Source organism: Gobio gobio (assembly GCF_949357685.1).
Source record: "Gobio gobio genome assembly, chromosome: 23".
NCBI classification, from domain to species: domain Eukaryota; kingdom Metazoa; phylum Chordata; class Actinopteri; order Cypriniformes; family Gobionidae; genus Gobio; species Gobio gobio.
The window spans coordinates 11,543,700-11,788,872 of record NC_137119.1 but is presented as its reverse complement, the minus strand read 5'-3'; the positions used below and the strand labels follow the sequence as shown (position 1 = coordinate 11,788,872).

The 245,173-nt window shown below is 40.0% G+C and overlaps 3 protein-coding genes across 4 annotated transcripts; all 3 read left to right on the top strand.

Annotated features, from left to right (window-relative positions):
• Positions 1-27,732: 27,732 nt before the first annotated feature.
• LOC307119576 (zona pellucida sperm-binding protein 4-like) lies at positions 27,733-37,764 on the top strand (the record flags this gene model as incomplete). The annotated part of the gene is made up of 8 exons (XM_079805919.1): positions 27,733-27,753; positions 36,317-36,461; positions 36,534-36,721; positions 36,788-36,885; positions 36,958-37,121; positions 37,189-37,381; positions 37,451-37,592; positions 37,675-37,764. The coding sequence occupies 8 exons, from the start codon at positions 27,733-27,735 to the stop codon at positions 37,762-37,764; spliced, it is 1,041 nt and encodes a 346-aa protein (XP_079662045.1).
• A 1,616-nt stretch (positions 37,765-39,380) lies between these two features.
• LOC307119575 (zona pellucida sperm-binding protein 4-like) lies at positions 39,381-46,704 on the top strand (the record flags this gene model as incomplete). Its single annotated transcript, XM_079805918.1, has 10 exons — positions 39,381-39,391; positions 39,489-39,681; positions 44,118-44,262; positions 44,335-44,522; positions 44,589-44,686; positions 44,759-44,922; positions 44,990-45,182; positions 45,252-45,393; positions 45,476-45,548; positions 46,625-46,704. The coding sequence occupies 10 exons, from the start codon at positions 39,381-39,383 to the stop codon at positions 46,702-46,704; spliced, it is 1,287 nt and encodes a 428-aa protein (XP_079662044.1).
• A 23,095-nt stretch (positions 46,705-69,799) lies between these two features.
• gpr158a (G protein-coupled receptor 158a) lies at positions 69,800-211,922 on the top strand. 2 transcript variants are annotated; one of them, XM_079806055.1, is made up of 12 exons: positions 69,827-71,055; positions 89,404-89,509; positions 134,860-134,962; positions 141,884-142,113; positions 155,104-155,172; positions 190,761-190,870; positions 195,391-195,629; positions 197,825-197,963; positions 205,722-205,827; positions 205,914-206,060; positions 206,208-206,291; positions 206,712-211,922. In XM_079806055.1, the coding sequence occupies exons 1-12, from the start codon at positions 70,211-70,213 to the stop codon at positions 208,650-208,652; spliced, it is 4,119 nt and encodes a 1,372-aa protein (XP_079662181.1). In that variant the 5' UTR covers positions 69,827-70,210; the 3' UTR covers positions 208,653-211,922. The 2 variants fall into 2 exon arrangements, with proteins under 2 accessions (XP_079662182.1, XP_079662181.1); XM_079806056.1 differs by lacking the exon at positions 206,208-206,291 and having other exon boundaries at positions 69,800-71,055.
• Positions 211,923-245,173: the final 33,251 nt, after the last annotated feature.

Genomic DNA, 245,173 nt, shown 5'->3' with positions numbered 1-245,173 from the left:
CTAAATTCAAGCATAAGCCTTTAGATCAAAAGATTGATGCGATCCATTAAGGTCATAAGAAACATAAATTCAGACAAGCGTGTCCAAACTCTTGACTGGTAGAGTAAATGCTTGCTTAATTTTTAATTAAACATTTTAACAAAGTGCTAAATGTTGGGTAACACTTCATTCTGATGGTCCCCTTTAGACATTCTGTTGACTATATGCAACTACATGTCCATTAACTCTCATTACATTAGAGTATTGACTGTCTGCTTAAAACCAGCTAACACTTTGTGATAGTCCCCCAACAGACATTCTACTGACTAGAAGTAACTTTGCAACTACATGTTAAGTTATTGTACTAGCCCGAACCCTAACAGTCTACTACTCAACTAATACTCTGTGAGTTCGTTGACATATAGGTGCAGCGTAATATAGTCAACAGAATGTCTAGAGAGCACCATGTGGTTCTCCTTCTGAACAGAAGAGGGCATTGTGCAATCATAACTGCTTCAAAACAATTCATTAGTTTCTGTTTCGGAGCAGAATGGCCTACAGGAAGGGCAGTGAAAAAATATATTTTATTAGAAAAATCATAGTAGCTACTAGGGTGTGCGATATTGACAAAAAAGAATAGCCTATCTCGATATTTTCTGAGTGTGTTATTGTGCTGGTATCTTGGCAGGTTTAGGACTGGCGCCGTGGTCAGCTGACTCCTAAAGTTTATGATATTCCTCATATTCTGTGACAGAAATGATCTTTTTTACCTCTATAAATATATTTTAAAACCTAATTATATGCATGTGTCCTCTTTTGTGTCAATTTCATAAATTTAATAAAAAAGGTATTCTAATAATAATACACAATAGGGCTGTTACGGTAACAGTGTTACCAGTCAAATTAAATAAATATCAAATTCATCTTTGCAATAGAGAGGAAACACAGAAGCTCAAAAGTGACAAATGAATAACCTGCAGTTATGCATAAATTATGTTTTGAAGTTTAAAACATAAAACGTTGAGTAGCCTATTGATATTGGGAATGATATAAAACATGAAATAATTAAAACCGCCAGTAGGTGTCAGCAAGTCACTTTTAATGAATGAGTCGAGATTCAACCGATTCATTCAAACGGCTGATTCGTTCAGTAAGAAAACACCGCTGTGTGTTGCTCAGAGACGCAAAAACAGTGCTGTCTTTGTTTTGAACTGTTTTCGGTGGCGAAACAGAGCAAAAACAGATCATATGGAGTCTAAAATGTAAGTCACGTAATATTAACTTCTTGTTTAGTAAACTTGCATAAAATCAACACCAGAAACACTTGCTTCTGCACTCTGCAGACTTCTTGCTACGGCCTCGCAGGGCTCAAAGACTGCCTCACAACAGAGAAGACCAAAAACAGTTCTCCCCTTCATAGCTTGCTTGAGAAGCCCAGCTACTTTTGCCCGTATCTCACCACGAACACCTGGAGTGTGCGTAGTGTTTCCAAAAGTGGGCCATAGGCATGGCATATCCTTGATATTGCTTTTGCCCTCACACACCACCGTGTTGGACACAGCCCAAGAATGTTGCACACAATATCTTCATCACCAAAAAAAGACTGGTACACATTTTGACTCTGATGAGTGTGGCGACGCTCTGCACAAAGTTAAGTACATCTGCTACAAGACGCACATCCCATGCTACCTCTTGCAGCGGCAGGTCAAGAGCATGGTTGCAGCAGTGTACAAATAGCGAACCAGGGCAAACCTCCTTAAGACGTGTTTGTACTCCAGAGAATCGACCAGAAATGTTACTGGCACCATCAAAACAGTAGCCTTGGAGTTTTTCCAAAGGAAGGTTCAGTCGACAGAAGATGTCCTTGATGCAGAGAAAGAGGGTTTCAGATGTTGTGTCAGGTGCATTATAAAATCCCCAAAATACACTCTGCTGGGAAAGGGTTTGGATCCACATAGTACAAATGACAAGAGAACTGCTCAGATGACCCAATGTCCGTTGTTCCGACAGCAGTCAGCCCATAGTAATGAGAGTCAGATGCCCCAGGTACTATCTTGCGCTGAACAGCATGTGCAAATTGTTCCAGTATTTCGTTTTGCACTGTATCTGACATCCAATTCCCCTTTCTGAGCAGCCATTCATGGGCTGCAGGTAGTGAATATGTGCGTTCCATCATAAGTTGCCATAACACTCCGTCACGATGAGAGTGGCCTCTCGGAGGAAGCCCTTTGCGGGCAAAACATTTGATTGACCTGAAAGCCAGCTCCAGAACCATCCGAGCAGTTTTTTGTTCCTTTGCCACAATATCATCAGAGCATTAATTGGTGTGCTGCTTAAAGCTACACTATGTAACTTTTCCGTCCACCAGAGGTCGCCTGTTCAAAACAAAGGGCGTAGTTTGATGACGCAACGTTTGAGCACAGAATCTTGGGATGTGTGGTATTCACCTCACAGCCGGTGGGAAAGAGTCAGGATAGGACTCGGGCAGAAATCATGTTCATGGATGCGATTATTAACATTACTGTAGTATGAAGCAGAGCAGGACCGAGTGTTGTGGAGCTGAGCAAGGCAGCAGGAGTGATTGAAGAGCGGGACTGTTATTATGGCATAGTCGTCTGCGGAACTTTTATTATGACACGGTCGCCGGCGCCACTTCCTCTTTTCCAGTCATGAGTATGAAGTAACGCAACTCTGTTTATCGTATTAGATATATCTGAGTGTGTTGAAAAGGAAGTTATGACGTTCTCTCTGCGGCTGCTATGACACTTGTTCACACTGCAGTGAGAGTAAAGCGTTTCTGCTAAATAAAACCGGAAACTGAGGGTAACGCAGATATGACGCAATCAACAGGCGACTCCCTCAAACGCATAGCTCACACTTCCCGGTTCCTTGGTTAAAAAAGCAATTTCTCACGATTTACAAATAGTTGGAAACATTTGGGATATTCTAAGTACTCAACTGAACAAAATATATAACACTGGCCTAGTGGTTTTTGGATATTTTACTGCAAAAATCTTACATAGTTCACCTTTAATGCCGCGATTTTGTTCAGAGATTTAAGATGAAAACAAAGATTTTTCATGCTCTCAAAATTTTTCCACAGCCTTTCGCCAATTTGTTAAACCTCCTTTCACAAATCTGGCGTCAGATCTTGTCCGGTCCTCAATAATTAGCTTCTTTGCAACCGCAGAGCAACATGTGAAGCACAATGCTTTATCCGTCTCTTTCACATAATGAAGCCATTTCCACCGCTGAAACCAACCTGAGTTGAATGATCTTGCAAAGTTTTCAGTCCCAAAACGTCTGGATGGAAAGTTAAAATCCTTTGGCTGAAAAGGCTCCACAAGTAGGCATATGCTGACAGCGGTGTTAGCAGCTGCGTCTTCTTTTGGCGCTGTGACAGCGCGGGCGGGTTCAGCCGAAGAAGGGCTAACGTTGACAGAGTCACCAGTGGTGGAGTTGGACATGGAGTTGTTGGCAGTTGAATCATCCATGCTCGACCTTGAAACGTATTTTGCAACATGCTTAAATTCACACAGCGCTCAGTGTGTCTAACTGAAATTACGTCCCTCATTCACGTTACACGGCAACGATAGTCTACATTTGATTGGTTAATACACATCTTGATTTTATTTGAATAAACTCAACTCAAACATATATCTCTTTTCAAAGACAAATCCCATATACTCCAGTATAAATATAAATATACAGTATATAATAGTAATATATATTTTTTTCTTCCCAGCAGTTAAACAGTAGCCCACAGACAGGGGGTGCTGCAGCATCCTCAGCACCCCCACTTCCCGCGCCACTGCATGCTGATACCTGATATGTTGATATGTGATATTAACTATATTAAATAATAGTAATAGACTAAATCACGCAGTGAAAGTGTGCACTGAAAATGTGGCGACAGCGAATAACTTTGCATCTGAGGCATTTAAAGACTCCATTTGTCCATTGTTTAATTCTAAAGAAACACAACAATGTATAAAAGGCTCCATTACCTTGTAGCTTACACTATCGACCCGTAGAAGCCGTTTTTGTAAAAAAAATAGGCTAACGATTGCGTCATAATCACGCGACTCTCAGCGCGCAGTAGAGAAATTACTGTATAGACCCAAGGAGAAGCTCGCAGGCAATCTTTTACTGTCTATGAGGCAATCGGGGGGACGTGGAGGCATAAAGTCTGATAAAGTCTGGGAAGAAGCCCATAGAGAGCCAAAAGCAATGGGACAAAATATTTCAACAACGTAATTCAGATTTCACTTTGCGCAACTACTAGAAGACTTGCCACTGTCAGACTGGTTGCTCACGTCACATCTACGTCGTCAAGCTCAATCTGACGCTGCGCAGTATGCTCAGCCATCAGGAAGGGAGCGCTTCTACTTGACTTCACTTTTTCTCCGTGAAGTCTATGGGGTCGCTGTGTCCATTTCTTTTACTGTCTATGCATGCAAGGGGTTCCGTACCCTCACTTTACCCTCAGCTCAAGTACCCTCACTTTATGGCTTCGCATCAGTGTACTTTTTCATTTTGTGTTGTTGTAGCCATGTAACCCTTCAGCGAACAGTCATGTCAGTGTGTGAGTGCACAGGAGCAGAAGGCAAAATAGACAGCTTTTTGAAAGGGTGAAGTACCAGTTGGAGCATGTGGAGTGGCACGGTACACCTGCAAGTTACCATAGGTTTCCATGTTGCTGGAAGGCCATTTGGACAGTGTGTTGTCCAACAGTTGGACCTCTCGACTGCACCATTAGCTGCTGGGGAGTAGAGAGAGGAATGATGGTGGCAAATATTCCTTCCAGAAAAGCAGCAGATGTAAACTGAACACCGTTATTAGTAGCTATACTAAATGGATTTCCATGGCGACTCAAGACTCATGACAGAAACAAAACCACACAGTCCGTAGTGACAGTGTGAGTAAAAGAGACATCGGACCATTTGCTGTAATAGTTAGTTAATGTTATAGCAAACCTGCAGTCGGATGCAGCAGTGTCAAATGGTCCGACAATATCCACAGCCACTTTCTGCCATGGTCCATCTGGCAGTGGCACCGGCTGGATAAGAGCAGGGAGTGACTAAACGACTTTAGCCTGAATGGTCGCAGATTCAATCTGGCTTGCTATCGTAACAGCTATGTCCAGTGTGAGATCAGTTTCTAATAAAAGTCTCACTTATTTGTGGGCTAAGCACGTTCTCTACTAACTGATCGCGAATCATTTTGTCAGTACTGGCAAAAACAACAAGCTCTTGCAAAGCAGCAACGTACTGTATAGCTGTCTCGTAAGGTGCCTGACAATGTTTACGGAAGCCATGTTCAGCTAGTATGTTAGCTTTTGGCACAAAGTAGGCTTTCAATGCATCCTCTGCATCCTTTCATAGACTAGAGTTGGTGTACTTTCAATACAATGTACATTTTACCCCAGTGCACTTTTTCTATTGGAAAACATCAATAGAAAATACATCAAGCATTTCAATCACAACCTTCAGCTGGCCAAGGAGCATAAGCCTCCATTCATTCTTCAAGACCATAGGATTTATTATTATTATTTTACTGCATTACCATGTAAACCTTCTCCAAAAGCAGTCAATAGGGGCTTTCACACCGGAGGAACCTTTTCGTAGTTCCTAGAACTAATGGCAGAAGTATCCGCTTTTTGTCGTGTTTGCACCTCAGGAACTGGGAACAATTTCAGTTCTAGGAACGTCGTTTGGGGGAACTAAATTAGCTCCTACTTCAAAGTAGGGTCTAACCAAGCACAATAGGAACAACCAGTGATGTAAGTGATTGGTTGAATGCTCACTAAACACCAGCACCCAATATTTAAAAAAAGGCATGTACACACACAGATTAAAGCCTATATATTTACTCCATAAACTAACTCTATGAACATGGAAAACAGTGATAGGTGGACCTCTAAATCTTTACGCTTAGGAGAAAATCCAGTGTGACTTTGAGGGGACCAAGCGAAACATGATTATGTATTTCTGCTCAGCGAAATATATTAGGCATCAACCACACAGCAAACGCTAATACTTTTTCATATACAGTTTAATTTATTTTCTTTGTATTCAATCTAATAATGTATTAGACAGGACTGGTAAACAGATCATAAACTAGTGAGGACGGAGAATGGGAGCGCTGTGTGCTCAGGCTCTGGCACTCTCAGCGGCATCAAAATAAATGTCACAACAACAAGCACAGCTTCCGTCACTTCAGGGTTCCTACTAGCCGAGCGAATGCAACCAGGAAAATGGCCCTAGGGAAACATGTACTTCTTGGGGAACCAAGGTGGCTAGTACCTATAACTAAGTTCCTATAACTAAAGCCCTATTCGCACAAGATATGTATTATCTGGGGACGTCGATTGATTTAGAAATGAAATGAAATGCTATAAATCTAATCATTCTTTTTGTTTTCGCTCTTCTGATGGTTTTCAGCTTTCTCTTTCTGCAATTGTATAGTTGTATGGTATATAGCGATATGACCCAGCACCCAAAATACTATCAAAACACTCTCACACAGTCTCTGTTCTTCATGAAAGATGGATAAAAAGGTGGACAGGACGCAAAAACCTTGAAAAAAATTATATTTGACCCCGCCAAATCCTGGCCAAAAGACAAAGATGCCAATTCGCACGGGACTAATATTATCACAGGACCTCTGTGTTCTGCGAAATATGGTAGGTAATTTGCGGGGAAATTTTTACTTTACAAATTACAGACATGGCCGATTCGCACGGGATTAAGATCAAAGACAACCTCCACAATTATTACAAATGACTAGAGGTCACCAGGTAATACTAATCCCATGAATAGGGATTGAGCCCGTAATGTAACTGACAGGTGAGTCATAGTCGAATCAGTTGGCAAGGATTTCTAAAATGAGGAATGACCACAAATCAGTCAGTATAGTTTGCAAAACTGGAAGCGGATTGTGAAAGCAAGGGCACGATTTATGAATTTGTGGGAACAGTTTGAAAAACCGAAGGTATGGTTTACAAATCTGATACTGGCACGGATTGGAAATTCGTTGGTATGGTTTGTTAAAAGGGTGATGAATTGAGAAATCAACTTTCCCTTGAGCCTTTGATATATAAAAGTTCATCATGATATAAGAATATCCTGTAAGTTTTGGAGCCCGAAAACTTCCTTGTTAGTCAAAGCAAAGCTTTTATTGACACCAGGCCCAGAAAATGCTCGATCTGAGAATATGTCGACCCTTGACGTCATCGTATGCTGAAACGCCGCCTCCCGCCCACCGACTCGTGGAGCTAAACGGAACGCTCTAATGAGCAATAAACATGCCGAAGAGAGTAGGGTATTGCGCTGTGCCTGGTTGTGGAAGAACACAGTCCCTGCATAAACTTCCTTCGGATTCTAATATTAGGAATTTGTGGTTGAACTTTATTTTTAATTAAGTTCCAGCTCACGTGCGTAAGACATTGCACGTTTGTCCGCTTTCCTTTCACCACGGAATCGCGGAGATGTTTGTAAACAAGACACAGGTAGAGACTGGATTTGTAGACATATTGATATACACAATGAACACAATGCTGTGCATTCTATTTTGGATCCGACAGGAATGGTGCAACACACTTATGTGAGTAAAACATGTTTTTTTATATGTGTTAGTATTGCATTGTTAAAGATCGTATTGATTATGTGTACATATCTAACTGAACGTACTGTACCTTAGCACGCTGTCAAAGGCTGAAGAATCCTTTATTTGTGGTGTTGTTGGTTCATTGCGATTCGGGATCAGACTCTGACATGTTGCCTATGGGCCAGTGCTTGCAAAGCCCAACGGCCCGGGGTTATGTGTTTTCACTCACTTGACTTGACTTGAAGGGCGCACGCGTGTGTGTGTGTGTGCGTGTGTGTGCGTGCGGTTCATGCTTATATCCACCGATCGGGCGGGCCAAGAAATAAAAAAATAACATTCCAATCAATCGCGGGTGGATGAGAGATAAATCATTGTGTTTGTTTGATAAAGACATTTTGCGAGCCCTGTGGGCAATTCATTCCAGTTGCCGTTTCTCCACAGGCTTTCAAAACAATTCCCACATGTACTGACCCTATGGTACTGACAGGGGAGCAGAAGCTCATTAAATATGCAAATCTTATCCAATCCTAGCCGTGGGTGTTTACTTCCAAGTCTTCAGTGCGGCAAAAATGTAAAAACCACACAAACGTCATAAGTTGACCTCAGACAACAGTATAATTTAAAAAAAAAAAGCCAGTTCTTGACCCCTTTAAACTAATGGAACAATTTAAGAATCTGTGAATAGGCTACAGTTTACATACTGAGGCGACAAATTGCAAAACTGTGGCAATGGATTAGCGGGTCTTGATTTTTTCTCCTACAGGTGACTTCCCGGGCTACGTACTGCACTGCATATAGTACTACAATTCTGACATCCTTAAACTTAGCTAAAGATTTGATTAGGATGTTATTGTGCTCTCAGCAGAAATGGACATAGGCGAAAGAGGGGTAAGCTATTCCATTGTAAGTTGGCCTGTAATTCAATTCGAAACAGGAGTAAAATTATTTCTTTAATATTTTAGTTTCAGGATTCTGGGTAGTAGGCCTATAGTATTTATCAAAACTTGACTTTTGAAGTTGACAGCACACTGATCATAATGTCATATCCCATAGACACTGTCATCATTTACCAACCTTAAAGCTCATGGTACAGTAGGTTGATCTGTCAAAATACTTAATGTTTCAGTAAAATATAAATTTTTTAATGAATAGCAGATAGCATTCCGATTATACTATGCGCGCAGAAAGCAGTATGCTAATTTAAGTCTGCTCTGTAGGGATTTTGAATGCAATTTCTACTTGAACTGTGCTGTTGACCCTCTACTTTTAATAGGAAATAATAAAAGCAAAGCATAGAGGGCATCCCCAAATCTTATGATTTGCTATCTCCAGTAAATGTTTATACATTTTTACAAGTTCTGTTCCAGCATTTAAAGCGTGAAGGGAATACAGTTGCTTGAATCTAATGGGACTCCTGGAGCTGCTTGTGCCAGTAAAAGGAAGTAAAAACTATCAATTACGTGAAACACAAATCTTTAGGGTATAACTATGCAAAAATGTGAATATTGGCATAATTTACTCAGTCTTGCGTTATTCCAAATCCAAACCTGTAATTTTCTTTATTTCATGGAACACAAAAAGTATATATACTCACCTAAAGGATTATTAGGAACACCATACTAATACTGTGTTTGACCCCCTTTCGCCTTCAGAACTGCCTTAATTCTACGTGGCATTGATTCAACAAGGTGCTGAAAGCATTCTTTAGAAATGTTGGCCCATATTGATAGGATAGCATCTTGCTGTTGATGGAGATTTGTGGGATGCACATCCAGGGCACGAAGCTCCCATTCCACCAAATCCCAAAGATGCTCTATTGGGTTGAGATCTGGTGACTGTGGGGGCCATTTTAGTACATTGAACTCATTGTCATGTTCAAGAAACCAATTTGAAATGATTCGAGCTTTGTGACAAGGTGCATTATCCTGCTGGAAGTAGCCATCAGAGGATGGGTACATGGTGGTCATAAAGGGATGGACATGGTCAGAAACAATGCTCAGGTAGGCCGTGGCATTTAAACGATGTCCAATTGGCATTAAGGGGCCTAAAGTGTGCCAAGAAAACATCCCCCACACCATTACACCACCACCAGCCTGCACAGTGGTAACAAGGCATGATGGATCCATGTTCTCATTCTGTTTACGCCAAATTCTGACTCTACCATCTGAATGTCTCAACAGAAATCGAGACTCATCAGACCAGGCAACATTTTTCCAGTCTTCAACTGTCCAAATTTGGTGGGCTCGTGCAAATTGTAGCCTCTTTTTCCTATTTGTAGTGGAGATGAGTGGTACCCGGTGGGGTCTTCTGCTGTTGTAGCCCCTCCGCCTCAAGGTTGTGCGTGTTGTGGCTTCACAAATGCTTTGCTGCATACCTCGGTTGTAACAAGTGGTTATTTCAGTCAAAGTTGCTCTTCTATCAGCTTGAATCAGTCGGCCCATTCTCCTCTGACCTCTAGCATCAACAAGGCATTTTCGTCAACAGGACTGCCGCATACTGGATGTTTTTCCCTTTTCACACCATTCTTTGTAAACCCTAGAAATGGTTGTGCGTGAAAATCCCAGTAACTGAGCAGATTGTGAAATACTCAGACTGGCCTGTCTGGCACCAACAACCATGCCACGCTCAAAATTGCTTAAATCACCTTTCTTGCCCATTCTGACATTCAGTTTGGAGTTCAGGAGATTGTCTTGACCAGGACCACACCCCTATATGCATTGAAGAAACTGCCATGTGATTGGTTGATTAGATAATTGCATTAATGAGAAATTGAACAGGTGTTCCTAATAATCCTTTAGGTGAGTGTAAATTGGACGCTTTTTAGCTGGTCTGGTCAAGTGCTTCGGCAGGAATAGATACTGTTTTACTATTTTGTTAGTGTGGGGTGGGTAATGCTATTTAGACAAGATTTTTCTTTGAAGTGTTTTTTATTTCCCACCACAAGTTTATGCTGCCTTCAGATGCTATCGGAATTATCGTAAATACAAATTTTCTAATTGGAAATTGGACATGGACACCCTCTCAAGTCATATTTACTACTATGGAAACTCAGAGATAATTTTGATATCCGAGTTAGGCAGGCCATAAACATTAAACATGGCAGATGGTAGAACGATTGCTGCTGTGACTGGTATTCTTTATTAAAAAAAAATTACACAGCAGCTACATTGCCGTATCTTGTCGTTAACTTAATGCATATTTACATACACTGATGAGCCAAAACATCATGACCAGCCACAGGTGACCATGACTTTGACAAGGGCCCAATTGTTATGGCAAAGCGACTAGTCAGAGTATTTTTCAAACGGCAAGACTTGTGGATTGCTTCCGGTCAGCAGTGGTGAGAATTAACCAACAGTGGTCCGAGGAGGGACAAACCACAAACTGGCGACTGGGTGTCGGGCGGTCAAGGCTCATCGAATCGCAAGGGCAATGAAGTCAAGTCAAGTCAACTTTATTTATATAGTCCTTTTAACAATGCAGATTGTTTCAAAGCAGATTTACAGTGTTAAACAGCAAAATAATGCAACAGAATTTTATTCAACTGTATAGCCATTCCGGAGAAAACGGTGATGTCATCAGTTAATTTCAATTATCATACAGTGACAGTGTGGGCTTTAGATCAGTTATTAGATCAGTAATTTAGTTTATATAATTAATTTAGTTTAATAATTAGATTTATTTGGATATTTAGTTGAAAAAATTAAGAAATATGTTGTGAAATTTAGTCCCCAACTGAGCACGCCAAGCCAGAGGCAACAGTGGCAAGGAGACCAAAACCCCATCAGGTGACCTAATGGAGAAAAATAAACCTTGGGAGAAACCAGGCTCAGTCGGGGTGCCAGTTCTCCTCTGGCCAATTAACAAACAGCGTATGATTATTATTCTGGCAACTTTACAGGTCAGAGGTCATAACAGATCGGAATATTCGAAAGATCATTTATAGCCGGAGACGGGTTTATTGAGGATGATGTGTTGATTAAATAATTATTAAAGTGCAATATTCGAAGGATCGGAGGCAGCACGCCGGAAATGGGTTAATTGAGGATGACATATCGATTTAACAATTATTAAATTGTAATATTCGAACAATCGGAGTCATCACGCCGGAGACGGGTTTATTGAGGATGCCGTGTCGACGAGGCAATTTCAGGGGGAGTCTAATTGACACGAGGCGTTTTTCAATGTCAAGGAAGGATCCTCGGAAGCCAGAATTCCGAGGATGCTATGTCATCGACGTCCGTCGAAGGACTGTTCCAATGTCGAGGAGTCCTTCGTTCGAAAAATATGCCCTATACAGGAAAGGATTCAAATGAGTAGCCTTCGCGCTCTTAGCGTTCTCAAATCACCCACAATCCTATGCACGCAGCTTTGCTATCTTGTTCAAAAAATACAAAATATCGGACGTTGGCGGAGTCGGAGCGTTAACGGGGCAATATGCTTTCAAGTGTAAGTATTTACGTTACCAAACATTTGTTATAACCGTAGTAAATATAAGTAAAGTTTAACTTTTAAATGCCAGTACAAATTACAACCGTATTGATATTATACAAATTACGTTATTGATGGCTAACGGACCTTTTCACTGACGTAATGAGGCTGACGTGCACTTGCTAGCCTGTTCCATTTACATGTTCTCCGAAAGCTAAAGAGGAGCCTCGCCTAGCCTCTGAAGGAAGTGACTTGGAAGGACCATTCCTGCAGAGGAAGGATCCTTGACATTGAGAAACACCTACGGTCTCTGCAGACACTTCAGGGTCATGCGTTGGTCATGTCTGGGCGCAGGTCCACCATCTGATCTGGATACGGCCCGGATCCGGCTGACTGCAGTAAACCTCGGGATAAAACAGAGAGACTATCATTAGCGTAGATGACATTCTTCTGATGATGTCACGAGTACATCAGGTGTTATGGGAAGTGTTCCCAGTTCCGGCTGACCTAGTTAATGCAGCCTAACAATAATTTAATTGAAAAAAAAATGTATGTGTATGCCATAGTAAAGAGATGTGTTTTTAGTCTAGATTTAAACTGACAGAGTGTGTCTGCTTCCCGAACAATGCTAGGAAGACTGTTCCAGAGTTTAGGTGCTAAATAGGAAAAGGTTTTCGATATTCTCGGTATTATCAACTGGCCAGAGTTTAGAGAGTAGACGTGATGGAGTATAATGTGTTAAGAGCTCGCTCAAGTACTGGGGAGCTAAACCATTTAGTGCTTTGTAAGTAATAAGCAAGATTTTAAAATGTATGTTAAAATGTTATAATCTAGCCTTGAGGTCATGAATGCATGAACTAACTGTTCAGCATTTTGCATTGAGAGCATGTGCCATAATTTAGATATATTTTTAAGTTGGTAGAATGCAATTTTACAGATGCTAGAAACTTTCAAACAAAAGATTGGTATCAAAGAGCACACCCAGGTTCCTCACTGATGACTTGACAGAGCAGCCATCAAGTGTTAGACAGTATTCTAGGTTACTACTTGTGGAGCTTTTTTGTCCAATAATTAAAAATTCAGTTTTTTCTGAATTGAGTTGCAGGAAATTACTGGTCATCCAATGTTTTATATTAGCTATGCATTCCGTTAATCTTGTGAATTGGTAAGTTTTGTCAGGGCGTGAAGAAATATAGAGCTGAGTATCGTCAGCATAACAATGAAAACAATGAAAAGGCCATGCTTCCTAATGATATCTTCAATGAAGGTTATCCCATCTGGTCCGAGCCAACAGAAGGTCTACTATGGCAATTAATGATGGTTATGGGAGGAATGTGACAACACACAGAGCATTGCATAGGGCTGGGCGATATGGCTGAAAACTGTATCGTGATATCAAGTGTTTCATATCGGTCGATATCGATAATTATTGATATTTTGTATGACCTATTTAAAATAAGGACCAGGAGACAAATTTATTACATTTAAAAAAAATATTTTAAACGTACCCTTCCTCTGATTATAACACTTAACAATTATCTCTTAACATTAATGTGCAAAATTAAAGAATACTTAAGAATTGCCACATCAAGATGTTGGGTCTGGGAACACACCATTGGCAGGGCTCAATCCGAGGGGCGGGATGAACGGTTGTCTTTCAAATTCCCTCTGCACGCAACAGGATAGCGCTACAACCAACCAGAGCGACGAAGAAGGTGAAGCGGAGCTAGTTGATAGAATAAACTTTTGCTGTATCTGGTCGGCAAAACTCTGAACATATCTTCCTTTCTTACGAATGACTACTGTGCCATTCTTTGTTCTTTTCTCAAAGAAAAGCATAACTCCAAGTCTTCCAGAGTCACGACCAAAGCCGATTCGAAAGACCGCTGTTCGGCAGCTTCTTTGTTTACAAGTAGCACGCGGAACCGCCGCAACTCTGCCGTCATTATGTTAAGTCCGCCCACCGACTCTATACACGATGTGATTGGCCTGACCAGAGTTTGGTTTTTCCAGCTCGCACGCAGAGGTGGGTAGTAACGAATTACATTTACTTCGTTACATTTACTTGAGTACATTTTTTGGGTAACTTGTACTTTTAGAGTAGATTTAAAGATGGGTATTTTTACTCTTACTCAAGTAAATTTCTTGTGAAAAAACTGTACTTTTACTTAGTTACATTCGGTGGCGTTCCTCCGTTACTGTCAAATAGTAATAATTATATTATATATATTAAAATAAGTGAATAACTTTCGCAAGTCTCGCGAAACGTTGGAGAGGCTGCTTCGCGAGAGGTTGCTACGCATCACCCGCTTATAATTAGCGCGCGTTTAGTCGGAAGATGTGTGTGAGCTACGGGAGGCAGATTGCCCGTGGCCTCAAGTTCAGTCTATGTTTTCACTCCAAGATGTCAAAAAGAATAGTTTCATAATGCGATGCATGTTGTGTGCACCAAAACGAACTGACATCTCTCAGCATACAAGAATTCCACCCTGAAAAGAACATGTAGCGGTAAGTGTCACAATGATGCCTATATTTGAACACTATTAACGGTCATTTGGTAACTATGGGAAATTTTCCCTTATTATAATACTATTTCACACACTGTCCGAGTGTTTTCCTCATATGCGCTCTTGTGCAAGCAATGAATCGTTTGAATCCTCCAAACTACACGTCCACGAACAAACGTTCTCATCTTCACATTTACATATATATATATATATATATATATATATATATATATATATATATATATATATATATATATATATATATATATATATATATATATATATATACATATATATATATATATATACATATATATATATATATATATACATATATATATATATATATACATATATATACATATATATACATATATATATAAGGTTCATTAGCTTACATTAGTTAACATGAACTAATAATGAACTGCACTTATAAAGCACTTATTTATCTTTATGTTAATTTAAACATTTACTAATGCATTATTAAAATATTGTTAACATTAGTCAATGCACTGTGAACTAACATGAATAAACCATGAACTGCTGGATTTTTATGAACTAACGTTGACAAAGATTAACTAATGCTGAACAGAGGTGTTGTTCATGGTTAGTTCATGTTAACTAATACATTAACTAATGTTAACTAATACAACCTTATTGTAAAGTGTTACAGAGAGGTGTGTGAAAGCTCTCCAAGTAGCCTGAAATTCAGGGTTTTCGCTTATCAATCAGATCGAAAGTAACTAGTAACTAACTACTTGAGTAGTTTTCTCATCGAATACTTTTTTACTCTTACTCAAGTAAATATTACGATTGTTACTTTTACTTTTACTTGAGTAAATATTTCAGTAAGTACTTGTACTTTTACTTGAGTACAGATTTTGGCTACTCTACCCACCTCTGCTCGCACGCCAACGGAGAGTTGCTAGACTACCCTGGCTGCAAATTATATTTTCTGCCGCTAGGGTGCACCTAGATTTCTGGGCTAGGTGAGCGCGGCTAAGGTGGTAAAATAAGTTTGAGGTATTACCAGTCTTGGTGGGGACGATGGTCTTGCATAATTTGCAGATAACATTGGTCTGACTACGAAAAAAAAATATATATTGAATGTTCATTTTTTTAACATCCAGACAGAAAAAAAAATTTATTGAACGCATTTTTTATTGATATCTATTACATGTCTATCTCGATACATATCATTATCGTTTTATCGCTCAGCCCTAGCATTGCACTCTGCTGTGTATGGGGATGGGTAGCCGCAGGCCAATCAGATGCCTATGATGACCCCCGTCCACAGTCGAAAGCACCTACATGTGAGCATCAGACCTGGACCTAGTATGGCGGTGCAATGTGAGATTGAATGAGTGCACTCAATAACGTCCACTATGGTTTCAGACACCGCTACAAAGGGCTGTCCCCTCAAATAATGCCCTATTTAAGGTTATAGGGACGATTTCGGATCCAGCCCTAGATTACCGCAGAGAATTTAAACTACACGCGGCGCGTGAGAGAGAGCGGTTTCTGCGCAGAGCTAAGATTAACGTTCTCCACATGGATCATATTATAACACATATAGACTGGAGCGAGCACGTTTAAGTTTTTTATGGACATATTTTATATACTCTAGTGCTCTAAACATAAACCGGCAGCGTGTATGCGCATCACGTCTTCTTCAAATGAAATGTAACGTTATGCAAAGGACACTGAACAGTAGGCCTACGTCTGATCACGACCGCGATGACATGATGGGTTATTCTGCTACACAGAAGACGATGTAAGTTAATAAATAGACTGACAACTCAAACAAGAATGGGCAAAAATGTAACTGCTTTATACTTTCTGTGTTAAACTGACGTGTGTCATTTGTTCAGAGACTGTAGTGTAATATTCTTCGACCTTTTAAATGTTCTTCCGTGTTTCTCCCTCGTTTTGTCAGTTTGTTGTTATATGGGGTTAGATTTTTTAAATGCTTACGGTGGCCTCAACTCTTTTTTTTTCTATCTCCATGGTCATATTTTAATATGCAGCATGTGTCTGTAATGAGTGTGTTGCATGTGTTTTATTGGTTGTTGTCTCCCCACAGCATCATTTTGTGGGGCTTTGTAAACCTGTAGGCCTATTAATTCTAGTGTGGAATTTTTCAATAATATTCACTCATCATGACAGTTAAATAGGGAATTCTAGTCAATCTACTGCAGCATCCTCTCTCAATTAGTAGAAAATGTGGTTAAAGGCCTGTACACACCGGGACGAATATCGCGCGCGCTTATCGGCAGCGTTTTTCGTGACGTTTTTCGGCGCGTCTTGAGTGTTCACACCCAAGCGATTTCCACTGGCGATGCGCCGAGTGAACGTGCACATTCAGTAGATAGCGCTCCCGGTACACAAGGTGGTGCTGCGGCACTTTACGCTTCTGACACTCGCCTGTCACACAGAAGAAGAAGAGAGACCGTATTTACGTGCTTGCCAAAACCATAGACATATTATATCTATGGCCAAAACCATTCACACACACTTTTTACTAACTGGCAAGCAGCATTTGCTGTTCATCTTCTTCTTTGTCTCCTTACTACTTCTTCGGCGTATCAATGTGTGCTCGGCAAGACCGTTTTGTGCTTGAGTGCCACCAAGTCGTGTTTTACTGTCACTTTAGCAGCTCCAGGCACGTGAACAAAAGCGCGATCTCATTGGTCGGCCAGTTTTTAACGCGCGCGTCAAAATAAAAAAACGAAACCAAGGCGTTTTTTTTTTAAATGACGCCCTTACGTCTGGCGTTTTGCGCGTCGGTGTGTACACTCACATTGGCGCCCTTTGTTTAGTCACGAGGCGTTAAACGTCTGCGATAAACGTGCACGAAAATCGTCCCGGTGTGAACAGTTCTTAACACCCAGTCATGCATTGGGTAAAAAAATACCGTCATATACCGCGAAACCGATAGTTTTGAAAAATACCGTCATATAAATTTTTGGTCATACCGCCCAGCACTCATGATGTTTTAGTCATGTGTATATGAATAACCATTTGAAGCATGTGGTATGTTTTATACACAGCGAAAATAGCTTGTATTTGACAGAAATTCCAGCATTGTCAGCAAGCTATCTAGATAGCGTAGTGAATGAGATAGTCAAAGAATTGGATGCTACATTTTATTCAAAATTAAATACAAATCTTCAGTATGTTTTGGCTCTAATGATATTTCCCCAAGAAATAGATAAGAATAAACTTTGTGTCCTCCATGATTCCTATTCTTTCTGACGACAAAGTACTTGAATGCGTGAAGCTCGTAGTCATAACTTTTGAAGAAGGAAGTAGGACATTTCCGATAGCATGTCCTCTGGGCCTCTTCGGTCAAAAATGAAATATTTTACATTTTGAAAAAATTTTTTTTTTTTGCTTCATCGCAATGATGCAGGAAAAAAGTGCACAGCAATGAAAGGATGACACTCTAATATCAAGAGTGGAAAATAAACACAACCACTATATATATATGTGTGTGTGTGTGTGTGTGTGTGTGTGTGTGTGTGTGTGTATATATATATATATATATATATATATTTATATATATATATATATACTGTATATATATGTGTGCAATAAAATCAACAATTCAGCCACAATGTAGTAAAAAACAAACAGCAAGGAAGAGGTTACACTCTAAAACATAAAAAGTGCAAAACAGACACACACACTCAAACAAACACTTGCGTAAACACACTCACAGACACATGCACAAACCGCAATATTATACGCACACAAATTAACTGGTGTGGCTATGACAATATGGTAAAATTAAACCAAAAGAGTCAAATAAGAGATTGAAATCAGATCAGACCCAGATTTATTATGTTGTGATAAAACATACCTGTTCATTTTTGTTACATTTTTATCGAATTTTGATGTTATATGTCCAAAATGTTCTCCTCTACTCAGGTTTGAATGTAGTAAAGTTAATGCAAACACTGACACTTCAAATCAACATTCAACAAAAAATCTAAACCTTGACAAGTAGTCTTTTAGAATGTCTAAATATAAATCCAAATCCACAACTTAATAAAAATAAGTATGTATGTCTAAAAACACTAGATATAAGCCACTTTATATAGTTATATAGGAATCTAGTGGTCACAACATGGCATTGCATAAGATTTTCTTATTTACTTCCACCAGATGGCACTAATCTACCTTAAAAAAATTGGATTTTGAATGCCTTGTCTCTATTTTAACATGGAATACTGCTTTAATTGAAAATTAATTTTAAAATAAATTAGAATTTTTTGTATTATTATTTTCAATGGGGAAAATAGCTAATACAAATTTTATAAATATTGCATAGTATCATAAAATACTCTCGAAATTCTAAAGAAGCCAAGTGTGACCCCTAAACGAAGAGGCCCAGAGGGTTAATAAATGTAACACATTTATTAATGTAATATAAGATACAAACATCTACTACTGAATGAACAAGCTATAATGAATGAACCAGCTCCTTCGGCCCCAAGGGACAGGAAACCGTGCATCGAGATATGAGCCCGGTTGCTAACTCAGCAGTTGTATGCCTAGAAGAAAAGAGCTTTCATATATCTTCAGGACTGCTTATGACAGCAATAATAGCTTTTAAAATAACTCCACATTAATATTTTTAAAACAAGAGGGAGTCTGGGTGCCCTCTTGTTAGTCTTAGACAAATATAGCAGAATAGATATTCAGCAATTCTTTAACTGGTTATTTTCTGACAATGTGTCCAGACAGGATTTTTAAGGGCACTGCAGTTTTAGCATTGTAAGTAAAATGTAGCTATGCAGAGAACTTTTGCGTTATTCGCAAGGTGCTGGCATGAATAATTAACTGATGCATGACATTGTTTAAGAGGCTGTTCTTGTTTATGAGGCTTGCATGGGAATGAAAATAGGTTTGTGTATTTGTTTGTAAAGGTCTGCTAGTCATAATAATCAGCCTTTACTGGCAGGTGTGTGTGTGTGACAGGGAAATAGGTCCATGGCTGGATGAACAGGGATAATTGCAGGTGCCAGTCTGTCTCCAGCTCTTTAATGTGGACCTGTGGGATTAAAGTACTAACTGCAGAGCCTGGACTGGACGTGACTGCCAATATTTTTTTATTGTTATTAGCCTATAAATCAGCGCCAAATAATTCCATAAAAGTTTTTCAAAACTATAACACACTAAAAGGATAGTTCACACAAAAATGTAAATTGTTAGAACACGTGTGTGACCATGTAAACAAAACAACCAGCCTATAATGGTAAAAATCCACCCAATACTTTTTTTATAATCCCCATTAATCATTAACAATCTCTCATAACAAGCTGTTCCAGATTCCCCCCTACTCCTATGTAAGAGTAGAGAAGCCCTGTCCATGACTGTTGATGATCTGGCCTTTTAGCATAGACTGACCCCCTGAGTGAGAAGCACAGAGACCGCCATTTCTGTTTACTCGCTGTATAGCTAGCTAGAGCAGGGGCGCAACTACCCAGTACCAGAGGGGTATGCAGCAACAATTTTGGCGCCCCCCATTTATAAAGAAACGAAAAGAAAGAAAAGAATCTGAATTTTTATAACGATTCCAAGTATAATGACCGGTTCTCGATGCCCAATACTAACAATGTTGCTACCAAACATTCTAGAGCGCTCTTTAGTTCCTACTAAATTGCAACATGGCGTGCCTTTCACTTGCCCATTTATATTGATGGTCATTGCAAAAACTGTCATGCAGATCGGCTGAGGATGGGAACCAATGATGGTGAATTAAAATTTTACTGTAACTGTAATCATAGCCGCAAGCGAGATGATTGACAGGACGATAGCGGAGGCACAAGCGCAAGATCACTTTTGTTAATAACAAAAAACACAAACCACAAACTGAGGGTTCCCCGTTTTAAACGGGAATTTCCAAATATCTTTTATTTATTTTTTATAATTCGGGTATAGCTATTTTATGTCATCCGTCTTATTAATTTTTTAACAAAAGTTTAATATACGCAAGTTTTTTTTACTGTACTATTTTATTGTTGTTGTATTTTCATAAAAAATAGGCTAATAACAAACATACAAATTTGTTTGAAAGTAATTAAAGAGGAAATTATGAGTTGAGCAAGAGTGCTATTTTCCAGAGTAGCCTATATCAGCACGATTGCAAAATGCAATATTAATTTTATACAACAGTTCAATAAACAAAAAGTTGTCATTTTTTTACAGTTTTGCTCTATTTTTCCAACAAAAATAGATTAAAACAAAGTATAGGTTTCGTTCTCGAATAATTCGCCGTTTTGGAACAGGTTAGAACGAATTAGTTGAATGATTTTAGAATCCACTCACGCCGCCAACTATTGTAACACAGACTCAGGTTGAGTAAGATCCATTCGCAGTTTATTAAAGTTAGACAAACTCACAGTGCAAACAGGCTTGGGTCGATTATCCAGGAATAACAGCAGTATCAGAGACAAGACGTGAATCGTGGTCATAACAGGCAGAGATCAGGGCAGGCAGCAAACAGTCGAGAAAACAAGGTCCAGGCAAACAATAATCAAACGGGCAGGCAGAGAACAATCAGAGTCGATGAACAGGCAGGGTTGTACACAAGGCAGAATCAGATACAAGGACAAACGCTCAGAAATGTCGCCGGGGCAAAACAAGACTTCGCAATGTGTGTGTGTGCGTGTGTGGCTTAAATAGTCTGTAATAAGAGTCAGGTGCAAGGTGATCAGGCCAGGTATGTGGGATTGTGGGAAATGAAGTCCGGGAACGAGAGTCAGTATTCAGGTGAAAGCGACCTCTGATGGCCGACGGTGGGTTCTTCACCAGCGGTTGTGACAGAGCCCCCCCCCTGCGAGCGGCTCCTGACGCGGGCGCACCTCCGACGCCGGGGTCTTCCTCTGGGTCGTGGGGCCGGTTTCTCCGGGTGAGTCCTATGAAAGTCATTGATTAAGTTGGGGTCCAGAACGTCTTCTGAGTTGACCCAGGACCGTTCCTCCGGACCGTACCCCTCCCAATCGACCAGATATTGTATGTGGCGTCCCCGGCGTTTGGAATCTAGCAACTCCCGCACAGAGAACGCCTCCTCGCCTTCCACTATCATCGGTGGGGGGCCTGCTTCGCTGGACTCCTGTTCCACCCTCGGACCATCAGCCGGTTTAAGCAGAGATACATGGAAAGTAGGAGAGATGCGGTAAGTGGCTGGTAATTCAAGACGATATGAAACTGGATTAATCTGCCTAATGACCTTGAATGGACCCACATACCTGGGGCTGAGTTTCTTGCAGGGTAGTCGAAGGCGCAGATCGCGTGTGGATAACCAAACCCACTGGCCCGGAACGTAATTGGGGTGTGGACGTCGATGACGATCTGCTTGTACTTTGGCCCGGTTGATGGCTCGCTGGAGGTGTACGTGAGCTTGGTTCCAGATGTCTTCACTGCGTTGCATCCAGTCGTTGACCGCAGGGACTTCAGATGGTTCCCCGGACCAAGGAAACAGCGGCGGTTGATATCCTAAGGTGCACTGAAAAGGTGTGAGTTTGGTGGCTGGTTTAAGGATGGAGTTCTGTGCATATTCCGCCCAGGGAAGGAAGCGACTCCAGTCTGTCTGGTTCTGGTGACAGTACATCCTGAGAAACTTGGATATTTCTTGATTAAGTCTTTCTGTCTGTCCGTTAGACTGCGGATGATAACCAGAAGTGAGACTTATGTTTATGTTGAGCAATTTAAAGAAGGCTGACCATACCCTTGAGGTGAATTGTGGTCCCCGATCTGAGACGATGTCCTCCGGGAGTCCATAGTATCGGAATACGTAATGGAAGAGGTGTTCGGCAGTTTCGAAGGCTGTGGGAAGCTTGGGCAGAGGGATGAGACGACATCCTTTAGAAAAACGATCAATGACCGTCAGAATAGTAGTGTTACCTTGAGAGGCTGGGAGGTCTGTGACGAAATCAATGGCGATGTGTGACCATGGGCGATGTGGAATGGGTAACGGTTGCAGTAGACCAGCGGGAAGTTGCTTGGGTGTCTTGGCCATGGCGCAGACCTGACAGGCGTTCACAAAGGTGGTGACATCGGCTAGCAATGTATCCCACCAGAATCGGTTCCTCAGTAGTCTGACTGTGGTAGTGATTCCTGGATGGCCGGAGTTCGTGGTGGCGTGCACCCACTGAATTACTCTCTCTCTGAATTCCGGTGGAACAAATGTCCGATCCCTTGGGCATGCTAGGGGAGGTGGATTCTGTTGGTGGGTCTGGGCGATCTCTGCCATGATGTCCCACTGAACTGGAGCCACGATAAGAGTGGTAGAAATAATGGGGTCTTGCTGATTGTTTGTGGGCGTGTTGTCATATTGACGTGACAGAGCATCTGCCTTGGTATTCTTTGAGCCTGGAATATAAGTGATGGAAAAGTCAAATCGGGTGAAGAACAAAGCCCACCTGGCTTGCCTGGGGTTGAGGCGTTTAGCTGATCGAAGATACTCAAGGTTGCGATGATCGGTTAGAACTAGAAATGGATGTCTTGCTCCCTCGAGCCAATGCCTCCACTCCTCAAATGCTGCCTTCATCGCCAGCAGTTCCCGGTTGCCTACATCATAGTTGCGTTCTGTGGGAGACAGTTTTCTTGAGAAGTAAGCACACGGGAATAATTTAGGTGGGTTACCTTGTCTTTGCGAGAGGATGGCCCCGATGCCCGTATTGGATGCATCCACCTCCACCACGAACGGTAGTTGTGGGTCAGGATGGTGCAAGATGGGTGCTGACGTGAATCTCTCCTTTAAATCTTGGAACGCTTGCAGGGCTTCGGCGGACCACTTGAGTTTGCTACTCCCCCCTTTTGTCATGGATGTAAGTGGTGCTGCAACCAGACTAAAGTTCCTTATGAACCGCCGGTAGAAGTTGGAAAACCCCAGGAATCTCTGTAATTCTTTTAAGGTTGTTGGCTGTGGCCACTCAACGACTGCCCTCACCTTCTTCTCATCCATGGCCACGCCCTCAGCGCTAATGACATACCCAAGGAATGCAACGGTGGATTGATGGAATTCGCACTTCTCTGCCTTGGCGTATAACTGGTGGTCGATGAGGCGTTGCAGGACTAGGCGTATGTGTTGAACGTGTTCTTCCATGGAATTTGAATAGATGAGTATATCGTCAATGTATACTATCAGGCATTGGTTGAGCAGGTCACGGAAGATGTCATTAACAAATGATTGGAACACTGAAGGACTGTTGGACAGCCCGAAGGGCATGACGAGGTATTCGTAGTGCCCGTTGTTGGTGGAGAAAGCCGTCTTCCATTCGTCACCCTCCCTGATGCGGATGAGGTTGTAGGCTGAGCGAAGATCGAGCTTAGTGAAGATGCGGGCCGTTCGAAGTTGTTCTAGGGCTGCTGGTACAAGGGGAAGAGGATACCTGAATTTGACAGTGATATCGTTGAGACCTCGGTAATCAATGCAGGGACGAAGACCTCCATCTTTCTTCCCCACGAAGAAGAAACCAGCAGCGGCGGGTGATGTGGATGATCGGATGAACCCTTTGGCCAGTTCTTCGCGGATGTAGGTTTTCATGGCTAAGTCCTCGGGCTCAGAGAGAGGGAAGATGCTCCCCCTAGGGGGCACTGTGCCTGGCATCAGGTCAATGGCGCAGTCGCTGCTGCGATGAGGAGGTAGCTGGGATGCCTTATCTTTGCTGAATGCCTCCATGAGGTCTGAACACTCTGAGGGAATACCGGGTGACTGATCCAGGGTGTGGTGCATGATGGTGGATCGGACAGGAAGCGGCTTGACGGGTCGGATGCAGTGGCAGAGACATGAGGGACTCCACTGCATAATCTGTTTGTCCTGCCAGGAGATCTGTGGATTATGGTCTTGTAGCCACGGAAAGCCCAGGATGATCGGATTATGTGGTGAGTGAATGACAAAGAAACGGATGATTTCAGTGTGTAGGATGCCAACTTGGAGACGTAGGTCGGTGGTGGTGTGTCGTACATGACCGGTCCCCAGAGGGCGCCCGTCTAGTGCTGCCACTGCCAAAGGAGAGTTACATTGGATTAGTGGGATGCTGTGTTGTCGTACCAACTCCTCATCAATAAAATTGCCTGCCGCCCCGGAGTCTATTAATGCCTTGGATGTAATCATTTGTGCTTGAAACGTTAACGTAACTGGTAAGTCAAAGCAGTTGTTGTGGGAAGTGGCTGAAATCAATAAACTCACCCTGCGAGATGGAGGTGATGGACGGGTAGGACATTCACCTCTCAGATGACCAGACAGACCACAGTAGAGGCAGAGGTGATTCCTAAACCGGCGTTCTCGTTCCTCCGGAGACAGACGAGCTTGGCCAACTTGCATGGGTTCCTCGTGGTCGTTGATTGGTGCAAACTGAGCGCTGTGTGTGACTCGGGGGGGTCTCCGTGAGCGAATCAGATTATCAATGCGGATAGTCAGGTCAATGAATTGGTCCAAAGTTTTATCCTCATCCCGGCAGGCTAGTTCCGACTGTAAATCGACGCTCAGACCTTGGCGAAACAGCACCTTCAAAGTATCCTCTACCCATACAGTCTGTGCAGCCAGCGTGCGGAACGTCAGGGCGAATTCAGCGGCTGTGTTCCTTCCTTGTCGCAACGCTAGCAGCTGTTCCCCAGCGCTCTTTCCTCCTTCAGAGTGTTCAAAAACAGTGCGTAGTTGTTGAATGAAGCTGGTGTAAGTGATTTGCTCTAACCTTTGACTGTCCCAGACCGCCGTAGCCCATTCCAGAGCCTTCCCAGTGAGCAGTGAGCAGATTAATGAAACCTTGCTTGGATCCAACGTGTAGAGAGCAGGTTGTTGAGCCAGGAAGAGAGAGCATTGCATGAGGAAGCCCTTACATTTGTGCGGAGTGCCATCAAACTTTTCTGGAAACACCAGTCGGGGATTGCTAATCGTGGGTTGAATGTTGACGGGCATAGCAACCTGACTCGCAGGAATCTCTGGCATGTTAGATGCTGCTGTGGGCTGCTGGAGACTGTGAACCGCCTTTACCAGTTCCTCCGTCATGGAGGTTAATCGACTGAGCTGGTGCTGGTGGACCCCCAGTTGATTGGCCTGAGCTGACAGTTCATGGGAGATCTGTAGAAAAACCGCTGGATCTGTAGGTGGCGAAGTCTTCTGTAACACAGACTCAGGTTGAGTAAGATCCATTCGCAGTTTATTAAAGTTAGACAAACTCACAGTGCAAACAGGCTTGGGTCGATTATCCAGGAATAACAGCAGTATCAGAGACAAGACGTGAATCGTGGTCATAACAGGCAGAGATCAGGGCAGGCAGCAAACAGTCGAGAAAACAAGGTCCAGGCAAACAATAATCAAACGGGCAGGCAGAGAACAATCAGAGTCGATGAACAGGCAGGGTTGTACACAAGGCAGAATCAGATACAAGGACAAACGCTCAGAAATGTCGCCGGGGCAAAACAAGACTTTGCAATGTGTGTGTGTGCGTGTGTGGCTTAAATAGTCTGTAATAAGAGTCAGGTGCAAGGTGATCAGGCCAGGTATGTGGGATTGTGGGAAATGAAGTCCGGGAACGAGAGTCAGTATTCAGGTGAAAGCGACCTCTGATGGCCGACGGTGGGTTCTTCACCAGCGGTTGTGACAACTATACTGGCAGTTTATGGTTTCATAGGCCTTGAATTTTATGGAATCAGGCCTATTTCATATTTCTATAATTTAAATATTATATTTAGAACATAAATCTAAAAGTCGCATAACATTATTTAGGCAATTGTAATTACTGTGTAAGTGGATTTTGATAAATGGTAAGATGGATTTTGTTGATACTGATTTAATTTAATTCTTATAACAGCCATAGTGTATCGTGGTAAATAGTGTAATGACTTAAAAAGATGGTCAACAATATGTACCTTTACTTTATAAGAGGTGTGCCCTAAAAATTAAGCATGCAATTTTGAGAACACCAAGGAAAGAGCACGTTCTTTAGTCGGTTTGGATACTTCAAACACAAGTTTGCACAGTCTGTTTGGTTTACCTGTTTAGCCTGTTAATAACGTGCGTTTTGTCCGACTCATAGCGCGCGTCCCCGACGCGTGATTCACCATTTAAGCGCGCGTTCTTAACGTCTAAGCGCTCTGGGGTCACGCAAAAATAGCAAATCACGCGTCATGCTTTTTAATATAAAAACCCTTCGGCGTTTTCCTTGACCCCAAAGCGCACGTTAAGAACGCACATTTTTGTGGTAAATCACGCATCAAGGACGCGCGTTTTGCTGTCAAATTGCACGCTTTTGACTTGTCAATGAGCAATCAGACGCCCGCCCAAGCGTATATGAACGCTTTGGCTTGCCACCGGCGCCAGGCGCGCCCACTCGCGATATTCCATATCCAAAATTCTATTATGGAATCTTATGAGGGCGCCTACTCTAGCCTGTTAGTCCTCTAAAATGTTATATAATATTGAGGAAATACAGAAACTATTTAGAAACGCACAACAGCAGCTTCATATAGAAAATACAAACAAACAAACAAACAAAAAAAAATCATACCATCGCTTGGGCGCCCCCAGGTGCTGCGCCCCTATGCGCCGCATATAGCGCATACCCACTTTTTGCGCCACTGAGCTAGAGTATTACAATGTCTGCACCAAAAAACATTACTAATGTTCTGTTGCTGGATGTACCAGGGTCATTCCACGAAATCGGTGCCCTTTCAACTTAGAAAAATTAAAATATAAAATAAGTTTAATCTATGTTTTAAAAATATCCATGAAATGAAGACAGCTTAAAATGACAATAAATTCTATTGTGCCATCTCAGGCTACAATTTTTTTTATTTTATGACTATTTATCTACCTCATGTTTTGATATTTTTGTCATCCCTGTTACAGACACAAGCGTTACTATATACAATAGTTTTAATGAGAAATATGTTATAGTTTTAACGTATTTGAGCAGTATTTTAGTCCCTCTTTTCAGTTGGATTGTTTAAAATTTTGGATAATTTTTTTCAATCTTATATTTGTCATTCAGATGACCAAGAATTTACTAATTTTAGAGGATGATCACATGCCAATTAAGAAAAAATATATATATTTTTACAAGAGAGATATTAAAAGAAGGGCTTTGTTCAAAATACAATGTTGATAGGTTTACAATGGAAAAACTGGGAAGGCCATTTCAAATATAATTTTAATATTTTTTATGAAATTTATGACGGTAACAGGATTGACATCATGGTAACAGGACTGACCAGAGTAACAGGGATGACAGGACACACATTCTTCAGCATACACTGCACAAATTTGTTTACATAATATTGTAAACTTTTTAAATTGCATTATATTTTTTGCACTTACTTGGCATAGTTGTATTAGTGAAGCACGTTACATTTCCAAGATATCTAAAATGTTGACTACCATAGTAGGAAAAAAATACTATGGTAGTCAATGGAGGGCGAGATCTGCTTGGTTACAAACATTCTTCCAATATCATTTGTTTTGCTGCACTTAATGGCATACTACTATTATCTGAAAAAGTGCATTAAAGTGCAAATATAAAATAAAATTTAAATCATCACACAAATGTTAAAACTATTTAAACAGTTAATACTTTAATTACCAATAATACTAATACCAACAATTCTAAATAAAAATGTAACTGATCCTCATATACCACCCACTCTGAATAAAATAGGCATTAGCTCAATGATACACGCAGGATGACATTTAAAAATGTTTGCATTTTACACAGATAAACTTTAAAAACAGTGTGGCTTAGGTGACACGTCATGTCATCCCTGTTACCCATATGTCACAACCTGTTACTAGAAAAGTAACAGGGCTGACGGTAACAGGTTTGACAAATTCAAGCTAATTTGCTAACTGCTAGCTAACAGTCAATACCACAAAAGCACATGGTGTAAACTTTGAAGCGATATTACTTGTAGATATTGTAGTGATGTTACGTATGACACTGAAGCGTCGATGCGCGTATCGCGCATGCGACACATTTTATTAGGTGTGTTCGACATCGGCTGCGGCTGGATGAAACTGATCGGCGAGAGTAGCCGCGTGCAGGCGGGGAGGAGCTGCAAACACAGACGTGAAGTCGGACACTTTCTGCTTCCCGCGGTGACGCTCGCACTGTGTTTGCACACTTTATCAGCTGAAGTGAAATAAATGCAATATTTGGCAATACACAGATGTTTCAGAGACATTATTGTCATGTTATACTTTATGCACTGCTTAATACAGCGTGTGTTTTTACAAGAATAAAGTTCAACATATAAGCCTACACTATCAATGAAGTGGGGTCTATGTTTTTAATCAGTTATATTTTGATAAACATGACAATATAATATCGCGACTACATGAAAGGAGGTTTTACTGTTATAAAAAACAGATTTGTGCGCATTAGTGGAGCTGAAGGTTTTAGAATAAACACGAAACACACGTGATCGCTGTCATGCGGTGAATCTGGCCAATCGTGGAACGGCTGTGTCGTCATCAGAGCCCCTGCAGCCTCATGCAGTCGCTCTGGAGAAACTGCACCGGCTGTAATCGCCGGCTGCTCTCGAATCGCTCTCGCGGCACTTTGTTGACATACGTCACTGTCACGTGGCGTCGGCGCTGCCTCAAGTCGGACAAAATTTCTAACCGGCATGCACTGCTTCAAGTCAGCCGCCGATCGGTCTGCTCATCGCTGGGTGAAGTCGAACAAGCCTGTAGTGAAGCTCCGTATCGGGGTGTGTATTGGTTTCCTAGAGTCACGTGATCGATGACAAATGAAGCCTCACTTTCTGTCCAATCACGTGCGCGTTTCGCTTTGCGTGTCAGAAGCTTCGAACCCCCAGATCTTACTTAACAAGTCCTTGTTGCCTCAGTCTGGTTGATGGTTTTGTGAGGAGAGTGCTGTACTTTGAAAGTTAAACAATATATTACATTTGGATAAACATTTATTTGTCACTATTTATTATTTTTTGTTTGTTGGAGTTGTGTCTTTGTATTTTGGTAAAATATTTGCCTTACTGTCATTCCTACTGTTACACAAGCACTATCACTGCCAAGTGTCATAAGCACATTTAATTACAGATGATCCTATCACACAATGTCCTTATTTTGTGTGTGTTTGTGTGTGGAGAGAGTAGGCCTACGTTACATCTTATTGAATCATATAAACTCATATTATATTTTATTGACACACTTTAATGGGTAAATTAATTTATTTACTGGACACATTAAACACAAACATACAAAGCTTTTATTTGTACACAGCATTGAAACGATTTCGTGTGTTGTGGTTGCTTCATCTGACAGAGCTTCTTCCACAGACTTCTGCCTGCTTTATTTTAAATAAGCACCAGATGGTGCTGTTCTTGACACTCTCGAAGCTTTGAATCTTTTCCCGAAACAGTCAGGGTAAAGCCTCACTGCTTCGTGAGGCTTCATTTCCACATCCCTAAGATATTAGGCTTGTTCGACTTCACCCAGCGATGCGCAGACCGATCGGCGGCTGACTTGAAGCAGTGCATGCCGGTTAGAAATTTTGTCCGACTTGAGGCAGCGCCGACGCCACGTGACAGTGACGTATGTCAACAAAGTGCCGCGAGAGCGATTCGAGAGCAGCCGGCGATTACAGCCGGTGCAGTTTCTCGAGAGCGACTGCATGAGGCTGCACGGGCTCTGATGACGACACAGCCGTTCCACTGGCCAGATTCACCGCATGACAGCGATCACGTGTGTTTCGTGTTTATTCTAAAACCTTCAGCTCCACTAATGCGCACAAATCTGTTTTTATAACAGTAAAACCTCCTTTCATGTAGTCGCGATGTTATATTGTCATGTTTATCAAAATATAACTGATTAAAAACATAGACCCCACTTCATTGATAGTGTAGGCTTATATGTTGAACTTTGTAAAAACACACGCTGTATTAAGCAGTGCATAAAGTATTACATGACAATAATGTCTCTGAAACATCTGTGTATTGCCAAATGTTGCATTTGTTTCACTTCAGCTGATAAAGTGTGCAAACACAGCGCGAGCGTCACCGCGGGAAGCAGAAAGTGTCCGACTTCACGTCTGTGTTTGCAGCTCCTCCCCGCCTGCACGCGGCTACTCTCGCCGATCAGGTGCATCCAGCCGCAGCCGATGTCGAACACACCTATAGATTTCATTATGTTAAATAAATAATAATTTTAATTTATTCTTTAAAAATGGTAACAGTTTTGACATTGCATGATGTCCCCACCTCAGTCAACCCTCATAAATCATCAAAAATAGAACATTATAAAAGAGAGAGAGAAAATTACTTGATGAGAGATGATGTAATTTCCTGGAAGTGATGTCACTGGAATGTACAATTATTTTAAAGGGGTTTTTGGTGAGGGTAACAGGAATGACATGGAATCAAGGGACAACGATAAAATGATTTATATGTTTAAAAAAAAAAGTATACTTATGCCCAAACACTGCTTAACAATGAGAATATACTTATAGCTATATGCAAATGTGATTTTAGAATAATTTTGCCTTCAGTTTGCAAATTAAAAGTCCTGCTGAAAAAGAACAATCATATCGAGGGACATGGCAAAAACCTTACCCTTATCATCTTAGAAGCAATTTTAATTACTTAAAATAATATTTAATTGACTTTAATTTAATGTAATATTGAGGAAACAATACATAGCATTATTATGTTTTTAAATCACAAATTTATGTGTTGTTATAATAATTCTATGTCTGATTATTTCTTAGGGACACAAAAGGCACAGATTTCGTGGAATGACCCACCAACGAACATACGAGTCTCCATAGACTCCCGCCATTCAAGGCACTGAGGACAACGTGGTTGAATTTCACTTTTGCAGGAAATGTGCCAAAGAATGTTTATATATATATTAGTGCTGGGCAATCGATTCATCGTGATTAATTGCATCCAAAACAAAAGTTTGTGTTTACATAATATATCTGTGTGTGTGCTGTGTATAATTATTATGTATGTATGTATGTATGTATGTATGTATGTATGTATGTATATATATATATATATATATATATATATATATATATATATATATATAAATACACACTCCTTCATATATGTATTTAAGAAATATTTGCATGTATATACTGTATATACTACTAACCTAAAGGATTATTAGGAACACCATACTAATACTGTGTTTGACCCCCTTTCGCCTTCAGAACTGCCTTAATTCTATGTGGCATTGATTCAACAAGGTGCTGAAATTCATTAGAAATTCATGCATTCATTAGAAATGTTGATAGGATAGCATCTTGCAGTTGATGGAGATTTGTGGGATGCACATCCAGGGCACGAAGCTCCCGTTCCACCACATCCCAAAGATGCTCTATTGGGTTGAGATCTGGTGACTGTGGGGGCCATTTTAGTACAGTGAACTCATTGTCATGTTCAAGAAGCCAATTTGAAATGATTCAAGCTTTTTGACATGGTGCATTATCCTGCTGGAAGTAGCTGGAAGTATCAGAGGATGGGTACATGGTGGTCATAAAGGGATGGACATGGTCAGAAACAATGCTCAGGTTAGCCGTTGCATTTAAACGATGCCCAATTGGCACTAAGGGGCCAAGAAAACATTCCCCACACCATTACACCACGACCACCAGCCTGCACAGTGGTAACAAGGCATGATGGATCCATGTTCTCATTCTGTTTACGCCAAATTCTGACTCTACCATCTGAATATCTCAACAGAAATCGAGACTCATCAGACCAGGCAATATTTTTCCAGTCTTCAACTGTCCAATTTTGGTGAGCTCGTGCAAATTGTAGCCTCTTTTTCCTATTTGTAGTGGAGATGAGTGGTACCCGGTGGGGTCTTCTGCTGTTGTAGCCCATTCGCCTCAAGGTTGTGCGTGTTGTGGCTTCACAAATGCTTTGCTGCATACCTTGGTTGTAACAAGTGGTTATTTCAGTCAAAGTTGCTCTATATCAGCTTGAATCAGTCAGCCCATTCTCCTCTGACCTCTAGAATCAACAAGGCATTTTCGCCCACAGGACTGCCGCATACTGGATGTTTTTCCCTTTTCACACCATTCTTTGTAAACCCTAGAAATGGTTGTGCGTGAAAATCCCAACAACTGAGCAGATTGTGAAGTACTCAGACCGGCCCATCTGGCACTCAAAATTGCATAAGTTAGATTAATCTAAATTTTATTGGTTAAATCTTAACTGCTAGTAGGTTAAACTAGTTAAGACCGAGTCTTAACATAGAGGCTAGGATTATGCAATTGACCCCTGATATTAAAATAAGAAACTGAGGGCAAGTGGACAGGCTGATTCAATTCACTTTTTCATGCCCTTTTCCCACTACTGTCTGTGGTGATTCAGATGTACATCATTGCTTGCATTGTATGATTGCCCACTACTGGTTGAATTGGAAAGTCCTAAGTACATATGAGTAGACTCGTCCCTTCTGTCATAATCAAGGAGTCGAGGGTCTGTCCATATAAACCTCCCTTGTCCACTTGTGGAACACTTCAAACTGGTGACAGGGATTACCCCGAGGGGAAGTGCTTGGGGAGGTTTGTGAGTGTGTTGCCAAATGTGGAACTACTACTCTATTTCTGTAGTAATGTGCAACCTCAGTGCTGCATTTGACACTGTCGATCACAACATACTTCTTGACAGGCTGGAAAACTGGGTTGGGCTTTCTGGGATGGTCCTTAAATGGTCCAGGACATACTTAGAAGGGAGAGGTTATTATGTGACTATAGGTGACCATAAGTCTGAGTGGACATCCATGACATGCGGAGTCCCACAAGGGTCAATTCTTGTTCCACTCCTATTCCACCTGTACATGCTCCCACTGAGCCAAATAATGAGAGAGAACCAAATGGCTGACGACACCCAGATCTACTTAGGCCTGTCACCTAATGACTACAGCCCCATTGGCTCCCTGTGCAAATGCATTGATGAAGTTAACAACTGGATGTACCAAAACTTTCTTCAGTTAAACAAAGACAAAACTCAACTCATTGCATTTGGAAACAAAGATGAAGTTCTCAAGGTGAACGCATACCTTGAAGCTAGGGGTCAGACAACTAAAGATCAAGTCAGGAATCTGGGTGTGATTCTGGAGTCAGACCTGAGTTTCAGTAGTCATGTCAAAGCAATAACTAAATCAGCTTACTATCATATCAAGAATTAGATGCTTTGTTTCCAGGAGAAACTTGTTCATGCTTTCATCTCCAGTAGGGTGGACTATTGTAATGGTCTTCTCACCGGCCTTCCCAAAAAGACCATTAGACAGCTGCAGCTCATACAGAACGCTGAGCAGAACCAGAACATATGACCATATCACACCAGTCCTCAGGTCTTTACACTGGCTTCCAGTTACATTTAGAATAGATTATAAAGTATTATTACTTGTATATAAATCACTCAATGACCTAGGACCTCAATACATTGCAGATATGCTGATTAAATACAAACCCAACAGATCACTCAGATCATCAGGATCAAGTCAGTTAGAAATACCAAGGGTTCACTCAAAGCAAGGAGATTCTGCTTTTAGCTCTTATGCCAGCCGCAGCTGAACCAGCTTCCTGAACAGATCTGATGTGCTCCAACAGCAGCCACTTTCAAATCCAGACTCAAAAGATGAGTACTCCCTCTGGTGCGAGGAAGACCCGTTTAGATCTGGTCTGACGGGTAAAACATCTTGAGAACGCCCTCAAGTTAGGCCAAGAAGATTTGTCTGTAAGTGTACGGTCTAAACGCATAGTTACCTGACAAATATTTTTAAAGTAAACCTGACTCTCCATTTTCTTCCACCCCAGATAGGGGTTTTCATCTTTATTTTTTATTTCTTTCCATTCCTATTATAACTGTTTTAATTCACTTTCGAATATTTTCATTTCATTTCTGTGTAAAGCACTTTGAATTGCCACTGTGTATGAAATGTGCTATACAAAAAAACTTGCCTTGCCTTGCCTTGACGGATAGATCTGTAGAGATAGCCCTGGGGGTTCAGTCCATGAAGATTTTTCTGTAAGGGTAATGTTTAAATGCACAGTTACCTGACAAATATTTTTTACGTAAACCTGACTCTCCATTTTCATCCACTTCAGATAGGGGTTATACTATATATAAATATTTTATTTTATTCACTACGAATATTTGAATTCTATTTCTGTGTAAAGCACTTAGAATTGCCACTGTGTTTGAAATGTGCTATACAAATAAACTTATAATAATAAACTAGTTACCATTTCAGCACGTCTACAAGCAAAGCTTAATGCACCAAACATCTACCCAAGGTACTTTGGGCAAGCTCCAGTAGCAAAACTGAGAATTAATCTTTTTATTTGTCTTCAACATGACAAATCTGACCAATTGGAATCAAGAAACATCACATGCATATAGTCTTGAGAACCAATGGAATCTGCCAGTTGCATAAACTCTCACTCGTGCAAGTCTGGAGAATCATGACTGCTAATGAAGAGGGAGGGATTATCGTTAATTAGCCAAAATCTGTAGAGTACAAAAAGACCAAAGAGCAGCATCTCAACAGTGTGTCTAGCTGTTGAACAATGGCAGGAAGTTGGTGTGCTGGTCAGTGGCTGGCACTTTGTGTGTGGTTTTGTGCTTTCTGTCATGCTGTTCCACAGTGGAATTATCCGGCCAAGAAGTCTCAAACTCTGATATTACAGCAAACTGACCAGCGGCTTCAACAACAAGCTAGTCAACAGTTTTCTCCGCAGGTTCAACAAGCTAGTCAGCAGTCTCTTCCGTGGGGTCAACAGCAAGCTAGTCAGCAGTCTCCTCCGTGGGGTCAACAGCAAGCTAGTCAGCAGGTTCAAGCTAGTCAGCAGTCTCCTCCATGGGGTCAACAGCAAGCTAGTCAGCAGTCTCCTCCGTGGGGTCAACAGCAAGCTAGTCAGCAGTCTCCTCCGTGGGGTCAACAGCAAGCTAGTCAGCAGTCTCCTCTGTGGGGTCAACAGCAAGCTAGTCAGCAGTCTCCTCTGTGGGGTCAACAGCAAGCTAGTCAGCAGGTTCAAGCTAGTCAGCAGTCTCCTCCGTGGGGTCAACAGCAAGCTAGTCAGCAGTCTCCTCCGTGGGGTCAACAGCAAGCTAGTCAGCAGTCTCCTCCGTGGGGTCAACAGCAAGCTAGTCAGCAGTCTCCTCCGTGGGGTCAACAGCAAGCTAGTCAGCAGTCTCCTCCGTGGGGTCAACAGCAAGCTAGTCAGCAGTCTCTTCCGTGGGTTCAACAGCAAGCTAGTCAGCAGTCTCCTCCGTGGGGTCAACAGCAAGCTAGTCAGCAGGTTCAAGCTAGTCAGCAGTCTCTTCCGTGGGTTAAACCGCGAGCTAGTCAGCAGTTTCCTCAGAAGGTTCAACAAGCTAGTAAGCAGTTTCCTCAGAAGGTTCAACAAGCTAGTCAGCAGTTTCCTCAGAAGGTTCAACAAGCTAGTCAGCAGTTTCCTCAGAAGGTTCAACAAGCTAGTCAGCAGTTTCCTCAGAAGGTTCAACAAGCTAGTCAGCAGTTTCCTCAGAAGGTTCAACAAGCTAGTCAGCCGTTTCCTCAGAAGGTTCAACAAGCTAGCAAGCCGTTTCCTCAGAAGGTTCAACAAGCTAGTAAGCAGTTTCCTCAGAAGGTTCAACAAGCTAGTCAGCAGTTTCCTCAGAAGGTACAACAAGCTAGTCAGCAGTTTCAACAAGCTAGTCAACAGTTTCCTCAGAAGGTTCAACAAGCTAGTCAACAGGTTCAACAAGCTAGTCAACAGTTTCATCAAGCTAGTCAACAGTTTCCTCAGCTGGTTCACACTAAGCAGCCAGTGGCACAGGCAGAGCCTCTTGACAAATGTGCTGTAGCGGATTATGAGCAGATCCAATGTGGTCCACCTGGAATCAGTGGTGCTGAGTGTGAAGCTATCAACTGCTGCTTTAACGGACAGCAGTGTTACTATGGGAAGGCAGGTAAGAGTGTCGAGTCAATGTAACGGTGTTCATGTTCAACTGATCCTCAGCAATAACCTGCTCTCGTTCCAGTGACTGTCCAGTGTATAAGAGATGGTCAGTTTGTGGTAGTGGTGGCTAGAGATGTTACTCTGCCTCGCTTGAGCCTGGATTCAGTCCGTCTCCTGGGTGGAAGCGACCCACCTTGCAGTCCTGTGGGATCCACACCTTCCTTTGCTATATACCAGTTCCCTGTCACTGCCTGTGGCACGAGCATGATGGTGAGTAGCTGCTTGTGGTTCTGCATGGCTTAAAATGGACTGGATGCCAACAGTTTCTATTTGCAGGAGGACAGTGGATATGTGGTGTATGAAAACAGAATGACCTCCTCGTATGAAGTGGGTGTTGGACCACTTGGTTCCATCACAAGGGACAGCCATTTTGAGTAGGTGCTCTTACGCTTTAGCATGAATGTTAATCCTTGGCAAATGCTAAAAGCTCTCTGTTTGTTGTCCAGGCTTCTCTTCCAGTGTAGGTACTCTGCTACTGCTGTGGAGGCTCTGGTTGTGGAGGTCAACACTGTTCCTGCACCTCCACCAGTAGCTGCTCCTGGACCCCTCAGGGTGGAGCTTAGACTGGCGAATGGTCAATGTGTCACCAAAGGCTGTGCAGAAGGCAAGTGTGCATAAGTATATTCTAAACTCCAGGTTACAGCAGTTTCTGGTTGAACGCCGGTGTTCTTCCTCAGGGGACGAGGCGTACACGTCCTACTACAGTGGTGCTGATTATCCGGTCACAAAAGTCCTGCGGGAGCCTGTGTATGTTGAGGTGCGCATTTTGGAGAGGACCGACCCCAACATTGTCCTAATGCTGGGACGTTGCTGGGCGACATCAACCCCCAGTCCACTCAGTCTACCCCAATGGGACCTTCTGGTCGACGGGTGAGTAAGGCCAGTCTTTATTCATCTAGTGTGCTGTAAGGCATCTCTGACTGCCTCTTTGTCTTTCAGATGCCCTTACCAGGATGACCGTTACCTGACCACATTGGTGGCTGGATCTTCTGGTCTTCAGTTCCCAACCCACTACAAGCGCTTTGTTGTGAAGATGTTCACATTTGTGGATCCAGCATCACTGGCTCCTCTGCAGGAAACCGTATGCTCCGCAGCCTTACCTGAACCCTTAATATTAGTCTTATAGTGATTTCTGTGGCTTAACCCTTTTCCCTCTCTGTTAGATCTTCATCCACTGTAGTACAGCGGTGTGCCATCCCTCTTCTGGCTCCTGTGAGCAAAGCTGCGCTAGGAAAAGTGAGTGCTTGCTGTAAACTGACTTCAGGAACCATGAGAGTGGTATTTAAATGCCTAATGTTTCTACCCCTTCTCTTACAGGAAGAGACACGCATGTCAAGACCGTCTCTAGTGGACAAACTGTGGTGTCTAGTGGAGAAGTTACCCTGGTCATGTGAATTTGGTTGTTTTAATAAACTTCTTGAATCCACATTAGTCTTTGGCATTGATTTCTGACTGGAGTCAGCTCTTTCATGACTTCTGTTTGATTTATTGGGATTCACTACTAAACCAGTTCCATTAGCAAGGTTGTGCAGTCTAACTGAGGTGCTTAACTTGAACTAAACAAACCAAACCTTTGAACTGAACTATTTGCAAAGCTCCAGTTACTAACCTGGGCCCCTGTTCTTCATGGTGACTAATTAGGGGTTTAACTTGTCTGTTTGGGTCTTTAGGTATGACTGGACCTATAATTTAGTCCCTTAACTAATGTATCCCACCTGGGTTGTCTGAGGACCTATTTACACCTGGTACTAAAGCATTTAATCTGATCACACGTGGACCATGCTAAATACAAGTATAAACTGGGTCTAAATTGTTTTGAGCTGGGGGGGTGGGGTTATTTTTATAGACTTTAGGTCTGTGGCCAGTTGCATAAACCGCTTGAACTAGTACTAAAAGTTAGTCATCTAATTTCTTCACTTTACCTAACTGTTTAACACGAAGTCCCAGGGAGCAGCCATTTGGCTTTTCTACCTATAAAACCCGCAGGACAGCCGATGGGCTGGAAGGCTAATATCCTTAATCAGCTGTGAACAGTTGCTTTTGTTATGTAAACAAGGTGGGGCCATGCTGAGCCACTTCAAGGAAACTTGTGTTTCACTTTGCCATCTTAGGGAGAAATCAACACGTTTTTTTTTTTTTCCTTTGTTGCTGAGATTTATTGATAAAAACAGTACAAAATAAAATAGAAACCAACCATTTGTACACATATTTACAAATAATATTAAAAAGTGAGTACATTCCAGCAATCACTCACAATCCTGGCACTGCCATGGTATCTCCCGTCTGCATTTACCACATGTGTATCTGTAGCAGTGAACACATCGCACAGTGGCATGATTGTTCTTGCATTGGTGTTTGGTGTTCCGGCTAAGAAGTTTATGCGCAAGTGACAGCGATGTGAAGAAATTGTCCGTGGTAACATTTCTGCCCTTGTCTAGGAATGGTTCCATCAGCCTCATCACTACATTTTCAGACAGTCTCTCTCCACTGGGACGACCAGGGTCCTTTCCAAGATATGGGAGGACATTACAAATGTACTTGGATTTTAGGTCGCAAGCCACCCAAAACTTGATCCCGAACTTGTCAGGTTTAGTTGCAATATACTGCAGGAAACGGCAGCGAGTCTTTGACGGGAAAAGCTGTTCATCAACGGTGAAATGTAGACCAGGGTTGTAGGACGTGATGCAATTGGTGACAAATGATCCCCACACACTGGAAATTGCAGCAAACTTATCAGTCTTTGCTCGATCACTCCGGGTGGACCTGTCATCAAAGCGTAGGTGTCGCATGATGTCTTGGAAGCGGTTTCGCGCCATTGTTCCAATGATATGTGGGTTTCCCAGGTTTGCTGACCAGCAGTCACGTAGTGATGGAACCTTGGTAAGCCCCCGGAAGATGACAATTGCAATAAATGCCATTAGTTCAGGGAGGGCCATGAACCAATGAACATGCTCCGTTTCCTGTGCATGTTGAATAGTCCATTCTTGAATGCTATGAAGCATGTCAAGAGTGATGAAACACAGGAAGCTCTGAAGGCGACTCGAGATACTTTTCCTGGCCTTAGCCGTTGGCTCTCCATCTGCAGCGTACGCTTTGATTGGGGTGAAAGGGAGACGTGTCCCCACCTGTTCTTCACGCCACACTGTGCCATCTTTCGCTGTCTCTGTCAGGTCAGTCCCCAAACGGGCTCTCTTTTTTTGGTTGAGGAGCAGTCTCCTCATCTGCAGTGTGAACAAATTCAAATTGTGAGCAATGGAAAAGTCAAATGATATCACAAATGCATGCATAGATACTAATAATAATTCCAGTATCTCCTTCTCTGTATCGGAATAATGTCTGAAATATCTTCCTAAATAAAAAGATACAACTAAAGCAAATAAACAACTAATAATGTTTTGCACTTCAGATGGCAGTGAATGTCTGCTAAGTAGTACAAACAAAAAAGTGGACAATACAAAAAAGGAAGAGTAAGTATTTATGTCACTCCACTCTGCTTTTTTTGTGTTTTTCTCGTACTGGTTTGAAATGAAATGGGAAATAATATGAAATGAAACTTAACCTGAAGACAGATCAGACAGCTCTGAGTCCGAATCCGGCTGAAGTTCTATGTCTTCTCCATCTGAGTCACAAGGGTTTCCTTCACTCAGGATATTTTCCAAGGCCTGCCGAGTGGTGAGTCTTGTTAGCAGCCCTCCCTCCCCCCCCCCACACATACAAACAAGCCACCTGCAACCATTCACACACACACACACCCAACCCCCCTGCAGATTGCTCAGGTAATGACCACATTTACACATGAATTGATGCTAATGATAGCCAAAAGACTAGCCAGTTAGCTTCCACTTGGCTAAAGGAGGGGTAAAAATCTCTGGGACTTCTAGTGTTAAATCACCTTTCTTTCCCATTCTGACATTCAGTTTGGAGTTCAGGAGATTGTCTTGACCAGGACCACACCCCTAAATGCATTGAAGCAACTGCCATGTGATTGGTTGATTAGATAATTGCATTAATGAGAAATTGAACAGGTGTTCCTAATAATCCTTTAGGTGAGTGTATATATATTTATATAATTTATCTTATATATAAATGTTTTATGTATAAACATAACATATTTTTCTTAAATACATGCATGTGTGTGTATTTATATATGCATAATAATTATACACAGTACACACACATATATTATGTAAACACAAACTTTTATTTTGGATGTGATTAATCGCTATCGTGAGTTTTTCCCTCCATTAAAAAAAAAAGGCATCCACATGAAAACGCAAAACACGCTATGAAGCGCTGTCAAAAGCATGCCAAACCAATAGGTGGCAATATAACCCTAACCGTAAAGCCATGTTGGCCAATCAGAAGCCTGGAAAAAAGGTTATTGCCGGTTCCGGTTCTGATGCAACACACCAAAATCTTTTCTAAAAAGTTCACCCTGGCAGGAGTTTTCAAGAAAGTTCAGTTTCAGTGTCTCTGAAACGCGAATACTGCATTGGCGTGTGGATGAACAGCCAAACTGCATAGAAAAAGATGCGGTTTTGATAATACCTGTGTCAAGGGTCAATTCTTGTTCCACTCCTATCCCACCTGTACATGCTCCCACTGAGCCAAATAATGAGAGAGAACCAAATGGCTGACGACACCCAGATCTACTTAGGCCTATCACCTAATGACTACAGCCCCATTGGCTCCCTGTGCAAATGCATTGATGAAGTTAACAACTGGATGTACCAAAACTTTCTTCAGTTAAACAAAGACAAAACTCAACTCATTGCATTTGGAAACAAAGATGAAGTTCTCAAGGTGAACGCATACCTTGAAGCTAGGGGTCAGACAACTAAAGATCAAGTCAGGAATCTGGGTGTGATTCTGGAGTCAGACCTGAGTTTCAGTAGTCATGTCAAAGCAATAACTAAATCAGCTTACTATCATATCAAGAATTAGATGCTTTGTTTCCAGGAGAAACTTGTTCATGCTTTCATCTCCAGTAGGGTGGACTATTGTAATGGTCTTCTCACCGGCCTTCCCAAAAAGACCATTAGACAGCTGCAGCTCATACAGAACGCTGAGCAGAACCAGAACATATGACCATATCACACCAGTCCTCAGGTCTTTACACTGGCTTCCAGTTACATTTAGAATAGATTATAAAGTATTATTACTTGTATATAAATCACTCAATGACCTAGGACCTCAATACATTGCAGATATGCTGATTAAATACAAACCCAACAGATCACTCAGATCATCAGGATCAAGTCAGTTAGAAATACCAAGGGTTCACTCAAAGCAAGGAGATTCTGCTTTTAGCTCTTATGCCAGCCGCAGCTGAACCAGCTTCCTGAACAGATCTGATGTGCTCCAACAGCAGCCACTTTCAAATCCAGACTCAAAAGATGAGTACTCCCTCTGGTGCGAGGAAGACCCGTTTAGATCTGGTCTGACGGGTAAAACATCTAGAGAACGCCCTCAAGTTAGGCCAAGAAGATTTGTCTGTAAGTGTACGGTCTAAACGCATAGTTACCTGACAAATATTTTTAAAGTAAACCTGACTCTCCATTTTCTTCCACCCCAGATAGGGGTTTTCATCTTTATTTTTTATTTCTTTCCATTCCTATTATAACTGTTTTAATTCACTTACGAATATTTTCATTTCATTTCTGTGTAAAGCACTTTGAATTGCCACTGTGTATGAAATGTGCTATACAAAAAAACTTGCCTTGCCTTGCCTTGACGGATAGATCTGTAGAGATAGCCCTGGGGGTTCAGTCCATGAAGATTTTTCTGTAAGGGTAATGTTTAAATGCACAGTTACCTGACAAATATTTTTTACGTAAACCTGACTCTCCATTTTCATCCACTTCAGATAGGGGTTATACTATATATAAATATTTTATTTTATTCACTACGAATATTTGAATTCTATTTCTGTGTAAAGCACTTAGAATTGCAACTGTGTTTGAAATGTGCTATACAAATAAACTTATAATAATAAACTAGTTACCATTTCAGCACGTCTACAAGCAAAGCTTAATGCACCAAACATCTACCCAAGGTACTTTGGGCAAGCTCCAGTAGCAAAACTGAGAATTAATCTTTTTATTTGTCTTCAACATGACAAATCTGACCAATTGGAATCAAGAAACATCACATGCATATAATCTTGAGAACCAATGGAATCTGCCAGTTGCATAAACTCTCACTCGTGCAAGTCTGGAGAATCATGACTGCTAATGAAGAGGGAGGGATTATCGTTAATTAGCCAAAATCTGTAGAGTACAAAAAGACCAAAGAGCAGCATCTCAACAGTGTGTCTAGCTGTTGAACAATGGCAGGAAGTTGGTGTGCTGGTCAGTGGCTGGCACTTTGTGTGTGGTTTTGTGCTTTCTGTCATGCTGTTCCACAGTGGAATTATCCGGCCAAGAAGTCTCAAACTCTGATATTACAGCAAACTGACCAGCGGCTTCAACAACAAGCTAGTCAACAGTTTTCTCCGCAGGTTCAACAAGCTAGTCAGCAGTCTCTTCCGTGGGGTCAACAGCAAGCTAGTCAGCAGTCTCCTCCGTGGGGTCAACAGCAAGCTAGTCAGCAGTCTCCTCCGTGGGGTCAACAGCAAGCTAGTCAGCAGTCTCCTCTGTGGGGTCAACAGCAAGCTAGTCAGCAGGTTCAAGCTAGTCAGCAGTCTCCTCCATGGGGTCAACAGCAAGCTAGTCAGCAGTCTCCTCCGTGGGGTCAACAGCAAGCTAGTCAGCAGTCTCCTCCGTGGGGTCAACAGCAAGCTAGTCAGCAGTCTCCTCTGTGGGGTCAACAGCAAGCTAGTCAGCAGTCTCCTCTGTGGGGTCAACAGCAAGCTAGTCAGCAGGTTCAAGCTAGTCAGCAGTCTCCTCCGTGGGGTCAACAGCAAGCTAGTCAGCAGTCTCCTCTGTGGGGTCAACAGCAAGCTAGTCAGCAGTCTCCTCCGTGGGGTCAACAGCAAGCTAGTCAGCAGTCTCCTCCGTGGGGTCAACAGCAAGCTAGTCAGCAGTCTCCTCCGTGGGGTCAACAGCAAGCTAGTCAGCAGTCTCTTCCGTGGGTTCAACAGCAAGCTAGTCAGCAGTCTCCTCCGTGGGGTCAACAGCAAGCTAGTCAGCAGGTTCAAGCTAGTCAGCAGTCTCTTCCGTGGGTTAAACCGCGAGCTAGTAAGCAGTTTCCTCAGAAGGTTCAACAAGCTAGTAAGCAGTTTCCTCAGAAGGTTCAACAAGCTAGTCAGCAGTTTCCTCAGAAGGTTCAACAAGCTAGTCAGCAGTTTCCTCAGAAGGTTCAACAAGCTAGTCAGCAGTTTCCTCAGAAGGTTCAACAAGCTAGTCAGCCGTTTCCTCAGAAGGTTCAACAAGCTAGCAAGCCGTTTCCTCAGAAGGTTCAACAAGCTAGTAAGCAGTTTCCTCAGAAGGTTCAACAAGCTAGTCAGCAGTTTCCTCAGAAGGTACAACAAGCTAGTCAGCAGTTTCAACAAGCTAGTCAACAGTTTCCTCAGAAGGTTCAACAAGCTAGTCAACAGGTTCAACAAGCTAGTCAACAGTTTCATCAAGCTAGTCAACAGTTTCCTCAGCTGGTTCACACTAAGCAGCCAGTGGCACAGGCAGAGCCTCTTGACAAATGTGCTGTAGCGGATTATGAGCAGATCCAATGTGGTCCACCTGGAATCAGTGGTGCTGAGTGTGAAGCTATCAACTGCTGCTTTAACGGACAGCAGTGTTACTATGGGAAGGCAGGTAAGAGTGTCGAGTCAATGTAACGGTGTTCATGTTCAACTGATCCTCAGCAATAACCTGCTCTCGTTCCAGTGACTGTCCAGTGTATAAGAGATGGTCAGTTTGTGGTAGTGGTGGCTAGAGATGTTACTCTGCCTCGCTTGAGCCTGGATTCAGTCCGTCTCCTGGGTGGAAGCGACCCACCTTGCAGTCCTGTGGGATCCACACCTTCCTTTGCTATATACCAGTTCCCTGTCACTGCCTGTGGCACGAGCATGATGGTGAGTAGCTGCTTGTGGTTCTGCATGGCTTAAAATGGACTGGATGCCAACAGTTTCTATTTGCAGGAGGACAGTGGATATGTGGTGTATGAAAACAGAATGACCTCCTCGTATGAAGTGGGTGTTGGACCACTTGGTTCCATCACAAGGGACAGCCATTTTGAGTAGGTGCTCTTACGCTTTAGCATGAATGTTAATCCTTGGCAAATGCTAAAAGCTCACTGTTTGTTGTCCAGGCTTCTCTTCCAGTGTAGGTACTCTGCTACTGCTGTGGAGGCTCTGGTTGTGGAGGTCAACACTGTTCCTGCACCTCCACCAGTAGCTGCTCCTGGACCCCTCAGGGTGGAGCTTAGACTGGCGAATGGTCAATGTGTCACCAAAGGCTGTGCAGAAGGCAAGTGTGCATAAGTATATTCTAAACTCCAGGTTACAGCAGTTTCTGGTTGAACGCCGGTGTTCTTCCTCAGGGGACGAGGCGTACACGTCCTACTACAGTGGTGCTGATTATCCGGTCACAAAAGTCCTGCGGGAGCCTGTGTATGTTGAGGTGCGCATTTTGGAGAGGACCGACCCCAACATTGTCCTAATGCTGGGACGTTGCTGGGCGACATCAACCCCCAGTCCACTCAGTCTACCCCAATGGGACCTTCTGGTCGACGGGTGAGTAAGGCCAGTCTTTATTCATCTAGTGTGCTGTAAGGCATCTCTGACTGCCTCTTTGTCTTTCAGATGCCCTTACCAGGATGACCGTTACCTGACCACATTGGTGGCTGGATCTTCTGGTCTTCAGTTCCCAACCCACTACAAGCGCTTTGTTGTGAAGATGTTCACATTTGTGGATCCAGCATCACTGGCTCCTCTGCAGGAAACCGTATGCTCCGCAGCCTTACCTGAACCCTTAATATTAGTCTTATAGTGATTTCTGTGGCTTAACCCTTTTCCCTCTCTGTTAGATCTTCATCCACTGTAGTACAGCGGTGTGCCATCCCTCTTCTGGCTCCTGTGAGCAAAGCTGCGCTAGGAAAAGTGAGTGCTTGCTGTAAACTGACTTCAGGAACCATGAGAGTGGTATTTAAATGCCTAATGTTTCTACCCCTTCTCTTACAGGAAGAGACACGCATGTCAAGACCGTCTCTAGTGGACAAACTGTGGTGTCTAGTGGAGAAGTTACCCTGGTCATGTGAATTTGGTTGTTTTAATAAACTTCTTGAATCCACATTAGTCTTTGGCATTGATTTCTGACTGGAGTCAGCTCTTTCATGACTTCTGTTTGATTTATTGGGATTCACTACTAAACCAGTTCCATTAGCAAGGTTGTGCAGTCTAACTGAGGTGCTTAACTTGAACTAAACAAACCAAACCTTTGAACTGAACTATTTGCAAAGCTCCAGTTACTAACCTGGGCCCCTGTTCTTCATGGTGACTAATTAGGGGTTTAACTTGTCTGTTTGGGTCTTTAGGTATGACTGGACCTATAATTTAGTCCCTTAACTAATGTATCCCACCTGGGTTGTCTGAGGACCTATTTACACCTGGTACTAAAGCATTTAATCTGATCACACGTGGACCATGCTAAATACAAGTATAAACTGGGTCTAAATTGTTTTGAGCTGGGGGGGTGGGGTTATTTTTATAGACTTTAGGTCTGTGGCCAGTTGCATAAACCGCTTGAACTAGTACTAAAAGTTAGTCATCTAATTTCTTCACTTTACCTAACTGTTTAACACGAAGTCCCAGGGAGCAGCCATTTGGCTTTTCTACCTATAAAACCCGCAGGACAGCCGATGGGCTGGAAGGCTAATATCCTTAATCAGCTGTGAACAGTTGCTTTTGTTATGTAAACAAGGTGGGGCCATGCTGAGCCACTTCAAGGAAACTTGTGTTTCACTTTGCCATCTTAGGGAGAAATCAACACATGTTTTTTTTTTTTTCCTTTGTTGCTGAGATTTATTGATAAAAACAGTACAAAATAAAATAGAAACCAACCATTTGTACACATATTTACAAATAATATTAAAAAGTGAGTACATTCCAGCAATCACTCACAATCCTGGCACTGCCATGGTATCTCCCGTCTGCATTTACCACATGTGTATCTGTAGCAGTGAACACATCGCACAGTGGCATGATTGTTCTTGCATTGGTGTTTGGTGTTCCGGCTAAGAAGTTTATGTGCAAGTGACAGCGATGTGAAGAAATTGTCCGTGGTAACATTTCTGCCCTTGTCTAGGAATGGTTCCATCAGCCTCATCACTACATTTTCAGACAGTCTCTCTCCACTGGGACGACTAGGGTCCTTTCCAAGATATGGGAGGACATTACAAATGTACTTGGATTTTAGGTCGCAAGCCACCCAAAACTTGATCCCAAACTTGTCAGGTTTAGTTGCAATATACTGCAGGAAACAGCAGCGAGTCTTTGACGGGAAAAGCTGTTCATCAACGGTGAAATGTAGACCAGGGTTGTAGGACGTGATGCAATTGGTGACAAATGATCCCCACACACTGGAAATTGCAGCAAACTTATCAGTCTTTGCTCGATCACTCCGGGTGGACCTGTCATCAAAGCGTAGGTGTCACATGATGTCTTGGAAGCGGTTTCGCGGCATTGTTCCAATGATATGTGGGTTTCCCAGGTTTGCTGACCAGCAGTCACGTAGTGATGGAACCTTGGTAAGCCCCCGGAAGATGACAATTGCAATAAATGCCATTAGTTCAGGGAGGGCCATGAACCAATGAACATGCTCCGTTTCCTGTGCATGTTGAATAGTCCATTCTTGAATGCTATGAAGTATGTCAAGAGTGATGAAACACAGGAAGCTCTGAAGGCAACTCGAGATACTTTTCCTGGCCTTAGCCGTTGGCTCTCCATCTGCAGCGTACGCTTTGATTGGGGTGAAAGGGAGACGCGTCCCCACCTGTTCTTCACGCCACACTGTGCCATCTTTCGCTGTCTCTGTCAGGTCAGTCCCCAAACGGGCTCTCTTTTTTTGGTTGAGGAGCAGTCTCCTCATCTGCAGTGTGAACAAATTCAAATTGTGAGCAATGGAAAAGTCAAATGATATCACAAATGCATGCATAGATACTAATAATAATTCCAGTATCTCCTTCTCTGTATCGGAATAATGTCTGAAATATCTTCCTAAATAAAAAGATACAACTAAAGCAAATAAACAACTAATAATGTTTTGCACTTCAGATGGCAGTGAATGTCTGCTAAGTAGTACAAACAAAAAAGTGGACAATACAAAAAAGGAAGAGTAAGTATTTATGTCACTCCACTCTGCTTTTTTTGTGTTTTTCTCGTACTGGTTTGAAATGAAATAGGAAATAATATGAAATGAAACTTAACCTGAAGACAGATCAGACAGCTCTGAGTCCGAATCCGGCTGAAGTTCTATGTCTTCTCCATCTGAGTCACAAGGGTTTCCTTCACTCAGGATATTTTCCAAGGCCTGCCGAGTGGTGAGTCTTGTTAGCAGCCCTCCCTCCCCCACACATACAAACAAGCCACCTGCAACCATTCACACACACACACCCAACCCCCCTGCAGATTGCTCAGGTAATGACCACATTTACACATGAATTGATGCTAATGATAGCCAAAAGACTAGCCAGTTAGCTTCCACTTGGCTAAAGGAGGGGTAAAAATCTCTGGGACTTCTAGTGTTAAATCACCTTTCTTTCCCATTCTGACATTCAGTTTGGAGTTCAGGAGATTGTCTTGACCAGGACCACACCCCTAAATGCATTGAAGCAACTGCCATGTGATTGGTTGATTAGATAATTGCATTAATGAGAAATTGAACAGGTGTTCCTAATAATCCTTTAGGTGAGTGTATATATATTTATATAATTTATCTTATATATAAATGTTTTATGTATAAACATAACATATTTTTCTTAAATACATGCATGTGTGTGTATTTATATATGCATAATAATTATACACAGTACACACACATATATTATGTAAACACAAACTTTTATTTTGGATGTGATTAATCGCTATCGTGAGTTTTTCCCTCCATTAAAAAAAAAAGGCATCCACATGAAAACGCAAAACACGCTATGAAGCGCTGTCAAAAGCATGCCAAACCAATAGGTGGCAATATAACCCTAACCGTAAAGCCATGTTGGCCAATCAGAAGCCTGGAAAAAAGGTTATTGCCGGTTCCGGTTCTGATGCAACACACCAAAATCTTTTCTAAAAAGTTCACCCTGGCAGGAGTTTTCAAGAAAGTTCAGTTTCAGTGTCTCTGAAACGCGAATACTGCATTGGCGTGTGGATGAACAGCCAAACTGCATAGAAAAAGATGCGGTTTTGATAATACCTGTGTTCGTGTGGACAGGGCCTAATATATATATCATTTTTGCATGACTGCTTTACCAATGAGAGTCAATACCAACACTTCCTGCTGACTTCATATCCGGAACAAGTAACCAAATGGCAAATTTCCTTTCTGAATGAGCTTTCTAGAATGTTGTACAGCTAATATGGCTAAAGTTACCATTGTCTCTGAATATAGCTTCACAGAGACTAGAGCTATACTGTTCGTTTTATCCTGAAAACACTCACCGTCTGCATAATTCATAAACACGCAATCATTATGCATTGTATAGTCGGATGAAGGACGTGTTACGTTCCCACACGAGCACCCATTCAACAATTTATGATTAACACGGCATGCTAGTCAATGAGTTGAATCAACATAACTCCACACAATAATTGATGTATCATCTCTCCATCATGTCTTTTACTAAACCATTGCACTGATATATACTCCTCAAAATAGCATCAAAGATTAATTGTCTGGAATGGTTTTAAGGCTGTATTGAGTGCTGCGTTTTACCTTCCTTTCTCTTTCTCCTTGATAAAGTGTCAATTTCTCACATTACATCTGGGAAATCACTGACCCTGAGCGGGTTGTGTGTGAAATATAATATGAGACTATTCTCTGAGGGCCTATATGGGCCTGGACTGACAGCTGAGTGACAGGGGCCTGGAAGGCTCAAAACTACGGCCCGGTTAAAGGCTGGAACAGAACCCTTCACTAGCCGTCACAGCAGCACTCAACCATGCAGGGATAAAAATTCTTGGAATGGGTTAGAAGAAGTGAGTAGGCCTTGTTCTATGAAAGAGTAACAGAGGCATACATTCTTAAGTCTTCAAATTGCTAAATTTCCTAAATTGTAGTTAGGGTAGTGATGTAATTGTTATATAACCAAGTGATATAATAATGTAGCATTACTGCTTAGCTAAAACGTGGAAAATTCAAAAGCATTCAAAGCATTTTCTCTTTTTTTCTATTTGAATAAAAATGTATTAATGTTAAAATCTATTTAATTAAAAAAAAACATTATTTCACATCCTGCCCAATAATGTTCTACAATGTTCATACTGAAGGCTATTAAAACAGTAACGTGTATGCTATAATTGGCCTATGTGTAAAAAAGGGGGTTAAATCACATTACATTCTAATATTGTAATATTACAATCTAAAAACAAAATTATGCTTTTTAAAGTAGAAGTTAGATAAATAATAATTAAAAAAACAATAGAATAGAAAATACTACCCTACAATACTTAACAGTTACTGCTATCACAAACACTTACTTGTAGGTTTGAAATTCTACATATGGCACATTTATGTTCACCAACAACAACAAATATTTAGCAAAATATTTGATAAAAAATATTTAGCAAAATATTAAAAAAAAAAAGTCAGAATTATTGCGCTCCGTCTGTTTGGTGAGCATACAGAAGGCTCGTCCACTCCTGTTAGCAAAATGCAAATATTTGCTAGACTTTATGAGATTTACAGATGGAGAATATGTCTGTGAAATGTAAGTTATGCACTGAGGAAATATTGGATATCACTTCAGCTTAAAGATTATTGATAAAGGTATGCCTCTTCCCACCAATCGCTGCACAAGGGTTACATATGATGACGAAAACACGTTAGTGCTAGCCCTCCCGGAACCCACAGAGATTGCATTGCAGTGCCTGTAGTTTGAAGAAGAAAAAAAATTGTATGGAAGTCTATGGGTACGTCTCAATCAGCTCCCTGGTTCAATAGTCAGGCCACTGATCAGGGAGTCGGCCATTTTAAGGGCTATCTCAATTGCAGAATCTTTCCAGTGCACTGAAAATTTCCCTTATTAAAAAGTCCCACAATGCACCACAAAACCCAGAGAGCATCGCTCACTATGTTCCCTTAACGGAAGTCCTGAAGAAACGTAATCATTTGAGTCAGCTCACTACACATAACGACATGCCATGACACGTAACATACATCGATAGACAGGTGACGAACACAATCTAGCAAACATTTATAATTAATTTACTTCTAAAATGTTGCACGTATACAGTGGGTAGAACAAGTAGGCTATTTGATACACATCCGATTTTGCAGGTTTGCCCACTTACAAAGCATGTAGAAGTTTGTCATTTTTATTATAGGTACTCTTCAAATGTGAGTGACGGAATATAAAACAAAAATCCAGAGAATCACATTGTGTGATTTTTAAGTAATTGATTTGCATTTTATTGCATGACATAAGTATTTGATACATCAGAAAAGCAGAACTTTAAATTTGTACAGAAACCTTTGTTTGCAATTACAGAGATCAAACGTTTCCTGTAGTTCTTGACCAGGTTTGCACACACCTGTGAGTCCTGCACGGGTGCGGGTACCCGACGGGTGACCCGCGAATATTGCTGAAACGGGTGAAAAACATCCTACTGTGTCAGATACGGGTGCGGGTCGGTCGGACAAGGGAGAAACACAGGTCTAAACACGGTTTTTAAACAGTCACGTGCAAATGAATATAGGCCTATATATAAACAATATATGCATGTATATTGTAGATGTGTTCCTAAAAATAAAAAAATATGCCTTGCCTGTAAAGTTGATAAAATAATTTCAAATCCATATCAGTTTATCTGTGGCCGCGCGGCGCGCACATGCCCTCACAGAAGAATCACAACCGCGCGCGCGCTCTGCCTGCACTGCAGCTGTCAAGATGGATTATAAGGAGTTGAAGAAAAGATAGCCGCAAATGTGGAACTTCATCGCTGAGGAAGCACGCAGATAACTTTGGTAACAAACCAAGCACAAGCAGTTCTATCGAACAGTATTTGTGTTATATTTCCTGAGTTTGGTCTCTTAATAACACTGTCTTAGTAGGCCTACATTAAGCCACGTTAAGTGTTTTTTTATAATGGTTTTCTATGGTAGGAAAACGTTTAACGTGTAATTATACGCGTTGCGTTCATATTCTGGGCTCATCTGATTTTTTGTACATAGTATACGTTATTAGTATTATGTTTACTGAGTTTGGTCTCTTAATAACAGTACATTAAGCCACGTTAAGCTCCCTGCAGAAGTTGTACTTGTGTTAATGGTCGTGTAATAACTTCTGTATGCTGGCAATAAACATTTTTGTAAGTGTGTCAATAATGTGATATGCTAAACTGATTTTATTGCGGGTGCGGGTCGGGTCGGGTGTCGGTTCTATTTTAAGCGGGTCGGGTCGGGTGCGGATTTTAATTAGTGCTGTTGTCGGAAAACGGGTCGGATGCGGGTTTAAGCACTGCGGGTACGGGCGGGTGCGGGTTTTCAAAATCGGACCCGTGCAGGACTCTGGCACACACTGCAGCAGGGATTTTGGCCCACTCCTCCATACAGACCTTCTCCAGATCCTTCAGGTTTTGGAGCTGTCACTGGGCAATACGGACTTTCAGCTCCCTTCAAAGATTTTCTATTGGGTTCAGGCCTGGAGACTGGCTAGGCCACTCCAGGACCTTGAGATGCTTCTTACGGAGCCACTCCTTAGTTGCCCTGGCTGTGTGTTAGGGTTGTTGTCATGCTAGAAGACACAGCCACGACCCATCTTCAATGCTCTTACTGAGGGAAGGAGGTTGTTGGCCAAGATCTCGTGATACATGGCCCCATCCATCCTCCCCTCAATACGGTGCAGTCGTCCAGTCCCCTTTGCAGAAAAGCATCCCCAAAGAAGGATGTTTCCACCTCCATGCTTCACGGTTGGGATGGTGTTCTTGGGGTTGTACTCATCCTTCTTCTTCCTCCAAACACAGCGAGTGGAGTTTAGACCAAAAAGCTCTATTTTTGTCTCATCAGACCACATGACCTTCTACCTTTCCTCCTCTGGATCATCAAGATGGTCATTGGCAAACTTCAGATGGGCCTGGACATGCGCTGGGACCTTGCGTGTGCTGCAGGATTTTAATCCATGACGGCGTAGTGTGTTGCTAATGGTTTTCTTTGAGACTGTGGTAACGAGTAAAAAAATTGTGGTTTTGGTCTATACAGCAAATTTTTCCCTTCATGACAACTGTGAGGGGGGTGCATTTTTTATAACTCATTCGTTTTCATTATATAAAGCATAATTAAGGGTGTGGCCACTTTGAGTGGCTGGTGGATAGCCATTTATCTGCTGTCTGTTAGTCACCTCTCGCCTTTTTGGCCATTTTCTGTTATCCGGGAGTGACGCGCAGCTAAGGTGGCAATGGCCGGCTCATCCCTACTTTACACTTCAAAACTGCTCTTCAGAATCCTATGGGTGACGTCATGGACACTACGTCCATATTTGTTTACAGTCTATGGCTTAAACAAATAAGTGGGCTAATAAAAAACGATGAGAACAGATGAGAACATCCTTCAGAACTTTTCTAATCTAAGACTGCTATCGTACAGACTGCATTGAGAAGCCTCTTTCTAAGGTTTTTGAGAAACTCGGCCATCTGGTTGGTTCTCATCCGGTCTGGTTCTTGTCATTCCTCTGATATTGTCCGCTGCTCTGGGAGGAGGACTATACCTTCTCAAAGACCACGAGGACAATGACGTCAAGAATCAGTTCACACCTATCAATGGACCTTCCAAGAATACCAGACAATTTGTTAAAGAAACGTTTCCAAATAATGATTAATTGTTTTCAAGTCAAAGACTCTATACTGAGGGGAACTGCACAGTGATAATATATTCCATTGTGGAAGGAAACATTTTTACAAAAGCTCTGTTTTAGGAAATCAGTGATCTTGACAAAGTAATACATAAAGTCTCTGTAGAAAGTCAATCAAACTCAGATAAGCTTCAAACATATATGCGCCGAAGTAAATGGGAACTCAAATCTCATACTGGACATTATCGAATATACATGCATCAATTTATCATTTCCAATACGTAGGTGGAAAGGGAAAGATGTTTTTCTTGGGTCCACAGTGGGAGGTGTTGAAGAGAGGGGAGGTGTGATCCAGCAGGCATGTGCCATCAGACTTTTCTACTTCTTGCTGGATAAGCCTGGAGCCTCTCTATGGCTTCAACAGTTCCAAAAATGTTCTGTCCAAAGAAAAGCTCAGCAGAGGACCCAAGATAAGTAGCCATGTAAAGGTGTTGATTTATGAATAAACCTACAGTAAAACATATTTTAGACCAAATGATCTGTAAATTCAGTGCTTTATGCACATGTACAAGTATATCTAGATAACTTTCTCAATCTGCAGCAGGTGTATCATTTTACCTCGCTGTCCAGACAAGAGGATATATAGAAACACACAACAGATGGCATTTCTCTGTTTTCAATAACACACTCACTTGCGATCTCCTTCTCAGTGTTATCTTACATACGGTAAGCAACAGATATCTCACACACACACACACACACACACACACACACACACACACACACACACACACACACACACACACACACACACACACACACACACACACACACACACACACACACACACACACACACACACACACACACACACACACACACACACACACACACACACACACACACACACACACACACACACACACACACACACACACACACACACACACACACACACTAGGGAATAATCTTATAGTACATATGGGCCTGTTGGATATTTGGAAAATCCCTTTCTATCCATCAATATATCTGATCATAAACTTTTTCTTTGTATGTCACAGAAATTCTTGTAAATTCTTAATAAAAATTCAAAATTGCTTTTAAAGAATTAATACTTTTATTCAGCAAGGTTGCATTCAATTGATCAAAGTGTGAGTAAAGACTTTTACATTGTTACAGAAAATGCATAATCTAAAACATTTTTTTTGAATTTTTATTACATTTAAAATATAATAGTTCACAATATTATGACTTTTGAATGATGGTGTATATATTTATATTGCATATACTGAGACATTCTGAACGAATGGTCATCAATAGAAGAAGTAGAAAAAAAAGAAACATTTTAGTCTCATGCCTTGGACCTTCATTGTATATAATTGAGAGCTGAAATAGATATCTGACTAGTCAACTTATTCTTAACTCATTGTAACTTGACTGTCAAGGCTTCCGGTCTCATTCGCTTCCAGTTATTTTAGCTTTACAAAATCGGTTAATTATGCTGATTGGTATCACAAACTGTTATTTGTCATATTATTTTCAATTTATTATCATAATCATAAACACAATGGTTTGTAGTTTGATATTCTTCCAGTTATTTACCTATAGCGACTAATATATCAGAAGTACCCACACAATCACAGAAAATACTTCTACTTACTTCTGAGTTGCCATTAATTAATATCTTTGTCTTGTGTTTGATTAACTCAAAATGAAATATTTAGAAGAATGTTCATGCTGCTCTTTTCCAATATAAATGTAGTCCATCCTCTGTGCTATAATTTTAAAGGGATAGGTCAACCAAAAATAAAAAGATTTGCCATCATGTACTCACCCTCAAGTTGTTCCAAACCTGTATGAATTTCTTTCTTCTGCTGAACATAAAAGAAGATATTTTGAAGAATGTCAGTAACCAAACAGTTGATGGACCTCATTGACATCCATTATATTTTTTTTACACCTTAACCCATCCTTAAACCTACCCATACCATCAAACCTTTCGCTAACCTTACCTGTATCCCACTTCAATTGCAGCAAAAGTGTTTTGCAATACAATATGAACACAATATGTACATTGTACTTATTTTTTTATGCAAAAATGTCTCGGTTCTGTTTGTAACCCTTGTTCCCTGAAGGAGGAAATTCGCCTGAAAGCCCAATCACCTTTGAGTATAAACGAAATGAGCCAATGCACATTGGCATATAAGATTTGCATCTCACGCTCCGCCCCGCAGCGCGGGTATTATTACGGAAGCAGATGCAACGCACATTCATGTTTTTGCTGAGGAGCCAAGCAGGTGACCCGGTCATTCAGCAATCGTGGTGATGGCACGTAACCACTCCGTTCCCTCCTTCAGGGAACGAGGGTTACATACGCTCCCTTTCAGTCAGTCACTGACGTAATGGGCCTACTAAAGCGCCACTATTGCTGCCCATTCCAGCGCTCTTTGTAAGCTGTCTAAAGAAGGACAGGGCTTACGCAGAGAAGGTCAATTACTGCTGTTCTGCTTGACCCATACAGTAAGACTACTGGATAACACAGGGAAAGCGTGCCCTTTCCAGTCGGAAATGGACGCTACGGTGGCCACATCCTAGCCATAGGAGGGTATCATGTGGAAGTTACACATATGGACTGGCCATTAGGGCAGTGTTACATATGGAAGATTTCTGAGGTGACTTCGACCTATTTAGGGGGAAGTCAACACTAGCAGGGACAGCAGAGCGCACTCTGCCAATGGAAAGAAACGGGCTCACCATCAGGGGAACCGTACCGTGGAAGAATACACATATGGTATCTCCGTAGTAGGGATCACAACATATGGACACCTAGCCTAGCACAGGGGAACCACGCCACGTTTGACTGCCGAAGGTGGTGGTGGACGTTTCGCCAACTGGGAAAGTCTACTGGAGCAACGTATCCAGTCCTTTGGAGGGAAATGGCGCAGCAAGCCGACACTAAGCGGGGTCTCCTGTGTTACTGGCTGGGTGAAGCAAGCACACGGAAGGATACCGGATCTACACACAGGCTATAAAATCTAGTAAACATGTTTAGTGTTGCCCAGCCTGCAGCTCTACATATGTCTGTCAGTAAGGCGCCGTGTGCCAACACCCAGGAGGAAGCAACACTTCTGGTAGAATGACCAATCAACACTTATATAGAAGGCATGTACAAAACACAATATAAATTTTAAAGATTTGAAATGACACAAAATTTGGTGAATATGCTACATAAATAGTCAATTTGCTCTATGCTGTCTGCATCCGACTGCTGGTCCTGGACTTTGATCACCATTCGCTGCTTTTTTTTGTGGGGGCGCTGATCCACACCTGCACTGTCCTGTTGAAGGAACACACATAATCATGTAATGCTGTGACCAGATTTAATGAGTGATTCCTAAAGAAAATCTAAAGACAAATTGCTTCCACCATTTCAATATGAGGGGTCTGTTTTAAAAAAGGATATGATTATTGTCCCAGATTAAATTATTTAAATGTTTCATTTCTAAATCTATGTAAAACTAAGAGATATTAGCGTCTCACCAATGCTCTTTTCTGACTCAGCTGGGTCCTGGGCTGAAGGCTGCTCTCTGCTTCAGTTGTGAAGTGGTTTACTGAGGAGCTGGATGGTTGTAGCTCCTCAGTTTGAGATGGTTGTCAATTTCCACACACAGTTTTAGTGGCGGTGCCTCACACAGTCCTACATTTTCCTGTTGAGGGAACAATGCTCCCACTTCTCCCTCTACTGCCTAGGGATCCTGAGGGTTGCGGCAGGCACAAGCACTGGTGCATTTTGCAAACGCTGCCTCAGCTGCTCAGGGTTTTTAATATATTTCCAATAACTGTCAATAACTGGTGCACAGCAGACAGACTCTATCATGGGTGCTTCATGTGGGGAGCATGCGAATAGTCACAGGTGCCCTCATAGGCTTGTTGGGCATGGGTGTTTCAAAAGAGGCCTCATGCTTTGAGATCCTGAGTTTTGGGGGGGGCCAGCAGCATAGGTGCTCTCTCTGGCTTTTTCTGTCTCCGCTGCGCCGTGGTCTTCAGTGTTGCATCTGAGAAACCTAAGTCATCACTGAATGACGCATCACTGAAGACCAGGGATGAGGTGAGGCCTCCCTTCTCAGATCTGGTGGGAACAGGTGCTCCCTGCTGCAGCAGCTCAGACCTTAGTGGTTCAGGGATCTTTAGTTTTGGCCTATCTGCGATCTTGTCTGGCATAGGTGCTCCATGTGGGGAGCATGCAATCACCTTTGGGGCAGCCACAGGTGCCCTCTGTAAAGACTTGGCGAGCATGGGTGTTTCAAAAGAGGCCTCTTGCAGATGCTTGGTCAGATGCTCAGGGATCCTGAGTTTTCCTCTTTGTTTTGACCCGACGGGCACAGGTGGTTCCTGGGGTGACCCAGCAGGCACAGGTGCTCCCTGTGGCTTTTTCTGCCTCCACTTTTTATTCTGGTCCGTGGTCTTCAGTGTTGCATCTGAGAAACCTGAGTGCTGGGCTTTCTCAGATGCATCACTGAAGACCAGTGATGAGGTGACGTCCCCCTTCTCAGAACTGGCAGGCACAGGTGCTCCCTGTGTGGATCTGGCAGAAAAGGGTGCTCCCTGCGTCGTCGTCTGCCTCCACTGCTTTGTGGTTTTCAGTGTTGGATCTAAGAAGCCTGAGTGCTGGGACTGAGCCTTCTCAGATGTGCATCACTGAAGACCAGGGACGTGGGGGATGAAATTCTTCCAGCCTCCACTGTTTCCAAACACTGGCCTGAGACGAGGTCCCCATACTCATGCTCAGATATGGGGTCTGTAACTTCCATGATTCCACACCACCGTCCCGCAGCAAGGGCTGTCATGAGCTCATCTGAGTATTCAATAGATGATTGCTCTGGAATCTCAAAAATGGTGGACATGGTTGACATACTCATACTGATGTTGGATTTGATGGTGAAAGATGATTTAGAAGTGAACAATACTTTTTGCAATCTATAACTGTAAAACACTATGAAAGAAAGAGAAAGGAAACAGATGAGCTTAACTTAGATGAGAGTAAACATACAGTATATATATATAGTAGGGGAGAGCGGGGCACAAACTAATGCAGGGTTAGTTGTAACACACATGGTTTAACACATGCCAGTATGACGTAAGTTTGTGTATTTTACTTTTAATGTGCCATATCAACATTATTTAGAGAAAAAATCTTTGGAAGATATGATTGAACATTTATTTAACCATAGCAAAAGTACATTTCTTATTTAAATTATTTTTTAATCTCTTTTTTTGTGTTTATTTAAAATAAGACAAATCTGATATTATTTGAATCTTATATCTGTTGAGATAATTCGTTAATGCTAATCTAACCAACAGAAGACACTAGCCGGGCTTAAATCCCAGTTGCGCAGGTGGTGTGCGTTATAACACTGAGTTACAATGTCATTAGAACCACACTATTATATTCTATACTTTTATGAATTCTATTGAGGAACCATAAGAAAAAGGTGAATAAAGACTGAGAGTCAATGTTATTTTAAAAACTATTATTTCATCAGAATATTAAACATCAGAACATCAGTAATAAATAAATTATATTATACATTACTCGCATCCTTTTCAGATAATACTAGGATTACCTATGTGTCTTAACAAGGATAAGGTAAGTTTACAGCATATCATTTAACTCCTAATACTTAAATCTTATATGGTAAGTATACTATCTACACAAACTTCTGGTCATAGTGGCAGTTCCTATATCTATTATTTTATAGATTTATACGGCTCACTTTTCCATTTGGTCCATCGAGCCTAACTCTACTCACTATGGGCTATCGTGGCCTTTACTCAATGTATGTGGCCTTCCCCGCACAGATACTTTATGCAGTAGCCTAACAATTCCTTCTGTTTATTGATTTAACATCAATGTCAATATCCATATCTATTGCATGTTCAATGGCCATATTCTAATAATATAATCTGTTTTCAAATATAGATAGGTACTTCATCCAAAGAATCTTCCAACGGGTGGGTATTTTTTGATTTATCTGTTATTTTGGGGGTAGGCTCCACTCCTACATTCATCTTCAGGCACGAACTGCAAGCATCCACTACCCTCCGTATTCGGACTATGGACTGGGCCTTCGCCAAAGAACTTTATCTTTTTATCCATTCGATACTCATTGTATACGAACTGTAAATAAATCTTATTCAAATGTTTTTCTCACCTCCTGAGTCTTTCGGGTAGAAATGGGAGCTCTAGCGTAGTTCTATCTGGAAGACTCCAATGTCACGTCATTCACTAATTATCTATCTAGCCAATCATTATTCGTCTTCTGTAGTATATAAGTTCTGTTCCCACCCATTACTACGTTCGCAGATACTGATGCTGGTGTTCACCCTCATCCTCCCCACCACCACCAGGTTGGTCCCTGTCCATACATCAGGGGGTAGGCTCCGCTCCTGTCTTCATCTTCAGGCAAGAAATGCAAGCATCCGCTACCCTCTGGATTCGGACTATGGACAGGGCCTATGCCAAAGAACTTTATCATTTCATCTATTCGATACTCATTGTATACAAACTGTAAATAAATCTTATTCAAATGTTTTTCTCGCCTCCTGAGTCTTTCGGGTAGAACTATGCTTTTACTAAAGACAATTTCCATGTGTGTAGACAAACTGTGAAAACACAAAGTCCTCAAATATATTTTATTCCAAATAATAAGATGCTTTCAGCTTGGTGCCATGACCCAGACTGTCCATAGCAATTGAGTACAATTTTATTAATTTTAAATATACAGTATACACGGATCAGGCATAACATTATGACCACTGCACTGACAGGTGAAGTGAATAACACTGATTATCTCTGCACCTGTTAGTGGGTGGGATATATTAGGCAGTAAGTGAACATTTTATCCTCAAAGTTGATGTGTTAGAAGCAGGAAAAATGGGCAAGTGTAAGGATTTGAGCGAGTTTGACAAGGGCCAAATTGTTCTAGTTTGTGTTTCCCTGTTGCTCTTACCACTGTCCACTTGCTTTGTAAGTAATTAACAAGCTTTTTAAAATGTATAGATGTTTAATAGGGAGACAATGCTAATATGGCAACCCAGGTTCTAGTATGAACTCTAGCTGCTGTGTTTTGGATCAGCTGGAGTTTGTTTATTAAGGGTGCAGGGCAACCACCCAGTAGAGCATTTCAATAATCTAGCCTTGAGTCCATGAACACATAAACTAAGTGAGAGCATATGTAATTTAGATACATTTTTAGATGGAAGAATGTGGTTTTACAAACGCTAGAAACGTGGATTTTAAATAGATTGGTAGGAAAGAGCACACCCAGGTTCATAACTGACGACGAAGACACAGCCATCAAGTGTTAGACAGTATTCTAGGTTAATACGTGCAGAGGTTTTTTGTCCAACTATTAGAAACTCTTTTCAGAATTAAGTAGTAGGAAATTACTAGTCATCCAATATTTTATATCAGCTATGCATTCTGTTCATTTTGTGAATTAGTAAGTTTCATTGGGGCGTGAATATGTGACCCTGGACCACAAAACCAGTCATAAGTCGCATGGGTATTTGTGGCAATAGCCAACAATACATTGTATAGGTCAAAATTATAGATTTTTCTTTTAAGCCAAAAATCTTTAGGAAATTAAGTAAAGATCATGTTCCATGAAGATATGTAGTACATATATCAAAAAATGTATTATTAGTAGTAATATGCATTGCTAAGGATTTTAAACTTTAAAGGCGATTTTCTCAATATTTAGATTTTTGTTGCACCCTCGGATTCCAGATTTTCAAATCTCTGCCAAATATTGTCCTATCCTAACAAACCATCAATGGAAAGCTTATTTATTCAGCTTTCAGATTATGTTCTATCGAGGCAAAGGCCAAAAAATGACCCTTGTGACTGGTTTTGTGGTCCAAGGTCACATATAGAGCTGAGTATCATCAGCGTAACAGTTACAGCTAATGCCATGCTTCCTTATATCTCCTTGATATCAATCTCCCAAGGACAACAGTCCTAGTACTGAGCCTTGAGGTACACCATACTGAACTTGTGATCGATATGACACCTCTATGTTTATTGTTACAAACTGATAATGGTCAGATAAGTATGATTTACACCATGCTAATGCAATTCCACTAATGTCAACACAATTTTCGAGTTTAAAAGAATGCTGTGGTCGATAGTATCAAATGCAGCACTAAGATCGAGTAACACTAATAGAGAGATACAACCACGATTGGATGATAAGAGCAAATCATTTGTAACTCTAATGAGAGCAGTCTCAGTACTATGATACCATCTAAATTCTGACTGGAAATCCTTGCAGATACAATTTCTTTCTAAAAAGGAACATAGTTGGCAGGATACTAGTATTTTTGACAGAAAAGGTAGATTTAAGATCGGCCTGTAATTGACTAATTCTCTAGGATCAAGGATTTAGTACATATCCTAATGACAAAGATGAATTAATGATATTAAGAAGAGGATATATGACCTCTGGAAGCATCTCTTTTATAGCTTAGTCTGTATAGGGTCTAGCATACAGGTTGTTGATTTAGATGATTTAACGAGTTTAGCCAATTCTTCCTTTCCTATAACAATGAATAAATTGAATTTTTCCTTAGGGACACTACAATGCACTACTTTAGTAGACGGTTGCATAGTTTTAATTTTCTCCATAATATTATCAATCTTACAAGTAAAGAAGTTCATAAAGTCAATACTGCTGTGCTGTTTGGAAACGTTAGTTTGAAAGTTGAAGCTTTATTTCTTGTTATTTAGCCATTGTATCAAATAAATACTTTAATCAATTCATTCCTTAATCACCCTTTTCCTTGTTCTAGACCATTTATTTTGTGGGGTCATTTGTAGGGAGGTGGATGCCTTTTTGTTTTTGAACCCCTGTTTTCTCCAGTGTTTTTATTAGATAGGTAATGGATGATGTCTTTTATTTTATTTTGTTTTCTTGTTAGGTAAGCTGTTTCTAAAATCCATCTGGATTGCTCTTTTGTTTATTGTTTTGGCCTTTTCCCCTCATGAGAAGCCTCTGTGTATTTATATCCCACAGTTTATTTAACAACTTTGGATGGAAACATAATTATTGAGCTTTTGTGTCTGCCCTGGGACCTGGAGACGGCAGTTCTTCAAGCCTCTCTCTGTTTTTTCACCCTTCCTGACCCCTAGACTTGAAAGGGGGCACATAACAATATCTTCATCCATTATTGACACATTTAGCAGAGCTGGTTGATAATAAAGTTTATGTTTTGCGATGATGTAAGCAATTAATCAGCTGAGATTAAGGCATGATCGCTTGACGTGCAAGAACCAATGAGGTTCATTCTCGTGTGTTACGCAGCACATTTGAGCTTCAAGAAGAACCAATGTGAGTTCATTCTCGTGTTGTGCAGCACATTTGAGCTTCCAAAAGAACCAATGAGGTTCATTATTGTGTTACGCATCACATTTGAGCTTCTGCAAGAAACAATGAGGTTCATTCTCATGTAACGCACATTGACTGTAAAAAAATATGGACGTAGTGTCCGTGATGTCACCCATAGGATTCTGATGAGCAGTTTTGAAGCGTAAAGTATGGACGAGCTGGCCGTTGCCATCTTGGAAGCGCGTCATCGCGTGTCACTCCCGGATAACAGAAAATAGTCAAAAAGGCAGGACGTGGGCGGAGCTGAGGTGACGCGATGACTAACAGACAGCAGATAAATGGCTATCCACCTGTCACTCGAAGTGGCCACGCCCTTAATTATGCAGAACTTTAATGATTTATATCATGTAAACGAATGAGTTATAAAAAAATTCACCCCCCTCACAGTTGTCATGAAGGGCAAAATTAGCCGTACAGACAAAACCACAATTTGTACCAGGCTGTAAACATGTTTTATTCTGTTGTAAAGTTGGGCATTTTAACATGGGGCTCAATGAGATGCTGGAGCCTGTCCCTAGTGGCCAGTCGATGAATTGCAGTATATGTCACTTCCATATTGGCTTCAAGAGAAACTGCGGGAGGTTGCCGCTTGGTTACGCAGCACATTTGAGCTTCAAAAAGAACCAATGAGGTTTATTATTGTGTTATGCATCACGTTTGAGCTTCTGCAAGAATCAATGAGGTTCTTTCTCGTGTTACGCAGCACGTTTGAGCTTCCAAAAGAACCAATGAGGTTTATTATTGTGTTACGTATCACGTGGTTTGAGCTTCTGCAAGAACCAATGAGGTTCATTATCGTGTTACGCAGCACATTTGAGCTTCCTCAAGAACCAATGAGGTTCATTCTCGTAAGATATGCAGCACGTTTAAGCTTCGGCTATTACCAATGAGGTTCATTCTCGGGTTATATAGCACATTTGAGCTTCCAAAAGAACCAATGAGGTTCATTATTGTATTATGCATCACGTTTGAGCTTGCGCAAGAACCAATGAGGTTTGTTCTTGTGCGTCACGCATGTTTGGTTGAGCTTCTGTTTATGTTCGCTGATCATTGTTTATATGTGAATAGAAGCCTAAATTAAATCTGTTCATCATATAAAGCAATCGAGTCTCTTCAGATAATTTAGATTAAACCGCTCAATTCATATGGATTTGTTTTACAATCACTTTATGAACTCTTTGAAGCGTAAAAGTGGTAGTTGCGTAGCTGTCAATAGAGGGACAGAAAGGTCTCAGATTTCATCAAAAAGATCTTCATTTGTGTTCCGAAGAAGAATGAAAGTCTTACGGGTTTGTAATGAAATGAGGGTGAGGAATTAAAGGGGTCATAGAATGGTACATGCACTTTTACAAGTTGATTATACGGAAATGTGTGTTGGCAGTGCCTGTACACAACCATCCTATATTGATAAAAATACATCCAGTGTTTTTTTTTAATCTCCTTATATATTTTCCCCTGTCTCAAATCGAGCCGTCCGACCGTGTGACGTTACACGGTGTACGCCCCTCCTAAGATTGTTGATTGACAGCAGCGTTTCAACACAGACCCGCCCTGAGCGAGCTGTCATCAGTCCGCCATTGTTGATACTCTGGAGCAGAATGGCGTCTAAGCGATTTTGGTGTTGTGTTGTTGGGTGTAATAACGAACACAGCAGTCGTTTTGATGTTCCTAAATCCGAATTGCTGAAGACCCAGTGGCTGCAGTGCTGAGTTTTGTTTTAGAAGGGAATATTCCCCCCGATCAACGTCAATGTTTGCGCAATCATTTCTCAGCAGACTGCTTTATACACGAGCGTCAGTATAAAGCAGGTTTTGCTAATAAGCTGCTCTTGAAAAAAGGATCGTGTTCCTGCTGCACCTCAGGAAGATCGAAGATGTGAGTGTAACGTTTTATTAACCTTTATATTAATCTTTGTAAATCGCTTGCACGCTTCACAATGAATGAGGCTAATGTTTACAGGGTAAGTTACATTACGGCATGCTTTCTGTGTATGGCGTTCTCAATATAATTCATAATCCCACGTTTATAATGAACAACGCGTTATGTTTGTTATTACAAACTGTGTACTCGGGTGATAAAGTTAACGTGGTAACACTACACTAAGCTTACTTTTGTACATGGTTTATAACGGTGTCTGTTACTGATTAAGAAGTAATGTAAAAAAAAAAAATCTTATAACATAACATCAATCTGTCAATGAACTAACACATCAGTAAACACATAGCAACTACACTACTCTGCCAGTACAGAGATAGATCAAAATGACATGACGTTAACCAACCATTCAGAAACGTCCTGTTCGAACTTCGATGGGTTCGTCATCTGTTCCTGGTCCGACTCCGGTTCAAAATGATAAGGTTGCTTAGATGTGTCTTCAGAGACTCCCGTTGCCATTATTTCTCGAAAATATACCCTCAAATGTTGTCAAGGCAACCCTCCACATGTGTTGTGGTGTTGTGTCGGGTCGAACCGAACGCCCCACAGAGCAGAGGGGGCGGGGTGAGCCAAGCTCATTATCATTTAAAGTCACATACACTGAAATGACTTGCTAAAAACTGAGCTGGTTTTGACCAGGTAAATTGAGTGTTTTCTTACAATACTAATGAGAATTTTTAATTAAAGTATATTACAAACTTTTCATTTAGACACTAAAGAATCATATTAACTTGCACAAAAATGTCATTCTATGACCCCTTTAATGAAAGAATTTTCATTTTTGGCTGAACTAACCATTTAACTTTCTGTTTTAGTATTGCAGAGATGCTTGATCCTTTCTGATGGGGCTGTGAGGGTAACATAATTGGGATATTTAGCTTAAAAACACTGGTTCTGGCTTGCTAATGTGTACATCATTCAGTTAATAAATTATTCTATGATTTTTAATATAAAAATTTACACATTTGATCAATAGACCTTATTCACAGCAGTGCCATCTCTAATTTTTAAAGGGATTGAAAGCCATAGACATACACTATATTGCCAAAAGTATTGGGACACCCCTACAAATAATTGAATTCAGGTGTTCCAATCACTTCCATGGCATGTAGACTGCTTCTACAAACATTTGTGAAAGAATAGGTCACTCTCAGGAGCTCAGTGAATTCAAGAGTGGTACCGTGATACGTTGCAATACCTGTTACCTGTGCAATAAGTCCATTCGTGAAATTACCTCACTACTAAATATTCCACAGTCAACTGTTAGCGGTATTATAACAAAATGGAAGCAATTGGGAACAACAGCAACTCAGCCACGAAGTGGTAGGCCACAGAGCAGGGTCAGCGCATGCTGAGGAGCACAGTGCACAGAAGTCGCCAACTTTCTGCAGAGTCAATAGCTACAGACCTCCAAACTTCAGGTGGCCTTCAGATTAGCTCAAGAACAGTGCGTAGAGAGCTTCATGGAATGGGTTTCCATGACCGAGCAGCTGCATCCAAGCCTTAAATCAAAAGTGCCATACAAAGCGTGTTCTCTGGAGTGACGAATCACGCTTCTCTGTCTGGATTTGGCGGTTGCCAGGAGAACGGTACTTGCCTGACTGAATTGTGCCGAGTGTAAAGTTTTGTGGAGGGGGGTTTATAGTCTGGGGGTTGTTTTTCAAGGGTTGGGGTTGGCCCCTTAGTTCCAGTGAAAGGAACTCTTAATGTTTCTGCATACCAAGACATTTTGGACAATTTCATACTCCCAACTTTGTGGGAACAGTTTGGAGATGGCCCCTTCACATGATTGCGCACCAGTGCACATAGCAAGGTCCCTAAAGACATGGATGAGCAAGTTTGGTGTGGAGGAGCTTTTAGAAGAATGGTCAAAAATTCCCATAAACACTCTCCAAAACCTTGTGGAAAGCCTTCCCAGAAGAGTTGAAGCTGTTAAAGGCCAACTCCATATTAACTTACGGATTAAGAATGGGATGTCATTAAAGTTCATGTGCGTGTAAAGGCAGGTGTCCCAAAACTTTTGGCAATATAGTGTACATCTCTTCAGTGGGCTGTACTGTTATTTAATGTGTTTTTGAATTGTTCCAATAAAAAAAGACATTTCAGTAGACAAAAAAAAATCTTCTGAAAATGAGCTGTGGAAAATGATGTGATCTAGGAGCTTCATACAGCTTTTTACAGCGGATGCCATTGAAAACGGTAAGTCTATCCCTCACAGCCTCGCTTTCATACCTGTCATGGCGCTGCTCTGAGGTCGATTATTACATAAACTGTTTCTGATTAAAAAGTGTGAGGTGCAGCAGATGTTACACAAATGGACATATTCTACCTCCATGGCTGCCAAATGCACCTGATCGGGTTATGGGTCTGACACAACCCTCCCGTGGCCACACACTCCAGTCACCCCTGGTCTCGCCTGTCTTCTCCCTGCCTCCTGCCTGCATATGATATAAATGACACTCCATGAACTGCTAAAAAAACCCCCAAAGAAACAGAGGAAAAGAGAGACTCAGACACTTGAACACAGAACCTCTATAAAGCAGGTCACACAACAGTCCCAGATCATTTGTCATAAAAGTACATCTGTAACAATACAAGAAAAGGGAAATGTACCTAATGCATTTGCAAATAAACTGCATTTTGCAAAAAGATTAGAAGCCAGAGCATATCAAACAAAAGCTTGCTTAATGGCACATTTTTTTGCATTGGACTTTTCGGATGTTGTGTCCAGCTAAAGTACTGGAAAAGTGTGATTTAAATAGGCTAGCTAACACAATTTTTTACTATAATGAATATTTAAAAAAGTTTGTTTACTTTGGCTAAATAGAAAATCCCCCCATTATTGCCCAGATAAAAGTTAATTTACACACAAATGCTTCTTATGGAAGTTGTCATATGAAATGTTATCTAAAAATAATACTTTTTTTCGGTTATTATGAGCTATTTGGCTTTTGGTCTGAATTTTAATTTATGATACAAAACATTTGATTAACAGAGAGCTACTACAAAAATATACACACAAAACAAAGAGTTGCATATATTAAATTAAAGTAAGGAGAACATTTCCACAATTCATTTATGTTCAAACAACTAGTGTACAGAATGTTTATTTAAACAGCAGTTATTTTATTGAAGTGATATTGCACATTTAATAATGTCATAATTTTAGGTGTTCAAAACCAAAATACAATGACACTGTATTTTTAGAGCTTGGGTGAGACTTTTGACCCCAAAACGTATAATTACTGATATATATCCCTTGTGGCAAGTTCTCCATGCATATGAGCACAAGCCCATGTCTCCCTTATAAATAATTCCTAACAGAAGCTGAGTTTACATAGGTGTAGCTACTATGCTTGGATATATGATCAGTAGGCTATATTATAACATCACCAAATTGTCATATTGAGATTTATTGATAATGTAGCCTATTGATAATGCAAAAATGCATGCATGCTCATATAAATCAGAGACATGAATTTCTGTGAGGAGCTAATCTCGACCCATGCACATCTGCAGACAGTGATGGCATCACCGATTGTTTGTTCATGTGCCATTCCAGTTCATTTAGACGCTTGAGTCATTTGCGCCCCTGACGCACGCGTTTAGATTCCGCTCTGAACATCTCATTGTTTACAGATCTGGATTAAGCGCTCGCGCGGCGATGATGACTCATATTGCACCATGATTCACATCCGCACGCAGTCGCATGCATTCATCCTGTGCTGTTCGCTTCACTGCAGTATTTCCCTCAGTGAGCGACAAGCGGTGCTGCGCACTGGATGTCTCTTCGGAGCAAACAGCTCAGCTTGTAGTATATGTTTAATTCAAGAATCAAATTTTGATGGTCATTACAACATTGGCTTGTATTTAAGTGGCCGTTCGCACACGACGCATTCTTGCGTTTAAACAGCTTAGCGGAAAAGCGTTTTGAAACGGTTTAAAACTTGACACTGCGTCTTAAAACGCAGCGCTGTAAGAGCAGGACACGACGCAAAGGTCCATAACGTCCAGCTTGACGCATGTCTACAAAGACGAAATAATAGCGCAGACGAAACGCGTTCTGTGTAACTGTTTCTGGTGTGTCAGTAGCCTACGCGTTTTGCTAGACGGAACGCAACGGGATGTGAAATTGCGCAAGGATCAGTCGAGACGCGGGTTTAAATGTGCACTATTTTAACTTGAGGAAAAAAAGCAACTCTCTTCGCGCGAAAGACGTCCATCTGACGCATGTCAGGGCAATTAAAAACAATTAAAACAGCGCGAAGAAGCGCAAGGTTTAAGGCACGTTTTGAACAGTTGAGGGCGAGACAAGCATAACAGACGCATGTCATAGACTAACAATTAAAAACAGCGCAGACGGGAAACAAGAACGCGTTCTTTTTATTATGATGAACAACCAAGATGAACATTTCGTTTTTATTGTTTCCTAGCTCATAATTAAATAGGCTAACAGCAACGCCGTTTGTCTCAGCGCAATGTGTCTTTTAAACAGGTTTCCCCCTATGACATTTATGCAGTACGTTTATAGCAGAGCCTTTATAAATGTAGCCTACTCCTGCGCATCGAGCGTCTATTTCTGCCGAAACCCGAAACCTTAATGTGATTTATTGTCGTTTTTACGATGTATGTGTTTTCCTTTCAGCACTGGATAGCTCCTTCAGATTTACAAACACGCCCTCCGTCAAATGACTGACAGCAGAAATGACCATACACCAATCAAGGGCACTTTCCCAAACCCTATAAGGTGATGAAGAAGACGGGATGTTAGTAGTGTTGGGAAGTCCGACTCATTTCCCCGAATCGGTTCTTTCGAACAGTTCAATTCAATCTAGCCGATGTGTAACCCGAGAACTGGATAAGTGCTCTGAACGAACGAACCCGACTTGCGAACCGGTTCAATAAGCGATACATTCGCGAATCGGACATCACTAGATGTTGTAGCAAATGGTTTCTGCCGCTCTCATGCTTTAAGACTGGAGTGGACGAAAGAGGGCGGAGTGTGTTTGTCATCCAAGTGTGAAGCACTGACTCCCTGCCTCCGAAAAATAGGATTTTTTCCCCCCTCTCTCATTCGATCACGTCTGTTGTGGTCCAGCATCATATTGGAAGGAGAGCGTCGGGGATCCTACACATCTGCTGCGCTCATGCAAGGAGATACAACACCAAAACGAGCATCACTTACACAAACAACACCAGTGCACCTGAGGGGAAAGGGATTACCGATACAATAAAAGTCTTCTGGCCGGTAATCAAGTGGCAGGAATGCGTGGAAATCCACAGGTGAAAATGCTGTGCTGATTTGGTTCATTCCAGCTGTGATTTCTCGCATCAGATTTGGTGAAGCTGAAGCTGGTGAGGTAAAAGAGCGGGATTGAAGGATATGGCCATAATCCGGATATCGTTACTCTTGCAAGTCGGATTTGTTATAGGATCAAATTATAGATATGCGGAACAGGATCGGGACCTAAAAGCAAAGCTGCCCATTTTTAAAACGCACAGCAATCAGCAAGCGCACCTCCGGAAGCCCCATTCGGGTTTAGCGCAGAAGATTGAGGAGCAGGTACCTAAAGTGGTGACTGCGTTTCTGCACACGGGGGATTCCTCCACCTTAAAACACGCCAACTGCTCCAGGAGATATGAGCTGGCGGTGCTGCGGGGAAGGACGCGCGGAGACGCGCATCACTCCATGCGCAGCGTCCTGGACACGGTCCTTCACGCCACAAACTTCCTCAACATGATCCTACAAACGAACAGGTCCAGAGATCAGAGCCCCCGGCGCGACATGGAGTGGTACCACGCTCTGGTCAGGAGTATCCTGGAGGGAGACCTCAAGATCCATCGAGCGGTGGTCACCTTGAGCGCCGAGTCCCCACCTGAAGGGCCACCTGTTTACCTTCAGGCCACACGGGCAGGTGGAGAGATCATTCTCCAGGATTTATCCAGCACTGCCCACCATATGTTGAAAAACAAAACGGCATATACCGAGTGGTACCATGAGCATAAAAATAAAAAGAAGACCCATCTCCAAAAACGAGTGCTGAGTCAAGATTTTGCCTCTTTTGACGCGTCTGTGCGCAATGGAGAAAGTTATATTACCGACAAAACTCAGATTCACTGGTCAGCTCCGTATTTGGAGTGTGAAAAGGGGAATTTCATTCCCAGATGGCTCTTGACACTGTCTGCTGGCTTCTATGGCCTTAAACCCAACAGGAATCCAGACTTCAGGTAACTTTGCAAACATTTCACAATGGATGTACATGTGCTTATTAGTACATGTTATCACGAGGATTAATATGGCATTAGTCCTTTTTTTTAAAGTTAAAGTAATATTTTAAAGTTTATTTGTAGCTGTAGCGTGGTTCACATTGCATATCACATTTCAATCAGGAAGTATTCTGTTATCTGTCAGAGATGAGTGTGTCAAAGTATGTCCATTATTACAACATTGCAGTAACATAATAATTGTTTTGCATAGTCTTATTGTTCACATTGGAGCATTTTATGTCACGGATGCTGTTGGTTAGAATGGCAAACTACCACTGAAGGTGTAGAGAGTGCTTCTAAAAATAACCCTGGTTGCATAGCAAGAAACCCCTTGGCCCCTGAACAATCAGCTCGCTTCTCAATATACAACCACAGTCATTGGAGGTGTTTGGATTGATCAGGCTAACATGGTGATGTTGTGTACAAGGATCCTTGACTCTGTTCAAAGATGTGTTAAGGGGCGCCAGTAACGCCGGAGTTCAGAGCACAGGAATAGGGCTGTTTCCTGTTTACTAATTAATCCCACAGGCACCAGCACCATGGACTCAGGTTTTACAGACGGAATTGTTCTTTGCAAGCTGCAACTGGTCCTTTACTATGAACTCTAGCGAATAATTTTCAGTGCATCTTATTGCATAGCTGGACTGCACTATGTATCAGTTCAGGAACCAAGCTCAATTTGTAGCAAAATGGTGTTAGCAGTTACTATCTTCAAATTCTCCAGTCTATCGTCTAAATGAGGAACGCCAGCGGAAGCCAGTGTCTCTCTGGGTTTGTTCAGTAGTTATGCTGTAATTTGTAACCTCTCTGCGCAGGTCGATATTTGGCCAGGGCTTCGTCTTATGATGGCTCGTATCCCCAGGGTAATGAATTCCGAAACACTTGCTGGCCATGACATTAAGGTAGATCCATCCTGTTGTCTTTAGGCCCACTCTTTGCCACCTACACATATTTTTAAAGGGGCAATTGAGAGGGGAAGGGGTGTTCTCTAATGCAGCATCTGCAGCCTTCACTCCCAGGATACCTTTCAGTCAATGCGATAATGAATAAATAATGAAAGATGTACTACAGCAACTAGAGGCACCTCTCATGCATCTGGGACATTTTTAGATTAATGTCGCGTGTCGGAATTTTAGACTTCCTGATATTTATGAAGTGAGGCATGCAGGCCATCTAGTTGAGTCTTTCTTCACTTTGACAAGTTCCATTATCTGTTGTAGCTTGAGCTAATGGACATGTAGATCACACATATGTTGAATGATAAATAGATTTGTACTTTTTGGGAGAAAATATGAAGGTTGTGCTCACTGCCACAATGCCAAGGGTGTTGCTATGTGGTTGCTAAAGAGTGTTTTCTTAACATGGGTGGTTGCTTTTTGCATGAATCAGTGATGCACGGATATTAATATCCTTTTTTTTTTTTTTGTCCCAATCTGTCAGTGTATTAAAAAATACATAAAAAAATTCTTACACACAGTAACTTGAATACACAACGTCCCAGCAACATGAACATGTCTTTAATTTATGAAATACATTTTATTGTGATATATTTTGGGTGTATAAATTAAGCAAACAAAAAAAGTTAGTGTATTACAAGTGTCCTGATATTATGAAGAAAAAAAGCCTCATTAAACAAATGAAATAAAAATAAATTAGTTTTGCATAGTTTATTATAATTATTAATTACCAATTATTATTTATTGTTTTTTAATTATTATTATTATTATTATTATTATTATTATACTCTATTATATTTATTATTAATACTAATAATATATTATTAATATATTATGTTCTTAGGGGGGAAATTAAAATGTAACTTTTTGTCAATATTTGGAAAACCTTCAAATCATATTGTGCAACCATATAAAAAAATCACATAAAAATATAAAAATTAACATCTTTATATTTATAACATTTCATGACAAAGCAAGGTTGTCAAAGCTAGTTAAAGTTATAAAAAAGTAATATTATTGATTATATTGATGAATTAATAATTCAAGTTATTTGTTAAAAATATGTTTTAACTATTAATATATTATTATAATATATCTATACATTATTCTTAATAATATATTATTATTAAATTATTTTTCCTGGGGAAAAAATTTAAATGCAACTTTTTGTCAATAAAGTCAAAAATTGTGCAACCATATAAAAAAAACACAGAAATATAAATATCTTTATAACAAGCAAGGCTAGTTAAAGTTACAAAAAAGTTATAATATTGGTTATTTGTTAAAAACATGTTTTAACTTGATAAATATTTTTTAAAAGGCTCAGGTCACTTCTTTAATATAAGTATATGGATGTATTCGCCTGTATTCAATGAGTTTCAAAAAATGAATACAACATGTGGCCGCTGTTTATGGAAAAGAGTTTGTTGATTAGAGTTGAAGCATTTGTATGGGTCTGGTTATCAAATGTGAAGTGAGACGATGTAAAGCAGTGGCAGATCATTCTAGATGAAAATGCATTTTTCCTCTTAGCTCATGATGAGCAACAATGATTGTCTGTATAGCGAAGTCTATGCTCTCCTCTCACAGATGTGATTTCCTCCAAAGTGTAATGGGAGATTTACTTTTGAATCCCATTTTATTTTGATTTGAGTGCTGTCCCCAAACTGTTACAACAAAGCCAGAACCTCACAAGTCTCCAGAATCTCAGTGTGTGGCGTAACATAAAGAGTTGTCCCCACAGAATTATTGGAAAAGTCAAACCTGTTCATTAGAACAAAGCGTTCATATACATTTGGCTATTTAGTGTACTTTCTTTGTATTTAAGTAAACATTCTTTCTCCTTTGTCAGGTGTGAGTATGGGTTGGCTGGAGAGAAAAGTGAACTCTATTAAGGCCGTCCGGTCTGCCAGGGGCCTCTGGGGATACACAGATCCACAATGTCCTATTATAAACCACATGGGCTGTAGGTCCTCTGCCCTACAAGCCCCTGCCAAGAGCCCAAGGGAGGCTGACGTGAGAATAGACCAATTACTACTGACATGGTAGCCTTAAAGAGCCAGTGCCTATTCTGTAACATCCCGTTCATACTTGTCAGGGAGGGCTCAAAAACACTTGGTTAGATAGCAGGCATTTGTGAAGCACATTCTCTAATATAATGACATTTTGCAGTTGTTGTGTTGTTGTGTGTGTGTGTGTGTGTGTGTGTGTGTGTGTGATTCAGGTATTCCCCACGTTCCCGACATTACTCACAGAGAGGGCAATATCCGAAATCCTTGTCCTTGGAAGGACATTTTTTTGTCACCATGAGGAAAACGGCTTATAAATCATACTAAGTAATGTTTTATAGAACATAGGGGATAAAATATACAGTTTGTAAAGAATAAAAATCATTATGTCTATGAAATGTCCCTGTAAAACATGTAAACCCAACGTGTGCGTGTGCTCGAATGAACCATAAGTACTTATTATTACCAGAAGTAACATCTATTTTTTACTCATTATTTGATCAAAATGTAAAAGGGGTCATGAATTGAGAAATCAACTTTCCCTTGAGCTTTTGATATATAAAAGTTCATCGTGATATAAGAATATCCTGTAAGTTTCAGAGCTGAAAACTTCCTTGTTAGTCAAAGAAAAGCTTTTATAGACACCAGGCCCAACAAACGATCGATCTCAGAATATGCCACACCTTGACGTCATCGTGTGGTGAAGCACTGCCTCAACAGAAGAAGAACAACGCCTGATTCTGTAGCCCTGCCCACTGACCCGTGCCTGAGATGATAAAGGCCTACATAGAGCTAAACCGCATCGAACTTCAAAGCAATAAACATCCCACATAAGCTTAATTCGGATTCCAATATTATGAATGCATGGATGAACTTTATTTTTAATGAATATCCAGCTCACGTGGGGAAGACATTGCACGTCTGTTCCTTCATTTCACCGCGGATTCGTTTGTAAACAAGAGACTGGATTTGCAGACAGGATTTAAAAAAAAATATATGTGTTAGTATTGCATTGTTACAGATCGTATTGATTATGTGTACATGTCTAACTGAACATACTTTAGCACGCTGTCAAAGGCTGAGGAATCCTTTATTTGTTGTGTTGTTGGTTCATTGCGATTCGGGATCAGACTCGGACATTAATGGGCCAGTGCTCGCAAAGCCCAATGTCCCGGGGCGATGTGTTTTCCAGACGGGCTACCAAAACGTAAGCCCGGCCTGCCGACAGGCTATCTTAAATAGTGAAATGACATTCCTTTCTTGATGTGCGTGGTTCACTCTCTTGACTTGATATTTGAAGGGATATCACTTCGCAAGAGTGTGTACGGTTCACGGATATATTCACCGATCGGGCGGGCCAAGTAATAAAAAAAATTACATTCCAATCAATCGCGGGTGGATGAGAGATAAATCATTGTGTTTTTTTGATAAAGACATTTTGCGAGCCCTGAGGGCAATTCATTCCGGTTGCCGTTTCCCCTCACGGTTTCAAAACAATTCCCACATGTACTGACAGGGGAGCTGAAGCTCATTAAATATGCAAATCTTATCCAATCCTAGCTGTGGGAGTTTGCTTCCAAGTCTTCAGTGCGGCACACCCATAAAAACCGAGCGTTTCTTGAGAGAGCCTCAAAACCAGGGTAGAAAATAGCCTATTACTTATTCATTATGATGTTTTTTAATGTAAAAACCACACAAACGTCATAAGTTGACCTCAGACAACAGTATACATTTTTTTTAAAAGCCAGTTCATGACCCCTTTATTATATACTATATAATATTAACATTTTGTTTAATTTTATATTATATTTCTATAATATTAAACATGTAATATTATCATATTAAATATAATATTTACACCACAGGTCAAACGTTTGGAATAATTCAGATTTTTAATATTTTTGAAAGAAGTCTCTTCTGCTCACCAAGGCTGCATTTGTTTTAATACAGTAAAAACTAGTAATATTGTGAAATGTATCACATTTTAAAATAACTGTTTTCTAGTTACATTTATTTTTCTTATTGTTATCAATGCTGAAAGCATTTCTTTTTCATAAACATTTCAAAAGAAATAAAAAATGTTCAGGATTCTTTGATGAATAGAAAGTTCAAAAGGACAGCATTTATTTGAAACAGAAATCTTTTGTAATGTTATAAATGTCTTCAATGTCACTTGAATCAATTGAATGTGTCCTTGTTGAATAAAAATATTACTTTATATTTAAATAAAGAGAGATGGTGTGCATCACTGTTTACTCATAAATATTGAGCACAACTGTTTTCAACATTTATAATAATACACAATGTCTCTTGAGCAGCAAATCAGAATATTAGAATGATTTCTGAAGGATTGTGTGACACTGAAGACACTGGAGTGATGATCACATGCATCACAGGAATAAATTACATTTTAAAATATATTAAAATAGAAAAAACTGTTTTAAATTGTAATAATATTTCCCAATATAATATATTTTTTTCACTGAATTTTTCATCAAATAACTGCAAGTCAAAAACTTATTTTAAAAATCTTAATTACTTCAAACTTTCGACCTGTTTTATATATTAAATATTGTAAAACTACATTAAAAAGTAAAGTCACATTCTGAGATATGCAGTATACGGTGTAGCCTATAATGTGCAGTGTAAAGAACATGGCGAACATGAATGCATTGGAAATGGCTACTATCAATAGTGATGTCCTTTCTGACCTCGTCAGCCCTTTGGGAGAAATCCATCCCATTCCTGTGTTAGCTGAAATTAGCGTGAACATGGTTTCTTGCTGTTCTGCACTATTTGAATTGAATTTCAGTTTGGTATTTAAAAAAAGGGGGGAGCTCATTAAAAAGAATACGCATGGAGACGGATGTCACCTCTTTTCATCCAGTATGAAGCTAGATCTCGCCACGAGCGCTGTTATGCTAATGTAGTCCAAAAAGAAAGGAAGACAGTTAGATAAAATTCAATTAGCCAACAAAACCTGCACAATGAAACGGGAGACTGCTATACATCCTCTCTAAATAGCAAACTGTCATACTGTCTTGGACTTCATGAAATATGGATGGATGAAGCGTAGAGTAATTTTTTGTATTTGTTCAGGCAGCGACAGAACCTCAGCTAGCTTCAAGGCACATGTCTATTGAATGGCAGACAGCCTTAAAAGCATCCTCTTAATAAATCAAGTGCACTGAAGCATTATGTTTTAGTATGATCTCAATGTCATGTTGTGCTTCTATTTTAAGGAAACAAAATGAGGGAAATGTGGGGGAAATGCATTAGGTTGACAGGACGAGTTTTTGCTAATGTGACTCAAGGCCCCGGTTGGACGATGTGGTCGCTGTGACACTGGGGTCATTCCATCGAGTACTGTCGGCAGTTATCAAAGCAGACAACCCAGCGATCTTTAATGTCAGCGAGCGCAGTGACGGCATCTCTTTGTGCCCTCACATTTCAGTCTGTACCACCCCTTACCCCATCGCCATTACCTAACCCAGTCTCTTCAGCCTTTGTTCCTTTACAAGCTAAATGTAACAATAATTTATGTGATTTGCTTCTGTTTTGCATCTGCTGTACTCAATGATATATAAGGCTGACAAATTCAGCAGAGGAACATAACACAGTTTCTAATTAGGAAAATATAGTAAATTTGTTATATCACATACCTTTGTGAAAAATAAGCGTGCCTTATTGTACTTAATGTGCGCATTTAGTGTACTATAAATTTATTTTGTTGAATATTGCGCTTCAATGGTTTAAAATAATTTGTTTTTAAACCACATTGCTTAAAAACACATGCAAATGATAAGCTTTTGTGACCGTGTCACGTGAGCATAACCGTGATAGAGACGATTGTCCAGAATATCTACCGTTTGACCGTTAGTGGCGTCTACCGGCATATCGCTCAACAAATATAATGATGCTGATAAAAATTAAATTCTACTGTGACTGTAATGAGAGTTGCCTGAGTACACTGAAAAAAACAACAAAAAAAAACTATTTGGTGTATAAACAATTTTCACTCATAAATTGCAAGTAAATTTCACAAACAGAAAGAATTTGAATGAACTCTTTGAATTAAATATGAAATTTTGAAGTCGGAAAACTGAAATAGTATTTTGTTTTATATAACATATTCTAACAACAATCTTTGTTTTATTTACAACTTTGACATTTGTTTTCATTATTATATTATTGTGAAAAGGCACTTATAGGTAATAATATAGGTAAAATACAGGCAAATATAGGTAAAATATAGGCCCATTTAACTCTTTCCCCAATCTAGGCTGATTTAACTCTTTCCCTGCCATTGACGGAAATTTCCACGATTTGTGAGACAATGTTTACCCAACATTGATGGAATTTTCCGGCTTTACATGTTTTCACTGTTATACAGTAGGGTGTGCTATGACACCTCTTCTGAAGAGTACTGAATCTCCTGATCAAAACACAGGAAAATAAAAAAAAGAAACAAGTGATATCATATTGTAACACAGTTAGTTGTTATGGGAAGAAGGAGGCGGGAGCCCCTCACGGATGACTGCCGCGCATATAAAAACAGAACAAAACGTAAGTCCAGGCCTGGTCCTCTCTCGTCTTTCACTGGTGTCGCTTGTCCTTATATGCCTCCAGGCTCCCTCATGAGAGTACTCGAGACTCGCTCGCTCCTCCCACTTCTCTCGCTCGCCAACCTCACCACATACTAGGGATGAAACGGTATGGAAATTTAACATCACGATTATAGTGACCCAAATTATCACGGTTATCAATATTATCACGGTTTTGTTCAAACAAGATGAAAGTGTTCAAAAAGAACAGATGCACACACTTAAAACATTTCAACAAGTTTTATATTTGAAATTCAACAAACAACAAATAACTAAAGCAGCTCTAAGCACTTTTTAAAGCTAGATTCTGTGGGATTTCTTTACTTAATGGCCGTCGTCAATAGCAACGCATTACGCATAAATAATAATAATTTGTCGTAAATATAATCTCTAATATTATCTCTGTAAATATATTCTCAAGAAATATTCTCATCAGTGTTCAGCTATGATGCATTTAAATCTAGCATATTTTGTGTAAGAGCCCAAACAGTATCCAAGTGAAATAATGCATATCCATATTTCCATATGATTTGACAGTTTATTTTATTAAATATCAAAATGTGTGCATCATACCTGACACCTAGATGAACACTTTACAGTCAGTTTTATGTCTGTCATTCTCTTTAAATGCTAGTGAAGTTTGGTAACGTTATACACGTTTCAATGTTGTATGTAACTTTAGAGACGGTCCCTAAATTCGCCAGCGTTATGCCAGTCATATCAGATGCGTTGTGGTTCTGCTGAGTTTTTTAAAACCATTTTCGCTGCTGAAATAGAACAAAAACAGTCAACCTATGTATGCTGAGTGAATCTCTTGCGTCCATCGCATGTTTTTCTCTGCTTTGAGTGCAGATTTCAGTGATTGAGCGCGGCGCGCGCTCTGAACGCCTCTTGATTATGAGACATTGCATTCATAAACTCAATAGAAACACGTGTGAGTGGTTATAATGCGCAACGCGATTATAACAGATGGCTTTTGAGAAGACTATAATAAGTTCAACAGCCAGAGTGGCTAGTGTGCAGCCGAAATAACGTTATACCCGCAAATGGCGGTTGTTGTTAATGTCAAGCCCTGATTATTATCCCTTAAATGTCACCTTAGTCTTGACTGAATTTGTTCGTTCGCTTCACATTATAATTTGCCAGACGTAGTTTTGGTATGAGGTCAAAGTCCACGTGCCTTGCGTTCGTAGTTTTGAAGTGTTTTCCCCATTACAGTGAATTTCTTCTGGCATGTTCTGCAGAAGGTGACCATCTTAGATTAAGTTTCCCTCAGGACTTTTGTAAAAGCCAAAATATGACCACGCCTCAGATTTGGTCCTTTTAGAAGGCAGAACAATCCCCCAGCGCTGTCACTGCCTTCTGCCATTTCTTCTCATTCAAAAACAGCGGTGCTGCGTCAGACTGACGCTGACTGGACAAGATTTACCGCGAGTTTTCACAACCGTGATAATCACACGCGGTTTTAATGATTATACAATTTTATACGATATTACTAACCGTCACTAAATTTTATCGTGTTTTATCGTGAAACCGGTAATCGTTTCATCCCTACCACATACCCCTATCGCCCCTCGCAGGCCTGGGGGTACACTTGAGATGGCGCCTACTCCCCCCCGGGGGCCAATCTTTGCGTCTCCCGTGTCTGGGGGTATGAACAGACGAGATGAGAGAAACGCGGAGACACCGACAGCGACAGGGCGAGAGTGAAAAAAAAAAAAAAAACTTGTTCCGGTTCCCTGACACACTGCCGCTCGGTCCTTAGCCCGCCGAGAGGCTCTTCCTCGTGGTGCCATGCGATGGTACTGGACGCTTGGTGGACGACTCGATCCTCCTCCATCCCCAGGCGGCCGGCGGAGGCTCCTCCTCCAGCCAGCAGCAAGTCCCGGGCTCCCTGCTCCTCCCCAACAGGGCGGACAGCAGCAGGCTCTGGCCCACTGTGAGACTTCTCCGCTCCCTCTAGGACGGCAGCCACCCCACCTCGACCCAGGGGCACGGCAGCGAGCTCTCTGTCCCACCGGTCTGCACTCGCTCCAGCACCACCACCGCCACTCGCGGTCTTCTCTCTTCCACGCTGCCCGAACTCCTCAGCACCGCAATCCCCCTCAGCAGCGAGGGCTCTCCGACAGCATGTCTCTCCTTCTTCCCGTGTTTCGGCATCAATGTAACAGTTCATTGTTATGGGAAGAAGGAGGCAGGAGGTGGCGACCATTTAAAGACTTTAATAAATAAATGAATAAAATGAAAGTAAAAGCGGCAGGACGGACGACTGCCGCGCACACACACACACATAACAAAACGTAAACAAAACACAACGCAAAGTCCAGTCCTGGTCCTCTCTCGTCCTTCACTGGTGTCACTCGTCCTTATATGCCTCCGGGCTCCCTCTTGAGAGGACTCGAGACCGGAGTGCCTTGTAGAATTGCAAACATATATATAAAATATAATAAATATAATATATTATAATATAGTATATTAAATTTAAACAAATTCATGTTTTTTTAAGACTCCTATTTTGTACTTATTTCACAGAAAGTAAAACAAAAAATCAATCACAACATTCTCCTATGTATTACTTCTTACTCTATAATGTATTAGTCCAGCAAGCTAATGTACTCTGGGAAGTCAGATTGTGACAATCATTTTAAATAATGCATAGTACAACAATACAACAGAGACAAAATATAGATGTCTTGGTTAAACATCGTTGATTGAGATGCAAGAAATTTTCAACAGCTCTTGTCAGCTTCTCCAGATCTCATTTCAATCTCAGGGAAGACTAAAATACAAGCCAGTGTCACATAGTCTGCCACAGTAATTACAGTCAATTTATACTAATCACAATTATCATCAGGCTTTTCATCATCAAGACAAAATGATGGCACTGTTGCCAATCCACTGTTACCAATCCACTTTCTGTCTTATGAGTTAATAATGGCAATACGAAGCCATAGATTCTATTTGACCTTGGATGAAGGATGTGGCGTTTCGACGCTTAAAGGTCCTGTTCTTCGTGATCGCATTTTTCAAACTTTAGTTAGCGTGTAATGTTGCTGTTAGAGCATAAATAATACCTGTAAAATTATAAGGCTCAAAGTTCAATGCCAAGCGAGATATTTTATTTAACAGAAGTTCCCTTTCAAAGCCTACAGCGAACGGCCGGTCTGGACTACATCCTGGTACTTCCTGCTTTAATTACGTCAGTAGAACAGTTTGTTGACTAACCTCCGCCCACAAGAATACGCGAAAAAGGGGGCGTGGTCTTGTTGCTCCCTCGTGGAGAAGAGGAAGTGTTGCGTTCGGTTCCGTTCGGTTGCGTTTGTCGCCATGTCGTCCAGACGCTGTTATTTTCATCCCGGAGTCAAATCACCTTTGTTTGGCCTTCAGGGGCTGTAGTTTGAGCGCGTTCATCTCCCCGTTATGGTAAGAGGCGTGACCTTCCCGGGCAACTTGCCCTAAGCTGCTGTCGAATCATAACACGGGAACCGCTGGCACAATCAGAACTTGTTACGTATTTCTGAAGGAGGGACTTCATAGAACGAGGAAATTCTCAGGCCGTTTTGAGGACAGTGAAAACAGCGGTATACAGATAAGTAAATTGTGTGAAAAATACAGTTTTTTTACACATGAAACATGAACACATGTTATATTGCACACTGTAAACACAATCAAAGCTTCAAAAAACCACGAAAAACGGGACCTTTAATGAACACGGCCGCTAAAATTGGCACACTTGCTTGGCCAAGGCTTCAATTAAGTCGAGCAGAGACTGTTCAATGACTGCACCTTCTGTGTCTGTCTGAGAGGAAGAAAGAGAAAAATACAGGAAACGGATACACTTGCAAAGAGAAACAGACAGATCTCTTTTACCTCGGGCAGTCCATCTCCTCAGTGTTTTCTGATAAATATTTGCATGCCTCCAGAACCAGCGTTCACGACTGTATATCTTATAATGATTTTTTACCTGCAGTCGATTAAAAAAACAAAGCCTCATATGAATCTGATACTATACTTCCTTAAGCCTCACAGACCCAAGCATTGATATTAATGATATATTTTCATTAATATCTAGTTCAGTCATGAAACTCTAAAGGGCGCAAGCAGTCTGCTAGCAATCACATAATTTACCACATGGCTCAAGCTGATTGGCCTCTGCTGATCCTGCAGCCAATGAGATTGCTTGTTCAACATTTAAATAGTCTGGTTCATTGTTTGCTTTAAGCTAGTCCAGTGAACGAATTTCAACCGCTTAAGATAAGTGAAAAGTGTTTCTAAACACGTTATATTTATCAGTGAAACCACTAGGGGTTGTTGTGGGACTTATGTATCCATTTATGCAGAGGCAGCATATCTTATATGCTCACAGCAGCATGTCTGTGTGTGTATCTATTAGCAGTAGCAAATCTATACTTGTTATAGTATTAACATATTAACATGCTTTTAAAAAGAGTACTTGCTCTGGAAATTATATACTTTAAAAAGAATATACTTAAATGCAAACTGAATGTAATGTTTTTGGATATGTTATTTGCATTTAGTTGAACTTGAGTCCCCTTTTTGCTGCCAAAACAGCCCTGACCCGTCAAGGCATGGACTCCACTAGACCTCTGAAGGTGTGCTGTGGTATCTGGCACCAAGATGTTAGCAGCAGATCCTTTAAGTCCTGTAAGTTGTGAGGTGGGGCCTCCATGGATCGGACTTGTTTGTTCAGCACATCCCACAGATCCTCGATTGGATTGAGATCTGGGGAATTTGGAGGCAATTTGGATGTCCTCAAACTCATTGTTGTGCTCCTCTAATCATTGCTGAACCATTTTTCTTTGTGGCAGAGCGCATTATCTGCTGAAAGAGGCCACAGCCACCAGGGAATACCATTTACATGAAAGGGTGTACATGGTCTGCAACAATGCTTAGGTAGGTGTTACGTGTCAAAGTAACATTCACATGGATGCTGCCCAAGGTTTCCCGGAAGAAAATTGCCCAAAGCATCACATTGCCTCCGCCGACTTGCCTTCTTCCCATAGTGCATCCTGGTGCCATGTGTTTTCCAGGAAAGCGACGCACATGTCCACGTGATTGATCAGACCAGGCCACCTTCTTTCTTTGCCTCGTGGTCAAGTTCTGAGCATCACAATTTGGCCCTTGTCAAACTCGCTCAAATCCTTACCGTTGCCCATTTTTCCTACTTTTAATACATCAACTTTGAGGACAAAAAGTTTACTTGCTGCCTAATATATCCCACCCATTAACAGATGCCGTGATGAAGAGATCATTAGTGTTATTCCCTTCACCTATCATTGGTCATAATGTTATGCCTGAGCGGTGTAAGTACATCTTTATTCTTTATAATTTCACAATTATATTGTCTTTGAATATGTTTAAGTGTACTGCTGAAGGTACTGGCAAGGATTTATTGCATTTATAACTAAAATACTTTAATATAATTTATTTTCTGTCATTTCTAACTTGTATGTCATGTATTTAAATGTATTTGTAATTACACATTTCTTTATTGCATTGCAAGATTATTCAATTATTCTTTTCATTTGACATTATTAGAAAGTGCACTTTTTAAAAGTGTACTTAAGAAACATAGTCATGGGAGTGTATTCTTTTTAAAATATACTTCAAATACTGTTGCTATGATACATTTACATTCCAAGTATTTTTGAGTTCAACCTAAAACATGGACAAATAGCTATTATTTAATTGCTTTAATGTGGCACAGGCATGCGATTAGGCGGGGTTCCAGCAGATGCATGGCATGCTGAGCTTCACGGTCATTTTCCTGCTGGCTTTCTGTGTAATGAAGCTCTACAGCCACTTCAGCCATCAGAACCAAAACACAAGCATGTGTGATGATTGGCTTTACTGTAGCATCAGTACTGCTGTTACTCTCTTCTTGCTGAAACACACTGTTTGTTAAAAGTAACGACCCATGACTTATCATCTTTTCCTGATTAACAAACATGTTACCTTTCCCTTGGCTCAGTTCCAAATACTGACAGCCTTGTCTAGAGGTCATCAATTAATGGTGTGTGAACCAAGATTGGTTCTGTCCATAGTACTGCAATTTGTTTATCTTAAATTAATATAATTTTAAGCAGCATTTTTTTTTCAAGCAATAACATTTCTTTTTTAACCGGAATGTACGCCATGAAAAGATGATACTTCTAATTTTGCTGTCTCATTGGTTTGCAAGGCAGCATTCTTTAAAAGTAATTTGTAAAGCTGCTTAGGAATGAATTGTATGTGAACATGACGGGAAGCTTCTTTTGTCCATATCGCTGCTACTTGAATTAAGTGTGTGTTCCAAAATGTTTAACTATTTGAATTGTTTGATTTTTTATCATTTAACAGTTTTTTTTTTTAAATTATGGAATGAGCCAGTCAGTTTGTCTTTCTCATGTCGATTTTTACTTCCCACTGTAAATAGGCTACTGTAGTTTTGTCTTCTTTAACGTAGCTAAGTATTAAACTGCTAGAAAATGTCAGCAGTAGCACCCCAGTACTAGCGTCATTCAAAAAATGTCTCGTTACTTATGTAACCCTCGTTCCCTGAAGGAGGGAATGGAGACGTACGCCAGACGTTTCCGACAAAATGGGATCACTTCTGGGAGCCCTATCAGCTTTGAGTGTACTTACAGAATGAGCCAATGCACATTGACGTGCAAGATTTGAATAAGGAAGCAGATGCAGTGCACATTGTTCTACACTGAGGATCCAAGCTAGTGACTCAGCAGTACAGTGATGGCACAGCAACTGTGGCGACGGGACGTACTGCTCCGTTCCCTCCTTCAGGGAACGAGGGTTAAATTCGTAACCGAGACATTCCCTGAAGGAGGGAATGGAGACGTACAACGGACGTCACCGAGGAATTGGGATCCCTATGGAAAAAGCCACAGTTACTGCCCCTTCCAGTGCCCTGTGCAAGCCTCTCAGGCCCCCATACTAGGGTGGAAGACTTATGCAGAGAGCAATCACTGCATTCCGCATGACCCATTCAGTGACTATTGGATAACACTGGGAAAGTGTGCACCTTCCAGGGGAAGGGAAAGCTGTGGAGCCCACATCCTGCCCAAATGGAGGTAACATGTGGGAGTTACACATATGGACTGGTTAGGGCAGTGCAACATGCGGAATGTCCCTGGGGTGGCTCCGGCCAATCCAGGGTGGAGACAACACTTGGCAGGGACGGCAGAGCAGACTCTGCCAAGGGAAAGAGATCGCCGTAAGAAGCTGTATCATGGAAGAATACACATTTGGGACCGCCGTATGAGACCCCAATATATGGATACCCAGCCTAACACAGGTTCCACCAATGCATAAGAGTGTTAGGCACGTCTGATTGCCGTGGGTTGCGAAGGAGCTCGACAGGGTTCGCCAATCTGTGGAACTCTACTGGAGAATAGAAGCGTACTTATCCGGTCCATGAGGAGGGGAATAGCGCAGCAAGCTGACACAAGAATGGGTACTTTGGTGTTACTGGCTGGTTGAAATGAGCACACGGGAATAAACTGGCTCTACACGGAGGCTATAGAATCTAGCGAACGTGTTAGGTGTTGCCCTGCCCGCAGCTCTACATACAGTATATCTGCCAGCGAGGCGCCATGTGTCAGTGCCCAGGAAGAGGCAACACTCCTAATGTCCTCTGCTTGGAGACAGCCTTTCCCTTCTGCTGGCCTCCATAACAGATGAAATGCAGCAGTCCTGCATTTGAACGAATTCAAGCAGTTCAAAACCGACTGAACATGCTCCTCTGTGAGACGCACTGTTAGTTTGACCGAATCCACCTCCATACCGAGAAAAGAGATCCTCTGCACGGGGAGAGTTTGCTCTTTTCCCAATTGACACGAAGACCCAACTGGCTGAGGTACCCGAAGGGTAGGACTTTGTACTGATAGATCCCCGACCCTTGAACGCACAGCATAGGAACAGTCTGAACAGTCAAGGGAAAATCAAGACATGAAAGCACGCGTCCTTCAGGTCGATCGGTGCAAACCAATCTTGGGGACGGATGTATCCGAAGATGCGTTCTGCATCAACATTCTGAATGGCAGCCTGAGCAGGGACCGATTCAAAACTTGCAGCTCCAAGATTGTTCCCGGCGAACTGAATCGCATAACGGAATCTGATGGTGCGAATGAGCCAGTGGGACTGGCTGGGAAGTAGCCCTTTTCTGGTGCACCAGAAAAGAAACTAGATCTGAGAATAGGCAAAGGGACTCCATCCCGTTTGAGGTTTCAAAGTCTCGACCGCGCATCTAGAGCGCAGAGTGACGCGTTGGGTTGAAACGCAGTTTCAGCGTGCTTAAGCCCAGACATGTGAGACAGTGCTCGTGGCCGTCATAATGAGGATAGGGAACAATTGCATCCAGAAACACATGAGTTTAATGATGTCTTTAAAAAGGCAATTTAGAATTTTTTTTTAATATATTTGCATGAAATAGTTGTTAAATATTGGATATTTAAGACATTTTAAGATAAAACAACAACACATTGTCCTAATGTGATACTTTGAATTTACCTAAAATAAATTTAGATGCTGTGCAAAGAAATTGTGTTTTTTTTTTCTTTGCAACAACGTTGAGACAGTTCTGTTCCTAACGGTAGACCTGCTGAAGAAGAAGTGACAGGTACAAGAAAAGTAGCAAAGAGAGTCAAGTCAGAGAGATATCAGGGAAAATTAAGATAATGAAAAGGAAAAGGGAAGTGAAGTGAAGGTGCAGTTCAAAAGAGAACCTTAAATTATTTTGCACGGCCTCATCCTAAGGATTTAAACCTTTTTTTATGTGATGACCATACAAAAAATATGGTTCTCCATGGTTCCAAAATTTGTTGTGGGTGTATGGGTTGGCCTGGATGGGTGTGACATTTCCCGGCTTGAAATGTTGTCTCATTCCTGCCCAGCTATCCACCATGTATAAAGATTGTGGCCCGCCCATCGTGGGAGCTTGGCTATCAAAATTATCTCAGAGCTTCCCAGTGTTAAATACGACTTGAGAGGACATTCACGTCCAATTTTTAACTAGGTAGCATGTGAGGGCAGCATAACACCAAGTGTAAATAGACTGCCTTGTTGGCAGAGGCTATTTACACTAACTCTCCCCATCATAGTCTGATTGAGTCAGACAACATTACAAAAGAAATCCCAGTGTTAACAGTAGCAGTGGCTTGGAGAGTAAGGCAGGTGGCATTACATTTTGACATGACCAACCAGAGTTCAAATCTGCCTTTTCCCATAGCATATCAGCTCCAATAAGCATTTATTTATTAATAAAAATTAAGAAAATATGACGAAATAAAGTGCCTAGTGAGTATTTAATAATGGGAATAACCTGCTTGTCGGGTAGAGACATGGAGCGGTCACACTGTACGTTTCGTTCCATTGATTTCCATTCAAATGCATGTGAATGCATCAGACCTGACACGCAAGCTCATGCTCAAGGAATCGCATTTCGCTGAGTTCCAAAGTTCAATCTTGGAGAACTCTGAGCTGTGAATTGAATTAAAAGAACGATATGTTTTTGCAGCAAAGTCGAGTAGATCATATATTTTTTACATTTTGAGTGTATTACTATTTGTTATATGTGGAATTCATGTTTATAAAAAAGACACTTCAGAGAGTGACGTCATATCAAAACCATTGCAATGTTTGAATACATTTTGCATTCTTAATGTCTAGTGTGACTGCGGCTTTAGGCTGTTTGACGTTTTTTTTTTTTCAAAAGGTTGCACACTGCTGCCCTTGCATTACCCCGTATTTAATTGGCACCTACTGTCGCAGAGTGAGACAAATTTTTATTCAGCCCATCTGCAGACAAATCGCATGTGAAGATCGAACCAAATTTGTGTTGGTGTGAGCAGGCCTTTAGATTGCATGGGCATCTGTGCTTTGTAATGAGGTTTCTCTCGACTGAGACTGGGATGTTGCACAATCCTGTTCTAAATGTTCCAGCACGTTGACAGCAGATGTGAGAATGCTGGTGCAGACAGCTGTGATGAGAAATAAAAATAAACATGCTGAACAGAGATGCCATCAAAGATCATTCAACGCCAGTCAACTTCATTCTTTGAGTTCTTAACTCAAAGCTCCATTCAGCCAAACGATGGAACCATAAACATTAAAGCTTCTTTTATCAGGCTGTACTGAATAAGTCCATTGCTAGAGATATATATGCCAATGGGCCCTAAAAAGCCTTCTACATCAGCCCCAAGGAATCATTCTTTTAATTGTATTGTACTTTAGTGGTTGTTTGTTCAGGTTTAGAATACCAAGATCTTTCAACTCTAATGGTTCTCTATGGAGAGAGCCTGTTATTCATTGTATGTGGCTCTACTTTATGAGAGCTGATGAGAGTACAAAAGCTGATTGAAGAGGAAGACTACAGTGATAAAGAGTGTATTGATGAGCTTATTGACGATTTGTCAATTACTAGGTAAAATGTCAATACAGAAGCAGCAAAGTCTTATTTGGCCCATGTAGACACAATGTTACATTGCTGTTAAGTCATTTAAAACAAAGACATGAAAGTACAGTTCAGGATTTGAATATTGTTGTCAATCAATGACTTTTGAGATTAGTAGTCTATGCTCAAAGCTGAAGATTTCTTTTACCATTAAATGTACATGTGTGAAGGTCTATAATTAAAGCGCCAATTAGCATTGAAACTCTCAGCTTCTTTACAGCTAACAATAGATTAATTTGTCTTTCTCTTTTGTGCTCTGTAATATCATATAGGGGTGTTGTACGAGTGGACGTCAGCCTGCAGGATGTGGATATTGATCAATGCTCTGCAGATGGATGGTTTGCAGGAACGCACAGGTGCAACCTCACCACAATGGAGGTGAGTCCATGTTCAAGCTCTTGCTTCAGTTACACAATTCCAAACACCAGTCCACACTTTTAGTGGCCTGAAAATGTGAGTATATATAATTAAAGGAATAGTTCATGTCACAGCCCTTGTAAAAAAAAAAGAAAGTGCACTTGATTGTATTAAATGTGCGCTTGCAGTGTGCTTCAAATCTTAAAAGTATAATATAGACAATAAAATATTAATGAAATAAAAGGCCACTCAAGTTTAAAGAGAGTACACTTAACACAAATTGCACTTTGTAAAATGGTTTTACTTTAAAGAGTTAGTTCACCCAAAAATTACTCGCCCTCATGTCGCTCCAAACCTATAAGGTTCATCTTCGGAACACAAATTAAGATATTTTGTTGATAAAATCGGAGAGCTCTCATTCCCCTCCATAGACAGCAATTTAATTACCACTTTCAAGGTCCAGAAATGTAGTAAAACATTGTTAAAATATTCTATGTGACTACATGAATTCAACCTTCATTTTATGATGCGTGAGATATTGCTTGTACTGTAGACCTATATCATGATGTAGCCTAAATGTGAGGGCGTTTGCACACTGGCAGTTTAGTTCAAAACGAGGCACGGTTCACATGAAACATTGGTAATATGAAAGCTGTCATGCGGACCGGGGTGAGCTGAGATCAGGGGAACTGAATTCGAGACTGCCTGAAGGAGATGGTCTGTCGGTTGCGCAACCTGCTCTCTAACTGTGCCGCGATTCGCATGAAAGTGAAAGCAACACTGACTCGGGTGTGCAGAAAAGTAACCTGCGCATACGTTTTATCAGATGACAATGTATTTAGTTCAATAAAACACATGTAAGAGATGATAGTGTTGATGATTTACCTTGGATACGAGCGTGAGTGAGCCTGCAAGTGTTTTCGCGCATAGCACCGGCGAGAACAATCGCGCTCTGATGCGGACCACAACAGGCATACTAGAAACTTCCAGGCAGGTGTGCTGAGGTAATTTGCAGGTAAACTGTGCCGGACAGTGGCCCTCCAGGACTGAGTTTGGACATCCTTCTCCTAAACTATTCAGGGGTGCGTTTCCCAAAAGCATCGTTAGCCAACTATGGTCGCAAGTTCCGTCGTTATCAACATAGTTCAACCAGTCAGTGTTTCCCGAAACCGTCGTTCTAATGAACGTTCGCAAACTTGTGTGGTTGCAACGACATCTCTCGACCTGTGGTTAGAAGCGTAGTTTCTTGTTTGCATGACATGTGGACTTAATAAATCCTTATCTTGAGCAAAATAAGCAAGCTGACATTCAGTACAACCTATATCTTTTATTTAGAATACATACAAATGTCATTAATGTCTTTTAGTTTGTCAAGAGATTTAAAGCACCGTTTTTGAAGAGTGTGCATGTGCGGATGTGCTCTAGTACATAAAAAAGAGCCTATTTGAATCTGGAAATAAAGCAAAATAACTGAGAAAAATTAGAATTATTCCTCAGGTGCCATGTCCATAATGTAGCTATAGCAAAAAATCTAGCATGAATTCGATCTCAAAACAATTAATTAAAAGCATTTATTACTCCACCACCTGCGTGACCTCATTAACCAACGTGGTTGAACGACAGATTTGCGACAATACGGTTTCGGGAAACAGTCGTGACTAGCTAGTTGATTTCTTCAATGATGCATCGTACTATGGTAGTTAAGCAGTAAGTTACGTCGTTGTACGGGAAACACACCCCAGACTTTTAGGAGATGTTACTTTTAGGCATTATTTGCAGACCATGTTTGTTGCGTCATGTATGGTGTCAGTTGCATCATAAGATACACAGGAAACAAAGTTGCTTGACATAATTGACATCCAAACTTTGAGTACCGGTAAATAATGTTAGACTATTCATTTTTGGACGTACTATTCCTTTAATATCTCTGGTTTGCTGCAGAACATCCTTTGAACTCTTCAGGACCTCTCACAGCAGTCAAAAAATCACATCACCGCACAGCAGCATGCCAGCTCAAATTCTGGTGTCCGCTCTTGATTCATGGCGTTCATCCTGCTGTTATTTTGAATAACAAAACAAATATATATACCTTTGACCTTCTTGCTCAACAGTGAATGATTTTGCTGTGTCTTAATCCTGTTAACCTGATGCTTGGAGGACTGCAGTTATAAAGAGAATAGATTTTTAAGGTCTGGCTCCTTCATAATGGATGTGATGTAATAGATTGCACAGGGTGCACTGAATAATTGAGAAAGCTCTTTGTGTGCTCGGCCTCCTGATGGACACTGCACAGTTTGCGTGTGCGAGACACAGTCGAGAGTAGCGCACATAGCGACACAGCATCTTCACTTTATGCAATTGAATTGTGACCTCTGTCATAATAGCTTCCATCTACCCCTCGTTGCACAGGTCTGGTGACGGTGATGCTGACTATAAATAGAGCTCAACTGCATTGCAATCAGGAGTTTTGTTGTAATGTGATATAGCTGCTTTGTTCCAGAGGGCCCCACGTATGCAAAAAAGATGTAATATGCTCTCATTATCTCGGATGTCTGATGCTGAAACTAGAGCCCACATGTCACTGATCATGTTTACGCCAAACCAGAGATTTCCTACTTCTTCTGACCAAGAATATCATTAATAAAGACTTCCGGAATGTGTAATCCGGTACTGCATATGCAAGCCATTGTGGTTAAAGGTCTGGTTTTGGATGCTAAAACTATATAAGACAAGCATCACTATTTTTATTGCCTTAGTGATTTGAACAAACTTTAACCCTCAGTATTAAGCTTTTTTTTTTGTGTAGGGCTTTTGCTACTCACATAATGATACCATGAATTAAATCATGCATATAATTAAGGATATCTAGACTATTACTGGTAGAAATCAGATGTAATTTGTCTGTTGATGATACAATGGGTGGAAACATCCCATAAACTTATTTGAAAGGTCAAATGTACATTATAGAGACTTGATGGTTGCCTCTTTTGACTTGAGCTAGTAAGAAACTACACAGAGACCTCCTAGCAAATACTCAGAACATCTTAGCATCCACCTTAGCAACCATACAGAACACCCTAACAATCACTTACCATTGCTAAAAATAAATCAGAACACCTAGCCAAAGTACCTATCACAGTGGGATCCGAACTCAGAACAACAGCAATGCACTGACAACCACTTAGAACATGCTAGCAACCACACAACAAAACCCTCCTAGAACAACCTGGCAACCATCTAATATGGCCCCCCAAAAAAAACAACACTCTGAACTCCCAAGCAAATTTATCTAAAGCATATTACATTGCATTAGAGGTATTCATATATATATATATATATATATATATATATATATACAGGGGTGTAGCACAAAATCCTGGGCCCTATGCATAGGCAGTCCTGATGGGCCCCCATGTTCCATGTTAAAATATATTCCAGACTTTTCAAAGGGCCCTCTCCCTAGACGGGGCCCTGGGTAGTCAGGTCCACTTTTCCCCCCACTACCACGCCCATATACAATATTTTTTTACAGTGTAGTTGTTTTTTTATCGATTCCCAGCATTAATATATATATATATATATATATATATTAATGCTGGGAATCGATAAAAAAACAACTACACTGTAAAAAAATATTGTTGGTTTAACTTAAAAAAGTAAGTAACTGTCAGGGTTCTCACTTCAGTCTAGTTTACTCTTGGTTTGTGACAAAGCCCTGACACTCCTGTATTGTTTGTCTTGTGTGAGCGTGCAGCTTTGAGCATGGTTTTCGGATTCCAGCACTTTGGTCTAGTTTGGGTTTCAGTTTTGTGTTGGGATTTGGACATTCATGCTCTGTGAGTTTGTTTTTTGTTACGAGTGCACGGAATGAGCATTCGCTCGTTCTCGTGCGCTCTGTCTTGTCATGTGAGCGTGTGCTCTTCTGTCTGTGTGTTGTGATCTGTGTAGCACACGGTTCATATTTACATCGGCCGTGTGCTTTCATGTTATGTTTTGTCTGATGTTGTGTAGCACGTGGTTGGTGTTTTTCACTGGCTGCGTGCTTTCATGTTGTTTTGTGTGAACATGCAGCTAATGAGTTTTCATTAGCTGCATGTTCATATCACGTTTGGTGTGAGCACATGTCTTGTCAAGTGTTTCTTTGTGCCATGTGCTCATGTCTATTGTCTAACCCTGCCCATCTTGTTTCCTGATTATTGGTTCATTTGCCCCACCTGTCTTCCCTCGTTACCCTCTTTTGTTTGTTCCCTATTTAATCTCCTTGTGTTTGTAGTCCAGTGCTGAATCGACATCGTATTAACCTCATGTTTCCCTGCTCCCGTCAAGTCGTGCCTAGCCAAGTCTGTGTTTCCCCCTCGGGCTAGTTTTGTTTTGTCTTGTTTTATTTTGTTATTATCATTAAAAAAAAGCCCATTCCTCTGCATCTCTGAGTCCTCGCTCCTTTCACTTCAACATACCCTGACAGTAACCTGGTTGCCTTGAAATTTTGAGTTCATTGAAATTAAATATCGGAGTTAATACAATGAAGGAAATTGGTTAAATAAATAGAAACTCAAAATATTTTTGTATCTGAACCACATAAATAAAAAATGTTTGTGATAAATCATGAAAATAGCACAATTTGGCATGTTTCACTGCTTTATTACAAATAGAACACACAATTACACAATATGCTTACAAAATCTTTTAATAATATTTGAATAAAGGGTGATGTTGATTCTCAAATGTTCATTGTATTAACTCAAATTTTTTATTTCAATGAACTCAAAATTTTAAGGCAACCAAGTAACTTACTTTAAAAAAAAAAATGTTTTACAGTGTAATTAATCACATTGTTTTCTGTAATAAATCGCGATTAATCGCAAGTATATTTAATATTTTTGGAGTTTTTAATATTTTGATATTGTAATAATTTCAGTTACTCTCCAAATTAAAGTAGAAACTATTTAAGGACAGCATATTTTAATGTGTTGTAATGGCATCTTTTTTTGAATGAAGGCCTGTATCAGTGATACTGTCTCTATGAAACATTAATGACATTACATTACAGTATAACTGAAAGCTACCAATTTCAACATTTATTATGCTTTTAAAAAACTACTTTTAATTGAAGTGAACTTAAAACAATCTTTAAATAAACCCATTATAATAAATGTTATATTTACCTGTGGCCTTCCCTGTTAGACATATACAGAAATGTATATAGTTGTCAAACACCTTTCTTAACTGCTTAAATAATAAATTATATAAATCATCTTTTCTCTGTTACCTTTCATTCATTTAAGACGTTATTTAACTCATTTAAGACTCCTATTGTGTTGTTGTTATTGTTTGTTCAAGAGCGAAAGAGAACTCGATGTGTGCACAAGACTGGCGCAACTAGGGATCTGATTGAGACGCAGCCACACAGACAGGACACTGACATACAGCGTGTTCTCTTCTGTCTTGTCGTGCTTAGATGGTTTAAAAGCATTTACAATTATATAAAAATGAACGCTGCGTTAATTGCGTTAAATATTTTGAATGCGTTAAAATGAAAAAATTAATCGCCCGTGTTAACGCGTTAATTTGCTCAGCACAAATATATATTTATAACACCAAGGTCATGGTTTGAATCCCAGAAAATGGATATATACTGTATCTGTAATTTCTTCCATTTTCTGGGAATCAAACCCATGACCTTGGTGTTGCTAACATCATACTTTGATGTAAGCTACAGGAACGTAATGATTTCTGAATACCCTTGCAACCACATAACAATGCCTAGAAACTACCAAGAACACCAATGTCATATCAATGCGAAACAATGTCTTAGGAATGCAAAATTATGGTTGCATTATAAAAAAAACACAGGATGAACCAATATAGAGAACAGTGTAGACAATGATGACAAGGAGTTGAGTTTCAATCAATTGAGAGAGAGAGAGAGAGAGAGAGAGAGAGAGAGAGAGAGAGAGAGAGAGAGAGAGAGATTTACAGAAGATAGTGTTCTCAGCACTTCAAATGGAAGAAGCAATACAGCAATGGGTTAAAAAATCAAACGTAAAACTTAAAATACACTAAACACTATATTTTGAACTCATAATAATTCTAGAAATCTTTTAAAGATTTATTTTCTGCCGTGTTTGCCCTTTATTATGATAGGACAGTATGGTCAGGAAGCAAAGTGGGAGAGAGAGAAGGGGGATGGGATCAGTAAAAGTCCACGAGCCAGGATTTGAACTCGGGTCACCAGAAACACAACAGTGCTATATGTCAGTGTGCTGCCCACAAGGGTATCAGTGCCAACAAATTACTGATCATCTTTGACACTATGCACATACATGTATCTTAAATTGGTTGCCAGTTTGTCTTTAATCCATGAGTTTATTTTCTTTCTTCTTGACATCTCTAAAGTCCTCTGGTGTCTCATAATTCCAAACATACTCTGCAATTTTTCCACTTCAAGGATCTCACTAAAACACAGGCCTAAGCTTTCTGAAATAAAACATGAAGATAAAACAACAGGTTCACCCAGTTTTAAAAATAAAGTATTTTTAAAAATAAAGTATTTATTGGATTGGGTTAGGGGTAGGGGTAGGCAGGGCATATTGTCCCAATAAGGCGTCATCCCTTTAATATAATTTACACTGTTAATGTACAACAATACTGAGGTACAAGTAGTATCTGCCACTTTTTATAAATAGCATCTAACTACTTGCACTTATTGCAAAGAATTATATAGTGTAAATAGAATGTATCACTATTTTCACTGTAAATAGTGTAAATAGCATCTATTGCTAAGAAAATAAACTATATTCACTGTAAACTTTCAGTGTGAACTCCAATATCCAAACAAGCTGTTTTTAAAGCTTGATTAAATACATTTGTTTATAATGAGGAGGATGTTCTAAGTTAAGCTCTGAAACTTGCAGGCTAAGGTTAATGGTACAAAGACCTCTTATAGTATGTCAAAAGACCAAGGCAAATTTGTTTTCTCCTGGCATGACCCCTTTAACAGTTAAAAAAGAAAAAGGAAAAACAGTCAAATGTAAAAATGTTGTGGGATTTTAGTTTTTCTCTGCTGTACACCCAACCAGACAAGAGTAAACAGCATATCCTCCAGTGTTTGTAGAGTTAGTCATACAATAAGGCCAAAATTAGACAAGACAGACAAATATCCACCAGGGTATAAATAGTCTGTAGAAAAGCAGAAAGTGTGTAACACACACACTAACATGCATAATTGAAAGACACACATTTTCTATTTGGACTTTCCATTTGTGTGTTTTGGTGAAATAGCCGTGCTATTTTCAGCGGCACTTTGAATTGATCTTTTCCTGGTGAGTCACACACATGCTGGTTCTGCATTGATCATACGCTGCTGTTATTGCTACTTTAAGCCACTGAACTTAACAGATGAGACTGCGTGTTTGAACCCCCTCTGAAGTTTGATATTTAGAAATACATCCACCGGTGGAGTAATTACTTTTCCTTCCATTTATGTGTCTTTGTAGGTTGTGTTAAAGAAAAAAAAAGATTTGGTGTGAGATTAAATATCCGTTGAGCTCTTTTTTTGTGCTCGCTGTATGACAGGGATGTATGGTTTCGATAGGCTGCGGTACTAATGAGGAAACGAGGCAGAGAAGAGCTAAGAGGAAGTGCCATTAAAGAGAGCCATCGTTTATAACCTTGTGTCTCTGCAGATCTAATATTCTTTACTAACCTCACGCTATGGACGTTTATGAGGAAACTACGCTCCCTTATACAATTCTGCTCTAAAAGTAGAAGCACATATTAAGTTTGTTCATTTATAAAGGACACGTGGGAAGGAAATCTCAGGTTTCAAAGAGGCAGGAAGATGGGTGGTTTATATCAAACTGAATGAAAAATGTGATTGGTGCTTGTCTGTGCAATACTTTCCTCCACAACAGCATGACAGGGTGTTTGTGGTGGATACCGTGGGCTTTATTATGTGTTCTTACTGGTTGTTAGCCATTGCTATGAGGTTGCTCAGGTGTTCTGGACAGTGGTTGCTAGTATATTGCTATACAAAAAAATCCAATGCATAACGTCAAAATTGTAACGATGTATGAAGCACAGCTCACACAGAAGTCACTTTCCAACCAAGTAGTTTTATGCTTTGCAAAATCAGCATGGAGAAGTCTTTAGAAGTTGTGATCACATAGGTTCTTATTGAAATTATTGTGAATTTTACCCAAAAATTCACGTACGGGAAATGTGATCTCACCTTTTGTCAAGAGAGCTCAACCTTAAGTTTCTGTCGTATTTTGGGGACAGTTGCAGTACGTGGTAGTGGCAACTTTTCTTAGCTGCGGTATAACCATGTTTCATTTTACATGCAACACACAATTAAATATGATGGGTTTTACTTTTTAGTGTTGTATTTTTAATTTATATAGACAAAAAAGTGTAGAATTTTAAAGAGGACATATTATGCTTTTTTTTTATTACATTTTCAACTTTATTTAGTGTGTAATGTTACTGTTTGTGCTTGAAAAAGGTCTGCAAAGTGACAAATCACAAAGTCTCCAAAGGGATTTATTCTTTATATAAGCACTGTGTAGCGAGGTTAGTTTGTGTGGGAAGAAGGAGGCGGGAACCGGCGAACAATAAACAACAAACTTTAATCAAATGAACAAACAAAGTGAAAGTAAAAGCGGCAGCCCCTCACGGACGACTGCCGCACACATACATAAACAAAACGTAAATAAAATACAAATTAAAGTCCAGGCCTGGTCCTCTCTCGTCCTTCACTGTCGTCGCTCCTCCTTTATACTCCCGTCACTCCTCCGCGAGAGATGAGGCCAATGCGGCACGCAGCTGGCGCTCATCATCATAATAATGACCGCGGCCTCGTCCCGCTCTCACGGTCCCTCAGCCTCGCTGCTCGCCACACACTGTTTCTGCTTCGATGGACTCTTTTCACAGAATGTGTTGACACATTTCCAGTTATCAACATCGCAAATCTAGTAAACTGTTTCTTTTTTTTTTCTTTTTAACCGAATACACATTTATACCAGTATACTTTGCACTGTAAACCCGAATAAGTTGGCCAAACTAAAAAAATAAATAAATGAGGCAAACAGTTACATACATTTTTTATTAAATAAAGTTAAGAAATTTAAAATTTAAGCAGAACTTGCTGATTTTTATTTTGTAAATTTGAATCGCTCTTAACTTCAAATATTTAAGCTAATTCATACATTTCAATTAAAATGGTCAACTTAAATATTTTTAGTAGTGGGAACTTGGCTAGCTTTAACTAGTTAATAATAAATGCTGGTGTGTATAATAATAAATAATAATAATAATTGCAATAAATACTACCTTGCTAATTGCAAACACAATGCTTTGACAGCATTAGCATAGCACTTGCTGAATGAGAACAGCAATATAGAACATTTAACACTGTATATCTGTTCTCAAACTAAATCTGTTCCCCCAAAAAAACCAACATAACAAAAACTCTTCTAAACTAACATAGCAAAACATTAAACACTACTAAAGCTGAAAGTATACTTCGTTTTTTTATGCATTCGCTAGTGTATGCGCACAGTCAAAGGCACAGCCTTGCAAAGTATACTTATTTTGACTCGTATGCGACCACAGATGTTCGACACATGAACAGTTTTAAGTAATCTCTCGCCACAAGTTAGAACTCATGTAAATACCAAAATATATAAATTCGCATGTGCAACCTGCGTGTACAAAAATCTGGCGGTGTGCGTTCAGTATGAGCATACTCTTCTGATGACGAAATTCACATCACGCGCACTGTACGCTGACCCTAGCGTACGCGTAAAAAGTGAAGTATACTTTGGCCCCTTAAATCCACTTAACATTAATCTTGCACAAAAAAACATTATATAACACATAATTCTAGCATTTACTCTCCCTTTTGAGTGTCAGAGCAAAGCATGCTCGGAAATAGAAATCCGTTTCAGTTAAATTTAAATTAATCCAAATTAAAAGAAGCAAGTTAATAATATTCAAAACAATGAAACAATTCGGAAAAAAAACTAATTAACACTGCTTCAAAGCTGTTTGTGATGGCAAATTTTACATCTTTCTCTCTTCTGACTGCTGTAATCAATCTCTCTATATTTTGCCCTCTTTTGGAAAGTCATTGAAACTTTATCGCAGATTTTTCTTTTGCTATTATAGAAAATGCAAATGCTTACGCAAAAAAATATATATTTGCTGTCATCTTCCATTCACTACTAAAGAAGTTTACTCAACTATGATGACTTCTGCTTCCGAGAACCCAAGAAATGTGAAAAGGGTCCATTGAGTTCTTGAGTTTTCTTCTGGGAATGCACACGTCACAACATTCCTCATTTAAATAATTCCCGCCCAAGGCATATGCTATAATGGGGCGAGGCATGGTTGAGTTTCTGTTTGTTGTGTGTTGAAACTTATGGTAAGGGGTATGACATTTCGGAAACACACTTGAAGCAATCACAATACACTGGTCCAGCTGACCAATCAGAGCACATTGCACTTTTCGGAAGGAGAGGCTTCATAGAGAACGGAACTAAAAAGGGTGTTACTGACAGACTGGGAAGAGAGATTCTGCAAAAATGTGAAATATGTGAAAATAAGGTATTTTTTGAACATTCACGCATGAAAACCTATTCTACTAGACCAAATAAAAACAAAATCAAGACTATGAAAAAGGGCATAATAAAACTCTTTCTCCGCCATTGACAGAAATTTCCGACTTTCCATGTTTTCACTATTACACGGTAGGGGGCTCTATTACTCATTTTCTGAAAGAGTATTGAATCTCCTGATCAAAACACAGTTCAAGAAGAAGCAGAAACAAGCGATATCACATGGAAGCAGATGCATATGTAAAATAACGCTATCATCAACATTAAACAGCATATGAATCAAAACTGACTACTGTTACTGAATTAAATGTCGACCTAGGACGAGCTATAGGACTATGTAACCTTAGTGGGTGTCGATGGACTCTATCTACTTTTGATCGTTCTGAATCCGATCTGGATGTAGTTTTTGACAAAAAGTTGTTTTCTCAGCTTTTTGCTTGAAAGTTTTTTTTTTTATGAAACTGGAAACCCATTATTCAAGTGTTGATAAAAAAGAATGCATGAAGTTAGAATAAAATGCTTTTTTGTTTGTTTGCTTAAAAGCAGATGCTTTGTTTTTTTGTGAAAATTTTGTGAAAATGATCAAAAATGCTGGTGGTGGCTGGAAACTTTTTTTTTTTAAACGCTGGCGGGGAAAGAGTTAATATCTCTACATCCCTGCCATTTTATTGTATTCTAGTGAAAACTGAAATCCATGTCTGTAGCACAAATGGAGTAAATCAGTAACACACCAAAGATTAATACTTTGTTTTAGGTCATTGTTCAAATATTAAGAGTGATGGTGATTACCAAGCAAACACTGTTGATAGATTTCCCTTCTGATTGCGCTTTGTTGTCTCTTTTCTGCTTGTGTCCATAGATAGGGTCATAATTTCACAAGTTGCCTTTGCGTGTTCCGACTGTCACAGTGTTCATAAAGTATCATGTCAGCTTCTGGTTCATTCATGATAAACTGATCTCCTCTTTCAATCTGCTGTCATAATATCTCTATTTATAGACTGTGTAAATGAATAGGATGCTGATATGAAAGAATTACATACAGTGGCATAGAGTGTACAGCTCCATTTATAAAGCACACACAAGGGAATGTTTGCAATAGACACAGAGGCATAACCGGAAATACTCATTAATCACATTGATTTGGTCATGGCAAAACTGCCGCAACACTCAATACATGACAATCAATTCTATCATGATGTGTGGCACCAGGCCAGCAATACCATTCAATACCCGAGCACATTTTTTTTGGTGACGGCTTGGAGCAGTTTCCTCTTGTGTAAATTAATTAGTCTGATCGTGAGCTGCAAGTAGATTTGTTTTGATTAGATTTGATGTTGTCACAGTCTAAAAATGAATAGTAAAAAAAAAAATTTGTCAGTTACAAATTGAATATGCGAATAGTTACCAAAAAGCCTCAGATAAGTGATGTATTACAGTAAATTATAAATTAAAGTCACCATGAAATCAAAATGGACAATTCTCAATTTAATGGAAGATTGCAGAATTTATTATAAATGATTTATCTCTGCACATCTTTATTTATTGTTTTATCCATGTGACCTCGTAATCTTTCAAAATATATGATCAAATCAAAATAACTTTCCCTCCCTTTTGCACGAGGGCAGGACAACTTGTCACTTACATGAGACCACAGTAATAGCAAACACAACCATCCAATGGTCCAATTAATTCCCGATGGAGAAATCAAGCCAGCAGACATATCACTCTGTAGCCCAAGACTGGTTTCCCACTGAAGCTAAGCGGGTTGAGCCTGGTCAGTACCTGGATGGGAGACCTCCTGGGAAAATCAGGTTGCTGCTGGAAGAGGTGTTAGTGAGGCCAGCAGGGGGTGCTCACCCTGTGGTCTGTGTGGGTCCTAACACCCCAGTTTAGTGATGGCGACACTATACTTTAACAAGCACAGTCCTTCGGATGAGATGTTAAACCGAGGTCCTGACTCTCTGTGGTCATTAAAAATCCCAAGATGTCCTTTGAATAAAGAGTAGGGGTGTAACCCCGGCATCCTGGCCGAATTTGCCCATTGGCCTCTGTCCATCATGGCCTCCAATAAGCTGGTGTGTGGTGGGTGTTCTGCCGCAATATGGCATGCCGTCATACCATCCAGGTGGATTATGCACATTGGTGGTGTTTGAGTAGATTCCCCCCTTCTATATGTAAAGCGATTTGAGTACCCAGAAAAGCACTATAAAAATGAAACTAATTATAAATCTCGCCCTAAAAAAAAATCTAGTTTGAGAAGCCATTTTACTCTTAACTATTGCAACTTCTGTTTTAATGCCGACTTCAACAAAGTATATGTTGTGGATAGTTTTGACACCTTTAATGCGATGTTGAATCTAAAACATAATTCACATAATAAACAATAACTTTTAAGAAGATAAATAAATAATAATAAAAGACTAAAGCAACTACTGTGGTCTTTAGCATCCTTGTTAGCGCCCGCCTCCCATGCCAGATACCAGTTATACTTGTTGCTGTGGCCTGGATGGGAGTGAGATTTAGGGGGGTCAGTGTAACAGACGTAGACCAGTAAGAGCTGTGTGTGTAAACCTCACTCCCCTGGCCTCAAGAGGCGCTAACGGCTGCCGTCTTTAGAGTCCTTGTTAGCCAGCCCGCCTCCCACGTTGGAGACCCCGGGTCATGTTCTGCTCGGAGCAGGTTGAGTAGGACCAGTTCAAGTCCTGTTCGGAGCCAGTTGAGTAGGACCAGTTACATTTGGTGCCGAGACCCGGATGGTAGTGAGGTTGAGGGGGTGCGTGTGTAAACCTCACTCCCCTGATCTCAAAAGGGGCTCTAGCGACTGACGCTAGAGGCTGTGGTCTTTAGTGTCCTTGTCTGCCTACCACGCTGGAGCAGGTTGAGTATCCGTTACAGAAGCACCAGCTTCTACAGCTGCCAGTCTTTTTTAATAGGAATCTATCAACTAAGCACATCTTGATTAGTCATTTTTCCCACTCTTCCTTGTAAAACTTTTTTCTTTATTTATTTAACTTTTTAAACTTTATTCTAGTCATTCCATACGTTTTTTTTTTCTTTCATTTTTTATTCAGGTCTGGACTCAGACTAAATGTTCTTCTTCTTTTAAAGCAGTTCCTTTGTTTACTTGAATTTCTTGAAAGGGAAAAAAATAGTAGTCATACAGGTACAAGTGAGAATGTAATGTCAATTAAACAGATAAAAAGCAATAGAAATCAGACATAATGTATTTCAGTTTATTTGTAAGAGCATGTGTTAAAGCTTATGGTGAGGATCAGTGAAAACATGAGCGAGCGCCAGTCTCTGTGCAGCCCAACACAGGCACACACGAGAGCATGAGTTTTGAGCGTGACTGATCACTCGGCTGGTACACATTCCACTTTTACCCATCCGTGGGACGCACTCCCACACTGCTGGCTGCATGTGCTGCCAAATAACTTCCACATGGCAAATCCGGACTTCCTTCAGCTTATCTGAAGCACCTCTTACATTGTATATGCTGTCATTATACTCACAGCCAAAATATATATACTGCATCTCTTATGCTCATTAAAGTTATTTATTTAGAATATATTTTAAAATGTAATTTATTCCTTTGATTGAAAAGCTGAATTTTCAGCATCATTACTCCAGTCTTTAGTGTCTCATGATCCTTCCGAAATTATTCTATGTTGATTTGGTGCTCAAGAAACATTTCTTATTGTTATCAGTGTTGAAAATAGTATAGCTGCTTAATATTTTGTGGTGGAAACTGTGATGCATTTGTGATACGCTGTGATACGCTGAGCTTTAGAAAGCCTCCTGACAGAGCTGGAGTTCAGTTAATGAGCGTTTGTTTCCGAAATACACGCTGTTATCGTGACTGGGCCATTTGACCAATCAGAGCAGAGTAGGCTCGCAGAAAGGAGGGATTTAGAGACTGATTCATCCATCGAGTCATTTGAGAATCATTGAACATTTTTGGTGATGTGCATTGTATATTGTGAGAAAATTCAACCTTTTTGACCTTTGATGCATGTAAACCTGTTGTTGGAGACCTCTAAAACTAAATTAGGAAACTTTAAAATAGCATAATAGGGGCACTTTAATACAATGTCAACTTTTTATTACACATCTTCCATGGGTCTTAGAGTCCCTTCCAAGGATATTGGAGGGGAAAATGCAATACATTTTCACAAATTTTGCCATTGGGATTTGATAATGCCCAGTGATATACACTCACCTAAAGGATTATTAGGAACACCATACTAATACTGTGTTTGACCCCCTTTCACCTTCAGAACTGCCTTAATTCTACATGGCATTGATTCAACAAGGTGCTGAAAGCATTCTTTAAAAATAGCCCATATTGATAGAATAGCATCTTGCAGTTGATGGACATTTGTGGGATGCACATCCAGGGCACGAAGCTCCCGTTCCACCACATCCCAAAGATGCTCTATTGGGTTGAGATCTGGTGACTGTGGGGGCCATTTTAGTACAGTGAACTCATTGTCATGTTCAAGAAACCATTTTGAAATGATTCGAGCTTTGTGACATGATGCATAATCCTGCTGGAAGTAGCCATCAGAGGATGGGTACATGGTGGTCATAAAGGAATGGACATGATCAGAAACAATGCTCAGGTAGGCCATGGCATTTAAACGATGCCCAATTGGCACTAAGGGGCCTAAAGTGTGCCAAGAAAACATCCCCCACACCATTACACCACCACCACCACCAGCCTGCACAGTGGTAACAAGCCAAGATGGATCCATGTTCTCATTCTGTTTACGCCAAATTCTGACTCTACCATCTGAATGTCTCAACCGAAATCGAGACTCATCAGACCAGGCAACATTTTTCCAGTCTTCAACTGTCCAATTTTGGTGAGCTTGTGCAAATTGTAGCCTCTTTTTCCTATTTGTAGTGGAGATGAGTGGTACCCGGTGGGGTCTTCTGCTGTTGTAGCCCATCCGCCTCAAGGTTGTGCGTGTTGTGGCTTCACAAATGCTTTGCTGCATACCTTGGTTGTAGCGAGTGGTTATTTCAGTCAAAGTTGCTCTTCTATCAGCTTGAATCAGTCGGCCCATTCTCCTCTGACCTCTAGCATCAACAAGGCATTTTCGCCCACAGGACTGCCGCATACTGGATGTTTTTCCCTTTTCACACCATTATTTGTAAACCCTAGAAATGGTTGTGCGTGAAAATCCCAGTAACTGAGCAGATTGTGAAATACTCAGACTGGCCCGTCTGGCACCAACAACCATGCCACGCTCAAAATTGCTTCAATCACCTTTCTTTCCCATTCTGACATTCAGTTTGGAGTTCAGGAGATTGTCTTGACCAGAACCACATCCCTAAATGCATTGAAGCAACTGCCATGTGATTGGTTGATTAGATAATTGCATTAATGAGAAATTGAACAGGTGTTCCTAATAATCCTTTAGGTGAGTGTATATATAAATATATATATACATATTTTTAAATATAAAATATCAAGTTAACTATTATTTTTACATGTCCAGCATCCTATAGATTCAAAGCAAAAGAAATCTACAGAATATAAATTGTGTAAATTGTGTATTAATATTGGTAAAACAAATACAAATAATTGAACATATTAAAGTTGAATATATTTAAAATATTAAATATAAAATTTCTCACGCACTATTTATTGATCATAGGAATAATATGTATCCAACTTCCCACCGTTTGAGGGCAGGAAAACAGTGCTTTCTCTCGGGTGGTCAGGCAGATAGCAGGGATCAGATTGAAACAGCATTAGTCAATTACACGCTGTTCTGTTGACACCTATTTTAATACGGCTGGGGCAGCTGCTGCCGGTGCTGTCGAGCAGATGAAGTCTCTCTCTCCTCTATGAAGATGAATGGCCTGAGCACTAGCCGAGGACACTGTCGTTCACCATTACAGCCAGTCAGCCACGCAGCCAGTGAAATGAGGAAGAGAGGGGGAAATGAAGCTGGCTAAGTGGGGCTCAGCCAAACAGACTGAAGCCCAGAGCAAACAAACATGTTCATCCTCAGATATTTTCTAGCGGCTCATTACATCAGTGTCACTAGCAGATGTGAGGATGGGACGAGAACATCACAGCATGCTGGCGAGGCGTGAGGTCACGGTAATCGTACACAACAGACGATAGAACTGCTTAAAGGTGAAGTGTGTAATTTTGTGCACCACTAGGGGCAAAAACCACGTGTTGGTGGTTGACAGGCCATCGTCGCGCATTTGCAAAAGGTTTTTAGCACATTGCTATGCAGTTGCTAGAGCACTGCTTGGTGGTTTTGTTTAAATCCCTTTCTAAGTATGAGCCAGATATGACTCATCGGACGTTCATTCAATCTCTGCAGCTGTCAATCATCTTACGTGAGTCAACGTGAATATGATTTGCATTGTCAACTAGAATTAGTGGTGTGGGTTATGCGCCAGCATCATGAGCACAGACAGCGTGCCAGAATCGAGTTTTCTTTCGCTCCTGAACAAACTATAACACACATAATTATGTCTAAATGTGCGTTTTGTCGAGTATCTTCATAAGAACAGTTATACAATAATAATAGTAAATAACATCTAATGAACTTAAAGTGTTGTGAGGAAATGGGACGCGTGTGACAATGCGTCAGATCCGTGTTCTTAAAGCGACAGCAGCCACTAATGATGTCTGTTATTAATGTTAATCACTGCTCTTGACTAAAAAACTTTTGTAGCTTCAATACGGATTGATTAATCTATATTTAATTCATAATAAGTTTGAAGCCTATAAATGTTAAAAAGCTTTCAATCACACTGCAATGTTGAATGCTATATTTAAAATCTATCGTAGAGACATCAGTATCAGTATTAGTGTCAGTGAAACTGGCCTTTATTCATAAAAAGTATTTAAAATATACTGTCTTTATTTTTTCTACATTAATCTGGTGATTTACTGTGAAATTATTACATTATAAAATATTTTAAACAGAAAAGTATTTTAAACAGAAAAATGTGTGAATAATCGATTTCATTTTTCTTTTAATCAATTGGCCGCACTAAAAGAACGTTTACATTTAAAAATATATTATGCATGCCCAGCATCCCTTTTGTATTTATTGCATTGCATATTGTATGTTCAGGGATGACAGACTGATAAGCAGACATGCTATGTATGACTGGATGTAACTTTTGATACATTGCGATATAAGTGGCTCTCCTAATGATTTTGTCCTATCAGTGTGGCTCTCTTGAAAAAAATAAATAAATAGCGAAGACCACTGCATTAGACAATAGACTGACTGCTAATGGGTGTTTACAGGGCAATAACATAATTGATTAGCAATTTATCAGCCTTCTCTAAAAACTCCCCTGACATGGTCTTACAAAATTCAATTCAATTCAATTCAAATTTATTTGTATAGCGCTTTTCACAATACACATTGTTTCAAAGCAGCTTCACAGAAAGTGCATTTCATGAATGTACATTGAAAAATGTTAGAAAGAGAATGTTAAAGAAAAATGTTAGGATAAGTTAATCAATCATGTATTATTTTAGGCCATAACAACGCTGGCGTTGAGTCGTCTCTTCACAGGCGTCGAGTCGTCTCATCACAGGGGCATCTGAAGTCTCCATGAGAGGCTGGATACAAACTGGAGCTGATGAACTAGTTACCTCGGGACTAGTGTCCCGAGATAACAACAGAAAAGCAGATGGGAAATAATTAGCATAGCTGCTGTTCAGAATATGAATGCTGTTGGTGCGATTTAACTGTAGTATAAAACGTATTTATAATGTGAATGCTTGGCTAAAGAGATGCGTCTTTAATCTAGTTTTAAACTGGGACAGCGAGTCTGAACCTCGAACAATATCAGGAAGACTATTCCAGAGTTTAGGAGCTAAATGTGAAAATGCCCTCCCTCCTTTAGTGGACTTAGATATCCTAGGAATGACCAGAAGCCTCGAGTTTAGTGATCTTAAAGAGCGCGATGGATTGTAGGGCGATAAAAGATAAAAAATGTTTTGTAGAATGCTTAATTTTAGAGATATAATCCTCAGATATTAATTGAATCATGTTCATTAAATGAATAGCTGTGGTTATAAGTTATTATACTACATTCACAAAAATATTTTTATACATTTAGAAATATATTTTTGTTTTTATGTTTGAGCCTATAACAGTCTGTGTAATTCTGAGTCTTGAGCTGTAAACTCTCAAGTGTTCTTTCTAAATATATGTTCGTTATGTGTCTATTCAGAATGACTTATGAGCAGCAGCCTTTTTATTTTGGGTATGTCATTTATGCCCCACTTGCCAGGTGTCTGGAAAGGGGTTAAATCTAATTTTCTTGATTTCGCGAGTACCATGTTTTACCATGCCTAATATCGATCTAGCTTACTGTAGTGTGTAACAAGTGTCTCATATTAGCCGCTGAGCAAACTCAGAGAGTAGCGTTATAACATAATTTTCAACACACTCAAATGTATCTAATATGATAAAACAACGATGCGTTACCCCACATACGCATGACCGCAAAAAGTGGAAGCGCTCATCTGCGGCATAATAAAAGCTCTGTGAAATCAAGACATCATCAAGCTATTGTTTTGAATACGCGACCTCTAGCGGTGAAATTTTACATACTGTGGCTTTAATTATTAATAACATTGATTTTTGTGACCTTTAGACCATATATTGGCATGTATTAGATGCAATATTCATTGAAACTAGCATGTAGTATAGCCTCAATTATAATAAACAGGCAAATAATGCAAAACTATTGTCGTTTCATATTGATTCTTAATATTGATTCTTGTATTGTGAATTTGGTCCAAGGCTGTCAAGGTAAACTGGGGTTTTATTGCACAACCAGCTCAGTGAGTTAACATAGGATCAAGGGAGAGAGGTCAGGAGAGGAGAGATGTAGGAAGAATCCTCTAGAGACATCCTCTAGGATGGAAAATGATGTCACCACCCAGCATGAGGTCCCATCACGTGCAAGAGGAGAGCTCTGCTTTAGCAGTGTTAGCAAGCTAAATAAATAAATGCATGAGCTTATATCAGAGAAACAAGACGGAGGAGGAATGCACTTATTTATTTAGGTTTAATTAGATTTTCTATGTTTGATCTACCTATTATTCCCCCTTATCTGAGTTCATGACACAGTGTGCCAGATGGACAATATTTCCACTAATCGCAATATATGTCACCTTTATTGTCATGCCATTTTGGAATTGATTGGACCTTCATTGTCATGCCATTTCTTTTTCAGTAGCAACGATTTATTTGCTGTATTTTGCACCTTCAAGGGTGTAAAAATACAGTAAAAATAGTAATATTTTGAAATACAATTGAAAATGACTCTTTTCGTTTTTAATATATTTTAAAATGCTATTTATTTCTATGCAATTTATCCTACAGCCGTAGTAACAAGTGTGTAGTGAAGAATCAGGTATTCTTATATTGGCTTTCATGTGAAATGAGTACTGTATATGTGATGTGAGATCTGTGTGAGTGTCAGCTGCAGGTCTGGTTGTAAAAATAGCCTGATCTCCCCCATCCCCACAGGAGGCTTCCAACACAGCAAACATCACGCCATACGCCATCCGGGGGTTCCCATATGGCCCAGTGTAATCATGACACATTTCGAGTGAACCCTAGACTAGGTCCTTGGACATTTTGAACACACTCAAGACCATGACATGATGGGGTTTTGTTATATTTCTGATATGTTCAATCCTGATAAATTATGCTTAAGTATGGGAACAAGTATCAAAACCATTAAGGTATTACAAGGGTCCATTTGTTAACATTAGTTAACATGAACTATCAATGAAAAATACTTCTAAAGCATTATCTTAGTTAATGTTTATTTAATATTCATTTAATAATGTATCCCCATTTGGGTAACACTTTATTTTAAGGGTCCATAATTATTCTGTACTTAAGTATTAACACACTGGTAGTTTATGATTAACTGAAAACATAGTAAAGTCACTTTAGCCATTATTTATGCAGTAGTTAAACTTTAACAAACCAGTGATTAATGGGATAGTTCACACTAAAATGAAAATGTATTAATCATTTACTCACCCTGGTGTTGTTCTAATGCCGGATACCCTCAATAATATTACTTTTATGGTGAACTATCCCTTACACTGATCATATATTATGGGCATATTATTATTTATAACTTTATTAAAACATTTTGAATGATTAATAAGCAGAAATAAGGCAAAATGTATGGTTAACTGAAGGTACAGTAAATGCCTTTGCGGATTACACTTTATTTATGGTCCACTTTAGACATTCTACTAACTATAAGTAACTTTGCCACTAAATGTCAACTAACTCTCATTAGAGTATTAGTAGACCGTTAGGTTATGGTTAGGTTTCGTCACAAGGCTCTGCCTTGGCTCCTCCCACATTCGGCTCCACTGGAGACTCTCAGCCTTCCGGCTTCACCAGGTTCACTCATCCCATCGGCTCCCCCTTGGTCAGTTGTCACTCTGCTTCTACCATGGTCTTTCGGGTCATCCGCTGCGCTCCATCCCTCCACCCCTGTGGCTGCAGCGGGGGTTCTCCTTCCCTTTGGTGTCACCTCAGTCACACCAGCTCCGCATCAGCCCTCTGGCTTCGCCTTTAATGCTCGTCGCCGCGGCATCACCAAGGTCTCCAGTGCCAGGGATGTCGCTTGTTTCCATTAGCTCTCCGTCTGCATCCATGGATCCATTGGCCTTGTCTCCTACGGTCGTCCCCCAACTGACGTCAGCCACAACACCATCTGGACTCCTCCTTCTCTCGACTCCGTTGTGGGCTGTTGGAACTGGCAAGCTCTGGGTCTGTGCCAACGGACTATCTCTACCATTACTGCCAGGGTATCGTCGTCATCCATCTACCACCATCCTTCCGTCGTCACCACATTCCATCACTATCCCTTCATCACATCCTCGTCACCATCCCTTCACCACATCCTCGTCCACCTCCAACACTCCCTCCATCCCTCCCTCGACTACCTCGAAGTTGTGCCTTGCTGGAGGGGGTAGTTATGTTACAGTTTGTCTTAGTTATCATGGACTTTTAGTTTGTTTTCATTCATTCTCATGTGTTCCTTTGTTTGACTTTCTCGCCACTCCTTTGTTACCATGGTCACCGTCATTATGAGTTTGTTTGGTTCATCTGTGTTCTATGAATCATCTTGTTTAAGTTCCTATTTAAGTTGTACCCTCACATTCATTCTCTGTCCAGTCATGTTCACATTATTTTATTGTGTGTTGCTACCTTCTGTTAACCTTGTGGATAAGTATTTGATATTAAACTCGTGTTGGAACTTCTTTCTTCATCTTCGTCTGTTTACCTGCAACCACCCGTGACAGGTTTAGGGTTAGTAGAATCATTTGACATGTAGTTGCAAAGTTACTTATAGTCAGCATTATGTTTAAAGTGGACTATCGAAAAAAATGCTGCGTTCCAGGCAGGTTTTTGAGAACGTAAGTTACAACTTCAAATCACGACTCACAACTTTGTAGCGTTCCAGGCAAAGTTACGCCAAATTGCCTGAGCACAAGGAATTGTGTTAGATAGATGTAAACAAACAAGGCAGACCATACGGGGCTTATGCTCATTTACAATAATTTCTATCGCCAAAAGGTGCTTACTCCTTACTTATTTGAGGGAAACGGAACATAAGGCAAGAGAAGCTGTTACATCTTTTATTTTACGTTATTCGTGTACGACTTTCATAAACACTGCATCTGTAGGGGCCGCCATTGTCCATTCATCCATCCATCATCTTCCGCTTATCCGGGGCCGGGTTGCGGGGGCAACAGTCTAAGCAGAGACACCCAGACTTCCCTCTCCCTAGCCACTTCCTCCAGCTCTTCCGGGGGAACCCCGAGGTGTTCCCAGGCCAGCCGGGAGACATAATCCCTCCAGTGTGTCCTAGGTCTTCCCCGGGGCCTCCTCCCGGTGGGACGTGCCTGGAACACCTCCCTGGGAAGGCGTCCAGGAGGCATCTGAAATAGATGCCCGAGCCACCTCAGCTGGCTCCTCTAGATGTGGAGGAACAACGGCTCTACTCAGAGCTCCTCCTGAGTGACTGAGCTTCTCACCCTATCTCTAAGGAAGCACCCAGCAACTCTACGGAGAAAGCTCATTTCGGACGCCTGTATCCGGGATCTTGTCCTTTCGGTCATGACCCACAGCTCATGACCATAGGTGAGAGTAGGAACGAAGATCGACCGGTAAATCGAGAGCTTTGCCTTACAGCTCAGCTCCTTCTTTACCACGACAGACCGGTACATCGACTGCATTACTGCAGAAGCTGCACCGATCCGTCTGTCAATCTCCCGTTCCATCCTTCCCTCACTCGTGAACAAGACCCCAAGATACCTGAACTCCTCCACTTGAGGCAGGAACTCTCCACCAAACTGAAGTGGGCAATTCACCCTTTTCCGACTGAGAACCATGGCCTTGGACTTGGAGGTGCTGATTCTCATCCCAGCCGCTTCACACTCGGCTGCAAACCGCCCCAGTGCATGCTGAAGGTCCTGGTCTGAGGAGGCCAACACGACAACATCATCCGCAAAAAGCAGCGACGAAATCGTATGGTCCCCAAACCGGACACTCTCCGGCCCTTGGCTGCGCCTATAAATTCTGTCCATAAAAATTATGAACAGAACCGGTGACAAAGGGCAGCCCTGGCCGCCATTGTTTCGCGGGCTATGTTACGTCAGAGTGCGTAACTGGGAGTACATCGATCTAGTACGAGTTCACGGGTGGGAAGTCACAGGTTTCGTGACTGCTGTTCCAGTGCACTTTCACGGGTAGAAGGTTGGAAAAACACGAGTTACGGGTTGCCTGGAGCGCGGCAAAAGTGTCACCCCTTTTAGCCAGTTTACAACTTAAACATTGTCTATGTAGTAAGTTATTTATATAATGTTATATTTTGTGATTTACCAACAATTAAGTAAATTCAACAATATGAATAGTTTAATTAGTGTTGGTTTTGAGTAATAAATTGTTAAAATTGGAAAATTTGACCCCCCTGTTCTAAAGTGAAAAGTATATCACATTAATTATTGATTTGAATGGCAATCATTGAGTGATGTTAAAGTTTATTCACCATTATAAGATAAACAGATAAGCCAGTAATTTGGCTAAGTTACCAGTAATACAGTACTGCTAAAGACCATTACTGGTTTGTTAAAGCGTAACCACTGTAAAATAATGGCTAATATTCGTTAATCATTAACTACTGGTATGTTAATGCTTAACTACCGCAAGATTATGGACCCATAGGCTAATGCATTAATGCCTGGCTTAAACCTAGTCTAGTTTAACAGCAGCTGTCTTAACTGAAAACTTGCACTGACATATCTTAAAATATTTCCATTGTTTTGTCTCAAAATGCACACCAGTAATGTTTTTTTTCTTTTTTTTTTTTTTCCTAAGGCATGTTTATATAAGATACTTAAATGTCCCAGTTTAATCTAAGCCCTGTCTGTGAAACCAGGCCTATTAAAATCAAAAGTTTTATCTTTAATTTTATATTATTTATACATTTAATAATTTATTATTATTAAATATGTACTTGATTGGTTGTTAGTCTATATTCTGGACAATTTCTGTGGTACACACTCAGTATATTATACCTCATTTCAGTATTGATGAAATCTCTGTGACATTTATGCTCTGATCTGATAATAATCCCAAACAATTAATAGCGTTTGTCAGTGACATACTCACCCCCCTCACAACCCAAATACAGGGTCATCAGCTGCGGCCTGATGCTGCAATTAAAGAAGACGAGCTATTTCTGCCTAATGATGTTTGTCACATGGGCAGAGGATGTGTCTTTGTTAAAGTGTAGCCTCCAGTCTTTTCTGTACAGCCCTCGGTGTAGCAGTGCTTGCTTTAATTGGGTGTATAGAGAATGAATCTGACTATGATTTAACCAGGATTTGACTTGAAGACTTAAATACATGTGGCTGGAAATACACTTTCTTTTTTAAGCACGTCATCAGGTGACATTGAGGCAGAATTTTAATTAAGCCAAAACACAAGAGTTGGTCTTTAAGGAATATTCTTGGTTCTCTTTAACTTAACGTCTACGAGCAGCATGGCATGTAGTCAATTATCATAGACAATTATTTTGACTCCTAATTTTTTCTTAAAGAGGTCTTGACATTAATCACATTTTCTTAGCTCTTTTTACATATAAGAGGTTATTGTACTACAGATATAAAAAGAGCATTTGTTGAAACCAAGCTGCTGAAACGACTAATTTTCTACTTCCTCCACATTGTGATTTCACAGAATTTGACCGTCTTTGCAACAACACATCAATCTCTACTAGGGTTGGGAACCGAGAACCGGTTCTTATGCAGAACCGAAACTGATTTTTGAAAAATACCAGAACCGCACGAAATTCCTAAGTTTCGGTTCCGAAAACGGTTCTGGTGCAATGTGTGTGCGAAACGCTGGTAGCGTATCCTTTAATAGCGAGCGACAGCTCACCTCATCATGAATATTAATTACGTTGCCTGCCGCTTTCAGGAGTTCAACCAATTAACGCAGTTCAGCACTGAAAGCCCTCGCACTACACATTCACGGTTTTGCGTCAGATATTTTCGCATGGTGAAGAGAAACTCACAAGTATGTAGACACATAGATATGGATATCTACGTGTAGACATCCCAAGTCTCCCGGAAGTTCCGGGAGTCTCCCGCATATTGATAGCGGCTCCCTGATTCCCGCAAATTAGTTAAATTCTCCCGCAATCTAGAGCGAGCGAGCAAGAGCGCGCATGCGAGACACAAACTGTGTACACGCGCACGGCAGAGAGGGAGAGAGAGCGAGAGACCTTGCGTGTGTGTGCTAGTGTGCACCTAATGAAGCGCATGTAAGACAGAGAGCATCCTGATTGGCCTGTCTCGGTAAGTCAACCAATCAATTGTCAGTGCGGGCGAGCTACAACTAATTAATAAATATAACTAATAAATATAATTTATAACTTGGTTTTATTCAGAGACAGAGAGAGAAAATGTAATAAGACAATTTCAGAGGTGTTCATTTGAACATTTAATTTTAATGTCCATAAATTCCTTTTTTTTTTTTGTTGCAAGAATGGCTTACTGTAATACTGTAATATGTTCAAAACAGGACTTTTTTGATATTGCCAAACTGTAAATTAATTTGAGAGCAAGTAATAAACACAAAAAGGATTGTTTGAGTTGCATATTGTGCCTTTTCCTTTACCACCATTTGTTTAATAATTTTAATGGAACCGGAATCGGAACCGGAATCGTTAGGCGGAACCGGAACCAGAACCGGAACCGGAAAATTTCTCACGATTCCCAACCCTAATCTCTACTTTACATTTTTTTTAGATGCAATGATGTTAGACATTCATGACACAGGGCATTTACTGACAAGTCTTAAAGGAGACAGAGCACCAAAACTGAGCATACAACAACAACTACAACAATAACAACAACCTTTAAAACAAATACTAAGAGGGAACACTTGTGAAAAAGAAGTGCACGTAATTGCATTAAATGTGTACTTGTAGAGTGTCACGTAGATTGTGGTAGCAAGGAGATGTACACTATATTGCCAAACGTTTTGGGACGCCTGCCTTTACATGCACATGAACTTTAATGACATCCCATTCTTAATCAGTAAGGTTTAATATGGAGTTGGCCCACCCTTTGCAGGTAACAGCTTTAACTCATCTGGGAAGGCTTTCCACAAGGTTTAGGAGTGTGTTTATGGGAATTTTTGAGTATTCTTCTAGAAGGGCATTTGTGAGGTCAGGCACTGATGTTGGACAAGAAGGCCTGGCTTGCAGTCTCCACTCTATTGCATCCCAAAGGTCTTCTACCGGGTTGAGGTCAGGACTCTGTGCAGGCCAGTCAAGTTCCTCCACACCAAACTCGCTCAGCCATGTCTTTATGGACCTTGATTTGTGCACTGGTGTGCAGTCATGTTGGAACTATTCCAACAAAGTCACACACACGATGTCTGCAACCGCCAAACCCAGACTCATCCATGGGATAGCCAGACAGAGAAGCGCGATTCGTCGCTCCAGAGAACACGTCTTCACTGCTCTAGAGTCCAGTGGCGGTGTGCTTTAAACCACTGCATTCAACGCTTTACATTGCACTTGGTGATGTAATGCAGCTGCTCGGTCATGGAAACCCCTTCCATGAAGCTCTCTACGCACTGTTCTTGAGCTAATCTTAAGGCCACACGAAGTTTGGAGGTCTGTAGCTATTGACTCTGCAGGAAGATGGCGACTTCTGTGCACTGTGCGCCTCAGCATGTGCTGACCTCGCTCTCTGACATGGCCTACCACTTCATGGCTGAGTTGCTGTTGTTCCCAATTGCTTGTTATAGACCGTGGAATATTTAGTAGTGAGGAAATTTCACGAATGGGCTTATTAAACAGGTGGCAACCTATCACAGTACCACACTTGAATTTACTGACCTCCTGAGAGCGAAACAATTTGCATGCCCAGGTGCTTGATTTTATACACCTTTGGCCATGGAAGTGATTGGAACACCTGAATTCAATGATTTGGTGGTGTGTCCAAATATGTTTCAACAGAAATTACATTAAAGTGTATTTAGTTTTCCATAAATTCTGCAGTCAAATACATTCTGCAGTACACTTTAACCATATTTCAAAGACAATAGAAGTATGAAATTACATATAAAGATGTACTTCAGCGTTAATCTGGCCCAGTCGGTATGGATATGCTTTCATTCTCCACTGTGGGGCTGGTAACGGAGCTCTTTGGAATGCTCAAGAGTTTACAGAGACGATATTCCAACTGTGCTGAGAATTCTGGGCCGAGGATGGTTTGTAATTGTGCTGTGTCAAACCAAGCTCAAGTGGAAATATAACTAGGACCATTCGACCAGACCCAAACTCATGCTATTGGTTGTTTTTAGTTTGCCGGGATGGGCTGATCGAGATATTTTGAAAGCACCACATGGTCAAATTGTTTAACCTTTTAATGGGAATCAACAGACAAATAGCTTACTTATAGCTGTCTCTGCATATTAAGCTATATTCAAAAGTACTGAAAATATTCCACAGACTCCACAGAGACTTGATGAGCATACAGAAGCATACTGCGCAGACTGGGGAAGCTGTAGAAAGACACCTGGAGGTCTATTTCCTGTTGCGATTAATCTTTTGTTTATAATAGCAACCTGGAAACTGCTAGACATCAGCATATGGAGCAGATGGATTTGGTTGTTTTTATTCTCACCCTCAGCTGGTGTAGAACCCACCCGAGGACTCGCATTAGCTCCAGCACAGCTTAATAGCTGGTCTGAGGCCAGATCTCAGGGCACATTGTCTCTCAGTGAGGCCAGCGTTTGACCCCACAGCCTCGCCAACCGCTCCGTCCCAGTGCACGTGTCTGCTTTACTCTGTTCCTGGATCTGTCGGCCCGCAGACACAGGAGTAATGGGCTGCGTGCTGTGTGCTGCTGTTCTATGTTTAGCAGCACTTTCAAAGGCCCTCCTGCTGGTTTAGACCGTCACAAAAATAGATCTACACCACGTCGTTATTGTTTCTCTACTCCCAGGCCAATTTGAGGTAGAGCTGTTTGCTTATGCTGGCATGTTCTCCAAATTCTGCCTGTTAGAGAACATAAAAATTGTCAAACAAACAATGCAAAGCTAATTAAAGCAATCTTCTATGGGGATAATAAATGGAGGCATAGTTAATGAAACTTAGTTTTCACACTAGACTCTGTTTGACGTCAGGAACAATATTCTTTTCAGTTCCTTTCAGAACATAGGACACAAATACAGTTTCGGTTTCACTTTATTTTGATGGTCCCTTCAACACATTCTGTTGACTATAAGTAACGCTGCACCTACTAGTAGACCTAGAGTCTACTAACTCTCAGTAGGGTGTGAGTAGTGTATAGACTCGTAGGGTTATGGTCAGAATAAGTTGACATACTTGCAAAGTTACTTATAGTCAGTAGAATGTCTGTAGGAGGACCATCACAATAAAGAGATATTAAGATATTAAGCAGACAGTCTACTAATAATGAGAGTTAGTTGACATGTAGTAGCAAAGTTACTTATAGTCAACAGAATGTTCAAAAGGGACCATTAAAGTATAGTGTTACCACACAAACCAAAAATTAATATTAACTTGTTTAATTTCAAATGGCAACTGATGTATTAATATAGACTATAGATGTGCAGTCAAACTATGGCCCTGTCCCAAATGGCACAATTCATAAGCACTTACGGTCTTGTGGACTTACAGGCTGCTGCGTGTGTGTGTCTGTTAAGTCCACGAGACCGTAGGGTGTCCCATTTGTCATTTTAGGTGTCAGATGGGTGCTTGCAAGTGCCCCCTTTGCGGTCGATATGTGCCCTCAATGTGTGCTTTTGCAGAGCCCGTACCAAAGCGAGCTCCACAGCAGACAGTCAAAGCGGGGTTATGGCACGAAGGTGCAGACTCGTAGGAAGACCACAAGTCAGAATTAAGAGCATCTAAATATCTACTATTTTTATAATATTAGTTTTACTGTTATTAGTCTTTTGACTATATAAATGTCAGATTTATTCATTTATTTGGATTAATCTAAACGTTTCACTTTCATTCATGAAATACAAAATAAAAGGAAAAAAAGAATCAAATAAATTCAAATATCTTATATTTGTTAAACACTGGAAATTCAGCTTTTTTACGGGAGTGACAACCGCATTCAGTAAGTAGTTCACTATTAGCTAATAAGTAACTAAAAAATGTTCATACCTCTTGGAGGAATAATAAGAACTACTAAATACAGGTTCATGGTGACCCACTAGTAATAACTGAAGTTTGGTACACATGCCGTGTCCCAGCAAACATCTCGACCAAGACGCTACCTCCACGGATGTATCACCCTCTTCTATCTGTCCTATGATTCCACATCATTATAAACTAGTCCAGTTGCATATTGAAATGTCTATTTACAATGGCTGGGTAAAAAATATTGATTTATCAATTTTAATTGATTCTCATTTTTATGAAACAATATAGATTCTTAAATTTATGAAACAATATAGATTCTTAAATCCCAAGAATCGATTAGTCATCTTGTTTTCAGTTTATGAATGAATCGAGCGTTGTAGCGCGCCTCACATCCAATACTCTTTGTTCCTTTTGATATGAAACAAAGTCTCAGATTTCAAATTATGTCCATTTTAAAACATAAATACCGTTTTGGTGCTGTGGCATGAGATCGCTCTGGCGCAGCTCAGCTCAAGGGACGTGGCAGCACGGAGCGCACATGAACTGATCTTCTCTTCTGCCTTAATACCAGTTACAGCGCAAAATAAACATGAATGAGCATCTGAAAGTGTGTTTAAAGATATAGGACAACTTACAGAAATCCATATCATGTCACATGGAATCGCTCAATCAGTGTTTCAACTGCAGAAAGACGTCAGTAAAACGGCTTGTGAACAATGTCATGAAATGTCACATTTACCTTAGAAAAACCATGTGTCCATAAACTCGTTAGATAGCTAGAAAAATTAACTCTAGAGAGGAGCATTTTGCTAATTATATGCACCATATTACATGGGCTATTCGTTATCATTTTTAATGTTCTTCAATATTTAATGCATATATGTATGAATAAATCTGGCAAGTTTTTATAACAGCCACCATTTAAATGTTTATGTTTCAAAAAACGAATTGGAGTAGAAATATAATTTTGTAATTGTAAAGTTAATATTATAACTTTATTATTATAAAAAATTCATAATTTAGTGTAATTTAAGTGTTTGTATACACATCAGTTCATTTTTACCTTCAATATTAGTTGGCTAATGTAGCACCAACTGACTCCCATGGTTTACAACGTTAGTTCAGAGATGTGTTTTCCTTGAGAAAATTTGCCATGTGTACCTGATATACTGTATATACAAAATTATCGATATTGAATCGAATTTAATCGAATCGAATTAGAATCGAATCGCAAGCTTGTGAATCGAAATCGAATTGAATTGTGAAATTTGTGTCAATACCCATGCCCTACTATTTACACCAAGTTCAAATTGCCTGCTTTGTTGGCAGAGTCTATTTACACTAACTCCGCCCACCATAATGTATAATTAATTCTAGAGTGAAGAGCATGGAAACCCACTAGTAATGACTCAAGTTACCAAATCCTTCAGAAGGAACTACTAATTATTTGGAACAGTATTCTAAAGTGAAAAGCATTATAACTCTCCAGTAATGACTGAAGTCCTTAGCTATGATTCCATCACCCTGTTTTTATGCGCATTTTGAAGTATTGCATCAGAAACAAGTGATGGAAACAATTCTTTAACATCGCAAAAAAGTTTTTACGCTTGCTTGAGGTGGTTTTTGATGTGCAAAAAGAGTTAAAGGTCCCATGGCATGAAATTTTCATTTTATGAGGTATTTCAACATTAATATGAGTTCCCCTAGCCTGAATATTGTCCCCAAGTGGATAGAAATGTTGATCGGTGTAAACCCGAGTTCTGGCTGTCTCTCTCTGCCTTTGAGAAAATGACAGGCCAGACTAGCCAATCCTGAAGTCTCCTGGTTTGACGTCCAAGCAGGAACGGTTTCCTCCCTTTCCTCCGCCCAGAGAATCTGGCACGCCCATGCAAACGCTCAAGAGATCATTAACGTTACTTGTGAACGAGTGAACATTGGCAGTTTCTCAGTGTTTGGATGTACAAATGAAAACAGAAGTCTTTCTTCAGTTCCTTCTGATCTGTGATCATTGATTTCTTATGTGTAGCTTATTATTTATTATTTGTGGACACGCAGCGGCTTCTCTCTCTCCCGACAGAACAGTGTTTTCGTGTTTTCTATCTTGTGAGTCAGTGTTTTTGTACGTCCTTGTCGCGTCTATCTGTTCTAAAATGTGCATACAGTCTTTTCTGTTTAACATCAGCAGTCACATCTTTAGAGATAAACTTCACACACGCCGAAGCTCGGCCTCCAACATCCCCGACCCCCAGTACTGCATCTGGCCCACAGCGGAGGCACCAAACGCGGCGTGAGATTAAGCAGAAGGGGGGTAAGCGTGAGGGTATCCGGCTAGGCTAGGCAGCTTTCCCCACAATAAACTGGATTACATTCGATTACAGCTGTTGTGTCTTTGTTTGCGCTGTGTAACGTTACTCAATGCGCGTCAATGACGCTATTCATATGATTGGAACATATCTAGAAATAATGCTATTCTCAACACTTACTAACTCGTTCATCTCGCTGTAATGGTACATTGCATGTGTTACAAAGTTGGTAGAATAATGATGAAGAGGACTCGGTGTGACTGGGACTCGTGTTTATTCAGAACTCTCAGATACAAACACAATAAACTCGCGCTGACTGACAGCGCTCTCATAACTCAGTAGATACTATAAATAACTTTGTTAGCAATCGCTGATCTCCGTGATGTCCGGTTCGCGAACGAATCATTCTTTTGAATCGGTTCTTTTTAGTGAACCGAACCAGTTCACCAAATCGGACTGAATCGTTCTAAACGGTTCGCGTCACGAGTCAGCGCTGATCCATAATTTACTAAAGTTACTAACTTTCTGACATGAGTGACAGCCCCTCCGACTAGAAATAAACTAATAACCTGAAGTATATGCTAGTAACTACAACAGTTCACTGAACTGAGACTGAGAGAACTGATGAGAAGTGAACACAGGTCCATCCGTCTCTCTGGCAGACTCGTGCCTGCTCGTGCCTCGTTAAACCACCCCCCCCCCCCTCCGCTCATTTAAAATGCAAAGATGTCAGCCAATCACAACAGTGGGCGTTTTTACTGAAGTCTCACAGCAGACACGCCTCTTGAAGCAGGGCATTCAGCCACAGGGCAAACAGCAGTATAGAAAAAATGCCTTTTATTTCTAAATTATGACATTTTATGATGTAAAAATCATACTAATAATATAAGTACACCTCAGAAAACACTATAAAATAATAGAAAAATGCCATGCCATGGGACCTTTAATGCGTATAAGAGGAGATGGAAACGCATTTGCCAAATAAATTCTGCCGTAGCGAACATTATACCCACGTGACTGTTTCCACTGATGGTGTTTTATTTACTGTTTGTTTCTAGGTTACAAATACCACCGTCATCTTTTCGAACAACTTGATGGAAATGCAACTAATTCGCATCTGTTTTTGTTTTTTTGGGTTTTTTCGAGGTTTTTTGTTGTTGAAAAGATTTGCTTCACATTTGGTTGTAAACCCTTAAGGTTTGTGTAAGGTTTTGGATAGTAATATCTACTGGATACTACATCCTTCTAAAGGAATTACTAATTATTTGGAACAGTATTCTAAATTGAAGATCATGGCAACTCACTAGTAATTACTCAAGTGTTACTATCCAAAACTTTACAAAAACCTCAAATGCTGCAATGACTTCAAATACTCATTTGAATATTATATTATAAATATATACACAGATATATTAAGATTTTCCATAAATTCTTTTCAGTATATTCGGCAATACACTTTTACACCTGTTTACACCTGTTCACTTCATGCGTTTTTACTAATCGGATAGCTGTCTGATTTGTTAAAACTGTTCCATTTAAACTTGGCCACATAAATGTGTCTCCACAAAATGAATATAAATCCGATCTTCAATTACCATGCTAAATGTAAATGTAATGGAGTTCACGTCAATGAAAGCAACGGATATGAGCTGCATTTTATTTATAAACACCTATTTCCAGATGAAAAACCGCAATAGGAGAGAGACATCAGCATAAGTAAACAGTTTCTAAGTGTCTGAAACATTACATTCAGTTAGCACTTAAGTATATTATTTTAAAAGTATGCTTCTTTTACCTTTTGGATTTGTTGTGATTTTAAAATACATTTTTCATATCAGCTGATATAATTTGATTCATCTCGCAGTGGATTAGTTTGGCTCAGGTTTAAAACTCATTACTCTGAAATACTTCCAGAATGCAGGTTGCTGATAAAAATGGGTGGTCTGATGCTCTTTTGTGTCATTTGAAACGGGGAAAACAAAATGATTGCTATGACATCTGCAGTGCCACAACTAATAGAGTAAACAAAGTATGTCTACAGTGAGTCACAGCTTGTAGTGGTAGAATTTATCTAATTTGTCAAGCCATAAATCACACTGACCCCAGACGTCCACCTGTTTCTCTCATGCTCTCCCTGTCTCTCAGTCTTTTTGTGAATGTCAAAGGCACAGTTGTGGCAGCTGTCAGTCAGTGATTATGTGTCGGTGTGACAGGCTAATTGGCCCGGTGACAACGCTCACACTCAGAGCTATAGGTTTTTAATGGCGGGCATCATACTGTCATGCCAGAAGGCCCATTCGTCCACACATGCCGTGTCCCAGCAAACATCTCGACCAAAACGCTACCTCCACTGATGTATCACCCTCTTTTATCTGTCATATGATCCTGCATCATTATAAACTAATCCAGTAGCATATCGGAATGTCTATTTACACCAAGTTCAAATAGCCCGCCTTGTTGGCAGAGGCTATTTACACTAACTCCGCCCACCATTGTCTGATTGAGCCAGACTCAATTCTGAAAGAATTCCCGCTGATAACAGGAGCAGTGGTATGGAGAGTAAGGCAGGTGGTGTTAGATTTTGAAGCGACCGATTCAAATTTTTACGAACTCATTCTTTTCCCACCGTATATCAGATCAGAGAGTGGAAATTAAAGGGTTAGTTCACCCAAAAATGAAAATTCTGTCAGTAATTACTCACCCTCATGTTGTTCCAACCATGTAAGACCTTTGTTCATCTTCGGAACATAATTTAGTATATTTTTGATGAAATCTGAGAGCTGTCTCACTCCTCCATAGGCTTTCAGAGGGAATGAAACTTGATGGCCCAGAATAGTAAGTAAAAACTTAATTTAAGGAGTCCAAATGACTACAGTGGCTCTGTATTAAGTCTATCATGTGACGAAAATACTTTTTGAGTGGAAAAACAACAAAAATAACGACTTTATCCCACTATTATTGTTGTTCAATTTGAGCCTCTGACGAGAGTTCGCGGGAGTGCCACGACGCATGCACGAGAACTGAGATTACGGCGTTCTTCTTCTACTACTACTTGTTACTGGCTGCTCATTCTTTCGGAGTAGGGTTAATCTCAGTTCTCGCGCATGCGTCGTGGCACTCCCGCGAACTCTCGTCAGAGGCTCAAATTGAACAACAATAATAGTGGGATAAAGTCGTTATTTTTGTTGTTTTTCCGCCCAAAAAGTATTTTCGTCGCATGATAGACTTAATACAGAGCCACTGTAGTCATTTGGACTCCTTAAATGAAGTTTTTACTTACTATTCTGGGCCATCAAGTTTAATTCGCTCTGAAAGCCTATGGAGGAGTGAGACAGCTCTCAGATTTCATCAAAAATATACTAAATTATGTTCCGAAGATGAACGAAGGTCTTACATGGTTGTAACAACATGAGGGTGAGTAATTACTGACAGAATTTTCATTTTTGGGTGAACTAACCCTTTAAGTGCCTAACAAGTTTTTATTTGTGGGAATAAAGTTTTTTAACAATTTGGGTTAGGGGTAGGACAAGTAATGTCCAAATAAGGCAGCATCCATTTATTATATTAATGAATAAAGTCATATACACTGAATATGTTGTCATTATTGCATACTGTTTTATAATATTCTACAATAGGTGCAAACCTATAAAAACAAGTATTTGCCACTATTTCAGTGGTCCACTTTAGACAATCTACTAATTATAAGTAACTTTGCAACTAAATGCCAACTAACTCTCATTAGAGTATTAGTAGACTGCAGTAGACTGTTTGGTTAGGGTTAGATGTTACGTTGCATTCACACAGAGTGTTGGCGTAGATTTTTCAACTTCTGCCACAAGCCACAACAGTGACATGACGCAATTCACAATTCACAAAAACCCACAATTCAGTTCGGCAACGCATGACATCACCCATTCAAGGTAAATGAGAAGTGTTAACGCCAAAAACACCAAAAGCGAAGTATATAAGCAAAGTGAATATTTGTCGGATTTCTTGTTTTTCGCATCACTTACATGAATAAAAACATTGCGCATTGAGGAGTGTCTTCACGTACATCATCAACAACAACAACAACATTTCTTTCTGCCATTGTTTCTGTCATCAACCATGTTGGAGATAACTAAACCTGTTGTGGAAGTCCCAAATACACCAGAAAGCCAAAACGCCAACGTGTTAGAGTTCACTGCCTCATCAAGATGCGCACACAATTCTGTGAATTTTATTGTCTTCTCCAGGCACTGCGCCTGACACAACCGAGCATATCAAACCGGACGTGTCAATAAGCTCTTCGCTGACTGGCTTGTGCGACAACGTGTCATGCGAATTTCCCACTCGAGTTAGAATCTTTCAACTTGAGCGGAAGAGCTGAATAACACTCACTCACGGCAATCGCATTGGGCCATTTTGCGCCATTCGCGTTGCCCGGTGCGAAATCACGTCTATTCACGTCTTTGCATTGACTTTGTATGTAATCTACTTGCGCAAATAGTTACATTTGCTTTTGGTGTGCACACACCATTATGGTGTGTGCACACCAAAAGCGAAGTGAAAATTCTCACTCTAGTTTACCAGTGGGATAATTCGTTTTTCGCGTCACTCGCGCAAATACAAACCTTGCGCAATGAGGAGAGTTTTCACGCACAGTGACCATTTTCTCCGTCATCAAACATGTTGGAGATAACAACCTTTACAGCTCTGTACCCGTTGTGGAAATCCCAAATACGCCGGAAAGCCAAATGCAGACGTGTGTGTGTTCACAGCCCCATCCAGAGGTGCACACAACTCTGTGAATTTCATGTCTACTTCATAAACTGTGCCTGGGTGACAGCTGCTTCCAGCTGCTACTTGAGGATGACGGGTGCCCAGTTTAATAACCTGTCAAACCAGACATGTCAATAAGCTCTTGACTGATTGACTTGCGAGACAACGCGTCATGCGAATTTTCGATTCAGGTTGACTTTTTTCAACTTGCGCGGAAGACGCAATTGAGGCAAATATCACACGTTCGGGGCAAATGCATCACCCACTTTGCGTCATTCGCGTTGCCCGGTGCAAATTTGTGTCTATTCGCGTCTTTGCACCGACTTTGTATGCAATCTACTCGAGCAAATAATTACATTTGGGTTTGGTGTGCACACACCATTAGGGTTAGGGTAAGTTGACATCAGTTGACATGTAGTTGCAAAGTTACTTATAGTCAGTAGAATGTCTGTTGGAGAACCATCAGAATAAAGTGTTAGCAGATATTAAGCAGACAGTCTACTAATACTCTAATGAGAATTAGTTGACATGTAGATACTTCTAATTAGTAGAATGTCTAAAATGGACCACCAAAATAAAGTGTTACCAAATATACTTGTAAGATTAGAAGTGCAGCACATCAATTCAGTCTCCTGTATTACTCTCTGTCTTTTGAGGAACACAAAAGGTACATTTTGAGTTGACTAATGCAATGTTTAGATTAGCTTCTTATCTAGTGTGATTAGCATCCATTGGTTGTTCAGGAAAAATATAGGTACTTTCTTCAGTTTTGTGCATACAGGCAGAAGTGAGCTCCTTTATCCCTAGTCTTAGTCAATCAAACGTTCTTTCTAACTTTCTCTCTCTGATTAAAAGTGAACAGCGTGAAGGTGTGTAGATCCACTGAAATCATCCTGCGTCCTCCCAGCGGCTTAGATCTGCCAGCGTCTGTGTCTGCGATGTGTCTGTCTGGCTTTAATTAGGATAGAGTGTTCCCAGCTGAAGCTCTCACCTGCTCAATACCCGCGTCAGCTTGTGCTCTATCAGAAGACCCTGTCCCTTCCTCTCAGCATGGGCCAGAGTCTGTTTCTCTCATTTCAGGCAGAAGCTGTTATCAGTTGTGTGATTCCTGAAGCTTTTATTGCAGGAATTGACTGAAGCTCAAGGGGTCAGTGCTCGGAGTACACCATGAATAATATTGGGAGTGTTGCTGTCTCTTTACTGCAAGTCAAGATACGCTTGATCTCGGCTTGGCTAAAGATGAAAGCCGCAGTTCACAATGTGATGGCTAAATGGAGAATAAATGTAAATTGAAATTTTCTTGTGCAGAGTGGTTAAACAATGACCAATTGTTCAGCTTTTATTTTGAATATTTGGCTACAGTGAGTTGATTGAAACATGTATATTTAATTCATCAGGAAGGTATTTATTCATATAATCCGTTTTGTGTTCTCATAAATAATTGTAACCGCATTTACTGTATATTGGATTATGATACTTACCACTACAGGTTGTTATGTAATATAATATATCATAGCATATTTTATTGTAAGACTTGTAACCATTATAAGACTGTAAGATGCCGGGACGTCTGGGCTAAGGAACAACTACTCCAGAGAAAACAAAGGATGTTTCGGGAAATTAACATTTGAACTCTCTTGTGAAAGTGGCATCCCCACCCGAGGCTCAGACACACTGAATCAATCACCTTAATTTACATTTCACCCTCATCTCTCCTCTCCACAAGTTGAAATTCACCCAAAATCGATTATGAGTTATTGTGAACAAGTACTATTATACATGTTTAGTATCGACTGGTACAAAGATCTCATTCCCACAGAAGTAAACCAAAAGGTAATAAAGTTTTTAAGAATTTAGCGATATTTTGCTTACTGTGGTGGGTGTGTGTCCTCTACCAATTGGTCTTTCATGCATATTACCTCCTGTCCTCAATAAGGTGTAAAATACAGGTCTGGATTAATGCAAATTCCCATTGTGAACTCATGTTTACATTTGAAAGAGGTTTCTGTCTTGGTATTGAGTATTTAAAGAAAAGTTGCATGGGAAGTTCAGGGCGTGATCCTCAGGTCCAGCCCGTAACGCTGGGTGTCTTTCAGACACTCTGTGTTATGTAATTTTCAGATGTCAGGCATCTTTTACTCTTTACTTAAGAGCATTTGATGTTATGTATTGATTATCTTTTAATTGATTATGTTCATGATACATTCACCTTACTAATAATAAATTGTTACATTAGATTTCATTCTGACTTATTGACTTTAGTAGATTACGTTGTATGTCCATTGTTACTGCAAATCAGGGCTGCGTTTCCCAAAAGCATCGTAAGCCTAAGTTGATCGTAAAAACGATCGTACGAGTGATCGTAATATTAAGGTCTGTTTCCCAAAAGCATCGTAACTTAAGTAGCACTTGAAAATGATCGTAGATCTACGAGTGCTCTGGAGTAATCGTAAAGCTCTAAGTGTATCGTAAGAGGACAGAGTTATGAGGTCACCTACAGGACAACCGGCAGATTACACCTTTAACTTAATTCAAGTGCATTGTGATAATACTATAAGGTTTTGATTGTACTTTATTGTACACTTTTTTTTATTTATTTTTTTATTTTAATATTCTCATTATTATCAATGTTGATAAAAAAAAAAAAAAAACTGTTCTGCTGCTTAATATTTTTGTGGAAACTGACTTTATGATCACTGGATTTTATAAAAAAAAAAATTATGAGGGCAGGTAAAAAACTAAAAAATTATAAATACACATCTGAATTAAATGAGGATATTTATTTCGTCTTTTTGAAAGGTATCTTTTCTTGTTTTTTTTTTGTTCAGCCTTTTGTCAGTGCCTCAGCCTGTAGGTAGTTGCTTTATATAGCCTAGACGTGTTTTGATTGCTAATCCACATCAGATGACAATTATTAGGTGAAACGTTCCGAGGAAACGATTCCATATAAGGTTATATTTCAGCACTTCGCAAATGGACAGCGACTCTTAAGTAGCACTTAGAGCACGTTCTCGCACGTTCATGTTAAGTACATTTTTGGGAAACGCACGTGGAATTGCTGCGAGTGATCGTAACTTCGCTCGTAGAACACGCTCTTTAGAGCTAAGATACATCGTTATTGGGAAACCCGGCCCAGGTTAGTAACGGACTAAAGTCCAGTTTTGAGTGGAGCATAGGGCACACCAACTGAGATGTTAAAGTTCCGTCTTACTCTTGGCATTAGTTCAAGTGTACTTACTGTAAAGGCTAAAAAGGGAATTTCCGTTTTGGACAACAATAATGTTGATCGACCAACCTAAATAGGGTGAGCCTTACCTCTGTTTAATGTAATGTTACTCTAGCTAAGTGTATGTGGGAAACCATGGCATGACCAAACCAAAGCTACTTTCAGAAGATTAACGTTGGTCAACTTAGTAGTAGTGTAGTAGTAGTAGTAGTCATGACCTCTGACTAGAGATAATGTTATTTTAATTAAAGTTTATACAGATCTATGGGGACTAAATAAAATATTTGTAGAGAAAGCAAGCACGAGAGCGGCACTCTAAATAGTATAGTTAATTACCTCTGTCTAGTGACCAAGACAAAGCAAGTTCGTGATCGTGGGCCTGCATAATGAATGGCCGGTGCGAGGACCCTGTGCGACTCGGAGAACCGGATGAACGAATTCAATAAGAGTAAAAGAGTTAAATAGAATAATCAAATGTGTAGTGAAATTATTATACAAATGACCAAATAACCAATCGGCATGCTAACCTAAATTCGAGCTCATGATAAAATGGAGTCAGATAAAAGTAAATTGGAATTAAATTACTTTGCCCCGCAAAAAGACGGAACACGCAGAAATCTTCACCCGCTTATCGAAAGCCTTGTTGAGACGCTTGGGTGGGCCTTACACCATGAATATGTTCTTAATTTTCATGCATTTCCCTATTAAAGAGATAGCAATGCATTTCTTCAAATAGGTAGGAAAACTTCTTCACCCATAATGCACTGGTTGTGTTGCTGTCAAAGGCCTCTCCTAGCAGTCTGCTATGGATACGCTTGACCAGAGTTGAATACAACCTTACTTCATGCCCAGTACACGTTGTACCATTTTGGGCTGTCCCAGACGAAAGAGGTCAAATCGTAGCGTTTTCTGTGGCCGTGGCTCCTAAATGGTGGTCCTACACAGTGAGAGAGGTTCAAAGACGTTGCTGTCACGGTCTTGCAACCAAAGATAGCCTACGATAATTTTCTGACAATGTCAGAAATTTTTTGTATGATCATCTCACAGTGTGTTTGCTGCTACAACCTACATCTACTGACTAGCCAATAAAAATGCAACATGAAATGGCGTATTGATCAATGCAACATGGCGCTAAAACTTAAACTACTTATCTCAAGCTCCATTTACAGCATTGGCATGCCCAGTTGGCCTCTTTTACCTAGCCCATGCTCTTTCATTTCTTGCTTTTTTTCCAGCGCACTTTAAAAACCACAACTGCCAAACAATTTTTTTTACAGGTGTTTAACCTGTATTTTGAATTTTGAACTTCACTGCATTGTTTTTAGGGTTAACGGAAATGTCCATAAAATTAATCAATGATGTCCTGGTAATTTTCTGCCATTATAGTTTTTGGTTACACTTTATTTTGATGGTCCCTTTTGAACATTCTGTTGACTATAAGTAGCGTTGCACCTACATGTCTACTAACTCTCACTAGAGTATTAGTAATGTATTAGTAGACTGGTAGGGTTAGGGTTAGAAAAAGTTGACATGTAGTTGCAAAGTTACTTATAGTCAGTGTAATGTCTGTTGGAGGACCATCACAATAAAGAGTTAGCAGATATTAAGCAGACGGTCTACTAATACTCTAGTGAGAGTTAGTTGACATGTAGTAGCAAAGTTACTTATAGTCAACAGAATGTTCAAAAGGGACCATCAAAATAAAGTGTTACCTAGTTTTTTTGTTTGTTTTTTTTACAGTGTAGATTTAAATATCTCATAGCTGATAGAACACTGATGAGAATATTGCTTGAGAATAAATTATATTTACACCAAAAACATCTAATTTTTTTGCAGGCAAGCAACTGTTAGTGTTTCTCTGTCTAGATTAAGGGGGTTTACACACAACCTTGTCAGAGCTAAATAGGCCTATTTGATGACCTGTCATGTTATATATTTCATGTAGACTTGATTTGGGTGTGTGCAGTGGTCACACTCTAAAAACAAGATTCTATTTACACTAAATGAAAATGCTAAATAGTGATATATTCTGTTTACACCAAAAGTAGCAGTTTTTTGCAATATGTGTAAATAATAATTAGATGTTATTTATACTTTTATTTTGAAAGATAAATACTATTTGCACCTCAGTATTGTTGTACATTAACAGGATGCAATGATTACATAGAGTGTAAATTGTTATATTTATTAAAATGATTAAATGGATGCCAGGGAAAAACTTAATGGGACAAAAAAAGCCCTCCCTTCACCTACCCCTAACCCTACCCAATAAATACTTTTATTATTATTAAACATTTCGTTATGCACTTTCCAATGTGATGGGAAAAGACGGAAGAGTGAGCTCGGCAAAAGGCGGATTTGAACCCGTGTCCAAAGCTATATCCTTGAGTCTCACGCTTTACTGACACCCCTGAAGACATTGAATTATGCATGTCTTTTTTAAATCTTGTTCGGCTCAACCGGGCATTGTTAGGTGGAGCTAGTGCAAATAGCACTTACCAACAAGGCACGCTATTTGCACTTGGTGTAAATAGACACTCCGGGAATAAAATATGAGACTTTGGGCCAAATATCTCTCACTGTGCATCATCAACATAAACGTCTCACTCCAGATAACCTCCTTCTGTTTACCGTGTACTTAGGTCATTAAAGCAATCTTTTATGCTACATTGTGCCAACCAACACAAATTTTAGTGTTGCTGTCAGTGTAACCGCTTTAAACTCCCCCTGCAACTGCCTCATCGACATGGCATCTCAATAAACCCGTCTCCGGCGTGTTGACTCAGATTGTTCGAATATTACAATTAAATAATACTTAAATCGATATGTCATCCTCAATAAACCCGTCTCCAGCGTGTTGCCTCCGATCATTCGAATATTGCACTTTAATAATTATTTAATCAACATCATCCTCAATAAACCCGTCTCCAGCATGTTGCCCACGGTCCCTCGAATATTCTGATCTATTATGACCTCCGAGCTGTAAAACTGCCAGAATAATAATAATAATACGCTGTTTGTTAATTGGCCAGAGGAGAACTGGCACCCCGACTGAGCCTGGTTTCTCCCAAGGTTTATTTTTCTCCATTAGGTCACCTAATGGGGTTTTGGTTTCCTTGCCACTGTTGCCTCTGGCTTGGCGTGCTCAGTTGGGGACACTAAATTTTTCAACTAAACATCGAAATACATCTAAATAATAAACTAAATTAACCATTTAAACTAAATTACTGATCAAATTATTGATCTAAAGCCCACACTGTCACTGTATGATACTTGAAATTTTTCCAGAATGGCTATACAGCTGAATAAAATTATGCTGCATTATTTTCCTGTTTAACACTGTAAAGCTGCTTTGAAACAATCTACATTGTTAAAAGCGCTATATAAATAAAGTTGACTTGACTTGACTTTAAAACATGCTGCTGAAAAGGACTTATAATTTATATATGTATAGCTTAGCTGTGAGCCCATAATGCTCTCTGACCTTTCCTTTCTGTCTTCAAACCCTGATCTAATAGAAGCATGAAAGAGAAATAGAGCCCTCTTCTCTCTATAGATGGATTTGTGTACTTTAAGTATTCTACCATTCTGTGCTTCATTAAGGCTGATGTCGCTGCTGTTCTGCTCAAATTTGAAGGCTTTGGCCCTTCATAGCTTGTTAAGTGTGTGCTGGAGTGGATCGGTATTGAGCTGGGGTTAACATGTCTGCTTTAGGCCTTGGAGTCTGGACAACAGTCATGAAACACTACTACAGACTGCCATTTCGGCAATCCTATAAGATCATTACAAATCACACTGTATGACACGAATCTAATAAACTTGGGTACGACAATTATGTAGACTGTACGTTGATGGACGCGGTCATGGCTAGGGAAAAGAGGCCAACTTGGCATGCCAATTTTTGAAATGGAGATTGAGGTATGTTGCGTTGTTCAATATGCCATTTCATGTTGCATTTTTATTGGTTAGTCAGTAGATGTAGGTCGTAGCATACCAGTCAATAATGCTACATTTCTGACTTTGTCAGAAAGTTATCACAGGCTATCTTTGTTTGCAAGACGTTAAAAACGGCCATCTTTGAACCTCTCTCACTGTACAATGTAAGACCACCGTTTAGGAGCCACGACCACAGAAATCGCCATTACTGGTCATCTTTCAACTGGGACAGTCCATAATTGTACAATGTGTAACGGGCATCAGGCCTGAAATACTGAGGAGATACTAAATGAACTTTCTTTTTGAATTCAGTAAATGAGCCTGTCTTTAATTCAGATATTATGGCTTGACACATGCAGGGAGATCTGTGCCAAAACTGTTCTTGTTTGAATATTATTTATCAGAGGATGGTTTAAATCAGTTTGATCAAACTCGCACTGCTCAAATATTGAACCTGCTGAAAGCAGAAACAAAGCTTGCAGCTCTAGAGTCGGCAGCCCAGCCTCCCTAGTGGCTCTTTGCTATTAGTAGAAAGTTAGTCTTTTGTCTTTATTGGCAAAGAAGAAACTGTGAAGATCCTATTATTAAGCAATAAAGTACAAGCTATATAGGCTCTTTTTCTTTTTCTTTTTTCTTTTTTGCTCATTTCTAAATCCTAGCTGTCTACAGAGGTAGAAACAATACACCATCATAACTGAAAAAGAACCATTATTAGTGACCCATTTAGAATGCTCTACATACACTAGGCAGCAACTCTGTGCAGCACACACAATGAACAAGAGACAACAGATTCCAATAATATCAATGTTAGCATGATGCTAAGCTAATGGCACAATATGTAAAATAGTACAATATTGTGTATTATTGCTACTTTTCTGTATTGAATGAAATTGATTTGTTGGGGGGACTGGAGAGCACATTTGCTTTAAAATGCTGCTTATCTTCACAGATAATTAGGTTTTGGAACAGAGCCATATTCAAAGTCCAATAACACTTTATTTGTACACTTTCTAGACATTCTACTAACTTTAAGCAACTTTGCAACTACATGTCAACTACCAGTTTGTTAAAGTATTAGTAGACTGCCTGCTTAATAACTACTTGATTTTGATGGTCTCCAAACATCTGACATTCTACTGACTATAAAGTAACTTTGCAAGTACATGTCAAATTATTCTACTATTTAATGAACTATTACTATTCTACACCTAACCTAATAGTCTACTAATACTCCAATGAGAGTTAGTTGACATACAGTTGCCATACAGTCATAAGGTCCCAGGAAGTGTTTTTTTGGTGCATATTTTGCACATAATGCATATCAGGTGTGTTTTTATGTTTTTATTCGATTCACTGTAAACTGACACATTATATGTACAAAACTGCCATATTGTGTGCATGCAACATAGGTAGATTTATTGTAAATGGAAAAATGTTGCCATTTCTTACATTTCAACAAATTACCCACATACACTAGATAAATTGTTTTCACCAAGGTTTAAATCATGCCCCCTTTTCTTCAAATATATTTTTATTCTCCTTTTTTTTCTAAATTGTACTTGTCCTTAAAGAACTCCCCGAAGCAAAAAACGTATAATGCAACATCAAGAGTTTTTTTTCCATCCCCCAAGAAGCCATTTAACTTTCATCCCCAAAGAGCCGTTTCATTTATATTTGTTTGTGCACATGCATCCATGGATTTTTACAACCTATGATGCTCTTTTTCCAGGTATATCACCTTGTCATAAATGTACAGTTTTGATATTTCCATCTTCTCTCTATTTTCCACAGTGTTTGCCCATCCCAGGTCATGGATTTGTGCTGGACAAGTATAAATGTCACTGCAAAAGCGGCTTTTATCATCCAAGCAGAGTTGCAGTCAATGGCTTTAAAAGTAAGTATGATAAAATGTTATGGCTCAATGTATGCATATTGTGTTTGAGTAAAACATATGATTTCAGACACTTATCATTACATTTCATTAAGTAGATGTTATATGAATATAATATATGCTCATGGAATGAACAAGATATGAACAAAGGGCCCTCTCATACACCCGGCGCAATGCGATGCCAGGCACGGTGCAAGTATTTTTAGCTAGTTTCAGCCCGACGCAGTTATCTTTTTTTTTTTCGTCCAGCGCCACATTGTTTAAATGGTTACTTCAGCGATTTAGAATTAAGCTTTTTATCAGTAGAAACCCGATAGTATATTCAAATGATCATACTTTCCCCCCTCATGTCCCCCTGAGACGAGTGAATTATGCATTTTATTTCTGGAAAAAATCCTCGTATGACGCAAATATTGTCATTTTGCGTCATCTGAGGATTTTTGCCCAGAGGCCATAGACTACAGCCAGCAGTAGGAGCTAGTTCCGCATGTTTTCAACCCGCCCACAGGGATGGGATCACTCACAGAATGTAAATGCGCACGGCTGCTGCCGCTCGGCTCAGGCATTAAAGACGGTGGGGCGGTGTCATGGTGGGCAAGTGTAACCAGTAGCCGTGTCTTTGGGAGTGGTCTTGTAGGGCAGCGTAGCAAGTGCATTCTGGGAGTTGTTGTCTTTCATCCACATGAGACAAAAATTAATTTTTCTGTCTTTTCTTGGTCTAGAAGTCACCAAATTCTAAAATAATTTCATATTTCTACTACATAAATGACCCAGTATAAATACACATTCATCTTCCCAGGGCTGAAGTACCCCTTTAAATAGCAAATGCACACTCTAAAAAATGCTGGGTTAAAAACAACCCAAGTTGGGTTGAATATGGACTAACCCAGCAATTGGGTTGTTTTAACCCATCAATTGGGTTGTTTTAAGCAAACATTCAACCCAACCGCTGGGTTAAAACAACCCATTCACTGGGTTAGTCCATATTCAACCCATCTTGGGTTATTTTTAACCCAGCATTTTTTAGAGTGCACTCATGCCCATTTGTTCGCCCATGGGCATGCTGGTCGGAAAACGAGGTGTGTTCAGGCGCATTGTTGGAGCGTTGCTATTTTGAGGCAACTGAAAACGACTGCGCCATTGACCAACAAAAACCTGGGTATTTTATAAAAGCGCAGTATTTTTTGTGTTATTGAAAGGTTACTAACATTAGCCTATAGGAGTTGCACAACGTGCATACACTCTGCTTATTACACACACAAGGACGGCAGCAGCACACAAACATTTTTAAATATTAAAAATAAATAGATTCCTCTCTGGAGAATCATTCAGTCTTTCCACTCCGCCATGTAAATAGCGAATCCGCCATGCGCAACTGGCTTTAAAGAAATTGGGAGATGAGACTGATTGGTTTGTTGCTCGTTACGCCCAAAACACACCCATTACTCATTAAGAGACTAGTGACAACCCTTTTGGACCGTGCGCCTGGCGTGCCGACCGTTTTTTCCGTCACTAAACTAGCAAAAGTTGATTCGGACACAGCCTAATAATTGCACCTGCGCCATGCGCTTCAGACCATGTGCTCAGATTGTTAAAATAGGGCCCTTAGTGTTAGTTGTTCATATGCTTATTCTAAACATAGGGCTATTTGTCAAATATACAATGGGGTGCAAAAAGCTACTTATAAAAATGCATCTGTGCATTTTTGTAATTTAATACGTTTTTTAAATAGCATATTATGTTAATACTTTGTTTGAAAAAGTATGAATGTCAGAGTTTTTAGCATGTTTAATGACTTCTTTATTCAACACCATAAACTTTCCTTTGTTGTAAATGATTCAAAACGTTCCCTTTGCTTTCAGGTTTAAATTAGATTTTAAATCCCAAATTTTCAGTGTGTACCCACTGTGCAGTTGGATGCAATATCTTACATAAATATTTTATTCACCCTCTCAGACATGCACACAAAGAATTGTTTGAGCACTTAGCATACCTGATTTCCCTCTCATCTTATTGGAGCACTATGAACACACCCCTTATGTTTAATTAATTCGTTCTCTGCACAAAAACCTGTCACTCTAGAGTTCTCCCACAGTGAGCACTCCAAAAATTGGCAGATACAAAGTCACAAACACACTCATGTGTAAAAGACAGTGACAGAAAGAGAAACACGTGATCAGCACTATGCTGGCAGAATCAGGCCCTCAGCAGGGGCCCCAGCACATGGCCCTCCACCTCTCTGTACACAACAATGTATAATGCTTCAATGTTTTCTTTATGTTCGAAAATGTTACTTTATATAGAGAGGTTAATTTGTTTCCATTGTTCCTGGTTATATGAGACTGCTCAATGTGGCCTAAAACACTGAATAGTTGTGCCATGAGTTTGTGGTTGTAGTAAAAAGTCTGAAAGTTTAATCTGCTTTAAGAACAGATTGTAAAGCTATATTCCTTCCATACTGTGCAGAGAGAGAGATAGAGAGGCAGACAGACATGTGGACATCACCACAGGTCCTCCATCTGTTATAGCTCCTCTCTGGCTCTCCTCCAATGATCTCCGATAAGTGTGTTCCTGGGAAAAGTTGGCTGTATTCTGTATATTTCTCTTTTATAAGTAATGTTGATGTCTCATGTCTGGTCTTCATAATCGTGGTTTATGGTAAGAATACACTAGTGTGTGTATTTGCAGGGAGGGAGGGAGGGAGGGGGTGGGGGTAGTAAAGCATGTATAACAACATAGTAAACTGTGTAGTTGTTGTTGTTTTTCTTTTTTTATGGCAAAAGTTTTCTGTGATGGTAGGGTTAGGTGTATGTAGGGGATAGAATATACAGTTTGTACAATATAAAAACCATTAAGCCTATGGAGAGTCCACATATACGTATATAAGTACCCATATAAGTGTGTGTTTGTGTTTGTTTGCATATCTGCAGTAGACATAAATATGTTTTGTATATAAGGCATATTAATCAGGCCAAATATATATGTAAATCAGCTCACAAGTCAACTCTGTCACATAAAACACATAAAACCTGATGGAGTTGTCGTCTGACGGGGTTGACAAAATGTTATATTTTTCCATTTTAACCATGTTGTACAGTGGAGCCATATATCCCACAACTTTTGATAGAAATGATCACACTGCAAAGAAAAAAACAAAAAAAACATTCTATAGATCTTTCAGGACTATGTCATACTGTGGCATCCACAATGAGCAGGAAATAGGGGTTCCCTCATTAAAGCTGCCCATGACATTGCCTGATTTATTCAGGAGTTGACGCAAAGTGAGGACACAACACTTTTTATTTATGAAAATATAATTCAAGATTTACTTTCAAGATTTGTTTTACATATCTCTGCCCTTCAATTTAAATGTATTTGCATTTCAGGTTAAATCGCATGCATTTTTCAAGTTTTACTTAAACTTAGGGGCTATTTACATGACACCGTTTTCAACTAAAAACGTAAAACTTTGTATGCATTTTGGTCATTCATTTACACAACAATAAAATTATGAGGGGGTGGGTGCAGTTTGGTCCTGAAAAACCTCAGGGGAAAAAAAATAATAAATAATGATGTTGGACATGTGCCATTTAAAGTTGTCTAGTCTCCACATTAAACTAAGTATATTGCAGGGGTGTCCAGTCCTGCTCCTGGAGAGCCACTGCCTTCAGTTTAACCACAACCCTAATTAAACAAACCAGAACCTTCGGTCTTCAGGATTACTAGAAATTTCCAGGGGTGCGTTTGCCGTGCAATGATGTAACTCGCCAGGGGAAAGGCTTCGAGCTCAGAATTTGGCCTGAACCCAGAGTATCCAGTGTTGCCAATTTAGCAATTTCGTTGCTAGATTTAGCAACTTTTCAGAATACCTTAGCAACTTTTTTTTCTAAAAGCACCTAGCAACAAATTTAGCAATTTTTTTTTATTTATTTGGCAACTTTTAGCAACTTCTGGAAAGTGACTCTAATCCAAACAACACACGTACAAGCTAGCTCAATAGGCCAAGCGGTTCCTTCATAATTCCTTAAGATCGCTGTGGAAATGTGGAAATCGCTGTAAAAACTGGAAGATCATTTAGGTAGCATATTTACGGAGCCCTGCATATGACATGCAGGAAAAAAACTAGTAGGCTAAATCGTGCACACGATTTATAAATCGAGGGAACAAATTAGTAAATCGCGTGGACGGTTTAGCAAATCGATTTAGTCATGTGTGGGGCTCGATCCGTACATATTAACTAACACATTGCTTTAATTTATTTTTACAAACAAATCTAAATTAGCATTTCAAATAATATCTACGCGTTACATAATGGCGTAGTTTTATTTTGCGATTATGTAATGACGTCATAGCGCAATGACGTTACAACGTCATTTAGCAACTTTTAGCAACAACTCGATCTGCCTTTAGCAACTTCCCCTGAAAATTTGTTGGCAACAGTGAGAGTATCCTCCCCTCTGGAGGGTTGCTTATGAACTGTCAATGAACGGAGGTAAGACTGCTGCGTATATATATATACCTCTTGTTGTTGATTAGCTGAGTGCTCTCCACTTGTGTCAATTATCTGAACATGCTCCTCCCGAACCTTGTTCATAAAACATAATTTATAGCAAAAAATCTAGCATGAATTCGATCTCAAATGGATTCAAGTCATTACTCCACCACCTGCGTGACATCATTAACCAACATGGTTGACCGACAAATTTGTGACTAGATTTCTTCAACAATGCATCTCACTATGGTAGCTAATACCATAGTGCATTGCATTGTTGAAGAAATCAGGTCACAAATTTGTTATTCAACCATGTTGGTTAATTAACAATAAAAGGTACATATATATATATATATATATATATATATATATATATATATATATATATATATATATATATATATATATATATATATATATATATATATATATATATATATATATATATATATATATAGTAAGACGGAGGTAAGACTGCTGCGTATATATATATATATATATATATATATATATATATATATACGCAGCAGTCTTACCTCCGTTCATCAGCAACCCTCCAGAGGGGAGGGTACTCTGGGTTCGGGCCAAATTCCGAGCTCAAAGCCTTCCCCCCGGACAGCACGGCAAATACGCATTTAAATTTACTCTCCATAAATTATATGAAAGTGTGAACTCGTGAAATTATGGACATGGCATCTGAGGACTAATTCTCATTTTTCTCAGTTATATTTTCAGATTCAATCATAGGCTCATTCTTACATACTAGAGCACGTACACACATGCGCACACATACCATTTAGCACTTTTATGGAATTGCGCTCTCATGCTAATTTGCCCTGTTTAGTCAATTTGGCCCATAGATTTTCCTGAATGTCAGCTTGCTTATTTTGCTCAAGATAAGGATTTATTAAGTCCATGTATTATGTCATACAAACAAGAAACTATGCTTCTAACCACAGCACAAGAGTTCTCGTTCCAACCACTCAACTCTGCGATGCTGTTTGCAAATGTTCGTCTGAACTATTTTTTCGGGCAACGCACCCCAGTGGCCTGTAGCACAAAGCTGGTTTCAGTTGCTAGCCAGGTAAGTTTGGAATTAGTTTGAGCAAACTCTGTTTTTTCGGGCTCAAGAAGGTGGATTGGTTTTTAGCAGTGTTCATCACCATGGTAACTTACACTACACGGCTAACCTGCCCTGGAGCAGGTTTTATTCTCGGTTAGAGATCGCAAACCCAAACTGGACCAATCAGCTGCAAATAAATATGCAATAAAGCCACACCCCCTGTATCTCTCGTTCCAATTTAAAGCAGTTTATAGTGAGAAAACTTTAGAGACAAAATTGCTCATCTTTTGGTGCTAATTATTTATTATATTTAAATGAAATGAATTATAATTACTTTTCATATAATATATTAATATAATTATTATATTAATTGACAAGTTGCCAAATATTAATATAAATATAATACATACATTCATAATTCTTTTAAACAACATGTATTCATTTCAGCTTTTTGTGAACCTATAATTATTAGGTTTTCGAACTTTCTTGAACTTTCGCTGCAGCAGCAGTGTTTATTCCTACTTTGTAAACACATTTAATTTCATGATAATTTTCTTCTGAAGAGAAGTGAATTGCACAGTCTCTCTTGCGAGAAGTGAATCAAACGGAAACTATGATTGGCTGTTTGCCGCACGTGTTAATCGCAAACTCTGGGTTTATACCAAGCTTTGAGAGACCGTTGAACTTGATCTAAACCAGGTTGGATTTATCTGGATTTGTCAACACTTAATCTACTCTGAAACTCAGAGTTTGTTCAGCTATAGCTTCAGGCAACAGGCATATGGTAGGTATATTGGAGATCAACAGGACTTTGCCCTTTCAGGAGCAGGATTTGTAACATATTGAAAACATTACGCACTTCACCTTTAAAATACCATTGTTGGTGTCACCTACTGTATTATTATTATGTATTATATTGCAATGTGGGTAATCACAGACAGCCATAAATCTGCTAATGTAAACTGTAAAAAAAATATATATATATATTGTTTCTTGTGATACCCTGGCTTATGGTTAGATTTAAAGAAAACTATTAAATAGCATGAAGTTGTCATCATGAAAAGATGTGATATGTGTAACTGAGGCAGAAACAACTGGCGCATCAAAGTGACGGCCCAGATGGTGTGCACACACCCTGGCTAGCACATGAAACAGTGTGAATTGCCTACTGATGAGACCACCAATGACTGGAGGATAGGGTGGGCTGGACCGCTTTAAATGTCATGTCTGCTACTTTTCGCGATTTTTTCGCACTTTTTTGTTGGTGTGATCATATGCAAATGTATGCAAGTGGTAAAATACACAGATTGAAAGAGTTGTTTGAATAAACAGCATGTAACGTTAATCTTTTCTTTTTTTTCTGTTTTAGGAAAAGCAGTTGTGAAGGGTGTGGAGGGTTTGCCACATCACAGGGATGTTCCGGAAAGTTCCAGCCCCTGTCTGCCTTGCCAGGAAGGCTGTGATTTCTGCAAGGACAACACGCCATGCGTGGCCCGGGGTGACGGCGCCCTGCGTATGGCGGTGCTTTCCTTCCAGGGCTTGTGCATGCTGGTGGATTTCATCAGTATGGTGCTGCTCTACCATTTCCGCAGGAACAAGGTGAGCGTGTGCAGCCGGAGGGAGCTAATTAAGATGGCAACTGTTTCCATGAAGCACATCCTGTTCTTATTGACACCGGGGTGTTTCCATGCTGGGTTACATTACAATTAGTCACTCGTGCTCTGGGTGTACAGTATCTTGCCAGTTAGGTGACATTTTATTCCCTGTTAAATTAGAAATTAGACTGTTTTGAGATACGTTATGAGATACAAAATGCAAGTATAATCTACATTGTGCACTGTTTTCACCATCGTGTTCCAACTACATCTCCATCTGAGTTTTCGGAATGTAAACTTTTATCAATCAGTAATTAAATTTAATGTGATGACAAAAGCCCAATCACTGCAGGTTCTCACTTTGCACTTTGATTTTACTTAAAAATTTAAAGCTGCTGTCCGTAACTTTTTTTGTGTTCAAGATTTATAAAAATTATATAATGAGAATGTGCAACATGAATCCATTTTCCAAACCGTGTTTTTTTCTTACCCTGAATCATTTTGGTACACTTATAAAAAGTGTTTATATTGGGACTATTTCAGAAAGGTTTGGTAGGAACCGCTGCGGAGGAGCACAGTCCCTGCGTGGATAGCCATAGACATAAACAGAGAGAAGTAGCTCCGGCTGCAATGTTCTTCAGCTAGACGCTTGCAGTTCTGTTTATTAACCGCTAGAGTGCAAAAAGTCACGGACTGCAACTTTAAGAGAGCATGCTAAGGAGATAAGAAATTTTATATTTTAAACCTGTATTAGTCCAGCCCAACTACGCTGAGGGGTCTTCTTTATCTACAGTGTCAAGGTTCTTTCCATGCCATATATATAAGGCATAATGTATAGTCAGACAATCATTATCACAAAATAAACCTCAACAGGGTGATCAGAACCCAACACAAAGCAAAGGCTGACTGCATTATCCTACATGGCTGCTTGCCAAATTAAATAAATTAATGGACATGAAATGTTGATTTATGGTAAGTTGAAATTATTTTGTTGAGTGAGAAGAAAGAGGGCGCTGAGTAAAATTAACAAGTACAGCTATTTTTATGATTTAGAATGTATGCGAATCAGTTATAAATTAATGGATCATTTACTCACCCTCATGTCATTCCAAACCCAGATGAAGATATTTGTACTGAAACCTAAAAGAAATTCTGTCCCTCCAATGAAAGTATATTCCACCAAAACTTTGACACCTCAAAAAGTTTATAAAGAAATAATGCAAATGAATTGTTAATTATTATCAACATTGATCATCGCACAAATATAGAGCTCATCAAATATGGTAAACGGAAACTCTGACACCCAAGAATAAACCTCATTCGTTCTCGCATGTCAAACAAGTCCGGTTGAGCTTCGGTTTCCCATATTTGTTTGATGATCAATGTTTATATGAGAATATGTTCATCATACTGTAAAGAGTGACTGTGGGCCCTATTTTAACAATCTGAGCACATGGTCTAAAGAGCATGGCGCAAGTGCACTTAGGGCTTGTCCAAATCCACTTTTGCTAACGACACATGGTCTAAAAGGGACCCATTCTCTTAATGAGTATGTTATGAGAAGGTGTGTTTTGGGCGTAACATGCAATAAACCAATCAGAGTCTCATCTCCCATTCCCTTTAAAAGCCAGTTGCGCTTGCACCATGGCAGATTGTTATTTACATGGTGGAATTTGCAAGCAGAAAGACTGAACACTTCTCCAGAGAGGAATCCTTTTATTTTTAATATTTAAAAATGTTTGTGTTCTGCAGCGTGTCCCTGTGTAATAAGCAGAGTGTACACACATAGAGACAGAGCGTATTTAGGCCACGCCCACACCACATCGAAGGAAAAACAATCCAACACTCTCCATTGACTTTGTATTGCGTGAAGCAGCCTCCTTGTCATTTCTGACTTATAACAAAAAAAAGAACAATGTCTAAAAGCTGCTATGTGACAGGGTGTAGCTACAGCAAACAAGCTAAAAAACTATAAGCTGTCGACCCAAAAAACGAGCGTTTAAGGAGACAAAAGTGGATACAGGCAGTAAGACGTGAAGCATCAGCAGGAAGAATGGGTACATTTTGGGATCCTGACACTCAGTATGCCTACGTGTGCAGTAAACATTTTGTCACTGTTAAGTAAAATATCCAAATGTCAGTTTTATATATATATATATTTCCTGTCGCTGATTACGTTCCCCTCCGGTGGGCGTAGTTCTCAGTGTAATATAACATGTCTCACTCTGTCTCAATTGCCTGTATCCACTTTTGTGTCCTTAAAGGCTCGTTTTTTGGGTCAACAGCTTATAAAAACTTCTGGGTTTTTGGTTCTGGGTTTATTAGCTTGTTTGCTGTAAACCTTGTCACATATCAGCTTTTAGACATTGTTCTGTTTTTTGTTAAAAGTCAGAAATGACAAGGAGGCCGCTTCACGCAATACAAATAACAATGTAGATGATTTGATTGTTTTCCAATTGGTGGGCGTGGTTTTCAGATTATGACGCATGTCGCTCTGTCTCTATTGTGCACCCGCCTATAGGTGCATATTACTAACAAGCCCTTTAAATAACAAAAAATACTGCGCTATTGACTTTAGACCAGGTTTTTGTTGGTCAGTGGCGCAGTTGTTTTCACTTGCCTAAAAATAGCAACACTCCAACAATGCGCCTGAACACACTTCTTTTTCAGACCAGCACGCCCATGGGTGCACAAATGGCCGCAAAGTGCATTTGCTATTTGAACAACTGCGTCGGGCTGAAACTAGCAAAAAACACTTGCGTCGCGCCTGGCTTCGCATTGCACCGGGTGTATGATAGGGCCCTGTATCTCTTCAGAAGACCACTTAATTCATATGGACAGGGCTGGACTGGGGCTTCAATTTGGCCCTGGACAAATCCAGCCCATGCGGCCCACGAGTTCCCCGTGAAGGTTTTTGCCAGGATTAGGCCCTTAAAATAAAAAGAAATGAATAAATAAAACTAGGACAGGGACTTTTTTCACATAGAAATGCACTTGACAGTAAAGCACTGATTTTGAGCTAGAATGCCGTAAAGTAAATTTACTGCTTAAATTCTGTCATCATTTACTTACCCTCATGTTATTCCAAACCTGTATGACTCAAATGATTTTCTTTTATGTTCCACAGAAAGAGCTTTCCTGTTGCTCAAACAATAGAGCGTGGCACTAGCAACACCAAGTTCATGGGTTCAATTCCCAGGGAAAGCAAGAACTGTCAAAATGTAAAATGTGTACCTAGAATGCAATGTAAGTCGCTTTGGATAAAAGTGTCTGCCAAATGCGTAAATGTAAATGTAAAGAAAGTCATTCAGGTTTGGGATGACATAGGGTGAGTAAATGATGACATTTTGGCTTGAACTATCCCTTTAAAAACAATAACAGAGTTAACACCTAATTTATATAAGACACTGATATATATCTTTTATGAGGCTCTAATTGAATTAACAATTTACTTCAATAAAAATTCATTATAATTTTTGAAAAGTTCATAAAACATATCTAAAGAGAAAAAATTATTTGTCCTCAATTAATGGAATTCAGGCTTTAACGTCGGTTTGTTAAATTATTATTGAATTGCCCTAATGAAATATACCATGGTTTTTGTATTGAATCCAGAGTTTAAAGGTTCAGTGTGTAGTATTTATGAGGATCTATTGACAGAAATGCAATATAATATACATAACTATGTTTTCAGTGGAGTATAAAGACCTTACATAATGAACCGTTATGATTTTATTACCATAGAATGAGCCATTTCTATCGCCATACACAGCGGGTCCCCTTACAGTGAAATCATCATTTTGCGCCATCATGTTTCTACAGTAGCCCTAAACGGACAAACTTCTCTACAGAGCGCTAGTCACTCTCTGCTCTCTCCGACAACAACATTTTTGTCCTGTGTCGCCCCCCATAGCTTCTCTATGTGCTACGAAAGGGAGGGGTGAGCGTTGGGGGTACAACCTCACCACTAGATGCTGCTAAAAATCACACACTGCACCTTTAACTGTAGTTTTATTTAACTGTATGATCATGGTAGACACAGGCTTGGGCATTGGAAGCAAGACAAATGTGGGTGGCTTCTCCCCCAGAAAAATGTTTATTTGTGGTTAAACCAGACAAAATTATGGAAGACACTGAATTGATTATAGTGGTAGTCAGGCGCATGGCAGAAAGTTTTGTTGCAAATCGACCCGAGGTTCGAATCTCCCTTTTGCCGAACTCGCTCGACTCCCTTTTCCCATTACATATCAGATCGAAAAGGCATTTATTTACAATAGAAATGGAAATAAAGTTTCTAACGTGCGTAATAATAAAGTGTTTATCGGTTAGGGGTAGGTTTAGGGAGGGCTTTATTGTCCCAATAAGGCGGCATCCATTTAATAATTTTAATAAATATAATAATTATTGCATACTGTTAAATGTACAACAACACTGAGGTGCAAATAATGGCTTTGAATGAGCCAAGTGGAATGTATTTGTGGAAGCAGCACCGTGGAAGTCAAGGCTTTAGCTAGAATGTGGAATGGAGTTTAATTTATTAGGGCATTCCTCAAGTGGAATGGATTTGACTGACGGCGCTCTGAAAAGTGAACAGACACTTGGGTCTGGTCGCACTCATGTACAATGGTTCAGACGCCCCTGGACACAGATAAAATCATAGAAACGCAGCGCATGTTCGTCAGCAGCAGCGTTGTGTGGGTATTAGCGTTTTGCAGTGTCCTATGCGCTCCAATTAAAAAGAAAACAGCGAAAAGAAGAAGAAGACAGACAATTTGGCTTGTCAATTCAGTTGACAAATCAATGAGCCGCTGTCCATTGGCATGATGGGGCAGTCCGTGGCCAAACAAACAACAAAAAACTTGTATCGGCCCCAAAGTGCGTTGACCCACTGGGAAAATTCCCGGTATGCCCGATTACCAATCCAGCCCTGCATATGAATTCCTTATATAATGTTTTTATGAAATTTTTGAAGCTTGGAAGCTTTAGTGGAATTAACTTTTTAAATGAAGTGACAGAAATTGCTTAGGTTTCATTAAAATTTCTTCATTGATTATGGGTTTGGAACGTCAAAGTTAATAATTTATGTCAATTTTCAGTATTTGGTGAACTGTCCCTTTAAGGATTTCTGTCACCTATGGCATATGCCAGCATGGTTCAGTCCAACATGTGCTTTTACACTGACCTTCTCTTTGATTCCAGTCTCTCTGTTAATTAGATTCATTAAGATTCTTTTTTTTTTTTTTTTGGATTAGTGCACAGATTATGAATGCAGACAGCTACTTATTATGCTTGACACACCATTGGCGTATACGTAGATTAGATGACGTACACCGCACATGCTACGGTCTCAGCTTGAGCAGACGTGCAGTCTGTGGTCTGAGTAATAGTGGACTGGATTCACACTGACTGCGAGGAAGGTTCATTAATCCCAGCAGTGAGGCGCCGTTTAGGCTGTCGATATGTAGGGCACTCAGTTTTGATAGTGCCAGCATTTTAATTTACTCTGGAAGCATGCTCCGTCTGGGCACTGCCTGAAAGTGATCCATAAATGCTGGAGAAGTCTAAATGAAAGCGACAGAGTTAGGATTAGAAATTTTGTTATGTTTCAGCTCGCGCTGTCAAATGCTTTCTATTGGCCGTTTGATTTCAGAAAGCAGTTGACAGCTCACCTGTTGGTGCTTAATGGAATTCTCATTTTCTCTGCTTTAAGGGGACATACTTGAGCCAGCCACCCAAACGAAATATACATGTCGGAGTGTCAAGGGGAAAAAAGCATTTTAGCTTTGCTGGATAATATAAATTCCTCAATATATTTAAAGTACCTTCTTGCTAGTTTGAAAATTACTCTGTACTTTATTGGGTTGCACCATTTGTTCTTAAGGTGGAATGTAGCTAGTAGTTTGTAAACTCCCTGTAAAGTAATGCGTGGTCACCACTGATCTATGTATTTATTGACTGGATTGGACATTCTAAACTGCTATCAGGTGGTGAAGCCACCGGAAGTATTTGAGCAGCCATCTTAAAATATTCCCTACAGACAGAGGACATCAATGACATACATCCAAAACATTGAACTAAAATCTCACGATTCGCAGCGTATCAGTCTCACAGGATTAGTTGTACAACCCCAAATCAGAAAAAGTTGGGACAGTATGGAAAACGAAAAAAAAAAAAAAAGAAGTGATTTCTAAATTTACTTTGACTTGTATTTCATTGCAGACAACATGAACACAAAATATTTCATGTTTTGTCTGGTCAACTTCATGTCATTTGTAAATATGCATCCTTTCCTGTCATTCAGACCTGCAACACATTTAATAAAAGTTGGGACAGTAAAGCATTTACCACTTTGTAATGTTGCCATTCCTTTTCACAACACTTAAAAGACGTTTAGGGACTGAAGACACCAAGTGATGAAGTGTTTCAGGTGTAATTTTGTCCCATTCTTCCTGCAAACAAGTCTTAAGGTGGGCAACAGTACGGGGTCTTCGTTGTCGCATTTTGAGCTTCAAAATGCGCCACACATTCTCTATTGGAGACAGGTCGGGACTGCAGGCAGTACCCGTACCCTCTTCCTCCACAGCCAGGACTTTGTAATGTGTACAGAATGTGGTTTTGCATTGTCTTGTTGAAATATGCATGGACGTCCCTGGAAAATATGTCTTCTTGAAGGCAGCATATTATGCTCCAAAATCTCTATGTACTTTTCAGCATTAATGGTGCCTTCACAGAAGTGCAAGTTACCTTTGCTAAGGGCACTGACACAACCCCATACCATGACAGACCCTGGCTTTTGGACTTGTTGCTGGTAACAGTCTGGATGATCCTTTTCTTCTTTGGTCCGGAGCGCACGGCGTCCATTCCTCCCAAAAAATCAAATACTGATTCATCTGACCACAGTACACGTTTCCACTGTGTGATGGTCCATCCCAGATGCCTCCGAGCCCAGAGAAGTCGATGACGCTTCTGGACACTGTTAACATAGGGCTTCCTTTTGGCACAGTACAGTTTTAACTGGCATTTGTGGATGTAACTACGTATTGTGGTACTTGACAAAGCTTTGCCAAAGTAGTCCTGAGCCCATGTGGTGATATCGCTTATAGATGAATGACGATTCTTGATGCAGTGCCGCCTGAGGGATCGGAGATCACGGTTGTTCAGCTTAGGCTTGCGCCCTTGTCCTTTACGCACTGAAATTCCTCCAGATTCCTTGAATCTTTTAATTATGTTATGCACTGTTGAATGTGAAATATCCAAATCTCTTCCTATCTTTCTTTGAGGAACATTGTTTTTAAACATTTCAATAATTTTCTCACGTATTTGTTGGCAAACTGGCGATCCTCGGCCCATCTTTGCTCCTAAGGATTAGACCTTACTTGGATGCTGCTTTTGTACCAAATCATAATTACAATCACCTGTTGACATCACCTGTTTCAAATCACATCATTATTTAACCATTTTACCTCATTACTAGCCCTAAATTGCTCCTGTCCCAACTTTTTTTGAAATGTGTTGCAGGTCTGAATGACAGGAAAGGATGCATATTTACAAATGACATGAAGTTGACCAGACAAAACATGAAATATTTTGTGTTCATATTGTCTGCAATGAAATACAAGTCAAAGTAAATTTAGAAATCACTTCTTTTTTTCTTTTTTTTTGCGTTTTTCATACTGTCCCAACTTTTTCTGATTTGGGGTTGTACAATGTATGTATGTAAATTAAAAGTTACTTCAGATCTTATCTGTAATGTTTATGGTCTTTTCTTTTCTATTTATCTTTTCGGAGAGGATAAGTCATATATTGAAATCGTTAATGTGTGTGTGTCATGCATCATCTCAGAAATAAAGCAGTCAGTGTTATTTGTCTGAATAAGATGCATGTATTTTATTTCCTGATTGAGCAACATCTATTTCAGACTCTTAAAGACAGCGCAAATCTATGGCGTTTACAGTTTCCATAGTAAAGTGTTACGTATCCCATGTTGTTGAATTAATTATTCATTTAATCATGGTTTAAATCCTTAACATACAGTTAGTCTACTGTATGAATAAAAACAATACTACAGCACAACATAAACACAACAGTACAAGGCGATTTCAGATTGCAAGGCATAAATCTTTATTCCGATTTCAAAATGCGCACTTTGACATTTACATATGCTGAAGTGTCTCGTCCGCCCTCTGAGCTGATGTTCACTACTGTAATAATGAATATGAACATAAGCAGGGGAAATTCCCGACTTTAAACGAATAACCATTTCCCTGCTCAGGACGTTTGTGCTTTAAGAATGTATAGGGAGAAATCTAGACGCACCCTAGCGGCAGCAAATATAATTTGCAGCCAGGGCGTCTAGCAGCTCTCCGTTGGCTTGTGAGCTGGAAAAAAACAAACCCTAGTCAGGCCAATCACATCATGTATAGAGTCGATGGGCCGGCTTAACATAATGACAGCAGAGTTGTGGCGGTTCCGCATGCTACTTGAAAACAAAGAAGCTGGCGACAGCGGTCTTTCGAATCAGCTTTGGCCGCGACTTTGGAAGAGTTGGAGTTAAGCTTTTCTTTGAGAAAAGAAGAAAGAACGGCACTGAAGTCATTCTTAAAAAATGAAGATGTGTTAAGAGTTTTGCTGACCAGATACGGCAAAAGTTTAATCTATCAACTATCTCCGCTTCACCTACTTCGTTACTCTGGTTGGTTGTAATGCTATCCTTTTGCGTGCATAGGGAATTTAAAAGACAACTGTTTATCCCACCCCTCGGATTGAGCCCTGACAGTGGTGTGTTCCCAGACCCAACATCTTGATGTGGGTCTGGCTTGTCAGGCTAGTCTCCTTAGGCAATGTTTTCTCAGTAAAGTCATATAATTTCCTATTTATTCAATAGAATGCGTGAGCTTACTAGGGAATACCAATATGGTGGCGCAACGGCTTCACTTTTTATGACGTCATGAGCAATCCAGTTCTCTTTATACAGTGGGGAGAACAAGTATTTGATACACTGCCGATTTTGCAGTTTTGCCCACTTACAAAGCATGTAGAAGTCTGTAATTTTTATCATAGGTACTCTTCAACTGTGAGTGATGGAATCTAAAACAAAAATCCAGAAAATCACATTGTATGATTTTTAAGTAATTAATTAGCATTTTATTGCATGACATAAGTATTTGAGACATGAGAAAAGCAGAACTTTATATTTGGTTCAGAAACCTTTGTTTGCAATTATAGAGATCATACGTTTCCTGTAGTTCTTGATCAGGTTTGCACACACTGCAGCAGGGATTTTGGCCCACTCCTCCATACAGACCTTCTCCAGATCCTTCAGGCTTTGGAGCTGTCACTGGGCAATACAGACTTTCAGCTCCCTCCAAAGATTTTCTATTGGGTTCAGGTCTGGAGACTGGCTAGGCCACAGGACTTTGAGATACTTCTTACGGAGCCACTCCTTAGTTGCCCTGGCTGTATGTTAGGGTTGTTATCATGCTGGAAGGCACAGCCACGACCCATCTTCAATGCTCTTACTGAGGGAAGGAGTTTTTTGGCCAAGATCTCACGACGGTGCAGTCGTCCTATCCCCTTTGCAGAAAAGCATCCCCAAAGAATGATGTTTCCACCTCCATGCTTCACGGTTGGGATGGTGTTCTTGGGGTTGTACTCATCCTTCTTCCTCCAAAAACGGCGAGTGGAGTTTTGGCCAAAAAGCTCTATTTTTGTCTCATCAGACCACATGACCTTCTCCCATTCCTCCTCTGGATCATCCAGATGGTCCTTGGCAAACTTCAGACGGGCCTGGACATGCGCTGGCTTGAGCAGGGGGACCTTGCGTGCGCTGCAGGATTTTAATCCATGACGGCGTAGTGTGTTACTAATGGTTTTCTTTGACACTGTGGTCCCAGCTCTCTTCAGGTCATTGACAAGGTACTGCCGTGTAGTTCTGTGCTGATCCCTCACCTTCCTCATGGTAATTGATGCCCCACGAGGTGAGATCTTGCATGGTGCCTCAGACCGAGGGAGATTGACCGTCATCTTGAACTTATTCCATTTTCTAATAATTGCGCCAACAGTTGTTGCCTTCTCACCAAGCTGCTTGCCTATTCTCCTGTAGCCCATCTCAGCCTTGTGCAGGTCTACAATTTTATCCCTGATGTCCTTACACAGCTCTCTGGTCTTGGCCATTGTGGAAAGGTTGGAGTCTGTTTGATTGAGTGTGTGGACAGGTGTCTTTTATACAGGTAACGGGTTCAAACAGGTGCAGTTAACACAGGTAATGTAACACAGGCACGCCCATGCAAACGCTCGTCGAGAGATCATTGCATCATTGCTTGTGAACGAGTGAACGCTGGCAGTTTCTCAGTGTTTGGATGTACAAATGAAAACAGAAGTCTTTTTTCAGTTCCTTCAGATCTGTGATCAGTGATTTCTGATGTGTAGCTAATTATTTATTATTCGTGCACACAATGCGGCTTCTCTCTCTCCAGACAGAACGGTGTTTTCGTGTTTTATATCTTGTGAGTCAGTGTTTTTGTACGTCCTCGTCGCGTCTATCGGTTCTAAAATGTGCATACAGTCATGAGTTTCTGCTCAACATCAGCAGAGATAAACCTCACACACGCCGAAGCTCGGCCTTCAACATCCCCGACCCACAGTACTGCATCTGGCCCACAGCGGAGGCACCAAACGCGGCGTGAGATTAAGCAGAAGGGGGGTAAGCTTGAGCATATCCGGGCTAGCCAGCCTAGCCCCACAATAAACTGGATTACATTCGATTACTGCTGTTGTGTCTTTGTTTGCGCTGTGTACTCAACGCGCGTCACTGACGCTTTTATTTTATTTTAAAAATAATGCTATTATCAACACTTACTTTTAACTCGTTCATCTCGACAGCTGTAATGGTACTTTGCATGTGTTACAAAGTTGGTAGAATAATGATGAAGAGACGGACTCGGTGTGACTGTTTATTCAGAACTCTCAGATACAAACACAATAAACTCGCGCTGACTGACAGCGCTCTCATAACTCAGTAGTTACTATAAATAACTTTGTTAGCAATCGCTGAGCTCAGTCTCTGATACATTAGTGATGTCCGGTTCGCGAACGATCTTTCTTTTGAACCAGTTCTTTTTAGTGAACCGAATCAGTTCACCAAATCGGACTGAATCGTTCTAAACGGTTCGCGTCTCCAGTCAGCGCTGATCCATAATTTACTAAAGTTACTAACTTTCTGACATGAGTGACAGTCCCTCCGACTAGAAATAGACTAATAACCTAAAGTATATGCTGTAACTAAAACAGTTCAGACATGCTGAGAACTGATGTGAAGTGAACTCAGGTCCATCCGTCTCCCTGGCAGACTCGTGCCTGCTCGTGCCTCGATAAACCACGCCCCCTCCGCTCATATAAAATGCAAAGATGTCAGCCAATCACAACAGTGGGTGTTTTTACTGAAGTCTCACAGCAGACACGCCTCTTGAAGCAGGGCATTCAGCCACAGGGCAAACAGCAGTATAGAAAAAATGCCTTTTATTTCTAAATTATGACATTTTATGATGTAAAAATCATACTAACAATATAAGTACAGCTCAGGAAACATTATAAAATAATAGAAAAATGCCATGCCATGGGACCTTTAAAGAAAAACTAACAGGTCTGTGAGAGCCAGAATTCTTACTGGTTGGTAGGTGATCAAATACTTATGTCATGCAATAAAATGCTAATTAATTATTTAAAAATCATACAATGTGATTTTATGGATTTTTGATTCCCTCTCTCACAGTTGAAGTGTACCTTTGATAAAAATGACAGACTTCTACATACTTTGTAAGTAGGAAAACCTGCAAAATCGACAGTGTATCAAATACTTGTTCTCCCCACGGTAGATCAGTGGTAGTCGCATAATAATATTTACCCTCAATGATCCAATCTGCTAGCCTGGATTCCAGACGAACTTAGCCCCGCCCATTTGAGCTCGGGCAGTTCGGTCTGGACTTGGGGGTTTCCAGAAATTTTTTTTGCATTCCTGAGTCTATATATCACATAATTGGGGTCGCTTCAACCCACGGACATGGAAAACAACTCACGGACTTGGCAACACAGTGCAGTTGAGTTCTGTTGACATTTGACAACTAACGTTATACATCGCTCCGTTGCTCTGATTGGTTGAAGGTCTATCCAATTGAGGTTTTTCCTGGTTCGGTTGAAACACGCCCCATAATCACAGCCCAACGGAGGAGTATCAGACTCATATTCTGACTAGAATTGAGTATGACGACGTCAGGCTACCAATCTGCTTGTTACGTCATGACATATCGTATACTGGGAGTCCACTCTGTTTCAAGTGAGAATAGTTTACTGTTATTACTATAGTAAGCACATGTAGTAGTACAATAAAGTGTTACCAACTCTCCTCCAGGAAAAAGATTGGAGACCCCTGATGTAGTTTCTGTACCTCAAATCATGCAGTTTGTTGAGGAGAGATGTGCAACATTTCTTTTGATTTATTATTTATAACTTATGATTTTTCATCCAGTAGGAAAATCCATATACATCACAGACTATCTAGGTACCAGAATATCAATGAAACTTGGAGGTGGAATCTTTTGAGCAACCACTCTTGGCAACAATTGTAGCAAGCACTTCATAGCAAACACCTCTCTAATTTTCTTTGGAAAGTGTGTTTTTCATGCAAATATTGAGAAGTATTAGCACAATGTGGGAGTTTATTCAAGTGCACTGCTTTGAAACTCAAAATGAATCAAGTTGTTAATGTCATTGTGAAAAAGAGCAGGTTTATTACAGTTTATTCCATTAGTCTGAAGAGAACAAAGATAAATCAACCCATGTGAACACATTAGAATAGTCCAAGGAGAATGCATTTGTGCGCAAAGGGATAAGTTATGCAGTAGTCACAAATGGATGGTTTCCACTGACCCATTTCCAGCAAAAGAATACTTTAAAGAGAGAAGTTTTCCAATGTGATGTTCTTTTTGATGTATTTCAGAGTATCAGAGCATCAGGACTCATCCTGCTGGAGGCCATCATGTTTGGAGCACTCCTCCTGTACTTCCCGGTAAGCTTTAACGACCGCAGTCATTTTTACTATGTGCTTTATGAGTGTTAAAATGAACGGCACTTTAGTGACTAATATTCTTAGACTTGTACTGCAATGTAATGTAGCCATTAGGAGGAGAATGCCTTTTTAATGACACTAATTTAAGCATTAAAGAAATGTTACGGGATCAATGCAACTTAAGCTCTATGGACTTCTGAATGCTGTTAAATCTGGTGATTTATGTATGATATGTGTAAGAGTATGAAGAAGGGTTTTGATACATGGAGAAAAATCAATCCACAGGAAGCACATCAATATTACATTCAGTACACTGATGCCACAGATTTTTGTTAGAGCTTAGCTTGTTTTGATCCGGGAACTTTCAACATTTTTTGATATTATGATATTATAACACTAATTAGATGTTCACATGGTGCCAAATATGGACTGAAGCAATGTTGGATAAGATATTTCACTGATGGACAATCTGCTGCCCATGTGTCGATAAAGTATTGATTTAGACAGATGTTGTCATGTGCTTTATTCAGCTGAGCTGTTTGGATCACAGTAATTGCAGTTTAGTGGCATTCACAGGAAGCTGTGAGCTTGTCTTAACATGGAAGGGTAAATGTAATTAAAGTGAACTGATTTAGAGGCTTGTAAAGCAATTAGCACATGCAAGGTCCTGGAAAGTAATAATCTTTGAGATGATGCTGGAATGATGGTGGAGGATAATTTTAGCCATTTAATCGCTCTTTATGTGACCATAAAGGCCCTGATATCCTCAAACTGATTATTTTGAGTTTGTTTGAGTTCGTTTCGGAAGTTCGAAACAGCCAAAGCTCTTTCCGTAAATGTTCACTCTGGCTGGTATGCAACACCGAACTTCCATTGGTCCGTGGCGATGATGTAATAGGTAGGTGTGGCTCTGAGACTCCGCCTTCTCTGATGTGGAAATGTTCTCCGGTTCATTTCTCCTGTATCTTTTATGGTAGTGTGGTTGTGTTTTTCTTCCTGAAGTTCTCCTACGTGTTTCTGTTGGATTTATTTTTAAGGGCTGTTTCGTTTGATTCCTCAACTTTGCTCAACTTTCCTCAAAAATGTACGCAAAGTTGAGGAATCAAACGAAACAGCCCTTAAAAATAAATCCAACCGAAACATTTATATATATATAACATTTTGGGTCAGAGCAGGACAGAGATCATCTCTTGTCTAATATCTTCATGTCTTCTCCCAAAGCAAATTTTATTTTAGCTAAACTATATTACCGGTGTGTGAAACGCGCTATACAAATAACCTTGACGTGCCTTACCAAGTCTAACAAGCACAAACTATGTTATATAGACTTGCAAATAAAAAGGTATAATCTGTCCTACAGTGCTTTTCTACCATACCACAGTAAATGTGGTAGTAAATGTAGTAATAAAAAGTAAACAATAGGGAAGAAAGGTTTATAATCTCCTGTGAAAATAGGTGGGACGTGAGTGAAGATTTAAAAAAAGAAAGAAAAGATTGTCCAATGGAACAACTCCTGGAATATTGTTAAATTCATGGAAAATTGGGAGACCAGATTGCAAAACGGAATATAAAGCCTGTTTTAATGTATGGGCTCATGGGCTCTTTTCTCACTTGACACGAATCTAAATGTTTCCATGGTTTTGATGTAACATTTAATTGCTAACCTATATTTCTTTTGTAAGCCACCAATGGTACACAACCACGGGACGGTTGTCAAGTTTACCGGCACAGCCTTATATTGCAACAATGAACAAAGTAGTTAACATTTAATTTTTTATCCACCAAATCAAGGTTGGTATGTTTCTTTTTACCTTAAAAAAAGACAGCCCTAGTTTAAAGTGAATATAATCAGACAGGATGAAAAATCGGCTAGGTGTCAAAATCTGTGCATTAGGCCTTGCAGTGTTCATGCAGCCTATGAGAATGTATCGGTTCTTTTAGAACTGCCGTTTTCCCTCTGATTCAGTTTGTGGTTTAATCTGAAGTTCAGAAACAGATAGATCTGCCTGCTCACAGCCCACCGTGTAGCTCATCTGAAGCAGATAGAAGCTCCGCCTGTCTGCTCTGCTGCGATTGCTCCCAATCTAAATATAGACTGGAAAATATTATCCACTCCTTCACCCCCTCTTCTACTTTAAATAATTCCAATGTTATCAAGAAGCAGAGATGTATCTCATCTTGTTCCCCTGGCATTCTGCTTTGTTGAGTAATGCAATTTTTTCAGCTCAAACCCCTCTCCTACTGCTGAGCGTGTCACATGCAATAACTTCACTTGGCAGCGTTTGGAATAAGGCGGGGGATGTGGAGCGAGAGAGAGAAGAAACCGAATTATATGCACACACACACACACACGCATGCTTTTCTGGTTGCTTGTTCATCCCTGTCCACACAGAAGTCACAGGGCACCTGTGTCAGTGAATTTATGAGACATAAACGGATTCTCTTTCTACTATATATCTGTCTTGTCATTTTCAGTGTTGGGGTTAACACATTACAAGTAACGCGAGTTAGGTAATCCGATTACTTTTTTTTTACGAGTAAAATTTTAATTTACAACAGAAAAAAAGGTTACTTTTTCAAATAAGTAACGCAAGTTACTTCTTATTTATTGACTGACAGCTCTCCTGTCCTCATGTTGAGAGAAATCGTGAGTAAGTGCAGAGGTGTTGTGTGCACTGTGTGAACATGATGCTTATTGTAGTTCTGGACTAAATGTGAGCATGCATTTATTCATCTCACTTGCACAAAACCAGTATTCCTCAAAATGAATAAAAACGCAATGCAAACCTGCAATAATTTAATTTGATAAATGACACAGATATACTTTATGTACTTAATCTAATTTTTTCAATCAACTTCTTTGCTGCTGACTTTCGATGATCCAATTCAACCATACAAATCTTCTGCAATCCAGAATGGCTTGTTTGAGTTGCACCCTCTACTGTACAGGCGTGAATTTGCATTTACTGCAGTCTGAGGCTTATTCATTTCACTTTTGGTGTGAAAGGGCTTTGCATGTTCAAAAGCTTTTTTATTTTATTTATTAAGAGCAAACAAGCAAGCCCGACCCAGGTGAGAAAAAGTAACACAAAAGAAAAAAAAGGGGTTGATGACAAGAAAACACTCACCAACACAATGGGTTACAACATCAATACTGATCAATATTGATGTTGTAACCCGTTGTGTTGGTGAGTGTTTTCTTGTTTAGCCATACAACGCCACGTTAGCCAAGTCTTTGTTTCTTGTTTTTCCACGTATTGGTTTAAGTTTTGGTGTTACTTTTGCATACATGTTGTCATCAACCAATGACAGCATGACACAAGATCACATGAGGGCATGGGAATCACATGACAAACCAGGAAACAAGACAGTGAACAGTAAACTGAGAACATGAAACAAAACCAAAACACACTGTGACAGGCTAGTCAATTTTTTTGTTTACTCGCCAGACTGATATACTATTTTATTTATATTAGTGCTGTCAAATCGATTTCAATTCGAGCAGCTCATCAATCCTTAGTGCGCTGTATATTGTTATTAGTAGTAGAATTAGTAGTAGTATTTTTATCTTAATAATTACTATTATCTATTACTATTATCATTTTTTACAGAAACACTGAATGACCAACACTATCATAAGCACTCCCTCCAGTCCTAAGTTCAGTTAAAATATCAAATATGCATTAATACATTTGTGATACAAGTATGAATGCATATTTGATATTTTAACTGAACTTAGGACTGGTGGTTTGCTGAAATCAAAACAGTGAAGGTAATAGATGAGCACCAGCCAATGAGATTGACGTTTGCTCATTAGTCCCGCCCTCTACCGGAGAAACCAGCATATCTTCTGCTTGTTCTTAAAAGCTGAATAATTACTAATGAACTCTGTTGTTTTGACAGGAAAATACAACAAAGAATATGGTTTACATTTTGCACGTTGATTCTGCGTGGTATTTTTAGACTCTCTCTCTTTGTGTGCATGCATTTGCGTTTGCGTGTGTGAGAGAGAGAAACACAGAGCTCTCGGTAAAGCGACAGCGAATTGTACGCCTTCACACTAGAGTTTACGGTACGTCAAATTGAGGCACGCTGCACATCCGTTGAGCTGGACTGAAATAGACAGATCGCTTGAGTGTTCAGCAAGTGAAAATATATTTATGCAAAATTCATTCAAAGCCTCTAACACACAAAAAATCTGAGAATTTATTAGCCAATGGCTAAGGATAGATATTATTTAGTCGCCCAGAGTGAAGATTTACCTGCATATGCGAGTGATTTACTCGCATTGTAGAGGGTTGTGACCAGAAACAGGTATGAAGGGAAAAAAGAAAAAAACTTTCACATTTTATTTTGTGTCTTGTGTAATTCAAAACATTGTTCAGATGATTTATTTCAAGACATTTATCTGAGTTTGTCCTTAAAATGCTCGTGTACAGGACTAATTTCTTACACATCTAAACCCAAGCCTCCGTTGCTAATTCCAAAATGTCATTTTAGAGCTACTGATAGCATACTAGTTCATTTCTGAATGCAGAGGTATTAGAGAGAGCGAGGGAGCGAGAGAGCGAGTATGTATCATGTAGCTTTTAAGTTGCTAAACTATTTTACTGATGAAATCATCAGAGCAGACAACTTTTGACAATGACAATTTGTTGTTTTTATCCTATTGTATTTGCTTGGTCAGAGTTGCTGTGGGTTTTGCTGTTGTATACTGTAAAGACATTTGAAATAACTGAAATCATTTGTCGAAGTGATAATGAACTGTAATGCGGCCAAGACCTGCCTGGAACTACTTTAGCTGTGCATTTCTCTGAAAATAATTGCACACCTTAGAACGTTCGTCAACCAATCAGATTCAAGCATTTTACAGCCCAGTAGTATAATGAATAATATTAAATAACAACCGGATTAGAGTTTGTTTTGGTTAGTTTGTAATTATGCATAATTTACTGTTATTACTGTTGCACTTTACATGATATGTACTTACACAAGAAAGTACATACTTATATGTAGTAGTAGTAGTATATAAGGATTATGTATGTAGTATGTAAGGGTACCACATTAATATTGGTTAAGGTTAGGCTGAGTGCATAGTTAAGTATATAGATGTAAAACAGAAAGTCTGTTTTCAACATTCAGAAGTTAATTATTACACAAAATATTTGTTAACAATTATTCTCACAGCTACACAATTATAAAAAACAATATATTTTTTTCTGATTATTCCGGCTCAAAATGGATGGAATGTGCATTATTAGAATGATTGTGTCATTTGGCCAAAAAAAATTGAACTACTGGTCTTATCATGTGATCTGCTTGTGATATTTACATGCAGATTAATAAAGCTACAAGACAGTAACAGTATGTTAAATGGTGTCATTGAGCTGAGATTCATGGATCTTGATTAGCTTATATCATCCTGATTTGGGACCTGTGTCTGTTCAGTAGTGACCTCGGGACCTGAGTCTGCTCATTAGAGAGCAGGAAATAGAGCCACGATATCAAAACCCACCCACACTCCCGCAGTATCTGTTAGTACAGTTTACTGCAGAACAACTTATGTCAGTGTGAAATAAACAGTTAAGGAAATGTAGAAATTAGAGCTAAAGCTCCAATCTCCTCCCAAAAATCCAGAAAAAAGTTTGTTGGTGCCTCAGTGACAACTTCACTCAGAGAAACTGTCAATCACAGCTGTCAATCATGACGTCACATCCCCGTTTTTATAGCAGCAAATAACTAACTAAAACTAAACTTAATTAAAAAACGAACACTTGAAATTGAATCAGCGTGATAAAAACTGCCTAAAATGACAGAAACCATCTTTGGAAAAAAATTATTTGAAGTGTAATTTGATTGTTTCGTCTCGTGTCCCATTAGAATACATGGAGGGGATGGGGTTTATGAGCTATACTAGGACCAACAACCTGGGGGCTTTGGCTGCTTTGGCTTCACTTTTCAGGACGTGTGCGGCACACTTGGTTTATATGATATGTATCTGTACAATCTCGTTTTGTAAGATTATTCGAAAAAAGAAAGCATGAAGGTTGCACCACTAACCTCACTTCCCTTGGGGTTAGAGGTGGACCTTCATGCTTACTTATTTTCTAATAATCGTACATTTTTGTATGATTTACATTGCACAAATTCATAGGAAATCACCACCTTTTCCTGTGAGGTTGGAACTACTTCAATACTTGCCGTCGTGAAATCCTGGGGGGACCAACTGCAGATAAATTTCAAGCATCTCTCTTATTAAACTCCACAGGGAAGTGATTCCTTCATTCGTCTTACACACTTTCTCTCCATGCTAAGCATTTCCACCCTCCATCAATCTGTGTGTGAGCCTGAATACCATATACAATCTTCATCTTAGGCCTGCTTTCTGTTTCATCGGCAGTCTTCACCTTTTTTCCTCTGCCCTCTCCAGTTATCCTCTTCTTTCACCTCCATGCCCAAATGGTCTGCTGCCATCCTGACCCTGGAGCCCGGCCCATCGGGAGGCTAATGAAAAACACACTGCTGTGTTCTTGTGCGTTTTGACTGGCACAGGATGGGGTGTGGCCTTATGCCTGTGGTCCAAGTCACTGCCTTTTTCATGGATTAAGTGGATCAGAGAATGCCTGTCGTTCTCCAGTCTGTGTACTTGGCTTCAACCAACTTTCCGCCTTATGTTACTGAGGACAGAGGACAACAATGGCTTTTCACATGTTGCCATTCAAAAAAAGGACATTTTAAGAAAAGGGCATGATTTTATGTTGTTCTTTCTGGTTGTTTAGTCTTTAAAAGTCATGATGTAACGGAAGTAGTGACAGATATTTTCTTCCGTATTGTGACGTACTTCCTGGTGAATCGGATTATCATAAAAAGATTTAAAAAATGTAGATTGGGGACTTGGCTCGATCCATCGGTTGTTGATAGGATAGTGTCAGATTTGGCAAATGGAGAGGCAGTCTGTTGTAAGAAAAGGGCCGGGTTTTATGTGGACAAAGTATGATTGGAGAAGTCCTGCATATGTCATCAGAAAGAAGTCTGTTGTTTCACCAGAAGATCAAGTTTGATTCAAAGTTACGTGCTCAATTTAAAAAAAAGAAGAAGAAAAAAACAAATGCTTAATGCTGATGCCCAAAAGCCTGGTTTCTTATACACACTCGTACACTAACACCACAAATATGTCTCTTGCTGTATTTCTCATATTATTTCTCTCTCCCACACAAAGAACAGGTCACATCCCTATTAACCTAATGTTATCAGAAATATCTCGGTAGATTTGGTGATGACGGGGAAGGGAACAATGCACCGTTCTGATGGGGAGAGAGCCCTTGACTCCATGGAGGCCAAACTAGATGTAATTTACACGCCGCAAGACTCGAGGGGCACAGCACTAACCATTACCTCCCATTCTTGTCCCCGCTTGTGGGGAAGAGGAGCCAACTCCCCCCACACCTAAACCAGACATGTTCACACAGACGTAGACATTCTTACAGATTACAAGCCAAATGGGGTTGAGAGGAGAGAAAAGAAAGAGGCGAGTTGTGAAAGAATGAAAATAGATGACGATATCATCCCAAAGCTGCCTGTTCACATTATCACCAATCAGATTAATGTTATCGAGGACTAAAAAAAGACCAGCACCTCTCACCTCTTAGTAAAGCTGTTGTTATTGCTGTAAAATTGCTTTCTACTTGACCCATCTTTCAGTATCTTGCTAAAGTACTTCGTAAACTTTTCCATGAATTCTAAATTGACCTTATTTACATTCATAATACAAGACTCCTGATATTATTTTGAAAGATAAAATTTAATCAAAAACTTGCTCCACTTCTGAAACAGCTTAGCTGATGTATTGCTGTTGTTATTAAGTTAAAAGTGAATCTAGTGTTATTATTGCTGGTGCACGCCACTCCACAGCAAACAGAACAGAACCGAACCGAACCGTGGCTCCAAAACCGTGACATGAACCGAACCGTGGCATTGGTGTATCGTTACACCCCTACCGGACATTCACCTCTGCCTAGAATCTTCGTTGGATTCCTACAGTGCATTTCAGCGGTTCTCACATATGCACAGATAAGTGCAAGAGAGTCCCCCTATGTGCTTTAACAAGCAACTAGAAAGATACATTTCCAAAAGAGAATATTCCCTAACAAGAGAGTTACTCTATAAAAGAGACATTTCCTCTAAAAGAGCAAAAACGGACAAAGAACGTCTACTTAAAGATGCTTTTTACTTAAAGATGTATTTCTGGATGCAGTCGACACCTGACTCTGGAGCAGCTTTTGTGGATGGTACATGCACTCATTGCGAGAGAGTGGGCATGGGAACATTACGGTTGTGACTTTCCTGCTTTTCTAAGCAGAATTCACCTCTGTTGCTTCCTGTACTGGTCCTTCTGCTGCTATGCACAAGTCACCGGCGGCAAGGGCTGAGGGCAATCTGAGGGTACCAATGGAAACATTTCCACCGGCCGAGCCCCCACGGACCTTTCATTTCTCAGCATGCTCATCTCTCCTGGCCGAGTTCATGGATGAGTTAGGCGGTTCCCCTGCGGGTGAACCTACTCTCTTATTCGGGACTCAAGATGAGGATAGTGGTTATTTGATTGGTTTCTTGGGCCCAGTTCCCCAGTTCCTTTCTTCCCGTAGGTCTACGAGGAGCTTGTGGAAGGTACTTTTTACTGCCAGAACATGCTTCACTGGTTCATCCCCCCTCAGTACCCTCGATGGTGGGTCAGTCAGGGATTACTCCAACGTTCCCAGGTGATTGTGGTGTTCCCAGCATGCAATAGTCCTGTGTCCAAAGATGCCATCACCTGGAGGAACCGTTTGTGACTCCTGTCACCCTAGGTGTGTCGAAGGTCACACCATCTTCCAACGGGGCCTATTCGGCGACACCGTGGAGGACTTTTGAGAGATGCAAGAGACATCAATGTGGCCATTATTGCAGATCACACTGTGCTAATTTCATTCATTCATGTATCATATTGTATAAAGTTTAATACATTTAAATAGACATATCAAATAGTAGAAAATGTGTATGATGTAGTACTGGGTTCCTCAAATCTTGCCCTGGAGGGCCAATGCGCTGCAGAGTTTAGCTGCAACCCTGATAAAACTTGCCTGTGATTTTCTAATGATCCGGAAGACATTGCGTGCGTCTCAATCAGCTCCCTAGTTCAGTAGTCAGGGCACTGATAAGGACATAAGTCAATGGGCTGACACCCTGATCAGTGCCCTGACTACTGAACTAGGGAGCTGATTGAGACGCACCCATTGATTAGCATGTTCAGGTGTGTTTGATTAGGGTTAGAGCTAAACTCTGCAGGAAAGTGGATCTCGTGGGCCAGATTTGAGGATCCCTGATGTAGTATTTTAGTTAGCTCTGATTCCTGAGAGAATATTGTCACAGAGGCGGCTATTTATTTTGTGATTGTTCTATGCTCATTTCATTCATAGAGTTTCCACTCATTCACTTCACACAGTGAAGAGTGTTATGTATAATATCATGCTATGCCCTGGATAAGCTGTTATCAAGCAAACACGAGGAGATATTTTTCATATTATTCTGTAAAATTCGTTATTCGTTTTGAAGCCATTTTCCGTGTCATTCCAAATAAGGTATTTGGCTTTGTAATGTCTAGTGTTCTGGTTGTTTCAGGTTATGTTTCATGTCTTTGAAACATATGTTTCATGTTTCATGCTCTTCTTGTTTCATGCTCTTCGTCCTGTTCCTGTTTGTCATGTGATCTTGCCATGTGCTCCCTTGTCATGTGTTCTATATCGTCATGTTCTGATTGGTTCATTGTCTTGATCTTTTTTCACAAGTGTGTCTTGTCAGTCATTAGTCCTTGTGTGTATTTAAGCCCTCATGTTTGCCATGTTCCCTTGTCTGGTATTATTCCCTGTACCGCTGTTGGTGAGTTCTATGTCCGTTCGAGTCAAGTCCGTTCGAGTCAAGTCCGTTCGAGTCAAATCCTTGTTTTTGTTTTGTAAATAAACTGCACTTGGGTTCTTAAAGCTTGCCTCCAGTGGACCCATAACTTTACAGGCTTCAGGCACATCCCTAGAAATTACATTCAAGTATATTTTAGTTTGGCATAAATGCTTGTTAGTACATGCAGCAGTACACTTTAACCATGCTTTAACGACAATATAATTAATTATAAAATGATGTGCTTAAGCCCTATTTAAGTGGGTCACAATGCACTGTAAAGTTTTTTGCATTTAATATAAATTACTATAATACATTTTTATTTAATTGCAATTAGCATGCAAAAAGTAAAGCTTTTTGCATTTAATATAAATTTAAACTAGAATACATTTTTATTTAATTGCAATTAACATGCAATTTAGTGTCCAAAAACATTAAATTCTGTTTACATGTAAACATTCTTTTAAAAGTATTTTGTTTATTGTTTAAAGTGTACTTTTTCACAAGGGGTTTTTGCAGGTGTAGCTAATCTGGGGAAGCTGGGGAAATTGGAGTTTTGAAAGTGTGCTGAAAACCGCTATGTAGACACTGACCAAGTTTTTGAAAGTTGAGCAGCAAGCTGATACAGCAGGAGCCCATCAGCTGTGCCCTATAGAGAACGACGTGATTGCAAGCAGATTGAGTTAAGCACCTTACAGCCTGCACCGTCTTGATTTTCATGAAAGAACTTTGTATTTATCATTAGAAACACAACCAAATCATTAAAAAAAAACACACCAAAGATATGCAAATATAGCCAAATGTGTAGGCCGAACTCTTCTTACTATGCACTTGGGGTCAAACCTACTGCACAAGCATGTCTTGACTGACACATGCAAACGCACCCGGTGAGGTGTTGTCCTCGCCTTCATGGACCAGAAACCTCCAGACTCCACGCTCCACCTCCATCCTTAATTAGACCTGCTCCATGAATGACAACCGCTAGCGCTCAATTATTTATGGTGTTTGGGGAAAAGGTGCACACTCCTTCTAATCCTGCATTTGTCCATCTGGTATATGAGAGCATAAAAGCTTCCCAGGAGTCAAGGATGGACAGCATAAGGTCACTGCTTGGAAATAGGCATTACATCACTCAATGTAAGACCTTTTGAAGGCATCTACACCAGAATATCCCTAATGATTGATTGGACGGATTGGCTAGAATTACGTTCATGCATAAAAAGCAATGTTTACGATGTTTCTTCTGCTTGTCTGAATGACTAGAAACTCTTGCATTATTAATTCTCATCTACTTCTCACCATGCCTTCAAGAACATAAGGCAGTTTTTTGGAATATGTGGATTTACACGAAAACTAATCCAGGATCAATAAGCAGATGGTCTATGTACTGACCTTGAGCTGTCTGTCTCATTGATCTCTGCCTAAGTCACCTTTATCATTCACACCTTCGAGCAACAAACATATAACATCTTTATGATTGTCTACTGATAATAAAATACATTTATTAGTTATTTTAAACATCTGTACACTGTGTGGTTTACGCACTTATCAAACGGCACAATCTATAAATATGAACCAATTTCATGTCCCATTACTTTTCTTTTGAACCACTTGTACAAATGCCATTTTTTGAGACATTTTTTATATAACATGAAAATAACCTTAACTTGAAAAGTAACTAGTGATTATGCCATTAATCTGTTGAATTTATATCCTATTATTGAAGTAAACAGTTATTAGTTACTTTTCAATATTAACCTGAGGTTATCCTTTCACTTACCATTTATTGAAGAAAGCAAAACTTCAAGCCCTGTTTTGAGTCCAATTGCTAAACTGCAAATGAAAGATAGTGGAACTTCTGAATCATGCATCAACATTTGCACGGAAGCATTTAACGTCAGTTTGAGCGACCCGTGATCAGTGGCTTTGTAACCAAGTGCCTGGAGATTGGTGTGGGGGTGGAGATGAGGAACACGCCAGCTAATGATCATGCATGACTGTAATAAATAACAGCATTCAGCTACATAGAGGGCTGCGGACGTCATCTCATCTGCTCGAGCTTTCACAGCCCAGCTGTTGCAGCCACACGCTCCACGGAAACGGAAGTTCTTTATTAAAGCACATTGTGAAAGTGCTGCCTTGATGAGATGAGAATGCTTGAAAGATTGAGTCATGCTATCTCAGGATCACTGCCCAGCTTTCATTCCTGAACCTGTGAGAGATGTACTCAGTACAGAACTGTTGCCGCTTTTCCCACCGTCAAGCCAAACCGTTCTCTTTGCTTAACCGTTCCATTCCGTGCCAATCCAGCCAGTTCCTAACTTGTTACAAAACACTGTAAACCCTAACGCTCAAAATAATTAATTTGTTTGAGTAGAGCCAACTCAAATTAAACTAATTAGTTCAATCAAATTAACTTTTATGAGTATTTAGAACTTTCTTTTTCTCATGAGTTCACAAAACTGACACATTTTAGGTCATCTGAATTGTTTCATTGTTTTGAGTTTCATGAACTTGTTTATTTTGATTTAGACAAACTTAAATTTAACTTAAACTGGGCTGGGATTACTATTTCCCAGCATGCGTTGCCAGGACACTCGAAAGGGAAAGTAAATGCTAAAATTAAGTGGTTTTTTTGTGCAAGTGTTAAGTGGGGGGGGTTTTTGGAGGTTATTCATACTTATTCAGGTTCTCAGTAACTCTCCTGTCCTGTCAGATGTTAAACTGTGCTCGCTTCGTAGCGCTCACTCTTCAATTGCACTTCACTATAAATAAAGAGCAAAATAAATGACGAGCTTGTAATATCGTAGTAATGTTGTCAAATAGAAAGTCATGAAATTACCAAAAAGTGCCAATAAATTACTTAAGAACTTCATTCTATTCATCAGAATGAGTGTCCATATTTTTCATTAACTGTTCACGTTAGAATTATTTATTTACCATGGTAAAATACCACTTAATTATTTTCACTTTGTGTTATTTTGTTTAGTTTTAAATGACTGTGGTGGCTCATTACTAACTTTATTGAATAAAAAAAAAAACTAGTTTGGGATTGCTACACTATATTGCCAAAAGTTTTGGGACGCCTGCCTTTACATGCACATTAACTTTAATGACATTCCCTTCTTAATCCGTAGGGTTTAATATGGAGTTGGCCCACCCTTTGCAGTTATAACAGCTTCAACTCTTCTGGGAAGGCTTTCCAAAAGGTTTAGGAGTGTGTTTATGAAAATATTTGACCATTCTTCTAGAAGCGCATTTGTGAGGTTAGGCGCTGAAGTTGGACGAGAAAGCCTGGCTCGCAGTCTTCGCTCTAATTCATCCCAAAGGTGCTCTATAGGGTTGAGGTCAGGACTCTGTGCAGGCCAGTCAAGTTCCTCCACACCAAACTCACTCATCCATGTATTTATGGACCTTGCTTTGTGCACTGATGCGCAGTCATGTTAGAACAGGAAGGGGCCATCCCCAAACTGTTCCCACAAAGTTGGGAGCATGAAATTGTCCAAAATGTCTTGGTATGCTGAAGCATTAAGAGTTCCTTTCACTGGAACTAAGGGGCCAACCCCTGATAAACAACCACACACCATAATCACCTCTCCACCAAACTTTACACTTGGCACAATGCAGTCAGGCAAGTACCGTTCTCCTGGCAACTGCCAAACTCAGACTCATCCATCGAAATGCCAGACATAGAAGCGTGGTTCGTTACTCCACACACGTCTCCACTGCTCTAGAGTCCAGTGGCAAGTTGGCGACTTCTGCGCACTGTGTGCCTCAGCATGTGCTGACCCCGCTTTGTGATTTTATGTGGCCTACCACTTCATGCTGTTGTTCCCAATTGCTTCCACTTTATTATAATATCACTAACAGTTGACCGTGGAATATTTAGTACTGAGGAAATGATCAACCTATCACAGTACCATGCTTGAATTCACTGAGCTCCTGAGACCGACCGATTCTTTCACAAATGTTTGTAGAAGCGTCTGCATGCCTAGGTACTTGATTTTATACACCAGTGGCCATGGAAGTGATTGGAACACCTGAATTCAATTATTTTGAGGGGTGTCCCAATACGTTTGGCAATATAGTGTGTATGGCTACATTAAACCAGTTTTTCCACTTGCCATTGTGCAGCGTTTGCAACAGTAAAGTTGAGCAAGTGGATTTCTGAGCTGGTGTGAGTGGAGGTGAGGCTCATTTGCATATTCATGGCTCTGCATATACTTAATGAAGCAAGGGTGTAAAGCTATTTTAAGGCATGAAGAAAATTTTTTCACTGGAAAAAAACCCTTTAAATATGTCATTTTGGTGATCAAAGATTAGTTTTAAGGGAAACAATTATTAACTACTGGGGGACCATACTTGTATCAACCATTTTTGTGAAATAAATTTGCTTGGTTTTTAAAAGCAAATTTACTCAGTTCTTTTCATGGTTATATTTATACTTTTTTTAGGAATTAGGTCAAATTTCTAAAAAAGTTCTAAAGAAAATTGGGTCGCAGCACCAATTGAGAACCAAGGCTTTAAAAATACAGTAGAAAGTAAAGGGAAGTACCATATAATTACGATACCTGATACTTACAGAAAAAGTAATTTATAAGAACAGAAGGACATTTTGTATTTCACAATACCATGTTAATGTTTGTTTGTTTTTTAAAGCACCTTTGGTGTGTCATATAAATACCATGGTATGTGAAGATATGTAGGGCTGTACTCAATACGTTCTGGCTCGACCAAAATTCTGATTCATTTCATCAGTTTTGCTGCGTTCATTTCATCAGGTGGAAAGCACTAATTGCTAATGGGGGTGTTTTCAGAGCACCCCTGTTTCACAGGCAACAGTCTGTCTACAGAAAAAACCCTTGTTTTCACTTATTTTGGATTAGCCCAACCCACTGAAAAAGAGAGACAGATTGAAGTAGGCTACTTTGCTGTATAGGCCTATTATTTATTTAATTGTGAGAGCGTTTTCCTAGTCAGTCCTCTTCTACCATGTCAACAAAGACATCGGCAGTGTGGCAGCATTTTTTTAAAATAGAAAATGGGAAAAAAGTCGAATGCAAATTTTGCAAGCAACAGTTTGCATATCACAGCTCGATGACAAACATATCACCTAAAAACGGTAAGCTAACTTGTCTGCGTTAGGTTGCCCCGTCTGTTTTGAGTTGCCCCGTCCTTTTTATTATTGTGCAAACTGCAAATTTATTTCTAGTATTATTTACTCCAATATTATTTATTGGATTTGGGCACTTTTATTTATTTTTTATTTGGAGCCTAATGCGCGATGCGCTGTGCCCACTGTTTGTATTAGTTTTCAGCCTATGCTTTATTTTTCAGTTATGCACTTTATTTCGTTTTTGCTCTTGTTCTGGCTTGTTTAATAAATATTCCTTTTTTATTAAAGTGGACGTGCCTTTTATGTTTAAGAGTAAAAGCTTTAAGTTAATAGTCTATTCGTGTCTCAGCCGCGAAGCTGAGCTGAGCTGAGCTCCTATATGTTCGAGTTGCACAGAGCGGCTGAAATGATTGTGTCTGTCAGTTATTATAATGCATATGACAAAAACAATTGTCTAAACTATGTTGCATATTCCTCAAAATTTCTTGTGATGATAGTTGACAACATAGTACTATATTTTCGGAAATCATAGGGCAATGATATTGCGCAGGTGCACGTGATGCAACGCTGTCAGAACCGACAGACTCGTGTGTCAGACTCATTTCAGTACAAAATAATTAGGTCAAAAACAATTTAATATACTGCAACTAGATGTTTATTTATAATTCATTTAGACAACAAGACTACCAAGTACTGCGCACAGTGCACAGCTAATTAATTTATTATTTTTTTTCTAACGTCATTTTTAGTCGACCAAGATTTTTTTTGGTTCATTACAGCCCTAAAGATATGATAATCACTCAGTAAAAAAAATATGTTAACACTTAAATTTATTGTCCAATTCTAATTATATATTAGTTGCTTATAAGCATACATATTACTAGGATATTGACTGTTTATTAGTAATTATAAAGCACATATTAATACCTTATTCTGCATGACCATAATGTAGAATACCTATTACCTAAACTTAACAACTATGTTACTAACTAATAATAAGCAGTTATTAGGTGTTTATTGATGCAACGGTCATAGTTAATAGTTAGTTAATAGTAAGAACTGGACCCTAAACTAAAGTGTGTTAGTAGTTGTACTATTGTCAAACATAGCCACTCTCTTTAATGCTGCCTTCATGTTGTACACTTCCTGTCTGCCACTCTCTTTGTTTCCTGTATTCCTCTGCCAATCACGGCTGTTTGTTTGAGTTTTGACTGACAGCACTAATAGGGTTTCTCTGAATTCCGCCACATGAGTCTGATGGTGTCGGCTGTGTGAATTCCTCGGCCGTCGTGATTGACTGCAGTGTTATCAATCTCTGACTTGGCACACTAAGGGTGTGTGTATGGTGGAGAGCATGTGTTCAAACACTCTTTGGCAGGTCCACTCCTACTCTGCTTCTTTCTCTTCGTCTTACACAAAGACTCAAAGATGCAGAGAGAAACCGACGTGTTACGTAATGGGGTGCCTTCTTTGAAAATGACAAAGAAAAAGGGAGCTGCAGGGGGGTTGAAACTTGCAAAAAAGGGAAAAGAAATGCAAGCGGGAGGCATTAAGATAAATCTTCCAGGACTATTATGTAAAGGTAAATAATAAATGCTTTTTTGGCGTCGGCTTGTGAGTGGGTCGAGCCCCTGAAGGGGTGTAATGAAGTGTGTGTGAGTGAATGCCCATGCGAGCTTTGAAGAGGACTGTGTGTTTTTGTGTGGATGTTACGTGAGGGATGAGGAACACTCTGTTCTCGGGTTTACACTCCAGAGGGTAATGCCACAGACACAGATGAGACAGACAGCATGACAATACCTCTCACAGTTTCACCGGGGAAATGTGTCTTTATTTTCCTGCTTTCAAAGGAATAGTTCACCCAGAAATTCTCTCATCATTTATTTACCTTCATGTATTCATCCTAATATGACTTTTTCCAGCAACACACAAAAAAGACAGAAAATGTTCTCCTCTTCTGTAGCTCTCAAATTTACACAGGAAAAAAAAACAAGATATCGTGGCCATTATCCGTTTGAAAAATAAGTGTGCTTAACTGTACTGAAAGTGTACCTGTAGTGTACATAGAATCTTATATATATTTTTAAAAATTGTTCTTACTGTTCTTAACAGTAAAAGCATATAGTTTAATGGTGGCCTTCACGTCACTTCACTTATTTTGTTGTGTTGACTTGCAAACTAAAGCACATACAAAAGTTAATGAATCAGTGTGTAACTTCAGTATTACATTTAAAGTTAATATATTTTAAATACACTAAATTGAAACATCATTAATATGTAACTACAAATGTATTTTAATACATCAATTATACTTTCAATGGAAATGTCTTGTCAGTACATTCAACACTTGAGACCAAGAAATATTGCCGTGGTGGGGGGTGGGTGGGGGCTATATTAATAAATGGCCTTATTGCCTAATTAAGGTGTTTCTAGATCACAATGCAATCTTTCACTCATATTACCCATCCCCATCTTCCTGAACAAGCAGGAAAATCACCATGATTCCCAGCACTTAGCATTGATTATTAATGGAGAGTTTAAAAACAAGAGAATGGAAGAGAGAGATCTGTTTTATATGTACTGGCATTTGAAATGGCTTACCGGTGTAACCCTCTTGTTTGCGTGTGTGTGTGTGTGTGTGCGTGTGTGTGTGTGTGTGTGTGTGTGGGCATGTTTTTGTGAAATATCAGGACACAAATGTGTATAATGACATGGGTATGACATAGGTATTACAAAAAGAGGGTGAAATATGAGGACGTTCCCCATGTCCTCACTTTTCAAAATGCTTATAAATCACACAGAACAAGTTTTTTTTCACAGAAAGTGAACTGCACAGTCTCCTGTGAGGGTTAGGTTTAGGGGCAGGTGCAGTGTAAGGGGATAGAAAATACGGTTTGTACGGTATAAAAACCATTACGCCTATGGAATGTCCTCACATTTCACAAAAACAAACGTGTGTGTGTGTGTGTGTGTGTGTGTGTGTGTGTGTGTGTGTGTGTGTGTGTGTGTGTGTGTGTGTGTGTGTGTGTGTGTGTGTGTGTGTGTGTGTGTGTGTGTGTGTGTGTGTGTGTGTGTGTGTGTGTGTGTGTGTGTGTGTGTGTGTGTGTGTGTGTGTGTCTGATGTCATGGTAATGATGTCAAATAAGCACATATAAAATATAACGTCCACATTTACATATCAACACATACAGTGTGCAAAATTGAAGCAATTTTCTATGTTGAAATGTGGCATAATGTTGATAATCACAATAAAATCATTTTGACTTGTTCCTCTTTTGTTTCCTCACATTTTCGGTTGCAGTGAAACACCTAATAAATTAAATAAGTTGGGTCAATCTGTTAATGTTAAAATATTCAAAACGTTTCAAAACAAGATAGATGCAACATAACAGTGAATTTACTGTTACCATATGATTTTTCTGCGCACAAAATTAATGCTTTTATTCAGCAAGAACAAATTTAATTGATCAAAAGTGAAAGCAACTCTTTTGCAATGTTACAAAAAAAATCATTTTTCTTTATTTCTATCCATCATATTTCCCAAAAAATAGTTAAGCAGCACAACTGTTTTCAACATTAAAAAAAGAGACCCTGAACACTGGAGTAATGGCTGCTGAAAATTCTGCTTTACCATCACACGATAAGATTGAATTTTAAAATATAATACAATTATTATATAATAATAATAATCAATTATGCATAGTTACATGCAACTAAACCAAACTGTAACCCTATATATAGTAAGTACATGTAGTTAATTATTATTACTTAGACTCAAAAACAACAATAAAAACCTTACTGACCCAAAGCATTTGAACAGTAGTGTTGTAAAGTCCACTGGAGGTAAGTTGCAGAACCCAAGTGCGGTTTATTTTAGAACATGAACAGATACAAAATAAACAAAATTCTTGACTTGAGACATGAAAAGACTTGACTTGACTTGTTTTGAGACATAAACAGACTTGACTTGACTTGACTTGAAACATGACTTGACTTGAGATATTACTTGACACATAAACAGACTTGACTTGAGACATGACTTGACTTGAGACATGACTTGACACATAAACAGACTTGACTTGAGACATGACTTGATTTGAGATATTACTTGACTTGAGACATGAAAAGATTTGACTTGACTTGATACATAAACAGACTTGACTTGAGACATAAACAGACTTGACTTGAGACATGACTTGACTTGACTTAAGACATGACTTGACTTGAGACATGACTTGACTTGACTTGACTTGAGACATGACTTGACTTGAGACATGACTTGACACATAAACAGACTTAACTTGAGACATGACTTGACTTGAGACATGACTTGACTTAACTTAAGACATGACTTGACACATAAACAGACTTGACTTGAGACATGACTTGACACATAAACAGACTTGACTTGAGACATGACTTGACTTGAGATATTACTTGACTTGAGACATGAACAGACTTGACTTGAGAAATAAACAGACTTGACTTGAGACATAAACAGACTTGACTTGAGACATGACTTGACACATAAACAGACTTGACTTGAGACATGACTTGACTTGAAATATTACTTGACTTGAGACATGAACAGACTTGACTTGAGACATAAACAGACTTGACTTGAGACATGACTTGACTTAAGACATGACTTGACACATAAACAGACTTGACTTGAGACATGACTTGACTTGAGACATGACTTGACTTAACTTAAGACATGACTTGACACATAAACAGACTTGACTTGAGACATGACTTGACTTAAGACATGACTTGACACATAAACAGACTGGACTTGAGACATGACTTGACTTGACTTAAGACATGACTTGACACATAAACAGACTGGACTTGAGACATGACTTGACTTGACACATAAACAGACTTGACTTGAGACATGACTTGATTTGAGATATGACTTGACTTGAGACATGAACAGATATGACTTGACTTGAGACATAAACAGACTTGACTTGACTTGAGACATAAACAGACTTGACTTGAGACATGACTTGACTTGACTTAAGACATGACTTGACTTGAGACATGACTTGACTTGACTTGAGACATGACTTGACACATAAACAGACTTAACTTGAGACATGACTTGACTTGAGACATGACTTGAGACATGACTTGACTTAACTTAAGACATGACTTGACACATAAACAGACTTGACTTGAGACATGACTTGACTTGAGATATTACTTGACTTGAGACATGAACAGACTTGACTTGAGAAATAAACAGACTTGACTTTAGACATAAACAGACTTGACTTGAGACATGACTTGACACATAAACAGACTTGACTTGAGACATGACTTGACTTGAGATATTACTTGACTTGAGACATGAACAGACTTGACTTGAGACATAAACAGACTTGACTTGAGACATGACTTGACTTAAGACATGACTTGACACATAAACAGACTTGACTTGAGACATGACTTGACTTGAGACATGACTTAACTTAAGACATGACTTGACACATGAACAGACTTGACTTGAGACATGACTTGACTTGAGACATGACTTGACTTAACTTAAGACATGACTTGACTCACAAACAGACTTGACTTGAGACATGACTTGAGACTTGACTTGAGACATGACTTGACACATAAACAGACTTGACTTGAGACATGACTTGACTTGAGACATGACCTGACTTGAGATATTACTTGACTTGAGACATGAACAGACATGACTTGACTTGAGATATTACTTGACTTAAGACATGAACAGACTTGACTTGAGACATAAACAGACTTGACTTGAGACATGACTTGACACATAAACAGACTTGACTTGAGACATGACTTGACTTGAGACATTACTTGACTTAACTTAAGACATGACTTGACACATAAACAGACTTGACTTGAGACATGACTTTACTTGAGACATGACTTGAGACATGACTTGACTCATAAACAGATTTGACTTGAGACATGACTTGAGACATGACTTGACACATAAACAGACTTGACTTGAGACATGACTTGACTTGAGACATGACTTGACTTGAGATATTACTTGACTTGAGACATGAACAGACATGACTTGACTTGAGATATTACTTGACTTGAGACATGAACAGACTTGACTTGAGACATAAACAGACTTGACTTGAGACATGACTTGACACATAAACAGACTTGACTTGAGACATGACTTGACTTGAGACATGACTTGACACATAGACAGACTTGACTTGAGACATGACTTGACTTGAGACATGACTTGACTTAACTTAAGACATGACTTGACTCATAAACAGACTTGACTTGAGACATGACTTGACACTTAAACAGACTTGACTTGAGACATGACTTGACTTGAGACATGACTTGACTTGAGATATTACTTGACTTGAGACATAAACAGACTTGACTTGAGACATGACATGACTTGACTTGACTTGAGACATGACGACACATAAACAGACTTGACTTGAGACATGACTTGAGACATGACTTGACACATAAACAGACTTGACTTGAGACATGACTTGACTTAACTTAAGACATGACTTGACTCATAAACAGACTTTACTTGAGACATGACTTGACTTGAGACTTGACTTGAGACATGATGACTTGACTTAAGACATGACATGACGTGAGATGACTTGACATGAACAGACTTGACTTGACTTGACTTGACGACTTGAGATATGAACAGACTTGAGAAATGACTTGACACATGAAGACACCGGACACTCACCAACAGTGGGTTACACTTAACAAAGCTAGACAAGGGAACATGGCAAACATGAGAGCTAAAATAAACAGACTACTAATGACAAGACAAGGGACACCTGTGAACAATGAAACAATGAACCAATCAGAACATGACAACACACGATTTTGGCCACACAATTTTGCCTGATGGTTAGCAAATAAAGACAGAGGTAATTTACATTAGAAGTCCTATATAGAAGATCCAATAGCAAGACCCAAGGGTTAATTCTAAGGGTCGGGAAAGGGTGGAAAAAATTAAATAGTCATGAAAAACAGAATTAGGTTACACTTTATTTTAAGGTGCCCTTGTTACAGGGTAAATATACAAATATATACTGAGTAGTATTAATTAACAATATGTACTTATAATTAGGGTTAGTTGCTTGTAATTATGTAAAATATACTGTTATTACTATAGGTACGTAAGTATGTAAGATGTGTAACAAGGATGCAGTAAATAAAGTGTTACCCAGAATTATAACTGTTTGTGATGCAAGAAACTAAAAGTGTAGTTCTGTTACACTTTAAGGTGATAATGAATTACTTGTACTTATATAGGTTTATGATTAGGATTTGGCTTAGGGCTAGTTGCATATAATTATGCATAATTTATTTTTATTACTACAGTTACATGTAACATTTTTGTTGAACCTTGTAGATGTATTGATTCATGAATATGCAGTAACATGAATTGAGTGAGTGCTGACAGTGCATGTGTGTGCATTATAGCAGGTGTGACCCAACAGCATGTTTCTGTGATGGATGAGAGCTCTGCCAACTCCCCAATGACAAGACATGCGTCAGCTGCTGCTCTGTGCCTCTGCCTCTCTCTCGAAAAGATTCAGTTTTTCTGGGAAGAGGGAAGGTCTCATCATTAAGTTCCTCTCATCACTAATATTTAGAGTGGATGTAAGTGCTCCAGGCAAACTGTGGAAATGTCAGAGCTGTCTCGCTCGCTTTTTCGTTCCGGACTGCCCTGACATTCAGCTAAACCCCTTCACATCGAGAGTGTGGTTTTTTAAAATGCTGATTTTGTAAAATGCTAGTTTGTAAGGTGTTACAATAGGTGCAGGGTGATTAGTGTCGGAGGGCAAGTATCATTATATTCAATATTTAATAACAATACTGTATTCAAAATAATTTTGATGGTGATATAAAATATATAGTTCTTTGAGTGCCTCCAAGCTCCAATATATAGCTATAGCTCCAAGCCGTCAGCGGCCGTTCAGGGCTCATGTCCCCACCAGGAACAGCTTCATCCCCGCCAGTCCTTTCGGGAATTTGCCACTGGCTCTTATGTAGATAGTAGTTAAACATGAGATATAATTCATTTGGGGTGTATCAAACTTGCAGTCTTTGGTCTTGTTACCGTTAATCTATTACTTGTTTCAGAGCAAATCGATTGTTTCATAACTTTAGATTAAGACTATATTTAACTTAAATGATGCACTAGAATGCTGCTTTTGTACGTTTGACTAAATGATTTGCTTGTGTTTGTTTTCTATTGTCTTTTATAACGACTTTTGTTGTTAATTTAAATATTGTTGTTCAATAAATATTATTTTATATAAATAATATACCGTATTTGGTATTGAGAGAGTCCGTTAGTGATCGTTAGACGAACTTTAGTGAAAGTTATATTATTACTCCACTAGATGCCGGCAATGACTGTTGTTGGGAAGTTGTTTTACCGCTGTCATGGAAATCCCCTCAACTTTTAAAAGGACAAAGACAAAAATATCGCTTTCTCTGCGGACATTCAAACTGATTTTTTTTATGATGGATATAATATTATGGATATCAACCTGAAGAATGAATGCTATCAGATGCAGGTAATACACTTGTTTAGTCCACATCTCTCTCATAATACTATAATATTTACATAATACAATAAGCTTCAGTGAAACGACTCAACGTTCCTTTGTTACTAGCTCTAAAGTGACGTTTTAGATTTAGTAATGGAGGCTTGGGCTCAACTGTCAAACTATCAACTTGAGATTTTAATCTGTTGCAGAAGGAAGTAGTTCTGCAGAAAATAGGGGATTTTAAATTATTTCTTATTTATTTACTCAACTGTGACGTCGAACTCTTGTATAAACGCAATATCACACTCGTAGTCGCACCACACAATATGGCTGTATATCAGCACGCTGTGATTACCTATAGCCAAATCACAGCCGTGCTGATGTACAGCCTTATCGCACTGCTACTTGTATGATATTGCTCATATATTGCATGTTCAGATATTCATACAACAAAATATTCTGGGGGCTATGAAACATTTGCAAAAATGCTGGCACTGGTTGGTACCTTTTTTTCAAAAACACTGGCGGGGAAAGAGTTAAGTCAACTTGGCAACAATAACTATTTGGATCAAATCCTTTGATTGAAAACAATTCTCATTTTAAGCCATTTTAGAGTAAGCGTATTTATGGCAAGATTGAATATTGCAAAGAGGCTGAAAAATATGAATATTTATCGGATGATAATGATAACTCAGGCTTTGCTTCAGTGTTTTTTCTCAACCTGGTTACCGTCTGGCTCTCCGTCGTCTCTCGCCACGGCAACTGCGTTTTGTTTGTGTTCTCGAGCCCTCTGAGGAATCAGCCACTTGAAGCGCTGTGTGTTTTGTAACGCTCCAAGTGCAGTGAGACTTTCCTGCATCATGAAAAATACAGTCTCGCCTCACCAATCCGGGCAACATCAACTTCCGTCGCCTCCTCTTGGCTTCCCCCCCAGAGTTCGCCACGTCCCTCGTCTGACTCAGAGCTAGTGAGCCGACATAACCACGTGCCTGCATCTTTTCCACTGCTATGGGACGACCATTAATGCCTCTGCTAATCGGATTAGCACGAACGGTCCCGTAAGGGGGGTCGCGGCACATCTGCAACACACTGATAATTACGCAGCCTCAGATGTTTGTTCTTCTTTGTCTTTCATGTTTTGGATGGGGCTCTGGTGCCAACACACACTACACACCACACAGACACGCACACAAGGTCAGGTTACATTAAGTCTCATTGATCTTTGGCTGTTGTACGTGTGGATCAGCTTTCAACCGGTCATCAATGTGAGTCCATTATGCAGAAGGTTCATCTTAGCCGTGAGTGACATGCAAGGGATGATGGGTATGTTCAGAATGGCATATCATCGTACTACTTTTCCTGGTTTCGCTGTATGGAAACTGAGCACAATGTGGGAATTTTCTGCATGCATGGCATGCTTGGATTACCTAATATTTGCAAATATGTGCTGTTTACAACCAAAGCTCTCTGCGCTAATGTATCCCACGGTGCTCTTTGTTTTATTTGACCTTCAATTTCCAGTGTGACAAATAAATCAGAAGTAATGTCATTTAATCTGAATGCTAAATTTCGAAGACATTTTTTACACAACCTGGATTAAATGGCAAATAACTGCTCCACATATACAAATCCACACTATTTACAGCTGTGGTCAGAATTATTGGCACCCCTGGAAAATATGATCAAAGATGGCTGTAAAAATAAATCTGCATTGTTTATCCTTTTGATCTTTCTTTTTTTTATCACAAAAATCTATTCTTTCATTGAAGTAAAATAATTGAAAGTGGGGGAAAATCACATTATGAAATTTTTTTTTTTTTCCAAAACAGGTTGGCCAGAATTATTGGCACCCCTAGAATTGTTTATGATTAAAATATCTCTGAAGTATATTCACATTAATATTTTATTTATTTAGCACACCAGGGTGACTAGGAACAGTCTAGCTATGACTTCTTGTTTTACAATATAAATGAGGAACACAAAGGCCCTTAATCATTCATCACAATGAGTAAAACCAAAGAATATAGTTCTGATGTGCAGCAAAAGATTGTTGAGCTTCACAAAATAGAAAGTGGCTGTAAGAAAATAGCTAAAGCATTGAAAATTCCCATTTCACAATCAACTAAAGATTATGAGTCTGCCTGGAAGAGGATGTGTGTCTATATTGTCTTAATGCATGGTGAGGCGGAGAGTTTGAGTGGCCAAAGACTCTCCAAGGATCACAGATGGAGAATTGCAGAGATTAGTTGAATATTGGGGTCAGAAAGCCTAAATAATAATAATAATAATACATCACCACAAATTGTTTGGGAGGGTTTCAAGAAAAATCCTCCTTGCTCAGCCAAAAACAAACTCCAGCATATTCAGTTGTCAGATGGTCAGATGAAACTAAAAAAAGAGCTTTTTGGCAGCAAACCATCCAGATGGCTTTGGTGCAAAAAGGGATAAAAAAAAGTACCCCATGCCCACGGTTAAATACACTGCTGGATCTTTAATGTTGTGGGCCTATTTTTTTGCTGGAGGTCCAGGACATCTTGTTCAGATGCATGGTATCATGGATTCTATTCCAACAGATAAAAAAAAAATCAAAACCTGACGGCCTCTGCTAGAAATCTTAAAATGGGCCGTGGTTGGATCAATGATCCAAACGAAAACATCAAAACCAACACAAAAATGTGTCACTGAGCAGAAAAAGAAGCTTCTGCCATGGCCGTCCCAGTTCCCTGACCCTATAAAAAATGAGTGGGGTGAACTGAAGAGAAGAAGCACCGACATGGAGCTGGGAATCTGAAGGATCGGGAGAGATTCTGTATGGAGGAATGATCTCTGTTCTCTTGTCAGGTGATCTCCAAACTCATCAGGCATTACACGGGAAAAGCTGTTATCTTGGGAAAAGGAGGTTGCAAAAAGTATTTAATAAAAGGGTGCCAATAATTATGGCCAACGTGTTTGAGAAAAACATTTATTTCATAATGTGATTTACCCCGTCATGGGTGTTGGAGGCAGGAAGACCAAGACAGGCAGATACAATATCAAAGGAGAATTTAATGATAAATGTACTCAAGTGAGCAATAAAGCAGGTTGCAACACACAGTACAACGGACTATACACGACGGATATCAGACGGACTGGGAGAAAAGGGAGAACACAAACAAGATAATTGACAAGACACAGCTGACACAGAATGAACTAATGATGAAGGTTACTATGGAAACAGCTGAGTGGCGGGAAACAGAACATAGAATCATGTGACAAATGAAAACAGGAAGTCCATGGAACAAAACAGAATATAAATGTGACATTACACCCCTCCCCAGAAGGCGTGGCCTCACGGCGTAAATGGATTAACTGCGGAGGGAGGGAGGGGGCTCAGGTGGAGGACGAGGAGTAGGTGAAGGGTGGCCAGACAGGAGGAACCCGGGCGGAGCTGACAGAGGGAGGAACCATGGTGGAGGTGAGGCGGACGACTCCATGGTGCTGAGTGATGGGGGCGGAGCAGGTGACCCAGGTGTTGCCAGAATGCTGACGAGCCAGGGCGTTGCTGAGGATCCGGCGGGCCATGGAGATGCCGCAGGGCTCCCGAAGGCCACGGTGGAGCCGGAGTGACAGAGGCTCTAGGTGGAGATTGAGGGAGAGAGGAGCCCAATAGAGCCAGAGGGACGAGGCGAAGTCAGAGGAGTGTAGTCCAAACTAGGACGGGTCGACGAACGACCAAGGCGGAACCGGCGAGACGAGGGAGCCTGGCAGAACTGATGGACTGAGGGGCCACGGCGGAGATGAGGGAGGTAGGAGCCAAGGTGGAGCTAATGGCATGACGAGCCGAGGTAGAGTCCAGGTCGCAGAGGTGGGAGGCGGAGACCGGGAATCCCTGGACCGCAATAGAGCTGGAGACTGGCTGACCCACGGCAAGCCCACACCTCCCATGGTGGGCTGAGGGTGAGCAGAAGGGCTGACAGGCAGCAGCGGAGATGGGGATGAGGTTTGGATGATGGGAGGAGGTGGGAGAGGGAGGCTGGGTGGGAGTCCAGGACACTCTGGCAGTGCTGGTGTCCACTCTGGACTGGAGACAGAAGGCGGAGTCCACTCTGGACTGGAGAGAGGAGGCGGAGTCCACTCTGGACTGGAGAGAGGAGGCGGAGTCCACTCTGGACTGGAGAGAGGAGGCGAAGTCCACTCTGGACTGGAGACAGGAGACTCCTCACTGGAGTCGGAACCGGAGATTGAGTCCTCTCTGGACGGCAGAAGAAGTCCTCTCTAGATGGCAGAAGAAGTCCTCTCTGGACTCTGGACGGCAGAAGAAGTCCTCTCTGGACTCTGGACGGCAGAAGAAGTCCTCTCTGGACCCTGAGGCACGGAAGAAGTCCTCTCTGGACCCTGAGGCATGGAAGAAGTCCACTCTGGACTTTCGTTGCGGGCTGGAGCCTTCATGGGACATTTGTTGCGGGCTGGAGCCTTCTTGGGATGTTCGTTGTGGGCTGGAGCCTCTCTCTGACCCTCTTCGGGGCTTTCCTCGGACACAGGGGTTCTCACCGGGCTTTGGGAAGAGACTGGGGACGTCACAGGGCTCTGAGGGGAAACTGGGGTTGTCTCAGGGCTCTTGACGGAGACAGGGGATTTCTCTGGGCTTTGGACGGAGATCGGTGACGTCACTGGGCTCTTGACGGAGATGTGGGATGTCTCTGGGCTCTGGAGGGAGTCAGGGGATGTCATTGGGCTCTGGACGGAGACAGGGTGTGTCCAGGACCGGGGCGCAATGCTCTCCAGACACCGGATTACCGTCTCTCTCCAGCTCAGGCCTGTGGTGTCTGGGAGGTCCACAGGGTGATGAATAGAGGCCTCGATCCTTAACAGAGTGTTCAGCATCTCGTCCTTGAGCTCACTGGTGGGGAAAACAGAAATAAAATGTGGAATAAAAGAAAAAAGGTTTTGACTCTCCTGAGCCAGGGCCATCATTTTTACCCGATCGTCCATCTTCGGCCGGTCTGATCTTCTGTCACGGGTGTTGCAGGCAGGAAGACGAAGACAGGCAGATACAATATCAAAGGAGAATTTAATGATGAAGGTACTCAGGTGAGCAATAAAGCAGGTTGCAAAACACACACTACAACGGACTATACACGACAGAGATCAGACACAGACTGGGAGAAAAGGGAGAACTAAATAGGGAACACAAACGAGATAATTGACTAAACACAGCTGACACAGAATTAACTAATGATGAAGGTTATTATGGAAACAGATGAGTGGCAGGAAACAGAACAAAGAATCAAGTGACAAATGAAAACAGGAAGTCCATGGAACAAATCAGAACATAACTGTTACACCCCCCCCCCCCCACTTTCAATTCTTTTACTTCAATGAAAGGTTCAGTTTTTGCAAATGTTTTTAATAAATGATCAAAAGGATAAACAATGCAGATTTATTTTTACAGCCATCTTTGATCATATTTACCAGCGGTGCCAATAAAAATAACTGTAGTATGCCATAAGCATCAAATAAGTGGTAAGTCAGAATACGCAGCATAATGAAAAAGTAGGCAAAAAAACACTTGGATGATGTATCCAATTTACTATCCTATGTGTAAAATAGGCTCATTGGAAAAACGTACCTCTACCGACCTTTTTTGCAAAACTCCAAAATTGTACATACATACAATTCACTGCAGTTTCTAAACACTAGAGGCCGTAAATGCCAACCACTTTTATTCCTTTTCACAAAAAAATTATTATTACAGGGGCAGATATTAATTAATAAAGACTTATTTTTGCAAGGTTTATTTCACAATACTATGTTATAACCTCACACATAGTTCCCGGGCAACATAGTTACCTTCAGATTTCTGTGTCACTACATCAGCTGTGTTATTCAGGTTATTATACCGGTTGACAGTTTAACTAACTTTCACTTGCTCAGCAAGATTCTCTTCAAACTGCTGTTTCACATTAGTTGACCTGAATAGGGAAAGTGAATGTAGAAGATGACAGTTAATGCTCGGTCTTGCTTCCTTTTGAGATGCAGGGCATTGTATTGCGTAATGAATTGCTTTTGGACACATTAAAGGCCTTTAAAACATTGCAGTTTTAGTCACTCCTGTAGTACGCTATACTCCTGACAGAGTACAGATTTCATATCTGGTCATGTCAACGGTGATGTCACTTTAGTTGATTTATATGCTGACAATGAAGTAATCCTTGAAACTAGTGCTGTTTACTCTGCATCAGATATTTATGAGAAGGTGTAGAGTGTTAGTTTTGCATGGTTTGTCAGTGACTGGCTAAAGCTGTTGAGAGTTCTGCTGGAGGCGTGTTGTACTCCCAGTTCTAATTAAGAGCTGGCCGACTGGATGCTCCCCTGACAAGCAGAACACACACACACACACCACTTTAGTCACTGGACCTGAGATAGCTATTACACAGACACACACACACACACTATATATTTGGAAACACATCACATTCCTGCCCCACTGGACGGAAAGAGTGCATTTAAAGGGGTCATTACAATTATCTGAGTTTAGCTTTTCACATCCATTTTTACCCTCTCGTTGACCCTTTTTGCTACTGTGCCTTCAAGAAACACCACTTTGGCCTTGTCTTAAATGTCACCATAGCTCAATGACTATGTATGCATTCGCAGTGAGGTGTCTGAGGAGTTTTCCATTTGTTCTGATGTCCAGCAAGATGACGTGGCCTTCACGCTTTTGTTAAATACATTTATCGATGCGATCATGAGGATGGTCTTCAGGACAAGCAGGGAGTCTAGTTTGTCATCAAAAGGCTACATGACTGATCTTATGTTTGCTGATGACAGCGCCATCCTGGCCAATACGGATACGGAGGCCACTGACGCCCTCCACGACGTTGCCCGTTTCGCAGAGCCATACGGACTGAAAATCAACATTGATTAGACCAAAGTTATGACGACTGACGGCTCACCAGCATCCATCCACCTCGAGGGAGTTCAAATTGAAGAAGTACAAAACTTTCTGGTCCAAGAAAAGATCACCTCGACTGCTGAAGTTCTTAGCCAAATCGGTCAAGCAACAGCGCCGTTTGCCTCATTGAAGTGGTGTTGAAGAAGGCCAACATACGATTCTTCCAAACCCTGGTCATTCCTATCCTGTAATATGGATCAGAAACCTGGACTTCTTTGTCCCTCATCCTTCCCTCGCACTTTGTAACAAATCCTTCCCTCGTGGGTCAAAATGACCCGAAGCCCTAAAATTATACTAAAAACAAATTTTGTCCAGAAAGCTTATTTTATTTTTATTTTTTCATGCATTTTTTGGTGATATTTTTATTTGATTTACCTTTAAATTACTAGATTTTATATAGTTAATAATAAATATAATAATAATAAATACTAAGTAATTTCAGCATATTCTTCACATCGTTCAACTTCATTTCAAAATAACTCACAATTTCATGCATAACCCTTTTTATTCAGCTCAAAATATCTTAAACTGGGTGTCTTTGCCGACCACTTGTGGAAAAAAAGATAATATAACATGATATTTCATGACTTAAGTCTCAATATATGGAGTAAATGAGCTGTTCCGCTGGGTCCTAAAGTCAGTTTCTCTTCAGTATGCTTTCAGATACACATGTTGACATTATAAAATAAGTTTTTAGTACTTTTAGCATTTTTAGTTTGAATTTTGAGCATTTTTAAGTTTTTCTATGAGAACTGAAGCATTCCTCGCATTCCATTCATTCCTATAGAGAAAATGTCAGTATTTCATTGAGACTTGAGATTAAATAAACTGCTTAAGTATTGTAGAGCTTGTAGTATTAATTTTCGCATGCAGTTACACATTGTTGATTAAAAACAAGAAAGTGGCTGGTAAAAGCATTAACTGGCTGATAGATTTTGAAATCCACCAGCCACAGTGGCCGGTGGACAAACAAGTTAATTTCCATCCCTGATGTTCTGTATATGGTAGCGGTGCTATATAGCACCTTAGCAAAAGAACTGCTGAAGAACCGCTGAAGAACCACTGAAGCCCCAAAATTGGTGCTAAACAGCACTTAGAAAGGTTCCCCTATGATTACAGGCCAAGAACCACTTTTAGTGCCATATAGAACCTTTTTTTTAGAGTGTATTGTTGAACCAACGTGGTTCAAATGATGGAGATGTAACCACTATGGTGTTTGGAAACTGTCATGTCAAGCTAGTCAATTTCTCTAATAATGCATCGTACTATTGTGATTAAGCAGAGAGTTATATTGTTCTACTGGAAGTGATTTCCATTGTAAGCCGGAGAAGATTGCAGAGACTATTAGTGCTAATAGTTTCTAGGCTTACAATGCTTTTGGGAAACAAATGGTGTGATTGTTACAATTGGTGCAATGACAACTGATATTAAATTAAAGAAAAAGAAGCCATAAAATAGTACTGGCAATTGACAAGGAGCTTCTATTGTGATGGAAGGAACAAAGCTTTCTGAAACAAACTTTGAATCACAATCCATTAACTTCACAAAATGATTCACTGTGTCAAAGCGCTCAAAACACAGATGACATCTGCTGGTGACATGTGTTAATGCAATGGAAAGACTTGCAGCTACAATGACACAATGCTTTAAAAAATACTGCCATGTATCCCTTTAAGGCTGATAAACTGTCTTGTGGTTTTATATATTATATTGTCTATTAAAAAAAAAACACTGAATGGCTGTAACTGAAGGATTCAAACTGACAAACCACTCAAAGTCAATGTCTAAACTAAGAGTTTGTATTGTGTTTTCTGGTACAAAATAAGCATATATGAACCTGCCATTACAAATTTGTCTTTGTAAACCACATACATGTCTTTACAAATCACAAAAATATCATTATTTATATTTTGACAGTTGAGTTTCTTGTATGTATAGGTGGTAAGATCATAAAAAAGAGCATACAGTCCCACCATTTTTTTTTCACATTTTACAAACGCTAAATGAGTTGCAAATGCCAAACAGACTTTAAATAGCAGAATAAATATTTTATGATGTGTAACTTCACTATTTGCTAATGCCAGCCTTTAAAGGTCCCATGGCATGAAATTTTCATTTTATGAGGTTTTTCAACATTAATAGAGACCAAGTTAAACCACGCCCCCTCCGCTCATTTAAAATGCAAAGATGTCAGCCAATCACAACAGTGGGCGTTTTTACTGAAGTCTCACAGCAGACACGCCTCTTGAAGCAGGGCATTCAGCCACAGGGCAAACAGCAGTATTGAAAAAATGCCTTTTATTTCTAAATTATGACATTTTATGATGTAAAAGTCATACTAACAATATAAGTACACCTCAGGAAACATTATAAAATAATAGAAAAATGCCATGCCATGGGACCTTTAAGATTCGTGTCGTCTCATGTTTGAGGGAGCTGTGGGGGTCTGCATGAGCCCGCTACGGATGTTTCTTAGTGTCTGTCATAGTTTTTCTCTACTTAATTATGACAGAAGAGTCTGTGCTGGAGCAATTCATCTGCTCTGAATCATTTTTCCATAATCAATTTAATAATAGAGCTTCCTGAGAAGTGAGCAGACTGTTGTTAATAGATAACACACAGAGCGCCGCATCGCTGTTTGCACATAGAGATTGAGCGGAGGCCAGCGCTGGGGACAGAGGGGGGCGGCACAGCTGTGAGATTCTGCTTCAATTACAGTTCACCTTTAGTGTCTCTCTCTCTCTCTCTCTCTCTCTCTCTCTCTCTCTCTCTCTCTCTCTCTCTCTCTCTCTCTCTCTCTCTCTCTCTCTCTCTCTCTCTTTCTCTCTCTCTCTTTCTCTCTATCGGAACTGCTGTGATGTGCTGGAATTCTCTGTTAGATTCCTTGGCATCTGGCGGGTTTGTTTGGAGAACGGTGACAGATAAGGATGATGGATGGATAGATCAATGAAAGCGCACATCATAGTCGCATCAAAGAGATTATTTGTATTTTGTAATAGGTTGAAGGCTTGATAGATAGAGTGGGTAGAGTGATGAGCAGAGAAATGGAACGTGAATTTCTGATTTATGCACTTTCATGTGTCCCCAGAAAAAAACAAGCTGTTGACAGGATGTTAGACTATTGGGTCACACTTTAGATTAGGGTCCAATTCTTACTATAAACTAACTATTAACTATGATCTCAATAAACTCATAATTACTGCTTATTTATAGTTATAAGGTAGTTGGGTAGGATTAGGAATGTAGCCTAAAGTCATGCAGAATACTTAAAGGTGCACTATGTTACATGTTTTCAGTAAAATATCCAAAAACCACTAGGCCAGTGTTATATATTGTGTTCAGTTGAGTACTTACAATATCCCAAATGTTCAAAACTATTTGTAAATTGTGAGAAAATCGCTATTTTAACCAAGGAACCGGGACGTGTGAGGGAGTCGCCTGTTGATGGCGTCATATCTGCGTTCCCCTCGGTTTCCGGTTTTATTTTGCAGAAACGCTTTACTCTTACTGCAGTGTGCAACAAGTGTCATAGCAGCCGCCGAGCGAACGCACAGAGTAACGTCATAACCAGTGTTGGGTGTAACGCGTTACAAAAGCATTTTTGTATGCATATGCATTTCAGTAACATATTACTTTTGGCTGTAACGCAGTAGTGTAATTTAATTGTAAAAAAAAAAAAAAAGCAAGCTCACGAGACATTAACGAATGACAAATGCAAGTAAGTTACCTTTTCGTGGTCAGTCAATAGCCAATAGTTTGTAAATAAAGAGTTTGTAAATATTAAACGCGTCTCAAAACGATGTAGTTGTAGTAGGAATGCAGTACTTGATGTGTGTGTGGGCGTCGACTCCGGAGCCTCAGTATTTGAATCTCAATAGAGCGCGTGCTCCGTGGGCGTGGTCGCATTAGTGTGTAATGAGCCGCTCAGGAACGACTAACATCCCTCTGCTTTCAAACAGATTACATAAACACAGAATATTTGGTTTTGATTTGGTTTACAGTGTTTAAAACCTGACATTTCAGCGTTTCTTTAGACATATGTCTCATGTTTGTGAGACAAGTATTCATTAAGCTAGAGGTCATTTTCTGAAGACTATCTGAATGAACATCTTTGAGAGAGAGGTTGCAGATCGCACATCATGTGTGTTTTCTTTATTTTGCAAAAAGCACAACAATTTGTTTTTATTGTGACTGTACACAAAAAATGTGAAACTTAACAGATTATAATGATGTATAACACTTGCCTGAATGATAAAAAACGACAGAGTTATTTGAGTCTCTTTGGCACTGATAAGAAAAAAAGCGAGCCAATCGCGTCGAGAGGGTTAAAGGCTCTGTCGTTTCAAACGAGCGCGTCAAGTGTACCTCCCCAAACGGACGAGACGCACGCGCATTCAGCGCCAGCGGAGGCTCGCACTGCGGAGCCAAACGAAAATTAACAAGGCTTTATGGGGCAAAAGAAGACTGTACATTCGCGAGATGGACGTATGCGCATTACTTTGAGTTTGTCAGAGATAAGGGCAAGAAGAACGTAATAGTCAAATGCAAATGCAACCGCAGGAATGAGAGAATAGTTCCTAGCCATATCAGTCTAGAAAATCACCACTTTTCATTTTCAGTCGGTCTTAGTACACAATGTAACTATATACACATCACAACATGTAAATAGGAAAATGTTGATTTTATTTCGTCACTTATTGAGCAGTAGGCTAGCTGGAGCCGTTTACCTCCAGTCTTTGTGCTAAGCTAGGCTAGCGGTGGGTGCGTCAGACAGAGTTATGGCACGCATGGAGATGAGAATGGTGTGTATGGACTTATCTAACTCTGGGGGATACGGTGAATAAGCTAAAGTCCCAAAAAGTCGGCGTGTCCTTTAAGTGACACATTTCACCTTTTGATATTAAACTTGAATTTACTTTTGTTCTTATCCTTTAGCCATCAGTCAAGGACAAAACAGCAGGGATCTCGTACCAAACGTTCTTCTGAATAAATGGATACCTAGTTATTAAAATAAATGCATATTCTATTTGAGTGCTTGCTTATTGTTTTCCAGGTGGTGATTCTGTACTTCCAGCCGAGTGTTTTCCGCTGTATCCTGCTGCGATGGGTTCGTCTGCTCGGGTTTGCCACAGTCTATGGAACGGTCACCCTCAAACTCTACAGGTACCGGTAGAACTCGCAGTGCTGTTATTTTGGTCACAGTCTTAGTAATAATTTATTTGATTGATACTAATCTTAATCCTAGGAATGGCTAGAATGTGATATTGAGAATGACACGCTGTAATCTGTGAGAGTTTTGAGATGAATGCCTCTGAGAAATAGATATGCTGCTCCAGACAAACAAACACACAGAGATACACACGTACACGTGCACCTGTGCACACAATAACACACATACACACACTGGATGACTCACGGACCACAATGTTATTAAATGTCACAACTTGCACTTTCCTAATATGGCCGATGAGGTGGAACCTGCTGAGATCTTTGCCATTTCAGAATCAACACTGAAAACAACTATAACGCTGAATCGGTTTTAGGTAGCAGATTGGATAGTGGGCGAAAGAGTCAAAGGCTTGGCTACAGAGATTGAACAGTTAGCTAGATTTCAAAAACCAAAATAAAAAATATTGATAGCAGCTTAACATCTTGGACACACTGTTGTGTAACAAAATTGTTTGGAATAATTATACATGTTGTATTAAATGGAATATATTATTAAAACAATTTTTTTTTCTTAAAATATATATTTTAACTTCTAAATAGAGCAGTTGCAATGTATTGTACTTGCAATTCTTAAAAGTGTATTTTAGAAAAACTATACTTTATACAGATAAAGCACAGGTGTTATTCTATACATTTAAATTCAATATGTATTTAAATGTCCTTATTTACTTTATAATAATACAAATACAAGTTTCAATAGAAATTACATTATAGTATATTTTAGTTTGCCATAAATGCCTGTCAGTACATTTAGCAGTAAAGTAAAGATACATAAAGTTCTATTTAAATGGGTAAAATAAATAAATATATAAAAAATTCTAAATTTAATATAAATTTGAACTATAGTACATTTGGTAACACTTTATTTTACAGTGTCCTTGTTACATATGTTACATGTCCTTACCATATAATAACAGTAAATTATGCATGATTACATGCAACTAACCCTAAACCAAACCCTAACCCTATAGTACATATAGTTACTAAATTTTACTCAGTACTTAAAAGTATAATTATTACACTGTAACAATGACACCTTAAAATAAAGTGTAACTGTAAAAATTGTAGTTAGCATGCATTTAAGTGTCTGAAAACATTACAATCAGTTTGCACTAAAGTATATTCTTTTAAAGTTCCCCTTTTATGCAATTTTAAAGGTTTTTAATTTTGTTTTGAAGGTATCCTACAATAGGGTTACATACACTATATTGCCAAAAGTTTTGGGACGTCTGTCTTTACATGCACATGAACTTTAATGACATCCCATTCTTAATCCGTAGGGTTTAATATGGAGTTGGCCCACCCTTTGCAGCTATGACAGTTTCAACTCTTCTGGGAAGGCTTTCCGCAAGGTTTAGGTTTAGGTGTTTATGGAAATTTTTGACCATTCTTCTAGAAGGGCATTTGTGAGGTCAGGCACTGATGTTGGACGAGAAGGCCTGGCTCGCAGTCTCCGCTCTAATTCATCCCAAAGGTGTTCTATCGGGTTGAGGTCAGGAGTTTCTCCACACCAAACTCGCTCATCAATGTCTTTATGAACCTTGCTTTGTGCACTGATGCGCAGTCATGTCGGAAGAGTTCCTTTCAATGGAACTAAGGGGCCAAGCCCAACCCCTGAAAAACCACTCCACACCATAATCCCCCCTCCATCAAACTGTATGCTTGGCACAATGCAGTCAGGCAAGTACCGTACAACTGGCAACCACCAAACCCAGACTTGTCCATCATGGTACCACGCTTGAATTCACTGAGCTCCTGAGAGCGACCCATTCTTTCACAAATGTTTGTACAAGCAGTCTGCATGCCTAGCGCTTGATTTTATGCACCTTTGGCCATGGAAGTGATTTGAACACCTGAATTCAATGATTTGGAGGGGGGTCCCAATACTTTTGGCAATATTGTGTAGGCTATATCAATAGTCAAAAAAGTAGTCTTTTGTGATTGGTCTACCGCTTACAGCGTGCATCGACAGTGAAGCGCCTATTTCCATATCTCAGTGGTTCTCAAACTTTTTTTGACCACGCCCCCCTTTAAACCTTTAAAAAATCGTTGCTTTAAAAAAAGTGTGCTAAAGTATACATTTTCACAAGGGTATGTGAGGTATCTAGAAGCATGTATTGCTTGTTTTCTTGATTTTAGTTCTTAAAAAACATTATACTTTAGCTTTGTTATCCCTATTATATTTCATAAAAAGTTCCAATTCAATACGGACTATTATTCTATAAAGACTTGAGATGCTATAAAGAAGGTCAGAACGTCCCTCTAATGCATTTTTTCATACCATTGTATGGACTTCATTTCCTGTATGACCTTGCAGCATTAGCCTTTCCTGATTTAATTGTGATACCCTTTTAAGCACAGTTAACATTTGTATTATCCCTAATTTCCCATTAAAATAAACCTCCTGTAAAGTATCAGAGCTGCATGTTCCACGGCTAGTTCATCAGGGGTAAAGTACGTTTTAAAAAAAGATTCACTACATCGTTAAGCTACACAGCGGAATTTCTCGTTGGGGGGAAACATAACAGGAGGTACTTAGGACAAAATGACCACAGTGTGTTACATTTTATTGAATGGTTTGGACAACAAAAGCAGAAAACGAACTGTGGACTGCCTGTTGGGTTAGTTATGATGGTCTGGCCTCCAGAAGAATGAGATGAAGGAAGATATGTGGAGGATCTTTAGGAACATTCTCAGAAGATAATGTGGGCTTGACGGTGGCATGGAATGGCATTCGTATTTAAGGCATCTCTTCTGCTTCTCTTTTGAGTCTGGAGAGAAATTAGACGATACTTCACTGTAATAACTAACACATTGCTTAGATCTTTTTTTTTTACTAGACGCTCATTATGGGGCATAGATAATACTTTATCAGGGTGACATAAATGTATACGTTTGTTTGATTTGACTTTGAAAGGAAAAAAAGTATTATTATGTCTAATAACATTAAAATTGGAATGCGACATTTCCTATTCATTCAATCCTGTTGAATATCATGTTCACTCAAAATTGCACCACATTATGGAAGTAAAAATGCATTATAAATGCAGACTTTAATAAATGCCAACAATTGTACACTTCCACAAGGTGCATATCAGTTCCGATATGGAGGTGATAACGATACAGTCCGGGCCTTAAACTTACTTTTTTGCCACACCTGCCAATGGCCGGTGACTTAAGAATATTTACCAGAGGGTATTTACCAGAATCAGAGGGTAATTAGCACGCGGATAGCAGCTGATGATACTGAAGGAGCTTATATGCATGCTGTGATAGGCATCGTATTCCTATAGGTAGACGTGATCAGCTGACAGTTAGCTGATGCGGCGAGCTTGACTAACTTGCCCTGCCAGACCTAATGCTATAAGCTGGATTTCTGTCATGAATTACTCGCCCTCATGTCGTTCCAAACCCGAAAAGACTTTCGTACATCTCTGGAACACAAATTAAGGTATTTTTGATGAAATCTGAGAGCTTTCTGATCCCTTCATAGACTGCCATTTAATTGACACTTTCAAGGCCCAGAAAGGTAGTAAAGGCATCATTAAAACCGTTGATGTGACTCCTGTGGTTCAAACTTAATTTTATGAAACAACGAGAATACTTTTTGTGCGCACAAAAAATTAAAAAAATAACGACTTTATTCAACGATTTCTTCTACGCTGTTGACGTATAAATACAGTGCAGCGCTTCTGAGTTCTATGGCAGAATGGCTGCGTCAGCGTCACACGCATGCGTCGGCCAATGGTTAGCCGGCATTCAGACATAGAACTCAGAAGCGCTGCATTGTATTTACCATGTTCATAAAATTAAGGTTGAACCACTGGAGTCACATGGACTATTTTAATGATGTCTTTACTACCTTTCTCAGCCTTGAAAGTTGCAATGACATTACTGCCTATGGAGGGTCAGAGAGCTCTCAGATTTAATCAAAAATATCTTAATTTGTGTTCCAGAGATGTGCGAAGGTCTTACGGGTTTGGAACGACATGAGGGTGAGTAATTAATGAGAGCATTTTCATTTTTAGGTGAACTAACCCTTTAAGACCTATATATTTTTGTGAATTTCTCTGTTCAAGCGCAAGAAGGCATGAAAGAGAGCTCAATTCAGTATTTGCACGCTGTCTGTGATGCAGCTTTCTGGGCGGCGCTTCGGATGGTTGTGCACACAAAACTTTCCGCCAGTCACGCGAGTAATGAGTTGAGTTCCCTTTTGCGTCCTCTTGCGCTTGAGTATTTAAATTGCCAAGGCTTCAACTCTTGTGACAAGCGCTGGCCTGTCAGCTGTTCCAAGCGCCATTCACGTTTGTTTACGTTCATGTTCTCAAAACTTTGCATTGTTAGAATTCATAAAAATATTACCAGCCAGCTGGCGATTGACACGGTTTCATATACTGTTATATATACTATTAATGTAGGTCCAGGATACAATGGTTGTTGTCGTTGTTTTCCAGGGTTCTCAAGGTGTTCCTGTCACGTACAGCCCAACGGATCCCCTACATGACCAGCTGGAGAGTGCTACGTCTACTGTGTATCATCCTGCTGATTGTGTTATGGTTCGCAATAGCCTGGACCTCCGCTGTTTGTCAGAATCCCAACAGACATCTCGCTCTCATCAGTGTGGGCTTCACCACTGATGGGCTACAGTTCAGCATGTGTCTGTTGGACCGCTGGGACTACATGATTGCTGTGGGTGAGTGAATCTGTTACCTAAGAGCTTCATTTATGACTATTTGGCATTTTAATGAGCACCAGCTTGAATAAATTATCAAACAGAATCAAAGAGTATGGATGAAATGTTCCCAAAAATGGATACAAAGAGAATCTCTTCAAGGAAGGCACTATTTAAAGGATTTTTTTTACAGGCACTATTTAAAGGAACAGTTTACACAAAAATGAAACGTACGGCATCATTTACTCAAACTCATATTGTTCTAAACCCGTATGACTTTCTTTCTTCTATGGAACACAAATGCAGATGTTTAGTAGAACGTTCACCCTGCTCTTTTTCATTTAATGTAAGTGAATGTTTATTTTGGCTGCCAAGCTCCAAAAAATAGCAAGAAGCGCTATAAATTCTGTTCAAACAACTAATGGGATATATTCCAAGTTTTCTGCAGCCACTTTATGTGAGGATAAAGCAAACTGTCTAATTTAAACACCCTTTGAAAAAAGAAACGTATTGAAATGTGCACTTAGAGTGTACTTCAAATATTCAAAGTGTATTTCATAGGTGTACTTTTGTCATTCTTTTTACAAGGATACTTATTTTGACTAACATAGTAATAAAATTTAAAGTATTTTTTAACTATTTTATTATTCAATATTACATTTACTTTATTTCAATAGTGCTGTATTCCAACATCATCATTACTAATAGGTAATTACAAATATATTTAAAAGCATGACATGACATTTCTGTTTCAATAGAAGTTCCCTCGGGTCATTTTTTAACCCGTAAAAAAAATCGGGTCAATTTGACCCCCATAGGAATGAATGGAATGTGAGGAATGCTTCAATACACATAGAAAAACCTAAAAATGCTCAAAATTCTAACTAAAAATGCTAAAACTTTACCAAAAAATTATTTTATAATGTCTACATGTGTATCGGCATACTGAAGAGAAACTGACTTTACTGCGCCATTTATTGGGTTATAAGCCCATCTAATGGCAAGAGTCATGAAATAGCATTTATATCATTATTTTTCCACAAGAGGTCAGCAAAGACACCAAATGCAAGATATTTTGAGCTGAATTTAAAGGGTTATGCATGAAATTGTGAGTTATTTTGAATTTAAGTTGAAAGAATGTGCTTAAATTATTATTTATTTATTATTTATTAATAAAGTCTAGTAATTTAAAGTTAAATAAAATAAAAAAATAAAAAAAAATCTCCAAAAACATTGCATTAAAAAATGTAAAAAATATTATCAAAAAAAACAATTAAGTGTAATTTTAGGGCTTCAGGTCATTTTGACCCGCGAGGGAAGGATTTGTTAAAAAGCGCAAGGTTAAAGTATTTTTTAGTTTACCATGAATGCAAACATTTGGCAGTACATTTTAACAGTTTTGTCCTACTAAAGTGGGTCAAAAAGCACAACTTTAGCTATTCTTTATATTTTATATTTCAGATTATAAATATTGTGTGCTTGAGTTCTCAGTAAGTGATGACAAAGCCATAATCTGCTCTTGTAGTCCTAACAGGAAAGATAATGACAAATGAAGTGCATCTAAGTGGCATTGCCTAAATTGTAAGAGTAATGTGGAAGTATGCTAATCCGGACAGAGCCATCGTGGTAGACCATTGCAGGTCATTATGTTTGAAATACAAGCCAAGGAAGTGATGAATCAAAGCTGGCTTGGCACTAATTGCAGACACATAGAGGAGCTCACAGGAAGAATCAGCCAGGCTGTGACGAATCGTATTCAACACAATTTTTTATCCTGATGTCTCATACTCAAGCATGGCAAATTGGAATGTGCCCAATCTAACACCTGGATCAGTAAACGTCACATTGATGATGACCGATTTTCACTGGGGGAACACATGTTTATTGATGTCAGGCCAGCTAACTGGCTGACATTGTATAGGGTGTGCCAATAGGGGATAGGGAACTTTAAAACTTTGGACTACCTTCCACAGCTTCATTTGCAATTGTCTGTCAAGCAGTGTCCGGAGAATACAAGCAATCTAAATGTCTTTTATTGCATTCATTGAATGTATTTTTTCTCTGTCATTTTTGCTCTGGTATTTTCAATCTAGCGCTATATTAGTTTGTAACAGAAAGGTTTTAACATCCACATCATTCTCTGGTTGATCTGGGAACTTGTATGTCCTAGGTACTAGTCAGTTGGGTGTTAACTCTTTACTACCTCTCACAAACAGCTGAGTTCCTGTTCCTTCTGTGGGGTGTGTATCTTTGTTTTGCTGTGAGGACCGTCCCCTCTGCATTTCATGAGCCACGCTACATGGCCATCGCAGTGCACAATGAGCTCATCCTCTCTGCCATATTCCACATTTTAAGGTGAGTGACTGCCACCAAGGACTTCCTCCTTTTCCTCCTATCATAATTATTAAAGAAGACCCATTATGCCCCTTTTTACAAGAAGTAATATAAGTCTCAGGTGTCCCCAAAATGTGTCTGTGAAGTTTCAGATCTAAATACCAGTTAGCATCGCACTGGTTCCTTTGAGAAAAACCCAATTGGATTTTCCCACAGGCTGGTTAGGTTAGGGTTAGTGTGTAGGGTCAACTAACCCAACAAAAGTGTAACGAAGAGTCAACGCAGTGAGAATCCATCTGCAGCTTTATTAGAATCAGAGTCGAACAGTACAGGGTCGAGACACAGCAGAGACAGTGTAGAAGGCAGAGCAATATCATAAACAGGAACAGGCTTAGGTCGAGGCAGGCAGCAAAGACTCAGATAACAGGAAACAGTCCGAGTTCAAAACAGAGTAAACAGTCTACAGTATAAACGCTCATAAATGATCACCAAGGTAAATCAAGACTTCGCAATGGTTGTGTGTGTGTGTGTGTGTGTGTCATGCTTAATTAGGGTGTGTGTGATGAATGGCAGGTGCAAGAGCAATCAGTCCCAGGTATGAGGGCCTATGGGAAATGTAGTCCAAATGATAGTCAATATTCTTCTGAGAGCTCCCTCTGGTGATCCGGAGGCTGATACACATTTTATCCATCAAGATAATTATCACTGATTAACACAACTTTTATTAATTTTGAAGCCTAAATGCAGTCGCCAAAGATAAAAAGCTAAAGGTAAGCTATAAACAGAGTTCACCACGGTCGCTTGACTTCAACGTCACCATCACTAAGCTTCCGACAACTCTTTCAGTTTTTATCTCGAAACATTTTCCCAGAACGTTTGAGTTAGAATAGTTTATAAGAGGACATTTATAAGGATAATGAGGTTGTAAAAGCAGACTGGGCTTACCTTTTTGGCATGATGACATTTAATGTCCCTTGACAGATAGTCCCATTTAGCTACTTTACGTTTACTTTACTTTACTTTACGTACACGTTTTTCAAGACATGTTCAATATTGTTCAATTCAAACAGCTTCAATATTGATGTACTTTATGTCGTAGATTAAAACGTCAAAGTGTCTTGAGCTTGTGTTCACCACAGACCTTATTTCAGACATTTAACCAAAACACACACTCTAAAAAAATGGTGCTATATGGCACTAAAAGTGTTTTTTGGCTGTAATCATAGGGAACCACTTTTGGTGCTATATAGCACCATATCTTAACATGTTCTGTATATGATAGTTGTGCAGCTCAGCCAAAGAACCGCTGAAGAACCACTGAAGCGTCAAGATTGGTGCTATACAGCACTTAAAGAGGTTCCCCTATGAGGTCCTCCGAGCCAAGAACCACTTTTAGTGCCACACAGCACCATTTTTTTTTAGAGTGTAGGAACGAGGGAACTGGAACTGCAAAAATGCTAACTGGCTTTTTGACCTACAAAGTGATGGCATTCAATACCTGCACCACTCTATTCACTCTATTTTCTGCGAATTCACATCACTTGATGACGTGTGACCAGTAGAAGATCGATACTTCACGGCGTGACCTCTTGGCTGAACTAAAAGTACAATATTTTACCGTAAAGTCGAGTACATTGTATATGTTTTACATTTTGAATGTATTACTATTTGTTATATGTTGAATTCATGTTTATAAAATAGACCCTTCAGAGAGGTACATCATATCACGACCGTTGCTGTCTCATAAGAAATTTGGCATGCTTAAAGTTTCGTGTGACCACAGCTTAAACCTCACTCCCATCCGCCTGACATCATCACAATGCACATTCAGCAAAAGGAAGAAAAAAGCCCACTTCTGAGTAGACTATGTGCGTTGAACTTACAACGATCAATAAACTTCTGTTTGCGCCATTGCTTCGTCAATGCATCTGTCAGTCAGTCAACCACCACAACCTCGCTCCAGCTGTAAGGACGCATACTCTCTCTCTCTCTCTCTCTCTCTCTCTCTCTCTCTCTCTCTCTCTCTCTCTCTCTCTCTCTCTCTCACTCATACACATACACATACACACACACACACGAGCGTGCACGCTCTGAGTGACATTATTGTTTCCATCAATCGTTCAGTTTATCAGCAGTGTCTGTATGCTGCATAAAAGAGGCTTGCGCACTTTGTAAACAACCCCAAATTGGACGAGGAGCAAGACAGAGTGAGTGAAGGAGACACTGAATGAAAATGTAAATTCAGTAATATAGCGGTTTCCAGTAAACACAGCATGCTACTACTTTACCTTTCTGACACCGAATTGTGTACTGATTCTTTACTTTTGAACTTCATGGTTATGTTCTTTTGCACTCTTTTAGTTTGAAACATTTGTCTACTTTATACATTTTGTGTATACTTTAAGACTATTGTTATGTTTAAGGTTCTTTTTGTTATATTATAAAAAATACCAACTTGGTATCAACCCTGTAAAGCCTGAAATAATTAAATTGTAGTCATAGAACACACCAGGCTTTTATGGCCCATATAGTATGATAGAATATGAAGGGGGGTAAAACAGCTAACTTTTATTCAGAGGCCCAAACTGAGCAAAAATAGCGATTTGGTGCAGTTGTTATTTATATGGTCAGAAATGTAAATTAATGAGATCTTTATAACAGTATAGCAGACTACTTACATAAAATGCATTTACATATAATTTGCCACTATATATATATCTCACCTAAAGGATTATTAGGAAAACCATACTAATACTGTGTTTGACCCCCTTTCGCCTTCAGAACTGCCTTAATTATACGTGGCATTGATTCAACAAGGTGCTGAAAGCATTCTTTAGAAATGTTGGCCCATATTGATAGGATAGCATCTTGCAGTTGATGGAGATTTGTGGGATGCATTATCCTGCTGGAAGTAGCCATCAGAGGATGGGTACATGGTGGTCATAAAGGGATGGACATGGTCAGAAACAATGCTCAGGTCGGCCGTGGCATTTAAACGATGCCCAATTGGCACTAAGGGGCCAAAAGTGTGCCAAGAAAACATCCCCCACACCATTACACCACCACCAGCAGCCTGCACAGTGGTAACAAGGCATGATGGATCCATGTTCTCATTCTGTTTACGCCAAATTCTGACTCTACCATCTGAATGTCTCAACAGAAATCGAGACTCATCAGACCAGGCAACATTTTTACAGCCTTCAACTGTCCAATTTTGGTGAGCTTGTGCAAATTGTAGCCTCTTTTTCCTATTTGTAGTGGAGATGAGTGGTACCCGGTGGGGTCTTCTGCTGTTGTAGCCCATCCGCCTCAAGGTTGTGCGTGTTGTGGCTTCACAAATGCCTTGCTGCATACCTCGGTTGTAACGAGTGGTTATTTCAGTCAAAGTTGCTCTTCTATCAGCTTGAATCAGTCGGCCCATTCTCCTCTGACCTCTAGCATCAACAAGGCATTTTTGCCCACAGGACTGCCGCATACTGGATGTTTTTCCCTTTTCACATCATTCTTTGTAAACCCTAGAAATGGTTGTGCGTGTAAATCCCAGTAACTGAGCAGATTGTGAAATACTCAGACTGGCCTGTCTGGCACCAACAACCATGCCACGCTCAAAATTGCTTCAATCACCTTTCTTTCTCATTCTGACATTCAGTTTGGAGTTCAGGAGATTGTATTGACCAGGACCACACCCCTAAATGCATTGAAGCAACTGCCATGTGATTGGTTGATTAGATAATTGCACTAATGAGAAATTGAACAGGTGTTCCTAATAATCCTTTAGGTGAGTGTATATATATATATTTTTTAAATAAAATGTTGAAATTATATTTTTACATTATTATCGGTGTTCTCCATTTATCCTTTTAGAAAGGACAGAGCCCAATGGTTCTTGAGGTCAGAAAAGTAATACAAATGTTAGAAGAATGTTGACTGTGGTGTATTTTCACTGAAAAACTACACAGGAAATGCCGCAAATATTGAGAAAAGCCTCAGCAAATTGCTTGTCTGATTGCTTCTATTGCTCTCCTCATTTGTAAGTCACTTTGGATAAAAGCGTCTGCTAAATGATTAAATGTAAATGTAAAATCAAAAAAATAATTTGAGGCTGGAAAATCTGAAAAAAGTCCCGCAAAATCCTGGAGGGACTGACTAAAGAACAAAGCCTCTCACATCATTCGCTAGTGCACCTCTTGAGATCAGGGGAGTGAGGTTTAAATGCACAGCTCTTACTACTGAACTACATTACACATGCATGTACCTTTAAATGCAAATTTAGCAGCTGCTGCTCCCTGCCCCCTATCCAGAATAGGGCTGCTGTGCCTTTACAGATCGTGGTCTATCCACAAACTATCGCAGTCACGCTCATGTGACATCGCAGTTCTTCATGCCATGAAAGTATTGCACCCTTAGTGAAATATATATAATATATAATACTATGTATATATTATACTAATAATATAATATATAATACTATGCAAAAGTATTGCATAGTATTGCACCCTTCATATCTCAGAAGAGTCTTTAGTTTTATCATTATTTATAAAAGACAGATGCACTGTACCGATTCTTTCCGAAAACAGCCGAACTTGTGGAGGCATGCAGTGGGCAGAGCTAAAGAGTCACAAGCACACACAGACCTATAACACACACACACACAATACATCATGACATTATCCCTGGATAACTTTCTATTCACTATACGTTCATGTTTACATTATATACACTTGTGCACCGATTGCCAAAAAAACAGTTGATGCAGTTTCACTCACCGCCTCCCGTTTCGACTCATGACTGGGAACAAACAAACACACTTGCAGAACTGCGTTACTGCTCCAGAAAAACAAACTGCATCCACTGTTTCCTTAACGCTGGGTTCTTTGGGAAGCTAAACAAGGTTATCTTTCCCTCACAACAAAAAACACACTTATAGTGACATTGTTGATTTACTGGTCTATAAACAAAATGACAGCGCTGCCGACGGCTTCCGTAACCCGGACAAAGTTCGTTGATGGGCGCGCTCTTACTCTCGCTCTGGTTTATGTGTGCACGCTCTCATCCGGGAGAAGTGCCCATTTAAGGAATTCCGCCCTCTATGACATCATACAGGGCCATACTCGAAACTTATTCGAATCCTGAACGAGTGTATTTGGCACAGATATACTCCATCATATGTCCAACTCGTATTTTTAAATGTTGGCCATGTTTAGCACGAGAATCCAACTCTTTTAACAGTGTAAAAGAGTCAGAATGCATGAAATAGCATTAGACATTCCCCCCTTAGCAGGCATTCTACTGACTATAAGTAACTTTGCAACTACGTCAACATATTCTACTTACTAGAACCCAAACACCTAACCAAAACCAAACAGTCTACAAATAGTTTAATAAGAGTTAGTTGACATGTAGTTGCAAAGTTACTTATAGTAGAATGTCTAAAGTGGACCATCAAAATAAAGTGCAACTGAATATCCTTTCTGATTGGTCAGTTTACTATTGATATCATTGCTTAAAGGCTGTCAGCCTTCTCTAGAATTCTGGCAGTGGTAAAACCACGTGTTTGGAACAATTATATTACTTTTTAGTTTTATGTTCATTTTACATTAATTTTAAGGAAGCTCTGCCTCCTTTGTCCAACGGACCGCCACTGCCTTCTGAAAAATCAGTTTAGGGCTGTCGAGTGTGTGAATAACTTCAGCAGTAATGAGGCACTCATTCAGGCAGGGATTTAGCTTGAACTCCTACACAAGATAAAGGCGGTTGACTTCAAAGGCAAGACATGTGGTTTTTAGAAGTGCTGCATTGCTTGGTGCTCTCTCCACTGTTTCTACAGTAATTAATCATAGTACAGGGCCATGGGATAGTGTTAGTTAAGTATCTGTATTTTTGTGTAACAGCACCCGTCTTTTCATCATAAACAGTAATTAGTTGTGGCAGCCAGTGTTTTCAGCATACACAGTTCCTTTCTAGTTTACCTCAGCAATCTCAGAAGGTGATGTAACAACAGTAAGAGGACAACTTTTTTTCTTTTTTTTATGCTCTTATTTTCTTCATATGTACGCACATGTCCATGCTATTCAGTGTAGCAGTGCATTTGTCATCTCAGAGGGACCATCAATTTCCAACCAGATTAAAAGAGCTGGAAGCAACAGAGCTGCAAACTTCACTGCAAACATAGTCCCAGCAGGCCAGCACAGATAAACCTGAAGAAAAAAATATGTCTAAGCACAGATAAACACAGCATACATTTAAAAATAAACCTGCTATATTTGAGCTGTGGCTTAGCAGTGCACATGCTCTGAAATGTTGAGCCATAGTGGTCATTGAATGAGTGCAGTTTCAAATGTGGCTTGTGTCCTTTGCAAATGCCATTTTGCCTTCACAGATCCAAAATTCGAGGCAACATTATATGTAGCCCTACCCTTTATAAATAACATTCTCACAATGCATTGTGACTAGCTCATATGAAAATGTTTCATCCAAAGATGGCAGACAAAGCTGAGGGAAATATATTATTTAGTACAAAAATAGGGGTAAGAAACAGATGCATCTCGCTGAAATGTTATCTCAACTAAGAGAATCATAGGATATAGAGTACTGACGTGTTATCTTTGCTACATGCTAATGTCAGAGTTAACTTTTGAACATATCTGGATATTCACACCGACACTTAAAGGAATAGTTCACCCAAAAATGAAAATTCTGTCATCATTTAGTCACGCTCAAATTGTTCCAAACCTGTATAAATCATTTGTTTCTGCTGAACACAAAGGAAGATATTTAGAAGAATGTTTGTAACCAAGATTTCGGCAGCCATTGACTACCATAGTGGGAAAAAATATACTATGGTAGTCAATGGCTGCAGTGGCTTTTGTTCCTAATATTACATATACAAAAGGTTTTTAGTATTATTGTTCCCTTTTAGTAAAAGTTATGACTTGTGCAATGATTAATAATTCTGCATTTAATTATTTAAATCAGAGTAAGAGTGTAGACTGCATTCTAATAAAAAAATCCCCAATACTTCCAATGTTTGTGGGAGAGAAGAGTGAACAAAACATCTTGCATTAGATACTGCTTCAAAGCTGGACAAAGTTGTAACATTTACCATATCACCCAAGATTGCTGTGGCGATACCATATTTTGAAAAGTCATGATTTAATCACAATTGCATAAGTATGTTTATTTAATAATGCATATGTTCATGTAAAATAAGTTCAATTAATGAAGAAAATGGTTGTCTAAATAAGCATTTCTGAATGTGACCAGAGTCACTTCTATGATAGACACGTACCAAACAAAAGTGAAGAGAAAGATAAATACTCACTCTCTTCTCATGTTAGCCCAACCCTGGTAACATAGGACACTTTGTCTTGTGCTCATTATGTGCCATATAAAGCTGGGCATACACTGTGCGATTTTCGTCCGATTTCGAGCCGAATTCTGACTCGTGCGACTCTTTTTTGGGTCGGGCCGATTTTCAGCTTTATCGTGCATCGTTTGTCATGAGGTGTTCGTGCAGTGTACAGGGGGAAACGAGAGGCGACAAACCTCTCCCGATCGGCAATCGGATGGTCGGATGAATTTCTGGCATAAGTCTGGGCAACACATAGGACCCTGGGAACATAAGAATTTGCACAGTTTTAGTCAGGATCCAATTATGTTTTTTTGGGAAGTACCCAAAATTGTATTATATAGAAATTGTAATGGGTTTATTTTGTTTAGCTTTTTGCAAAACACAGTAGATGTAGGTGATCATACATTTTTCTGTAAATACACCCACAGGTTCACTCTAGCCCCTGAGCTGCACCCGGATTGGATGCTGATGCTATTCTTTGCTCATACACACTTGACAGTGACTGTCACTTTGGGGTTACTGCTTGTGCCAAAGGTAAACCCACCAAACAGCTTTCATTCTTTGATCATTTGTTGGCTCGAAAATGACAGAATCTCTTAAATAGCATGTCTTTTCCACAGTTCTTGTTTGCGGGTACACATCTAAGGGATGACATTGCTACTGAAGCCTATGAAGATGAATTGGACATGGGGCGGTCTGGGTCATACCTGAATAGCAGCATCACGTCTGCCTGGAGTGAGCACAGTCTGGATCCAGAGGATATTCGGGTAGGTGCCCTGTTTTCTTTCCTGCTTCCTTTTCCCCTTGAGTCTCTCCTGCCTTAGTAATTAACAAAAATGTTATAACCTGCAAATATCTTTTGACCCCTTGTCCTATAACTGCACATACTGAGCCATGGCAGTTTTTTATTGCAGACACCAGAGGAAATGGGCCAGCTAAGTTCTATTAATGGCTGTGGCGTAAGATCTTGCGACAGTCTTTGGGAAAAACGTACCAACGTGAGCAGAGGTTTTTGTTTGTTTGTTAGAGCTGAAGAAGTCTCTCACTGAAGACCCAAATTTTGTTCATAGGCACTTTGCTAGGATACATTTCTGCTCTTGGTATAATATTTGTTGATTGACACAGCTGTAATAAATGCTTTGAAGTTCTTCAGAGGCTGTTTCAGACCTAACAATAAAACACGAAATGTTCATTGACACCGTCCCAGACTGTCCTGTCTCTAATTACTGTAAAACAGCATGTTGGTTTGGTCTAACGTCTTCGAGGCACTGTCTGTAGTTGCATATAATGACTAGTTCTGCATGTTTTCTGTGCAATAGAGCATCTGCTTCAGTGTAACTAGAATCATTTCATTCTTACATTTCTACATGTTGACATATGTTGTGAGTTAATGGCCCATTTTGTCTTCAAATCCACAGGAAGAGCTGAAGAAACTCTACTCCCAGCTGGAGATTTATAAGAGGAAAAAGATGCTGGCCAACAATCCTCACCTGCAGAAGAAGCGCAGCTCCAAAAAGGGCCTAGGCCGCTCTCTCATGCGCCGCATCACTGAGATTCCAGAGTCAATGGGTCGCCAGTGTAGTCGTGAGGACAAGGACCTGGGTGAACATGGGAGCAACCGCAACAGCATCTGTGTCCTGAGAAAGAACCCTTTTGACCCCTCGCACTCTGTTAAGCCTGCCAAAGACGAATCCTTGAAGAGCAAAGTTTTCTCCCTTAAAAAGTCCCACAGCAGTTATGACCATGTTCGAGACCACAGTGAGGATTCCAGCAGTTCGACAACTGACAAGATGGAAGTTGCAACCACAGAAGGCTCCCTCCTTGAAACCCTAATGGGCAAGAAGCTGGTCAAAAAGTCATCTGAGAAGATTGATGCAGCCAGCGAGTCAACAGAGTCAGTTCCCTTGGTGTGCAAGTCAGCTAGCGCTCACAACCTGACAGCTGATAAGAAACCTATTCACCCTAGAACATCCATGCTGCAGAAATCTCTAAGCGTTATTGCCAGTGCCAAAGAGAAAACTCTTGGTCTAACAGGAAAGGCCCAACCAGCGGAGGATGTAACAAAGAAAGCTAATCAAAAGAACAAGGATGCCAAGTCCTCAGTTGAAGCTGAAGAAAGGGAAGGTTATCCAAAGATGATTGTCAGTCAATCAGTGGAGTACAAGCAGACAGCTGCCAAAACCGGCATAATGAAGCCACAGATGAGCGGAAGCCAGCCCTCCATTTGCTCAGATACAGCCAAGGGGAAAGATCTGTATGATCTTTCAGAGGTGTGCCCTTGGGAATTGGAGGACTTGCCGACCCCTTCCGAAAACAAGGTGCAGAAACATGTGTCTATTGCCCCTGAGCAGACCACCACAGTCCATGGAAGTAGCAACAAAACAACAAAGTCACAACAGCAAAAGCAGAAGGGCACAGAGCAGTCACCCTCTGTGGCCAGGCATCCAAACCAGAAAGTTGCAGAAAGAACAGACATATGTCCGTGGGAGGAAGGAAATGATGACCATAGTCAGGCAATGGGGCCAAAATCTCACTCCAATTGTAAGCCTGCCATGTCCCAACCCCAGGCATCCGGAGAGGTCGCCAGGGTTCAAAAAGCTGAGGTCTGTCCATGGGACTTTGAGGAAGCGTCAAGCAAGCCAAAGGACTCAGCTTGCTCCCCTGATCAGAGCAGACCAAAAAAGGGCACCACACCAACTGAGATCAAAGGCAAAATAAGCTCCTCGCCTACTGAAGTCAAGGGCAAGGGCAATACACCTACAGAGGGCAAAGTAAAGAGTGTCCTCTCCGAGCCTACTAAATCCACAGGCAGCTCACTGCTGCCGCCCTCTAAAGCAGACGTGTGTCCATGGGACTTTGAGACTGTCTCAGGTCCAATCTCTGAAAAGACCCCTTGTTCCTCTCAGGTTTCTAAAACAAAGGAGACCCATGCTATAAAGAAGGGAACTTCCCCTGTCAGAATATTAGAGATGGAACGAGAGAACACAAAGGATCCAGATGATGACAAAAAGAAATCAAACACAAAAGACAAGTTCACCTCTGGCAAGACGAAAGAAAGACCTGTAAGCCAGTCTAAAATGGCAGAGGTTTGTCCATGGGATGCTGAGAGTAGTCAGGAAATTGTCTCAATGGAAAAACAACAAAGCCCAAATGTTGCATTAGCAAAAGGCAAGCAAGCAGACGTATGCCCTTGGGATTATGAAGATTCAGCAGCTAGTAAAGAAGTCAACAGGAGCACCAGTTCATCTACTGGCAAACAGAAAAGTTCAAATTCCAAAGGCAGAGTTACTAGTGGTGTTAAAATGGCAGATGTCTGTCCTTGGGACTTTGATGACCAAGCATCAACAAAAAAGGCATGACACTTTACCCGAGTGAACCATTAGTTAGTTTTCATTATATGTGCTTTTTCTTTCATAAATACACCATGGAATATGAACTTTAATAGAATTTTTGGTGATTTGGAGAAGAAAATCAACAAGTCGCACAAGCTGCCTTTCTCTTCAACCTTTTGTTTTCCCTTTGTGTTTTTTGGAATAAAAAGGAAAAAAAATAAGATACAAAAATGCAACAACTCACCAGGCATTCCAGATTCTAAAGTATTGGTTGAACCTTTAAATAGAAACGGTAGTTTACAATTATGCAACTCTTTATGTGCAATGTAAACAAGATGCCTATACTCACCACATGTATACTCATTAACATTTGAACTCTCATAACAGCTGCATCTGTAGCCTCTCCTTGACTATGGCTTCCACAAAAGATTGTACCTGTTACATAGGAGGGTGTGGACCATGCATGAAGTGTCAAGGAGTAAGCCTGATTCATTTCCTTGTTTTGATTTGTTTCATACATTAACATTTGGTTTGAGTAAAAATGATTTTTTGCCAAAGATAGCGGTAAAATCCAATAAATCTAAGAACTCAAACTCAACACCATAATAGAGACACTACATTTGTACAGTGAGCCGAATTCATATGGCTGCTAGAAAATTAGCCTGTAGCACTTTAGTAATGAACATACTTAGAAAGACAGATGTAAACTGGACATAACTCCATTCATATTTTCCCTTGTTTGTCTTTTTGGCCTTGCTGTATTATGCCGTTCTGCAGTGAGATCATATGTGCACATCTGCAACACTTTTTTAGTTTTCTTGACTAGAAAGAAAGCTAGTAAAAAAAAAAAAAACACACACATTTCCAATGCTTCCAAATTTGCTGATATATTCTCCTTAATGTGCCTATTTAAATAGTCCTGTACCAGTCTTACTTTGTATTGGGAGATGTGAAACCTTTGTCATAGCCCATGTTACAAATATTTATTGAAACACTTGATAAAAATCAGCATCTTATTTTTGAAAAGAAATGAAGTTTAGTTTATATATTAGCAATGTTGCAAAATTGTAAATGCTTTTTGAATGGGGTATGCTGGGGGAAAAAAAGTCCAGTTCATGGGACCATAGATATCGTTTCTCTCAGCGTAGGGCACAATCATTACGGTTTCTGCCTCTAATGTCTTTCCTTTTACGATTAGAACACTCATGATAATGTACAAAATGTATCTCATATCAAATTCTGACCCAAGCCTCAATTTCTTTGATATGTATCTGGTATCTTTAACATTTTATGATGATTACATCAGTTTACAAATACAAATCTTGCTTTTTTTTGTGTGGAAATTTTCTAGGAAACTTCCCCAGAGACCACTGATGTGAATTCAACAATCTATCTAAATTATTGTTGGAATGTTAACATATCTTGTATGCCTTCTCAGCACATGGTCATTGGTAATCTGTAATGATGTCAAGGTAACGGTATCACAACACATGAGGCATGAACTGCTGCACAGTACGATGCCTAGAAATGAAATATTCATATAAATGTTGCAATTGCAAACGGTTTTGACCCAATCCTATAACTAAATGGTTTTTTAATGTATTGACAGGTTCTTGTGTTTTGTATGTGCGCACTATGAATTAGCAAGAATACAGAAGAAAAGGTTATACCATGTATATATGTTATATGAACCAAAGAGGTAAAAAAAAAATGTACCTAAATATATATATAATTCTTGACATTCTGTGAAAGAATCAAATGATGTCACACTCCCATCTCTCTAAGTGGGGTAAATTTACCAATGAATATCTTCTGGATATCTTCCCATGCTATATTTACACAGTGGGTCATTCCTGTTCTGTAGTACGCTTGAACATGATTAATTGTCACTAAACCTTATAAATTATAACAAAATTTATACCATCAGTAGAACAAAAACAAGCAGGACAGAAATTAATTTAAAGAAAACAAATTACAGGATGGAATATGACAGTGATGACCTTTAAACGACTTGTTTTGTTTGGAACAAAAATGAATAACCACCTGGAACATTTTTAATAAATTGCTTGTTTTTTCATTTTAGACGTGCCTGTTTCCAAAAAGAAATGTACAAAATGTTCATTTAATTGTGATACTTGAGAAAACCACACTCTTTTAATGTTGGTTTAATGGACCTCTTTATGCCAAAAAGGTCCTATATGATTGAAATGCAAATGCCATTTCAATTCATTCAAAAATCAATTAAAACTAAATCCATAAAATGATGGGAACTCCTAAAGGGTTTCGAACCCTTTAAGGTTCTATTTAGAACCTTTTCTTCGAAGAGTGCAACTTATACTATTTCCATCTTTAAACCTCTTTTGTCAGTTTAATATTTTATACAAACTGTACTGCAGAGTAGGAATGACCCCGGTAGTAGGCTATTTTATTGACTACAAAGCAGCAATCAAGAGAAAATCGCCTCCATCCCAAAATTCTGTAATCTAGTTATAATTTAGAACCCAGAATTCCTGCTATCCTCATCAGGATATGTGCTCATGGATTTCTAGGTACACTAAAGGGAACTTTCAGCAACCTATAGATCTACTGCTCCTAAACTGTCTAGTCATCTCATACTCTGGTTAGAACAATACACTCTCCAGAGTCTGTTCTTAATGTATGCCTAGATGGATGTGTAAAATTGACCAACTTTGTTACATAGAGAATGTTTCTGGGAATGGTTGTTGTATCGTAGTGCATCCCTCTAGTTTACAAGTTTTACTCATCTGCAGGTCCTCGGTTGATTTCTATGTAGTATGATGTAAGCACTCAACTCATGACCTGTTAATGTTAATGGTAACCTTGCCTATTACATTGTCTTAGTGCAATGTTTAGTTCAGTTTTTGGAGTTTACAAAAGTGATTATTTATCTATTTATGAATTGATTTTGGTTATTTAGCTCGTTTACTTGGGCCCCTCGCGTGTCCCATCACTGTCACGTGTTGGGGGAACACTCCTACTACTTAACGCGGTATTGTCTTAGCTCTAACTCTCGTTGCTTCTGCATGATAATGAGAAATTAGTAAGACTGATGTTTCACTGCCCTTGATAGAACTTAAAAAGAATCTTTGATCTTTTTTGGACTGTTACAAGTTGTATAGTGAGTGAAACTGTACCCTACCCACTGTATTATGTGCTTGTTATATTAAATGCTCTATGACAAGCTTATAGCATACACATATGGAGATATTTGGTAGATTTATATTGTGTAATATTGTGATAGCATGTACATAAAAATACCTCCTCTGCAATAAATATTTCTACAAAAAGCAATTCTGTGTTGACTGAATTAATCAAAATAATGAAAATGGGGGGGTTTTGTAAAAAAAATTAAAAAAAAAACAATACAATACAATCCTATTACTGTTCACAAGAGTCTGGTACATATTGGAGGTATACTGGCTTGGAGGTAAGAACTGCCCACTGACAACTATTTAGGCTATTTAGGCCATAGGCTATTTCAAGTAATGATATTTGATGATGATATTTGGTTCTAACACCATGCATGTGAATAAAATCCCAGAAGCTGAGGTACATGTCTTGACATAAAATTTGAAACTGTCTCTCCACTGTTGCTGGACAATAATATTTCTCTAGGTAGCTAATATTCCTTTAATCAAAAATAGCTTGAGACCGGTCTTAATACCATTTTTTGAAGGTTTTGTCTCGGTCCGACTTGGTCTTGTCTCTGTCTTAGACTTAGGGGATTCAGGATTTAGTTTCAAGACCGGTCAAGACCACAATTGCAAGTGAATTTTCTGATTTATTTTTTTAACATCATTAATGTGACATAATCATGTCACATAATCATTAATGTGATTGGATGTAAAACTTACTGCTTCAGACGCAATCAATAACTTATTTCTAATTTGATTTATTTATTTTGCCGTAGTGACTAAACATCAACTTGCGTTGTTTCTCTTAGTAGGATGAAAATAATCATTAGTACCCTTTATTTAAAGGTGATTCAATTCTATAAAGAAAGCAATCAAAGAAAGCTCCCTTTGCAATCGCTGGAGCAGCGCGTGCTGAAGCTGTCAATCAAACAGCGAGAGTTTATCAGTGACGCGTTTATCAGTGACTTCCATTTTATTCAACGAATATCTTAACTATATCACGTTTGCACTGTTAGTGAAGATGAAAGCATTTGTTAGTGTACAGAAACTGCAATGACGAGATCGCTGCTTTCATGCGCTCTACATGTCTGTGATAGGCTACATCTCTGCAACCTTTCATGCGACACGATCTTAATATAATGCCATAGATCTAAATATAATGCCATAGATCTAAATGTAATGCAACACTTTTCACAATTAGTTAACCATGAGAGCTGTAATAGTAAAAACGCACTAAAAGAGAGAGTAATACTTCGCTATTTCAGATGCATCTTCTTTACCACCTGTGCAATGCAAAGATGAATTTTGTTAATGATTTCATTTGATCGGTAACAGCTCTGTATAGTGTCTTATTTTTAATAAGTATATAATTTGAATAAGTCATTTCTCAGGTGGTAATGGGAATCTTTATGAATTTAAGGAGTGCTGGTCTGGTCTTGATTCTGTCTTGCCCTGCCTTGGTCTTGTAGCGACTGAGACAAATCAGACACAATTATTTGTCCAATTTAACAAGTAATCCTTAGAACTCACTCTGAAGGTCTATGGACCCATTCCCCCAAAAGGCCCATGAGTGCAAGGAAGAGGTCTCTGGTTACAGGGCACACAGGAACTGATCAGTTTTACGACTTGAAAGAATGTGCAGAGAGCTGGGACACTCCATTCTTACAAATAAACCATCTTAAACTCATATAGCCTATATATATAAAACCACTTAAGAAATATATAAACATATATCCATCTCATGATTTCTTTTTGTAGGGTTTGGTCTATGTTTTAATCCAATCTCGGCTGGATTTATGTTTCAGAATTGCATACTATGGTTAACGGAAATCATGTGTATGGCATGTTTGGTGTCTACGAACTTTTAAATTAAAGATCTGGATGATTGTGTATATTATATGTCGATCCGTGTGTAACATATTAGTATTACAAGAATCTTTAATAGTTCCTTCATCAACAACTTATCTGCAAACAATCTCCTTGAGACAAAGGGTCGTAAATCTTTCCCTCCAAAAGCCTGAATATGATTGGCTCACTGACCTTCAAGGCAGGATTTCTCCCAAAAGCTTAAAGGTCCCATGGCATGAAATTTTCATTTTATGAGGTTTTTCAACATTAATATGAGTTCCCCTAGCCTGAATATTGTCTACAAGTGGATAGAAATGTTGATCGGTGTAAAACCGAGTTCTGGCTGTCTTTCTCTGCCTTTGAGAAAATGACAGGCCAGACTAGCCAATCCTGAAGTCTCCTGGTTTGACGTCCAAGCAGGAACGGTTACCTCCCTTTTCTCCACCCAGAGAATCTGGCACGCCCATACAAACGCTCGAGAGATCATGGGTTGTGAAGGAGTGAATGCTGGCAGTTTCTCAGTGTTTGGATATACAAATGAAAACAGAAGTCTTTTTTCAGTTCCTTCTGATCTGTGATCAGTGATTTCTGATGTGTAGCTAATTATTTATTATTCTCTCTCTCCCGACAGAATGGTGTTTTCGTGTTTTCTATCTTGTGAGTCAGTGTTTTTGTACGTCCTCGTCGCGTCTATCTGTTCTAAAATGTGCATACAGTCGTTTCTGCTCAACATCAGCAGAGTAACATCTTTAGAGAAAAACCTCACACACGCCGAAGCTCGGGCTGCACTGGCCAGTCGGCCTTCAACATCCCGACCCCCAGTACTGCATCTGGCCCACAGCGGAGGCGCCATACGCGGTGCGAGATTAAGCAGACGGGGGGTAAGCATGAGCATATCCGGGCTAGGCTAGCCAGCTATCCCCACAATAAACTGGATTACATTCGATTAATGCTGTTGTGTCTTTGTTTACGCTGTGTACTCAATGCGCGTCACTGACGCTTTTCATATGATAGGAACACATCTAAAAATAATGCTATTATCAACACTTACTCGTAACTCGTTCATCTCGACAGCTGTAATGGTACTTTGCATGTGTTACAAAGTTGGTAATAATGATGAAGACGGACTCGGTGTGACTGGGACTCGTGTTTATTCAAAACTCTCAGTTACAAACATAATAAACTCGCGCTGACTGACAGCGCTCTCATAACTCAGTAGTTACTATAAATAACTTTGTTAGCAATCGCTGAGCTCCGTCTCTGGTACATTAGTGATGTCCGGTTCGCGAACGAATCATTCTTTTGAATCGGTTCTTTTTAGTGAACCGAATCAGTTCACCAAATCGGACTGAATCGTTCTATACGGTTCGCGTCTCGAGTCTGCGCTGATCCATCATTTACTGAAGTTAATAACTTTCTGACATGAGTGACAGCCCCTCCGACTAGAAATAGACTAATAACCTGAAGTATATGCTGTAACTACAACAGTTCACTGATCTGAGACTGACAGAACTGATGTGAAGTGAACTCAGGTCCACCCGTCTCTCTGGCAGCCTGCTCGTGCCTCGTAGACCTCGTTAAACCATGCCCCCTCCGCTCATTTCAAATGCAAAGATGTCAGCCAATCACAACAGTGGGCGTTTTTACTGAAGTCTCACAGCAGACACGCCTCTTGAAACAGGGCATTCAGCCACAGGGCAAACATCAGTATTGAAAAAATGCCTTTTATTTCTAAATTATGACATTTTATGATATAAAAATCATACTAACAATATAAGTACACCTCAGGAAACATTATAAAATAATAGAAAAATGCCATGCCATGGGACCTTTAAAAGAGAGAGACAGATTCCCTCCCTCTCTTTCTTCTGCTCCCTCGCACCTACAATGAACATCCTGTGCCTGTGCGCTCCCGCCCAGCAGTCCATCAAGCATGGTAAGAATCGTCTCGGTTACGTATGGTAACCCTCGTTCCCTGAAGAAGGGAACGGAGACGTACGTCGGTAATACCGACGAATTGGGATCACTTCAGAGAGCCCCTATCAGCTTCGAGAACTTAAGAACAGGCCAATGAACAATTGGCGTGCGAGATTTGCATCTCGCGCTCCGCCCGCGCCGCGGGTATAAACAGGAAGCGAGAGCATCGCACTGACGTTTTTCACTGAGGAGCCGAACCAGTGACTCGGCCATGCAGTGATGGAAGGAACTGTGGCGACGGGACACACGTCTCCGTTCCCTCCTTCAGGGAACGAGGGTTACCATACGTAACCGAGACGTTCCCTTTCAGTCGGTCACTACGACGTACGTCGGTAATACCGACGAATTGGGATCCCTATGGAAAGCGCCACAGTTACTACCACTACCAGCGCCCAGCGAGAGCCCCTCAGACCCCGCTCTGAAGCGGGCGGGGAGATTCACGCCAGGAGAGTCATACTGCTGTTCCGCAAGACCCATTCAGCAGACTGATTGGATAATGCTGGGAAAGCGTGCCCGAAGGACGCTGCGGGAGCCACATCATGCCCAGAGGGAGTTACCATGTGGAAAGAAACGTATGGGCTGGCCGTGGGCAGCTCAACATACGAAAGTCCCAGGGGTGGCCCCGGCCTAATGCAGGCGGGGTACGACACCGTACTGAGACGGCAAAGGAACTCTGCCAAGGGAAAGACACGAGCTCGCCGAAGGGAGCTGTACCGTGGAAAATACACGTATGGGACCGCCGTAGGGGTCACGACATACGGAACCCAGTCTGACACAAGTTCCACCAATGCATACGAGTGCCAGACCTGGCGTCGGACGCTCCGCAACATCCGACTGCCGAGGGGTGCGGAGGACTCAACAGGGTTCGCCAATCCTGGGGAACTCGACTGGAGAAAATAAGCGCACGTATCCGTTCCAGGGGAAGGGAATGGCGCAGCAAGCCGACACTAGAACGGGCACTTCAGTGAAGCTGACTATGGGAACCGAGCACACGAGAAGCCACCGGCTCTACACGTAGGCTATAAAACCTAGCGAACGTGTTAGGTGTCGCCCAGCCCGCAGCTCTACAAATGTCTGTCAGCGAGGCGCCACGAGCCAGCGCCCAGGAAGAAGCTACACCCCTGGTGGAGTGAGCTCTAACCCCGAGCGGGCAGGGCACGTCTTGGGATTCATACGCCAAGACGATGGCATCCACTATCCAGTGGGCCATCCTCTGCTTGGAGACAGCCTTTCCCTTCTGCTGTCCTCCGTAACAGACGAAGAGCTGCTCTGAGGTCCTAAAGCTTTGCGTTCTGTCAACATAGACGCGCAGAGCGCGAACTGGACAGAGAAAAGCCAGGGCTGGGTCTGCCTCCTCCGAAAGGCAGCGCTTGCAGGCTCACCACTTGGTCCCGGAAGGGAGTAGTGGGAACCTTGGGCACGTATCCACCCGGCCCGAATTCCAGGCACGATTCGTCGACCGAAAATGCCTGCAGGTCCCCTACCCTCTTAACTGAGGCCAATGCAATCAGGAGGATTGTCTTTAGAGACAAGATCTTAAGCTCTACTGACTGTAAAGGCTCGAAGGGCGCCCTCTGCAGTGCGGTCAGCACCAGAGTCAAGTCCCAAGAGGGTATAGAGGAGGGGCGAGGAGGATTTAGTCTCCTCGCTCCCCTCAGGAACCTGACGATCAGATCATGCTTGCCTAAGGACTCACCATTAATGAGGTCATGGCTTGCGGCGATAGCGGCAACATATACCTTGAGGGTGGAGGGAGACAGCCTTCGCTCCAACCCGTCTTGAAGGAAAGATAGCACAGATCCGATCGAACACTTCCGGGGGTCTTCTCGGCGAGAAGAGCACCAGTCGACGAACAGGTTCCACTTCAACGCATATAGCCGTCTCGTAGAGGGGGCTCTGGCGGAAGCGATGGTGTCGACTACCGCTTGCAGTAGGTCACCTAGAACCTCCGCGTCCCGTCCAGGGACCAGACATGGAGTTTCCAGAGGTCTGGACGCGGGTGCCATAGGGTGCCCCGTCTCTGAGACAGGAGGTCCTGCCTCAGAGGAATGGGCCAAGGAGGTGCTGTCGCGAGGAGCACTAGTTCCGGGAACCACGTCCTGTTGGGCCAGTACGGAGCTACCAAGAGGAGTTGCTCCTCGTCCTCCCTGACCTTGCACAGTGTCTGTGCAAGAAGGCTCACTGGGGGAAACGCATATTTGCGCAGAGCCCGGGGCCAGCTGTGTGCCAGTGCATCCGTGCCGAGGGTCCCCTCGGTCAGGGAATAAAACAACTGGCAGTGGGTCGTGTCATGGGCGGCAAACAGATCGATCTGTGCGGCCCCAAAGCGACTCCAAATCAGCTGGACCACCTGGGGGTGGAGTCGCCACTCTCCGGGGAGCACTGGCAACCGTGACAGCTCGTCGGCCACACGATTGAGCAGGCCCGGAATGTGAATAGCACGAAGGGACCTCAGATGCTTCTGACTCCACAGGAGGAGATGGCGGGCGAGTTGGGACAAACGGCGGGAGCGTAGACCACCTTGTTTGTTGATGTACGCAACGGCCGTCGTGCTGTCCGTCCGGACCAGAACGTGCTTGTTTTTGAGCGACCCTTTGAGGCGGCTGAGAGCAAGACGAACTGCCAGCAACTCTAGGCAATTGATATGCCATTGCAGTTGGGGCCCCGTCCACAGACCCGATACTGCAAGCCCGTTGTACGTGGCACCCCAACCCGTGGGTGAGGCATCCGTGGAGACAACATGATGCCTGGACACTTGTTCTAGAGGCACTCCTGCCCGTAGAAATGAAGGGTCCGACCACGGAGTGAGGGTTTGGCGGCATCTCGGCGTCACTTGGACACGGAGGGACCCGCTGTGCCACGCCCATCTCGGGACTCGGTCGTGTAGCCAGTGCTGAAGCGGTCTCATATGGAGCAGCCCTAGCGGCGTTACTGCGGCTGCTGCTGTCATAAGCCCCAGGAACCGCTGTACTGCGTTTGAGCGTACTCAAGCAGCTCAGCACCGACTGGACGTGCTCCTCTGTGAGGCGCGCAGTCATGGCGACCGAGTCGATCTCCATCACGAGAAAAGAGATCCTCTGTACGGGACAGAGTTTGCTCTTCTCCCAGTTGATCCGAAGACCCAACTGGCTGAGGTGCCGGAGCACCATGTCCCTGTGTTCGCACAACTGCTCCCGTGACTGGGCAAGAATCAGCCAGTCGTCGAGATAGTTGAGGATGCGAACACCACGCTCTCTCATGGGAGCAATGGCCGCCTCCGCGACTTTCGTGAAGACACGGGGCGACAGGGACAGCCCGAAGGGCAGGACTTTGTACTGGTATGCCCGTCTGTCGAAAGCAAAGCGTAGAAACGGTCTGTGTCGAGGGAGAATCGAGACATGAAAGTACGCGTCCTTCAGGTCGATCGCTGCAAACCAATCCTGGGGACGGATGCACCTGAAGATGCGTTTCTGCATTAGCATTCGGAACGGCATCCTGTGGAGGGAGCGGTTCAGGTAACGCAGGTCCAGGATCGGTCGTAACCCGCCACCTTTCTTGGGTACAATGAAGTACGGGCTGTAGAACCCGGACTTCATATCGGCTGGAGGGACCGGCTCTATCGCGTCCTTCGCCAATAGGACAGCGATCTCCGCCTGAAGCACCGGGGCGCCCTCCTTCGGTATAGATGTGAAGTGGACACCCCTGAACTTCGGGGGACGCCGGGCGAACTGAATCGCATAGCCGAGTCTGATGGTGCGGATGATCCAGCGAGACGGGCCGGGGAGCGCTAGCCAGGCCCCCAGAGACCGAGCAAGCGGGATCATCGGCACCACCGACGTACCCGGAGCGGGGCAGCGCAGCGGAACGCAGGGGCCCCAGGATGACATGGGAGTGGTCCGTGCAGGGGTCTGGGTCTGACACACGACCTGCATCCGCTGAGGGGACGGGCGAGCATGGGGAGGCACATTGTGTGCGTCCGCACAACCGACGCCCCCTGTTGGCGAGGAGAGAGGTGTCTGAGGGGTACGAGGCATGGTAGCGTCGCATACCGCCAGACGCGCTCTCTTGGCACCCAGAGATGTTGGAAACTGCTCTTTTATTGAAAATTTGGGTGCCACTGGCACTGAGGCCAGTGGCGGAACAGACATACAAATAGTGTTCCCCCGGCCCTCCACCGGGGGAAGGAGTGGTGCTGCAGCCATCTCCCGAAGAGCAGTTTCCTCCATCTCTGGGCGGCCAGTCTCAGGGTCTCTTCCGACGACGCTTGCCACCTGGCTTGGCAACGGCCTGAGCGGGCTGGACGTTCTTCCCGCGACCGGCTCCACGCCCACGGCCGGTGTGCAAGGCAGACGCGGCCTGTCCGCAGGACCTGTAGGCCTTCGCAGTCAGACTGGACGAAAGTCTACAGGCTTTGGACGGGAGACGAGGATCACCACGGCAGTCGGAGGCAGTCGCCGGACGCAGCTGCATCGCGACGGCGCGTTCGACCGGCGGGATCCTCTCGTAACCCTTGGCCTGTCCACCGTCAAGGGTAGTGAGGAGGGAGGAGCCTCCAGGTCTGTTTCTGGCACTGAAGGGTGTCGTCCATGACCTGGAAAGCTCCTCATGCACCTCCGGGAAGAATGGCACTGGGGCGGGACGCTGAGAATCAGCGCGACCCCCCCCCCCCCCCCCCCCCAGGAACCAATCATCCAACCTAGAAGGTTCGGGACGTGGTGGAGGGTTCCACACAAGCCCGACCTTTTCGGCGGCCCGGGAAAGCATAGCCGTCAACTCGGGGTCCGACTCAACCGTTGCCATTCTCCCAGAGGGAGGCAGTACAGCTGAGTCCTCATCCTCCGAGGACTGGAACTCCCCCTCCGATGCTGCGATCGACATCTGCTCGTCCGCGGGCGCTCCGAAAGAGATGACTGGGCGCCCGTGGGCAACTGCGCCACCGGCAGCGGTGCTTGTGAGGGTTCAGGGACCTGCGTAGGGACACTAGGCGGGTTTGTCCTGAACATTATCCTCAGATCACCCCGGTCATCCGTTGAAGTAGGTCTATCCTGGTTAGGGATAGCTCTAGATCGAGGTATGGGGAGGGGGACTCCGCCTTCCCGGAGGTAGGTGAGTCTAGATCTAAGCACCGCAATAATCATGTTCCCGCAGTGAGAACACGAGCTATTCACAAACGCTGCCTCAGCGTGCTGTAAGCCCAGGCACGTGATGCAGTGAGTGTGGCCGTCAGCGGGCGAGAGGGAACGACCGCATCCAGAAACGCACGGGTGGAATGACATCTTGAGAAAGACGCAGTCACACCCGTGTTGCTCTTTTTGTGAGGAAACGCTCTTTTAGAGAGTGCTGAAGCACCCAGGGAAACCGCAGCAACACACAGGGGATAGTGCAGCATGTGTTTGCACTCAAAAAATGGAACGCCCACCGAAACCAACAGGTTGCTGTGATAACAGCAGTTGTTCCTCTTTTGCAGCTTGAGTTCGCGGTCCCGCTGGAGAGTGCCGTCACACCAACACAACGATCCTCTTCGTTCTCTGATAGTCGCTGAATTTAATCAGGAATGCAGTCTGTACTTCAAACGCCGGTTCGGCTCCGAAGTGAATGACGTCAGTGCGATGCTCTCGCTTCCTGTTTATACCCGCGGGGCGGAGCGCGAGATGCAAATCTCGCACGCCAATTGTTCATTGGCCTGTTCTTAAGTTCTCGAAGCTGATAGGGGCTCTCTGAAGTGATCCCAATTCATCGGTATTACCGACGTACGTCGTAGTGACCGACTGAAAGGGAACCACACACAGAGCCAAGTGATTTTGTGGGACAGGAAACCCTATGCAACCACACGGGCTAGCAGGCCCAAACTCTGCACGCCATGTGCAACTTCCTCAACTTCAACGGAGTTGAAGCAACCATGCAAGTTCACCATCGTTCCTTCGCTCAACACAGAAGGAAACGATGGCAACTGCAAAACCATCGGACGGAACCATCAAGACTTTCTCCTGCGGCCGTATATCTGGAAGCCTTCCCGGGCAAATGCAAGTAATGTACCAAGAAATTCAAGTCACTGTGTAGTTAGTAAAACTGTAAACTCCTTTCCTCAGACAAAGGAGCTTATCAGGGGTGGTTCTCCCAGGTTTAGACTCTTTGTATAACTTCATCCATCTGTACTGACCCGGTTCTTCTTCTAACTTTACCTCCCTGCCTGCAAACAAATTGTCCCTTAAATGATCAATCTTGTTATGCACTCTAGGCACTTATGTAAATACAAAGGAAGAATTATTTTTCTGTGGCCATGAAAAATATCCTTTTCTTAGAATTAATTAATAATCAATACTGATTGTTCATAGGATGAACTGATTGATTAATTGTAATGTTAATGTAGCTACATCAAGTTAATCTATTTAACTGATTCAAATATTCATAATTAATCATAATGAATATTCATAATGAGTTATGAATAATTATTAATATTTCCCCTCTGAGCTAATTCGCTACAATCTTTGTCTCAACACACATTGTTGTCTTGGTCTCAAATTGGTCTCGGATTAGATAGTCTTGACTACAACACTAAGTCAAAGTTTCACTGGTTATCATTATGTCAATCGTCGCAATTTCAAGACATATCTCCTGTTTTCTGTAAACACTCTCAGCAATAATTTTGAGGATTCACTCGCATATTTAACCCTTTCATGCATGGTGTCCACATTTGGGGACAGTTAATTTAACTCCATTTAGGGTTCATTTATCTTGGTAATTCTCTCCAAACTACTTGAGGGCAGTGTCAGTAGATTGACAGCAATATTTTAACAGTCGCTACTGTCTTGTATCCCAAATATTCATTGCTTGATGACATCATTAATCCAAGATGGCTGACAGCGATAGCCATGTGCCAAATGCCCCCAGGCATATCTGTGAAAAACTTTTACATAAGGAGGTCAATTGAGCTAAAAAATATATAAAAATTTTAGTATGTACAGTAAAGTACGATGAATATGTTAGTATTTTAAAAACTAAAATTTAGAGTAAAATGTTGTTTTTATACACCCAAAACTAACTGTCCACGTATGTGGACGTCATGCAACAGTAGAGTCAGATTGCATAAAGTCGGATTTCTGTACCCTGCTAGTATATCTGTTCTGTTTTTGCAAATATGTTTTGAATTGTCTTATATTGTAATAAAACAGACATTTAACAAATATATAAACATAAATAACCATTAAAAATTACAAATTATGGCATTAAATGTTAACTTTACACATACATACCGAGACAAATTTGCATTTTGCCTACCAAACAGGGACAGTACAGGTCAAGCACTCAGTTCAGAATAACAGAATATCCCAGAGGACAGTGTGTGAGACAGTGTGTGTGACAGTGACCGCACTGATGAGGAGTGTGTGCCAGCAAAGCCCAGCCCATATTGCTATTAGGTTTCCACATATATGTAACTAGCATTATAGTTCCTACACTATGGGTTTTATCGTTGTTATATTGTAATATTAATGCTTTAAATATCTGAGCTGTTATGCATAGCATAAAATGACATAATAAAGGCACAATATTCCATATTGTCATCTATGGCTTTTTGTCCCATTTTACGCCTTTGTTGCATGGTGTCCACATACGTGGACAGTTAAATAATTTTTAAATAAAACTGAATTTTGTAAAAAAATTAAAATGGATTTAAATTTTAGCATCATATTAAAGTAATAAAAAGCATCTTAAAAAAATCTAGAAAATGTTTTCCAAAATTCATGCATGAAAAAGTTGCCATTTGTATATTTTTTACATGGATCTTTAAATCCATATATGATTCTTTCTTTTTTTTTACTTTGTAATGTTCAATCAAAATTTTATAACTCGATCTTTTCTCTGGTGACGTATGCCATTTTTCACTAATCATTTAGTTAAAAAATCTGGCCATCCACAATCAACTGCAAGATCGCATTCATTTTTGACTGCATCTCAAAATCCAGTGAACAAAGGATGGAATTTTTTTTTTTTTACATAATCCGCTACACTATGTCACAATACTGTAGATAATTCCAGGACATTAAGGAGATGTTTATCTGCTTTAGTTTTTCACTAAAAACAAAAACAAAAACTAAATGTATGCATTTTGGCTGTTCATTTGACGTCATGTGCATGCGTATTATGTGTTCAGTCTATAGGCATGTAGTGTTTCTTTACAAAGTGATATCGCTAACTACTGGCATGGCAGCATTATACAGCATTTTTAGACGTTTTCGCAGATCTGTGTTAATGGGGATCGTTTTGACAACCTTGTCATCTGTACGTGGATAAAAAGCTAATTAAAAACTTTTTCATTTTTAGTACTACATCATTAAACACCCTTAGCCCAGTACACAGCATTGTTTTGAATCACAAAACACTTTTTGTTTGAACACACACTGGTACTAAACAATTTTTCTAAGCTTTTGTTACAACATTGGCCCTGTTTACACCTGGTATTCAGAAGCGTGTAAACAGGATCTAAAATGTTTTGAACTTATCCATTTTCGACCACTTCCAGAAGTAGTCGAAAACGCATTTGACTGGATTGCTTTCGTAGATGCTCATGTGTTTGAATGCATTTGAACAGCCACAAAAGACTGCATCTCTTCCTACTGACATAATGCATAAACACTATGAGAAGCATGCTAGCCAGACCCTCCACTCAAAGAAATCAAGACAGAAGTGGATGAAAGTGGACGAAAGTGGAAGAAAGAGAAGTGAATGCTTGTTTACTTGTGATCCAATCAAACAAAACACATTTTAATACCAGGTGTAAACAGGGCCATTGATGAAACCTTTAAAAACAGTTCCATACAGAGCCTTGATAATTGCATCATATAGCCTATAGCACTTCAAATATGTTGCATTTGCAAAAATCTCCTGGTTGGTTTTACATTGTCAGCATTTTTGCTTTCATTAATAATGACTGATATTTCCACAAAGGCTCCAGCTAAGTGGTCATGGCCTATTCTCAAAGTAAATTTGTATCCTGGCAGTCTTAGTTCTCTCCAAGGTTTGTTTACTTTAAACTTAAAGGAAGCCTTTAAAAGCCTTCTACATCGTGACCACTTTAGGATATTCATATGCATGTTTGGCTCAGCTCCGGAAAAGCTTTTATGGGGATGCTGTAGTCTTTCTGACAGAGATCAATTGGTGCTCAATATGGGGAAAGTGGATAAGACGATATCGGGTTCTTCCTCATATTTCTGTCAATTGCCAAGCTGCTGAAGAACAATCCAGTCAACTGCCTTATGAATGTGGTGGGAATACTTGATTCCAGTTCAACCAGAAAGTTTGCTTTGGCAAGCTGTTTCAAAACTCCCAAAACAAACTTCAAATGAACTTAATTTTTGGCTGATTTAGTTTGAAATTATTTCACGCAGTTCGTTCTTCGATATCGGGGCCTTAAAGGGTCATGAAACCCTAAACCAAATTTTCTGAGATTTTAAGAGAATTATGTGTGTTGGACATCATGGAAGACAATGTTACCATCTGTTAGTTTTGAATGTGGGAGAAAACTAGTTAATTAGAATCCTTTTTTTTCTATTTTCAACTTCCTGGTTTAAATTCGTCTTCATGTCAACGTCAACGTTTTTTCGTACTATAGTACGGCGATGACTCATCGGTGTCTCATAATTATTCATGAGACTGCGTGTCTTTATCCTATGAGAAGACGCGTTGCTTAATTCATGACAGTACGCGCTTAATTATTCATGACAGCACACGTTGATAGGCATTTCCTCTGACTGACGCTTCTAACAGTGAGATCGCATTCAGTAAGTGAGAGATGCATTAATTGATCAAACGTTTTTTTTGTTTTTGCTTTGTATGAGTTTCTGCATTGCATACTGTGGCGAGCAGCGAGGCCGAGGGACCGTGAGGGCGGGCGAGCTGGCGCTCATCCTCCCTGATGAGCGCCGCCTCGTCCCGCCCTCACGGTCCCTCGGCCTCGCTGCTCGCCACACATACATTCTATTCAATAGATCCTGAGTGTATGACACAAACGCATTTCATACACACTGTGAGTGTAACCTCTCTTTAAGGCCATTTACTCAAGCAAACGGCTTATAAAAACACCACAAAATAAGCCTCAAAAGTTATCAAAGTTATGCAACAGCGAGTTGATAAATATTTTCGATGCAGAGAACAAATTGCGAATGGCTGTGCCTTATTTGTCCATTGAATTATATACATATGTATATACATATGTATTTGTGTAACGGTGAGCTTACAAAACCATGTGTATATTGCACTCTCTGAAAAAAAAAGGTACAAAAGCTGTCACTGGGACAGTACCCATTAAAAAGGTTCTAATATGTACCATTTAGTTACTAATATGTAAAATTTTGGTACCAATATGTGCTTTTGAGCTACTAATAGGCACTCTTTAGGTACAAAGGTGTACCTTTTTGAAAGGGTACCGCCCCAGTGACAACTTTTGTACCTTTTTTTCTGAGAGTGTGTGTTGCGTGTAACTTAATGGTCATTTGCACAGTGCATTTGTGGGAATTGATGCTTTTAATGAGAGCAAAATACAATTTCTGAATCAGAAGCCGTTGATGTGCTGTCAGTCTCCTGTTCTCCCCTCGTCCCCCTCCACTCCGCCGCTAAACCACGCTCACTTTTATAGCATTTTTCAAAACTGTGGTGAGAACTGACTGTTGCTGAAACAGGGGGTTTCATGACCCTTTAAGCTTTAGCACTCCTCTCTCAACACATCCTTTATGTCTGTAACACACTCATGTCAGGTCATGCACCAAGTGAACACTCAATATTAAAGGTTTGTAATGTTCAATCAAAATCAAAAGGCCTTTTCTTCAGCAAAAACACCACTAATAATACTACAAAAACCTTGTCAGTGAATCATTTTATATTAACGGGGGAAGTTAATGGGGTGACCAAACGGAAGTCTATTTGATTACTGAAGCTTTTTTCCTCGCCTTCCAGCAAACTCTACAGCCCAAGCTTCATCCATCCTTCGAAACTAAGGGTTTAATGACCTAAGGTCGCTGTAAACTCTTTGGATTGTGAGTTCTGATGAGCTGTAATGTAAGGTAAAAGCATACTGAAAGAGTATAAACAAATCACTTTAGCATTGATTTCTCTTTTCAAGAGCACTCTGTCAGTGGAACGAACAGCCAATCAATATAGTGAGACTGGCCTTTCTCTACACTGGCACAAATGGAGAAGAATGTTGTTTCAGATTCTTGATCACATATCTCATCTGTGTCTAAAGAGTGACTGCAGAGGTCATTTCATATTTCATAAATGTTTCATAAATGTCATAAATTATGAGGAGCCTCTTATTTTCGGTATATTAAATTTAAATCTAGCGATGTCATAACCGTGACCTAGCGATTAGCACACATTCTTCAGAGAGGATGAGTGGGAGACACAGGTTTTGTTCTGACCTGTGTTATGACTCACTTAGTGAAGTGAAGATGAATAACTTAGTATTTAGAAGGCCTCCAAATACAGTAGCACTCCATCTTCATAAACTAAACCTGATGATCATGTTCTCCAGCATGACTTCAGAAGTCCCTTATGAAAATCAAGCATACTGCGTTAGTTCAGGAAGGCCACGTAGTCAAGCTCCGCAATCAGCTGATTGGAAAAATTCCAACTCCGCCCCTATCAGCTGATCCGATTCCTAGGCACTCAATTGGCAACTCTCAAACAGGGAGCCTTACTTAAGAGTAGCTTCACTTCAATCTGCCTGCTTGGCCGCTTCTGCTGCACGCTGCTTTGCAACCTACCTCCTCCCCAGCTCCTCCTTAAACTGTGTTTAACTTAGTCAATGTCATTCTGTTGTCATTGATGCATACTCTGCTCTAAATGGGGGATTTACTCTGCCCTCCCAATTTAAAAATGGGAGGTTATCCCCAGAATCTTCTGCTGTTCCCTGTCTTGGCTTTTCATGGAGCTCATGAAAAGGATGGGGAATTTAGAACAGAGCCATATCGCCGAATGTAAAAATTTTGCACAATTTGCCAATAAAAAGTTGACTAAAAGTTTGTCTATGGTGTTTTTGACTTAAATGGACCTGACTGAAAAGAAGTGAGATATTAGAATACTAAGAAAGTATTCTTTGTCTACTTTTTATGTATTTCTCAGAAATATACTTAAACTTAAGCACTTAAGTACTTGACATACTGGCAGAAAAGAGAAGTATTTGGCCTATTCTTGTGCTTAAAGGGATAGTTCACCCTAAAAAAATATCCCATAATTTACTCAACCTCAAGCCATGTGTATATGACATTCTTCTTTCATATGAATACAATCTGAGTTATATTTAAAAATGTCCTGGCTCGTCCCAGCTTTATAAATGACAGTGAATGGCAGCCCAAAATTTGAAGACCAAAAAATACATCCATCCATCATAAATGTAATCCATGTGGCTCCGGAGGGTTAATACAGGTCTTCTGAAGTGAATCAATGTGTTTTTGTAAGAAAAATATCCATATTTTACACGTTATAAAGTAGCAAAACATCTAGCTTCTGGCGATCCGCCGTCTGTATTCAACTTTAGGAAAAAAAACTTAACTGGCGCGACGATGAGAAGCATTACACTTTCTTCATAAATTGAATACGGAAGGCGGTCCGCCGGAAGCAAGATATTTTATTTTATAACGTGTTAAATATGGGCTGCCATTCACTGCCATTGTAAAGCTTGGAAGAGCCAGGACATTTTTTAATATAACTCCAATCCGTGTATTCGTCTGAAAGAAGAATGTCTTATACACCTAGGATGACTTGAGGGTTAGTAAATCATGGGGACATTTTTTTTATTTTTGGGTGAATTATCCCTTTAATCTTTTGATAGAGATATACTATTACGTATTCTAAGTATACTTGGCTTGTAGTGTTTACTCTTTTGATTGAGTAGCCTATTAGATACTTTTTTACACATAGTTTTACATATTCTCATAAACTTACATTGTTTGAAAATATTGATTTATAAAGAAAACAGATATGTTCCTAATTCTGATTATCTGAATTTATGTGTAGGCTATTTACTTTAAATCTACTTTACTCTTTCCTCACCACTGGCTGAATTTTCAAGCTATCCATGTTTTCACTGTTATACGGTAGGGGTCGCTATGACACATCTTCTAGTACAGAATCTTCAGATCAAAAAACAGGTGAAGAAGCAGCAGAAACAAGTGATAAAATATTGCTTACACAAATGTAAAATAATGCCATCATCTCACATTCAACAGCAAAAATCATATCAAAACTCCCTAACGTTACCGAATGAAATGTCGACCCAGGAAGGGTTAACGAATGTGATGGACTAGATCTACGTCATCTATGTTTTGATCATCGTTCTGAATCCATTCAGATGTAGTCTTTGACAAAAATGCGATTTTCTAATTTCTCATTGTTTTTTTATTTATTTTATGAAACTTACCCACATTCAAGTGTTGATACAGGATGCATGAAGCTATAATAAATAGTTGTTTTTTTTATGGAAAGATTTGAAGTACAGTTAAAGGTATATTTAAAGTATAAAAATGTATACCTAAATAGGAACATACTTAAAGTGCAAAAATAATATATAAATTACAAATTATAAGTATGATGTTATGTTCACTTAAAGAAAACTTACAAGTATAATTGCAGTATAAAACTATTAAACTAGTTTACTGAGAGTATACTTCAGATTGTACTTTCATAAACTAAAAATGTTCTTTAAGTATTTGACTAATCTATCAGTGCACTTGTAGTATAGTTGCAGTTCAAACGAAAAACTTAGTTGTAAAATAGTTGTGTACTCAAAGTTTACTGCTGTTGCACTTAAAGTTCACATGATCAGTGTCACGTATTACGGTGGCCCAGTAGTGCACAACACAACGAAATTTAAAAAGCATACATAAGTTCACAACACAACAAAATAAATCCACAACACAATGAAATCAAGCCACAACACAAAGAAAAATCCACAACACAACGAAAAATCCACAACACAACGAAATAGCCACAACACAACGAAAATGCTCCCAACCACTCGGGGGCACTCGGAGCGCTGTAAAGTTGCCACTGTTCTATAGAGTCGGCAATCTTACAAAGAAATCAATACCACAATTAGTTTTAACAGTATGTAGGCTAACCATTGTTTATCTATATGAAATATTAATTTAAAATCACATCACCTACATGCATTATAGCTGCATATTTATGCTCGAGAATGCTTTGACCCGATACCACGGCGCTAAGGGAACGTCTGCCAATTCCACCAATTGGTTGAAATGTATCATTTGTATGAATTAAAATGACTTTTAACATTTAAAAACAGACATGTTAAAATTCCACAGCTTGATTGTATTGGTAAAATTGACTTAATAATGCACAACACAACATTGGAATTTGAAAATTAAAAAAAAAGTTAATTTAATTCATACAAATTATTTCAACTTGGTGGAATTGGCAGACGCTCCCTTAGCGCCGAGGCAGCAGGTCAAAGCGTTCTCGAGTATAAATATGCAGCTATTATGCACGTAAGTGATTTTTAATTGATATTTCATGTCAATATACAACTGCACACTTAAAACTGATCGTAGTGTTTCAATATTTGTAAGATTGGCGAATCTATATAGAACAATGCAAGGAAAACTAACTTTACCGCACTCCGAGTGCCCCCTAGTGGTCGGGAGCATTTCCGTTGTGTTGTGGCTATTTCGTTGCGTTGTGGACTTTTCGTTGTGTTGTGGACTTTTCGTTGTGTTGTGGATTTTTCGTTGTGTTGTGGCTTGATTTCGTTGTGTTGTGGATTTTTCTTTGTGTTGCGGCTTGAATTCGTTGTGTTGTGTCTTGATTTCGTTGTGTTGTGGTTTCATTCCGTTGTGTTGTGGTTTCATTCCGTTGTGTTGTGGATTTATTTCGTTGTGTTGTGAACTTATGTATGCTTTTTAAATTTCGTTGTGTTGTGCACTACTGGGCCACCGTAATAAATGTTGCTTTATTTATTTACATTTTAGAAACCATGTTTTAGATTTGAATTCTAATTTTATTTGCAGGGTTAACTTAGATAATTATATTCCATATGGTATTATATAATGAAATAAGAATATAAGAGATGACAGAAGGTGTCAAGTCCACAGTAGTTTTTAAAGACATTCATGCTGTCATTATTAGTATTTTAATGAAGGTGGTGTCTCACTTTCAACTCATAATGATCAAATCACAGAGTACCATTTTTTTAATCACATTCACCATTGGTATATACCTTCAAATTGAAAGCTTAGCTACTTTATTATCTGTTTATTTATTTGTTGTATATAATTATGCCTCGTATATGTACAGGGAGAAGAGCAGTAGGAAGAGCACACACCCCTGGGGGTGCACCAGTGCAAATTGTGCAGGTGTTAGACATAAATGTATACCCATTCTTAAGCCAAAAGTATTCGTTTTTCATACATTCGTGAGCATATGCGCACAGTCGAACACACAGCCTTGCAAAGTATAGCCTACTTCTTTTGACTTACCAGCAGGGGCGCTGCTAAGGGGGGGAAAGTTGGGACGATTCTAAGGGCCCACGCACTTTTGGGGCCCCCAGAGATTGGTTTTATTAGTAGTAACAGTACTAGTAGTAATGTAATAGAAATTATAAATGTATAATCTACCAAACAGTTACAAATATAACAAAATTATGGCTTATTTCTGCATTTCCGGCAAAATCCAGCAAAACGCTCCACTCATGAACCGCTCACAGGTAAAACGACATTTGCTCAAATCTCACTCCGACATGAAATTTTTCGGTACTGTAGGCTTCTATATTGTTGTAGCCATTAAGAAAAGGTATTTCGTTTTATATTTATGTTTAAATATTATAATGTTATTTTTTTAATGTCTATCTATGTTGTCAATCTGTCAATCTATGTTGATTATGAAAAGTGAACAGCATGAGTGAGAAAGGACACATCGTAAGATGCGCAATGCCAGGAGACACAGAGTGGGTCAGACATGATTTTGACCACTTCATCAAGTTTTTTTTAGTAGAAAGCCTTTCTTTAAAGTGAATTTAATTTTGTATACATTTTATCTTAATTTTAATCAATGTTTCATCAGCCAATTGGGGCATTCTGGGTTGAGCGAGCGGAGCTTAATTGGTCAGTATTATTAAAAAGCAGACAAAGATTTTGGATAGCTAGGTTGGTCCGGTAGAGGGCCCAAAATCATTTTCTTTCATAGGGCCCTAAATTGCTAGCGGCGCCCCTGCTTACCAGGCAAAGACTTACAAAGACTCTGCAGACAGCGTTTGCGCACAAAGGCACCTGACCAAAGATTTCGAATAGTCTTCTAAGGCAGTGTAACAGTTTAATGATCTACAGCAAAATAGAGAGAGCTTTGGTGAGAATTAAACAAATATGTAATTACTACAGTGGTAATTTCTCGCTAGAAATGACATCAGAAGTGGAAAAAGTTGGTCAAAAACGTACATTTACACACTAACTGACCAGCAACCGCGACTTTCAGATGCCATCTTTCTTTTTCTAGCTCAACTGTCACCGTATGGAATGCATAGGATTGTGGGATATCAAAGGCAGCGAAGGATACATCTATGCTGCCTTCAAAACTCGATCAAATGAAGGTCTCTCAGGAGGCAGGAAGTGAAGCTAACATTGGATTCGGACGTGCCATCCTATGTGTAAAAAGTGAAAGATTCACTTCAGGATTGGAATCTGTCAATTCATAGTTTTCAGTCACGTGACTGTCACAAGCCCTGGAGGGCAAAACAGCCACAGAAATGCAGCACAAATCTTAAAATCTAAAATATATGAACAAGATGCAAGTTTTTGGCACTAAGCTGTTAAATCACTAAAAACAGCGGGATGTTTTTAACGTGAAAAACACTATAGAGTGAGTTGCACCAATAAGGATTCAATTAAGCAAAGTTTAAAGGTGTCATGAACTGGCTTTTTAAAAAAAATTATACTGTTGTCTGAGGTCAACTTATGACTTTTGCGTGGTTTTTACATTCAAAAACATCATAATGAATAAGTAATAGGCTATTTTCTGCCTTGGTTTTGAGGCTCTCTGAAAAACGGTCGGTGTTGATTGGCGTGCCGCACTGAAGACTTGGAAGTAAACGCCCACAGCTAGATTGGATGAGATTTGCATATTTAATGAGCTTCAGCTCCCCTGTCAGTACGCGTGAGGAATTGTTTGGGCTCGAAAAATATCTTTATCAAACAAACACAATGATTCATCTCTCATCCACCCGCTATTGATTGGAATGTTATTTCTGTATTACTTGGCTCACCCGATCATCAGTGAATATAACCGCGAACGACGCAAGAAAGAAATGTTATTTCACTACAGCCCAGGGCCGGATTAACAATTTCCTGTGCCCTGGGCAACAAGACTCAAGGGCCCCCCTGCCCCTGCCCCAAAGCAACAATCGCAAAGTCGCTATCACCAAGAGCATATAGCCTATACTTCTATACTAACAAATCAGGCTTCTGCAATGCTCAGTGGAGATGTATGTAATAGCCTCAGCATAAAGTGCATTCAAGAGACAGAACACTAATGATGCACTAATGTTTAACATAACTTTTTACAATGAATCTTTCACAGAACTTGGTGGCTGCTACAGAGTAATTATTAAATGTTTCAATATAGCCAATCAATTATATTTTGACTGCAACAGTGAAATAAAGCAGACCGCTAGTGAAGCCTTAACTTAAAACCAGAGATTTTTTTATTTCTAAAATGCTACAATGTGAAATTGTGGCTATTTTTGGAATATGTTTCACAATGTTGACTAATTTCAATTCATTTTCTCTTTTAAATTTTCTTTTAGCGCTCCTGTTTAAATTTCAGACAGTGTTGACTGATTGGGTCGACGATTTCAAGCCAAAAAGCTCACTAAACCCACCCAATTCAAGACAAAGACGCCCAAAATTTGAACTGCCAAAATAATGTTATATAATTTTATTGCCATGTCAATCAAGGCTGATTAGCACCATTGTATCTCCTTAAAACCAAATAATGTCAAAATAAAATTAAAATAAAAAACATTTCTCAGGAAAATGGATCAAAACAGGGCATTCAAAAACAGTCATGCATGACTAAAATGTCCAAGTGGAAACTGTCAAAATCATGAAATTAACCGATGATTTTAACCCATGGAAAAACACATGCATCATTTAAGTGCAAAAAGTGCCCAATATAATCGGAATAAACAATGTAATTAGCAGGAATTAAGCACACTTTACTGCACACACCACAGCCAAAATGTGTCATTCACTGATACTGTACAATAAAAAATTAACAACAATAATGCGTTTACCTTTGTGTTTAACTTCAGATAGAACTACAGTAACGTTATGTCTTTCGTGAAGTACAATATTAATAGAACATAACGCAGAACTTAACACAGTCAAAATGGATTAATCGTTGATTCAAACCTCATTCAGCAGCTGTTGGGACGAGTACAGCGCAGTCTAGACGCTTTAAAAGGTGCAGATGTCCTGATCAGGCCAGTGTGCACACCATGATGGACAGGAGTCATATACTATTTCAATTCAATCATTCAACCGTGCTCTTGAGTTAGTTATATGTAAGAGTCTTTGAGTCAAAGGTTTTCACGTTTTGAGAGTTGGGTCACTTTCCCACTCATTACTGTAGATAACTTACATATTTATGCCACTTTGGCATAGCGATCATTTGATATCCAGCTACAATTTCGTGCTGAAAACCTGTCATGAATGAGCGCGAGTCGCGACTCCCTGCAGATCGCTGATTGGCTGAAAGTGCGTTCTCGTCGGCGACGTCAACACCAATGCCAGCTGACTCTATGTCATAGAGAAGGGGGATGTGGGCCGGTGTGTGTCATGATGCACACTTGAGTTTATTATTAACCAATTAGACTATAAAATGTAGATGTTTGAAAACCACCAAACTGACCCCAAACCAGGCCAAATTTTGTCCACCCGCCTCAACAGCTGATTTCAGAGCTTCAAGTCACGTGATTCGGCGTGACAGCTCGTCCTCTCGCTGCGCAGCAGAGCAAGAAGCTACAGACACTGTTTTTGACGTGATTTAACATAATATTTTGATCGAACGGGTTGCAAAAATCTGCATATTATTAGGAAAGTGAGGATTGCGTTTATAACGTGATCTAACATAATATTTGACAGTGCCCAGGGCCCCTTAGATGTCCTGTGCCCCTGGGCAAGTACAGCATTGTGTTTTAATCTCAATATGTCTGCAAATCCAGTCTCGACCTCTATTTTGTTTACAATCGATTCCGCGGTGAAATGAAGCGAACAAACGCAATGTCTAACGCACGTGAGCTAGAACCAGCATCGTTTAGCTCCATGAGTCGGTGGGCGGGCATGAGGCAGTGCTTCTGCATCCTATTACGTCAGTGGTCGACATATTGTGAGATCTCTCGTTTTCTGGGCGTGGCGTCTATAAAAGCTTTTCTTTGACTAACAAGGACGTTTTCAGCTCTGAAACTTACAGGATATTCTTATATCACGATTAACTTTTATATACCAAAGGCTCAAAGGAAAGTTGATTTCTCAATTCATCACCCCTTTAACACTAATCAAGGACTTGTTGATCTGGGTTTTATTTTATATCGAGTTTATATATTTATGTATATAAGTTGCACCACTTTATTTTAAACACAGATTAACTGTTAGAATTAAAGGGCTGATAGGGATGAACCGACGCCAGGCTAAAAAATCCCAATAAGTGCAACCCACCCACCCTTAAAGTGCCTTAATGTACTATAACAGTGATATTAAAAGATTAAAATCAGGTGACACCTTTTTGATGATGCATACTATATACAGGTGAGTAGCTGAGCTAAGAATATGAATGCAACGCGTTTTATTTATAATGGTTTTCGATGGGAAAACACTTAATGACAAACCTTGTGTTGCATTAATATTCTGTGTTCATTTGCTTGCCTGTCCAAAGTATGCAACATCAATAAGGTGTATATTGAATTTGGTATTTTAATATCACTGTCTTACTGCATTAATACTGACTACAAACCTGGTTAAAAAATGACTGGCGGGCAATTGAGGAAAGCCTTGTTTTGCCCTCCAGGTGGGTGTTCCTATAATGGTGTGACGTCACGTGAAAACTATGAATAAATCACCAGCTTTCTGACAGATAGGCAACAGCTAGTGAGAGCTAAGAACAGAGAGCTGGGTTAATTTACTGTAGTTCGGAGGAGTGCTGAGATGAGGGTATTGAAAGCCGAACTGAACGGGATCCTCACATAAGTCTTGGTTTGCAGATGTTGCAGGATATAATGCTGCCCCATTGACTGCATCATCTACTGACATGTGGCCTCCAGTCTCCAATACAGAAACCCATAAAAACCCTGCAGTCTTCATCAAATTTAAGTGCTAATTTGCGAAGATTTCAGTAATATTGTATTTTATTAAGCTTCTGTCTATTATTCAGAGATGTATTATTGCTGGTGGTTTTTAAAATTAGTCACACATTCGTTGTACAAAATATAAGCATTGCACATTCAAACTATTTCCATGTTTTGATGTCATATCTGCATAAATTATCAAGAAGAGCTTTTGAATTTCTTTCTGACCGTCACAGTGGGTGGTCTAATGCCCACAGAGCTCAGGGGTATAGCTAAATCCCTGCTAGCTCTGGCTGTGCTCAGAAGATAAATCCAGCGCAAGACACCCACACAAGTTTTTCATTCCCCTAGGCAGCATACAGCGGGCCACGCATTTGTATTGGGACAATTCGTGACTCATCAAGGTGTTCCGGAGGCGATGTGACAAATCCTACAAGGCTAAGGTCATGAATATGAATTAGGTCATGCTGACGTACCTGGGTAAACTTCCTGGAGTGCCCAGCCACCAAAATTCATGAGCCAAGATTTCAACTTAGTAGGATTTACCAACTGTTTAATTATCAGCAGTCTGTCAGTAAATTAATTATTCATACTAAGCAGTTCAGGATTTCAGCAGATAGTATGAGCAAAAAGCGAGTTTCTCCATTGACTACCTTTCAGAAGTAGCCATGTATTCTGACTAAACTAAATATTCAATTATATTAAAGTAGATATATTACTAATGAGAGATTTTGCTCAGGAGATTCTTGACACTCAGAATAATTGCTTCCAGTAAAGGATTTGCGACTGTGTTCTTTAGCCAATCAGCATCATTTTCAGAGTAATTAGTCACATGACATTTATGGCTCGTGCGATTGTCTCACTGAATTGGTTCCTTGGGTGAAGGTCACATTAGGTAATTAATACTCATGAGCTAAAGCTTTGTATTTGTTGAATCAGATTTTTTAGCATCCATCTTATTATAACTTTTTCAAGACAACACAGCATAATGGTATGTACGTTTATATATTTTTGCTTTGCTTTGCCTGAAGCTTCAAGGGTTTGTATGGTTTAAATTAGAGTAGCAGTTAAATTTGAGACGCAATTGCATGTCAATTATGCCTTCATAATTCTTTTAAATAAAAACCCCATCTAAGTGAGTCACTATTCATTGTACAGGCTTACAGTGTCACGTCTGCTTCTAGTGTATATAAAATGTCACTCTTTATCATCTAAGAGGCATTGAAGGCTTCAAAAAGTTCTTGCTTCCATCACATAAATGAGAAACATTCCGTTATCTACAAAATTCAGTCACCAATTACATATGGTACGCATTGCTAAAGCCCAACTACAACAGCCTACATTCTTCACCATTTCCCAAACGACCCAAACTTCCTCTCAGCCATCCTCTATTTGCTATGATTAACTGTGAGCCCTTATGACATATTCACCCAATTAAAGGCCCTCTCTACACCGAGGATCATTACCATGAGAAATTCCTCTGCGCCTGGCTGTCAGCACCAACGCTACAACTCCACTATTCCACCCACGCCACACACACAGGGTACGTTTAGAATGGAATACTCACTTATGACTTGGTGAATACTGCACAGTATGCGTGTAAACTACTGTGTAAAAAACAAATCTTATGTAAAGCTTCACGAGTTCACCTGCCCATTCATTCTTGATAAATGATGGTAAAGGAATTTGGCTTGCTGTCCTTAAAGGAGGGGCTCAGTCCCAAGACTCGGCACTAGCTCTGAGCTAATTAACCCCTTGGACTACGGGATTGGATGGAATGCGGTAACTTCGAATAAAGGAAGAGATGAGGCGTTTGAGGAATGTCGGAAAAGCTGGTGCTGCTGCGTCTCAATGAATGCTATTTAACCAGCAGGCCACCAACATCAGGAGATGTTGATCTTTGGTTGAAAACTTTCCAAAAATCCATTTCAGGACGCTGTCTAATGCCACCATCAATTTGGCGTAGAATACTTACGATAGCTGACATTGATATTTTGTTGGTTTTAGGTTGTGTTGGGGTGTTGACGGTGTTTGACGTCAAACACCAGCATTTAGTCATGAGGTAAGGTAACCAAAACCCAACGCCTGATAAACATCATAATTCTAACGTCCAGACAACATTAAATTATAACTCCATTACACTTTGATATTTTTTTGGTTTTAACCCTTGTCAAAAAATCCTAAAGGATTCCAATAAGAAACCTGTACAGGATTCCATTTAGAATTTCTATAATATTTTGGATTCAGTTTAGGAATTGTCTTATAGGAAATTTTGTCTTGTCCTATAAGATTCTTATCTGATTCCTATAGGAATCTTTTTTTTTTACTTTTTTTTATTATTTTATTTGTTTTTCTTTCATAATTCTGACTTTAGACACACAATTCTGACTTTATATCACACAATTCAAATCTGACTATCACACAATTCTGACTTTATATCACACAATTCTGACTTTATACACGCAATTCTGACTTTATACACACAGTTCAAATCTGACTATCACATAATTCTGACTTTATACACACAATTCTGACTTTATATACACAATTCTGACTTTATAAACGCAATTCTGACTTTATACACGCAATTCTGATTTTATATACACAATTCTGACTTTATACACACAATTCTGGCTTTATATCACACAATTCAAATCTGACTATCACACAATTCAAATCTGACTATCACACAACTCTGACTTTATACACGCAATTCTGACGTTATACACGCAATTCTGACTTTATATATTCTGATTCCTATAGGATTCTATGGGAATTGTCTTATAAGACAATACATAAATATCCTGTAGGATAATTTCTACAGGATTTTAATGGGATCCAATTGGGTCCCTATTCACGTCTATAATTGTATTTATATTTGTATTTATGGCCCCACTTTATATTAGGTGGCCTTAACTACTATGTACTTACATCAAAAAATAAGTACAATGTACTTACTGTGTTCAAATTGTATTGCAAAAACACCTTTGCTGATATTGAGGTGGGATACGGGTAGGGTTAGGGTACAGGTGTGGTGGTATGGGTAAGTTTAAGGGTAGGGTTGTAAGGGAAGTGTCAACAGTGTAATTACAAATGTAACTACAGAAATTAATTACAGATGTAATTACATGCAGGTATTTTTTTAAATGTAAGTACAATGTAAAAACATTTATGTACACAATAAGTGCATTGTATCAAATGATTAATTAAAATGTTAGTACATAGTAGTTAAGGCCACCTACTATAAAGTGGGTCCGTTTTTATCTATTTATTCATTTTAAATCTTAACAAATCTGAGCTTTAAGAAGCTTTAAGAAGCCCCCTGACGGAGCTGAAGATCAGTTATGGTAATGTGCATTTGTTTCCAAAATCCGCGCTGTACGCGGTAGACCAATCATAACAGACTGAGCCGTCTGACCAATCAGAGCAGAGTAAGCTCGTGGAAAGGAGGGATTTAGAGAGTCTGATTCATCCACCAAGTCATTTGAGAATCATTGAACAATCATGGTGATGTAAAAATTAAACAGTTCTTAGACCTTTGATGCATGTAAACCTGTTGTTGGAGACCTCCAAAACTAAATTAGGAAACTTTAAAATGGCATAATAGGTGCACTTTGAAATGTAGGTTCAGTTTTAATTACAAGCTATAGTTAATTTTTCACAATTAGCCTGTTAGCCAAGCCCTATAAACACACAAGCACTTCAAATGAATAAAAGATCACAAATCAAACACAGTATTGGTTTATAACACCACTATACACTTTGTCCTCATTACACATACGTCTTGAGTAGGTGTCACCAGCATGCAAAGTTTTATGTGCTTAGCAACAGTAAATCATTTTGAATTTTACTTTGCGACTGTTAAAAAAATATGCTCTATATAGTATGAATATGTGTATTATGAATTAAATTCGGACTTACTATATTCGCCATGTTGTTACTGTCACGTGACCTACCAGTGTCAGTTGCATTGCTTCACCGCCATTAACAAATCCCCTCCTGTGGCCTCATGGGATAGTAAAGTGTCTATCGAATGCACACTTCAGAATCTTGGTGGAAGTTGTATTGACGTTGGTCATCAGGGGAATTATATGTATTCAGACATAGGCTACTATTCTCTTGGCTTGCAGTTTTCCGCATACTATATAGTAGAGAAGTATTCCATTTTGGACGCAGAGAGTTTTGAAAAAATTCTGTTTCTTCCATCACTACTTGTTTCAAATGTTTATCTAATACAACAAGACAGATTTCAAAATATTGCTAGTAACACAGTCTCATTTAGTGAATTTTCCTTTATTTAATAAAAAATAATAATAATAATTCCCAATAATTCCCTGTTTTTCCCAATACACAAACAAACCAAAGCCGCTTTTGTGGGGAAACAGCATATAATTTAATGAATCTACAGTCTATGGGCTATTCTTCAACATGTTTGCCATTAAAGGTAAATTGTACATTTTAGCGACATCTAAAGGTGAGGTTGCAAATTGCAACCGCTCACCCCTCCCTTTCGAAGCACATAGAGAGCTATAGTGGCCGACAGAGGATAAAGATGTTGTTTTCTGAGACAGCAAAGAGAGACTAGCGCTCTGTAGAGCAGTTTGTCCGTTTAGGGCTACTGTACAAACATGGCGGCGCAAAATGGTGACTTCACTGTAAGGGGACCCGCAGTGTATGTAGTTAGAAATGGCTCATTCTAAGGTAATAAAAACATAACGGTTCATTAATTTAAGGTCTTTATACTCCACTGAAAACATGTATATTATATTGCATTTCTTTCAATAGAGCCTCATAAATATTACACACTGCCCCTTTAAGCAATAATTTTGGATTTATCTATTAGAGTTTACACCAAAAAAATGCTGTTTTATTTGTTCTCTCGTTTTAGTAAATCGTGGCCACGTTTAACTAATTCGTACCCCTGTTTTGATTCAACTAAAAAAAGGGAACAAATTATTACGGTAACGTGGCCACTTTCATAAAATGATGGAACAATTTATTATATTGTGTGCACAATTTACTGAAAATGAGGGAACATTTTACAACAAGTCATGGGAACAAATTCCTAATTCATGGCTAAAGGCCTACATATTTTTTGTCTGCATGTCTTGTGTTGGGGCTCCGTGGTTTTATAAGAGAAGTCACAGACTTTTGCGACAAGTAGGATTCTGTTTACACCACGTCTCATTCATTTCGATTTCCGCAAAAGTAATTGACTGTCATGCAGCTCTGACAGAAATTCAATGAGCTATAATGTGATTGTTTTCAAGGCTTCCCATTAACAAACATTGCACTGGTTGACCATACTGGTTGTTTTGTTATTCTGTGTATATGTGTATACTGTGACGTTGGACCCCTTCATGCTAGACCTTGATACATTCTGGGGAAGGAGCTAGAGCCTGTAGACAAGCGAGCTATAAAATCTGGCTAGTTCAATTGGACTAAGTGAAGGAGAAGGATGTGAATAGCAGCAGGGCCGGCCCGTGGCATAGGCGGAATAGGCAAATGCTAGGGGCGCCACTCATCCATAGGGGCGCCAAAATGTATTACTGATACTATGTTATTAATATTAATTCGAAATATTAACTTAACTAAGTCCCCCGCCTCTTCCCTGTGCGCCTCATCAATCTCCCCCGCCGAGCTACTTGAAGTGCGTCAGAAATATAACGCGCGATCAGTTTAACGTTGGGAATTTGTTGTGTTGCGTCGCCTCTCGCATAATCTAACGTAGACAGGATTGCTTTCATTTTTTAGGGTGCTTGGCCGCTCGCTTCAGGTGTAGACACGGTGAAAGTTGCCTGATTATTTATGACGGATGGCCGAATTGTAGTGTCAAAAAAGACAGAAGCCCTCTGATGCAGGGAAGATAGAGGATACACTGCAAAAATTCTCTTCTTACTTATAGGCCTATTTGTGTCTTGTTTCTAGTCTAAATATCTAAAACTTCTTAAGATGCATTTACTAGATAAGTAAAATGACATAAGATATATTTTTCTTGTTTACTTGAAAATAAAATCAAAATTAAGTGAGTTTATGCTTAAAACAAGCTAAATTATCTGGGGTGAGAAAAATTATATTTCTGATTAAATCTTGTTTCTTGTTTCCGTCCCAAACAGAAATAAGATAATTTTTCTCGCCACATTTGGCAGATCATTTTGCTTGTTTTAAGCAAAAACTCACTTCATTTGAGTGTTTTTCCCCCCCAGAAAACAAGAAAAAATATCTAATGTCATTTTAGTAAATACATCTTGATTTAAGAATTTTTAGATATTTGGACTGGAGACAAGAAAAAAAAATACTAAATAAGAAGAGCATTTTTTGCAGTGTAAAGACAGAGGTAACGTGATGTAGGCTAATGAATGTACAGTTTATTTAATTGCATAGTGGTAAAATTCTAATGTTCGCTAATTCATTCCAGTTTTACCTTAAGCTTTATGCAAACAGCTGTTCTGGGTTCTCCAGAGGCCACAGCCAGTGTGATTTTGTAAATAAAAACGCATGCAATATCACTTTTTTAATAGCCTAATGTTTTTACTCTACAGTTGTGCAGTTTTAAGGGGACATATGGCAATTTTAAAATGTATTTTCCAAAATTAGTAATGATATTTATATACAGGTTTATTTAAAATAGCAACATTTTATTTAAAATTCACATTAAATATCTACATTTCTCAGTTTAATTCATGGTGAAAACATGAATGTGCATAGTTTAGTGGAAGATTGCTGCCATCTACTGGAAAACAAACACTTTTGCTAGTTCTCAATGAATAGTTTGTGCATGAATGCTGGATGCTATTACTCTTGCTATTTGTGTTACGGCTGTAATGTGGCATAGGTGCTATTTTTGTATAGTTTAACTATCATCAGCCTTTTAAAAAATAAAATAATAATAATATCATGAACATAATGACGGGGTAGAATGGACTGCACATCATATAAAACAACAACAATGAAAATAAAAATTAAAAACATCAATGCATTACAAAAATAAAACAGTAGTAATTCCACAACTTAGACTGATAACATGTTGTGCTAAACCTTACAAGGGGCACCAAGTAAAATCTTGCCTAGGGCAGCAAATTGGTCAGGGCCGGCCCTGAATAGCAGTGTTGTAAATTTGGACCATTTTCCTCTAGTTTAGCCACTTTTGATTTGTACAGTTTGCGTTCTGTAAATATATCCCATACATGCAGCTAATAAACAGAACTTTGGGAAGAGCCTCTATACAATATTGATTGACTGATTGATTGTATATTATATTGCATTTCTGTCAATAGATCCTCATAAATATTACACACTGCACCTTTAAGAATTGCAACCGTCCACCCCTCCCTTTCACCCCTCGCTTATTACATGGCTGATTGCTTGCTTGCTTTTGTGGACCAACCAACAGTGTCCATAATAAAAATAATTTAAAAAAAATTGTTGCCATTAATTGATCATTGATAATCAAGTCAAAAAAGAGAAATTTTTAACGAAAACATCTTGAAACACGAGATGGCTGCAATTTTTTCCCAGGTTATTTCTCACACTGGAAATGGAAAGTCAAGTTAAACACATTGCATTTTGGGATATATTATTTTGAGCAGTGTGCTCTGGTTGTATATTGAACATTTTGGCATATGTGGTCATCTGGGTATTCATGAACAGAGCACATTTGCATACTGTGCACAGTACACACACTATATTCTGCTGAAAATGGTATGTTATTCCACACAAAAGGCCTTGGCAAAGACAGAGAGAAGAGGAGTGAAGAGAGCAAGGGTATGTTTAGAATTTTGAATATTATTACACAATATTAGTGTTTTCATTCGTTAGCCAAATTTACTTATTTCTTCACAACTGCTAGTTCATTCAATAATGGACAAAACAGACAAAAACAAAAACCTTTTTTTACACAAACACATCTTTTGTTGCATAAGGGACCGTGGTAATGATCTTGTATATGATTTGTGATGCACTAATACTAATTTCCCTTACTATTTAGGATAGTTAATATACAAATGAATGCGCCTTTTTTAAATCAATCTGGAAGTCTCTTAAAGGGATAGTTCACCCAAAAATGAAAATTCTTTCATCATTTACTCACCCTCAAGTTGTTCCAAAACTGTATGAGTTTCTTTGTAATGCTGAACACAAAAGAAGATATTTTGAAGAATGTTTGTAACCAAGCAGATAGAGCAACCATTGACAACCATAGTAGGGGAAAAAGTACTATAGCCGCGTTTCCACCGCAAGAACTTTCCCCAGGAACTAGGAACTTTGGGCTGGTACTCGGTGTGTTTCGACTGCAGGAACCGGGGTCTAAATGAAGTTGCGGGTAAATATTTCCCCCTCAAAACGGCCCTGCTCGCGAGGTAGTACTTTTTCAAAGTTCAGGAACTTTCGGGGGTGGGACTTGGGCGCTGAACATGCTGATTGGTTGGGCTAACGCTGCATTTTATTTCAACCAGCATTTTTAAAAGTCTTTTGCGAGGTTCGTTCTGCGTTCAGTAAATATCAGTCTTGCTCTTTCTGTCTGATGGCGCGCGTTGTCTCAGCAATCGCACGGTCAATGTCCGTAATAGCTGATAATAACATACGTTGTCTTATTTTAAATCTAGCTTTACAAGCTTTCAGAATACGCTTTAGTGTCAGTGCTCGTCTCTTTTATGCCATTTTGTTAATTACCTCTTTAGTAAACCAATACATAACTAGCAAAAGCAACGCTGCTTGCATCTCCTCCATACTTGCTATTTTTGCAGACAGTGTCGCGCAAAAATGATTACTGTCTGTCGCCAGAGGCAATTTTTACTTACTCCAATACATTTTTTCAAGTATATATTTTATCAGTGTTTTTCTTTGGAAAACTTTTAATTCATTACATTCCAAAGCATAATTTATAATGTCATACTTTTTACTGCACTACATTTCATAAATAAAAGTTGTTGTTTTTTTACCTTGAATACTTTATTACATTAAAAATATAGTACTTTCTTACTTGTACTCAAGTAAAATTTTAATTACTTTTACTTGAGTACAATTATACAATACTAAAATGTTTATGTAGGCTAATTAAGTATTAAATTATATTCAATATGTTTTGGAAGGTTGTGAAGTACAAGTTTTCTAAAGAAGAACACTGATAAAGTACATATACTTAAATAAAATGACTTGGAAAGTAAAAATACTGAAGTAGGCAGGTCAGGAGGGAAACAATTCCTGTAAAAAAAGTTCCTGGTACAAATTGTTCCGGGTAATTTCGG

Bases quoted from the DNA above. Each gene is read 5' to 3' on its own strand.
- gpr158a (XM_079806055.1), top strand. From the start codon at position 70,211: ATGGCCATAATCCGGATATCGTTACTCTTGCAAGTCGGATTTGTTATA. The intron at 195,630-197,824 runs GTGAGTGAATCT...TCTCACAAACAG, and splicing joins GGACTACATGATTGCTGTGG to CTGAGTTCCTGTTCCTTCTG. The intron at 205,828-205,913 runs GTAAACCCACCA...TCTTTTCCACAG, and splicing joins GGTTACTGCTTGTGCCAAAG to TTCTTGTTTGCGGGTACACA.